This window comes from Scophthalmus maximus, chromosome 22 (assembly GCF_022379125.1).
Source record: "Scophthalmus maximus strain ysfricsl-2021 chromosome 22, ASM2237912v1, whole genome shotgun sequence".
NCBI lineage: Eukaryota > Metazoa > Chordata > Actinopteri > Pleuronectiformes > Scophthalmidae > Scophthalmus > Scophthalmus maximus.
The window spans coordinates 1,147,458-1,435,815 of record NC_061536.1 but is presented as its reverse complement, the minus strand read 5'-3'; the positions used below and the strand labels follow the sequence as shown (position 1 = coordinate 1,435,815).

General features: G+C 41.7%; 1 protein-coding gene and 1 long non-coding RNA gene across 12 annotated transcripts; both read right to left on the bottom strand.

Moving 5' to 3' along the window:
- Positions 1-48,146: 48,146 nt before the first annotated feature.
- adgrb2 (adhesion G protein-coupled receptor B2) lies at positions 48,147-270,313 on the bottom strand. 11 transcript variants are annotated; one of them, XM_047330052.1, is made up of 36 exons: positions 269,564-270,313; positions 191,882-192,785; positions 158,728-158,808; positions 156,820-157,008; positions 140,434-140,598; positions 139,891-140,055; positions 138,194-138,295; positions 135,575-135,681; positions 134,512-134,706; positions 134,062-134,130; positions 133,505-133,613; positions 132,968-133,114; positions 128,289-128,376; positions 127,288-127,390; positions 122,826-122,869; positions 107,766-107,892; positions 91,468-91,571; positions 91,165-91,267; positions 90,527-90,677; positions 88,591-88,660; positions 87,462-87,528; positions 84,044-84,129; positions 81,782-81,880; positions 79,145-79,244; positions 77,989-78,060; positions 73,641-73,733; positions 72,127-72,405; positions 69,878-69,917; positions 69,396-69,410; positions 68,247-68,419; positions 67,396-68,109; positions 64,933-64,968; positions 62,794-62,907; positions 55,669-55,720; positions 50,798-50,851; positions 49,019-49,158 (listed from the first exon to the last, which is right to left on the bottom strand). In XM_047330052.1, the coding sequence occupies exons 2-35, from the start codon at positions 192,768-192,770 to the stop codon at positions 50,814-50,816; spliced, it is 4,986 nt and encodes a 1,661-aa protein (XP_047186008.1). In that variant the 5' UTR covers positions 192,771-192,785; positions 269,564-270,313; the 3' UTR covers positions 49,019-49,158; positions 50,798-50,813. The 11 variants fall into 11 exon arrangements, 10 of the variants coding, with proteins under 10 accessions (XP_047186007.1, XP_047186005.1, XP_047186006.1 ...); XM_047330051.1 differs by lacking the exon at positions 50,798-50,851 and having other exon boundaries at positions 48,147-49,158; XR_007030318.1 differs by lacking the exon at positions 50,798-50,851 and having other exon boundaries at positions 49,066-49,158; positions 55,669-60,488.
- LOC118292365 lies at positions 94,767-96,222 on the bottom strand. Its single transcript, XR_004786882.2, has 3 exons — positions 95,795-96,222; positions 95,291-95,421; positions 94,767-94,939 (listed from the first exon to the last, which is right to left on the bottom strand). It is a non-coding gene; the product is annotated as an uncharacterized LOC118292365 (long non-coding RNA).
- Positions 270,314-288,358: the final 18,045 nt, after the last annotated feature.

The following is a 288,358-nucleotide window of genomic DNA, read 5'->3' as shown; positions in this document are numbered from 1 at the left end:
TGTGTGTGTGTGTGTGTGTACATATTGTGAATATGTTTGTGTGTGTATGGGTGTGATCCATTACAATCACACATATTGTGCATGGTGGGTGGGTTTGGCTGAGTTCCAGCTCTCGGCAGGGGAACATCTCTGAAAAGTAGGATCAATGAGCTAGTCAACCGGCATCGTATGGTGGTCTGAAAATGTTCCATGATTTACGAGATACGTGGCCTCGCTCTAACCAGTTTTATTCTGTCAGCAGTCGAAAGTTTCGCCTCACCTTCTGTTCAACTATAACTCCGCTCTGTCCCCCTTTTTTAATGCACCTGCTCCATTTTTGTGAGCAGGACACCACTTTAAAAAATGCTGTGGGTCTTCTGCATTTAAGCTCTCTTCAGTTCCTCTAATTAATAATGAACGGAAAGGCAATCCGGCCTGATTACTCCTGAGGACTTGCAGTTCAGCTTTGTGCTGCTAACCGACATACTGGCGCAAAGTGTGTCTCCGGGAGTCTCGCTGTGCTGAGACTGGAATGGATGAATGGATCATAGCTGTTGGAAAAGCCCACTAGGGTTTACACCAGGACTGGCCGCTCTCTGTCACGAGTACCCCTGGGTAGGAATCAAGGGAGGGCGTGGTCCATATGTCTGTGCACATGTTCCCTCACAGAACTATATTCCCACTATCTGAGACTCTCCATCTTCATTCTATCCTGCCCTCCTTTTCCATCCTCCCTCATTTATCTTCTCTCAACACAAACCTCCTGCATCCTACCCACCTTCACCTCCTCCATCCATAGTTGTAGTTATATTAGACGTGGACTTTTCTCTCTCTCTCCTCCCCCACTATTCCCTTCTTCTCACCGCTCTTTCTCTCCCTCAGTAACTATGTGAGGGCCAGGGAGTGGATAGATCCTGGCAGTGTCTTTATTGGCTCAGTTATTTCCACTGCATGCTCCGATGCTCCCCTAAGAGGATGAGGGATGGCATGGGAGCACTGGAAGAGAGGGAGTAGATGGGATGGGTGGAAAGACAGAAAAAAAGTATGAAAAAGAGAGACGCGTACCTTTCCTTTCCCCCCCCCCCCTTTTTTTTTCTCTTTTGTTGCAGTCACCTTGGAAATACAGTCAGTGAACCTTCACACATATATGGAGAAAGTCTAATACACGCTCCCACACATAAATGAGGAGACGATAGAGTCAGTGCACCAAGTGCGTCCCCGCATCTTCAGTGCAGATGAAGGAGTGGATTCTATTTCAAGCATGAGTGCCGATGTAAATCAGTCAATCAATAAGGAAAGACATAGCCACAAATGCTTATAAATGGGCAGTCCCGCATAACACGGCGTAGCACACACCAGTGAATTAGTGTGAGGGACTCCTGTTTTGGAAGTCATTAAAAGCTTCAGTACACTGTTGTGTACCAGTAAATACAACAGCCAACACTGGCTCTTGTTGACTGATAAAACTGAGGATTCAGTTTAGCATGAATAAAACAGTGTGTGTGTGTGTGTGTGTGTGTGTGTGTGTGTGTGTGTGTGTGTGTGTGTGTAGTGCTCCTCAGGTTCCTGGTCTGCATTATTGCTTCAATAAGCCATGGAATAAAGTAAAACTACCAGGCATTGAGCTGAAACGCTCCCACTGCTGCAGCAAACCGGCAACTTAAGTTACAGCATTGCCCAGCACCGAGCACATTTCGGATTTAAGAGTGGAGCACGGCGTCGTAATACGTTACTAAAGTCTAATTTGCCAGTTGTGACATTGGGGAGGAAGCACAAAATAGAGCACAATAAAGAGAGGGAATGGGATCCATAAAGAAAAGAGCAAAGATGGTCACTGAGGGAGCGGGGGAAGGGAAGGAGGCTTGAGAAAAGCTGAAGAGGGGAGTGCGTCTGCCACATCTTGCGCCATGACGACAAGCATGTGGAGCCTATTTGGCCAACTGACATATCCCCAACAACAGCACTTCATTTTCCCCTCCCTCCCTGCTCTCACTTTTTCCATCCAGACGAAAGGTTGGAAAGGCAGAGAAGGGGGTTGGATCTGTGGAATTATGCTGACACAGGCTAATGAGAAAGAAGAGAAGAGGAGGGGGGGTGGGGGGGAGACACAAAGAGACACAAACACAAAGATGGAAAGAGACCAAAAAGTTGTGGAGGATGTACAGTAGCTGCTGCAGTAGTTTTCCACTGGAGTCTGGAAAGAGTTGGTGTACTCCTCTCACTTGGAGCACTGGGAATCTTGTGCAGTCACATGATCACCAGGCCACGTCATTCAGAAGTTCATGGGAGCCCACTACATCCAGGACTTGACATTTTTTTCCAAACATGCTGCATAAACTCAACATGAGTCTTACAGTCTACATGCCAAATGCATTTTCCACATGGAAAAGTTAACACAGCCGACTTTCTTGTTCATATCATTTTCACTCTCATGACCTAACTTTAGCTGTTTTCAGACATAAAGTTCCCCTTTCTCTCATGACGAATGCAGGGGGAGATTGTCAGAGTCAGAGGCATTCACACCAACAGGCAAATTTCTGCTACATTCTTTGACACCTGGGTACAGGAGGCCAAGCAGGACATGGCGATATATCCGCCGTGGAAAGCGTTTCATTTCAGATTTCCAAGAGGAGTTACCAACGGATGCAGACAAATCATGTGACGTCTGTTGAGCGACGCGAAAATGTCAACAGACTAGAGCAGAGAGGAGATGATTTGATGAGGATTCCACAATTTGAAGATATAGGGCACTTTTAGTCAAATGCTCGTTGTGGTTTTATGCCCCGCCCCTTGTCAGATAGCGGTTGTGATTGGACGGGCAAAATCACATCCCAATGGAGGGGATCCAGACCGTATTCTTGCAGAATGAGCTCCCAGAATTTGTCTGGGTCATAGGCTACAACACTCACTCGCCGTGAATTTTCCAGAGCCTTTCCCTGAGTATTCTCACATGGGCTCACTCGGACAGAAATAGGTTCTGCAAACTGCCCAGCACAACACGACATTTGTGTTCTCACATACAGTCCCTCCAGAAAATTTCATGAAAAATGTGCAGACTTTAGTGCATGAATGTAATGTAAATGAATGAAAGTAATGCAATGTCTGAAAGCAGCTCATATCCGAAATAGTGGCACTCTTCTCTTTCCCTCACATTGTATTTAATCGACACATGTTTTCCTTCAATGCTTAGCCTCTGTCCGCTTGTTGGGGCATGCAAAGGTTATGCACATGCATGGATGTGTGTGGATATATCCCTATGTAATTTGATTCATTCCTTGTGAACATGACTTGTTGCTGATCACACCCGTGCCGCCACTGAGCCAACAAGCCTCTACCTGAGTCCCTACAAATCTTTGTCAACATTGTTCTGTCCAATATACACAATTAACTACTGCTGAGCAGACATCTTAGCTCTTTCATGTTCTCTAGACGTCTTATTTACTATAACTATTTACATGATCCAGTGTGTTTGAATTCAGTTACAAGTACATAAAAAATGCATGTCTTCTTTTTCATTTCTTCCTACCTTCTTTATTAATTAACTGAATTATGGGGAAACAGGACCAGGGGATCTGAATAATTATGGCTCTCATTTGATTAATCTTTACTCTTATGTAAAAAGGAGCTCATAAGAAATATTTGTGTTCTTAGAAACCATAATATTAGAGCACGATCAGCATAATTTCCAGTCCTCCGACGAACTATGTCCTTTGTGGTAAAAACGACCATATTGACTGTTTCTTGAAAATAGCGCCTCTACTGGTGACAGGAGGTACTGTGTTTATCTGCAACACAAACGCATGGTTAATGAGCTTGTAAAGGTAAGGGTGAGGGTTAGGGTTAAGGTGACATGGCAGATAATCAGCACAATTAATTAATTTTATTTAAATACACAAACTTGACGGACTTGCCACGTCCACCGCTGACCTCTAGTGGCCGTGTACATAACTTCTGCTAGAGGTCTGCGGTTAACCCTAAGCCTAACCACATACGATTTTCCGATGGAGGATAGTCTCTATCATTTTTACCTCTGCTGGTACCTTGATGCATGGGCAAAAAATGCTTCCCTCTGAGGTGCATTACTCTCCATCTGCACTTGGAAGTTAATCAATTTGTTATTGCTGATGTATGAGGCAGCCAAGAAGCTTGGAAAAAAAGTCTTCTTCACTTGTTCGCGCAGAGAACTCAGGTAGTGATGTCGTCAGTTCAAGGGCTGGAGACGGCCAAAGGAGCATTAAGACTTGGCCAAGGTCGGCTGTTGACACTTGCCTCCTAATTGCTCTGGGGCTGCACGGGCATGCAATCTGCTTTCAAATGCAAAACTGCACTTTAAGAGATTGGAAACACACCTGGAATACATATTACCATTTAGCATCACCCAAGATTTTCCCCTCCGTTTATCACCTCCGGTAGTTTATCTTGGAGGAGACACCTTGGCCTGCGAACACCTTGGTCTGCGAAAGCACCCACTGACCCAGCAGAGGCAAAACTACATTACCATGAAGATGAGTTTTACAAGACAATATAAAGAGGAAATGGAGGCATCAGCATGTCCTCCAGTGGTTCTGTAGCTAATTACAGCTGCTCATAAAGCACATGCACGGAGCACACACCACAGCCAGTGTCGGACTAAATTAATAGCAGCATGCTTCATGCCGTGCATGCTCACACACATGCATGCTTGCACTTGCGAGCACGCACGGAGTTCATAATCAAATCAATATGAGCAATATCAGCATTGTGTATCTCTGCTGTGTATGCCATAGGCCTGACTGTTATATCAGCTCCTGTAACCCCACAGGGATCCAAAACACTTCTTAAACGACTGCAAATAAAAAAAAGAGTTATATTGTGTGCAGCGTGTTTGCATAGAGGAGCCTTTACAAGGATGTAAAGGTGAATCATCTAGTGTAGATTCCACGGTTGGTTTAATCCCAGGCCAACGAAACAAACAGTGGGAATGTAAATCAGGCTAGATTTGGAGGCTTTTAGGCTAATCGAACTGTCCGCCAGGTAAACGAAGCTCACCAGGAGTTCAGGATCCTTCTGACAGCTGATGGTGGCAGGTTTAATGAAAGCGTTGGCTCATTAACATATGGGCGCAGACGGTGGCCCCGTGCTGTCCCTCCAAGGCTCGTTATCTCAACAGCTATCCACCACAGCCATGGCTAATTGGCTTCAGCGCACAGTAAAACTTCTGACGTTTTTAGAGATCATTAGAGCGGGGTTTGCTTTTGTTTTTTTTGGAACTTGCTAGCATGTTATCAGCAGGTCCACCTAAGCAAAGCATCAGATAACCTAATAACCCAATAACCTTAGAACACCTAATTCTCCAACCTAATGATGGCTCCTGAACAAGGGCAAAAGTTTGAGTTGGTAAGTGATGGGGAGAAAAACAGGCTCCTTTCAGGTTATTATTGTTATCATATTCATTTTTTTTACATTTTATCCATGCAGTTTTACAGTGGTGGTATAAAACCTGTGCAATATATCCAGAGTTGATAGAAACATCACATTTCTCTTCTGTCAGCATGTTACAAACACAATCACGTTTCTGTATCTTCAGTATTAATAGCTGTAATGAAAAGGAAAATAAGTTGTATGGTGCGGTTAGTCCATTGAAAATTGTCAGCACAACATAAACATAATTTCATGTGTAGGTTACACAAATTATCTGTTATGGGCTCTTTTGCAGATATTGTGCAGAAGTAGCTAAACTGCATCAAAAATGAGCTAAATTTTTGACATTTATTTTGCTGGTTATTGTCAATAGTTATGTCTTCTCATTTCTGTTTGACTAGTGTGACTGACCATAACAAATCTGATTAAAAAGGGCATTTTGCTTTCCTTTCGTTTTCCTTTTACAAGTAGAAAATAACCAAAGCGAAATAGGAGAACTACTGTTGTTCTTATTTTTGTTACTTTTGAGTAAATATGCGCCTGCGGGGCAGGGAGCCTCAGTGGGTATCTTCCTAGGCATTTAGAGATATAAATGTACAGATTTGTTGTGAGCAGAAACACAGACACACACAAACTTTGTACTGCCAAAATATCTGCTATGTGTAACAAGACCCCATCTGTGTAGCCATCCAGTGAACCAGCATCTCTTTCTGATTGTTTCATGTGTATTTCCTCAATCGTATGATTCAAAGATCGAGGATTAACTACCTAATTACCGGAAATAGACTTAATTCTGTATTTCCTGTCGCTCTACAGATCAACAGATAAAACACTTGTTGGGTGTGATGGATGGATGGATAGGAATGAAAGATGTTTGGGTCTCGTGAGTTTACAGGACCATAGGAACTAAGTCTGTGACTAGAAGCCCTCTCTGCGTCCTCTGGTTTTGGTGTTCGTTGCATCTCGTCAACCTTGGAGGTAATCATCCGTCACTGTCCCTACATGGTGTTAATCAGATGTGTTCATTTGTAATACTGCTGGGCTCTCAGCTGCATTTTCAGGCATGCTGCGACATGGCAATGTCAGCCTGTCAGTCAGTCTGTCAGCCCAACACTTTGATCTGGACGGTAATATCTAAACAACTATCGGATGGATTGCCATGACATTTCTAACAGACAAACTTTTCCTCTTGCGCAATTATCAGGTCAAAATTTCAGTTGGTCCAATTCCAAATGGCATTCCTAAATCGATTTAAAAATGTATCTGTCTTTGAGGGAACAGTCATAGTAGAGCGTAGTAGCAGCACAAGGAGACGGTACATTTTCTGCAGTATCTGTCTGTGTGCCCTCTCTGTCACATCCTCTCTACCTCCTTCATATGCATCAGTGGTCCTCGCAATTAGTTTAGATTAGCCAGACCCCGCTGCGGAGAAGCCAGCCTCAAGCCCAACCCTTCGCAGCAGCGGGGTCAGCAGGCGATATTTGAAGTCTTCTTAGAGTCAGCATATAGTAGTTTGCTCGGGCAGATCCGGTCAGCTTAGACCAGCCGACATTAAAAGACCTGTTATTCTCAGTCAGTCACCTTCCCTCACATTGTCCCCGTCATTAAGAGTCTCAGATGGTTTAGCGCTGACCTCTTCAACCCCACAGAGAAGATATGCTCACTATCAGCGCCCAAGATCAATGACAGTGTGAGACGGAGAACAGAGGGAGTGCAAATAGAGAAAGACAGATAGAGAAAGAGAGATACAAATACAGAGAGAAAGAAACTGTTCCACATCAAGTCCTAAGCTGATCGATTCCCCCCTAACAGGGCAGAGTAGCATTGATCGTAGTGTAGTAAGCCGCTTGCTGTGGCTTACACTGAAACCCACACAGCACTGCTGTAATGGCCCACTGATAGGCAATGAACGACAATTTTCATCACTTCCAGGGTTTTTTTTTATATTTCCCACTGTTTTGTTTTGACAACAAATTTTACAGCCCTGATATGGCATGCATGCCCCCATAAGTATACTTTCACAAATTTAATTGAGTAAATCATTTGCCACACCTCATGGGAGTCTGCACATTTTAGGGGTGGGGGCGTATTATCATTACAAGTGCTCACTTACTCATGCTCATTTGTTGTTTCATATGAAGATTGTGTGTGTCTATTTGTGTGTGTGTGTGTGTGTGTGTGTGTGTGTGTCCTTTGAGCCGCACACTTCAAAAGGATTTTCTTGGTTTATGATCTCAGCACAAAATCCAAACAAGCTAAACAGTTGGGAAGACGAACAAAAGATGAGAGAGAGAAAAAAAGAGAGCAGGTCAGGCCTTGAAAGATTACGGCATGAAGGTGGTCCAGGCAGCACGGCTAATTATGCGTGACATTACTGAATAAGCCGTTCCGCTTGCTACATTTTATTAAAGGGGAGTAAGAGGCTGCACACCTTAATTCATTATTCATTGATTTTAATGGATATTTCACAGTGAACAGACATGACAGAGCAGAGAAACTCCCCACTGGCCCAAAACTTTAGAAAACCTGTATTTCGAGGTAATCAAATTATTGATTTCTAAAGAAAAACAACAGCATAATCTGATTTTTTTTTGTGTGTGAGTCTCAAAACAACACATTTGGAATTATACATCACGACACAAAGAGAGTGTTCTATTGGGACATCACACTTTGACGGGTTTAATGCTTACATTCAGGTGAGATCTCGGGGCAGCTTTGCCTCATTTAGCCAACCACCAAGGCAATCCAGTTTCACAAATACAACTCTGAATGTTGCACACAAGACTGTCTCGTGTGCCAGAGTTGGAAGGAATCAGTGAGGAGGGTTCTGTACTGTGTAAGGCATTGACTCAAACCTCCAGAGTGAGTTGTGATTCTAATCCGATCATTTGTTCGCCCTCCCTCCCTACAAGTTACTTGCCAAATATGTTAATCTACCCAAATATGCCAATTTATTCTACAGTGCAGTGGGATTTCCAAATGGGAAAGACCCCCCTGATTTAGGGTTCCAGATACTTGTGTGAAAAAGCATTTCCTTGCATGCACACATGCATAACACAAATGCTTGCACAAGCACAATCTTTGTGCACACATCCAAGCTCCCAGTTATATGTAGGCATATGGATCGCACGGGGTGCTCGCCTTAAATTCAAACCCCTCTGCTGAGGCGAGCTTTGGGAGCAGCTGCTTTTGTGCAACTCCGGGCTGCCAGTGTGAATTAGAGAGAGGGCTGCTCTGCCTCCTCTAAATGTTTCATGATGTTTACCAGGCTGTTTGTTCTGAGAGCAGATCAAGGGCGGACCACTCCCACTGGTACCCACCAAAGGAAAGAAGGATGGGGGGAGGGGGGCATCGGGAAACAAGGTGAATGAATGAGTTTTTACCAGGCAGGATTGATGGATAGCTTCGATGGATGGATAGAGACATACATTACACCAGGATCACACCTAATCTAATCTATAGTGCATATGCATTGCTGCTATTTATGGTTTGGGCGACATGCTGCTGTAAGACCTGTTTCTGTATTCCAACAAAGTAAAGTTCCTGAGATGTGGTTATCGATCATGTGCTTTCATTATGGAAAAACTTTTCTGGCAGCTGGCCACATGCAGGGCTGAACAATATTCAACGGATGCATGTATTATCAGTGTATATGTTAGGAGGAATTATCAGAACATGTGGCAGTAATTCTGAACTCAATCAGTGCAATCCGTGTACAAGCAAAAACATGAAGGTAATATCAAAGCTGACAGGCCCTGCTGAGCCAAAGTGCTCTGTGAAAGGACAAAGACAAGAAAACTTTGATAGATTCAATGCATGAGAACTGATGGAAATGAAATAGGAATAAGAAATATATATACCTAAAAAGAATTAAGGGCAAACTAATGAAATGGAGATGGATAGATGGCTGGAAGGATTCAGGGATACACATGGATGGAACAGTTGCAGACTATCTATACAGTTAGAAAAATACTGAACATTTAATTTAGATGAGGACAGCATCCCATTCGAGCCTGTACACACAGAAAAGTGTGAAACACAATGTGGACAGACAACAACACAGGACAGTGAATCACTTCAATAAACGATGACGGATAGAGAAGATTGTATAAACCTGGGGGTTTCGACAATGTCTGACCGTTCGACAAGCACTCTGGACACTGCACATTGTTGTGGTTAGTTTGCTAGTCCAACTTATGATAAGACTGTTACCAAACAATAACCAATGACATTTAAATGTTTTGCCAAATTCCAGATTCAATACGAAGGTTCACTGCCACAACAGTTTGGTTTTGGCTAAGGAAAGATCGTGGTTATGATGAATAAACAATAGTGAAAATATATCAAAAGTTGCAGTTCAGCGTTTGGAGTAATAAATACCTTTATCAGCTTCCTGTTAGATGAAAAGACTCTAAATGTCTTTGAGGTAGAACATGCAGCTGCAGCCAGAAGCATGAGCACAAAGGCTGGAATAGAAGTATTAAGGAACAGCCCGACCCGTGGTGAAACCACAAAGTGTTGTTTGTGTGGTGCAGGTTTGTGCAGATTAAACTGGCTTTTGTTGTAGCAGGGCAGAGCCAAGCTTCCTCCTGTTCCCCCCCTTGTTTACAGTCTTTAGTGTCTTTGGACTAAACAGTATAGCTGTAGACATGACTCAGCTGTAATTGCCCGTTTCTTAAAGTGTTATGAGACTCAAACTCCAGTCGCGGGTGTGAAAATCAGACACGCTAGATGCCTTGCGACCCCCCCCTGACCTCCTCTCACTTTCCTCCTTGCTATGTTTAGGACACTACTTCTTGCAGTGGCAAATCATCCAGCATTGACATAATTCCAAGGATACTGTGCTGTATTCAGATGAAAGGTTGCCCCTTCCACCCCGGCATTAACTCACCCCTGCTCTAACATTTATTTCCACAGTAGGTCCAAGATGACAAGGTGACAGTATGCCCTACTCTCTTGCCTCCTGTCTCATATTAAATGAATAGCAAACCCATTAGTATTCCACCCTGTTGCCGTGTCCTGCTCTTGTTCTTAAGCTCTGACGCAAATATTTCCTCCCTGACTTACCACATTTCATCGTTCTTCAGGCCAACCCCATCTCCTTCTGCTTCCCCCGCTCTTCACGTGGCGTTTAAGACGATAATTGACATTCTCAGACAACATCAGAGCTGACCTGGAAGTGAGCAGGGGAGCGCTTAGGCGGTGGAGACGCTCACAATGCCCCCGCCGTACTGCCGGTAATTACACCCGGGGCACGGACATCAGCTGCTGCTTATTGAATTCATATCAAATAAAACCTGGGAGAAAGTACCGGCTGCAGTGTAGCAATCCCGCCACCAAACCACCCTGCCCACATTATCCATTCTTCCTCCCTCCCTCCAGCCCCCTGCAGCTCATCTATAGCCCTGTTTCTCCTATAATTCACTTACTTATTTTGTCATATCTGCTCCCTCTCTCCTATTTTCTGGCCCTTTATTTCCTGCCAATCGTCTCTTTGTCTATCACTGTCTGCACATTGAAAGTCTGGTTCTGGTCCCCTCTCTGTTTCACTCACTCTGATTTCTCTCGCATCCCTCTATTTTCACTTGGTCAAACCTCTGGAGCTCTGTCTCAGTCTCTTTATTGGATTCTCCAGCAGCTTTGCTCTTCCAAAAGCTGGTGCCTGGTGTGTTATACTCCGTTGTTTAGGCTTTTTCTGCCAAACTCCGCCTCAGCTGTTCCCTGCCACTGTGCTTGTCCTCACCTGGCCTCTTGCTCTGCCACTTGCTATTTTACCCACGCGACATGCTCATTCTCAAATTCTCATTTCTTCTCTCTTTGCATTCCACATCAACTTCATATCCTTTCAAAGGTCATGACCGAGGAGAATACAGAGTATGGTGTGGTGCTCTGCAATAAATAACAGCAAGATATTACAGGGGTCTTTCTTCGTTCTTTCCTCAACCTATCTTCAGGACTTCCAAGACTACATGCTGTTATTTTGTCAGTTGCACTGCCGCAGTTTGTCCCGGCTCCAAAGAGTTCTGCTGCTTGCCACTTGGGGGCGACATGACCATGTGCTTCTCTTTGCTGACTGCTTGCAAACGCAGGTCCACAACACCTCACACACAGTCCACGGTCTCTGGGTAGTTGCACCATCCCATGGGCCCCCTCCTCCCTCCCTCCATTACCCCCCCACGCACCTCCGCACTCCGTAGATCAGCTGCGATAAAAACAGATGCCGGATTGAAATGTCAAAAGCGTATCTCAAACTGCAAGAACATTAACCCGCTCACCTTTTTTTTTTTTTAACCCTTTAGCAGATGGGGCTAAAACAGAATGGGGGCTGAGGGGCTGGAGTAGTGGAGAAGGAGTAGGGAGAGGCGAAAGAGAGAAAAAGAGTGATGCAGAATGGACTGCCATTGATTAAGAGCATTGGTGGGTTTTCGGGGGGCATGCAGATATACAGGCAGGCTGTGATGGGAAAACAGAAGGCGTGAGCAACGAAGACAGTAAATACTTCAGGGGCTAGGGGAGAGAGCGAGAGAAGGAGGGAAAGAAGGAGAGGGGGGACGTAGTGGGAACAACAAGGCAGTGAGACTAGGATGAGCTGGAGAGGAAGAGAGGCATGAGGGTTGACTGAACAGCAGACACAAAGATGAAGAGGTGGAAGGGGCAGAAAGGGGAGGGGTGACTAAAAACTCAACGAGAGGTCCAGTATAAGAGTGAAAACGGTAAAAGGTTGGCTCCGGAGAAGTCAGGTAACACATGGCGGTGTCAGCAGCTAGGGGTGAGCCTCGATCTGGAAAGAGAGTGAGTGGGGATGCACAACGGAGAGAGTGCAGAACAGAGTAGATGTGTGCTACATCTCAGTGGGGGCGATTTGGTTGATAATAGGCTGATAAAACCGCCGCCTGCTCTCAATGTCTGTCATAAATCTTTCATTGTTGCTCTCGTCTCCTGCATCTCCCTCTCTTTTTTCTTCTTCTCCCCCCTTTTCATTTTTTACTCGTGCAGCCATCTCATCGGCCCTCAGCCGTACAATACAGCTGCTACGGCTGAAAAAGGCCAGTGACGCATTTTAAAATAAGCAATAGGAAAACAATGGGCAAAGCTGTCTTCCTGCCAGGAATGACAAAGCCACTGTCTTCAAGTGGATGTGACTGATATGAGCTGTGTGAAGCCTTGAGGATTTTTTGTAAATAGGCTGAGAGGAGGTTTTGAGAAGAAATCCTCCACTCTGATATGCGGAGCTAATGTTAATATTGTCTCAACTGAGGATATGCTGATCCCTACAACTCCTCCAAAGTCTTCATACGTCGCCGTGCACGACGTGCCCTCACCTGTCCTCCTCTCAAGATCCCCTCACCTCTACCCATCCATCCCACCCTTCCCTCCTTCTTCTCCCATCCTCGTCCTCCTCCTACCCATCTATTTGCCGCCTCCACGTCTCCACGTTTCCTCTCCTGTGACACGACCATAAATCACAGGGACTGAGAGGAGCTTGTTTGTGTTAGGGGGGTAATTATACGTTCCTTATGTAAGCTCTCAGGCCATGATGAATTAGCCGCCCTAAATAGGCCACTCCTGACTGACACAGGTGACACAAGCATTAGCCGCCACTAGACTTGCCGCGACTTATCGAAACCTTGAAATTTGGTGAGAAGACAAATCGAGAAAAAAGAAAAAGAAAAAACAGAGGGTTAAAAAAGAGGATCTAGATGCAGTTAGTCTGAAAGACTTTTCTCCTCCTTGGCCACAGAGCATGTTAGTATTAAATAGAATTAGACAATAAGACAGTCCAGTACCATCGTTAATGTAATTAGTACCTGTGCTTTCCTACTATGACATCCTTTCAAAGCAAACATTCTGGCGGGGCAATATTAAAAAAGAGAAAATTTGTATTATGAGATTACATTTTTTATTGGGCAACCTTCAGTCACAATGCGAGAAATAGAGAATAGTCTTGACCTTTATGTGCATCATTCCCTTCAGCCAAGGAACCACTTTAATGACCTAATCTAAGTGCCGAGGTTTCAGTCAGATGCTCAGTTTGACCCAGTTGTTGCTAGGGTGAGTTGAATAGACATGCTAAAGAGCGACTCGTGCCTTCTACGTACACTGAAGAAACTGCACTTTCCCTGAGTTTTTTTCAACCTGTATTGATAATGTGGAATTACACCCGAAAGAAAACTGCTTTGCTCGTCTGTAGCATCAATTGATGTAAGTGGCTTTTTCTAAGAGGCTATTGGAATTTTTTAGTGTTTTTTAGTGCCAGACAGAAAAAAAGTAGATGCATTTAATGCTTCTTAATAGCTGTGACTTAGTGAATTAGCATCCCAGGCCTCTCACAGAGAATGAAACATTTTGAACACAGAGTAGGATGCTCATTGAATTGGGGCGAAGGAAAGAAGACTCGGGTCTGCCGATAATGGGATTGAAACAAAGACGGAAGTAGGCTAAAGTAGAATGTCTCGTTTTGCCCACGTACCCTTCTCAGTGCCAGCCATTGTCATCCCTCCGCTGACAAGCGATGTTCAGTGTGTTCCAAACACCATGGCAGAATGCTCTGTCGTTTCGTGTCAGCCGGCCAGACAGCAGCAAGCAGGAGAGGGAGAAGGAATAATGTAACTGGACCGAGGAATACGAAATGAGGGAAGAAGGGCTGCTCGTGAGGGCAGGGAATGAGGCAAGTAGAGAAAATACATTCATCTTCAGGCATATGAATAATCTTTTTGCCATCCCCTGCCTCCCCCCATACATCCATGCATAATATTTTGCTTCATTGCTGGCAAAGGTGCCTGCGAATAGCTGTGTGAGTATGAGATGCAGAGTAAGAGGGGAAAAGGGGGGAAAGAGTGAGAGAAAATGCTTTCCAGACATAGATGGCAGCCTCGATATGTCTAGGAGATATAGTATATACACATACAAATGCACACACACACACACACACACACACACACACAGCTGGACATCCCTTAATACAGGAGATCTGAGTTGTAGTTATGGCTCTTCTGATTTTTACCATGACAAACTGACACATGGTGGAGATGTATCTCCCTCGAAACTGGACACCTACGCACGATTTGTCACATGCATTCACACACCCGATCTGACAATGAGGCCAGGGTAATATATTTGTGAGTGCATTTATGTGATTGGTACGTGTGTGTTCTCTGCAGTGTGTATGAGGGGGTTGGGTGTTGGCGACTTTGTCACTGTCATTCGCCCAGTGTTAAATCTGTTTCATCTTACTTTGAGGATGGATCTCTCCTCTCCTCTCTGTCTCCTTGGCTGTGGCACCTCTGTTCCTCATTGTCTCTTGGTCCCCCAACCCCCCAATCCCCTCCTCACTCTCTCTCTGTCTCCTTGTCTCATTGGCACAGGCATTGCCTCTCTCAGTGGAGGTGTGTGCAGATCCAGCTGGTGAGTGTCATGCTCTGCTGCTTGGTACTGCTCAGTAATGGCCACAGTGGCCAAGAGAGCAGCTGGACACACACAGACCAACACACACACACACACACACGCACACGCACACACACACACACACACACACACACACACAACAACAACACAGGGAAGAGGAAAGTCTTCCCAGAGATTCACTTTTCATTCCCCTCATTACAATATTGCCTGTCTCTCAGAGAGAACAGGGCCAGGTGGTGTGGAAGGAGGGTGGTGTCTGTGTGTGTGTGTGTGTGTGTGTGTGTGTGTGTGTGTGTGTGTGTGTGCGTGCGTGTGTGCATGTGTGTGTGTGTTTGCGTTTGTGTTCACCCTGGAGCGCCATCCAAGCGCCTTGGAATAGCTTTCACTGTGATGACCAGTGGCACGTTTCCATTTCCATCAAACCACAAAATGCCACAGGAGTAAAGGTGTAAGCCTGAACTTACAATTGGCTGGATTAAAGCCTAAACTGTAACAATACAGTTCCAGTCACAAGAGCTCGGTAAACAAATCCATCTTAGTTACAAGTCGCCCAACTAATAACCGCTCGGTACAGGCAGGTCTGGGGGAACTGCAAAGCCACATACATCTCACTGTGGGGGTGAGCAAACGTAGAAATTCAGTTTTCTGCACTGGATATATTACAACTAAATTGCATCATAAATCTGATCGCAGTGATTCTCAAAACCTACAGCTTTTAGGTGACGGCTCTCTGCTGGCTGCACGCCTGCACCCTTTCAAGGGTAGTGGGAGTTTTGCTATGCGAGTGCAGTGAAACAGGAATGGTATCATTTAGCTAATGTTCTGGAGGACAGCATTTTCAGTCCCAATTTCTCTCCTCAGCCTTTTTTTTACACATTGTGCAGGAATCTGGCCCTCAACATGTCGGGTCCGCGAAATGTTAATCATCTGGATCCACCATTGTTTTTCCTTCTGCATCATGGGAAATAAAATGAGGAAACTCTGAAGAAACTCATTCATAATAAAGCCACATAATTATGTGGGTTTTTTTTGTCTTACTTGAAGAGGTTGCTTGTGTTTTTTGGCTCTTGTCTTGTAGTGGTCGCCTCACAGCAAAAAGTTTCTTTCTGAGTTGAGTTTGCATGTTCTCCCCATGTATGGGTCTCCGTGTTCTCTGGTTTCCTCCCACAGTCCAAAGCCATGCGGATTGGGTTTAGGGTTAATTGGAAACTCCAAATTGACCATATAGGTATGAATGTGAGAGTAAATGGTTGTGTGTCTCTGTATGTTGCCCTGTGATACGCTGGCGACCTGTCCAGGGTGAACCCTCTCGCCTCTCGCCCAATGTCAGCTGGGATTGGCTCCAGCCCCCCCATGACACTTGATGGATAAAGCGGTTTTGATAATGGATGGATGGCTTGAAGTTATTATGAGTTATTATTGTGTGTTATTATTAGTTATTATATACAAATTATAATATTAAGATTACAAACTGCTTCACATAGGCAAAGCAGACATACGGTTTTGAAAAAGAGCAAATAAAAACAAATGGAGACGTAAATCTCTAAAATTACAGTTCTAAAGATATTCAGACTCTAATAACATCTGGACAAGGGTATTTTAAGCAGGGATTTTAAAATGATCACTGACTAAGCTGACAAAATTTCTTTGGGCAGATCGTTCCACGGCCTCGGGGTCCTCAATGTGAACGCTATGTCCCCTTTCAGCCGAGCGTCTGGAACAGATAAAAGACCTGTGCCAGAGGATTTCAAAGTACGTGCTGGCAAATACAGTACTGACAGGTCTGAAAGAAGTAGTCAGTAAAACCATAAAATCAATTCTCAAACGTACTGGGAGCCAGTGTAAAGAGTCAAGTTTCATGCAAGAGAAAAGGCTGTAGTAATCCAGACGTGAACATGTGTCTTTAATAATTTTTTGAACTCTCCAATAAATCGATTAACAAATTCTTAATAAGTAACATTAACATAAACATTTCTTGTCCCTAAAGAGCAGGAAGAAGCTTCATTTACACATTTGGCGTTGATTCAATAGTTCTGGCAATGTGCATGTGGACTAGATTGGGTGCAGTCTAGAGCTGCATCACTTAATTGATTAATCGATTCACCAACTATTTTAATAATCAATTAATCGTTTCAAGTATTTTTTATGGGGGGAAAAGTCAAAATTCTCTGATTTCAGCCTCTTAGTTGTGAATATTTTCTGACTTATTTGCTACTCTATGACAGTTAACTATGTATCTTTGGTGTGTGGAAAAAACAAAACATCAATTTAGGCTTTGGGAAACACAATCGACATTTTTCACAATATGATGACATTTTTTGGACCAAACAACAAAAGATTTATCGAGAAAGTAATCGACAGATTGTTCGCTTATGAAAATAATCGTTTGTGGCAGCCCTGGTGCAGTCATTTGTTTTCCCAATGGGCAGGTCAGCACAAACACAGACTTTATTCCACATGAAGGCAGTTTTGTCACAGATTATTTCATTTGCTAGTCTGTGTACTAACTGGACAGCGGGCATCTATCCCTGTCTGTCTCCCTTTATCGTTCCGTATCTTCTGTCTTTCTTAACCATCTAATCGTATTTGTTCGGCTGATAAATATTAACCCAGTGACAGATATGTAGCCGGCAATAGTTTGGTTTTCACTCACAGGACAGACTAGACTTCACTCTGTGGGGAGATTACAGGTTGGCATTAGCTCAATGCTGAAAGCCATCCAAACATTGACTGCACACATTGCACTGCTAGCTTAGCTGAATGGCTACACACATCTTACTAAAAAAGGAAAATCTGTTGCAGTCTCAACATGATTTTACAATAGTTGCTCCGTCAATTTTGATTAAGCTAATATGACACAGGATGGCCAGAGTCACTATTGGCCATGATTTTCTCACATCTGTGGGGCTGCTCATGAGTCACACTGATGGATACAGATGTTTTCAAGTTTTATGTTATTTCATTAGTTTTGTCTCATTTACTGAACCATCATCGCTGCTAACTGGATAAAACCCTCTTGAAATACATGAAGAGGCTGGAATCTAAATAGCAACGCTAACGTCTTCTGGTTTATTTGATTGACAGCCTGTCACACTCATCCACTGTTTTTTTATGCTTGTGTTAAAAGATGCAATAATTTATAATTTCTGTTCATGTTTACATTTTAATACTGTATGTGGTGTATTACTGTGTGTTTAATTAAAATGGACTATATTTATATATTTTTATAATTTGGCTTCTGTGTTTCAGATGTAACCGCAAACTTACCAAATGCTATGTTAACTTCAAACTTATATTTCTGTATAACTACAGTACAAGCCATTTGTTTTTTTTAATTTTGAAATCTTTGAACTTATAGTTGTTAAATCTATAATACTCTCAACCAACATGAATCTCAGCACTAAACAGACAGATCATACAAAAAAGGACAGGAATAGATGAGGAACAACACGACTACACAAATGATTATTTCAGATGTACGGTGTGGAAGAGATCTCAGATTTCCTTCTTTGTCTTGACAAACTTCAATTATATCTGACTCTGTAAATGATTGACGAAGCCCAGATCAAGATCATATTTTATGGAGAAAGTTCACAGGCACATGCTAGCACACATTCACAGAGATGCAAATTTGAGAAGCCTGTTTTTCAGCCATAATACAAGATTCAGCAGGATTTCAAAGGAGTAAATTAGGAAAAAGAGAAACGAAACAGGGAATGCACCCCACCTATTAAAAATTGGGTAAAAAGAGTTCAAATCTAAAGTAAGAAATAAAGATCCTTAAATGGCGATCATTTGATGAAAACTAGTAAAAGTAAGAAAGCGGACAGAGGGAAGGATTGATGAAAAAGGAAACATGGGCGGAGCAGATCCATGACTATGCAACTGAGATGAGAAAAGAGACTATTGAAACAGTGTGAGAGCAGGGAGCAGGAAAGAGAAGCACAGGGTGAGGGCTGGAGATGATATATATCTCTCTGGGTATATCCCCACCTTTGAATTATTTCTACATCCTGTGGGGACAAAATGTATCCCCTCCTCAAATTTATCAATGCTACCTCACCATTAGACCATATAAAAATACCTAAAACAAAGTAAAGAGCTGCAAAGTGAACAGTTTATAATTCGTTAGAATGATAAAAATGGACCACCAACTGTCAGAGCTCGCGTTCGTGAGAGAGGGTTCCATCAGCCTTGATCCATGCACGGCTTTTCAGAATGTCACCAAGCACAAATATTTTGTGGTCAGACAGTCGAGTGCTGTGCAGAGCAGTTTGTGTTAACCTCACCCGCGGAAACTTAGAGACATGCTTGAGCCCATGGGTTTAGCGTCTGTGCTAAAGCGTCCATCTCTCACATGCCCGAGGTCGTTAATTTTCGAGGCCACTACCACGTGTCCGATTCCTCCTCCCCTCTTTTTTTTCACAAATCCAACCCTGGAGATGAGGATGTGCGTGCTGCACAGACTGAGAAATAGATGTAGCTGCAGATAAAATGGAGAGAGGACCAAAAAAAACAACCTGTGGAATAAGCTATTGATAACTGGTAGAAGTTTTAAAATCAATAGATTTAATGAAAGACGTCTGAAACATTGTGGACAGGCATATAGTGCAGGCTCTCGTACGAAGATATCTCTTCCATCACTCATATCCAGTGATGAACTGCCAATCAAACTGGCAGTCAAAATAATACCACAGTCTACAGAAGGATTATTTTAGTTTTACCATCTTCTCTGCTGTAACACTCAATTCGTAGACAGCTATTCTGTCCATGATAACCCAAAATTTCAAGTCTATTTTAAGACAGTTCTCACATGTCTTATATACGCTGAGAGTTATTAGTTTCTGTAATCGTCCTCCTCTCCTTACTTAGAGATTCCTGCGTCGTGCGACTACAATCTAATGATGAAGAACGGCCCTGTTCATTTTCTCTGGGATGCAAGCAGAGCGCTTTGCCACAAATTGAGGCATTCATTTTGTCAACACTAATAGAATCAACATGTCATCCGTCTGCCTAGATCATAGAACAACACCAGCAGGGTGAAGTATGGTTAACGCCAACAACACAATGTCATTTATTTATTTAACTATTTCCCCCTGTCTGCCTCTAGTATAAATATTTCAAGCAACACATTTTTTAAGCATATCACATTCAAACTTTAATGAGGTAATGTTGGAATCTGAATGGACCTCATCAATGTACACTTCCCATGTCATACAAAACTGCATCTGGGATATATGAGGTTTTCCCCCTTTTAGCTGATTACATCTATGGCCATTATACAGCAGAATGAGTGATGTCTGTTTCATCTGCACTCTCTAATTTGAGATATATACTGCACATTACCAGAGTGTTGCACACTAAATGCAAAATTTAAACAGTGTGCATTACTTTATTACAGTGCATTATTTGAAACTGTGCTCAAGCAGAAGGATGTATTCCAATGTAAAAAATGTCTTCTAGAAATTCCCAGTCCCTGAGGATTTATCAATGCGAGAATGTCATTCTTGCTTTTTTTTTAAATAATATGAAAAATTCATGAATTTTTTTCATGCCCAATGACCACACTACAAAGTTTGGGGCAACAAATGTTCTGATGTGCAATGAGACACACACAAAAGGTAAAAACATGACGCCACCAACTCCGCAAGGGAGGTAATAAATCTCAGACTGAAAATATCCAGAATTAACCTTTTACCGAGGGTTTGCATGATGAAGTCCTTGAATTCTCTATGTCTGACCTTCTCTGTCTGCAGGGCAAGGACTTTTATTTTGCTTTGTGTACATGGCTCTGTAAATGCCAATGATTATGTTTCCTCAACTGGTTTGGAGCAAATAAACGACACCAGTTTCATCAGAAGATGGCGGTTTAGGCTACATACTCCTACCTTAACATGGCAGTAATAGAACAGTAGAAGTGGTTGCAAACCGCCAACAAAAGAACAGTTGCCTTGTGAACAAACCCATACGACATGGGGCCTCCAGGAGCCATAGCTCGGGGCAAGACTCCGACAGCGGGGTCAGCTAATCATTCATGTCAGTTGAATGTCCACTACGTTAGAACGTGTCCATCTCGTATTTTGCAAATTAACCCTTTTTTGTGCAAGAGGCAAAAACCACCTCAAGCAAGCGTAAAAAAACGTTTTTGCAAATTAGTTTTTTTCAGAGTTTTGCCATTTCCATCAACTTTTTCTAATGTGATACTTCAAAATGCGCCTAGAAATTGGTTGATGGAAGCATAGTGACAGAGAGAGAAAGAGAGGAACCCCCTCGGTAAAGAGCACCACATACAACTCTACAATAAGGCAAAAGCTCAAAACTAAGTTAGATACCTTTGTGTTGTGTAAAAAAAATATGTATCATCAAGAAACTCTGGCAGGAAAAATGTAGAATAATATAATGAATATATAGTAGAAAATACAACACACACGAAGGGTATGCATCTCCCCTCTGGTGCTTTTCATTCACTGTGTTTTCAACATGGCAGTGTTAACATGAATTAAACCATTTCACATGATATTATGATAATAATAAAAAACAAATTACCTTATAAAATCTCTTTAAAAAAAAGGGAAAATTTCTTGACAGGGATATATTCAGTCTTACACATGTCCCTCTGTCTACACCAATGAATGGATGTGCCTGATGACGTAGTGGCTCATCTCTCAAAGAGCCCAAATCAAATGTATGGAGAGAGCTATGACTTAATGTTTTCAAATCACTAAAAAGGAACTCAAATCCTGCGTTTCATTGAATCCAGAATGTTCCATTTTGTTCAATTCATAAATCCAAATGCCTAGCTTCTTAAGAGCGGGTTAATCAAAGTAAGTATCTGCCGCATGGTTTTTCCTGTAGTACTTGAGCAATGGCTCAATCCATATTTCCATTTTGCCAAATGCTAAGAAACTCTCAGTTTGAGAATGTGGTTTGTTTGATCTACAGTAAATACATGAAGCCCCCTGGGCATCACAACATGTAAATGACATGTATAGTTAATGAAGTCTAGAATATCATATTTCTGTCCTGAATGTGTCATGCTGACAACTATGTTTCTGACAATTCTGTCTCTTTTGAAGAAGAGGACGACAAATGATTCACACTTGAAGTGCTAGAATTTCCAATCAATAGGTGTCGGTTCATATCCCCTAAAGCAGTCAGTAAAATCTTTAGCCAAGGGTGTTGAATCAAGAGGAACTGGTCTTGGTTGTAGTTTCTTGAAGACGTTTCACCTCTCATCCAAGAGGCCTGGATGAACATCTTTAGCCTTGGTTTGATAATTCCTTCTTTATGTATACTTCTCACAAACTGACTCTACGGGATGTGAACATTATGAGTTGTGAACACCACGCCGTGGGTCTTCTTGAGTTGTTCTTGCTGTAATGTCACATTTTATTTAAATGTAACTAGCAATATTTGTGGACGTTTGTGTTCTCAAATACAGCCCTTCAAGAAAACTTCAGGAAAATGTCCAAACTTCTTTGCATGTCTGAAAGCAGCTACACGGTCAGGTTGAAAACTTGTAGAATGTAGCTTTCATTTCACAATTCACGATTAAGACACAATTAGCCATGTGACCCATACGTATGTATCACACCTGTGAGTGCGTATGTATTTCTCCGAGCACACCTGAAGAGGCTACAGGCGAAACACGTTGTTCGCTCTTTATTAAAGTTGCAGTGAAGTCATTTCAGTCATGGTGTTCCTGCCACCAACCAGCACCTGATTACTAACATGGCTGTGCGCTGGGAATTCTATTCAATGCTCCAAAACATATCTAAACGTGTTAAGTGCTGTCAAAGGAACAGGCCAGCAGTGAGCCTTGACCTTCTAACCAATCAGAGAAGGCCAAAGTCACAGCTGTCTATCAATGCCTGAACATACTTTGGCTCTACCATTCCTCCGTCACCGAGGCTTCAAGCTATTATTAGCTGCTGGAAGGAGCTTCTGCGGCTGACTCACCCCCATCAAACTCCTGATTCCTGCATTCGTTGTGAAACTTGCATATTGTAGCTTTCACTTTTGCTTCTTGGTGCAGCACCATCAAAGTTGCCTTTAAAAACTATGACAAATTATAATCCCTTTCACCACTCACCACATATCTATTGCAAATAAGGCAAGTTTTACCTGCCCAACAGATGGGGATGTACATTTGTGGTGACATGTGGCTCTATTGTGGCATTTTGTGAATTGGTGACATCAAAAGAAAGTTGAATAAAGACAATTCAGACAAAAAATAACAAATCATTTACAGATATAGAAAAAGGGGAATAGCATAGTGCATTTCACATTTTTAACATCACTGTAAACTACTGCAGTAAATCAGCAATGACAGAATCAATACAACAGCTCTCATTCAGAGCAACGCTTTACAGGTTCAGTTCTCCTTCTTTCTGCAACACCTAATGTGGAAAGCTCATCAAAGAGCTCGATGATGAAGAACAATAACCCTGCCAATTTCAACTCGATAAGTGAAACAACTCTTTTCATAGACTTTAAGGATGGAGATTTTAAATATGACAGTGGGATAAGATAGATTGCGGTTCTAAAGATATTGTTGTTAGATAATTGGTAATTAAATTGTGAGAAAAGGTGTGTGTGTGGGGGGGGGGGGGGCTGATCTGAATATAATGAAGAGACACCGAAATGCTCTAACCCCCTATTATCTCTTACTTTTCTATTCCCAGCTGTCCCAACTGGATTTCTGCATCTCAACAGCTTTGTAAACGTAAATGTCAGTGCTGCCACCATTCTGCGCCTCTAATTCCCAACCAAAAAGTTCTCTCTGCCTCCTAGTCAGCCATGCCTAAGATATAAATTGACTTGTCATTGGACAGTCACTTACATCTTACGTCTGCCATCTCACCCCCCCCCCCCCTTCCTCTTTCCTACTGCTCTTTTCACCAACTCCCGTCATCACCTTTCTTTTCAATAGTTGTCCCTTCTCTAATCACTTCTTTCCCTTTTACCCACCTTATGTCTTTTCTCCTCGCTTTCATTTTGGCTATCATTTTCTTGAATGTGCTCTTTGCTTCTCTATTACCCCACGCTCTTCTTTACCTCTTTACTTTCTCTTCCTTTCTCCCTGGCTGTGGGGTGATGTATGGTCCCTGTCAGTGCTGGAATCAATGGGACGCCAGTTGTTTTAATTTAGCCCGGGAGCCCAGCGAATCCAAATCCTCAGCGTCATGGAAGAGCGATGGTAGTGGCCTTTCCCTCCTCTGTTTTTGCTCCCCTCCCTCCGTCCTGCCACACTCACTGCATTGATCAACACTTAGCTCCCATTGGAGGCCAACGCCATCCGAAGGCCTGAAAGAGTGAGCAAGCTCACCTTGTGTCTGTTAACATGCTCTGGATTTGCATCAGCAACATTTGATGAGCTGCTTCACAGTTTGCGACGCCTACGGCCTAAGTATGTTAGCGTTCGAGTGTGGTGACGCGTGAACTGAAGGATGGGGGAAAGCTACCACATGTGCTGCTAAATGGCAAAGATGTTTTATTGAGCATATTTTTCTTATTTAAAAAAACCCACATACCATTCTCCACTTAATATTTTAGGTTTTACATGACAGTGTGGCTTTGAGGATTCTACTCAAGCATGCATAAATAACCCTGATGGACGTATAAACAATTGATTATAGGCTGAAAGGTAAAACATTGGTCAAGCTTCATTTGAGCCATGATCTGGGACTCATCAGCCACATTTCTCCTGACAAACCCCTCCTCTCCTTCTGTCTCATATCGTTTTCCTCCCTTTCGTCATTCCCCCTTCATCGCCACCCATCATTAATACAAATCATCTCTCCCCACATTCCCCAGTGCCAGTCCTGAGCGAACGCCGCCATGCAAAGCTCACGCCGCGCGCTAAAGTAATTAAAGTTGATGCTTTGAAACAAAAGGCTGAATAGAGGAGGGCATTGGAGAAAATGAAAGAAATGTGCACAGCAAGAAGGGAAAGCAATCAGAGAGGTGGGTTCCACCACAATGGCTTGGTTGATGAGAAACGGGCTGTACACAAGGGTCATGTATTATTGGGCTTTCAACAGATGTATGCACAATGTGACACAAAAAGTTGGAGTGGCCTGGTTATTGTTTGAGGCTCAGCACATTTGCATTACAGGAATGCAGAAAAAAATATAGAACAGCTTGTTTAATAGAGAAGGCTATTGTGAGGGCTGTGAAATAATGTCATGTTTGTTTAGATCTTTTAAATTACCTTGGGTCCAGCTGAAATAACAAAACTTTTTTTTACTTAGAGAATGAAAATATCAACTATATTTGTTTCATTGTGCTATTTTACTAATAAGCTGAGTAGCTTGCAAACTTAGCGATTCGTGTTAGCAACACAAGTTACACAGTCTCCTGGAAACTGCTGGAGAATTTGCTGAATTTGTTTTCCCCACAAAATTTTGTTCAGAAAATTATGTTTTCTAGCAATATTGTTTTGTCTTTTTTCCCCAAACAAAGGAAGTCCTACATATATTTACTGCACTGAATTTGTAGGGAGTGAAATGGGTTTTCAATACATAACCAATTTAACCAATTTCTTTAAACATAACGGGGTACCATTTGTGCATAAACATCACCATTTAAGCGTCTAATGGTGTTGTTGTTTTTTGTGTTGGCAAATATTGTATTGCAAGAGCTGAAATTTTGGGGAAAATAAATGATGCAACTTCCAGGAATCATGGCTGCAAGATAAATGTCCATGCTTGTAGCATGATTAACTAGAAAGCAGTGTGGGTTACAGTCTGAATTTGTCTGGCTTTAATTAAGTCTTAGGCAATGATAAAGTGTTGATGGTTGCTTTATGCAAAAATACTAGTTAAAATGAAATTTTCTAATTGGTCAAGTGTGAAACTAAATCTACATCCTGACTGCAGTATGTAAATAGAGGGGGCACTGACATTAGGAACCCGTATTCCACTCCAGGTTTACCCGAGGAAAAAAATGACAAGTCATGGCAGACAGATGACAGTAAAGCAGGTGGCAGGTGCCACCGGGTGGAAATTAACATGGTGGAACATGACAGAGGGAAAAGAGGAGGGCTGGGCGCAATGTGGGATTGATGATTGTAGGATAGGGGTGTTGAGGTGAAGTCGCCACACTGTCAGAGTGCACCTGTGCCTCCCTGGTCTGCAGCACACTCCATTTAACACTACAGCTACTGTGAATTTGTCTGAAGGAACCAGGCAGAAGAACTGTTATTTCAAGTTGTCAACTTGGATCTGTGTCACACAAGGCCTCATAGGACTCCCGTGTTTATGACACAAAAAAAGAAGAGTGTAGATGGCATAGAAGGAGTGAGAGACATCCAGAAAGACAGATCCCCTTGCAACTGTCATTAAAAAAAAATTAAAAAAATAGGTGTGGATGCTCATGTGAGACATCATAACATTTTGTGGACACAAACCAAACAGTGTGACACTATGATGCTTTTGTGGACTATTATAACTTGGCGAAAAAATGATTTGATTAAGCTGTGAGAGAAAGAAGACTGAAAACCCATTCAGGATCCTGTTGCCTGGTTCTAATTGAACATCAAAAAAAAATTAAGTCACCAGAATCGCTGGACTCAGACCCCAAATTGTGACGTTAGGATGCTGGGGAGCGTGGGGGTTTCAGATGCTGTTCAATGACGCCCCTTTCATTTGAGGCATAGTGACCATTTCATTGCTTTTAATTCTGTCACCTCTATTTCTTTGCCCAAGCAGACCATCATGCAGCAGAACACTGTCTGTTTCTATTCCCTGTTGTGTCTATTGGACCCAAGCTTTCTTGTCAAGTGGTTTGAGTCATCATCTTTGATTTACGATACATAATTTCCCCAGTTATATCTGTTATGACATCTAGTGATAATCAAGCTTTGTTTCTTGGATTGAACACTCTAAAGTGGCCATGTTAGGTTCGGAAATTAACAAATGGCAGCACTAAAACACAATTTAAAATCTTTTGAGGCTATGTGGACATGGTTACAATAATGGGACTTTTGATAGCACCTTCAGGCGTCTTCGAGATTAAAAACAGCCCAGTGACTCCAGAGTAAAATTCACGGCGTCACGGCAAATAAGAACGTATGGAAATTGTTTCTTATTCCGTTAACCAAACTAAGTAAAATGTCTGACATTTGTCGGACGTTTTGCCGTTCACATATGAAGAACACAGCAGGAGATTGTCCGAGTCAGCTGCGTTCACAACCGCAGGAAAATGTCCGCAACCTTCTATGGCGTCTGAACAGCAGGAGGCAGGACATGAGGATATCTCGAGAGATTTTCCTGCTGTATTCTCACAAGCTCACTCAGACATTATCCGGTTATGTTTGGAGGGGCAGGAAAAGGATCAAGACAACGACCGGAGAGACATTTGTGGACATTCGCATTCTCACATAGAGCCTGAAAAGTTCAGGAAAATGTCCGGACTTCAGTGCATGTCTGAAAGCCTCCAGTTAATCCAACATGCTGCAGCACGAGTTCTGACAGAAACTAGAAAAACAGATCATATTTCTCCAGTGTTAGCATTGGCTTCCTGTAAAATTCAGAATACAATTCAAAATCCTGCTGTGAACTCAGGACTACTTGTGGTTCCTGAGTGTGTAAGAGTAGAACGGGAGGCAGAGCCTTCAGCCACCAGGCTCCTCTCCTCTGGAACCAGGGACGCCCTGGCCTCTACATTTAAAGTTAGACTTAAAAAACCTTAGATAAAGATTATAGTTAGAGCGGCTCTGGTGTTTACTGAACCATCTCTTTGTAGTGCTGCTATAGAGCGAACCTGCTGGGGGATTATTATTATTAATAATAATAAGAACATCATAGCATAAGTGTCAGTTCTTTTTTGTAATTATAGGTATCAGTCTGGTAGAGATTAAAGCAATTACTATACAACTGCTCTCTCTCTCTCTTCTCTCTTCTCTTCCCCTTATCGTCGCTGGCCGCCCACACCAGAGTCCGGTTCTGTTTTAGATTTCCTTCTGTCAAAAGGGATTTTTTTTCTCCTGCACATTCGCCTAGTGCTTGCTCTTTGTGGGAACTGTTGGGTTTTTTGTCTGTAACATCATGAGGTCTCAATCTCACTATGTAAAGTGCCTTGAGACGATGTATGTTGTGATATGGCGCGATACAAATACAATTGAATTGAATTGAATTGAAAGTTACTATCTTCACATGTTCACTACATTGTGTATTTGTGATTTTACTTATTAAAAGTCCTTCCATCATTACAGGTGTTAACCAGAGTAGTTACAAAGAGACTTTTTGGTCATGGTCATGCGATTGTTAAATCCTGGATAAGATCACAGCTTTCTGGAGTGTCTGTGCTGTAAGACTGGTCTTGAAGAAGAAAGGGTGAGTGCAAACACTAGAGCTTCAGCAAGTAAATTCAAATAAGTCAAAGAAATGTCATCTACTTACATTCGTCATAGCAGTTGTTCTGCAGAGACCTTTGATGACTCTCTCATTTTCCCTTCTTTAAAAATACCTGTGCAGTTAACAGAGTGACTAAGAATTGAATGGAACACTTTGCTGAATGCTTTTTCCTATCAAGCCCGGGTTGATGGACACTGACATTACTAAAACTGATGGTCTCTGCTGTGTTGAAAAGACAAATCAGAAACAGCCTTTGACAAGCTGTCACAAGAAAAAAAGAGAAGAAAGACAACAAAACAAAAAACAAAACCAAGAGGGAGCAGAAGTACAGCGAAAATGCTGCATTTTCTGCCATGTGGTTACCTGACTTTCCACCCTGCTGTTACCTTGGAGACAGGACACACGTGTACACACACACATACATGCACGCCCGTGCAGTCAGACAAGAGAAAGGGGAAACAGAGGACACAGGAGGGGGCAGTGGCAGTCTGACATTTCAAGTCGAGTTCCTGCTACAGAGAGGAAATGTCATATTATTGGGTCAGACACATCTATCAAAGTCAGGAAGAGTTTCCTAACAGTGGGCAGTAAAAGAATTATCACTTCATTACCCACTGTGTGTCTGGGGGATTCATTTCTTCTCTCTCCACACAAACATACACATCCTTACAAATGTCCGCAAATGTGCAGGTGTCACAAAGGTGGGACATGTGGAAAAGCACTTTGCCACGTGTATTTGGTGGATGGAGCTCACTTGTGAAACATGTAAAACCCATTTGACATCCTGCAACAAAAAACATCGCTATCAAGGGAGAAGAAGAAGTGGCAAAAGATGGAAAAGCGTTGGATGCTGGGTAGCGGTCAGATGTGCACATGCACGCACGCAAGCGCACACACACACACACACACACACACACACACACACAAACACACTTGCCCTGTGGGTAGCCAGAAATGTCAAGAAACACACACCACGTTGTCAGTCACTGACTCAAAATGGAAGGACAGCGTGAAACGGGAGCCATGTGCCACCACAGGATACAGGGCTACAGCATCCAGAGCACAGCAGTGCCCCTATATAGCGATCAAACAGTCCTAACAAACTGCAGCATTCCTCCAGCGGCCATCAACCCACCTCGAGCCCCCACCCCCACAGCTATCGTTATGTCTTGGTTAGTTGCTTAAAGGCCACACGGTCCATTTGCGAGAGATGAAAGTCCTTGCTTGGACACAGAGTGGAATTATTGCAGACGAAAATGTTGCGCCTGTTGCTTTGCCCAAAGGCATGGATGTGTTTGTCTGCAGTGGAGGGGACCACCCAGAGCTGTGCTGATACTCGAGGAGAGGGGGGAAGGGGGAGGAACATAAAGAATCTAAAATGGAACAGATGGATGGATAGGAGTGCATTTTCCTATACCGCTTCATTCTGTTCAACATTTCTCGATAATTTTCTTTCCTTAAGCCATAAGCCCGTGCGCAATGAGTCAGCCATGTTTATTTTATTTTAATCGTCATCAAAATTAGGTAATTACTCAAATACATGAAATAGTCAATAGTTAAAACTCCACAGAGGGGAGAAATTTCTCCACGGGAAAAAAACAACAACTAATCACCTACCCTGCTTAGCAACAGTTCTGTCAAAAATACTCATGCATCATTAAAGAGCTGAGAGTTTAGTCGAGTAAGTCGCTGTGTCTCGCTCACTTTTGTTCAAGATTACGGCAAACCTTCTTCCTCTGGAACAAATGTTCACAGAAGAAGCTGCAATTCATTGTGTTAGTTGAAAGCACGTGAGTTAGTGCGGTAGTTTTGCCGCTGCAGTTTTGTATTCTGAATTTTACAGGAAGCCAATGCTAACACTGGAGAAATATGATCTGTTTTTCCAGTTTCTGTCAGAACTCGTGCTGCAGCATGTTGGATTAACTGGAGGCTTTCAGACGCACTGAAGTGCGGACATTTTCCTGAACATTTCTCTATGTGAGAATGCGAATGTCCACAAATGTCTCTCCAGTCGTTGTCTTGATCCTTTTCCTGCCCCTCCAAACATAACCGGAAAATGTCTGAGTGAGCTTGTGAGAATACAACGGGAAAATCTCTCGAGATATCGTCATGTCCTGCCTCCTGCTGTTCAGACGCCACAGAAGGTTGCGGACATTTTCCTGCGGTTGTGAACGCAGCTGACTCGGACAATCTCCTCTTTCGACGTGAATCTAAACACATCTGATCAATAGCCCACATATTTAATAACTGCGGCATATGCAGGTGTTGAGGAAGGTGCTGGTGAAGGGCAGAGTTACGCACCCACCTGTGCTTACAGCAGACTGAGAGTCTAAATCCTAAAATAGGAAAATTCACAGCTTGTCTGGAGACGGCCTTTCCGGTGGAATCCATGTTGCCAGGAGCTCGGAGCTGTGGCTTAAACATACCTGAGAGGACTCTCCCTCGCTCTCCATAAATCGGGGACTTCTGCTGCCTGGAGAGGCAACAGGAGCCTCTCTCTGCCATGTTATCATTACAGTATGTCTCCCATTGTGAGAACCCTAATTAAAAGGTGCTTCAAAGTGGCTTCCCCTTCCGCATCTCCGCTTCTTTTCTTTTTGCATGTTTCTTTAGTTCATTGTCATTGATTTTTTTTTCTTCATTTTTTCTGTCTCTATCTCACACACACACACACACACACACACACACACACAAACACACACACACTCTACTTATAAGGGAGAGAGGACAGGGAGGGGAGGGAGCAGCCTGTTATTTTATACAGCTCTGATATAATTATAGAGGCCGAGCTTTTTGGGAAATCCTCTGCCTGTTGCTGCTTGAAACAGAAGTAATAATGGAGGAGAGCGTGGAAGAATGACATTCATGTGATATGGATGTACAATAATCATCAATGATATCGGCCTAATTCCTTCTCAATTGAATTCTATGTATTTTCATCATGATTATGAAGACATATTGTTGTTATCATAATACGTTTTCTGAATGCAGAAAGAGCTGGACCCCAAATAGCAAATCAGACATGGGCACAGAGGGAATATGGAGCAAAAGGTGGGGAATATTGATTCCATCATGCGTAATTAATAACACAGACTCTTGCTAATTTCAGGGGAAATACCTGAGAATCACATTACGCCCCCCCTTAATGCACTTCAGGCCCTCCAGATCCCGGGTCATGTTTCCTAATTAGTTCAGAATTTCCACTATGACAGGCTCGGCTTGGCGGCAGTCACAGCAACACCCTCCCTGTCGGGATGACACCGTGGCGTCAAGAGAGCAGGAGGACACACGGAGAGTGAGGGAGTCATGATACTTCATTAAAGTGATACGCTCGGCTGGTTTCACTCCCCCCTCCTTGGACCGCTCTCTCTCTCCTCACCTCAGTTGCCCTTTGCTTCTCATCTAGATTTGCTTTCCCTCCCTCACTTTATACCTTTCCACCCCCCCACCCCTTTCTTTCCTCCTTGTACCCTGTCTTTCACTCGATCGTTGCCTCGTCGGTCACCTTTGTTTTATTATGTTGTGAGTTATATAAAGCAGAACATTTCAGTTTAGCACAAGGCAAAATGAGACTGTCCTCACAAGAAAAAGATAGAATAAGTCATTTTTTTTACAATGCCTAAAACAAGCTGCTTTATATTTAGGCTTACAACTAAACTCTTGTAGTAATGTGAATTATTACTATTATCTTTCTGAATCAGTGGCAGAAGTTGTATTGCCACAAAATCTCTTATTGAGGAAGTCAGTATGAACTCAGGGTTAGTTAGGGTTATGTCTTGATGACGTGAGTTTGATCATGACATCTGATGATTGATACCAGTATGTTACTGGAATCAATCATCACGTCATAAAGCGTGTTGTTAACATTGGTTTGGCCTATATGCTATGCATTTACTGGGAGATTAAAAAAGATATAAGTGTGATATGATGATATACTATTGAAGGAGATGGAGCACAGCCGGCAGGGGGCAAGTCGGACATGAAGAGATGGAGCTCAGTACCAATACAAGCTTTGATGCACCAAAACATAGTTTGAGTTATGGTAAGATCAGAAAAAAAAGAAGATAATGAATCATTTTTGTGACACGTAAATGTGTCAAAAAATGAGCAGATTTGCTCAAAGATATAATCTGGGATTTAACTGTCCAAATATGTTGTTACTGTGCCTTTTAGTTGTATTTTTTTTAACACAGCACATATAGGCACCATAATGTGAAATGCAATTTTGCAGTCTGAAATGGGTTTTTATAAAAAAAAACGTGTGGCTTCCTAGAATTCATTGTCCATGGCTTCCCATAATGCAGCAGAGTACATTTGTTTGCCAGCAACATCAACATCACCCGACCCCCTCTCTGTCCTCTCTCCATCTCTCTCCTACTCTGTCCATCTTTTCCGTACTTGGCCCAGGGAGCATCCTGGCTCGCCTGGCCAAAGATAGTTCCCCTTTCTCTTTGCCTGCCTGGCTGCTCTGCTCGAGGCCCCAGGGCTCTCTCCAGTGCAACTGGCTGGGCATTGCTCCACATGACATGTCCATTTGCAAGACGTGCCCTTCCCCTACTCGCAAAAACAACATCCCCCTAACCACAGAGCGTGCTGGCAGACAACACAAAGGCAGGGAGGGAGAAAGTATTTTGGAGAGGAAACGAGAAAAAAGGCACACAGAGAGACAGAGAGATAAAAAAGAAATCGGGTACTGATAAACAATTTGAATACTAATACAAAAAAAGATAGATGCAAAACATATAATTAACAACAAAATAAAATAATGTGACCCTCCACAGCCACTGGGGTTTTGGTCTTCTTCAAAATCCCTCAAATTAATGTGGCATTTCTGGGGTTTATGTCTGAGGCGCTTCATAACATTCTCAAGCGTTTACAGATCCCTGCCCGGACGGACAACTTGAGCATTAATATGCCGCTGGGGAGATGCGAGATGTATTGCAACAAATTCCCTCCCCTGTGTGTGCTGAGGGAGAGTTTGATTGGGAAGGAGAGGAATGAACGTGTTGTCAAGGTAACTAACCTGAAGCCAGAGCGATTAACAAACAGTGAGGCGGGAGCCAGGCAGAGAGAAATTAAATGTGCTGGGTACTTTTACCACATTGTGGATTTGGCCGGCAAGAGGCGTATAAACGTGCTGTCATCAAGTTGTCCAGTGGTTTCACTTATTGGTCCAATGGGACAAATCACTGCATTATTGACCTGTCGTGCCACATGTTATGAGGAGGCATCATTTAATAGTGGCCTCTACAGCATTTGATCATTGCTTATTTACAGCATGAGGCACGACGGGAAACCCATACATCAAACAATATATCATGCAGGTTTAGAGGACAACCAGGCTGAATGTGCCCATCACGATCATAAACATAAAAAAGGCTAATTCAGATTTTAGCTGTCATGTTTTTTTTATTGAGTTAGTTTTTAATGTACACTGACAACATACGATTACAAAATTTAAATTCATGAACAATATAAAAAAAGGCACATACACAACATTACATCACCAACACATCACCATCCACCATGCTTTGGAGCATATTCTCTAACATCAGCATGCTAAAATGTTAGCAATCAGTGTCTCAATTTGTATATTGAGTGAATAAGTTTGTTCACACTGACAATTATGGCAATATCCAGTGCACTCATAACATTTCAAAAAAGTTGAGTGTGAAATAAATGCTGGACACTTGTCACACTTAATTTCAAAATTGGGGATGGCCACCAACCAATTTTCAGACTTGTGAAAATGGAGACCAAGGGAGGAGGAAACATCTCTGGTGCTTATTGTGTCCCTAATTTCCATTCATGTGAAATAGGTTATGCACACAGAGAAATACATTTTCTGTTGAGTGCACAATGACCATTTTTGACTTGAGACAACACTACCCTGTAGAAAACACTGTAGCTGTAAGCACACAGTGTACACAGGGCACGACTTGGAAGTGTCCTAATGGTAATATCTGCACTGAGACAGTGAATAACATTGCTAATATTTAGCAGGTATCACGTTTGCCATAGGATAATATTTAGAAACTATGACCTGAAGATGGTGCTGCATGAAAAGCCAGCAATCACTATTCTGCAGTGGTTTCATCACACAGAGCAATAATCATATAGTCTGAAAACGATGCGTGACATTGGGAGAGATAGGGCAAATGTCCAGCAGATATAATAGTCAGCAGCTGGAGATTCTGACAGTGAAAAGTAAATTGGTGATTTCAGATTTCTCATGGTTATTATTGGCTATACAGAGACTCAAACTGAGCCAGGAAAACTGCCCCTACAACATAACAGAGCCACCGGATCCCCTCACAGTGGGGGTCAAGCATCCATTCGTGTAGCGTTCACTCACCCACTCGTAGTAAATATGGCTCATCTGAACATCACATCTCTGTAGGCCAGTTTCCCTGGTGTTTGCACCCCTGAACACTCAAATGTGCTTTCACCTTTGCAATGAGGGGTTTATGCACTGCAGCCCGACAATAACTATACTATCAATCTCTATGTGATTGTGGATGGAGTGTTCTACATTGACACTGGAGGAAGAGACGCCATATTTGGTTGTTCAATACGAGTATTTACAATTTGTTATTTTATTTTTCATATTGACTACTAAGCAATGCTTTGTTGAACTGCCAGATTATAGAAAAGGGTTTTGTGTTACGTTCAGCGTGACAGCCAGTAGCGATCCATCGTAAATTCTATTGGGACACTGGCCCAAGGCACTCAATCTCTAGCCACGCCCACTGTTCATATCGTTATTTAATAATTAATTATATTACATTCTTATTATAGTAATCAAGTTTAATAATTACTACCTTAGAGAGTAGACAGTACATGAACATACCACAACGAATGTTTGGTCTATCAGGGTCAAGCTGCTTAAAGGGGCAGTAAGCGATTTAGGAGAAATGCTTCTTTCGTCTCTCTCTTTGTTGTTGTTGTGATTTTACTGCTCGGTGACCCACAGCCTTGGGTATGGAAGACCGACGCGCAAACCACTAGGCCAGGGACTAACTCAAGAAAACAGTAGAGGGCTGCAGAGTAGAGCTGTAGAGCAGTAGACCAGGCGCTCATTGCAGTTCCTACCTTTGACCACTAGATAACATGATACTGTAAATCTGCCAGCGAAAGTGCACGCTGAGGTCTCCTGCCCCAATATAGTGCGATGCACTAAATTCAAACAGAATCACTGAAATTACTATTTTAACTTTCAAAAATCAAAATGTTGATATACAGAATAGGTCATATTTATTGCAATATAATCAATGTATTATGTATTAACGTGGAACAATAGTGTTTGAGGAAGAACTATGTTTAGGCGTGGATTCTTTTTTTTTAATTGGGCTCAGCCCCACCTGTCCATATGCTCCTGGTGACAGCGACATTTTGGTAATGTAGTGAACAATCCGTAACTACGCCAACGACTTATTAAGTTGCTGCTGTAAATTCACCTTTTCTTAACAGAAGGCAGAAGATAAAGTCATTTTTTTGCAGAAACTGACTGGGCAACTGTCTCAGTCCCACCCTGGGTCCAGGTCCACAGCTACCCGTTCCTAACATAGACATCTTCACCAAGTGGACAGAATGATTTGAGGTAAAGTGAAATGATTTTATTGAGAGTAGCAGCCACCACCCACACCCAAAATAAACTGTAGCGTGTATGAATGTGAGTTGAAATCTCATTTTAGGAATCAATAAAATAATGTTTAGGAGTTCTTAGTATTATCTCCTCTGTCTTTTATACAGTACAGCAGCACACTGACCAGAAATTATTACAGCATAAAACTTTGTACCAGAGTTACATCACTTGACAATTATGCTGAGCAAGCAGAGGATTTCACACTAAACTTTAAGTGAGGAATGTTATTTTGAAACATCCTACTCTACAGTACATCAGCAATTTATGAAATCATGGCTCTAATCAATATAAACGCTCAAGGATAATGGTGGACTCAGTTATAAAACCGGATGGGTTAGCTTGTACAAATCAATTCATTTGACATTAGGGTTTTGGTCTGGTTGAAGTAAAGTGGCCAGTTAAGTACTAGTATTGCAAAAGCCCATCGTACCTGTGTGCAGACCTGCTCGGAGCCCAAATGTAACTTGCTGGGCTCTATCTCACAAAGAAAAAATTCCAAATGATTTATTCTTGTATCATTTCTATGCTAAAAGAGTGGGACGCTCCTCTTTGTTTCTGACTTTCAAAGGAAACTGAAGATCATGCCGGTGTGGCAGAGGCAGGATAATAATAAGATTAATAATTTTATTTATATAGCACCTTCAGAAGCAGCTTCACAAAATGCTTTCACAAAAACATACAAATAACAGAAAATTGAAATCAGCATCCCAACAACAATACGGTTTTTAGGGCACAAATCTTTATAAAAACAGAGATTAAAAGACATAAAAGGACGACATCAAATTATAGCAAGTCTGTAAAAATGTGTTTTTAAAAGTGACTTAAAAGAAGGCACAGACTCTGCCAGCCGTATCTCCTCAGGCAGGCTGTTCCAAAGTCGAGGCGCCCTGATGGAATTGAGCCTCGACTTTGGAACAACTAGTAAGGACCTACTTGAGGAGGCTGAGGCTGCGAGCGGGCTTGTAGGGGGTCAGCATTTCGCTCATGTAGCTTGGAGCGAGACCAAGCTGAGCTTTAAAGGTGATTAGTAAAATCTTAAAATCATATCTAAAATGAACAGGGAGCCAATGAAGTGAAGCTAAAACTAGGGTTATGTGAAGGCGTCTATTAAAAGCAGTGAGCAGCTTAGCTGCTGAGTTTTAGACCAGTTGGAAGCAGGTGAGGGAGAGGAGGGAGTTGCAGTAGTCTAGGCGGGAGAAATGAGGGTGTGGGTCAGTTTTTCCAGGTCTCCTAACTTTGTATATTGTAAACTTGTATATAGTCAGTGTGTCTATTGTAATGTAACTGGAGTATGGACCCCACATTGCTTATAATAACACTGACTCTAGATTTCTGTGATGCTCATCACACCTGGAGGCTCAGGCAACTGGCATCATAGAAATGTTGTTTTGGTCGGGTTCAGCCACGTCAGCGACTTATCGACTTAACATGGCAGTGCCTTTCAACAGTGCCTTCACACGTGTATCAGGGTTCACAGGCGAGCTGTGATCATAGTAACTGCGAGGCAGGGTAACTCCAACTCAGTCTTTCAGCTGACTTTACCTTTGTCTGGTTGGGTTTGGGTTTTGGCCTGTTGAGTTTGGGTTGTACTTTCTTCCTTGTATCTTAGACTCGGGCTTGGACAGAAACCCAACCTGCCCTCTACTTCAGAATACACTGATTTACTTTTTTTACCGTGTGGTTTGGATTGTCTATATGGAATTTAGCTGGCTCATTTAAGTTTTAGCTTGTATCTACAGAAACTAGTCAGAGTACATGTTGTTGAAGTTCAAATATTTTTACTCAGGTTTTCTTATTTTGAATAGCTTCTGTTCTGAGAGAAACAGTTATCTCTGACTCGAAGGAATCAGTTGTGTTTCCTTAAAACTAACAATGTTATTGTAGATGAACAGACAATGATAGATTACATGGAAGGTATTATCTGCAGCATATAAAGGTTAACACGTGATGTGAAAAGATTTTGTTCATTTGTACACATATAAAATACATTCAATTACAGTAAAAACCATTGTTGATTTGTTGACAGTCCACTTTTACCTTCAGCAGCTTTTCAGGAGCTCCTGGGGTCCCTAGAAGTTTAACATTTACAATTCCGTATAAATTCAGCAAATTCAAATAACCTGATAAGGAACTGTGCCTGAGCCCCAGAACACCCACCGTGACCTTGAGGTTCAAGGTCAAGACCAAGCCTTGAACCGTATCATTTTTTTAGAGTAAAAGAAATGAACAGGGCCTAATACCAAAGGTCTAATTAATGTTTCAGCCTCTTTCCTCGACCGAGTCCTGTGTTTTTCCACATTCCTAAAGCGTATGAATACACTGAGACAGAAGCATATCTTGTATGTACTCTTACCCATTTTAGCTTCCGTATTGGTTGAGCAACCAAGTAAAAGTTGACCTCTTTTCATCAACAAATTGGGCACAAAGTGAAAGCCACTTCCAGTTTCACCGGCATCTGCAGGTCAGAGAAAAAAAATGTTACTGTCAGACAAAAATATGCAACTAATTAAAAGGCTGTTTAAATGCATATCAGCTAATTGCTTAACGAAGCGCCAGACATTTGAAATGCTGACATTAAGCAGATGTCACATAGTTGGCAAGTCTTGTATTTTTTAATTTATGGGGTCATGTATAAAATAAAATGTCTGTCACATTGTTGTGGAGTTATTTTGGGTCCTATTGACCAGAAAATAAAATCACATTGTTTTCAGATTTCTCCATAGTCCCATGTAGAAGTTACTCACTGCAGCTTAAAATAATAGATTTTTTTGCAGATAAAAATTTGATTCATATTAAAGTGCCATTTAGAAAATTTAAGTAACTGGCAATGCTTAGTAGGACCTACTTTATTGAAAAGAAAATTTTACATCCATGACTAATTACAGTGCTACTGAATATATAGTATATAGTGTAGTATAGTATACAATTATGGTCCTACACAACTAAATTGAAACACTAAATAGCTTTTGTATTTGCCATAAGATTACATTTGTCATTTACATTGTGAGGATGTGTTATCAATTAACATTTTAGCCAAGTCGCAAACACATTAATACTGATCATATCAGTACAATGTTCATCAAAATATCAGAGTTTACACTATAATATCCTGTTGTAGAGATGACAGCACTATTCAATTTGTACTGGCTATGTTTAAAGACTCACAGACATTCTGCAATGTATTAGGGTAAGATTGTGGTCTGGTTTAATACAGAAAAAGCAAACAGTGACTTCCGACACGTCTACTATTTAACCAAAACCACAGTCGGGACTGTGGATGTGAGAGTCACGCACTTTGTTCCCCCCTTCATACACCCCTGTCAACTCTTGATGACTCTGCTGCCACTAAAACAAGCAACACTGAAGAACAATATGGAATGTGTCCAAACTAATTTGGCTGTGATGCGCGTTCATTTTCAGTACACAGCACCGAGGGCGACTGTGCAAGGAGAGATTCTTTTCTCTTCCTTTCAGCACAATTATTTCAGCTCAAATGGGCTGAGCTTTTCTTAACTTTTAAAGATTAATGAGGTGGTTGGAACAGGTTTCTTTCAGTGAGGGAGCAGAATGTAATAAGAGCAGATCCTGTGCATTAATCACAACATTAATCACTCCGTTTTTTCCTTGACAGCTTAGAGTGCTTCATGCGGAATCAAGGGGTGAGAAATCTATATATCTATCAATCAATCTATCTATCTGTCTACCTATCTATTGATGTAACAGTATACACACACACTTAAAATATCAGTTGATAGGAATAATGTGATAGCATGCAAAGGCGTTTGTGTGTTCATTGCAAACCAGTTTTACCAGTTAGGCTGAAAGGGAAGGCAGATAGAAGACAGGTTAGGAGGTGGAGGAATATGCTCGGCACAGAGAGGTTTTTTTGAGAGGAATCAAAAGAACATCCCCACTTCCTCAGGGGTGAGACGGGGTCCCTGAACACATCCTGCTTTTATCTGAGGCCAATCTTCAGGACTCTGAACCTTATCTAGGAGAATGCAGGGATGGAAAAGAGATGAAGAGGAGGTAGAGTGAGAGTGAGAGGGAGATTTGGGCATCCAACCTGTGTTGTTCGTATGTTGGTGATAGTGTCTTTGTGGTATATTTGAGTCTCTATAGCTTCATTTGAAGGTTAGGAAGAGGGCCATATGTTCAGACACATGGATGCAAAGAGAGAAGGAGAGGAAAAAATAAAGGACATTTTGGTTAATTTCACAAGCACACACACACACACACACACACACACACACACACACACACACACACACACATACACACACAGTTATAAAAAAAAAAGCTTTTCACATTACTGTAAAAACACCTGTGGGTTTTTTAGCCTGAGGCAGTAATATGGAGCTTCTCACAAGTTCCCCATTTTGTTTTAATCTTCGTAAATACAAGGACACACAGGGATTGATTGGATTATACGATCATCCGTTATAATTTATTATATATATACTGTATATTTGATAAAGGAACTCAGTCTATCTAATGGAGTCGTATGTTATTTGAGCTGCTATAGAAAAGACACGTGTGTGCATGTGTATGTAACACAATTTTGCTGCTAGTAATAAATATAAAGTACTTTTTAATGCAGGACATTTACTTTAAAGAGTATTTTTACATTATTTCACTGGTACTTATACTTCAGTAAAGGATATAAAAAATTCTCAAATCATCTGCTGGCTGGGCATTCAGATTCATAACCTTCAATCTGTGTCTCAGTCTAGCAGCTATCTTAGCATCATTATCGAGCATTGGCTTCATTGCTACTAAGCTAGCTACCACAAATGAAAATCTACACACAGAGCGGCATTTTGATGTTATACTGTACATCTGTATTAGGCTTAGTTTTCATTGCTCTCTCATCCTTCTCTTTTCTCTCTGTCTCCTAGCCCACCCTGAGGCCTTGGACCTTAATTCGAGCTCAGAAAAAAATCTCTCTGGTTGATCCAATCTAGCATTTGTCATCGGTCAGTCTGCCTCATGTTACAGACTTGGGATAAATGATGCATAACTGCACATCATCATCATCCCCCACTTTCAGTGCACACTGCGCACAGTACAAGTGCAGTGCGGGACAAATGAAAGACTGCAAGGTTTGGCAACTTGTGACTGACAGCTCAGGTAGTGCAACATGGGTATCACTATAATTGAAAGGCTGTGTTTGCTGATAATGTTGTTACTGTAACCATGATTAATACGATTTTGATAGTGGTATTTTTGGATTGCCCCCTGAAATTCTGCGCCCTAGGCAACTGTCTGTCGCCTTGAGCCTGCCCTGGTTGGAGTTTGAGAGGCTGGCTTGGCTGTCTCATTACCCCTGTAAGCAGATGTGTGTGGGGGCACATAATGGCTCCGCACCCCCCTGTCCCTGTCAGTGTATCTCCAACTCCCTCGCCTCTGACAAAAAGCCTGGAGGAAGTCACCTGCACAGTCTTCTTCCCTCCGTTCTTCTAATCTTCATGTAAGTCATGAGGGGGCTTCATCACTGTTAAACATAAGTCCCAGTCATAGTAGTAATGGGTCTCTCAGCATGTGAGAGAGGCTGTAGTCGATTGCATTAGCCTAAGCCTACCACTATACTATACCAGTGTTTCGAAAAGCCCTTGGTAATGTGAAGAGGCAATTCATTCTGACTAAATGTAGGTTGCCATGATATGTGCAGAGGGCTTTGTTGGGAGAGCATGGTGGAGCCAGACAAAGCTTCAATGAGGCCTCTACGTCAGCTCGGGACAAATCACCCTCGAAGTGTCAAAGACCACTTGTGCTTTATCCCATCCTGTATGATGGAGACTGAAACCCTCGATGGATGAGCAGGGCTACAATTTGGATGAGGGAAAGCAAGGACATTTCATACGGACTGCCATCTAATGCTTTTGTGGAGAGGCAGTCTCAAAGGAGCAGTCTGGCTGTGTCATCAGAGCCAAATAAGAGGGCCAAAACTGAAATACTGGCATTGGAAAAGCATTCAGGGATCTGATCCATAACAGCAATCATGAGAATTTGCAGTCTAGTCAAACGTCAGAAAAAGAGATGTCGTTGTCCAAAAGGGCTTTAACTTGGTTTAGAAGTTGAAGATGACTGTGTTTACATTGTGATCTTCTACTTTTTACATTATATCCTCAAGAAAAACTTCACAGAGCCAATCTCAGCATCGCAGTTTCACTTTCATCAGTGCGCCTGTCCACCAGCCTCCACTGGCCTTGTCCACTCCACCCTCCTTTCTAATCTGTCAATCTGCTCCTTTTTTTCTGTGTCCTCTGTTAGGAGCATGCGGCACTAGAGCCTCTGGGAGAAAACCATCTCTCAGCCACCGAGGAAGGACAGTGAGACATGCTACAACCATCAGAGCAATGGATTTATACTTTTTCTTGTCTCAGGACTGAAAGACTTCTTCCCTGTATGCCCAGCAAACTTTAACCATACTGCAGTGTCAAAGTAAGACATGTAATTCCACTCACAGGTTGCTGTGTACAGTATTCCCAGGTTGTCACTCACTGTCACTTTGTCCAAATTCCTCATTGTTCAAGGATGTTTTTTGTTTTTCCTCCCCATAGTATTTGTTTTGCTTGTTTTTCGACTTTGTTTGTCAGTCTTGGTTCCTGTCATGTCAAATATCTAACTTACTGCAGATTTCAAATAGTTATAGGTCTCACCTTTTTGTGTTTCTTCATATTTTGAGCTTTTATGATTAGTTAAAGGTGCAGTAAACAATTTTAATCCAGTACAACTTTTGTAAAATTCAGAGACTATTTCCTCGTCCCGTCCGTCTCCCATACCCGAGCTGTGGTTTCGAGCTCCGACCAGTGCAGTCAAAACATCAACAACAAAGAATCTTTCTCATAAAACGCCTGCTGCCCCTTTAAAGGTGAATTATTCAACATGAAGAGTGGGTGATTCTTTAACATAGCCTAACATGGTGCTTTGAATAGGATTTCCATCTTCATTAAACATTTGCAAGTCTAATTCTTTGAATATGCATGTATCAATATCCTACGTTGTTTATTGTTAAGTTAAACAAAAAAATTGAGAGGAATTGCCTGCAATACAGTATAACAACTCATATGGTAAATGTAGAATATGCACTTTTTCACAGCACTGTCAGTAGGACAACAAACTCATGTTTTACTCATCCCTCTGTTGTTCTGAGTATTTTAAGAGAAATAATGTTCTTGAATTAATTACAGTCGTTCCTTTGTTGGTGTTCACCTGAGAGATGTCAGGCTGCTGTCTTCTTCAGTCTTCTTCACTGCCTTACTCGCAAATTACTGCACTGCTTTGTGCGCTACCGCCATGTGTTGTTGATCAGGGGCTCATGTGTGTTTAGTCTTTAGTGTACCTGATCATGGCCAGATTCAGATCTTGAGGCAAAAAAACTTCTCCTCCTAGTTCCATCCAGGTTCACTGCACACAGCTTTCTACATAATGCAGCTTCTTTACTGTTAACTGAGACCAGCCGGTATTGTGCAGGACTACCACCACAGGGCCCGGTTTTCTGTGTATCTTTGGGTTTTTGGTAGTATGATATTTATCTATCATGTATCATGTTGGCAAAATATAAACATTAAATGTCTTAATAAATCATGGGGTACGGTAAAAATTCAGGATGTGCCTGAGTCTTAATTGTGTTTAAGGGGAGTTAATTAACGAAACAAAACAACAGACATAATTAAACTTGAATTCAACTGCGTTTGGTAATCCAGCAATGAATCTGATAGACTAATATTGTAGGCATAGTCCTGCTGTGTTCTGTGGTGTGTAGCTCCGTTGAGCAGCCCGTGGTTGTTCGGTGATTTCACAATAAGTGTTTAGTGCAGTGATTCCAGGGAATAGCGAGACAAAACACCACAGCAGTAACTGCTTGTTGTAGACAAAACAGATAGTAAATCCTGTGGATTATTAGTTTGACTATGCATGATAAGTGTAATGCTTCTTGTTCCTGCTGTGTCACTATTCAAACCACACACAGGGACTATTTGCATTGCTCTGTTGTGCTTCTCAGCGATATTAAAACTTCAGGGCTTGCTGTTCTGAGCACTAAAATGCACCAATCTACAAGGGATGTCAGCAACATGCAGTAGCATGTCCTGTCTTCATTGTAAATATCAAGCAAAAGGCAGCACTGACATGAGGTTCCTGTTGGACAAAGTTTCAAGTTTAAATTCATGATATTTTTCCCCAACTCATGTCTGTCCACTCAGTCTCCCCGTGTTATTCTTCAGCGGGGTCTCTCCTGGGGACACTGGTGACACACCAGTGCCAAAACTTAATTACCTAGAAACCTCAAGGAGCAATGACCAAGAGGCACTCTAATCACTGTGAGTCTACAGCCGGAGGTAATGTGAAAGCCTTGCTTTTACTCTGTCACCATGCATTTCATCCTTGGGGCTGGCTTCTCTATTTTCCTCCTCCTCTGACCTCTCTCTCATCCCTCTCACTCCCTTGACAAAGTTCCAGTTGGTGGCCTTTCTCCAGGGTGACTGATGGCAGCTCCATGGGAAGGCCCATCTACACTTACAGTAATTACCCACAATCCCCTTGGAGGGCAGATGTAGAGTGACTAAGGCATGCGCACTGTGACACCCCCTCTTGTTTTTTCATTGCAGCTCCTCTGACTGGACTACTTAAACCCAACCACTATTTTCACCACCTTACATAACAAAAAGATTTTTTGGGGAAGTTACACTTCGTAAGAGGATTGGTATTAGCATAAATATCACTCAAAGTGTATACATTATTATTGAAATCATCACTACGAGTCACCTTTGCTTATTCCAATGCAATATAACATTAAACCCACAGAACTGTTCCTCTAACATTTTCAGACAGACCAGCAGGGTCTCTGATTGGTCACAGTTACGATTCAATGCTTCTGGGAAACACAGTTTGTCATGCCCAACACCCAGAGTGATATTATTACGAATACACTCCGAATCAAGAAAGAGCCTTGTTGCTGTCATCCACAGATGCCCTTGAAGCAGCGCATATGCACATATGAGACATTTAGATCCATTTGAAAATTTATTTTCATATAAAAAGACACTATGAAAACATTAGAGGACTACTTTGTACAATCTTATGTATAAAAAGAACAAAAATGAGGGAGAGAAGGAAAGGGAGGGTTTTTCAGTAATAAATCAACTGGAATGACTGTAGTCTGTTTACACCTAAGCATCAAAGGGTGGAAGGTGAAGGTGAGCGTAGAAGGTTTTTGACTTGGCTTCCACATGGAGTTAACTTGCTAAATTTCCTTGTGTTTGTTGAGATTGGCAGGCCTCGAACAGAAAAAGAATTAAAGATGAGATACCAACACACTGGCCAACGGACCAGCATCTTCTTGTGTTAATGGTACAGGAGTTTCTCATAGAAAACAAGCCTCAAGATGATCCTTAGTTGTGGTGGCAGATTCAAATAATCAGTAATAATCTGTCAAACATTTTCGTCTCTGTGTTGAACAGCATCTCACTCACTGTTCTTGACGATGAAAAGTAAATACCGGCACTCAATGAGCTTGAAAATGCAATGAGGACAGAGAAAAACATGGGAAATAGAAGAGATGTCACAAAATCTAATACTGCGCTGAAACCACACATTCGCAGTTCAGTCTGTCCTTCCTTCCTCAAATCTCGTTATGAGTAACCATGTGAACAAGCCTCTCTGGACAATTCATCTCGAGTTTCTCTGTAAAACGTCCAGATTTACAGAGAAACAAACAAATTGTCTGTGTAAGGATACAATTTGTATCACTCAGTTTTTCTCTGCTGTAGAGTGACACCCTTTGACTGAGGCTGTGTCGCTGACAGAACACTGCTTGGTTCTGTTTGGACACGCTGTACGGTAGATCTGTGATCCTGAGCCTCACAGAAGGTCAGGTGAATGTGACCTTAGCTCGGCAACTTGGGGCTGAACCTTACTTGCTCCTCCGAGAGGAGGCGAGCTGTAGGTTTGCCTATCAGCTGATTAGCTTGAAAGGTTACAAGGGCGGCACTCTTGTCTCGCCATCTGCGCTACACTGCACTACTACCACATTAGGGATCTTAAAACAGATGGTTTGAGGTCTGCTTTGGAAAATGTCAGTACAAATCACCATCCCCAGATAATTACTGTTTTGTGCACCCACTCCCCCTCTCTTCTTATTCTGCATCTCTGCCTGCCTTAAGCTTTCTCAGTATTTCATTTTGGATCTTTTTTTAAGGATACGATTTTCTCTTGCATCTTTCTTCCTCCAGACTGTTTGGTGAACGAGAGCTGCTTCGAACATAGACAGAAAAGTAATTGAGGTACCACCATGATACCACCACCACTTTTGGGCCCACTGTATATAGGAAGAATGTTTTATTTTTTAAAGAAATCAGACCCTCAATTTCAAAGTGTTGCAAGTGGAACTGTTCCATCCTGTTTTGAATATTAAATCATCCAACCTCTTGTTAAAAAGTATAACCTTGGCAAATTTAACATCATTTTCATTCCATCTCAAAGCTCTTCCAGTCCAAAGTCGTGGTGAAATTTGTTTATAAGCACCTTCTATCTTACTTAGAAGGTAACATCCATCCATCCATTATCTATACCGCTTTATCCATTAAGGGTTGTGGCGGGGCTCAAACCAATCCCAGCTGACATTGGGCGAGAGGTGGGGTACACCCTGGAGTGGTTGCCAAAATATCGCAGGGCCAACATACAGAGACACACAACCATTCACTGTCACATTTACACCTATGGTCAATTTAGTCTCAAATCTATCTAACCCCAATCTGCATGTTTTTGGAGTGTGGGAGGAAGATAGAGTATCCAGAGAGAACCAACGTATACACAGGGAGAACATGCAAACTCCACACAGAAAGGCCCTGGTTAGATAGAACCGGGATGTGAAACCAGAACCCTTCTGTGAGGTGTCAGTGTTAAACACTACACCAACCTGTCTTCAGCTGAGGAACATGACAAAAATGAACCGACTTGTCTTGTCTTGCCTGCAGTGATAAAAAAGAGATAGCATTAGACCAGCACTAGCTACCTGTCAAAAACATGATCAAATTCCAGGTTCTTTTGTGTAAAAAAACCAAACCAAAATGGATTGACACCCCTGTACATTTGAGAACTTCTCTGCCCCCACTTCAAAACTAGGCATCTTGGATCCACTGAACAGCTGTTTTTGAATATTCCATGATCAAGGCTGATGGTTACGGGAGATTGCGCCTTTGTGTTATTGCCCCCAAAGCTTTGGAACAGGCTTCTCTCAATCACATTCCCCCTCCATTGACACTTTTAGAAAACCAAACGTCTGATTTCTGTTTTACATTTTTGCACATAGATTGATAGTGCCTTGTATTTCACCATTGCCCTTCATTTTTATTCGTGCCGTTACTACAACTTGTGCCTTTATTATCGATCACGCAAAACAAAACTTTAATAAAATGTTCTATGTAAATAAAAAGTGATTGGATTTTGATCTTTTGAATTCATCCTGCACACTGAGTGTGGAGGACTGATGTGCTACAGTAGCAACAGCAGGAAACTGGTTCTCCTCTTGCAGCGACTGAAGTACTGATGTAGAATATCAAGCAAGAAACATCACCACCAGCTGTTTTTTTCCCTATCAGTCTGTCACCTTGTAACCTTACAACCTCTGTGACTCCCGCTGTCATTTTATTTTGCTCTCTCTTTCGGCAGTTGCTGTGCTCACAAGATGCAATCACACAGAGAGGCTTCCATGTGAACAGGGTATTATACAACTGGCTTCGCTGCTTACATCAAGATTTCGTGCTTCCCATGTAATGGGATGCAGGGTGGGCAGAATGAGCATCAGAGAAGGAGAAAGGAGGCGGTAGACGGAAGGCAAAGGAAGCCATGTTTAGTTTTAAGTTCCCGGGAAAAGAAGAAAAAAAGTTATCTGCTAAAGTGATCAATAGTTCACTGCAAGTGATGTGTTTTTGAGGAATGAGAGATTCTACACAGAGCCACCACAGATTCCATTTGGGCTGACAATGACTGAGATATCATCTTTTTCTGGCATCCCTGTGATTGGTGATGGCTGAAATTGATTCAGATGATGGAGTCTTTAAATGCCTTTATCTCCAAGCTGTGGGGGGAAAAAGAAGGAGATGGGAGAATCTGCATGACGATCACTATCCTTCTTTTCCCTTATGGTTGGATGACATGCGGCTCACATTACCCCAGAAAGCAAGCTCACATTCATGTGCTGTGTGTGTCCTAAGTCCTTTTTTTTATAAGTTCCACATGGGTAAATTCTCACAGGAAAAAAAAGAAAAAAGATCCAGATAAAAACCCCAACCAGTCTGAAAATAAATATATTCTTCCTGAACAGTCGGACTGTCTTCAGAACATAGAACACAACCCAGTAGTTATTTGTTTTAATCGTAATATCTTTTCTTATTCAAATTTCCAAACCATAGGGGAGGACATGTTTAGAAAATACACAAAATAAGGGGGGATACAATCTTTACGAAGATGAGAGGAATAGATGGATGGGATTGTTGAACTGGAACCTGAAAAAAGCAGAGGATGGCAAATCAATGAGCAGCTCTTTCCCTGTCCCCCATCCCCTATCCATCTGTAATGATGAAAAGAAAAAAAAAGGAAAGTCTAAGAGATTGAATGGTGTCTTCACCAATTAGAAAGGAAAGGGAAAGGAATGAAAGCAGGGTGCCTGGGGGGGCTACCAATGTGAGAACCTCAGTGAGATTTTCTTCCTCTCGCTATAAATGAACTGAACAGTGCAGAAATATTATTTTTCTTTTTTTTACCCCCCCCCCCGAAAATCCTCAAACAATTGACAGAGATTTTCTTTTTTTTCTCCAGAATAAAATCAAGACATTTTTCTCAGAAATAACTTTTTCATATACTTTTTTTTTTTTTTTATAGTTCATTTAAAAATCTTCCTCCATCCCAGACGTGCCAAGCTCCTGTTCTTTCTTTTCAATGGTCTTTGCGAAAATATACTGTAGAGTAGAACAGTCTTCTTTCCATGTCTGTCCACTGCAGAAGTAAACAAACACAGTTTGGGATCCGACAGAGCACACTGCAGGAGACGGGGAGCACTGTGTGTGAGGTCTTTGTCAAAAATCCTGTACTTATGTATAGCTTTTCAGAGGTTCAGTATCTCGGTGTGCATCTGTACCGCAGCTCAGGATGAGAGTGTGTATTCAAGTGAGTGTGTACATCTATTTGTCTTCACACTTCAGTCTGGAAGTCTCCCTCGGACGAGTCGGGTGTGTTAGCAGAGGACGAGTCCCAGTTCTTATTGTGCAGCTCCATGCGGTCCTTCTGCTCCCCAGGCACGATGGACAGCTCGGGGGTCATGGTCTTGAAGCCGTCCCAGGAGCTCTGGATCTCTGGGGTTGACTTGTCCTGATGGAGAGGGAGGACAAAGAAAAGGGCAGTTGAAGTTAGCTGCGGCTGAGAGGGCCACACAAAACTGGAAAAAGATACACAGCCTCAGTTAGAGCTATGTCCTCCTTCTAAGATTCTGAACAAATCCCCGGAGCTGTTTTCAGACATGAACTATGGAAAATGGCAGGTTGCCGTTCACACCTGAAGAGCGCAGCAGGAACATTTCTGAAGCATTCAGGTGGGGGGCGGCGCCTTAGAGCACCTCCTTGCTCACCGTATATCTTCTGGAGACTTTCATGCCGTGTTCTCGCATGGGTTCACATTCTCTGGAAATGTCAATTGGGGGCTGACAGAAAATGTTCCAGAAAAATGTCTGGATTAATATAAGCAGACATTTGTGTTCTCGCAAACAGCCCTTCGGGAAAAGCTCAGCAAAATCTCTGGATTTTAGCACATGTCTGAAAGCAGCTCAGGTTTGCTTTAATCTTCTTCGGGGGAAAAAAGGACGATTAATTGCAGTACTACCACAAATAACGGTTTTCAACATCCACCCAGTGAGCGAATATTAAAGACTTTAAGGGTGAACTGATTTCCGATATCGTTATCCGGCCGATATATATACATATAATATATCTGGCAATGATTCCTAATATGTCGTTATCAAACCTCTATGACAAAGGAATGTATTTGAGGCTTGATATTTTGGTTTTACCATAAAAATGCCAATATCGGCCAGTTTTTGTACAAGTTGTACTTCATTCCCAACATTAAGTGATTCAACTTGGTTACCTGGACACCATTGATCATAACTCCAACATTTTCAAATTTCTACACACGCAGAAAGGCACAACACTCATAGCCATTTCTTAGAAGTTTTTCAACCTCACAAATACTGAAAACTGGGTGTTAGCTTTAAAACAGAATTAGGGGTAGCATTACGCATCAGATAAGGGTCATTATTCAAATCGGACTTGTTATCTCATGGAGATAATGATTTCTCAGATGCGAGCTGGGAAAAGACACGATGGATCGCTCGCCCAGATGATTTTTGGTGGAGAAAAACATAAAAAGACCAAAAAAAGAGAGGGGGACAAGACTTCTCGTGGTGCTGTCCACAAAAATGATGGGCCGTGCTGCAGCAGCAGAGCCTTTGGGTTTCAGGTAGCTGAACATTTATACTATGAACACTCTTCAGCTCTATATATCAGAACATAAGTTCTGTGAAAAGTGTATTTGAGAGCACACCCACATACACACACAGAACCCATTGATCTGCAGTAGCACAGCACTCCCATCCCCCTTTGCAGTGTGATGATTGTCGCCCGAGCGCTAGGGGGCAATATTTGCCTGATTATCATTCTCCCAGCATTACAGCCTGACAGTTGGTAAAATGAATACAAAAGGCATAATCTGGGAGCCAATTTGCATGCTAAATGCTGGCGAAGGAACATTTTGTGATGCAGGAGTGTGGGTAATGCTGCAGTTAAGCCCAACGTTATCCCTGGGAGACTAGGCTAACGCGATTGTGCTGCCACTGTGTGTGTGTCTATCCATTCCCTTCTGCCATCTCTGCCTGCCCTCATTCCCTCCTTGCCCCCAAACCCCATCTCATCCTTCATTCCTTCCCTCACTCTCTGCCAGAAACCCCTCTACTTACACTCGACGAGTTCTTTTCACCTTCGGCAGACGAAATGCTCCATCGTTTTTCCCTCTGTGGTGATGAAATGGGAGGGAGAAGACAAGAAGGGTGTGGGTTGGGCGGAGGGGGGAGAGCGAAGGATGGAAAGAGAGAGAAAGGAAGTAGGAGGATGACAGTCACTGACAACTCTGCCCTGAGACAATACTGTAGTATTGTTCCCTCTCCTTCAGCAAGTGATGAGACAGTTGTTGCTTCGTCCTACTTCACCCTTTCTCTCTCTCTTTCTTTCTGTCTCCATCTCTCATCCCCCCTCAGCAACTCTCTCTCACTCCCTCCCTCCCTCCCTTTTTCTCTCTAATATAACACGTGTACACACTCACATCATGCACACATGAACAGAAAGCTCATGTTCATACATTTTCAAACAGAGTATGGTCCTACACACATTATGGCACTGTTTTGGAACAGGAGGTATTTTTAACAGCCGGACCTGCAAAAGCTTGGAGGAAAACTGAAACTGTATGAGGAAGCAAGGACGGGATCAATGGAAAAGATTCTACATGCTGCGCACCACTAATAGCTACTACTACTGTAAAGAGGGATAACAGACAGGACAGCATGTGGGCGTACAGTGTGCTGATTCTAAATGCTGTAACAGGGAATCTGCTCTGCCGTGCTCTAGGCTTTAAAGCTCATGTTTTCTAAATAATGTTGAAAGAGGATAGTCTAATCGGGTTATTAGCACACGTAATCTACACTATCAGCAGTATTGATTTTACGCTGCACTGTGTGTGTGTTAAGACAACACACTAAATACTTAACGCTAGGATATAAAGTGGACATTGGTGACTGCATGTTTCACCCCTGACTTAAACACTGAAACCTTGCCCGTCCCCGGCTGTACCTCTACAGTGTTATCTTCATGTTTGTCTCCTTTGTTTTACACGTATGGTATCTTGCTTCTATGTGGGTGGTGACCCCAGCAACAGCAGAATGCCAGTCCCAGATTGATTCCTGATAGTGGCTCTAACGACACAGCTAATATTGACCCTACAAACTGGACCTTTGTTTTCCATTGTTTGATTTTAGGATTGAACTTTTTGTGTTTGGGTCTTGACGTGTGTGTAGAGAAAGACACAAACAGAAATGTTTTGGTTTTTGAATGAAAATGTTTAAAGTTCACTACTTGGTGGAGATGAAAACCATTTCTACAGCTTATTTATTTAACTCTAGTCGACAGTCTGTAGTATAAAGTAGTTCATATGAACTAATGTGATCTCCACCAACTACAAAACTGTTGACTATAGTAATATAAACATATTTTTGGCTTTTAAAACATATGGACAGACAATAACAACAACATTCTCGCTAAAAAAGGCACCTAATAGATAAATCAGTAAACGTAATAAAGTATTTAATATATTTCTATACATGTAGAATTGTGAGCATAATTGGTTGAACAAATATACAGTTCAAATAAATGATAATGATGATGAGATCGACATAGATTAATAGGTTTTGAACTGTGAATGTTTGTTTTAATTTCTGCCACCGGTTCGGTATATAATAATTGAATCCATATGAGGTATCTCTCCAAATCCAAAAAGGTATCCCCACTCAATTCTCTCAAAAGCCTTTTCGGTATCTAATGACAGGATCGCTATCATCGCATGGTCTCTGGCATCTTGTTTAGTCTATAATACATTTAACAATCTGCGTGTGTTATGGAATTCTTATCGGCCCTGCACAAATCCATTATGATCGTTAGAGATCAAGTGAGGGATGACTTTTTCTATTCGCCTTTTCAGGGCCTTGCATTATATTTTGAAATCACATGACATTAAGGATATGGGACGATAAGATGTTCTTTCTGTGGGAGATTGGCAGAATTACTGCAATTCTTAAGGATTGGGGTAGTATTCCTTTTGATACGATTCATTAAACACTTAAAGGAGGTAAGACAGCAGTTTCCCTGACAACTTCGTATATATTTCCACAAGTAAGCCATCTGGCCCAGGTGCCTTACCACTGTTCATATCCTTCAACTCATCTAATTCTTCAATGCATCATTTTTTTATCAAGATTGGTTTTAGCCTCATCAGTTAAAATTGTGAATTGAAGTTGATTCAAAACCTCATTTTGTTCTTCTGAGCTATCTGGATAATCAGATTTATTTGGATTCTCATGATATTTTGTGAAAGCGGTGTTAATTTCAACTGGGTCTACTAGGTTTTTTTTCCATCTTCTAATTTAATCGAATTGATAGCTGTACTTGTATGTATCTTTTTAATTCTCCATGCTAGCAGTGTGCCAGCTTTTTCTCCCCAGTCATAATATGATTGCTTTAACCACAACAAATTGGAAACTATTCTTTCGGTAGTTAGCTGTTTATATTGAGATTTCAATAGGAGAAGCTCCTGTCATTTTTCTTTGATATCTCTGGAGTAAAGTTGCTGTTCCAAATCCCTGACTTTGTGTTCCAGAATGTCTATTTGTAAATAATGAACTTTAGATTTGTATTTATTATAACTATGTGGCCCCTTATATAAGCCTTGAATGCCTCACATTTTATTAAACGCCGGGTTGGTTTGTGTTTAAGGAGAGCTTTTCATCTATATTTCCCTCTAGAAATTTGACAAAATCAGGGTACTGGTGCAATCTAGATTTAAAACAACAAATAGTTGGTGATAATAGTTACAGTTTCATTTGTTGTTTTGTTTATAGATTTGAATAGCATGACCAAAAAAGGATAATGAGGTAAAAAAAAAGAAAAAAAACTTTAGACAAAACAAAAAGCAGAGATATCTTAACCACTTACCCAGAACCCCTCATGCACTTACACAAACGTGGTGCAGGCAAACAACACCAACAACATTTAACTCTGGCTATGTAGGACGTTTGATCCACACCACGAGGAGCAACGTGTTCTTAACACTGACATATTGTTTTACAGACTCGCTAACATAAACAAATAGACCGCAACTCAACATATTGTCTCTTACTTAAGTCTTTTATCTGCCACCATAATGGTTCCCAGTCATACCTTTACACCTGAGATGGAATAAGGAGAGTCAAAAAGAAAGGTAAAAGGTAACAGCATCTGCTATAGTATTAGTTTCAGCTCTCGAATCATGAAGTTCCTCCTGCTGCTGTTTGTATCATCCGGAGATAGTCCTCTTCCCCTGGGACAGACCTGAAGATCATAGGCTGATCGTTGTGTGTGATAACCAGTTGAGCTGGGTAGAGCATTACGTAGCTGATTTCCATGGACCGAAACCGGGCCTTAACTTGATCGAGCTGCCGTTGACACTGGCGAGTTTCAGCTGACAGATCTGGAAAGAAGCTGACTCGTTGATTTTAATAACACACTTCCCTAAGTTTTCTGGCTGCTCACAGTGTCTTCTCCCAGTCTCCAAAGTTAAGTCACTTCATGACAATCTGTCATACATGACAGTACGTTAGGAAGCCAGTTTTCCAAGAGGTGCACATACAGTAAATGGGCATGCGGGTTTCTCAGGGAGACCGACAAGTCTCAAGTTGGATCGTTGTCCACGGTCTTCTTGATCTTGGATTTTGTGAATTAACATCTTCACCGTCCCCTCCAGTCGCTCAACTTGTTGTTTTGAGAGCAGTTATATCTTCCTCAGCCTGTGAGACTCTCTCCTCTGCTTCCCCAATCCTCTTCATGTGTGAATCTGTGAAGGAGCTAAATCTCCTTTAATGCCATTAATTGCTTCCAGCATGACGACATTGTTTGGTGAAATCTTCCTTCAGTGAATGAATAGAGCCCCGTAGATCGCTGATTGAGGGTGATCTGGCACTAGCTTCGTTCTCGTCCTCGTTAGCAACATTGCTAATATTAGCCGTGGCATTGCTTGTCGTATTTTGTATCGGCATCTTAAGTGTTTGTTGTCCAAGGTTCGAATTTTTTGGTGGCATAGTTTCTTGCATGGCTCTCCTTAGGTTAATAAATCATTCTTTCTAGCATTTAGTCGTTCTGTAAGGATTTTTTTTAGAAAAAACTATCCTGCATATAATAAATAGGTGTTTGCAGTGAGTAAGAATTTTTACTTGTATGCAGTATTTTTTTTATATTGCAGTGTTACCATTTTTGAGCTGCATAGACAAAATAGATACATCTTGAAATAGGTTGGGAGACAGGATGATCATTACCAACCACCTGCAATAGGCTGACTTTATAGCAACACATGACAGAATTTCTTTTCTGGACCGTTTCAGTCACATTATGAGGTCCTTGATATTCCTGCCTCAGCAGCATTCAAAGTGTCAAATGTGATTAAATAATTCACCTTTCACGATGGAAGTGACTGTATTTGTCAAGACCCACATAATTTTCATATCATACCCGAGCAATGTCATCCATTTTAGAAACTTACCTATAGTGCACCCCTGTAGTGTTTTAAAGAGGCATCATGGGAGTATAATATGTTACATTATACCTTTGCAGACACAGCAGCAGTAAATAGAGATAATGTGGATGCAAGCTCCACAAGACCCCCAAATACATTGTCTGTCTATAACTGGAAAACATCAATGACAGTCCCCACTTGGAAACATTTGCCTAATTGCTCAACATTAGAGGTGAAAGTCAAGATATGCTAGATTCTATGAGAAGATGCTAAAAGGTGCATGACAAAGCTACATGAGGAAAAGGGTTTGTAGGGATTCAGTGGTAAAATCCATACAAGTAAAGCATGGACATAACTATGCGCAGGAACCACTAAAGCCCTTGAGGTGCCTCTATAACCCCCCCCACCCTTCATTTGGACCATGGACCATGTCCGGATGTGAATGAGTAGTGTGGCAGGCTGTCTGTGGGAGATGATGAGGGGAGGACGGGTGGTTGTGGGAAAGTGGATTAACTTTACCTTTGTTGACTTGGATGCCCATGGTTCTGCTGAGTGTCTGGCTACATTCAAACTGAGACATGAGAACAAACATGCAACACAAGGCCCAGTCAGCCAACAAAGGACATTAAAACAGAAACAAAAACAGAAATCAATAAAATGTAGCAGTAAATCAAAGAAAAGACATACACATGAGTGTGAGGTCCACATGAAACAAAATTAAATCACATTTATATGTAAAGGACACAAAAGTAACATCAAACAACGCAGGAGTAGATTGAGTGGATACCAGAACATGACTGTGATCTTACAGTGGGCTTTTGAGTCATTGAACCAGAACTGGAGTATTTCAAAGTTCCTATGTGTTTGTTTGCTTGTATCATTATATCATCAAGATAATGATAGAATCCAGATTGCCAAATCAGCAACAGCTTAATTTATTGGGAGGAACAAAAATAGACTAAGTGGGCAAAACAGTCTTTAGCACCATTTACCCCTTAGCAGGAAAGGAATTTGTGTAACAAGTAATAAGGCCCTTCAAAAGAACCAAATCTGAAGAATGTAGGGCAAATAAATTCCATTAGTGCAACACATTGCAAACAAACGAGCAATCAGACACAGGCTTGGTTCGCTGCTGCCCTGGCCTGTGCAGTGCAGCGCGCTGCAGTCCAGGGCCACTGTTCCTATAGTGAAAACAGTTCCGGCCAGCGGATTTGGCCCTTTTCACCTCCCTTTAATTGGCGCAAGGACACTAAATGAGCTAAATTAGTATTGTGCCTCTTGGTGCATGAAGCCAGTGTTAGGCTTGTTCCGCCTGGGCTAACCGTCCCCTCATTAGGAGCCACTGATAGAGCCAGTGTGCAGGAGCTACACTCCGCCAGACCTCAGTTTTCATGGGCAATTTATGTGGAGGGATGAAAACAGTTGATGAGTTTATACTTGGCACAGGGATGGGGGCAAGGAAATAATTAAAAACAAGCTAATGAGAGGAATTAATTATTCAATTAATGCCGCAAACTTGCCACCGAGGGCTGAGTTTAGTGGGGGAGAAATAGGAAAAGATGAGGGAGACAGCAAGAGAGGAAAATGTCAAGCCGGGAGAATGAAGAGAGGGTGAATGAAATATGAAGAGGAAGAAGAGGGGAGGGCTTGCTTTATTGCTGGAATGTGTAATTGAAGCCCCTTAGCTTAATGCCAGCAAATTGACTATGAAAACCTACAGGGTTTGCAAGTGCAGGCAAATTGCCCTCAGTGAATCAACAAAATTGGGTCTTTGTCATTTAAAATTGTACATCTTCATTTTACATGAGTCATCCTCAAAACATTCATATTACCTTAGCTAAATTTCCCTCCAGTGGCCTCAAAACTGCAGAAAAGTCAATAACAGACACTAATGTTAACTGCGGATGCATAAAGAGAGCACCCCAGGTCTCACCTCTCTTTTATGGCGCAGGCTAATGAAGAAAACCCTCCTGGACCATACCACAATACATTTCCATGCATAGCTGAATCCACTACGATTTCGTTGTAGGATTCACATACACACATACGCCTGCAACCATTTTGATTGACTTGCAAATACGTCTTTCATAATCTGAAATTTGCTTGCAGTCCCTGCTCTGATCTAGAATGAGTGAAATCGCAGCAAAGTATAGTATAGTGGTTTCCTTTGTCTCTCTATCCCGCTGCGTTCACCACAATTTCTCACTGTCTATCTGGAGAGAGAAGCCAAGTACATTCATTTAATCAAGAACACAGCGGAGGAGAGCAGATGATGAGATGGAAATATATCTCATTTAAAAGCTAGAAAAATGCCTCAGCCAGGCCATTATGCAGTCTCTCTCTTACACACATCCCACACACAGAGAGGCACGACACTGCATCATTGGGCACTGCATGCAAATTTGTGTTATGACCTTCGGAACCCTGTGGAGAGGATAGAGAACAACAGGCTTGTTCCACAATGACAAAGACCAAGAGGCTAAATATTAGAGCAGCCACGAATGCTAAAACATACTGCGTTGCATACACACGGCATACTCTGTCTTTCAGTAACCCCACTGACTTCATCTGTATCATGTCTCCATTAGGGGAGACACAATGGACTCCATCCCCCTGTTGGCCGTATGGCTTCTGCCAGAGCATGCACTGTACTTAAAACAGAACAGGATTTGAATATGTTCTTGGTGAAGAATGTGAAGCTGAAGCTGCTTTCTATTCACAATAGTTTTACAGGGGCAAACGTGTGTTTATAAAGCATATTCAAAAAAGTTTGATTCAAGGTCGGCCACTGTAAAATAGTAGCAAAGAATATAATATTATCTCACTGTGACCTCTGTCACTGGATTAAAGAATGCAAAAGTATTCGTATGCATCTTTTTGCATTTGAAATGCACATGGGTGCCTGACTCCAGCACAGAGATATGCCTGTGTCACAGGCTGCGAGTGACCTGTCTTAGCCAGAGTTTAACAGTTGGACATGTTGCAGAGTAGAATTTTAAGGTTCACGTATACTGTATGTTTTTGAATAATAACAGAAATTGTAACAGGGCAACATGTACATCTATTTATTTCTCAGCGTACCAGACTCGCTCCACCAGCTTCAGCAGCCTAATAGAAAAGGCAGACAAGGAGATTTTCTACATTGAGGTTAATAGGGAGTCTCTAGATATATAGTGTCTGCATCCCCCATCTTTCCGGTAATGTCTTCTCCCTTTGTTTCCATTTCTTCAGCCTAACACGGAGTCATCACTTGACAACTTATTTCTGTCGGTGTGGTAAGTATAGGGATTTGTAGTTACCGGGCAACGGATGGTTAAAAAGAGTGTGAGGGAGCTATATGGAGAGAGGAGGAAACGCAAGAAAAGCATGAAATCAAGATATTGAAGTGTGTGGATTCTATCTGTGATGGCACGTGTAATGCCAAAGACCACCTTAAGCCCACTGCACTGACACAGAAAATTGGATGTGAAAAATGTGACAGTCAAAGAAAAAAAAAAAGAAGAAAAGTGAGACATTTTCTGATATTCACTCATCTCCTAAACACAGCCACCACAGAGATCCTACCTTTCCACAGAAGTGAAATGGATCAGGTCTCATTTGACCACATAAGCCTTTGTGATATTCTCTCATCAGCACCCATACAGCGTTCATCGTGTTTTGGACTTTTTCAGTGCCAATGAGCTTGTTTATAGATGGAATATCATGGTTTATGAGGTGATTATGAATTGATGTGGATGACTCATTGTCTTTATGAACTCATTTATCACTTGTTTAGGGTGTTTACGTCACACGGTTCAACTCAGGCACTGAAATGGACACCGTGACTGTATGGATCAAGTATCCAACACTGATGAAACCACAACCCCAAAACAGAGACAACAACAAATAAATCACTCAGGAATGTATGTTTTATCATGGGAGACAAATCAGGTCTTGCATCAGACCACCTTACAAATTCATCTCTCTGGTTTTGGTGATTCCAGCTTGTATACTTCAATATGAATTTGTATAGGAGTTGATGGAAGGGAACCAGCATTCAGTGAATAGATACTGAGGAATAAAGGGTAGAAGCTGTGATACACTAAATTGAACCACCACCACATCTACCAATAAGGCTCATCGAATACAGTCACCATGAGACAGGAAGTAGATGAGCAGCTACATGGAGCAAATGTATAGTTTGACACTGTTTATATTAATGCAATTTTAATGTCTTGACAGCATGCTTTGGTGTCACATATACGCTCATATGTAATGTTTGACCGAAGTCGAATATTCGGAACTGACTGTTGGCTAAGCCCTGTCCCCGAGTTACTGCTGCTACACCTGTCAAGTTTTCAGTTCTCACACAGAACATTAGTAACAATGGCTTTTTAATGTCAAAGACAGATAGACCAATTTTTAATAGCATTGTGAGATCATTTAAATCAGTTTTGGGCTGACTTTAATGTTTTCAGCTATTTTTTAATCGTTTCAAAGGAAGGTCTTAACTTAAATATGCCTTTAATGGCTTTACACATGATATTATGCTGAAATGAAACTGAAGCTGCATGTCCCAGGATCCATCTATTAGATAGTTCTGGTATTACTTTCCATATTCAGAAATGTAATGATATGTTTCTTTCCCTTTTTGTGTTATGTTGTATTTGTTGAGTTTGGCAAACGTAAATCCATCTCAGGTTATTTGAGAATAAACTTCATCCAATCTAATAAGGAGCAGGACTGCTGTTGTTAGCCTAAAGGATATCAGTCCTGGACCATCTTCCAGACAGTAGGAAAGAGCACACGGTGAATGTGCTAGTCATGAACATGGCCTTTTTATAGTAAAGCTCAGTTACTATACACAATAATAAACTGGACCCGTTAGTAATTGCTTGTTCACATAGAGGAGATGAATGGCAGTTCTTAAACTTTCACTCCTCAGTTTTGGTATTGAAAAAACTTAGAACCCCAAAATGCATTACTGTAAATGCAGAGTATCACCCACCGTGTGAAGAAATCCAAAGCTTGACAGGCCTGCCATGGCTATGGTTACAGTTGCTAAGCTATGATTTCACAAACTCTAGCAGGAGGCATTTAACCAACAGTCAACCACACAGGAAACAACTACAGCATGAAAACACAGCTGCAGAACAAACAGTGGCAAACTATGGGACACATACAGTGACATGTAACACGTCAACTCATCGGCCTGCTTTAGAGTGAGTTAGAGGGGGCTCTACTGCACGAGCTTTATGCAGGGTTTAGCTTGTCTTACGTTGACTCTCTTTGTAAACGAGGGACGTTCTGCGTACGAGCGATGGCTCGATGTTGTGCCTCGGTGGAGGGGGAGGTGGGACCTGTGGTGGACGAACACCCGCCGCGGTGGTTAGAAGGGGTTACAAGGTGGTAATGTGTGGGTTAAAATACTGTTTGGGCACGTCAAAGGAGAGAGATGCCAGCAAAAGTCCGCGAGGTTAATGAGATTTTGATGTATCATTGCTTGAGGGGGAGGGGGCATCATTTGGCAGGTAAAAGGCAGTGAGGGTTTGCCTTCTCTTGGTATTGCCTGGAACTGGCCAAGCCTCTTCATCATTTAAAGGTGAGATGCTCACTAGTGCCTGTTAAGAGCCTAAGCCAATTGGCCATGTGAAGTTAAGGGTGTATATCAGCCTCCGCAGTACTTTGGGTGTCCATCCATGAGAAGATATCCCAGTGAAATGCAATTATGTTTGCTATTAAATCGCAGCACTTGTATAATATATGTGAAAATCACTGTCAGTGTCTGTCATATGGCGTAGCAGAGAGGTTATTAAAGTTATTATGAAACAATTATATCATTACTCATGCAGTAATTGTCTCCTAAACACAGTTTATGTGCTTCACACACAGGCAGTGCAACACACAGATTTCAAACACAAATTAAAAGAGACAAGTAGGGACGCACACGCACACGCACAGGCACACACACACACACACAAATGCAGCAACATACATAGGCACACAAATATGCAAGTGTACGGACACACACTTCCACCGTCACAGACAAACACCCACCCATCCTTCTCATCTCCATAATTACTGTATAGTCAGCATGTCCATGTCTGGGGCTGACTCTCAAAGTGAGATGTTGACAATGTCAAAGCTGAACTCTGTTTCTGGGTCCTGTCAAAGGCCTGACACTGATAGCATTAGCCGTGCAATTATTCACAGTTAAGTGAACTGCCTACTTACTTTTAACATAATGGATTTGGATACGTAGCCAGATCTTTGCTGTCCTTTCATTTCCTAACTTACGTGACGTCACGAATCTAAGGGAAATGTTAGTTCTGATTTGTCTTAATTAGCTTAAATCTATTATTTGTGGCTGGGCTTTCATTTCTTCTACGCTCGGGCATAATCTCAAAGCACACCTGAGCTCCCTCCAAGGCACATTAGCATGCTGCGGCACAACTGTTGAGGACCACAGACTTCTAATATATGGCTCATGCCTTTGCAAGCAGCCTGCCATTTTTCTTCACCTCCATAAAATAGTTGCCTGGCATTAATAAATGGGGAGTCAGCCAATTCTTGATCTTGAATCTTGATCAAGACGTCAAGCAAATAAGGATAAGAGGAAAAGACCAGTCTGGTAGTTGGAAATGGCAGCATGTGTGTGTGTGTTTGTGTGTGTGTGTGCTCGTGTGTGTGTGTGTGTGTGTGTGTGTACAATAAGTGTGTGGCTACATGGCACAGGGAATGAGAGATGTCAGGCTGGCTTCTGTTCCTCTACTGGCAGTGTAAATTAGATGTGAAACAGCATGCCGCCGATGCCAGGGGAAAGTACACCTATCAAGGCTGACTTACTCATCATGGCTGTACGCACTGAAGCTTTGCGGATGAGGGGAGTGTGTGTGCGTGTGTGTGTGTGTGTTTAGATTTTAATGAAACTGACCCTCCGAAGGTCACTGCAGAGCAAGGAGGTATTCTTTGTCTGCTAATGTTGTATTCATGATTCAAAGATGTATCTGTGTCTCATGAGCACAGGTGTCCACCCATGCACCCTACTGACACGCACACACACACACACACACACACACACACACACACACACACACACACACACACGCGTACCCCTACTGAAACCACACACTGACACAGACATAAAAGAGGTAAGAATACATGAACAATGATTCCATGAAACAGAATATTAACCAGTGTGATATAGATGTAGAAGAGGTGTTTTTTTACAGTACACAGTGAATTAATCAAATGGCATAGCAAATATATGCAGTATTCACATTAAATTCAAGATCCCTTGTTAGAGCAATGCTTCCACATTTCTAAAGCAGCAATTTGGATGAAAAAAAAACAAGACACCATAATGAATAAAACTGCTTTCAAAAGTGCCTCATGTTTGTAAATGACAGGGTGTTCTGCTCAGAATATTTATGACTATAGTTGCCTGAAAGCTCCATTAAAGAGTAAATGCAATGTCACTGGCAGTGCTAATGATATTTAACCAGTGCTGACCACGTGAAGAACATGACTATTTTTCAGTGTTGTCCAGTGTCAATCCTTCAGTGTAAACAGGGTGGGGTTTCAGGGACAGTGACAAAGTGTGAAGGTCATTGGAGGTGCATGGGTACAATGGGTTCCCATCCTGCTTTGGGGCAATGGTCTTACCTTGAATGTGGACATGGCTGCGTCCCTGCTATACCTGTCTATGGTGTGGAACTTGGACGAGTGGTTGAGCTCATGGTACAGCTCAGAATGTCTTTTGCGAGTGTGCATCACTTTCTGGAAGGGAAGACAGGAAGGGACAGCAAAAATGAACCAAATAGAACCCCCCCGAAAAAAAAGTAACAGGAAGGGGGGAGGGGCAATGTATGGGCAGGCATGGGAATGGGTAAAGGCTGAGGGACTGCAGAGATGCCAGCCACGAAAGGGGTTAGAGAGGTATGCCGACTCATCGATCAATTGCTGGCTCATGCTCATACATCATCTACTACCTCCGTCTTAAGTAATTTGGCAGTTGGGAGTGCTGCAGAGGAGACCTCTATATGAACATTTGGTGAAAATGACTGACAGATATGCCATTGTTACAGAACGGTGCCTGCTAGCTGGTGGTCCTGTAAACTTGGACCTGGATTTTGTGTAACTCATTAAACGTGTAACAGATGGACAGGAATTTAACTCTGGCCAGAGTCAAATGACATTTGGCAAAAACTGCCTAGCCTGTGTTCCAAACATATCTGTCTAGATGGCAGCTATATTCCAGATCTTTAATTCTCTGACAGCAAACTGCATTTGTCAGTGCCACTGCTGTTGTGTCTCTGTGCTAATGGGCAGTGCTGGAGCTGCTCGACAGGAGCTAATCGTCAAAGCAGATTGCAGGGCTGAAAGTGACATGGGGGCAAGATTCCAGCACCCACACCCGCACACTTATTGAACAGGACTGCACTTAGCATCGGCTCCAGTGTCTGCAGAGTGGCCACTTTCATCTCAACTCAGCTAAGATGGGGCCACCTTTTCCTTGCTTTTTTTTGCCTCTTGCCTTTGACATGTCCTTGTCTTGAGTCAAACAGAAGCGTTTCAAATGTCGTCCAATTAAACTGTGACTTCTGGTACCTCCGAATGAAAACTGCTCAGTCAAAGGGGCACTCCACCAATTTTACACATTTCAGATGATTCATCGATCTCTTGTACTAGAGAACCCACACGAAGATATAAAAATCAGAATCTCTTAGAAAGAATTTGACTATTTAAAAAAAAAAGTGTCTTGCAAGTCCCTATATCTTACAGTCTAAATCACTAGAGTACCCTTTTGAGTATTCAGAAAAAGTATTATTTCTCCTACATGACTATTGTCTTAATAAAGTTTAAAACTGCTCAATACGATTACAGTTGCGCGCACTCAGTTTAAAATGTTGAAAATGGGTGTACATAATTACACAATTATGGTGTACATAATTAAGTGTACACTTCCTTATTTTAGCTATGTCAACCTCTTTCTCAGAATTCAAGTCAATTGATGAGAAAAGAGTTGATTTCCAGGAGAGCCATTCTCCTTGTGCATGCAGCGGCCACTTATGACTCTCCGGTAAATTTGCCAGATAGGTCAAATGATCAGCCATAGTCACTGTTAGTAGCTTGTCACCACTCATACACTCTATACGCAGTATATACGGTATCTGCATGGTGGAAGGTGAATGTCCAGCCTTTACAAGGGTTGCAATGTCATTGAAATAGCACAAGCAAAAGCAGCAGTACAAAGGAAGGCACAGTAATTTTACTCAGATTTTAGCGAATAGAGACTGGAGATTCCCAGGAAACCCAGGTCATTCTGACACAAACACACTCACACACTGCCAACCCATACCGTTCCAACAGATATAACCAGCCAGTCAACTAAGGCCACATATGTGTCGATCCAGCAATAAATCCCTTGGACTCATTCAGACACAAAAAGCACTCTAAGTTGCTGTTTCTTCAACCAGGACACCGGCAAAGACACAACAGCATCATTTGATTTAATTGTACATGTACCCTGATGTTTTGTTTAAATGATGCTATGATTAATTTACACCAACATCAAATGTAGACAGAAAAAAGGCACGGACAGTTTGAAGGCCAGTTGGAGAAACAGCATACTACGTGAGGTCGTTCTGATACAGTTCATGGTTCTAAATGCAAGGGGGGATCAGGTGCGGAGGGTAGGGGGGGGGTGGACGTTTTTGCTCCTCTACGTGTTACTCAAATCGTGGTAAAAGCACAAGAAAGCAGAGACAGGCTGATGACAGGGGGTGAGGTCAGGGATCTTACCTCGAAGTCCAGCTCAGAGTACCGTACTCTCTTCCTCTGGAAGAGGAGGGGGGCAGGGGGAGAGAAGAAAGCATCAATGACCACCCCTCAACCACTATTGAACTTTAGACGTCTCTATCTCAGTCTCTCTGGGGCTCACCCAAAGTCCTTGTTCAGTAACAAGAAGAGCACTAATATGCACTGGCTGCCCAACATGATAAAGATACTCCTTTAACTGTCGAGGTAAAAAGCAAATTATTCAGTCTGTTTCAATGTAATACGATTAGTGAAGTGGAATAACCCAGAATTAGAGTGAAATAATAATTTTTCGGCTCACATAGTCTCAAATATAATCATTACAACTGCAGCATAAATCACCCTCTGCTATATTTTTTTTGGAGAATTTGTTGGAGATTGCTGCGATTAAAAGAGAAATGCTTTTCGTCCTCTCATCTTGTTTGGACTCCACCTCTCTCTTCTCATGTACCTCGGAAGCTTTTGCGAGCAGTGCACGAGCCGCCAATTTAACAGCTGCAGACATTTCCAGCTCATCTGCCCCTGACATTGCATTGCATTACATTCCATCTATGACTCCCTATCTGGCTCTCGCTGCCTGCCAGATTTGCATTTGGCAGGGAGAAGGGCTGCTCTCCACAGTCGGTTAAAAGCTGTATTCATTCTTTGAAAGGGCAGGGTTGCTGATCTGATGCTACGGCAGCCAAGCTTTTAAAAGTAAAGTAATGCAAACAGATAGAGATGGAAATTTCACTCTGAGGTGTCCTCTTCGATTTGTGAATTGACCCATGACTGCTTATAAAAACAAAGTAATTACCGTCTTCCTACAGAGAAAGCCTTACCTTCAACTGAGATATTCCGTGATTGAGTTTGCTCTGTATTATGGAAACATGCAACATGCATATACATGTGCAGTATATTGCATGGTTTGGTGGGAACACAGAAAACAGTAACTCACTCGTACAAAAAATCATTAACAATCCCTCGATCCTGTGACTTGCAGTTATGATGGCATGGTGGTCCTAAAAGAAATACAGTGTGCAACATGCACACTAGTTTTTTTGTTTCCATGAGAAGAGGAAATTGTATCGTAACCTGACCTCTATAGCCAACAGTTTGCTCTAAGTTATCTTTCAACACTCCCTTCACTGGTTTCTATGGTGCAATATTACGACGATAGGATAATATGACCTGTTAACCCTGCAAATTCCTTTGACTGAAATTCAACTGTGGAATGATCACTTTGAGTATCTTTGCTAGATCCCTCCCTTTTGCGTCACAATGTTTGAACTGGGGAGTAAAACACAGATGGGATTTAATCTTGAGAGGCAATCTCTTAGAGCCATCTCCGAATCAAGCATATTCAGGGTGAAATTATAGTAGTAAATTACATTCCACATTCTGCAGATTTCTTTTTTTGGGGGGGGGGGGGGGGGGGTATTCATGAGTGCACTCGTAGCTCTTCTGACAGTTGATTTTTTTATGAGTTCTAATGACTCGTCCTTAACGTCCTCAGCCCTAAATTAAGCATCTGCACTTTTCACCGAAAGTGTCGTTTCCGTCTCTTTAATCAACCTTGTGAGTCAGCAAGATGCCATTGGGGAAGATCCATTGTGTGTGTGTGTGTGTGTGTGTGTATCCATGTTTTTATTTGCTTGTTTATGTGTGTGTGTGTGTGTGTGTGTCTGTAAAATTGAGGAGGGCTGACATTCACCAGGAGTATTTCCTCTGATCCTGTCTGTCTCAGTCCATCTGCTATGCCACCTTGTACGGTAAGGAGGGGGTATCTACCACACACACACACACATTAAACTAGGGAGAACCTGTCTGTCATTATGAGAATAACTCAACACTCATTGACTCAGTCAGCAGCAATAAATACTACTCAGCTGAAAATAATAACAACTTCTGCATCACAGCATGTTTGACATAGGCTATTGTTCATATGTATGATGTCTGCTTAACTACACTATACACAAAATATATTGATATTAGCCATACAAACTGAATCTTTCATCCTTTTATAGTCACGTGACACAAGTTATTTAGTCTACAATAAAATATCACATCCGATTTTTTCAAAGGTGAAAAGAAATGTTATTTGGATGGAATGGTTTAACTTTTTCAAGATGCAAACCAGCTTGTTTTAAAAGCCTCCTGTAACTAAGAGACATTGAATGCAAAAAGTGTTATTTTAAACTTTTTCTGTTTAGTGTTTGAATCCTTTTGAATACTTGGACAGAATGCCACACTAAATAACCGGACCTGTTTTGCTGAGCACTTCCTCCCACTAGCTCGCTTTCGCTTCTCTTCATCATCCCGCCACCATACCTTCACTTATATATAACCACACCACTACCATATCCAGAACTTTGACCCGCATGAAGTCAGGTGAAAGGTGGACATAGTAAAGAAGCTCCGACACCATTGGGAACCTTTTCTTCCCACATCCCTCAACCTCTCACCCACCTCCAGGGATCCTGCTGAGAGGCTGCTGTTGGCGTTGGTGCTACCCAGGTTACGTGGCAGGGTCCTGGTTCTCTCCACCGTAGGTCCCCCCGTCAGAATCTGTCTGACTGACGGCCTCTGGCCCGACTTCAGCTGGAGTGAGTGCCCGTGGGAGTGCATGTGTCCTCCGTGGGAGTGTACAAGACCACCCTGAGCCATCATGTGGCCGTGCCCGTGGGGCATGGTTTTGATTGTCCCATAGGAGCGGTTTAGGTTCATGGTAATGTTCATGTTGCCCACACTGGACGGCACAAAATCCGCCGGGTAGGCCTCGCTCTCAGCCGGGTGGAGGGTCAGGGGAGAGGGAGGTGGGGGGAAGGGGGGATCTTCCACCACAATGTTGAGAGGCTTGTCCTCGCCCCCCAGTCCCAGGCCTCCTTGGGAGGTGGGCACTGGGGGCTTGAGACTGACCGTCCTACGAGGTAAGACCATGTAGTCTCCCTCCCCTCCTCCGCCACTTTCTCCACCACCCCCTCCACTTCCTCCACTTCCAGCACTTCCATCCTGGGAATTGTTGGAGGAAGCGGGCGGGCGCGCCCAGCCCAGGCCACTCTCAGTGCAGAGGTAGATTGGAGCTCCGCTGCGCTGCTGCCCCTGCTGTCTCTGCTGATCCACATTCACCTCCGTCTTTAAGGGCGTCTCACTCAGCTCATTGAGGCCTCCTAGTGGTGGAACCTTTGGGTAAAAATAAGAAATCCACTGATTAGCCACATGTGCATCACATTACAACTCAACTTACATTTTTTTGTTCTGCTTTGGACAAACAAATTGAGCAGGGCATTACAATGATCATCCAATTTGTCAGTCAGTACCTGTACAATGAGGTTGGGAGGGGGAATGTTTCCAGGGAGGGAGCTGAAGTTGACTCCAACTCCTCCCTCCTGATGGGCTGCCAGCTTTGGATCGTCTTCATCATCCAGAGAGATGCGAGAAAGGGTCCCAGTGATGGTGGCCGGGTTACAGGTGTTGACCTCCTTGAAAATGACTGGAGGAAGATGCGGGGAGAGAAGGGAAGTCAAGGAAACAGAGAAAGTGGTGAGTCACAGGGTAGTTGGCGAAAATGGAAAAAAAAGGATAAGAATGAATAAGTGGGATAAAAGACAGGGCAAAAGTTTGAATTGAAACAAAAAAGGAATGGAAAGCAAGGTCCTCGGCGCAAACTGCTGTGTGCTTCAATTCAAATGGAGCCAAATTTCTGTCCCGTATCTAGCTCACCGGCTTATTACTCCCATATGGGAGGCTGTTTGTATTTATGTGCTTAAATGCATGTGTATTTCCGTATTTATTTCACAATACCATAAAAAAGAACATTGAACTCCTTACAGAGTCTTTGTGTTGGCTTTCATGCATGTTCCCAGAAACACTACATTTTTAGAAAGGCTACTCCACAGTATGACATGCTGATGAGACACAATGTTTAATCATAACTAATATCTATCAATCAGTCATCACAATCGCAAATCAATCACAACACTTGAGGTTCATGCTGGACAGCATGCTCTCTCTGTCTCTTTCCATCAGAGCAAAGAATATTTACACTGTGGGCCCCAGATCCAATTCTAGTCCAAGCGTGTAAAACAGACTGATCTGCGTTGATGTAACAAGATGTCAGGCAACACATTTGATCAGAAACTGAAGCTGGACCCCACTGGAGTGTGAGACCACCAGCGAGACAGTGGCTGTGTACAGAACCTAGCATTTTCTCTGTTTCCCCGTCCTGTTGGAGATGTGAAAGGACTGGACGTGTTGTGGGAAACTTTACCAGGCGGATCCCTTCACATCTGCATGGAGGCCCAGAGAATTACCTATAGACGAATCCGACGGTTGTTTTATGTGTTGTGGTGGAACTGAAATCATTTAATCATTCTGTAGTTTTACCCACAACCAGGATTCATCTATAGGAATTATTAAAGTATAGGGAAGGACCAGGCAGAAATAGGTCAGTTAGGTGCACAACTTACATGGGTGTCCTCTCTCTGCAAGGGTGGAGGGGGAAAGTGATGCTGCGTTAATATTTTACAGAAAAAAAGAAACTATATTGTGGTACATTTGAAAACATTTTTAAGTCGCACACATTCACACACGCACACATACAACAACCATCGTCAACAGCGAGTGAAACGGGTCTGAACACAGTGTTGTTATCATGCGCAATTAAACACAGTCTCATTGAAACATATGCTCGATAAACACTAACTGGCTGAAACGGTGTGATTGATAAGGCATAATAATTTGCGCACAACTATGTGGAGATGTAGCGCATCATCTCCTGTCATTTCATCAACATGCACAGCGGCAAGCTGAAGAACGCAACACCTCTCCACTGCCTCTCGGCAATGCTAATCCTGTTGGACAATGGCAGATTAAAAGAAAGAAAGAAAGAAAGAAAAGAGAGACAAAGGGAGAGAGGGAAGGAGGGAACGAGGTGGAAGGGAGCGCTCACCTGTTTGACATGCCAAGTCCACATCCTTCTCAAAATCCGTCTGAAAGAGGGAGGCCGGGCAAAAAGAGAGGAAACACAGTGAGCATGTGCAACAAGATTCACCGCATTAGCAAATAGTAGTAGCAGAACAGGCCTGATGGATGATTGGATCTCGAATGGTTATGTAGCATTCAGTGATGCCGATGCTATTGTTTCTCTGTAGAAGAGGATAGAGTATATGTTGCCATGGCAACAGTCAATTAGAAATGTCCTCTGTGAATGAGAACAAAACTGATGTTGCCTTTAGTCAAACCTGTTTTCATGTCTTAGTCATGTCATAGTGAATTCGTCCAAAGCCCTGTTCTTACTGAAAAGAACAAAGCATATAGAGGAAAGTCTGACTGATGGCGCACGCTGTTGCCAATTTGTTCATGATGTGAATCGGTTCACAGCAGCGGATCCAAAAATACAGACTTTGAGAGAGAGACGGGCAGAACGCGGTGCAGTTCTGCCAGGTACGTAATGCTGCTGTACGCCTCAACAGTCACCTCTGCATCGTCTGAGTGGAAACGGGGACAGGAATTTACACAGCAGCAAAGCTATTATCTGCCGTGCCAGTCGAAGAAAAAACTTTGCCGTCTTCTAGCTGAGTCTTTTCTTAGAATTCAAAAAATACATAATATGAGAATGCAAATGCTTTTACAATTCATCCACACTGCCAACCTAAACACAAACATCCACGCAACACTAGGTAGCCTCCAACCAATACTCAGATTTTATGCAGATGAGGTATTTTGAGGCAAAAATGATGTTTATTTGCTTTGATCTAGAATTCACGCGAGATATGCAGGGTGGCACTGCTCCTCGGGGTAAAGAAACACTCTTAAACCCAGAAGGCGGTAGATTAAATTAATGAGTATTGTCTCTTAAATGGCCACCACGCAAGTTTTCCTGAACTTTAGTGAAAGTACAGCTCATTGCTATGCAGCGATGGTCCTCCCTCTTTCTCACCACAGAGCTTCCTCCTGTCCTCGGCGGGATTCACTTACAAAAGCCTTTGTTTGGATAATAAACTACAGATTTTAGACAGTTTGGGCACGCCACGGAGGCAAAGAGAAGAGGAGAGGGGAAATGAAAAACTGAAAGAGAGGAGAGAATACGTGAAGGTCTCAGAGGAGTGGGGGAAGCTCTTAGTACGCAAATCACCCGCAGCACCATAAATGGGTCTAAATGAATGAATGAGGATATGAAAGAAACCTCTCTCTCTCCTTCTCACAGTCTCTCTCTCTCATCCAAAATTGAGTAAAACAAATCATCTTCATTTTAACCATTACACACTCGAAACGGCCCACAGGTTACGTATAGTGAGCCATCAACAACAACTGTTTCATAAAAGAGAGTGGGAATACAGTCCTGTTGACTGAGTCCTCCAGTGAAGACTGAGTAAACACACTGTAGCAGTCTTGGCTGAGCTTACTGCTGGAATGAAGAATGAAAAGATATACACTCGGTACATAATATTTTTGGGCTTACCTTGCAGCAATTCAAGAGGTAGTTTACATTTATCTTAGCGTACCTGCAAAACTATTCCTATTTAGATGGGAAAGTGCAATGTGCAATCATAACAAAAAGAATCTGATGACTTTTTTTGGTCGAACGAGTAGTTTGACATTTTGTTTCCCGTTCATTTGCTCTTGTTGAGAGTTGGATGAGGAGATTGATGCCACTCTCACACTTTTATGGTAAAGATGAAGCTAACACCAGCAGCAGGTTAGCTTAGCTCAGCACATAGTCTGCAAACAGGAGGAAAACAGCCTGGCTTAGGCTGATAATATTGTGCAACAGCACCTCTAACCCAATTAGATTTGCACATTACGTGTTGTACGTGTAAAAACAAGTTTTGTGTGGGACTATTTCTTGTTCTTATGAAGCCTCTTCCTGTTTTCTGTAATTCCCACGCTGAAGACAAGACTGCAAAAAGTCACGGCGCTAAAAAAAAGTCCATCACATAACCACAAGAAGATGTATTTAAACTTTTTCTCACATTTTGTATATTAAACAAACGTGATTAAACATGTCAATTAAGGTGATATTTTGATTAAAGACTTGGGAGTGGCATTGATAATCTCTGGAAATTTGTGTATCTCTCATAATGTCAAACACTTCCTTTAAGATTTGTTGATGTTTGTTGCAGATTATTGTTTTACAGATTGCACTTTTCACCTTCTATGGGATCAACTACAATCACTAATCTTCTTCAGATGACGTACTGGTTGTCTGCCGATGTGGTTGAGGGCATGGTTATGGTTATGAGCATGGTTGTGGGTATTGTTCAGGATGGGGTTATGCTCATGTGCATGGCTGAGGGCGTTGGTGTGGTCTAGCCCGGGGTTGTGGTTGCTGCGGGGCAGACTGTGGTAACAGCCTTGCTGGCATGCCTGGTGGCACGACGGTGGGAGAAGCTGCGGGTGGCAAGCCAAGAGGCTCGGGGATGTGCCGTAACGCAGAGAACCACACTGCTGCCCGTGGTAGATCACATTTGGACCCTTCTGATGGTATGAAAGAAATGAGTGGAAAACATAAAGTTGAAATGTTAAAGGAGGACATGAAAGCAGTGTTGTAGAGGAGAGCACTGAGATTCAATTAGAGATTAACAAATCTTTGGAAAGACGGGTTTGATTCAACGTTAAGATGCAGCATCTTTATCATGGTCCTAAATGTCAAGGGTTTAACGGGGTAATGAGATTTCCTGATGAGTATTGCAAGAAGACCTCAGAGCATGCTGTTCACCGTAATTATGATACTTATATAACTGATGGCAGCCTCACAAATGTATCTATCACAATCAATGTACTCAAGGGTATTCATACAACAGTTGTCCATGAGCATCTGCTGCTGTGAAAAAAATTCTTCATTCAAGTCATTCAAATTTAGACCAAAAAAAAAACAACTAAAGAAGAAAAAATTATGAACCTTCTGCCTTAGGCGCAGTCGTTGTCATAGCAACCAGCCGACACTGCGAACTGCGTGTTCGATAACAATAAATTCGACCGAAAATTAAATAAGTGCGACTGTAATGCCCCTCTAGGTTATGAAAACAGAGAGAGAACATGTCATAATGAGTTCCCTGTGCAGAATATCTCCAAGTTTAATCTTGATAACCTCAGAGGGGCGTTCAGGAAGCCATAATCGTTACCGCAAACAGGTCTGAGGGAGAAATAAAGGGAACAGCAATGTGAGAGTCGCTCACGCTCTAATGGCAGCAGTGTGACTGTACTGACATTGGCAAGGCAGTTCAAGTCTATATGAGTTATCGCACTATTAGCCACATTTGGAAAAAATACAATAACGCTAGTGGGCCGCTCTGATAAAGATAAATGAGTTTAGGTTAAAAGTAAATAAAAGTGCTGAAGTGACTTTATTGAGTTACCGAAATCCTGAAGTACAACCAACGAGAAAGTCAAAAATGCATTGTTATTAATTGTTACAACACCACAGGAAGTTAGCTTAAAGATGTGAGTGAAATTGCCTTTCTATGGGAAATGGCGTCAAACATATTTGAAAGCAAAATGCAGCAATGCATAATGCATAAACAATAATGGATTTCTGTAAAGGGTGAAATGGCAAAGTAAAAAAAAAGGGTCAGGAATGAGTTGAGGCACTTCAATAAAGGCAATCATGTTTCTTTCTGCTGGGGTTGTGCATGAGCAAAACCTCCAGCCTTGTTAATGTTAGTCCGAGGCTAATGGTTTGCAAATGTGGGATGAAATGAAATGCTATTCACCATGATCTGCACCTGTCCGTTCTTGCAGGAGTCTGGTGAGTTTTCGCTGTCGTCTTTACATCCCCCCATCCGACAGCGCACTGCGTCCTGCACCTGAAGGGAGGGGAATAAGGGGTGGAGAGGGAGAGGGGGGATGAATTTGAAAAGGAAAATAAAAAAGAGGGAGGGGGTAAAGAAGGATGAGGGAGAGGGATGTATGATGCAAAGGAGAAAAAGTTAGTGGAGGAGCTTTCACTTAAGTTAACTTGGCAATTGTGGGAGCGCATGGGAACTTGCTCCTCGTACGTCTTATATTCTTTATCTTCATTTTGGCAATAGCAGATGCCGAGTGAATACTGAATTATGTGAAAATTGCAATGTGGATGGAAATGCCATAGTCTTCGCAAGGTAGCTAAGCTTTTTGCTTATATAACAGCCAGTGGAGTGGTATAGAAAACACAGAGCGACACTTCAAAGTGTCCTATTTGAGCTTTGCGAGATCAGTGGCGCACGGTTTATTAAAACCAACAGCACGGCATATAGATGCTCTAACCTCTGGGCCTTTCCAGTGTCATATTGTTCTTCTTCATCCTCCCACATGTGGCATCTAAGCAAACACACACCAGCCCACTGTCAGAGGACTGGTTCTTATAACGCAGCTCAAATCAAATGGATCCCTCTCTACACTGTGTTGTACGGCCAAATCTGAGATCCCCCCCCATCAGGCTGTGTATCATAGATATCCTGGTTACTTGCTGAGGAGCAACATCAATTCTCAATGTTGCTGCTGTCAAATCCCATAAGAATTTCATGTTTGGAAACAAGAGTGCTCATGTAAGAAGCGGAGCAAGAGCAAGCGACAGCATCTTCATTCTCGCAGGGTGGTCTCAGTGTGTGTGTGTGTGTGTGTGTGTAGCTATGAATGGAGCGGATTGGAGCAGCATCCATGTCTGATTTATACTGCATGGGCAAATGTATTGCCCAATATTGTTTCCTTTTTCACATTTCCTATCCTTATATGTCTGAACAAATAATTAGTATCATGCTTTAACATAGCTGTCACCATATTTATTGATATATGATAACAAAAAAAATCCTTTCTCTTCGCTATAAACAATTCAACAACTGTCGCAATATTATCTATGCATTAAAATTCATGATGGTCTGTGCTGCAGTAAATTTTCACCGTTTGTCTCTGTATGTTGGCTCTGAGATAAGTTGGCGACCTGTCCAGGGTGAACCCCACCTCTCCTCCAATCTCAGATGGGATTGGCTCCACATTTTTACTGCACTGACGGGGCCGCGAACCCGCAGCCTCGGTTATGCGAGACCGACGTGCTAACCCCTTGGCCAAAACCCCTTACTCGTAGCATCATTCGCTAGCACGTCTCTTAACGTGTCAGGGAGTGATGTTTACAAACTGCACACGTAGTGATGTGAGGCGCGCTCCGCACCGTTAATTGGGAACTAAACAGAAACGACAAGGACCGTGACAAAATATTCGCCAATTTTGATTAAACGTGTATTGGTTTAAAATTGCTAATTGCCACTTTCAGGGTGTGTGAGGTTTTTATTACTGTCTGTGGCAGATCACCATAGTCTTATTTATTTCAACACAGTTTCACATAGTTTCATATAATCTGAAAGTTTTTTCACACTTCTAATGATAACATATAATATGCCGTTGCTTCATTGTCGAGCTGTGTGCAGCACTCTGCACTGCTGTCCTATATTACTCTCTCTCTCTCTCTGTCTCTCTCTCGCTGTCGAACACAATTGTCAAAACATCCAGAACATTTTTACTGTCCTTTGACTCCAAATCTTCATCATCCTTGACCGTACTCTTCTCTCGACTAAGTATTGATAGCTAGTATTCTCCACAGGGGGGATATTATAATTTGATTAATGTGACACAAAAAAAATAACCAAACAGGTTTTATGTCTTCAAAACATGAAACAGACGATGGGGCCAGTTGGCAAGTTATGTTATTGGTATCCATCTACTACTGTGACAACCCTTGTAAGAAACTTGTATTCGGGAACGTTGTGTGTGAATCTGATTCTGGTATGAAACTCATTTATGGATTCAATTATTCTGCAATCCACTGAGAAAAAAAGCAGGAAACAACAACAGAACAGCTGAGACAAACTAAGAAAACATGCGGGCAGTGAGCTTACATCTATAAAAGTTCAAATTTGAATCAATATAAAATGTAACATTGTCCAAAGTTAAATCAAAATAAGGTGCGGAGCTGTGTCTGTGTCTTTCCACAAGCAGAATTAAATAGTTATACTATAACAAGTGGCTGACATATTGTTATTTTTGCTGCCTGACAGGTGGAAAATGGATGGAAAATAAATATTTTTCATGTTCACATGCTATTGACATTAATGACACAAAGCTGGTTGAACTCAGTGAAGTTCCCTTTTCAAGTGAAGCTTAAGCTAGGCTAACATTACATACAACATTAGACAGTCTTTCACAAACTAATTAGCTTCAGTGTAAACAGTGATCTAAGAACACTGTGAAGCAGAACTCAATAAGGTGTGTTCTTTAGTGAATAATTATGTGTGTGTTAAGTATTAAGTGTGTGTGTGTGTGTGTGTGTGTGTGTGTGTGTTTCCAAAGCTGGGACTGCGAGTTGCTTAAAATTTAAACTAGTGCATTGCCTGACGAGCTTATCTGATCATGCCTCTGACTCACAGGAACTCAAAAAGAAATTTGGTAACATTGTAGAATGTAACTGTTGCAAATGAGCAGCAGCTTGCATATGGTGAACTGCAGATATAGTAGAAAACACGTTCAACTCGGTCGGTCTGCAGACCGGCCTGTCGGGTCACGCCGCCCGCCTGCGAGTCTAAATCGCACCTAATTTGCACCTGCACTTCCCTGGGCCCTTAACAATACACATGCCAAGTGGGAAGCCGACGATCTGAACGGTTGTGGAGATATGCGTGCCACATGCAGACGGACAGAGATTCCTTGCCTTATAGATGCTCATCTTGGCATTTGTTCGCCATTCTCCTTTAGCGTGAATGTGTGTGTGTTGGCACACAATGCAGCTCTTTCTGACCTCAAAGTGAAGAGCTCCTCTACGGGTTCACTCCATATCTCTCTCTTCACCTTCCACTCTATTTTCTCCTCCTCTACTATCATTCCCTGCCTTCCTCTTGATTCGCGTTCCCCCCCCCACATATCTCTGCATGCTATAAGTCTCTCCCCCACAATATGCCTCTGCTTCACATCTCCCCCTCGTTTCCCTCTCCCGCTGCCTCCTAATCACAACAACTCTAACGTCACACCTGTTCATTCGCTCTGCTTGCCTCGACTGATCTCAGCGGGCCGACTGTGCCACTGCAATCCTTTCATTCTCCGCTGTGCCTTGCATGCAGCGGGCGCTACAGAGGTGCCCAACACGCCGCCCTGCTCACCGGCACGTTTTGTGTCTCTGGTTTGCTTCACATAGTATCACACTTTGTGTTGCCTTCTCTCTTGTTTTGCACTGAAAGGCTTCCTCACCCCCACCCCTTGTTCCCCTCCTGCCGCTTCCCTCCAGCGTGGCAACTCACCTCTTTCTGTTGTTCTGCAGCCACAAAGGATTTATGCTCAGTCTCTTGCTGGGGATTTTCATACATTTGCAATAAATAATTCCTCGATTTACTGTACCCTGATCCCCGCCGCTTTTGTGTTATTGATTTAATGCAGCTAAGCATTCTGAGCTTTTAAAAATTCACTTACACTATGTGATGCATTCAATATCGTAATGATCTCTTGGATGTAGGCACAGCTGTGTGTGGTGTACATGCCTCAGCAACGGAAGACACATTTACAGTTCCGGAAAACGGATGCCATTGTGAATCCATTGATATGCGGCAGCTAGTGCAAAATGTGTGTGTGTAAATGTCTGTCTCAAGGGCATTAATACATGTACAGTACTGTATGAGCATAATTAGTTTAAAATTCGACATCCCTCGGGGCGCAGCAAAGCCTTGGGCAAACAGACACTAAGGGGTATTAGTTTAGTAAGGACTTATCGTCTTATTCCATACAACATCTTTGTAAGCTCCTTAAAGCAGCCTCGGATCAGACAGACAATGCCGCACTATCATACTGCATTATGGAGAAGAAGCACCGTAACATAAGACATAAATACCGTGCTAATCCTTCCTCATGCCTGATCCTGATTGTGTTCTGCCATGACTTCAAACTGACCTGCAAACTAACGTGACATTTGCGAACATGAATCCATCCTGTCAAAAGGGAGTGAGTGTTGCTGAGGTGGCTGTACAGGGCGGGATTAAACATGCATGAATTCAGCATGTCTGGAATTCAGACAGCCGGTTCACAGACGGGAGAAGGCGGACTCACCTCTCGGCGCATTGCGCAGTGAACGGTGATGATGACAAAACCTTGGACAGAGTCAAAGACGGCGAAAAGGACCTGAAGGATACAAGAAACATCTGTTAGCTATTAAACATTGTTTCAATATTGCAGTGCTCCACAGCCTTTGTAAAACCATGGAATGCTCTTACAGTGATTTATGTTTTCTTCTCATCCTACCGAGCATGCACCTACCGACACGTCATATATCACATTATGTCAAGTGAGAGTCAAACAAGAAGAAAGTCGTTCGATGTTACAATGCAGATTTTCCTGGATATGTAAGCCTGACTAAACAATTGAAACACATTAAAACGCCAATTAGTTAAATGTATTTCTTTTGTTCTGTTCAAAAGTTTTTAAAAATAATAAAAAAGAAAAAAAAAAGAAATAAGAGCACTCAGAGAGCCCAGGCCCCCCGCCTAGGCTGAGCAACCCTCCTGGAATGGTGAAGAATCCTTCAAAAAACATGTAAGATTTTCTGGGACAAAAAAGTGCACACACAGGATAGGGAATTGTTTCTGCTTTTCCTTTTGGCACTCTTAGTCCCTTCATGTATTCAGTATCTTTGCTGACTAAAGCAAAGATATCTCAAGTTGTTTATCCAGGTTACTGTATGGGACAGTTGACCACTTTGTATTTTAAATTTGAATAGCCCTGGTCTGAAGCTCTGGTCAACTCACACTGTGCCTGGGCACCTTCAATGAGCTCTGTTCACAAAGAAGGATACTATTTCTGATTCTGGGTAATCTCAATAGACCATGACAACTGGCAACCGTGAGCTGTTGTCACCATTCTTTAAAAACATCTTTGATGATTAGAGCCTTTTTTTCCTGATAATTATCATGTAACTTATTACTTTAATGGTGAAATTGGAGTCATTAGAAATGACCCAGTAATCATTGCAGAAACCCGATTTCATTATATTTACCATGACAAGAATTACACAGTAGGTTGTTCTTCGTTCAATACCATTCGGCCTATGGCCTTTTGTCTCTTTAAACATGGATTCAGGTTTAGTCTTTTCATATTTATGCCCAAATGTGATAAAATTTCAAGAGACGAGGTGAACTTTACAGAAAAAACACTACAAAACTAAAACTAAACTACATGAGCTTCTGCTAGTGCTGTTTCGACCCCTCACCTGGAAGAGTGTGGAGCGCCGGTCGGTTATGGCCAACACTGCCGACATCCAGGTTAATGCTAACAGAGGGAGAACCACACAGGAGCTCCACAGAGAGGCCCTGTCAGAGAAGAAGGAGAAACAGAAGTGGAGGGGGGAGGAGAGGAAAGAAGGAGAAAGAACAAGGGGTTCAGTCTCAAACCAGACAGGCCGGCACTGGAAAGTCATATGACACACACACACACACACACACACAAACACACACCAATCGCTGCCTCGCAATCTGAAGCTGATTGGCACATGGAGGTTTCAGACTTAATATTCTAACTGAGAAGTGGAGGATGATGTGTAATCATGTAGATCGTTACGAGACTGACAATTGCTCACAATTACATGGTTGATGCACAGTAAGTGTCATGCAGGCGAACTGTGAGATGACAGGCAGTAGACAAACCACTGACAAGTACTGACATGGGGGCTTCTGAGGAGTAAGTGTGTGTGTGTGTGTGTGTGTGTGTGTGTGTGCATGCGCGTGTGACTCAGACACCAATTTAAAATGTTCATGCGGTTTGAGCACATATTCGTGGTCCTATAACCGTCAATGTGGCACACGGACAGCTGTGCTGAGATATACGCACATCGCTGCAGAGGGTGCATGGCAAAACGCAACGACTAAGAGAAAATAAAGGGAAATTAAATTAGGCCAAAGCTGTGCTGCCCTTTTGTCAAGGTGTAAAGTTTTTCAACTGTTGGGGACTAAAATGTTGTATCAAACAGTACAACCTGCTGTGGTGCAGTATCCGTACAACCTGCGTTATATGTGCACCTCATTGTACACACATGTACCTTTATTTCAGAGCTACAAAGTCATTAGGGAGAAAAGGACTGAGGAATGTAAATCTTGCTTTGTCACATTTTAAAAGAATGCTAGTTGTCTCATCCTGGAAATTAAGTAATAAGTAACAGTCTTTGCAACAGACAAGTCTCACCATAAATAATGCATAATGCAACACAGAATGAAGGATACATGTCTGTCTTCAAATGCATTTCTGGTAAATAATATAGAAATTTCACAGCAGGCTGTTTGATTATGTCCTTCCGACCAAATAGTAAACTGGCAAGCAGCAAATGGAAGAGCAGTGGAGTGACTTTAATTACCATATCAAAAAAATAGACTATATCTAAAGCAAACATACAGGCAGATCTGAGATTATAGAAGTCAATATTGGCCCTGTGTTTTTCCAGTGACGACTCTCAAAATCACCTCTACGAGCAGAGATTCTGCTTTAAACAGAGAGTATATATATATAATATACACTGTGTCACTTGTGCACAGGACTTTTTGCAAACGAAAATGGTAGAAGAGTCTTTAATTCAGAGACTGGATGCATTGACTGCATGAAAGATGAAACCTTAACAGCAGATTGCTTACTCAGAAAATCCAGACTTTAAAAAGGGAGCTAAAAGAAATATTTTGTTCTCGTTAATCCCAGTGGCATCTTCTCAAATGTCACCACCACAACAGTAGAAGGTGTTTGGAAGATCATTGAGTTATTTTCAGTTCTGTGTATTGTATGAAGCACCTCTAGGATGTTGGAAATACATATAACCGGGTCACATATACCTGGATTTCTTTAATGTGTTTTCAACAACAGTTTTCAGATCACTAACATCATTTACTTTTATGTTAAATCCTAATTATATTATATAGCAGCATAATGCATATCGGAGACTGTTGTTGCTGCATTGCTTATAAAAGCACATTCAGGAACATTAGGTGCCCCATATTTTTAAAATCCCACAGGATTGAGCAGCATTTTCCAAACAATTTTTGTCAGACTTGACAACGCACCTCCCGAGCCACAGATGACATTATACAACTGTTTTCGCAGCCTATGTCATCCTGACGTAAACTGACTTTGACATGTCGAAATTGGTGAAACGCTCCTGTACAAGAACGTGGCACTTTGACACATTCAGGCATAATGCAGCAGAATTCAAAAACATGTCTCTATACAGAAAGACTTAAAGATATGCAGCGTCACTATACAGTGAATGTAATGTTGCTTGGAGGTTATATGTTTTAAATGCTCATTCCACTATTTAACGCCATTTGTTACTTGATTGTGTTCCTGTGATCATCTCTTTTCACATGATGAGAGGCTGAACATTAAGAAGACAGCTACAGTAATGTATTCGACAGCAACACAATTTTGCAAAATTGAGAGCCGTCCTGACACCGCGCTGCCATGATGTGTTAAGCCTCCGCAGCACTGCTCTATGAAAACATGTTCGAACAAACTCTCCAAATGATACACAAATACTGTTTGACACGGGTCAGGTTTACTCTGTACGACCTGAGGAAAATCCGCTTTGGATCAAAACATGCTCCCATTAAATAGTGGCTCGCAGTGCAGGTGTTTTTCCTTTCGTTAGTTTGTTTTCTTTTCATCCAGAGTCTGAATGTCATCCTGCATCATTACCGACAGCCAGAGATTAAAAGGATGAAGGGGAGAGAGGCGATGGAGACAGATGGAGAGAGAATGATGGAGAGTAGGAGACAGAGAGAGTGGAATGGGGACGTAGACCGGAAGATGGAGAGAGGATGATGGAGAGTCTGAGAGGAATGAAGAGATAGAAAGATGTAGATGGACTAACATGGCACTGCTGGCAGTCGAGCTGGACAGAGCGGTGCTTGAGATCACGCCACACTTGGAGCATTTCAGGAGCAGTCGGCTACGAGCCTCCGCTGGGACACTTTAGGACATGTGCAAAGCACACACACACACACACACAAACACACACACACACACACACACACACACAAAAACACACACACACACACACACACACACACACAAAAACACACACACACAAAAACAAACACACACACACACACAAACACACACACACACACAAAAACACACACACACACACACAAAAACACACACACATAAAAACAAACACACACACACACACACACAAAAACACACACACACACACACACACAAACAAACACACACACAAAAACACACACACACACACAAAAACACACACACACACACACACACACACACACACGCAAACAAACATACACATTCACAAAACCATGTGGGGGGAGAAGGAGGGGGTGGAAACACAAGTTCCAGTTATGACAAGTGGATGTGAAGGTGTCAGTGTTGCAAAAGAAACAAAGAGAAAGGAACAGAAACAACAAAAACCAAAGAAGAGAAAAAGTGGACACAACAAAGAGAGGGAGTGGAGAAAGAACAAAAGAGGGAGGGGGAGAAAAAGAAAGACAGGCAAATTAAAACCAGATCATAAAGAAATTAGCAGCAATGAAAAAAACAGTCAGAGTACAAAGATTGATTCAGAGCAAGTAGCGAGAAACGTGAGAGACGGACATTGTAATGTTACGGCAGAGTCGTGAGGATTAACAGATTACAGTGACACAGACAGGAAATGCACCGAGCATCTTAGTCACTGTGTGTGTGTGTGTGTGTGTGTGTGTGTGTGTGTGTGTGTGTGTGTGTGTGTGTGTGTGTGTGTGTGTGTGTGTTATTTATATGTACATGTCTGATTGTGCTAAATGAAGCTTCACAGTTTTGGTTGTTTACTTACAGGTGACTACTCAGATGGACAGAAACAGTTTGTGTGTGTGTGTGTGTGTGTGTGTGTGTGTGTGTGTGTGTGTGTGTGTGTGTCTGTATTTTTGTGTGTTTGTGTATGTTTATTGCGAGTGGAGAATGATGGGGCCATGCACGGGCTATGCTACATTAGCGTGCCATCACAGCTCATTGCCTTGGTGCCAGCCACATCCCCACGGCTTCATAAGGAAATACATTACACTAGTGACAGCCGCTCCCGTTCGAAACACTACCAACTACTGTGTGTGCATTGTGTTTCCTTCTATGCATTCACTTCTGAGAACATGAGAGGAAATGTGCTTAATACTCGGATAACAACGAGCACTTCTCCTGTAACAGAGGAGGGTCAACGTGTTTGTGTGTGTAAGTATGTTTGTACACATTAGCTGGTTTTAATCTCAGTTGCATCGGCGGGAAGCAAAAGCCAATCAACCCCCCAGAGAGCCTGTACCGTTAACCCTCGCAGCTATGCACAATTTATCAATTTCAATTTGTACGAGCGACAGACACCGGAGGAAATACAGTGAGAGGCAGAGAGAAAACAATGGAATCAATAGGTATGGAAATGAAAACATCGATTTGGCTGCGAGAGGTGAGGAAATATCTACTCTTTGGATTAGTGAAGATGATGGACGGCTGCCAACTGCTTTGAGGTAATGTTGTAGGTGGATGCATATGCATGCGCGTGTCCCATGTGCGGTATATGCAAACAGCATGCATATCATGTATGTTTGTTTGGAGAGGAAAAAAATCCCATAAAATATCAATATGGTTTCATCCACATAATCCCAGGGTTTACAGTGTATAGTTAAGTTTCCATCTGCCATTGATCTTCATATCCACAGTATTCTCCCATGTCACTTACGATGGAGGGGAAATAGATGGGAACTGTGTATTTGTACATAGGAGCAATAGTGATCGATGACAGATTTCACAGAGCAACAGAACAGAACAGATGTCTTGCCATTTTGTCGCCAAATTGGATTGTGTATATATATTTTCGTCCTTTTTTTTATTTGAGACAGGTGCAGAAGTAGGTGTGTGCTCAGAGACCCTTGAAAGCAGTCTGAGTTAGTTGTCATGAGAATGTCGTCCCCCTGAGTTTGTGTCTGACAGAGGGTAAAATTTATCCCACGCAGCAGGTTTGCAGTCAGGTGCCACCAAGGATTATGTGGATGATTGAATAAATTGTGTGTGTGTGTGTTTTGTGGTTTTGGTTGTTAATGCCTTTGGTGTGTGAGGTGCAGAGGGAGGCTTAGGGAAGTTAACTTACCCCGCTCGCTGCTTTTTAGACTTGTCTGAGATGCCGTCTCGAGACATGAGCTTGTTAAACACCACGATTCCAATGAGCATATTCACCTGAGAGAGACGGAGAGGAGTTTGATCAGAATTGCTGTTGCCAACAGGGATTCAGCTCACACCCTGACAGCTTCGCTTTCTTTCTCGATGTTCCAGTTGATGGAAGATGACTTATTAATTGTTTCACACACTAGTGACTGGAAGTGACAGTGCTCGTGCTGTCAGGGCTCTTAGGCTGAGGTGTTTTTTTTTTCTTATCTCATAAGCACACAACATACAGAGCATTAATTCCCTGGCACTAGTTACTTACAACAACAAAAGCGGAACATAATCCCTAATATGATCGTTATGCTATAATATCTAAACATTGTACACATTTGTAATGTTCCTTTAACTCAACCTACACTGTAGGTCACTTTACTTTTATAAACATGAGTACTCAGTATAACTTTGTGACATACATGAAGTTGATGCTGAAGATGCATGCAAGGAAATGTCAACATTAATCCTTGAAGGTGCAATCAAATTTTAGTAAAAGGTTGAAATCCTTTTTGCTACCAACAAAAAAAAAAAGAACACATTGCACCAAAACACTTGTCTTAGTATTATATTTTTTTTCTGCTTTGGACTCAATACTGATGTAAGAAAATAGACAAAACCATATAGAAAGCAGACAGTGTTTTTGTTTTCCTTTTACTTATAAAACTAGCCTCACTTCACTTCTATGATGATCTGACAGTACGACAGTCCTGGAGCAAGGCTATTACACTGTGTTAGTTGTTGTGGCAAGCGCGGCACTTAAAACAAAACAGTCACTTTGCAGTAATTGATATCACTTTAAGCATTTATTCTATTTGTGGTGACCACTTTAAAGATAAAGGGAGAAAACAAAGAATCCTTTGCATCCTGGCTCCTCTTACTAAGGAGAAGCCCCAAACATTGCCAAACAACTGGCCATAGTGACCCAGTGATATAGATTCTGTGAGGCACGCACACACGCATGCACGCGCACACACACACACACACACACAACAGCAGCTTGTGGCTATAGGCAGGAAAATCTTTTTTTATATTTTTACACACACTTGCTGGAAATCTTGGGGAAAGAGATGAGTAGTTGGGAAGTTCAACACTGACTTTCATGTGGTCCCGTTTTTGCAGCTTTTGCAGACGCTGGATTTATTCCTGAAGCCTATTTCTTTTTTCTGCGTCTAATGGTAGCTTGCATCCGGCAGCGTTTACAATTTGCTGGAAACTCGCTCTCTGATCTCTCTCCCTCTCATGTGTTGCTGCTGACAACTACCTACGACGTGCCAGATAGCACTATTGTCATGCCAGTCATGTCTGGCCACAGCTCCGTGAGTCAGCGTCGTCCTGCTCTGCTATTTGCCCAAGGCCAGGTTCATTAATTATAGAAGAGTCCTGTGGGAAGGTCTGTGTTTCTCTGCCCGACGCCCCACTCTCATTACAGCTGTTTGTTAGAGTGGGGCCACAGCAACAACAGCAGGGGGCTGGGGACCATCACACAACAGCTGGGGTGTGGAGTTTACAGTACATCAACATTGCAGGGGCACAATGAAGGAAAGTTGGACACATACCAATAAACCTCAGACACTGATAAACAACTTACAAGAACAAATGTCCTTTGGTTTTACACAACAGCTGCAAGCTTTGACTTCTCACACATAAAGGTTCCTAATGCCAAACCTTCATTTCGTTCTAATCTTCTTATGGTAGATTTAAACACACCAACCAATCTTTTGCTCTATCGTCTGGAATTTACTGCAAAAACATGATTATCATACCTGTGACGCTGTCTGATCTACGCTTCCTTCCAGACCCACAAACACAACAACAACAGCAGCAGTTGCAATCAGACAATAGCGAATTCAAAGTGATATCTCGTCTCACATGTGATCTCAGAACAGTGGTCTGTCCCACAATCTACGGATCTAACAGTGCCAATTTGGAATAATTTGGTGGCGGCAGCAGGCTATTGTTTTTGGAAGCTAGCGCTCAATCGATGCTTGTGTGTGTCCTTGCCCTGGGGCTTGTCAGGCCGAGGGGGGAGCACACCTATGCAGATGCATGTGGAAACTGCACTTACACATTACAATATTATTTTCTGAGTGTTAACATGTAGCAGTAGCAAGCAAATACATTTTATCATGTTGTTTTCGGATAAGTTTATTCGTAATCACCTCGGTGAATATGAGGATGAGAAGTTAGAGTGTATTGAAGAGCAATAACAAAAAGTCTTCACAGAGACAGTGGAGATCAGGGGATGACCAACTCCCGCCATGCTGGGTTTGATAAAAACATTAAATGCAAGTGCAATATATACAGGCTACACTTTTTTTTATATATACACATGAGCAGTCAGCTTGATTGACATTATTTGCTTATCTTGGCAAGTTGACAGATGCTCTGGTCTGTCTCACTGCTGTCAGATGCTATGCATTGCTCTCACGTTTTCTAGTCCACCATTAACCATTGCTGTCATATGTAGCTATTTCAACAAGATCACAAGTTAGAGCATAATTCACTCCTGCTACTTTTAACCCAAAGGATGAAAGGAATCTTAGGAAAGGTCCAAATTTTACACATGAAACTTTACCTCTCTACTAATCAGAGGTGTTCTGCAGCTCTGCTTGCCCGGTTGTAAAAGTCACTGCACACTACTGGTAGAAGTAAAAAAAATCCAGACTTATTAGGCTTAGCGGTGAAACCATCCACCAAGGGATTCATTTAGATGAAATCAACTAATCCTAGCAATAGTCACATTCAGCAGCCACAACAGTTGAAAAAAAAAATCACCACTGAGAGGAAATCAATGCTCTTAGCTTTGCTGCAGAACAATATAGAGCTACATCAACTTATTCATAATCATGTCTGTGTTATAGCTATTTGCAAAGCAAACAAATGACACAATATAACGATTGTGGAGACACCATTAGTCACATGTTTATGTCTGAGAAGAGGTTTTCATTACACAAAAATTCAGCTTTAAATATACTTGGTACAGCGACTCATATGCGAAAAGTACATATGCCTGAGAGCTTGAGCTGCTGGGCAAGAATTTAGTCCAGACACGTGTTGAATTGCTGGGAAGCTCTTGTCTGCTGGAATACATTTTGCTCTCCTGGGCTGACATTTCAAGCTCAAGGATCAGAGTTCTCAACTCATCACTATGTCGTGGACACCGGGGGTGTGTATGATCACATGTTTATGATGGGAGTGACGGAAAAGGAAACGTCTAAGGGGACAACAGGCAGCTACCTTAAGGCTCTTAGTTTGGAGGCTAACTTAGCGAAACGTTTGTAGAATTTACAATGTCACGTGAGAAAGTGAGGGAATCTCGTGATGAGAGGAAGCATGTTGGGCAGACTTACCAACACAATGACTGCAGCAGGCCCAACGAAGGCATAAAGCAGTCCGCCCTCCAAGGATAACCAGCAGCTGGACAAAAAGAAGTACAGAGGAGCATTTCATGCAGGAACAGAAACAACAGTCAAATCACAGTTCTGCTGGTGAGTGAAATATCACCTCACCAAATTCAGGTCTCACATGTCACTTGCTATAAATTCTCAACCAATTACATATCAAATTTACTCGGATAGCCTTTGTGAGGGATAAGGCAGACTTTTCCACCGGAAGGTATGTGCCTGCTTCTGTAAATATGGCCCTCAGTGCTGAGCATCATTACTATTTACTCTACTTAAAACATATCCTCAAACTGTACATTGTGTTTGGTGCGAAGGCTACAGAGACTTAACAAGTTTAAATGTGTCCTCCAGGGATGTCATCATCTGTTGTCTTAATTGCAGCTCAATAAAGAGGGAGGAAAGGATGAAACAGCCAATGTTCCATCCTCATATTAATGACATGTTAAGTAAAGACAGAGGAAACACATTTTTAAGCATCTTTTAAATAGGTTTTCATTTTGTAAGTTACACCATCGACCAGGCATGCTTCTTTTTCAGGACATGGAGGGAAGATAATATTGTCACCTCAATGAGACTTTTTAATTTAAAGTTGACGAACAACTATTTTCTTAATTAGCTTCTTTTCATCATGCCGATATGTGGTCCTGGAGATGTTTAATGTAGCAGGGGCTATGATCACAACATCAAAACTGTACAACATAGAGTCACAATAAACTTTAAAGTTGTGTAGATAATGTCAAAAAGAAGGCTGGGTTCAAATGGATGTGGTCTGACCCATGACCACTGAGTCCTCAGGGGTCAGAACATCAACATGGTGGTCTCTAGGCCTTTTTGTTTCTGCTTTTCACACTGGTTTCGAATGGGCGGGGCTTAGTGGTAAGAGAAGTGACATATCCTATTGCACTAATCAGAGTTTAGATTATATTAGATATGCTTTATTGTTCCCAAAGCTTAATCTACCTGTTGGCTTCTGAGCTTTTGACCTTTGTACTCCCTAAAATGATACTGCAATATGTTTTTTTTTTCTTCTTTTAAGTCCAGAGGAAAGGGAGGAAAAACCAGGTGTGGTACTCACTAACTGACGGTGCCATAACCTCTTGCTCTGGTGAAACCCACTGACACTGCGACAACGAGGGCTGGAAGACCTGACCAGAGGAACAGAGAGGATGATCGAAAAGGCGAGACAAAGAACAAGAGGACGATGAAGCATGTTGGCCAAATGGTATTCTCCAGCGTGAACAACACCATGTGGCACTTCCAATTCAAACACTAAGCAGCCATGCACTAGCATGTCAGATGTGCATGTGTGACTGAAACTGGCAGGACACTGCAGGTAAGCCAGTGTGCTCTGCATGTGCTCCGCGGCACAAAGGTCTTACTACAGGCATGAAGAAAAAGGGCTCAGATTTAAGATCATCACAGGGATTTGCATCTTGCGTACACTGACCCCGCCCTTGGTGACCTGTGGGGTGTGCGTAACACAGAGTGTGCTAGCATGTGAGGCCGAGAGAGTTTATAAAACTGTGAGATATTGCTATTGGTCAATAAGTCATGCATTAATTAGCTAAATCAAGCAATTTATGTGTGCGTGTGTGTGTGTGTGTAAATGAGAGTGAGAGCGAGTGAGACTTTAGTTTCGCGGAGCGCGTGCCAGAAAAAGAAGGAAATACGTTCGGCCCGTGACGAGCTTGGCTCTGAAATATTCATGTAATTAACAAAGCTGCGATTATGGCTGCAAATGAAAAGCAATTAGAAAAAGTCACATTAACATTAACAAATAAGATGGTGAGAAGCCAGGCCGCTCCCATAACTAGCATGTGCAAAGTTTCAATTAAAAAAAACACAACATCAATCAATTGTATTTAACAATACGGTAAATATATATCAGCACATCATGGCTGATGTATATACAGATCCCCAAATCTCCTGTTTCCATGGCAACATATTTCAATCACATCAGTTGGGTGGGAAATTGCAAAAATGGACGTGAGAAGGATAAGTTGTTTGATCCTCTCCACTTCGCTCGACTGTTTCATGCAATTCATAAGCATTTGTAAGTCTATCAGCCAAATCTTCTAGCCGCCAAACACACACACACACGCACACACACACACACACACACACACACACACACACTCACACACACACACACTCACACACACACACACTCACACACACACACACACACACACACACACTGTGTCAGTTTATCTCTATCTGGTATTGTACAACATCTATACATTCTCTCTGCTCTGTATCAGGTAAGGGCATCAGTGACTTGGCAGATTAGACTGTGGGATCAATATCAAGTGAAATGAGCAGATGAAAAGACAATGTGGGCGTGTGTGTGTGTGTGTGTGTGTGTGTATTTCATGTGCTGGGGGTTGCAGTTGTAATTTCTAAGGCTATCTCAACGCATCTTGCCGGTGTAGTGCAGATGTTATCATCTGTTTTGATTTTCCCCCAACACCCCTGGTGCCTGTTGCATCAAATTGTCGATCATTGACATGAAGGCTGAATGGCACAGACGTGTAAGATTACTTGTACCCTGAATACATATATTATATAATATATATATATATATATATATATATAAAGCTTATATAAAGCTGTGTCACACACATATATATGTGTATGTGTGACAATTTTGTGAATGTATTAGATTTAAATTTAAATTAAAACAATCCTTTAAGGAGAAAATGGGACCTAAAATATACATTTTCATGTAAAATGTCCCCGTCTTTCTTCTCTCTGTGATCAGTTTTTGTCGAATAACAGTAGGGTCTATATGCACCCAAATCATGACAGCATCATGATTTGCTACGCTGAAAATCCTCTGGCACACATGGCAAAGGCAGGCAGTGTACATTTACAGTACAACGGCTGAACTTCGCTGTGACACTTGTTGTGACCAGGCCTTAAAAAATGAAACTGAAGCAAACACCGGGTTCCAAATTTAACAATGCAGCCATTGTTGGCGGGAGTTTGATGAACTGCCTATGGATGCTCACCCCAGCCGAGGCACAGAAAGCGCTTGCGAATGAGCCGCGACCTCATTTTGCCAATGACGGCCAGGTAGGACTGCCATGCTTCTGTCAGCACCCAGCAGAAGGACGCCAAGAAGAAGAAATGCAAGAAAGCAGCAGTCACAGTACAGAGGCCCTACGAGAAAAGAAAATCAGGGGAAAAGAAAGAGATGGAACAGTTGGAGACATTCACAAAAACGTCAAACAATAAAAGGTAGTTTTTGTGAGAGGTGTTATAATGGATCATATCTTCAGGAGAGGAAAATCAAAACTACTGTAAATAACAAAGACAAAGGGGAGAAAAGAGTCTCATAAAGAACCTTTAATGTACAAGAATAGGAGTAGGAGATGTCTCTACTGTGTTGCTGTGATACTGACCCACACGCGGGGAGTGGTTTGTAGTAAAAATGTCAGCCCCCACTCAACCTCCACTGTATGAACCCTGTCTACTGCCGAATCCTGGGCTTTCTCTTTGATTGTTTTGTTTCCAGGCATTATAAAAGGCTTAGTCTCTAACAGTATCACTGGAATTTATAAGATTGTTTACTAGGATTACAGTGGAAATGCAGTATCAGACTGTGAGTGTAGAATTTTGGGTAGATGTCTGTGCATTAGTGCCTCACCTTGCTAAGCGTTTGAGATTGTCCGACCAAAATCAACAAATTGGAGGCCAGGATGGAGAGGCAAAAGTTCACCAAGATGATCGACCTCTCCGAACGGATGTACCTACAGATCAGAGGATGAGAGAGAAAAGCAGGGCCAGGGAGATTAGATGTGTGAGATAAGTATTAATGGCAGATTGATGGACTGAACAACTGTTTTGGACATGAACAGACCACGCTGAGCTTTACTCTTAAAATTATGTTAAAAAACTGAATATAGAACCCATGCATGACATTGTCAGGTATGTGTAAATGTGTTCGGACCTCCAGAAGGCAGCATAGATCAGCAGCAGGATGAGGAGAGCTGTGCAGGACACTCCACAGCCCACCATGAGGGGCACAGAGGGTATGCTGGTAGGACCCATGTCCTGGAGAGAGTGAAGAGGAGGGACAGAGAGGAAAAACATTTTTTAAATAATTACTGCAAGAACGGACCCAAATTATGCTTTTTTTTTATATTACTACATAAGGACAGGTTGAGTCTTTTGACATATACAAAGGAATATACCAAGAGATACAATATCACTTAACATGGGGACACAAAGGAAATGGGAGTTGTTTGTTTTTTGTTGTTGTGTCCTTTCACCGCCTCTGTAACTCTGGTTCAAAGGGGTGCACAGACACTGCCTGCCTTTACTTTGACAGTTAACCTGCATTTGTACAGTAAGGTAACATTTACTACTGTCTTACAGTAACCCTAGACCTCTTGGACAATAATTCTGCTCATCTTATAAGATTCATCAATTTTAATGCGAGTCAGTATTAATATTCGTGTCTGTATTATATATAGTTTTATGTAGCTATGTTTATTACTACATGTGTGTTTTATCCAATCCTGCAGTACTCAGTTCACCTTATATTTTTACAAAAGCCCTTCTACTGGTGCATATTAGCATCTACTGCAAACACTATAATACTTTTATCAAAAAGCTTGTTTTCTGTATACAAAAAGTGCATTGCAAATTGCAAACAACTCGGCGTGTTAGTTAAGTATATTTACCTGATGAGGGTCAGCTGTTATTTAGATGGATAGATGAGTGAGCAAGAGTGATATCTAATTTGGAATAAATCCAGTTACTGTGATGTTGCCTGTACAGATTAAAGTAATTGTTGGCCCCTTTCCAGCTTTGCATTTATAGTATATATTAACCGTTACACTCCCTTGGTTGTAATCCCTTTGGTAGCCCTTTTTAATGATAGCCTGCTAATTATATGCAATTACCTTTAATTAGAATTCCAAGAGTCTGTTAGATGGAGCCAAATAATAAAACACCGCTACACTATTCTGAAAGGTGCCATGTGTTAGAAGTAGTGCACCAAGCTTTATTTTGGTTGTTTAATTTTGTATTGATTAAATAAACAAAAACTTCAAAACCATATAATATAATCCTTTAAAATAAAGATAGATGAAAGAAAAAAATATCCTATAAATCAGCACACAAACATCACATAGCCAATACTGAATATTGTATTGTATATATGCTCCATTATGAAGGCTAAATTATAGTAAAATTATATATAATTATAAGGTAATAAATAACAGTTATCCTACACTTGTATATACACTCTACACATGTAAGCAACTATTTCCACTTTTTACATTATACAGAAAATGGTAAAGATTTTCAAGCCATCATCAGTCATCAATGGTACCTGCCCCTACTTTACATTTCATACAGAAGTTGTACTGTATCAAGCCCATTCTAGCCATACTGGTATAAAATAGTTTGAATGATCTTATTTTGTCTAAAAATACCTTGGATATGCCCAATTGGCCGCCAAGCATTTTTTACTAGATGTTACATTTTCATAGTTCCCAGACCAAGCACATGCAACCATATTGTAAAAGAGTTTGATGATACATCCCCCCTTCCCAGGTTTGATGCCTTCTATGCCACTTTTTAAATGGCAAGTACCTCTCTTTTAGTCCAAAATGTTTGCGTAACTTCTTGAAATGATCTGAAAAATTTTAACTTTATGACAATCCTCAGCCTAATTGAAATTTCTCTCAGCAAGGGATTTCCACAAAGAAGATTTCTTTCCGATTTCAATAGATGCATTATTCCAAAAAGAGGAGTACTCTGGTCTGTATTGGGATATCCCGACAGTATTTCTATTTCTAGTGAGATTGGATTATTCTCCTCAACCATATAATCACAACTTTCTGTGGCAATGTCTTGATGGTTTTGGATGGGGGTGTGATTTCCTTTTCTGTTTGTGTTAGAACAGTGGTACTTTCTATTTCAAAATGTAAGACAAAATCTACCACTCCGATATCTTCCAAAAAAACATATACCAAATACCATCATTGTCATTTTTTCTGTTACAACCGGCTCAATGTAGGGGCATACATAGTAAGGCACAAATATCTGTTAAGCACCCAGTTATCTTAACGCACCCTATTCATATTTATGTTATGGAAATTCTCTCCTCTCTTCTCTGCGAGGTCATCTTATCTATGGCAGGCAGGGACAGTCGCGGTGTCTGGGCGTCATAGTCCTAGATTATACTCAGACAGAGACAGAGTGTTTCTAAGGAGATATTATGGAGCCATTCTATCTGTTTAATGACGACATGATTCTGACAGCTTAAAGGATGAGTAGGTGATTTCGGAAAAATCGCCGCAAAATCTGACTCGCTTCCTTCAGACCTCGGTCCCAAGCCCCTCCCCCCTCAACACATGAACGCGCACCGCTGCCTCAGTCGGAGTCTGACTGCATCGGAGGAGGAAGACACGAGCCGAGTACAACATTCTAACTGACTGCTCGTGGCTCATTCACAAGTAAGAAAACTTACTTGTGAGAAGAAAACTTGAAAATAGAGTTGTTGCTGGCTAGTTAGCAACAGGCTAAGCTAAAACATAAACATGGTTAGCAGTTCTACACAGAAAAAAACGTTTGTTTGGAGTTTATATTTTTAATCTTCCGCACATTTCATCCATATTGTGACGATGAAACAGCTGCAGCACCTTCGGAGTTTTCTGCCCTTTTTTTTTTCTGTGACTGTCTGTGACACAATGTTGTACAGGACTCATCACGTTGTTTAGCACGTCAGAGCTTCCACCATGAGTGTTGTTGGCTCAGACTGCATTCACTCCAACTCTGTTCAATGTATCTAATCATACATCGAATCATTTATCATGTATCTGATCTAATCGTGTGTTACTGTACAGGCCAGAACTCGAGGACTGAGCTTGGAGCGGTGGCGTGACACGAGCCTGCTTAACTTACTACACCTCCCATCAGCAGATGCTGCTCCACTAGGCTGTCCTGTTGCAGGTCAACCTACTGCCCTCAGACGTGGAAAGAAAGTGCTGTGGGCAACTTCATGACTCCCGCACCAGGCTGCCACATATGGAAGTTTACATTTTGCACATACAGTATTTTGTGCAATACCAAGGTTTATTTATGTTCTGCATAACCTGCTCTATATTGTTGGAATAAAAATCTTTTAAATGTTTAAGGCCTGTTATTTATACTCTCAGCATAAACAATCCAACCATTACATTTACCTCTTTACAAGCTGCACAAATAATTAGAATGCAATGTGTCATGACACCTGTTTATTTTTTTGGAACATCATACCATATACCAAATATATATTATAATATTAGCATAAACAACATATGTACAACAATGAAGATACTATCTGCACAGAGTTTCCTAGTTCTAGTGTCAAAGCAGGTCTGTCGGCTGACGGGTCAGGCTGTGCTGTCGTCGACTCTTAGGCAGTGGTCCTGTAGAAAGAATATCACAATCAACATTACTGTAAAAGACTGACAACACTACAGCAGCATTATCTGCAGTGACAAACAGTGATCTGTGTCACATTTTGTGGGAGTCAAGTATAACTGATACCAGCCACTCTTTCATATATATTTGTGTTATGACTTTGTTTAGATAAATATTGAAGAAGATGTAGTTCTGAGGTTCAGAATCTGTAAAAAAAAAATTAAAACAACCCACCTGGAATGAATGTTTACACTTTGGAATTTTTTACAACATTGCCATATGGATTTTAAAGTAGCTTTTGTACACAAGAAAGTTACCACTTCATGCTCAACCTACAGTATCCTAAGCCGACTCACCTGGTCCTCTGCTGACCTGCTTCTCTAACTGTTGACGGGGATCGTCTGGTTGTTGCTCTGGACCGTGGCAGACAACCTTCGGTGTGTAAAACTTCCAGGTCCTGGACTTCTTCATGTACAACTCGCTGTACCTGGTATAAGAGAAAGGAGGTCAACTTAGTGAAATATTCATATTACCTTACATTGAACAGTACTTTTCATTTCATTTCCTGCCCCCCCCCCCCCCCACACACACACACGTAACGGTACGTCCCGTTCAGAGCGGATATAGATAAACAATCAAATGACATTTGCTCATAACGACAGTGATGACACCCGGCGAACACACAGGCAGCTTTAGCTGCAGATACACACAAGCTAACGTAGCATTAGCTAACTTAGCTAGTGTCCTCCAGCGAAGCTAACCTGGCGCTGGCTGATACACACACAAGCTTCCCAACAGTTCTGTTGGTTACACAGTTCAAGAACATAAACCGCTTTCACCCAAATGAAGCAGAAAATTACCTTTCACCCTCTTCTCCTCCCGGAGTTGACGCCAGCGGTAAAGAGCCACACGATGTTTACTCTGTTCACTCCTCCTGTAGTCTCCAGCGGCAGCAGCTCCAGTTGTTTGCCGACGCTGTGCAGGAGACTGGTCACGCGCCCGACTGTGTGGTGAACGAGCAGAGTGCGCGCAGGCAGGAGAAAGCCAATCACTCTCTCCGGTCAGAACTTTCCGATTGGTCGTGTAAATTTACAGTCCTGCCGCGGCCACAGATGAGGGATTGTTTTCGTTTCAGTGTTGGATAATTCAATCTATTCATCGCTATCGGTTTGTTACAAGGGTTTCAAGTAATATGACAGAAAGTGCTTCTCACAAAAAACGCCTACCCTACCTTTAATACACCAACAGAGACTGAGAAGGGGGGGTTGGACATGACGCACTGACACTTTCTTTCGGTGTAACATAACAGAAATCCACAATTTTTCCATTACAAGTTATAGTAGGTATATATGTTCAATACAAACTATTAGTTCATATTGACATTATATTCTTAATAACAGAAAGGGACAATATTACGTTTTAACATTTCAAACATATCAGAAAAAAATATTTACATTTACAGAAATGTTTTGTTCTATGCACAAAATCCATTTTAACTTTATCTGTTCAACACAATAACTTTACAATGCTAAAGTTGCAATTATCTGTTAGCCTGCCTTTAATGAGACTGCTGTGACTGAGCATTATGTGCAAATCTGGTTGACAGTTACTGGTTGCCAGTCTCAGACAGTGAACAAATTGTGAGTCAGTAATAGGGGTTCTATACTTTATTATTTTCATTTGTGAAAAGGCCATTTCACATGAGTAGGTGGAGCCTAAATAGCCTTTAGCTTAAGTGCACGACACAATCAGTTGTTACTTTTCTCTAATCACGAGTGACTAAAAGTCCTGGTCTCTTGCTCTGGCCTCCAATTCAACATCACTATGTATTTCAACAATTTCCATGTTACCGATTGGTAATGCAAACACTTCCTGCATTTTAACAAAGAGCTGTCCAATGACAATGCTGAGGAAAGAGTTTGATACGAAACCAATGACTTGCCCCATGTTTTTTACCTCCAGAAATCGACCGTCAAATACTGATGTCAGTTTGTTCAAATGGGAGCAAAATTATTCGGTATAAAAAGCAGTTTTGTCTGCGAAGTTTGGTGACACCTTTTCATTATTTGGGAAGTGTGTCAGCCTCGCATGCCTAAACTGCACTTTGAATGCCTCAACTGCGCTGATCATGTAAGCAATGTCTCTGTCTTTCCTCTGCAATTCTCGGTTAATATCGTTGAGTTTTGTGGTCAGATTAGTAAGGAACTCCAAGTCCATTAACCAAGCATCGTCAGACAGCTTCTCATATTCCTCATTCCTCGACTTCAGAAAAGTGATGACCTTGTAATATTGACCTCACTATGTAAAGTGCCTTGAAACAATGTATGTTGTGATATGGCGCTATACAAATAAAATTGAATTGAATTGAATGATCTCTGGCATCAAATCCAGGAAACGAGTCGAGTTTGTCCAATAAAGACCGGTGTTGGAGCAGTTTTGCACAAATCGAGTTAACTATTTCAACAACAATATTCATGAGGACTGATGCTCTGTATAGATCATTTTAACCCAGTTAATAAATCCTGACCCAAAACCAAAAGCTTCCAAGACATGTATTAAAAATCAGCCCTCTGCCCTGTCCAATGCCTTCTTTGCATCAATGGAGAAGGTTGCTACTGGGATGCTTTCTTATTGGCTCACTCATGTAAGAAATAGCAACTGTGTGATGACCTTACCTTCACAAATCCTACCCTGTCTTCGTGAATACTATCTGGTTAAATATTCTCAAGCCTCTTTGCGGACACTTTAGTTAACACTGCCCTCATGCCTGCATGCAATTGACCTCAGTTAAAGTAGGTGCCATGTCTACGTGTGTTTTATTGTACTCCACTGGGAAGCCATCAAATCCCAGAGATTTGTGGGTTTCATAACTTGCTCCAACGACTGGTCTTATTTCTGATTTCGCTATCAGGGCGTCCAACTTCTCAGTGCACCTATCTTGACAACTGTGATGTGACCAGAAGGATATACTTAGATATACTAGAGGTTTTTTAGGATATACTAGAGATTTTTAAAGGGAGGGCACATGTATGGGGACACTTGGAAAGACTTGGATGTGACCAACTTGCAAGCCTTCATTGCGGTTGCTCCTTTTGGCGACAGTGTACAAGTCATAAGGTGAGGCAACAGCAAGCTGACGCTGAAAGGGCATTTCTGCAGGCCACCATGTCTCTAAAGAGGTTGTACGGAGATTTGCATGTTTTTTCCATAGTCACACAATGGGCATTCTGGATGTATGGATGGATGTAGGGGTGGGTTGTGGGGTTATGTTTTACTTAAAAGGCTATTGAGGTAATCATTGTCTGTGGGTTTAAATTGCTGTGTTAAAATTGAGCCCAAGGATAAATGATATCAGTAAATTTGAGAATAACATGAGCACCTGTATGAAACAGAAAAAATGAAAATCTTCATTCATGTTGTACTTGTTAACACCCTTTGTATGATAAAAGGTAAAAGCACAAGACCACAGCAAAAAATCAAGAAATTCAGGTCAAGGTGTACCTTGCATGTGCTTTGCATCTCTCCTGAGGTGCCTTTGAAAGGATAAAGAGCAGACAAATGCAGCTGAATGGAGAGCGAACACCCCACCGCTCCCCAAATGGGCTTGATGCTTGGCCTGCTTTTAAGTTCTCAATCACAAAATTTACCTCAATTTACCTCCTTCGGTGGTTAGCCTTCCATTTCATTCAAAGATTTACACACACACACACACACACACACACACACACACACACACACACACACACACACACACACACACACACACACACACACACATACCGTCAAGGTGTCTTTTACTGCCTATAAAGAACATACTCACACACAAAGGCACGTCCAGGGAGATGTGCCAAGTAATTGAAAGTCAGTGTTTAAGCTGCATGAATTGGGGCGTGTTTTTATGTGAGATGAGCTGAAGGCAGAGGAAAAAAGCAAGAGAGACGACTTCAGAGGAGAATAAAGAATGCAAACTGAAAAGGAGTAGGAGAGAGAGTCAAAGAGGGACGGGGTGGGAAGAGTTAAGCACAAGTAAGAGAAAGGAAAGAGTAGGAGGAGGCAGAAGAAATGGATAAGGAGAAAGAAAACGAGACATAGTCAAAGTCTCCCTTTTAGTGTTTTTTTCTGTGGCCCATCAAAGGAAGTCAATTTCTCTAGAGAAAAGTGGAATAGGCTGGAACACCAATACAGCGCACATACGAACACACTGGGCGGAGAATGGAGGTGAACATGATCAAAACTGACTCATTAGAAAGGAGAAACCCACAAAAAAGAGAGAGCAATTTGACAAGCATCTTCATCGAGGGAAGGCCTAGAAGGAGAGTGAGAGACAACAGAGACTTTGTCTCTGATATAATGTAGAGTGGAAGGTCAAAGGATATGCAGTCATTTCTTTTTGAGGTCTTGACAAATCAAACATGGAGGATGCATCAGGAATGATAAGATCACACACTCTCTCTCACACATGAGCCTATTGAATTTCTTTTTCATTTCTCTGTCTCCTTTACTGTGTCTTGAATTGGCCTCTGCCAGACAAGTAATGGAATAAACCATGCTCTGACTTGTGATTTACCCACATACAAACATAAATTGTCCCTCAGGTGTCCATCGTGTATATTTGTCAAACAGTGATTTGTTAGATTACATTGGCTTGATGAGATTAGGTGTCTAATTTCATAATTAATGTGGAAGGATGCTACAAAGGAGAATATGGACGAAAGGAAAACACTCACACACACACTCACAAACATAACACATGAAGCCTTGGTGTCGCACAAATGCCCTGTCCTAAAAAGACATAGTGATATAATCTTGCAGGTATAAATAGTGTGTGTGTGTGTGTGTGTGTGTGTGTGTGTGTGTGTGTGTGTGTGTGTGTGTGTGTGTGTGTGTGTGTGTGTGTGTGACACCACTGTGTGAGAAAAGAGAAAAACAGAGAGGGAGAAAGAGAGACCAGATTAGAAAGAGTGTGCTGAGGCTGTGCTGTATAAGACCAGGCTCCCCTGGGCAGCTTGGCTACCATGTGATGGAGAAGATAGCTATTTTCAGCTCAGGAAGTTTAACCTACTTATCTCCTCTCACTGACACTCCTCCTCCCTCCACTCCTACCTATCCTTCAACCACCCACCTCCCTCTCCTTTTTCTACCTCCTTCCCATTCTTCCCCGCTTTCTCCCTATACCTCTTACTTCTTACTCACCCATCAGCATTCAAGTCTCTTCTTTTGCTCCATGTCCATCTGTGCCTTACTACTTCTTTTCCCATCAATCTTACATCCCCATTTTTTCTACTGCAGGGAAAACATGAACATTTCCGTGCTGAGAAATTTCACTTATGCTTGCTCCTTGAGGACTATATAATATAGTGCATCCGTCTGCATATTCATCACCACTTTACTCCTGTTGTTAGTTTATGCTTTATGTCTCATAGCCCAATATTGCATAATGTGGAAATGCTATGTGACATCCTGCAAAGATTTGCTAAACACTTGGAGAGAGGACATTTTGGAAATGTAAGGATTCATCCAGCAAGTTCAAATCCACAAAAAACAAAAAAAGGTCTTTCGTTAAAGCTACTTGCCTGAAATGTATAAGTAAAGGTTAGGGGTAGATAATGCTTGTGGTATAAGACAAGGAGTTCACTTCCAAGCTTGTACCTCTGCAAGGCTGTAATCAGGCACAGCTGTGCTGTTGTTGGCATGCTAGCATTGTTGGCATGCTAGCATGCCAACAATAATGATTCATGCCGATATTAAAGAAGGTATAATGTTACATAATATTCACCCTTTTACTCAGCTGAGGCTGATGGGAATTCCATTAGTTTTCTAGATGTATTGGGTCATCAAATAAAGTTTGGAAAAAACTAAAAGAACTTGGTAAAAGCTATTTTGTATCATATTAAATTCTCATGTTTATATTAACAACCAACTCAATTACCCTGTTTTTGTGAAAGGAAATTTTATTACACCTTTCAGCTCATTACTTTGGTTTAATAATTAGTCAGCAAGCAACTAGTGGAGCATTTAGAATCTGAAGAATCACAACTTTCTCTCAGGAATTGCTAGAGAGCAAAACAGAGCTAATGTGGGACTTTTAGATGAACCCAACTCAAAATGTGAAAGGTGACATATTATGCATAAATCATTTTTTCAATGTTTGTGCACATAAATGTGTTTATTTGTGGAGCTTGCCGGCCAACAAACAGTGAAAAAAGACCACCCTTTAGTTTTTTTGTGAAGAGCAGTGCGCACCATAAAACAAAGAAGAAGAGTGTAGTAAACAACAGAAAGCAGCCAGCTACCAGCGGAGAAGAAGAGCCTTCATTGCCTCCATGGTAGCTATTGTTGATAGTGCGGCCCAGACCCCTCGTCGTATGTGGGTCCGAGATCAAGCACACAGTTTTTGGTCAACAATAGAACATTTTGACGATGATCAGTGGAAACTGAGTATTTGGTTGAACTCCTTGCTCCAGCTATAACCCCCGCCGGAGACTCGCCATTGTTTTGTGGTGGTAAGCAACCCCGGGAGAGTACCGCACGATTTCTTTCTTGTTTGGCGTTGGACTATCGACTGTGTGCATGCTGGTATGGCAGGTTACACATGCACTGGTGGATACGTTATATCAACGTTTCATTTCCCTTCCGACTGGACTGCGCCTTGACGAAACCATCAAAGGATTTCGAGAGCGTGGTTACCCACAGTGTCCTGGCACCATTGATGGGACACATACCGATTATTGCTCCCAGGGACAACCAAGCCGACTATTACAACAGGAAGGGGTGGCATTTGATTGTCCTCCAGGCGGTGGTGGACCACAATTTTTGGTAAGCATAACTTGCTGAGAAAAAAACTAGTCTGTCTTAGCAGTGCTGTGTGTAAAACATTAGGCCTATGTATCCTTTTGATATTACTGGCAGACCATGCGTAAACATATAGGTGAGACCATATGTTTAAAGACATCTGCAGGTAAAAAACTGATGGCAGTTTTATTTTGAAGAATTGACAATATAGACCCCTAGCTCTGACAAATAGGTCAGTTTTGCACATTGACCATTAACGGTCGAACCATACACTAGGTTCTTTTCTTTTTTTGTCACTTGTCTAACCTATTATTTTCTGTTTAGTTTCACAGACGTAGCTGGCCTGGACGTACCCATGATGCCAGGGTGCTTTCCAATTCAGACCTTTTCATTACAGCAGAGGAGCGCCAAAATGGCTACCTTTTCCCCAGAGAGGTAAATGCATATTTTCTGTTGACTGTATTGGACAAGGTGGATGCTCTTCAAACTGTAAACTGTTACCTAACTGTCTGTGTTTTTGATGTTTTTCCCTTATAGAAAGATGCTGGATGGGGTGGAGATTCCTGTCCACATCATTGGAGATGCTGCCTACCCACTGAAGCAATGGTTGATGAAAGGATTCACACAGCATATTCAACTTTCACAAGAACAAGCCCACTTCACCCACACCTTAAGCTCAGCCAGGATGGCCGTCGAGAACGCCTTTGGACGACTGAAAGTGTTCACTGTGTGATTTCTCTTATGACGGAACAGTCATAACTTGCACAGCCACAATAACCTCTTGTGAGGAAGTGGTTAATACTGTAACTTTTCTGATATATCAGTCTCTATGCAGTATGCAGTTTTTTTGTGGTGTGTCTCATAGTCCCATGTAGGCTGAGAAAAGGCTTAGCCCCATGGAAATGCTACATAATTCTTGAAAAGATGGCATTCACCTTTGGCAGTTGTATGCACCTTTTTGTCCCCACACGCATGCAGGCATACAGATACACTGGTATACACAAAAGCAGGCGGTGCCACCTCAGAGATGTAACACTACATATTGCTAATCTAGTGTTCCTGCTATTCAGCCGCCTGTTAAGCTGCCACAGCACTAGGTAAACAGAACCTGTGATATGCTTTAACTGAATCAATTCAGCAGACCCTCGAGCATTCAGCTTGACAGACTCTCACTCCAGTGGCCTCAAGACAAGCCATAAGTCTCCTGTCAGTGTGTGTCAACCTAAAAGGCTGACACAGTGACTTAAACTGTAAAGTCATCAAATCTGGTGCTGGCCTTATCCTTATTTTTTTTCATACATACTATTGAGGTTTGTTCTGCTTGTTGAGACCAAATCTCAAATATCACCTACATTAAAGTCAGTAGCACAGGGATAAGTCTTTCATTCAGGGCTACTTTTTAAACAATCTTAGTCTAGTGACATATCCACTGTACAGGTCCTTGTTGTTTCACACAAATATTAACACAATTAACTTATAAGTGGACCCAAGGGGCATCTTACCCCCATGTTTTGGGCAAAAATATAATAATAATATATATTTTACATTACACAAATCAATGCCAAAGCTGTTCTTGATTTCTCACTCAAATTGTTATTCTTGAACTTTGTGTGTGTGTGTGTGTGAGACCCAATCAGCCAGTGGCCAGTAAACCTGTCCTTGCCGTATCCATGCTAAATCATCTTAAATTCTTCACTAAGGAAACACATCTAAAGTAGTTCAGTTGTTGACTCATCATTTCTGTTCTCACCGACTAACCTTCAATTAATGTGACCAGGGATTCAAAGATTTCAATGCAGATTTGTCTTGCAGGGTTCCGTGCATTTTAGCAACCCTCATCTTTTAATTACTGTCGACAAGTACACGATATCTGGATACTGTAACCTTGTGTTCTTCATAGGGAAGGTTTTGTTTTCTTTCAAAGTGATATCTCCAGTTTAGATGTGATTAATTAAAATATGAACTGCCATCTTGTGGCGCCTCATTCATGCCCATCATCCCTTCAGGGTTCAATGGAGAACTTCAGGCAATAAAAGTCTAAGTAATAGCCATGATATTTTTTAAATTCTGATCCGTTGCTGGTGAGCACTAATGATAGCAGAATAACGCATTGTGATTCATCTTAAGTAGACAAAGGCTGTCAATGTGGCAGGTAATGGAGGCTGTGAGAATCATTCACAGGGGGAGCGGATAATCACTTCACATGTTGTTCTTTTGAGAAAATTGCTTTGATACAGTAATTGGTTTCTAAATAATTTATGGAAACAGAAAAGGCACCCTCTCTTTTCCATGTGTGCTGTTGTATTTTTCATCTCTTAGCCAATGTGAGCACTCCTCTAGGCTTATGACTGGATCAAGGTCTCAGGTGCTGTTTGAACCACCAATCTTTTCACTTGCATCTCTGGTTACCTGCTTAGGCAAGCACAAGCTATGGTTCCCACTGTGGCTTTGCAAACAAGTTAGAGAGGGGCACTGCAATTAATTTAACACAACTACAGCGGTTTTACGTGCTGAAAAAATGATGCAAAGGGGTATAAACTGACTTGATTAACTGGAGGCACAAGATACTAAACTGGTGTTTATAAAGCCAACACCTCCTTCTACTCCAAATCCCATGATCCCTGTGAGCATGGTGGGAGCAATGAGTCCAGACGTATCCGTAGGGTTTGTATTCATTATCCACTGTAGTCATTTTGGGAATTAAGTGGCTTGGCTTATTATTGTACGGCTTTCTGACCTCACTCAATAAACTACTTTCTCTCTCTCCGCTGTTTCTCTACAGTAAGAACCTCTGTCTTGTGTCTGATAGTGAAGGTATCTCTCTGTGGACACACACACACACAGAAAGAGAGAGAGAGACAGAAATCTCAGAGGCTATAGAAAGTAAACAGGATTAACTGACTATCCCTCACTCCACTGTAAAAACGGCCTGTAATGGCAGCACTGCTCCTAAATCCCCGCTCCAACCCCCACCACCCGTCCCTCTCCTCCTTTTCTATTAAACATGGAGGTTAATCCTCAACCTCCCTTGTCCCTAGCGCCATGGCCCAGGATAAGCTGTCAGAGCTGGGCTGCTGATACTCAGCTCTACTCCAGCAGCCACACAGCCTGGACACAGCATATGTGCGTGTGTGTGCGTGTGTGTTTAAGTGTGGGCATACAAGCTGGTATGTGTGTTTGTTTGTAAGTGCAAACAACCATACCTATGGTTGTCTGTATTTGCATGTCTGGATGTGGCTGTTTTTTTTTCCCAATGTGTTGCAAAATTCAATCTGTCTCTCCCTCCTCTCTTATAAAATCCAATTTCGCTGGAATAAAAAGCTAACTCTGGAGCACCCTAAAGCAACAAATTGCACTAGGCACTGGCCACAACAGCTTCTGACTGAGGGCCATTGACACAAAAACACTGACCCATACCTCCCGGTCCTTAGCACTGCGTCTAATGGTGGTACCAGGACCGGAATGATGAATCACTAATGACTAACATACTCTTCACCGATGTCACCAATGTCAATGTATTTTCCCTCTTTCGCTCAAAGTGGACGACCGCTTGCTGTGTGGAAAGGAAAAAGTCAATATTGTTCGGCTGGATGAGGAGTCACTGAAACCAGAAATAGCGCCTGGAATGACCTGTTCAGCTTAAAGGTCACATTCATCGTTTTTTTTCTCTCCATATAATGGGAATTCATACTTCTCTGAGTTGTGTAATAGGTCCCAGACCCCTGTGAAGTAATTCAAGCTCTGAGGGACAAAATAATGGATAATTACAGTTACTCACCTGGGGGCCGTCATCATGTTTGAACCCTATTTACACTTTATAAAAAGAATGACAGAAATATTCAGGGGAAAAGGAAAAGGGAATGAAATATAAGCTCCCATAGTATCATACAGAAATTTCCTTCACGCCAGATGATTGCCGGATGTTGTCAGATATTATTCGATATTATTTGACCCATTTCTGAGCATATAGAAGGGCAGGGATAAAAATTCAGTGCCTCTTTTTTGGTGTACAACTGTACAGCCGCACAACTGGAGTCATGATGAGTGAGTCCAATAATCATTTTCTTTTAGCTCTGATTTGTATCTCTAGTGATTCTGGATCTGGATCTTGAATTGCTAAATGTTCACCAGCTAGGGCACTATCCGTGGCTGTCTGCTGTCTGGTGGTGAACAGGTAGTATACAGGCCTGCTTTGGTCAGCAAAATTGAGATGGCACAAGAATGAAAAATCACTATCATGCTCAGTAAGCTGGAGGGAGCTCCAGATTCAGGTGATAATTGTATGTGGGTCCATCACTTTGGACCCACATTGACACTACCACACTGTTTTGCAATTGTCGTTTTTTATAAGAATATGAATAGTAGCCGCTTTATGTGAACTAGTTAAAAAAGTAATTTAAAATGGGGAAAACTACTTCTAGAACAACTATACTTACAATTTACATCTCAATAACACTAACAGCTATCAGTTTCGACTGCTGTCCACTCGACTTGGTAAACCATCTCTGGAGCATGAGTGAACACATAGATCACAGAGCAAATTAAGTCAAAGATAAAGAGAACATGCAAACCCGAACAATGCACAGTGACACATGTATCACATGTAGTTGTTTTTTTAACGTGACTTATGAAACAGCACATGCTACATTTACGGAACTGCTTAGCGCTATAAGGAAGCAATGTTGTACAGTGAAAAGGTTATTCAAGAATAGACGTCCACATAATTATACAGCTTTTTATCTCAGCGACACTGGTTGTGATGCATTATTACTAAGTGCAGACATCTCCTTTCCATCTCTCTGCCTCCCTCCCTCTGCCCCCTTTCTGTTTTAGCTCTCCTTTCCAGCTAAGACCCGGCTGCCTTTTCTGTTTGGTTGAACATTTCCTCCCTAACATCCTCCATTCCTCACAATCACTTCCCATCTCTGTGACACCTGGAGTTATCCTCCAGTGCTTGGGGATTTGCTTTACTGATTTAATTTCCTAAACTAACCATTACGCTAGGAAAGAAAAACCTCCCATAGATTTTAATGTGTAAAAACAAATTTAGCCAAACTCCCATCGCCTTACACTCGCTGATTATTTGATGTAATCACTGTCCTTGTGGGTATTAGGCGCAAGTAAGCATGGAGACAAATTAACAGCCAAAGCTAAAGGGAACATTTTGTGACCTGAAAACTGATAAGAATACGCTTCAGTGGAAAAATATAGCTAAGAAGAAAAAATGGTGCAAGAAAGTGGGTATAAATAATAAATTGCGTTAGGTGTGGATAGCAGGGGAGTATGAAATAAATGGTGTGACAATGTGGGATGTTATGCTACAATAAACGCATTTGGGGCTGTTGGATGAAGAGGGAGAGGAAGGTGAACTGAGAGCTGTCAGGTCTTTGGATGTCCATAAGTGCAAACAAATTATATCCTGTCAATGTATCATAGCAGACACTACCCCCAAATTGCTTAAAAGTCTTCTTTAATCACATCAAACACACAATGTAAGGCACATGAACTATAAATAGAGGCACAGGGCGTGTGCTGCAGGCAAAAATCACACACATACACAGTAAAAATCTCTTTCTTTCTCTGGATACCTCCTCTCTCTGCAATCCTATGGAAATAACTCGCCACGCAACCTGACCTTTATTAAGTTTCATCGCAAAAAAGTTCCACAACCTGGAGAACGAGTGCCAATCAACATTTAATTAGACGAGTGAATGACACTGTGATCAAAGCTGCATCTCACAGCCTGACAAAGTTGAACACTGACAGCTGTGTTCAGGCTGCACCCATTTCCCTCAAAGAAAAGATGCTTGATGTGATAAGACGCCAGTCATACAAGCAAACTTCTCTATGAAGACAATAAATGACAGACTTAACAGCCTGTTGCCATTTACAGCAAAGACCAACTGACAGGCAACAGCAGCTATATTCATACTACAGTAACTCATTAGCTCACTAACCTGGCCCCTAGTAGTAGTTGCCTTCTTAGCCCCCCCCAAAATCCCACAGAGTACATTGGGTCATGCATTCACTGTGACTCACCGGGTCTTTAGCTTGCTGCGCTAACACGGCGTAGGTGGATATCCTGCTGCACAGGCATTTGGTGTGGACAGTGGATGACGCGAGCGTTTGGCAGCCTTCTATGCCCCAGTTTTCTGCGCCAGGTTCCCTGGAGGTGGAGTGAAGGGGGGGGGGGGGGGGTCACAGGGGACACAAACAGTGACTGTGAGACAAATACACACAAAAAAAACTCACTTGACTAAGCACACCTATAGGAAGTTCCAGCTCAAAAAGAAAGTCTCACAGGACAAGTTCGCCAAGTTCCCCCATTCACTTCTGTAGATTCGACATGCAGTGGTCAGCAGTCACACACACTGACAGGCTCGTTTAGATGACCATGTCACCCTTATTTGTTCTTGAGTCTTCTCCGTGTTTAGCACCCTAAACACTTTATTTTTCAACTTTGTTCTTTTATTTTCTCCTTTCCTCTCCTCACTTTTGTTTCTGTGCAGAATACCCTGAGACTATTGAGGCCTTGAGGAAAAAAGAAACTGGTTGTATCAGCTTTCAGGTCACAAAAAAAGTGCAGCTTAAATGGTGGGTGAGGTTATTCAGCACAAAACGGTCAATTGCTTTGACATACAACATTGGAAAGAGTGTCCAGAATCTCAGACAATAAAACCGAGAACAGTTTATTACACATCTCTACACAAGAAAAAAAACATTGGAAAGAGTGTCCAGGATCTCACACAATAAAACCAAGAACACTTTATTACACATCTTTTTTGTCTTCCCTTTATCTTGACCCCCTTCAGTTCCCATTATGTGCTTTCAATAGAAGGTTGATTGTAGGGGTCAATCAATACGATTCCATCTGAACTAATTACCATGGTAGCTCACACTGCACAATAGCCTTATGTTCAACCCCGGGTATACAGTATTCTGTTCACCAGAGACAGGTCAAAACATTATAGGAGACATAAGTAGCAGTAGTTGCAGACATGTGCTGATGGGGGGAAGAAGGCCATTACTAACGGGCAAAGAGGCAGTGGGACTTTAAGACCCTGAAACATATTTGTCAGTCGACTTCTCGCCATTAGTAATGAGATCGAACACGAACACACAATTATCTGCAAAAGTTACAACAGCTTTTGATATTTCAATTCAATTCAATTCAATTGTATAGCGCAGAATCACAACATGCATCGTATGAAGGCATGAGAGAGGTCTCTTATTATGTTCTATTATCTCTGTGCTCCATTCTCTAGTTTGAGGTGAGTGCAACTCAGTCAGGAAAAAAGTGATGTCACATACTACCGTTCATTAATCAATCACATTTGAGCACTACTTGATTAAGAAGCTGATGACACTTGTGGATTGTTTGGTAACTTATCAAGTCTTGAAGTATAATACTCACTTATAATCCTTTTATTCAAGTTGAATATCACCCATTTTGTCATGATTATGTAGTTTTATAGTAAAATAGTGGAACATATGCACCAGAATTCTCAGGCTTTAGGGTTTTCTTTAAAAAGAGAGAAGACTTAAAAAAAGAAAAAAAGTGTGTACTCTAAATCTAAATCTTAAGCAGCATGAAATTGTAGTAGAAGTATGAGGGGTATTTCCACCAAAACTCACTAATATTGTCATTTCAAGATGTATCTGTAGCCTGTAAAAAAAATACAGTTTAGCAACTCTGAATAGAGCTCACCCGACAAATGTGTCGAATTAAAGGTTGAGGGACTTGTGGGGCAAAATGACAGCTTGTCAAACTGTCCAGGTTGCACAACAGCAAACCACTCGCAATTTGGGTTTGAAACCTTCAGTTTCAACGGAAAAACTGGACGTGGTTATCGCACAATATTGCTGGATAACAGCATTGTCTAGCGATTCCGTACATGAACTCCTCTCTCATGAGAAAAATATTTTCTTTTAGGGTAATAAAGGAAACGTCCTGTGACACTGAGTTTGGCAATGACACATTTTATTTATATGGGGGAATGACAATGACTACATTTCAAAGACTCAGCATATTGCAAGTGTGAGTTTTGAATAAACAAGCTTGTAAATTTTGTCAATCGTGTTCATTCGTCCATAAAGATTTGTAGTGCAGAATGAGATGAGATATAATCATATTGCAAACAGCGCAGTTTACACAGTTTTTCCCAGTGCTAATGCCTTAATCGAGAACTTAATTACCCCCTATCCAGCTAATAGCCATAAGTACCGTCAACAGTGGAAGGAGGGAAAATGTCTGTTTAAGGATTTGCAACCTTCAGATCATTCAGTGGGCTACTATAAAAAAAAACATGTGGGATTTGCCTGGCAATACTGTATAGCTGAGCACTGTTTACGTCCCAAAGGAAAGCTGTGGTGACAATTGCACTTTATGAGAACTGATAAGCTGGCTTGTTGCTTGTGGCATTTATTGCCTCTTACGATTTAGAAATTTAGCCTGCCTTTGGAGAAATAACAGACATCTAGTTTAACATTTCAAAAAATAACTTCAAAGACAACCTTCCTCTGTGCATTGTCTCAAAATAATTAAAGAAATACATTTATTTTAAGGGGAAATAACTAGCCCTATTGATCTGATCTGTAATAAAGGGATACCCAACAGGTATCTGGTTTTTTTTTCTGTTCATCACCAAGAAATTCTGCTCCGTGTCATACATTTTTGTGGCCATTTTCGCACAATAATAATAAAACAACTGAAATACAAGCGCAAGCTTGTATCTCAGAACAGCCGTTCTGTCTCATAAAGGATCTGATGTGGAATGTTTGTGTTCAACATGTAATTAACTGCTCCTTGTGGCAGCAGTAGGCTATTGACTCTGGAAGCTAGGTTAACTACCAGCCACAGCATCGATCGATTCTGTCATTTTCACGGGTGTGCAGCAAACAGGAAAACCTTGTTCGCTCTTCTTTCAGTTTAATGTCGGCAGATAACCGATGAGCTAGGTTGATGTGCTGCTTGTATAGGGCATCTGTCTTTAGCTTGTCTGAGGGCAGCATGTCTCTTGGTCCGTCTGTGTCGCGCTTGCTAGCCACTGTTGCGTGCTCCGTGACTTTGTACCTGACAAAATTTCATGAATGCCATGAAATTGCTTTTCATGAGGATATCCATCCCTGTTCATGTGGATTCCACAGTGCTTAAGATGATTAATCTCGTCACATCTATACATGTATATAAAACCTGAGTTTTGTATGTGAACTCCCAGGAGACATGAAATATTTACAAACGTCTTTGTTCACTCATGTAAAGCATATACATGTACAGTTACTATACATGCATTGCTTGGGGAGATAGTGTGAAGTGTTATGTACTGATTTATGCAAAAAAATAGCATGCTTGCCTTTCATTTACTAACACTGACGGTTTAATGACATTCAGCAAAGCCACACACATACATCAAGTATTTTATGGCAGTCGGGCAGCAAAAAGAGGAAGTCGGTGTAATGAGAAACTGACTGCTCACAATAGGGGGTTGCTGAAGATAACAGCAGCAGTCACGCACAAACACACATTGTCTGTAACCTCGTTGTTTTGGCTGCGAAAATTTCCGTCGACTAGCTCATCTGGATTTAATTGCTGGTAATGCTGCCTTTCAGCAAAAAGCCATTTTAGTTTTGTTCAATTTTATTTCAGCTACAATTTGGAATCAACCACTAAAGCTACACGTAGGCACTGTGTATTACACATGCAGTGGGCTCAGAAGTATTACATTGTCAGTTGCACTTAGCTTGTGGAGCAGGATTAAAATGACTTGGTTTTTGTTTTTCCTTTGTAAGAGCATTTGAATGAGCCTGCAGTTGCTGCCGACTCCTCCTATCTTGGTAAACAGGTACCAGATGTATGAACAGGTGCACATATCAGTATAGCTGGTTTATGGGCTTAGGATCCCAAATGTATGCTGCAAAGATATCAACCAGGCATTATGTGCAACATAGCGTCATCCAGCTAGCATTGCAATAATCAACTCATCTGTTGTTTGGACTTTACTTAGACAAGGAATAAAGTTTTATTTAATGGATGTTAGAGGTGTCTTCTTTTTGACAGGTCGTTATCCCTCAGTGTACATGGAGTTTATACTTTTTACTGTGATATACCTGAGTCAAAACCCTTCATTAAGTCTATGTACTCATCATGACTAGGATTCTCTTGAACTGTGAGGCTCTACCTAGCATGTAGCTCAAAGCAATGCTGTGTTGCTTTGAGCTACATGCTATCATTCGCATGCAAACTTGTAATTTTTACCATGTTACCATGTTCATCATCTTTGCTGCATAGATATTTTTTTCTCATTACGCCAAACACAAAGTACAGCTGAAGATGAACATGGAAGCAGATGTCAACAACATAGTGATACTAGAGGATACGTGAGATGGTCACCAAAAGTCACGAGCATGTATCATCTGCAAACCATGAACGTCTGTACACAATGTTGTGCCAATTCATCTTGCAGACATTGAAATACTTCACTGAATTAGAAAAATAATGTTCACCAGACCGACTGTCTGACTGTAAGTGCCAATCCTTAAGACACACTGTTAGCGAAGCTAAGAATCTATTATGGCGTTAGTTTAGTTTCAAAACTCGCACAAACCACACTTTTAAAATAAGAAAATAACTATCTTCTTTACTTCGCGGATCATATAAACCGTAAGCTGTCCACATGATAAGCCTATGACACATGTTGTTTATGCTCTTTTTTTTTTTACATGTGTTTGGGCATTAGAGAAGTAGATGAATCAATGCACCTCTTTTCTCCAACTCCGACACATCTTTGATGATCCTGCCAGGGAGGTGAGGAGATCGGTAATAGACTGGGGACTGGAGAAAAGTGACCGATCAACGGAGGGGAGCATCAGTCACTGATCCCGCCTCCAAAATCTCAAAACTCAACTTGTCGAGCATGCGTGTTCCGAAGTCGAGTGAATGTGTTCAGCAGATGCAAAGGAGTATGGTTTTAAGCTCGCGGATTACGTTCTGCGCACGTACAGAGTAAAAATGCTCCCTCACGAGTGTGTTTTACGCTCGCAGTGTTGATCTGCTCTCTCGCGAGTTTTGAAACTAAACTAACGCCATAATCTATGCTGGGCTACTTATGAAACCAACAGTGCTAAAAAAAAAATATTATTATTATTATATAATTCCAATGACCACTGCAGGGCCATGGTACAATGCTGTCCATTTTGCTCCCTAATTGCAAGTTGAATGATTTGGCTGCTGTTAAGAAAAATAGGAAAAATACTTCCGGAACAAAAAGGTGAGTTGACCTTTTATGTCTACCAAGAAGAAATTGGCACCAACTCTTGAATGAAAGGGCAGTGCTATGAAAGCCAATTCCCCCTTGTTAAGAAACACAAAGGTTAACCATGCTCTGAATTCTTAAAACTTGCGATGCGGGGATTTCAGCTATATGGATGTATATGATGGAAGTCATATCTGCCTGGCACACAGAGCAATGTTTTGCAAGCTGACATGTCAGTAAGGCAAAGGTACAGGTATATTAGCTGTCATTGAAGTTATAAAGATTAACATTATCAGCTAATATTAACTGCTGGCAAATGCTGTCAATACTGATTCATTAGATGACTGTCAACAAAAAATATACTTTGGTCCATTTTAATTTTGTGGCAAAATGTTCCATCAAATATGTGCAACATATTTGCCTTTGTGTCACTAGTGATCACAATCACAGACAAACAAAATGAATATTACATTTTTTTTCCATCTCTGCAATAAATGCAGAGAGATGGAAAAAATAATTGAATATAGTCTGAACAGGTTTAATTCAATATGCATTGCATGGTTTTGTGAGGTACAGCATATAACCAATATTTTAATGTGCTTTTCCCTTCTGTTAAGATAGAGTAGAATTATTTTAATACAGAGTAACAGTTGCTTTTACACATTGCAAACAGAGAGCTTATGAATCACAGACAGAAGCACTCAGGCTTGTAGTAGAGAGGGATTTTAAGGATCATGGAGATTCGTGGCCTCAAGAGGACACAGATGCACAGATACCAATGTGTTAAATCTTGCCACTGCACATCAGCATCAGTGAAACACAGGCCAAAAATACAACCTGAATTGTGCTGACAACCAATTGTACCTAATGCACGCTTGTTGTCATGGATGACAGTTGCTAAATGCAGTTTGGCTGGTGATGTACTATTGTGTGTCATTCTTTCAAAACATGTACACAAATAAAGCATAAATGGAAATGTGAACATAAGATGAAATTAGAAATAACAAATGCTTCAACATCATACTGTAATTTGCGATAATCTGGGTTATAAATCACCAATGAAGCCCCCGCGCAGGTGTTTTCATGTCATAGCAATAAAACCACAGGTGTGATTTAATCAAATTCACGATCGCTGAGCTCTATTTATTCCTTCTAATCACGTCATCACGCTCTAAGACTTTGTCCAGGTGAAACAGCAGCCGTTCAAAAGGCTAACCCTGGCAATACGGTAAGATGTAATGCTCCATTTTACCCCGACTGGTATCATGATGATGCAACCAATAAGAATTAGTTATTGTAACCAGTTATTAGTTGTAACCAGCTATACATTACCTCGTAAACCAAACTAAAAATGTAGAATTTGCTTAGTTCACTCTACGCAATTTAGCTTAATTTTTCACAAATTTTGGAACTCAGAAGCCCCAGATGGGAGCCAAATCAGCGTTCGATCGTCAGTCGGCAATTTCTACGCAATTTCTACATTGCACGTCGCAACCTCCGACTAGATTTCTACCTGCCCTAATCTCGACAAATCACTGACAGCCAATCACAATGCAGGAATGCAGCGGTCTGGGGTCTCTCCTGGTGAAAGATCATGCAGTGTGTGACGGCCTATTGCCAGTCAGTGGTGTGGTATGAACTTATAACAACTGCAAGACTCCCGAACACAACACAGCACATCGTGTTGTGAAAAATCGTGTTGCGTGAACTTGGCATTGACTGCATCTGTTTTTCCTTCAACTCATGGTGCGAAAAACTTTGCCTTCTACAGGTGCTTCAATTATTGCCATAATGTTCTCACTGTAGAGTCAAGGAGATGAAAACAAATTCACAATAAAATCTTAGTGCTGAAATGTCTTCAGTTGTGAATTTTTAATAATGCCGTCTTTCTCTGCCTGTACTGTAGAACACTGGGGAACACTGGGTCACACGGGCCATGGGCTGGGCCGTCAGCACAGCTGTTGTCTTAAACCACATTAAAGGCAACATCCTTGGTTTTAATCTGATCAAGGAACTGTCATATCTTAATCTTTTTTTCCCCCAAGCACAACAGCTTTACATGTGTAATAAGGTAAACCAGCTCCATAAAATGTTTTGGTAGATTTTTTTATTTTATCTCTATCCTAATTTCAATTGAAAATGTGAATGTCTTGGATTAATCACTGTGAGAAGACAAATTTTCCAACAACCGGGTATATAAAGCATTTTTTTTTTTGATTAACTCTGATTTGAACTGGCCATCTCATTCAGCTCGTGATCTCTTTCAAGAGTGACCTGTGTACAAAATAAACTTCACTTTTAACATAGATAGACAGACAGACAGACAGACAGATATATAGATAAATAGTAACAATTCTTAATAAGTTTAGACATTTATGTGTAAGATCCAAAATGTTTTCTTGTTATTGTTGAGTGTGCCTCAGATAAGTTTGAAGTCAGACCATCTTACCACCAAAAAATTGACATGATCAGACTCCTCCAATATGTCTTACCAAAAAAGTTGTAGACATATTGCAGGAGTCTGATCATGTCAATTTTTTTCTTTCATAGATTTAAAGAACTGGAACAGTAGGAGTTTGTCCAACCTTCACCAGTGCAGTGCATATTAGCCTTTCCCCCTCAATACAGCTGAAAAGCACTGAATTCTTCATGCACCACAAATTGTCTGCACCTACTCAACCATCAATACTACCTACTATGTAGGACTGACCAGCACACATCCACTCCACAGTATCTGCGTGGAGTGGATGTGTGTACGTCTGCATTTTCAGTGTGTGTGTGCATAATTCTATTTGACCCAGATATTAGTTCTGTAAGACCTAAGCTTTTCCTCTCCTCCACTGTCTGATGTAAAGACAGGCCTTATAACCACAAGAGCATGCTGTGAGATTATGTGAAGTTCTCTGGAATGTTTAAAGTAAAACTGTACAGCCTATGTCTCTAAATGTGGTTGGTTGAATGTTATTTGTTATTCCTTTTTTGATCTGATTCTGTGTATATGGAGTGTATATTGCTGTGGAAGAAAAAAAATTGTGAAAATAGCCTTCTGGTAGATGCGTCACTATGGTTGCTTGATAAATATGAAACATGAAGAAAAACAATGAAGTAGAAAGACATCACAAGGCCAGATATATGAAAACTCAAAACGGTTTCTACAGGATGATACAAATACATTTATAACACCATCATTCCTCTGGGTCATATCTTTTCATTTCAAGTTCATTTACTTTTAAATGCACATTTGAATATATCTTTAATATAGACATATGTACTATCCTTGCTTGTTCCATCCCATCTTTTCTTGGCTCATGTCATGTGAGGTTGTCATACAAAATCCTCCTTCCCGCCCCTTTCCCCTTATTTCCGTGTGAGTGGGATGCTTTGTAATTGACCTGCACTGCCCCAGCATGCTCTCTGCCATGGCCATGAGCTAATTTATAAGCTTCTTTCCTGGGATTATCTTTCTCCTTGGTGTGCAAGCTAGTGAGCAAAAAGGAAAAGCACAGATACAGGTTTCGGCTATAGTCATAAATGACCTGCTTTTCTGACTGCCAGCATTCTGTGTAAACATGGACATGCCACCCCGGCTCTGAAGAAAGTGTCTCCTGAGGAAATTGTTAATTCTAATGCTGAAATTCTAATGTTTTTTTCAGGTTTTCAAATGTTAAATTGCACCAAAAATGTAGAGGATTTTGTTTTTTATTTGGAAACATCTTGGATGCTTAAGGCCAAAGGGACATAAAGCACTAACACACTGCCCTCTCAGCCTACTTCCCACAGCACAAGAGTAAAGAGGATAATGTGCAAGTCAACAAGATAAGCATAAGGCAAACACTGCGCTTGGATTTAGGTTGCATGAATGATACTGAGGGCATTTCCAGTGAACCTTGAACCATAACAGATTTTAAAGAGGATGTAGATGTTACTTACCTAGTGGCTTTAACACTGAAGATTAAATGTATTCCAACGGCCGGCAGAAAACAACTCTTCTTCTTCACAAACTGTAATCTAAATGTTGAATACTAATCACTTCATCACGCTCTAAGACTTCTACTGTGCCCAGGTGAAACAGCAGCTGTTATAAAGGCTAACCCTGGCCATACGTTAAGATGTAATGCTCCATTTTACCCCGACTGGTCACATGATGATGCAACCAATAAGAATACAGCACAGAAAAAAGAATTAGTTGTAACCAGCTCTACATTACCTCGTCAACCAAACTAAAAAGTAGAACTTGCCTGAAGTGCTGAAGGAGCCCACGTTTATCCATGAAGTCCAGTAGCGGAAAGAAATCATAGCTAAAGTTCAGACTTGTATGTAGCCTACTACTTAGAACTGATCTCAATGCTTAGCAGCTACTTGGAGTCATCAAAAGTACCCTAAAGCCGACTGTCATGCACTAAAAATCGAACCTTCCATGCTAACACGCAAAAGGACTGTTGTGATTGCTGGGGAAATGAGCCTGTCTGCGTCTGTAACGCCCAACGGAGGCAGAGCCCACATAAGCCCTACTGGCCGACTCCCTCTTGCTGTGTTGACTCGCTGTTTGACACAGTCTTGATCCCTTCTGCTCCGTCAGATGGAAAAGTGGAGCAAGCCCCGTCAGCCCACCACCCCCTCCTCCCGGTGGCAATGCTGTTGCGTGTTAGCGTGTATATGTGTGTTTCTGTGTGTTTGTCTATGATGCTGGGCGAAGGCGAAGAAAAGGGGAAAATTGGTTCATTAATAAAAGGCATTTAAGATGGGAAGATGAAAACATTAGTTAACCTTTTTTTTTTCCTAGCGTCACAAAAAACAAAAAATATCAAAATGTACATTTTAGCAACACTCTCGCTCAGAACAAATTAATAAGATGCCTTGAACCAAAAACACTGAAAGAAAGATGAGTAAGGCAGATCATTTGGAAAATGTTCTTGGATTGGGAACTGCTACATGCTGTGAAATATTGATTACAGATTTATGATCATGTAAACATGTGAAGGGCTATTTTGAGTCTGAACTTCTTGCCGTCTCCTCAGGGAAAACCCTGTCTGCGCTGCAATATTTTCATTCTAGTATTACAATGCATCCATCCATTTTCTACGCATTTTCATCTTGCTCAAGGTTGCAGTGGGCTGAAGTCCACTGGGCAAGTGAAAGGTCAAACTACAACTCAGGCAAGGTCTGTCACACTAACACACATTTAGACAAACGCCACTGCGCTGCACTTTATTTATACTATAAACTAGATCGTAAATGTATACTGAGTATGGTATGGCACTAGATTTTTTAGGTGAAAAATCACTGCTGGTAATATAGTATTGATATAAATACAACCATCATTCTGTTTTACTTTAGATGCATTACCTATTGATGGAAAACTGCACCAATGTTACATATCACAGACTATATACAGGCTCAGGAGAGGAACTGCAGCGTTAGCTGGTACTAGCATAATACATAATGTAGGTGCCAGGTTTAACAATGAATAAAAATGCATAACATTGTCCATTGTTAGTCAGACACTATTATTCATTTGAAATACCAAATCGACTCTCGACATCTTAAAAGGAGGAACAGACTTTGGCAGTGAAGAGTTAGGCATCCAAGAGGGACAAGTAATTATCCGGTACTTCATTGATTTACCTGTTTGTTTGACTGGCGAGTAACAGATGGCTTATGAAGGGCCTGAACATTGCCAAATAAGAGAGTGAAAAAGAAAGTGTCATGTTAGCTAAGGTCAGTACCTGCCACTATGCCTTTCTGTAAAATAAATGTGATTACACTTTGGCCAGGTTTTCGTCCAGCTTGTTCCTTGGACGCGTGCGGAATATGACTTTGTCTTCTTATTACATTTAAAGTTGAGACCTGTCTGTGCCAATGCTGATAACGTTGCCAGATCTGTCTGAGCCCAGAGCAAGCCTCAATCTACCGTGTCAGATTGAGGATGTTAGGGCCACTTCCACTGCACACCAGGCCATTATTACTCTTTTGCGGCGAGGGGTAAGGTGGGGTGCCTGGGTTTTTAACCACTGATCCCTGATCAAGCCGAAGACCACTGGGGATTAGAAATAGGATTAAGTGACCCCTTAGCCCTTCACAAGCTTACTGTCATCCATCCATCTAAAGTGTATGTCCCATTTGTCTCTAACTGCCGGGTCATATATGTAGGCACGCTTTAAAATGAGATTGCTCAGTCGCCTGCCTATGATGAATAGTAGGGCCAATTTCAGCTTTGTCATTCACATGACAGTATGTTGCTACTACATGTATCTAAAAAATGAATGGGAGATGCATTGCTGATATATATATACATGATTGAGTAGTACGATGTATATTTTAGAAGCCAGGAAAGAGGTAGTTCATTTTGACTGAAAAAGCAGCAGCCACTACGGTGTAGAATCAGAATAGTATATCTGGTAGTGGCACATGTACAATCTGAGGGAGCCACAGTAATCTCTAATGTAGCAGAAATAAGATAAGTGCTCCACAGTGCAGTGTTTGAGTGTGTGTGTGTGTGTGTGTGTGTGTGTGTGTGTGTGTGTGCGTGTGTGTGTGTGCGTACGTCAGTGGAGATTCAGCCAGAAATCCCATACTGCGGCATAGTGGGGGTCAATGCACAGTGATGCCATCGGCAAGGTCAGCAACCATTCATCATTATTTCCCATGGAAGAGGGAGAGAGACAGTGAAATACAGGAGGAAAAGGGAAAAACCAAGTTAAGATTCAATCCTGTCAAAAGTGACCTTTCAACCCCCTTTTTTCATTCTCTGTTTCATTTCAGTGCCCCTGTATACCTCCAAATAAAATCAGACAATTTGTACATTTTTTAACTATTAAAAGCCTCCTTTCCCTCCACTAACCCAACCTCCAAGTTCCGAACCCCGTGAAACTTTTATGAGAGATAAAACATAACGCTATCTATTCGAGCGAGCACGGCAAACGAAAACGGGTTGAGAGTAGGTTGAGGAGACAGACACATGGGGGAAGACGGGGAGGGATGGCAAGCGCAGCGATTTTGGTGGGCAGATGGTGCCGACATACGGGCCTGTTAGGGGCAAAATAAATAAATAAACACTCTCACATAAATAGTGAGATGAACTGTGAGTGCCACAAACTGTTGGCCAACTTAGCCAGCTGAGAGTGAGAGAGAGAGCACAAATGGGAGAGAGAGCTACCACTGAAATTGCGCGCAGATTTGTAAAGAGACCACCACTGCTGAAAAAGCAGGCGCGCAGACAATTGGGATGAGGATGATGATAGGCTTTAGAGATGTAAGCCTCTGTGCGATCCTTAATCTCCATGCGGGTCTACATTACTCGTGTGTGCATTATAACAATTAAGGAGAAAAGATACACATTTTGTATGTGATCTACTTTTTTGAATGTGGATGCATCTGTGCACACCAACTATTGTCTTCATATACAGGACATAGAGCACTTTTTTTTTTTCTTCTTTTTTTTATCTTTGAGCTGAACTGCTTTTCTTCTGCTGTCGGGTTTCAGTTGCTGGCGTGTTTGCATCCCTGTCTACGCATTCCCCTCCTCTTGTCTGCCTCAAAGCCTGTGGCTCAGTCGGAGAGACAGCCAGGTTTAGAGAGGTGATGTCCTCCAGCAAACAGACGGCTGCTTTGCACAACATGTTCTCTGCCCAGATCAGCTGCAAACTCCCAGCCGACCGCGGTCAACATCTACTGACGAGCTAAAGGAGGAGGACTGAAATACCATCACGGTGCACTCAGTGTATATACACATGTTCTTTTGGTCCATGTGCAGGTGTCAAACTTTGTGTATTTGCTCTCTATGATTGTGTTTGTGTGCACGTCTAAAAGTTCTCCAGGTGACCATCAGATTTTGTAATGAACTAATTTCTTGAAGCTCACCTTCCTAATTTAGGAAACAATGATAATAAGAGAAGGGAATCTTCAGACAACTCTAGTGATTACAATTGGAGCAATGGTGTTGTTGGTCTTCGCTTGCTATGAAATATTTCAGATCACATGTTTAATCTAATGTGGTTTTTTTTCTGTATTTGACATATGTTATTTTCACTGTGTTTGTATGATTGCAAGTGTCTCCCATCTGTGTTTGTCTGTAAACATGTTACCTAATCCCTGGCAAACACATTTGGATGCTTTCCACAATCCTCCCAGTTTGAGGGTGTGTGGTTGATAGACAATGCCCATACTTTGCCACTTTATATTCCGCTTGGCTCTCTGCCCTCATAATGTCTGCCAATTTAATTTGATTGCAGCTGTAATCTTCCGGCTAGTTAATTGACTTTGCCGAGCTTTGTCTTCCTCCTACCTTGATGGAGAAGGGTAGTTTGATAACTTATAATGTCTTATCCTCTCCCCGTCAACCTGCACTTCCACACCATGTGCTGTGGTTACTCGAGGGTGCTCTTCAAGAACTGGATCAACGAACGGGATCTTCAAGGGCAAGTTGAGCCAACCATAACTCTGCTGTCATCTGTCATCTTATCATAGCAGGAAGAGACATACTGTGATGGGCCCTTGACAAATTCAATTCTTATTAAAAGCATTTGCTCTGTCGAAGCATCATCTGTCAAATCAGGCTCCTAAAAGCTTTTTGGAGCTTTTAATTGTATCGCGGGGTCTTCATTACCTCTTTGTCATGGAACTGTGGAAGAGATAAACTCAACCGTAAAAAGCACACATTGGCCATTAAGTCCTAAGACTGCTCAGAATTAGACGGACCATGGGATGTGGCTGAGAGCACCAGAGCAAGCACGAAAACAATGATTGGGATTGAGATTATTTCACCATCTGCTGTTTCTCAGGATAAGAATCAACTGTCAAGCATATTTCTTTTTCATTTTAATATAAAAAACAACTCTCAACGTAGTTTATGGCAAGATTGTGGTCTAAGGAAAAAGCAATGCTGACTTGAGGCATTTGAGAAGATACTTTAAGTCTTTCAATATTTAACCAAACCACAATCTTTTCCTCACTGATACCAAGTGTTTTCGTGTCTTGAACCTAAACATGTCCTGAGCTTTATACAGTAAGCCACTCAACCTGATGTCCGACGCATGCATTCTGGGCAGTATAAGGTTGCCACACTCGCTCAATTAGAATTTTTTTTTTAAATATCAGAAAACAGTTACAGCATGTTTTTTTTTCAGGCATGAATGGTATAAAATTATATTTTCTAGGATACAGGTTGGTATTTGTTCAGCTATACTGAAATAGGTGGAAGATATGGGCCATTAAAAGTGGTACATGATAGTGAAAGTGCAATGACACCATGACCTAAAACCAGCCCCTGGTTTAATGGTTCTGAACAAGTTTGAGTTTGGCATTGACCAAATAACCAATCATTATGTGGGTTAATGGTCAAAGTTGCATGATCAATTGCACTGGTTTACATTATGTAGTCCATTACACAAAGCAAGCAATGTCAAAGAGCCAGTGGCCTACATAGACAAAAAATGGTAGAATAAAACTGGATTATTCAAAGTTGAAACAAATGTCTACGGTGGATTAGAGAAGTGCAAAAAAACCTTCAACATGGTGAGAGTAAACATTAAAGAGAGAACTGCAACAAAAGCAAACCTGGTGTTGGTTTTGAATCCTTAGCAGCACAGGGGCTAACATGTTCGTTCTCATTGAATAACTGAATTAACATTGACACAGGGAACTTCATCAGACTGTTTTCGGCTCACTAATAAACACACACACACACACAGACATACACGCACACGCACACACACACACACACACACACACACACACACACACACACACACACACACACACACACACACACACACACAAAAAAAGCACTTGCATTACTGCAATGCAGACACTCACACCCAAGTATTAGAATTGCTCAGAGAAAACTTACGGGTTGCCATAGTCCCAGACAACGCACTGAGGATCAGATGTACCCTGCAAGATATGGGGAGGGGGGAGGAGAGGAAGGGAGAGAGAAGATAAGCAGTTATTGCCAGTTGAGAAGATGAGTGAGAGGGGAGGGGGCAGACAGTAGACAGAGTAGCTCATTGCCGGAGGAGAAAGAGAGATGCTGCAAGGGCGGTGGAGAGAGGTAAACAGACAATGAAAGGGAAGGATTGAGACAGACAGTGGGAGGATGGAGAGAGAATCTTTGTCAGAGCACTGAGTAGCAAAAACCTGCTAGAGCAGGAAAAGGAAACAAAAAAGACAAGGTGTGTGTGCAATGAATTGAGAGAGAAAGAAAAGCCATTTCATGGCTATAATACACAGCAAGTTGGGGTCATTAACATCCAGTAGTTGAAAAACATTTTTTAATTTTTCACTAAAGTACAAGACAAAGTTGTAAAGAAGAAGTAAAACTTTGAAGCAGTAAAATGTATTTTTAAGTATAACAACTACATGTTGGGAGAGCCCTAGTGTGTAGCGCACTTAATAGCATTACATTTTGTTAGCCTACGTTGTTTATCCCTAAACATATTTACATGTCTTTGAGGAATTGTTTTGAAAACATGTTAAAGACGGCTGAAAAATAAGGTTATGCAATCCTTTGGGGTCTCGGGTTTGCTATCACCTCAGACTTAATCCATTGTAAACCATGAGCCCAAAAGCCAATCATGGGGGGTCAAGTGGCGAGTGAATCATCTGGTAATCAAAGCTCAGGGACGCCTGCCGAACAAAGACTCACTCAATCGGTAAATCAATCAAGGATCGATGTCTTTAACTGACTGATCACAGCTTGTTCCACTGGTAAATCTTTAGTTATCCGGCCTGTAGCCTTTCAACGCTGTATGCCTCATTGGGCCACTGTTGGGTGGGGAATGGTTTTTAAGGTTAACATCATGGGTTCTTAATCAGGGTCAAAGTTTCGATCCGTGAACTCATTCGTATGTCCAAAGAATCACAAAGACTCAAATTGGCGTCTTTGTGGTCAGAATGAATAAATCTGGGAGAGTTAACCCACCGATTCACTTTCTGGGTCTTTTAGAGAGAGAGAGAGAGAGGCTTCCTGTTAACTGCCCTCAAGTGAGAAGCCATTCTTCTACTGCGCTGATGCAGATGAATCGGTTGGTCCTCAGTCCTGCATGAGGCACTTTGCCTTTGAGCTCCCCCTTATGGCAAAGGGGATTATAGCAATAATTCTAGCCAGACTTATGTGTCCATTATAAAAAAGGATGAGGTCCACAGTAAAAAGACTCACTGCAGCCTGAGGAAAATGTTGTTTTTTTTTTAAAGACCTCAACTTGACTGAAGAGCAAACAGAATGTTTTCTGAATGTCAGTGTTTTAAGAGGTTAAAAGGGGATAGAAGCGGGTGATTCACACATTCAAGTCTGGACTATTAGGACTTTTTTTTCTCTGCAGGCAAGGTCACTCCTCCTCCTCTGAACGCGTCCTTACTGATCTCCCATGAATCAGTGGATACAGGGGTCTCTGCATGGCTGGAATTGAGCGGAACGGTATGATGTAATGTTTATATACACAAGATCAGACACTAGGTGACACAGATTGATGGATGACAGCGCTTTGTTCTTAGCACACAGTGCTTGTCAAAGACATTAGATGTGCCCGGGCATGCGTTAGTGTGGTGGGCTATGCTATAGCATTCAGCTATCAATCAGCAGGCATCATGCCAGACTGTGCGCTACAGCGGGAGTGACATCCGTGTACTCCCACAATGTCTGCCTCCTCTTTAGCGCCACTGTTACGTTGCATAATGACAGCGTCTGCTCGACTGATGCCTCTCTGTTGGATGACTCCAACAGCTGCGTTTATGGACGGTAATGATGGCATCTACCTTAAGGGCTCTGGCTTCTTTTTCTCTTACAAAGGAACAGCCAGTTTCTACAAGGCATTCACAGCCACATGTGGTAGCCGTTTCGTGGTAAAATGCTTCGATGATAATCAGATGAAATGAGCTGCTGAAACAGAACAAGACCACACCGGTTCAGGGAGTCTTTAATTGCCTCTAAAGATGAAATATTTAGGTAATGAATTAGAGCGATCGTGATGGTGATTTTTGATTGATGAAAGTCATCTAGATTACAGTGAAATGATCAGAAAGGCTTACGGCTCAGGCGCAAAGCTAGAGCTGACCAGAGCCGCCTTTTACAATCTGACTGGAGCAGATGTCTTCTCGGTGAGGACATGACCATGTACAGAGACTACAACTCCCCTTGAGACAGAAGCTGGCAGCTTTTGCTACGGCACTGCTTCAGTGGCTGGATGTTTCTGTTCTGGCCAAGGTCGAAAAACCTACTACAGCTGAAGAGCATGGCGCTCTGATACTCTGCTTTCACTGTCTTGCCAAGCCAGGCCAAGCTGGGCGATGTGAACATACAGAAGGGCAATACTGCATTTCAAGTTAAAAAAAATCCAGAGTGCATGTACTGAAATTGAAAACTCACCAGTATTTTTTAAAGGGATAGTTCTATGGAATATGGGGAGTACTCTTATTGTCTCCCAAGTTAAAAGAAAAGAGCGATACTTCTCCCATATCCATCCATTAAATATTAAGTTGAAGCTTTGCTTATGATAAAAAGACTGAAAATGGGGGGAAACAGTTACAGCTGGATTTATTGTGGGTTAACCTTGATATGCTGGTTGGTGGATTTTCTTATATTTGGACTGAGTTGGGCCGAACAGAGTGTTTCCCCCTGTGTCCAATTGTTAAGCTAAGCTAAGCAGCTGCTGGCTATAGGGTCAGGAGGAGACATGAGTGTGTGTTCTGGTGGGCGAGAAAGATACAACCCAGACCAAAAATGGTTATAAAACAAATGTATTTTTGTCTTTTATTTTGCTCATAGGAGTTGCTTAAACCAACATAAATTTCAAGATGCAATTATTAATGTGTGTCTATGACTAAGACCAGTGGGATTTCAAATTAAACCATATCAATAATGTGTGAGTCACTTGTGTCCACTACTTACGCCTGTAAGTGTAGTATGACTCTTCAAAACCATATTAATTGTGATGGTAGTTATGCTGTTGTTAAACTTCTCCCCTGAACAAGAGCGTGCATTATAAACTGAAGGTAAAGAGTCATTTTATGGGAAATGTAGGATTGAACATTGTGGAGTTTGATCCATTCAAAGTTACTGAAAGCCAGGATATATTGACCTCTTGCTGCAGCGATTTTCACGAAAAAAACAAAAAAAATATCTCTTGTGAATGCCCAGAATTTCTAAAAGTGTAATAATCTGCCCTCCACACACTGTCCCAGTCCTGTGCTGCACCGTGTGCCAGGAAAGTGTCTGTCCTCAGCAGGAGCCTTCGGTTAGTAGCACAGAGCAGCATGCTAGGATCAGTATGAAGACATCATCTTCTTGTCTAGACAGAGGGTGTGTGCAACCTGCAGTGCCTGTGCTTTTGCCAAAAAGTGTTATAAAGCAGAATAATAGGAAGATAAAAGATAGAGGCATTTAAAAAAAATGCCGTAATTATGTAATGAATCAACGTTTTAAGGCAGGGAGATGGAGTGGTGGAGATGGAGTGTTGGGGGACGGAGAATGAATACAAAATCATTTTAATGAAACGCTGTGCAATAATTCTGACCCTCAGGTCCTCGATGACACAGCTAGAGACTGATTTCATTGGAAGATTTTAGCCCGTGTGCTGTCTACAGAGAACCATTAAATATTCAACATTATTTTCAAAACTTTACCCACCTTTACCCAGAAGAATGGCTAATGAAACCTACATCTTATTGAGGTCGAGAAGAAATCCTCTCATTAAACTTGCACTTGGTCCTTTCCAATGAAAATACCCGACGAGTTGTTTATAATAACACACTCCACTGTAATATAAACCGAATAGGCACCAGGAGACACTGATATAAGGAAGTCAAAAAGGTCCGCATTTATTCAGGCAACTCTCTGAGCGCTGTGGTGCTTTATATCATGCAGCACTCTCTCTTTCATCTGAACTCAGGAAACATGGGTCAGTTGGGAGAGGAGGAATCCTTTAAAGCACTAAACAACATTTATTTTCCTGGCCAGAGCTTGTTCAATATACAAGTGTGTAATAAAAAAAGTGCAAAACTCTGCATGGGAAAATGCTTCATGAGGAATAATTTACATTACTTCGTTCCATGTAGAACGTCAGCATTATGAGGAAATGGAAATGATTTTGCTGGTTTGCTGAACATTTATAGTGGCTGGGAAAATTGAAAATTAGAAAGTAATATTCACCATTACCCTCTGAAACTGTACTCTTGAAATGATTTGGACGTTGAAGTCATGTAACACAAATACTCATACATGGTGTTTAATAGTAGCCGCCCAGTTGTACTGGATAGATGTGTTGTATTGCAGAAAAAAATAGCAGCAGAAAACAGTTTGTTTTTTTTAAACTTACATTCAAAAGCGGGGACAGCTCCACCACCACCATGGGCTCACTGGGTTGCGGTTCCGGTCGCACCGTCACTGTCAGGATCTTGGAGTTGATCACCGCAGGGGGACTACAAAGATAGAAACACACACAAAAAGTGGTATCTCTTAAAGAATTGTACTGCACATTCAACCATGACTTTAATTGTTTTAAACAATTAAAATAAAAACATCCCAGAAATACACACGCAGAGTTGTCTCCCTCGCTTTTGAGGGTTTTTTCGAATGTGTCTGCGGGGCTGAACAAATGCACAAATAAATAGACAGACGTAAAAAGCTGATGTGAGAGGCAGGAAGAGAGTGAGGAGAGTTCTTCGGTAAAAAACAGAACACCAGACCAATTAGTATTCAGCAGAGCTACGGGGAGAAAGGGGGGGTTTAACAGATCTAGCTCATCCACAACCAAGAGCACTGACCTGAATAAAAGGGCCCAGGGCCAGCACAAACACCGGATCACACCACATCATGGCCTTTTGACAACCTTCCTGATTTCCCCAACTTCTGCTTTTGCAAGTTTTGTGCAAGTTTCAGGACACATTAAGCCTGCACCCATTTAAGGTCCATGCTGTACATTTCCAAAAATAAACTGACAATGCAAAAAATATGGAAAAACAACTAGGGAAATGTACTCTGATAACTTTTGATAACTCTGATAACTTAGCCGACACAAGCAGAGGAGAGGAGGGAGAGACATTATGGGAGAGAAGACAGGCAGAGAAGCGGAGGTTGAAATTACATGGAAGGAAGAAGCAAAAGGAGAAAGGGAACAAAAATAGAAAGCTTTTGGGAAATGGAAAAAACAACAAAAAACGACTATAAGGTAGATGAAAGGTTGACAGAGAAAGTATTGCAGGGAAGAGATGCCAAAAGGTAAAAGTTAGGACAGGGAGATGAGTAGAAGGTGAAATATAGTTTGGAATGTTTGAACTGAAAAATAATTAGGCACTGGATGACATGAGAGGTACTCACTTTGGCACTGGCAAGATGACGCCCAAAGTCCGGTACAAGATGGCTCCGATGACGTAGTACATTGGAGCCTCTGAATCCGTCTCTGTCTCTGAAACACAAACAATTTAGCAACACCTTTAAAATCAAATATGAATCCATTTCTTTTGTATATCTTTTTAATCTGGTACACTGTGCTAGATATAAAAATAAACTATATTTGGACAAAAGCTCCAGTTTTACATGCAAAATAGCAAGTCACATTTGCCATGTCTAACTGAAAGAGGAGGGATGATAGGTCAAATATGGAGGAGTATAGGAGGTGGACAGCTCAGTAAACATTTAAAAATCGAAATATCTCAAGATAATATGACACCTTCTAATCTGCTGTTTGAATTATAGGCTGAAGAGATCGCAACTGTGATTAATCAAACTTGAGCTAACCTGCACTGACAACAAGGTAATTGGATATAAATGAACTAAATACAAGGCATCTATTCATGAGGCAAACAAGTACAGATTCCATCTGTCTTCTCCACCTGCAACACCAGCTCAATTTACATTTACTCTTTAACTGCCGCCGACAAATGCTCTGTCGACTGGGTCGAGATGACAGTAAATTGCAGCACATTCCTGAAACGTGACAGCTGCATGTTCCACACTCAGACTAATTCTGCTTCTGAGTTGAAAGCGTGCCACTTATTCTGGTGAAAAGATCCTTTGTATTGGTGGAGACACTATTTGTGTCTATTTGTTTGCCTTTTTAGCAGCGGGCAGCTCACCTATTTCTCAGCTAGACGTGATACAGGAGCTTATTTTTTTCAAGTTTATCACTTAAAAGGGCAATTAATTTGAGAAAAATAAAGTCCTCTAGCTCTCTTTAGACAATGTCCTTCAGTCCTTTACTTTCACACCGCTTCAATTCCCCTTTCCTCCTCCGTCGTTGCCATTTTCCAACCCACTTTGCAACTTTTCCACCCTTTTCAACGCTCCTCCGTTACAAAACCTTGCCTTCCATCACTCCCTTTGGTGTTCTTTTTTGACAAAGAGAGCATGGGCTCCCGAGGAGACATAGTGTCCCTCTGTAAATGTCACTTTGTCTCAAGTGGGAGGCTGAGAAAAGTAAGAGGGAAAGAGTTCATGTTGAGAGATGCCACTCCCTCCTTTGCCCTTTTAGGCTGAGGGAAGCGATGGAGGAGCGTCGGCAGAGGCGAGAATGAGAAAGAGAGGGGTTGATGGTATCAGGCGTGCTCGGTGACTCATCCAAAATCAGTCAGAAGAGAGATAGCTATGCAAGACAGGGGAGACGAGAAAGAGGAGGAGACAAAAATATCCTGACAGTGGGAAAAAAGCAAATAGGAGAGAGGAAAAGAAAAAAAGAAAAGAAAAAAAGAAGCTAAAAGTCGGGTATGAAAGAGCCTGTGTGTCACAGTTCAGTGATTTCTGGACCCAAATGTGGACATACACGGAGGTAGGTAGGTGCAGTGAAGATACTTGAATGTCAACAGAGATTTTCCAGAACTTACTGGCAGGCTGAACCACTGGAAAGAACATAAATGGGAACAAAGCAGGAACTTGGTTGCTGCAAAGCAAACCTGGACGATCTGAGACACACGATCTGACACAGAGTGAGGGGAACACAGACTTAAATACACAAGGGACGTAGTGGTGAAGAAAAAAAGGAACGGCTGAAACTAATTGGGGCAGGGCGGGAAAAGTAGGGGATATAAACAAAGACAGAGAGTATAACAACCAAATACACCACAGGTAAATGATTAGAAAATAACAGTACAAACAAAGAGTCCATGTGAAGACCCTCGGAGGGGAAGATCATGACACTGTGAGTGAGGTGGATCCTAATTGGAGAGTGTCTGCAAAGGCATGCAAATGAGAAAGTCAGTGTATTGTGGGTAAACTGTAAATCAGTGTGCGAGGTGGCAGCACTCCCACGCTCGGGGATGATTAATACCACAAAAACATTGCCCATGAACAGACTCTCCGTCACTCTGTCCTTGCTGAACGTCTAAGTGATTGGTGGTCAGCTGTAATCCAGCAAAATGGCAACCCACAAGTCACCAGCTGTGAACTTTAATATGGCATTTGTCAGGGGGAAGATATGCTTGGGAGTTGATGCTGAGCCATAATTTATGGCTTTAATCAAAGATCGAGGGCTCCGTCCAAAGAGTTCCATGTGAGTTACTCTTCATCTTCCTCCCAAGCGTCTTTCTTCTGCACATAGTACAGATATTTTTAAATAACAAAAGTATTGCAAAAAAGCATCTTCTTTGGCCAGTAGACCAGCCATAAAGGATAATATATACAAAAGCTCATTAATATGAATAAACTGCATTGCTGCCTATATTCAGTCAGTTAATTAAAAGCTCAGTTTTTATATACTGTTGTTACTGTTAAATGTGCTGGTAGGTTAAACTTCCGAGCTAACTGTTTGGCTAGCATCCCCTGGCCTCCAGTTTTTATGCAAGGCTAGGCCATCCATCTCTTGTTTGCAGCGCCGTACTTACCGCAGTGACATGAGAGTGGTATCAATCTTCCTATTTCACTCAATTCAAGAGAGACAGTAGGTGGAATGTTTCCTAAAAACTCATACTATTGCTATTAAAAGATATCAGCACCAATAATAAACCCATAAATTTATATATCCAGCTCACTGGTGATAATTTAAAAAATCATAACAGGCACAGTTTCAGTGCAAATAAGGAAGTCCGTCTTCAGGATACTGAAGAGCAGCGCACCTTGTGGTTTGTGTTCTTACTTGGGAAATACTCTAAAGTTAACGGTGCATAAGCATCAGACTGCACAAGCGGTTGGTGGATTTGAAATATTAAATCATCGTCGGCTTGTATGTTGGGGATGTATGTTGGCTGCGAGAGGGCTCAAGCTGTCTGTACGTGTGTGTTTTTGAGCGTAAGAGAGAGACAGACAAGGAAGAGAGTGAGTTTGTCACCTCAAAAATCAGTGCAGAGCAGTCCCAGCCTCTGCCCAGCGAAGCGGCTCATGAACCTATCAATTGACTGCGGGTATGTGCGCACAGGCCCACACAAAGGTTCGAATGGGCCTTTATGAACATGTTTAAGCTGTCCATCTGAGATTGGCTTTCATTACGGGGTAAATGAACCAAACAAACTGATAACAATCAACTGAAGACCTCCACTCATCGATGGCCAATGGGAAGAGGCACAGTTCCCACAGGGGCAAAGGGTACTAATAACTTCCAAAGTCAAAGCTATATGGAGGCAGTGTGCAGTTTGCATGAAACAATTTACCAAATGGCATATGCTAAAAAGGCAATGGCACATTCTGAATATCATTTGAGAGAATGGCAGGGCAAATGTGATGCAGCTGGTCACTTTTGTTGCGTAAGCACTGCAAGAGACAAAACATTCACGACCAAAGACTATGACCATACTGGACGATAAAATCGAGATTGAGGACAAAAGCAGTAAAATAAACCAGGGGGACATTTTGAATGGAAAGTGAGAAAGGAGAAAACATTGAATTGCAGTATCATTTCACAAGCTCTAGCTTGCAACTCACCGACAATTCATGAACAGGTTCTGTTACACAAAAGCAAAGTGAACGATTGGGTGGCACAATAAGTATATTACAGGCTGCATAATGACGAGACAGGGTCTAAGTTGAGTTGAGGTGAGGTGCTCTGAAGTTAGCATTCAGGAGGTCTTGAGGGCCAGTCAAGGAGATTCAGTGTCATCAGTGCGAGTTAGGGGTCAGAGACAGCCCTTCGGTCTCGGCCGGCAGCCTCTCTGAACTTCAATTTGAGGAGTGAAGAGGGTGCCAGACAGGAAGTCTGCGAGTCTAATTTCATGTGAGATGTGACCTTTGCCTTCATTGTTAGTGGACTGCATCTGCAGCTGCCACAGTACTGTAATTCCCTTATCTGCCATAGACCACTTTTTCTCCACTGTTTTAAATTCCTTTAGTTCCCCTCCACAACTTTAGCTCCTGTGTCTCCTGACAGCGTCTTTCTCTTTATATATGCGCCTCCATCATTTCTTTGTGTTGCGATTGGAACAACCCATTTGCTTATTTGAAACCACGTGGAATAAGATTCACAGCAGTTAAGAGCAACAGCAGTTAACTCTCTTGTGCTGCTAAAAGCGAAGATTTATCTTTCAAATTTGTATGAGGACTTGATGCTCTCAAGGGTTTGCAGCAGACTTCCTCACAGATGAAAGACCTGCATCTTCTTGAGAAGCCCTGCGGGGCCTCTTCACAGTCCAAATCCTTCCCAGTATTACCCTTCGCTGTCCTTGAGAAGGCGTCTATCAGCTTCCATGAGACACATCTCTAAGTGTGTGAATTCACACCAGGATAACTCTTCTTGTCGAGCTGTCTGACCTTGGCTAAAGAGTGTTGAGGGGGAGTTCAACACGTCCTCCTATGTCTAGTGCATATGAAAACTAAAACTGAAACAAATTGTCATTAGAAGCTCAGTGCCCAATTCTGTCTGGCTGCTAGTGCACATTTTTTATCACCAGTGTAAGCAATTCAGACCCTGGTAAACCTGCTAGCAAGGTGCTTGTCTTGTTCCTAGAAAAAACTCTATAAAAGAAAAACAGCTAATCTTGTGTTTACTGTTTGCACATGGGCTGAAGCTGGGCCCCAACACAATGAATAGTTCAGGACAAGCCCTGGGCAGTGGATATCCGTCTTAGTTCTCCTACCTTCTGTAGGGATGGTGAAGACCTCTTTAGGGATGAAGAGCTTGTCCTCTGCTGTTCTGGCCCAATCCTTCATCCCTCTCCGGCCCTTCATGGGGAAGTTGATATCACTGGAAACGGCTGACACTGGCTCTCGTTGGATGGTTATCACTGGACAAAGAAGAGATATAAATCACTTGAAACTCACTGCAGCAGCAACGTTGGGACAAAGAACGGAGGTTAAGGACAGGAAAAATGAAAGGAGGCTGTAATCGTATGAGCAACGGTGCAAACTATCCAATCTTAAAAGGTCACTGAGTCATGTTTCTGGTTAAGATTCATGAACTGAAGGAAGTTTTTAGACCTGGCCCTGGAAACACTGGATACATTGCTGTGGGTTTGATATGGCAATCAAGAACTTGAATAAATTTGACTGAGTAAAGAGAAATTAAGGATTAAATGTTGACCTTGATTCTATGAAATATATAGTAAGTCATCTTCACACACTGATTTGTCCCTAATCTCTAATCTTGCCTCATGGCAGCACTGCGTGACACTTACTGAGGTTGTTTGTAGCCACTAGAAAACTCTGAAAAGGCTTCTGGGCTTCGCCGATGAGGTGAATGAAATCCTCTAATGTCCTCATCAGCGAAGCGGCACCCGGAGCGACCTGCGGATGGAAGGACAAGAAACTCAGCTGAGCATCGATCGTGATGTCAGCATAACCGTTAAGCCGTGGCCAACTTTCTGTGAGACACGTCTCACCCATTGAAACTGTTTGATTAATTTCATTATCTAGACCAATGATTTTGTTCCCGGGTGGTAAACTCTAACCATGTGGGATATAATATCATGTTTAATGTTTCCAGATGGCATGTAAACACACCTCAACTCAGGGGCATCACACTGGGTCACGAAAACACAAACATGTGCCGAGACGCATACAATTACCTGGTGTAATTGATAGGTAGCAACTGTGTTTAGTAAACAGGTGTGCTTTTATGACTGCAATAATTAACAGTTAATGTGGGATGTGTATGCACATGCACACTCACACACAGGGACATATACATGTTTTTACTCAGCAGTAAGACCCAGAAGCACACGAATTACTTTACCTGGTGAGCGTCCTCCCATTTCTCTAGATTTTCCATGTCCAACATGTGACTGACAATCTGGAAGAATTTCTAGACACAAGAGGAAGTAGTTGTTAATGTAGGATAACTATCACATAAATGTGTCAAGAGTATCTATCCTGAACCAATTCTGTATTTTATTATTTAGCCTAGTACAGTTGTCTTCTCTACATAGGAATACTGTAAATTATAAAACAATGTCTGTGAATTGACTGAGTGGGACAGGAGCATTTTGCAGAGAACAAACACTGCTAAAACTTCCCCTTTGAGGCTGTGCAGACTGTGCAGCCATAAGTCATTGTAATGCACACGCTTCTACATTTAATCAATTTGGAGGTATGTCTCTGTGTGAGACTGTGTTTATGACTGCATCATTTTTTTTGGTTTGTGACCCAAGAGGGCTCCAAGGGAAGAGGCCGCGGCTCTGCCTACCTGCACGTCGTCGGGAGCTGGGATGTAGGTTGCTCTTTTGAAGGTGTCCGTCACATTTCGCAGGATCTCCGTGGAAAAGAGAAGGTCGCCACTGTAGTAGCTCCCCCTCTGCAAGAGCTCCAGGAGAGTCCTTACGATCTGAGACATGCCCTCCCCGGCCAGGGTCCTCTGACCCTTCGCAAGATGCTCTCGTAACTGCAACGTGTAGAGAGGCAAAGAGAGAAGTTCAAAATGTGTAGCAGGTAAAAAATGTCAGGAAATAGCAAGATCAAAGTAACCAAAGATAATGTTTTTTTTGGATTTGATCTGACAGGGATGTTTTTAGACACGAGTATTAATGTACATGGTTGGATCTTCAAAATAGACAGGCAAAAAACAGGCCTTGCAGCACGCTTGGGCAGAAATTGGTGCTCATCCCGTCAGAGAAAGAGATACAGAAGGTAAGACTGTGTGTGTATTTGAAGTGCAGAAAGGGAAAAAGAGGTAGAGACACAGCCTGAAAGAACAGAAGATAACAGCAATCACAGAAAATTAATTATTGACTCCTGGTGTTAATGAGAGCCTGCTACAGAAACTGACAGAGCAATCAGCTCCGTCATGCAAAATCCCTGACCCCCATCTCCTTCCACCATCGTTGAGGAGATGATGAAAAGGTTGAAGTTCACAGAGTAGGAAAACAGTCTGGCTGATGAACACATTCATTAGCTATGTTCATTAATTGATAAGTTTGAGTGCAAAGCTCTGAAGCTAATCAAGAGATAGCGGTAACCCTGGAAGAAAGTCTCCCCTCTATTTTTAGTCATTTTCTAAAAAGAAAGTTGAACAGAGGTACGTGATGGCTGAAAAGGAAAACAGGTAGCTCCTTCACTTCACTCATAAACTCACTCATGAGACAGACAAGTCTAATGAAGGTGAATTAGAAAACTAACTAGTTATAATGATGCAATCTACATAGAATAAACTCATCTAATCTTTTTATTCTTGCTGAAGGTGTTATAAAAAAAATCATTGAAGAAGGAGCTTCTGAGTTTGGGGATATTCACTTGTTACGAAGGGAACTTACAGATAAATGTAAATATCTATATTCAAGTGAGACGCATCTGGCGAAGCTCGGAGGACCCCAGAAAGCAACTCCATTATTGTCCAGCATGCAACGACGACTAGCAGATCCTAGAAGAAATGAGACACAAACAAGATAATATGAAATTCAGCATGTTTGGAAATTGAACCTTCCTAGTCACTCATCGTATAAACTTCTATACTGGAGTCTATAGTGTAAGGAAGAGTATTTGGGCCAGGCATAAGAGAAAAAAAATGAGGGCGAAGAATTTTCTTTTTTTATTTAACATTTCAAAATTGAAATATCGAGAATAAAGTCGAAATGTGGAGATTAAAGTCGAAATAGCCCTAAACAACCGTGTTGTGGTACCAGTTCACTCTTCACATATCCACGTGAACTAACGTTTGCAAAGCTATGCTAGCTTCGGTAACTGGACGGCTCTCAAAATTCATTAACGGTTGTTTGCAACTGAACGTTATCGTGTCAGGACGCAAGTTGACGTTCATGTGCAGATTCAGCTGTCAATAATAATATTGCAACTTTACAACTTGGTTAGCAGCTAGCGTTAGCTAGCAAACTGGCTAGTAAAACATCAACATCCGGTTGTTTGGTGCTGCTGAAAAGTGCTTCCGGGTCACAATTTTTGACTGTATTCTCGATCTAGTATTTCAACTTTATTCACAACATTTTCACCTAATTCTCGATATAGTATTTCAACTTTTTTCTTGACATTTTGACTCTATTCTCTACATTTAGACTGTATTCTCGAAATATAAGCAAGCTGCTGAGCTGTGAATCAGTATGGTCTACATGCCACAGAAATATTGAGCAAGATGAGGAAAGATCTACATAATTCCTAAAAAACATACTGCTACCACAAAACACAATAATATCCTGTTTGCCCTCCGAAACCAAAAAGTTGTCTATTTATCATATAGTCAGGGTAGATCACAGTGTTACATGTACTCATTTAATTTTAATAGAAAGAGGGCAACCATTGCAGATGTGTTACAGTCGAACTTGTGATAAAAATGACACAAAAAGTCAGCTTTGTTCATTTCTTTGTGTAAAATTGTATGAAGGATTGAAACAATCACCAAATATTTCATTTGTAGCACCACAGTTGAGAAGCAAACACCTGCTGGCTGGCAGACAGGAAGTCAACTACTGCCAAACAACTGCCAAATAACTGTGTTTTACTAGGACAGAAACTTTCCGCCAGAGCCAAAATAAATACTCACAAGATAAACTCTGGCTCTGCGTTTTTATGAGTAATAGATTGACAGGAATTTACTGTAAAAGTTTGTCTGTTAATTAAATGTGGTACAGTTACTTAGCTCAAATGTGATGTTCTTTAAAACTATCATGTTTTACTGGCAGGCTACGGGATTCAGACAGACATGTATTGATGTTTGCGCCAATGCCATAGTTTGAGAGATGAAGAAGCACACATTTATATTACAGTCCCTCTGAACCACATTTGCTCTTGGCTTAAATTATGAAGAAGTGTCTGGAAAAAAATATGGAGGTTTGTTCTTGTCTCTGCTTTTGGAAGTTTAAAGAAAAGTTCTGGCAGCCTGCTGTTTGAGAAACTCTGAAGTTATTCACCATCAAGGTTTGACATCATTCAAATTGGGCATGTCTGCTGAACTACTGAATATGTTATAATGTTTTCTGTGGTATTAATGTAAGGATTGCTGTGCTGTTGTTGCACTTTTCTTTCCATACATCACTTCACAGAGAAGCATTAGAAGTGGCACACTAAAAATGTGTTTGGTTGATTAAGTGTGAGATTCTGTAGGTTCTTCATTTTCTCTCGCCCTAAGTAGCTTCCCCTGCTACACACTGCATCAATGACAGATTCCAGCACGCGCAAAGTGAATGGGGGCCCTTGGCTTCAGAATTCATTATCAGGCTCTTTTTTTACGTGTTATTTATTTATTTATATATATATATTGGAGTAAAGGTGATTTAGTAATGTAATGATATGTGAAATATACATTGAATTAAGATTGTATCTAACGCTGCCTGTCAGCATCTGCGAGGGAGAGCGGTCGTACTGGCAAATGCCCAGGACTACAAATGAACTGAGGACCAGGATGACGCAGCGGTGGCTGAACATGCTGTGCTAGTTACTACTTAAACACTAACTGTTCGTCACAGAGGGGCCAGGACAGAGCTTGTGCTTTGGGTAGGATGTTTTTCTCTGCAGTTTTGTGTGGTCATATGTTGCTCTGTACTAGATTTAACAAGATAAAAACATACGTTGCTTTACGTAGCATGTATGAAAGACTTAAAATGCCTGTAATTCAATATGTCAAAATAACAAAAAATATGTGATGTATCCTGTTTGGTTGTAGATTACCCTAGGGCCCATGCACTGAGTGTGTAGTGGGTAAGGGGTTGGTTGCTAGTTTGTGTCCAGGTGAGGTAAGATAAATGCATTGGGCGTATTTAGGACATATTTTAAACATTGTATACTGCCTGCTTATGACTGGTTGGAATCTTGTCTACAGGTTGAGTCACTGTTGTGTTGTGCTAAAACAACCGCATTGTTCATAAACACAATCACAAATTCATCAAAATCTGTAACGTGAACTTAAGAGACACATTGTGACTAACCAGTGGCGTTAGTTGGACACTTGTTGTAGACGGTTTCTCCAGCTGAGGCTCTCTTCCATGACATGGAGAGGATGTGCTCATCTTTACATATCTCATGAGGAGCTGTAGAAGTAGGAGAGAAGTACATAGGGACAGTCAAACGAAGCAGTGGCAGGCTCACAGAAAAAAAATAACCACACACATACACACTCCAGCAGGCATATAGCTAGAAAAGAAAAAGAAAAAAAACAGGGAGATAGAAAGGCACAAAAAAAAGATTCAAATCAATGTAACTCCTGCAGCAGCTCCCAATCTTTTTCCCTTGTACATCAGTACTCTCCGTCAGTGTCACTGCCTCAGTACAGTATCTCACTCCCTCTTCATCGTACACCCTCTCTTTATTCATCTGCCCAACCTCCCCTCCCTCTCCTTCATAACCCTGATGAAAAAAACGGGAGACTGTGCTGTGAAGATATACCGAGGGGGCAGACAAGTGTTGGCAGAGGCAATGCAGGGAGATGAAGAGGGACGGAGAGCAAAGAGAGACACACAAAGAGGGAAAATACTATATGATGTTCCCCTGCAATGCCAACAGACAAGATCCTCGACTTGTGTAGAAAGAGACTTGAGAGCCACTCAAACAAGAGGTCACGGCAGAGGCTGCACTCCAACATTTATCATTTGTCACCTCTCAGATCTGAATGCAAGCCACATTCGCACGTGGCATTTCAGGCTTGTGCATATCCCCATGCACACACAGCCTCAGTCAAGGAACATGCCTATTAAGCCAGAGCGAAATCCATTTCATTCATGGTGGTGGTTTGAGTGTGTCTGCTATTGGTCATTATCCTGCAGTAGATAACCAGCTTCTTTTCACATCCGTGTTTTTTACCATGCTTTGTCCTTCTGCCCAGAAGACTTGCTGTTTCTTCTGGACTATTTCTTGGTCTTCCAGATGTTGCCGTGACATTTTAAAGCCTCCTCTACTCTGTGGGCATCAATAGGCTTGATCTTTAGATCCTGTGTCAGCTCCATAGCAGAGATGGTTGTTGAGTGTAATCACAAGTTTTTTTGTCAGATAATTCACCCTCTCTGGAAATGTCATCAGCTGATAAATCTTTGTTGCAGGCCGTATTAAGATTGTTATGGCTGACTTTTTAACTGTATAACAACATAATACACTTAAGAAGTAACAAAACATTAACATTCGATGAAACGCTTGTTGCAGGGGCTGTATTTACTTATTTTCACTTCAAAATCAACAAAATATGTCATTTGCTTTGTGGTGCCCAAACCTTGAACAGTGTAAGGACAAAGTAGGTAAACAGGTAAACGTTGAGGATAAAAGGAAGGCACCCTAATGGCAAGGACATGAAAAATCAATGAAGAGGAAGAGATGGATGGGCATGTTGATTGACAGGGACACAGACAAGAGGCAGATAAAGATGAGAAGAGTTCTGGTCTAAAATTGGGGTTGAAGCCTTTAGTTGCAGTGCAATTTGACACCATGAATCGACATACTGTGTGTGTAGCACACACACACACACTGACACTTCTTTTCCTTTCAGGGACCCGCTATAAGAGGGGGAAAGAGATATCAAGCCACACACGTAAAAAGTTTAAGTGTTTCAAGAATGAATAATCACATAAGCACATATACAGATGTATTCACCTTCATGATTACACAATCACACTCTATAGACACTAGAGTCACTGACCGGGACACTTCTTCTCGTTGCAGGAGCGGACCTCCTCCCCTGAGCCGTCACAGGGGTAGCCCTGTACACCAGTACCCTCGCACATCCTGAAGCGACGCTGCCAACCCGAGTCACATGTCTTGCTGCAGAGACTCCAGTGGTTCCAGCTGCCCCAGTTACCTCCACCTATAACAATGGCAAAACACCACCAGTAAAAAGGAAGGAAAAGCGGGATGGAACAAGAGTGGCATGTAAGGTGAACAAAAACTGGGTTGTTGAGTGTTAAACCTTTTCTATTTTCTAGACTGGAACCCAAATTAAGGCAGTACAATACCCCTCTGGTACACAGTTTAATTTGAACACAGTAGTATCGTTGTCCTCCAGAGCCCTGAACGAAACAGAATTGCAAGCCAAATTGGGTCCCAACCCACAAATTGCAAGTGTGCGAAGGGCAAATCACAAAAGACCATGCAGATGCCTGTTGATAATGCATGTTCCGTGTTTATATAACGGCATTTGAGAGCATGTGAGTGTGAATACTAAGCATTCATTTGTAAGCCTTACCACCACACGAAGGGTTGGCGCAGTCTCTGCTCTCCTGATGGGGGCCCTTACATTCGGCCCAGCCATGCGCCGACGCGCTGCAGCGTCTCTGCCTCTCCTGGGTGCCCGTATTACAAGTGATGCTGCATCTTGACCATGGCCCCCACTCCAACCACTGGCCCTCCACTGGACACAGGGAGAGAGATGGATGCAGATGAGGAGAGACAGGGGGGAATGGATGAAGATAGAATGAGGAGGATTTAGAGAGACATGGGATATCGAGATTAATTGATCCAGATTTTTTGAAGAAAAGGAAAGAGGGTTGTGAGGGAAAAAGAAAGGTGTAGGGGAAAGAAAAGAGATAGGGCAGAGAAAGTGAGTAGGCTTACAGAAAACAAAGTATAGCATGAGTTAGTGTGGAGAACAAATTAATTGCAGGGGCTATTTGATTTTCCATGAATAGCAACAAACAAACATAACACATTTATGCTCCTATGGACATTCTAAATATCTCAATCTGTTGTGAAACAGCTGATTACAATTCCTTTCATCCCTTGTTTTAAAGAGTTCATGCAGAGTACAGTCACTTTGTTTTTCATTCACAGTGGTATTAGAAAGAACCCACATTTCAACTCTTGAATGGTGTTTGTGCAGAATTAGATATATATAAAAAAATTATTTTTAATATAATGCTGTACCGCCTGTCAGACGAGGCGTGAATACCAAACAGCTTAACGTAAGCCTGTTGACATGCGCCGGTGTAATCAAAGCCCCCACTGTCTCCTTTAATAAGGGAGCGTTGTTGGAATAATTGACTGGTCAAAGAAAATAACCCAAATTCAACCAAAAAAAAAAACAGTGAGACTAATCATTTATAGTGTGGGTTGTCAAATATCTTTGGTATTTTTGTGACTTCAAAGTTTGTAATAGTTTGGACAGTTTTGAGGGTCTGTGCTTCAGAAAAGAACACAAAGTTAGAGTGGAAATGCTTCACTGCAGGTGACGATGCGTGAATAATAAAATGTCAGAATATTTATATTTCAGAAACCTGCTTAATTAACTTTGTCATTGCTCAAATTTTTAATTTTACCATTTTTTCCCCTCATATAAAATGCCAAACCCTACTCTGTGAGTTAAACACACACTAGTATCCTCAATGGTCAAGAAAAGCTTGATAATGCAGTAGTACTGTCCAACTGTATACACCAGTAACCTTATTGCCTTGAGGGGATGACATTTAAAATCATACCTATTGTAGCTGTAAACATGAAAAAGCCATTTAGTCTCAATGATGTTCATTATAAAATTTTCTCACCAGCCAGGGTTATGATGGACATATTAATTACCCGCACTGATTAGTAACTGCTATTCTCAAAGATATCGTTTGCACTTTCTTTACCACAATACAGCCAATTAGCTCTCTTCCTAGATGTGATGCTATGAAGTGAGTAACAATCCAATGCCTTCTTCTGTTGGCAGCAGTGTCACTTATGTTGACAAAAATCCAACTCATGTGTTGCCTCCAGATGGATTACTGAGGTAGACTTCAGCTCTGCTTCTGAAATGTACTTAAACAGCCAGTTTGTGGCAGTAAAACAAGCTGGAACCACAAAGTGAAAAGTGATATACAATATTTTGGCTTTGGAAAGTTGATAGGTCTGGGCCAGTAGCTTGCAGTGGGTGAATCAAAGCTTTTTGCACGTGTTTTTGCTGCCTGCTGCAGATCCCAAATGTTGAGTAACAGTTCAACCCAAAAAGTAAAGCTGTGGGCTGTAAAACCCAAACAAAGAACTGAAGGAGACTAACACATTATCATTTAACTAAGAGAAGCTGATCTGGAGATATTTGTCTGTGTGATCATAACTACAAACGCCTACTTTCACATTACACATTTGATCCAGTGTTATTAAAAAATATTGCGTACTACAGCTCTAACTTTTGATTCTAACTGCAAACTGTACATGTGGAATACATTTGCATACACAACATTTTAATGGGCTGATATGTAACTGACAGCTGTCTTCATATTTTGCAGGTTAATACTCATACAAACACCTAACCATTGTGCCTGTACAGTAGCCTGCCTGTCGGTCTCTGTATTAACAAGAACAGAAATTCAAAGTGAGAACTGCTCATGTTTCGAGACAGTGAAGTACAGTGCCAGTTATCCTTGGTAATGTGGTCAATCATGCTATGCTCCTGCATTGTTCCAACTAACTGAGGCTAACACCATGTTGGAGATGACATCTTGAATTTCAATGAACATGACATTTCCCTGGCCTAATCCTGTGCCATTAAAGTCCTTACGCTAAAAAGGCATTTAAATGACAAACAGTCCTTATCTTCATATCATGGTGAAAAACCCTTGCACACACAAACATGTCTTGAATACATAAATAGTGTTTGTGTAGGACGGAAAATGCATCCACAGCAAAATCCATAATCCCAAAATTACACCAAATTTGTTTTCATCACTAACAGGAACAGTATTGCTCCTATGCAAGGCGATCTACAACATATTTATGGAAATACAGTTTCCAGCAGGGCCAGAAAATGCGCCCATCGATTGTACTTAAGTAGGAGCATAGCATGGCAGCTCTCTGCTAGCTCTCTGTAATTAAGAAATCAACATTAACCCATGCATATCCTGCATATGCTCGGCTTTTTTTAGCACAAAGAAAATGTAGTCAGGAAACTTGTTCAATGTTCAAAAGCTAAAAAGGTCTGATAGGATCAAATGAAATATGCATGTATGACATTATATACTGACTTTACTCTTAGCCTGTTTGCTGTCTTTATGTGAAGCCACAACTGTCTTATTAAGATTTGCAGCTCTGCCCACAGATCCAGTCATTTGCTTAATGTGTTAGCTTTGCATATGTCTGCCTAAGAGACAAGCCAGTGTGAAGAGAGGTGAGTAGTTATGCTAAAAGAATCCAATTAATTCAGTATAAGTATCATGCTGATTGTATAGAGCATGTTTGATGACATTGTATAAGGAGTATTTGCAAAGATACAAATTGTGTGGGGCACATACGCCAGCAAGCCTCAGTATGCGCCAGCACACACAGACACACAGACGAAATCCATCAAAGCTCTATTCTCTATGCATGGACGTTTCTGGCAAAAGGCCTATGCTGGTATTCATCATTTCAAAGAACCATTGCCTTTGAACTCCCAAAAGCACGCTGAGTCTGTGGTGATAGATCCACACACACATACACAAACACATAAACCGAATGAAAACACATACACAGATGTCCTTAAGGCCCTCGAAGGAAGATCCTATACCTTTCCCCCCAAACCTTTCCATCACGTTCCCCAAAACAGCATGGCAAAACATCCCGCAGGCCATACTTTTGATTACGACATCTCCCTATTCTTCAGTTTTTGAGACATAGTTCTGCAGCTACTTTGGCTGGCAATGGGGGACGTATGTTTTTTAACTAAATATTAACCTTTTAATAGTCAGAAGGGAGGGTGAGGACACAAAAAGGCTCCAGAAACATTCACATTATGTAAAGGCAGTGTGCATCCACAGTCCAGGAGAAAATGAAACACAATGTTAGTTTTTTTTTGCCTTAGTTTAATAAATAAAAAGCACTTACCCTGTGATAATTGCTCGTGCTCTGAGTGATTAAGCACTAGCACACACACTCAAACTGAAATCAATTCAGGGGAGGAAGGTTATTATCCAAAAAACAGCCATCAATGTTGTTATAAACCGTATTATGTTTGAACATCTGTGTCCATTAATGCCCTTATTCCAACTTTATGTAGAACAATTTATAATCTGCCAACAGTGAAAGCTCTGAACAAATTAAATCACTAACATGAATATTCCTTTCTAATGTCAGTGCTTTCCGAGTAAGTGGTTTTCTAAAGGGACACTTGAAATACTAAATTTAAATTGCACAGTCAATGCACATGCTTTAAGTATACTTTAAGTCATAAAGGGGCAATACTTATGTTTTTTTTGGATTGCTACACAGCCATATTAGAATTAACAGTCATTTACTTACCAATCTAGTCAAAATGTTACTTCTTTTACTCACCAAGAGCTTTGGCACGCTAAATTCTTTTTTTTATGATTAGGCTTACAATGCCCGGAAAAAAAGAAAGAAATGACCTTGCCTTTTAAGGACTTCTGTACACTACTTTGTTTCTACTGAAATAAACATGCTGACAGACTAGCCCCAGCTTGGCTGGCCAGTCTTGTCTTATTCAGATACTAAGTGACTGTACTGTACAGTATGTTTTAAAGAAGTACTGCTGCTCAAAGACCATTTCATAACCTCTTGTACTGTAAACATGACTGAAGCTCTTGGCAAGCGACAACCAGCCGTTCCCAAAAAGAAACTACAGCAGAGAAAACATAATGCATAATGTAATAAAGTTATTTTCTTGGCGGCAGAGTGAGTACATCTTGGTATGTACACTTTGGGAAACGATAGAAAGTCACTTTCTAGAAAGCTGCTCTGTGGTTAGCTACAGTAATTGATGGTCAAACCTCCCCCTCCGAGTCTTCTCCTTTGAGACTCTACATCTATCACCAGTCTGCCCTATTCCACTCCAATAGCAACCTGATACAGGAATTTAAAGGTAGAAAGTCTAAACCAGATTGGAATAAAGTCCTGAGTTATTTTTGACACAAACTGAGATGGTGGTGCTCAGCTATTGTCTCAGATAAAAAAGCTGAAGAAATGTCCTCCAGGACTGTTCAGCAATCTAAACTAAGTCAAACCTTGTTCGTTTGAAAAGTGGGTATGATTCAAAGAAGGGTGGAAAGATGGGGGTTATGCTTCATTCACACCATGACAGCAGAATGGGAAGAAAATGGGCAAAAAAATATCCTGATATTCTAAACTGGACATTTTCATGAATCAGTCCAAGCTGATTACCTTTTGTCATATAGATAAAAGTTTCATTGTTTTGTGGGCTACATTTATTGCAGTTCATTAAAAAGTGCTAATAGGTACAAAAAAGGTTGTATAGCTGTAGAGGTATATTGAGTTGAAAGGTAATGTCAGCATGTTAACCTGCTCACAATCACAGTGCTTTAGCAGGATAATATTCAACATGTTTATCTTATAGGATGATAGCAGGCTAACATTTGCTAATTAGCGCTTAACACAAAATCCAACTGAGGCTGAAGGAAATGTTAATAGTTTCCCAGTTTGGCAATAAACCGATGATGCTAAATAAACAGAGGGGGACATGGATCTCTGAAACAAATATTATGACAATCATCCAATACTGTAAAATTTCAACCACATGGTGGTGCTACAGGAAAAGTAGGTGATCACCAAGGTCATTGAAATTCATCCTCTGAGAACCATGACTGTCTTTACTGAGGTTCATGACAATTAATCTGATAGTTGTTGAGATATTTCAGTCTGGACCAACTAACTGTCCAAACAACCGACTGACGATGCCATCCCAAATTTCCCCGTTGTGGGACCAATAAAGTAAAATCGTATCTTATCTTGAGCCACAATGCTAAAGTGGCTAAAAATGAATAACAACAGAGAAACCAAAACATATATGAACAAATTATTGTGGATGGAAAGCTTGTCCTCAAAGAAAATCAGACAAAACAGTGATTATATTAGCTGAACTGAGTTGATTGGTCATGCTTGAAAATTGTATTTTACTTTTATGTCACTGCAAATGATCTTTATAGCAATTTTTGCATCCACCAGTTTGCTGAAACTTTTTGTATTTCTTTTTGCTCAATGTTATATACCATCCTAGACTTTCCTCAATTATTTTTTTTCAACTCAGCTACTTTTAATTATGGTCTGCATGATATGTTGTGAAAGCAGCAATGTGAAAGCCCAGTTTAACATGGGCACGAGATTTGGTCGGTACATGAGCTAAAATGGAAGAACAAAAAATAAGATAGTACATGCATGTAAATTCAAGAGCCATGCTCAAATAGGCAGAGACACAAAGAAAGAGAGACTGGGGGTATCATGTAAATGGGGATGGTACTAACCAGGACACACTGCTATGTTGCAGAGTTTGGTCTGAATCTCGGGCCGTTCGCAAGCCACGGCCCCTCCTTCGTTCACACACTTCCTGGTTCTCATCCTGGAGCCCCGCCCACAGGTCACAGAGCACAGACTCCATGACGACCACTCGTCCCACAGCCCATGCACTGCAAATGCCCACAAACACAACGCACAAACACACACAACATGGGGATGAGGAATGAGGGAGGGAGAGAGGGAGGGAGCATACCATTGCAGGCAAGAGGGTAAGAGAATGAGAGAAACATGAGAGATTAAATGAGTATAAGCAATGGAGGTGCTCTTTTGACCTCGACAAATCATTCCAGTTGTAAAAAGAAAAGAAACACTCAGAATGAAGCTGGACTATGTTAGCACATGAAAGAAAATGGAGGTTAGGAAGGGACTCTTGCATCTGAAGTCATGCAGCTCGAGTCATGACAAGGAAATTAATGTGGTAGGTTTGTTTCTGAAAGGATTAGAGTTTCTCTTCTTTCCCCCGCTTCAGCCTTCCTCTGTTTTTCCATCTTTAATTGCACATGAAATCCAATTTTAGCAACAGATGAAGTAAAAATAAATCAAAATAGCGGAAATGAGCAATGGAGTTGTATGAAAAAAGAACTTGGCAGATAATGAATGTGAAGTTTGAGAATGTAACTTGAGTTCTGTCAGCAACATGCCAATTTAACCCATGTTTCAGGAGACTCAAAGAAGGAAAATATTCATAACAAGATTGTTAAATCAGTGACATGACCTGAGGAAATGAAAACAGATGAACAGGAAAAAAAATTAAGAGAAAATTACCATTTTTTTAAAGGACAGAAAAATATTTCATCTAGTTTTAGAGAATGTGGAATGACAAGCAAAAAAAGGAGGATTTTCAGCAAGGAGGAGATTGAGTAAAATTGAAGGAAATGGAAGAAAGAGAGAGGCATAGATTTGGAGAGATGCTGGTAGAGAGACAGAACGCAAGATAAAGAGAGAGGGAGGGACATAGGGAGGGAAGGAGAGCAAGTCAGAAACAGCAGGATGGAGATTGCTGGTCCTGTGTTGAGCAAAGCTAAATTAATCATGGCGATAAATAATTAAGTCTACTCTGTGAAGGAAGGCTCCGAGGTTTCAGTAAAGAAGGCTGAGAGAGAGGAAGAAAAACATGGTGATATGGATAGCTGGTAGATAGAGAGATTTCAGAAAGACATGGGATTGACGTTTCTTTTAGATGATGTACAAAGTGGCCATATGTTGCAAGAATAGCATACAGAGAACAATATCGGGGCTATATCCAATGACCACCATTTGTGTTGCTTCTTTTTTTTTTTCCTTTATTGAAAGACCTTTTCCACTAAGCTCATGTGTGGGTCTTGCTGAACTGGAGCCGGTTGCACCAGCTGTTCTTAAATTCAAATTTAGCCTTACTATAACAAAAGTGTGTTCTAAGATTAATATTTTTCTTAATCTAGATGGGGTTGCAGTACATAAAGATATTCCTACATTCTTACAAAATGTGTACAAGTGCTTAATGCCAGATATGGCAAGCACAATATAATATGGTCAATATATCTTAATGGGTACTTAATTAAGATGGTGTTAAATACACATGAAGTTACAAACATATGCTACTAAAACTAATCCAATACTACTAGTACTACTACTACTACTAATAATAATAATAATAATATTAATAATTAGATTCAATGACCAATCAGCAAACTTGGATATTTATCTAATTCTAAATCAACTCTTAAACAAATTGTTTTCCATGTATGTAGATATAACAAAGTTTAAAAATATTATTCGGCCCCTCAAACTATTACATTAGAAAGTTGTGTTAGAGCTTTTGACTTTTTTTGAAATTGTGTTTAAAATACATTTTGCTGCATATGTTTCTTAACAGCATTTCAAATGTCCAAACAACCTAAGACATTTCTTAAGGTTCAATGGTGCAACCTGATGTAGCCAATCTTTCAGGCCATCCACTACTGGATTAGTAGTGGATTGCTGAACATAATTGTTGATGCAACCCAATTCGGAACATCAGTTGACAAGCCTTTAAGAATTTATGAGTCACACCGTGGTCAAAAATGACAAATCCTAATTTAATGAAATGTATTAAATACATTAAGCTTTGGAATTGCCATGAAGTGCAATGTACTGAGTAAGTTGTTTTTTAAGTAGAGACTACTGATATGAAAGGTGGTATTTTAATGAAGCCAATGGCTGCTGTTGTGAGCTGAAGTATGTCAACCCAAACATGAAACAAGACTTACAGTATCCATATTGAAAAAGCTCTCCATTCTGAAGAACTTTGAAGGGCTGTATACACTTAAAGAGGAAGTATGCCAATCCTGCCACATGACCTTGTGGTGTGTGAATTTTGACATTGACTTGACATAACATGACATATGTTTGGGGAATTCCAACCCCAACCTCTCCTCTGAATTTTCAGTCATCCCTGCCAAGCAATCTTTCTAGCACAACATTCATTCATTCATCGTCTACCGCTTTATCCATTTAAGGGTCGCGGGGGGGTATTGGAGCCAATCCCAGCTAACATTGGGCGAGAGGCGGGGTACACCCTGGACAGGTCGCCAGCCTATCACAGGGCCACATACAGAGACGGACAAACCCACGCATACACGGGGAGAACATGCAAACTCCACACAGAAAGGCCCTGGTTGAACCGGGATTCGAACCCAGAACCTTCTTGCTGTGAGGCGAAGGTGCAAACCACTACACCACCATGCAGCCTCTAACACAACATCTACAATAAAAATGGCCACTTCATCCCTCACCCCTACCAAGGTTGCATGAAACCTGGGCATCAGGTCTCATTACCAGCAGTCCTTTTCTGACCATGCAGCATCGATCTCCTGGTCATCCTCTTTGCACCATACAACGTAAGAAAAATATTTTCTGACTATAGCCCTTGGTACAGGCCATGGCTTTATAAGACGTTTTCAATCACCCTAAAAGGTCACGTCACTCCACAGCTCATCAAGCTCCACTGGTTAGTTGCTACCCATGGCTGCATGAATCAAATTCAAGTCGCTAATGCATGCCTAGGAAGCAACTTCTGGGTCTGCACCCATCCACTTGAACTCGATCATACAGGCTTACGCTTCTTCTTGGCCACTGCATTCCTCTGAGGATCATTGTCTGGCATTTCCATTCCAGTCCAGTCTGTCATTACTTGTGGTTCTCTGATGGTATGATGAGCTACCAAATGCTATCAGAGCAGGGCCGTCCGTCTCTGTCTTCAAGAACCTCTTCCGAGAACACCCTCCGGGCCCAACCCCCTAACATGTCTAACGAGCACTTACTGTGCACTTACTTTGCGCTTCTATACCTGATCTCCTACACTTTGTCTTAGTGAACAGATTTAGCACTTAATACTTACTTCAAGGTCTCCTACTGTACATAAGCGTCAGTGTTATCACTCGGTTGTAAGATGCTTTGGATAGAAGTGTCAGCCAAATTAGTATATGTAATGTAATGTAATATTCCATAATAAACTGAATAAATCATGGTAATAATAAAATAAAACTGGCATCCTCAAAGTGCAAGCAGATTTCTTGGGGTAACTCATTCCAAATTACATAAAACCTTCTCAGGAGACAGAGGCAAACAGACTCTACTATAATAAAATAACAAGCAGAGAGAAGCACTGAAAAAAAATCAGTGTAGAGTTCTGTTATTTAGTTTTACAATAACACTACAGAAATGCTTGTAAGACATTATTTATTAATCCAAATCGAATCTTCATCTCTCAAACTCAGTGCAAGTCTATCTGAAGCCTGACTGAGCAAAGCCAATCAATTAGCCTATGAAATCCAGCTTGAAGCAGCTTTGAGACTTAGACACAGTAAAAGAAAACATGAGTGTGATATGGAATAGAGAAATGTAAAAGCAGATAAGTAAAGGAATGAGGAAAAAACACAACAAAAATTTCTCCAGATAATGGAATTACGAGTGTATTTTACCTTCTATGGGTGCAAGGGTAAATATTGTCCACCCAGTTATGGTTTGAGTCATAAGCACAGCAGCACATGGTAATTACCTATATCCAATATATTTTCCTATGTTTGAAACAACTACATTAACATAATACAACAACTCTTTCATTTCAGCTGTGCACATTAAAAAAGGAGCTGCGATCACAGTGGGAGGTGGAGAAGGGCATGTTTACAGCAGCAAGCACAGGAAACTAAATCAGTGCTTGATCAGCGCTAATCAAACAACAAAGTGACAGATCTGTGTCTTGTAACAGCCAGTCACAAAACTATGAACAAGTTCATGAACTCCTGTTTTTCATCTTTTCATCAAAAAAAAAAGGCAATGAAGAACGTGGACTGTCTTATACCAGCCCAAGTTTATGATGCAAATGAAAATAAGCAATGACAAGAGAGGATACGATGCTCATGCTATGCTTTAACATATGCGCGCGCGCACACACACACACACACACACACACACACTGCAGCAGAGCACACATTCACAGCAGCAACCACAGCGGGTTCACAGTGTATGTAATGAGAATGAATGACTTCTAAAACATGTTAGATTACATGCAACTGTCACATACTGTATACTTACATGTAATGATGTATGCTGTGTGATGATACCAACTTTTAATTTCTCATTGCTAACTATGAAATTCATAGATCATAATAGGACACATGCCTTATATTGATCCTAAGGATCACCATGATTACTGGCAGTTTCCTCATGCGGTCATAGCAAAGCATGGCTACATTCTATAAATCTGTGTGTAAAAAGTGTGCATGTGTGTGTGTGTGTGTGTGTGTGTGTGTGTGTGTGTGTCATGAGTTCATGACTGCATCCCTGTGTGCAGCCTCCATCTCTTGTGTGGTGTTGAAAGCGTTTGACTACACACTGACATACCATATTCATAATGCACCATGTTCCGCTCCATGTTTTAAAAGCTACTGAATCTATGGCAAATGAGCAGGAGATGAGTAGAACATAAGTACAACTTTACTTTGCACACTTTGGGGCATGAAAGCCTTATACTTCAGCACATACTGTATTAAAGTTAATTTGCTGGACTAATTACCTCCTTGTTTGCTTTGTCAAGAGCCAGACCATTACTTCAAATCGATTATCTGTATCACCTTCATTTAGGAGTTTTAACCATGAAGAAAAAAAACTGGAAAAAAAATCCCCATTTTCACTTCATTGGCTTTCTGTCCAAGCTGCTTTTCTTTGATGTTACCTAACTCGTGCAGACTATCACACACATGCACGCACAGAGAGATGCCAGGAGACATATCCACCCACACTCACATTCATAACACACCCATATTTCTAAGTCTTAACTCATTCACAAACACAAATAAATGGTTTAATAGAAGAAAAAAAAAGGAAAGTAAGAAACTCTGGCAAACATAACAGTACTAGCTGAAGTATACAGACTGCATTATCCCCATCCTCAGGAGACTCTGGGAAAAACTGTTCTTGTGTTCACTTATACTCATGTGCCTTGCAATTATAATAATAAATAATAATAACGTTATTAATTTATCACCTTTCAAAAAAGGAACAAAACACTTAACATAAATATAGATGCAGTTAATTCACACGTTATAACATTTTTCAAGCCTGTATCCAGTCAATGCAAGCCTTCACATCAGCTGAGCACTATTGTGGCGTTTGTTTTTACAGACCAAGGCAGATTTTTCCAAGCCTTTGCTTCCAACAGGTACAACGCGAACCAATCAGACCACACTTTGTGGACAAAGTCACCTTCAAAACATTCAACACGGCATATCGGTCGATTGCCTTTGTTTCACAGAACTCTTTTTTTTATGATAAAAGGGAAGAACTACAAGGACATACACCAATTCACTCCTCTTCGTCTTCAAACTCGGTGCCAGCTGTTGCAGCAGTTCTTCAAACTGTTCTGCAGAATTCCTGAAATACGTCCTGAGGCAACTGTGCTGCAGTTTAAGCTCCTTAACCAAGTTCTCCTCTGTTCAATAATTTTAAAAAATTGCTTGTATGAAAGTATTTACTATTTTTCTTTCTTTCTTTTTCTTTCGTAAAAGGAGATCATCATCACTTAATTTTGACTTCATCCTTCTTTACCCAAGGCACAGGTTTTTTTCCTGTGCATATTATTTATAAGCTAAATCATGTCACAGTGAGCAGTTGTTTTTCGGCGCAGCCCTGGCTCTCTAAATTGAAAAAAAATAAATGGTGCGGACAGTACCTCACAAAACTGTTGTAAACATCACTCCTTTAAGATACGTGCTAGTGACACACGCTACTTTTAAGGGGTTCTGGTCTAGTGGTTAGCGCGTCGGCCTCATAAACCTCAGGCCCGCAACCCGACCAGTGCAGTAAAATCATCAACAACAACAAAGGCAGTGACAAGCTTTTCCAAAATCGCTTAAATAGTTCAGATCAGTCAAATCAGATTTGGATGTTCAATTATGAATATTCACTAGTTTGCTCCGTATTTCAAGAAAAGCTTTATTTGACTGCCAGATTTTTTTGAACAGGATTAACCGGGATCTTCCATTATGGCAGTGATGTTCATGTTACACTGTAAACAAGATAGCTCCAAGCATGTTAACGACACTAACGGCAGTTGGGAAATATGCAACAATATTTTTTTTCCCGACACAAAATATCAAACAAAAGCTAAAGACTTGAGCTGGAAAATCACATTATCTCAGAGCTTGTACGGTTAAGGCATGTCTTCCTCAAGGCAGAGCTGCCTCCGTCTCCTGTAGGCTATCCGTCGCAGACATCTTCAGCAAGCGGACAGGAGGACTTGACGTAGTGGAATGGTTTTACCCCAGAGAGCAATGTGAAAGTGAGGAGTGTGCACTCTGCTGTAACTTCACGACACCAGAATGTCGTCACAACAGCTACAGACAGACTGACAAAAAATCGCCAAGCTCGACTTGAAGAACCTCAGCCAACCAAGGTGTCTCCGACTGAAGAATGGAAACTTCAACTTATACGGGGTAGGCCTTGCATGTTTGTGGTTGTGATTAAAAGTATATGAAACAGCATAGAGGATGTTCAATATTAACATTTTACTTGCAGATCTGTTCTTTAAAAAAATTGGAAGTTGGCGTGATGTTCTGAACGGCAGGGCTGAAAGGCACAGCTCATGCTTTTATGTAAGAGCTGTGGAGATTTAGGAATTTAGCATCTTGGGGTTTATAGTAGGCCAAGTTGAAATTGTGATTTTACAAAGTGAATTACAAGTCCAAACACAGTAATCCTGGGCCACCATTAAAACACATGTTTGTGTTGCCTCTGTAAATAAAGACGGAAAAAAATTATATATAGTATATTAAGATGTCAGTCACATAAGGTTCATTAAACACTTTTATGTCTCTCTGCTAACAACCCTGCATCCTCAGTCTGCTGGTGTGATCCCGTTCAGGCAGTCCCTCGAGTTCCCCCTACACCCCTCCAGAACCACGTCAGAAAACATCAGAGGAGTGGGGGGGGATGAAATAATAAACGGAACATAACACAGCAACCAATATCCCATCAAAGGAGCGGCTGTGGATATTAATATCAACACAGAATGGAAAATGAGGCACTTAGACATACAAATCGCATTGACACATTTGCATAAAAAACAAGATTAGCATATGCACCGACAGGGAAGGAAAAATGTTTCCTGTCGCTTCTCTTGTATTGCTTCACTATGTTCGTTTTTTTTGTTTTTTTAAGGGGGCGTTGAGATGCATCGGTAAACAGTGACTGACTTTTAACTCACATGCAAAAGTATACATGTGCTACTAATTTACATATATACATGTAAATGTATATATATATATATATATATACACATTATGGAAAACTCAAGCAAACTCAAGCTCTCATTCAGACACAGAAAATACACACTCAATTAAAATAATTGTGTGACGCAATTATTGTGCATACTGAATTGCACTTGATATAACTAATAGCACTTGTACACCAATTAAATAATAAAGGACAAACCACACAGAAACCTTGTGCCGATACACACTTATTTAGAACTACACACTGATGACGTCACCAACACACACACACACACACACACACACACACACACACACACACACACACACATACTGTGCATGTGGATACAAAGATAATGTACTTTGAGTATGCATCTGTACAAACACTTGGGGAACATGTGAAGATGTGAGTCTGCAAAAGCACTTAAAACACTCAGTGAAAGGTTTAGTCTAGTTTGAAACTATATACAAATTATGTCATTACTGTACATTAAAGGTGACATATTATGCTCATATTCATGTTCATATTTAGGTTACCACTTGAAAAGGTTTACATGCTCTAATGTTCAGAAAAGGCATCAGTGCTCTAAAACTGCCTCATTCCTGCATATCCTCTTTTCACCCTCTGTCTGAAACACCTGGATTTCTTTTAGCCCCCACCTACCAGATGAATCCCAGTCTGCCCTGATTGGCCAGCTGGCCCAGTCTGTTGTGATTGGTCAACTGATTTCAAAATGTTCAGGAAATGTCACGTCCCTTTACCAGAAAAGTGGAGATTCTCGGGTTGGAGACGGGGTCACCCCAAAAGAGTCCAACTGAGACATCAGAGTCGGAGAGAAATCGGAACCAGTTCTTCAGAGCCAGGCTGTAGGGATTAGCCAGCGGCAGGGTGGTCTTTTTTCACAGTTAATGGGTTGGCAGTCTCCACAGATACACACATTTATGTGCACAAACACTGAAAAAGTTATTTTTGCATAATATGTCACCTTTAAAGTTATGTGGTAAATCTTGGGTCTCATCTTCTATGTGGATAGAAAAAAAACTTTGTGAGTATCAACTGGTTGGAGTTTTACATCTGGTTTATCGCCCCAGCTCCGATCCCCTTTCTATGAGAGCTTCACGAAAATGACTTCATGAGGACTAATTCATTGCTCCATGACATGATTGAAAAGACTTCAACACATCAGTTTCTAGCCCAGACCACACCTCATCATCACAGCATCACTTTGTCAGCTTTAAATTGACTAACAGTCAACTTGTCTGGGCCTAGCCGGGGATTGCTTCATGACAAATAAATAATATAAAAAGTTATCTTCCCTGTTTTTAAAACATTGGTGTATATATACCTCTAACTGAAACTTACTGAGGAGGAGTTGTCTCATCATAAGACAAAGTTAAGGACGCTCTGCAATTCTCTCCCTTCATCTATCAGATTATGGGAGCCCTAAACAACAGAATTATTTCAGAATTGCTTCAATACGAATTTTAAAGTGACAAAATTTCACAATTGAGATCAGCGTTTTTAAGTGATGCAATTTTAAACAGTTACGTAAATCCTTGCCTGGGGCAGTCAAACCAGAGCAGGACAGTCAGTACTCCACAATTTAATCTAGTAAAGACCGACACTGGATTTCAAACTAGAAACAGAACTTGTTATTTATTCAGAATGAGCTAAGCACAAGTTGCCTCAGTGACTTGAGCTATATTGACTTTGTTGTTGTGGGTTGCTGAGGGGAAAAACTGAAAAACAGAAACTAGTTCCTCTCTTTGCAATGAGCAGAAAGAGCTGAAATACAGTACACCCACTCTGACTGGCGGAGCACGTGTGCATATGACATTTCAGTTTGATCAGTTCGATATATTGTGGAGCTGTCATTACTTCTTTTTTGAAGAAGAAGTTGAATTTAAATATATCCATAAATGTGTCTTCTAATTATGCTCTGTTAAATCAATATTTTATCAATAATGTCCGTACTGATGTACACTGATGTAGATATAGACCAGATGGTGGAAAACGAGTCCGGTGCCAAAAGAAAAGTGATAGAGCAGAGGAGGGCTAAAGATAGAGAAGCCACTTAGTATGAACTTCTGAGCTGTGGCAAGTCTAATAGACTTGCTGACATGGAGCTCAGGTGTCATGTCGCTCTGTATCTCTCTCTCCACTCGTTTCATTCTCAGTCGGCCAATGGAGTGAATCGAAATTGAAATGTTGTTCTCAATCTGAAAGGGTTTTTTTTTCTGCTCCACCATTGTTAGATTATGTTTTGCCTGAGCAGATCTCATGTGATATATGAGTGGCTGTGTGTGTGTGGGTGTGGGTGTGTGTCTTCAAGTTTCACACATTCACAGTCATTATTTTCTTCAGTTTTACAGATTTTTCATACACATTGCAAAATGGGCAATACAAACTCCATGAGTGGGTGAGGTGCTAAGCAGGAACCATGTGGTTTAAAGCTGCATTTGCTGAATTTTTCACAAAAAAACACACACACACACACATATATATATACTGTTTATCACTCATAATCACACCAGGTTCCTCCCCCTTTCTTCTCGAAAAGTAAACTGCAATCACACAAACTGCATAAAGATGAAGACTGAGCCGTCATCATTCCTGCTCAACATACCTGAGCCCGTGATCCCGGGTTCCCCTGGACAGGAAGTGGTGTTGTTGCACATGCGTGTTTCCCTCAGGGCGCCGCTGCACAATGTCCCATAGGGCGAAGAAACACACGATCGAGTCCTCACCTGCCAGCCTTGCCCGCACGTGAGCGAACACACACTCCACTGTGACCACTCCTCTGCTGCAGGGTCACCTGAAGAATAAGAGAGGTGAAGAAAGAGAAGACGATCATCCATGTTCTAATATGTTTCTATGGAGCACAACAAAAGGTCAAGAGGAAGGGCACTGTTAGTAATTTGAACATGATCGTATCTTTCGGACTCAAGGTTCATTGCAGAATGTGAATTTTTGCATGATATTTAGGTGTTGATATTGGGTAATTTTGTAAATATATTTCTATATAATAAGTCTCAAAAGTAAAAACAAAGAGGTGTTTGTCATTACATTTTCAGTTTATTTTTTTCCAAAACCAAAAGCATCAAAACATGTTTGCTTTAATGATTCCTCTTGGCAATTCTCAGTTTTTCCTCAAATATGTATTTACTGAAATTAAATTAAAAAAAATTCTTCGGTTTGGCAATGGCACCACTGCAATATCACGGCAATAAAGAAAGACAAACAAAACAATAATCTATGCAATTGTCGAGAGAAAAGTCTGAGAGTATGTGACAGATGAGGCTTTGTGGTTACAATAACCAACACACTTCCTGTAGTTATATAAACTTTTATCTGTTGTTTTCCTCTCTGGAAGACAGATATTTACATAAAACCAAAATTCATAATTGAGATGTAAGAGAGTTTTCCTTGCCTAATTCCATGGTTGATATACATATTGTGTAATTTTCTCAAGTTCTGCCTAGCATGTGATATTCCTGCACAGTGCACCATATGAATATGGACGATAAGTGATATGTGTTTAATTATTTAAGCCCCTTGATGTGAATGAACCTTGACTAAATATTCATGAAGCTGACGGCCATGTTAGAGGCATGTTTATAAAGGTGATACTCGAAGATATGAATTCTCATGGAATTATGGTAACATGCATGATCCCACTGCTAAAGGGCTGAAGCCCTAAAAAGCTTTTGTGTTTATGTGTATGGAGGCACAAATACAATATTTGGTGTTCAGACATGAATGTGAGAGAGTTTGCGTTCCCCAGGCAGCTGTGCCGAGTGCCCCGTTGTTCCCTCAGTGTTATGCCCCTGAAAAGCTAAAATTACCAGCTAAATCATCCTGCCTCTATCTTTCTAAATTGTTTATGAGCTCCTCCTTTGATGGGGGAGTCATCACATGGCAAAGAAGGAAATCAAATTAATTGCATGTCTGTTAATCGCATTACATCTTCATTAACATGCCGTGAGTCAGGGCTTAAGCTCGTCATGAATGCCTGGAGGAACGGGAGGATGGGGGAGAAGCAAGGAGGGGGAGAGCAGAGCGGAGGAAGGACAAGACAGAGCCAGGGGTTTCCCTCACGGTCGGGACTCCCTCCTCCGCACAGTTGTAGCAGTGCGTACTGAAACGCATGTCTTGTTCGTGTGTATGCATGCATATGTGAGCACGCTGACATTAGTATATGACCTATTCTGGTGAGGCTGAAGCAGCCCAACATTTAATGTATGTACAAGTCATATGTAAATGTCATCTCATGAATAAATCTTTCTTTTCCGATCTTATTAATTATGTAAGATTTTAAAGTCGCACACATAGAGAAGATCACACAAGCACATTTTCACACATGCCATTAGTCAAAGATAGTGTGGCAGCAGGGGGTTTTGAAAAAAAAAAAAAGTATAATAATTATTTGTATGGAATTCCTTATTTTTAGTCACACGTACGCCCTGTAATTGTCAAGTTGGATGATTTCGTTCCTTGCTGTGAACACACACCCACATGCACACAAATCACTCACCTGTTTGTGCCTGAAACACACCTGGTTGGTCAGCTGATCGTGGTCTTTGGGTCTTCACCTTCAGATCATCATCATATGGATCTGAAATGAACAAAATATATCCTTACACTTTAATTTCCCTTTTTTTCATATAGACTGAAATTGGACGTTTCAATCTATGTAGTCTTTTATTTATATTCAATCTGGAGGAAGTCATTACTTGTATAAAGATGCCCAGATTGTTTAGAACATACAGATACTTGGTTTTAAAGCTTTGGTAAAAGTGCTCATCAGCTTCCACATCCAAAAAAAGACACGTTTATGTTTTATTCTTTTTCATGTGCATTCAAAACAAGACTCTGGTAAAAACATCTGCTTGGCTTGATTCTTGCAGCAAATTGCTACACTTTAGTACATGTTGTGCAGACACAGATAACAGGGTGTCAGGTCAGCAGAATAATCTGTGAAAATCTGAAGGAATTCATTTCTGACTGCCTTAAAAGCTGAGAGGGAAAACATGGTACGTCGATAAAAATATACTTATTGAAATTCAGTGGGTGAGTATCCACGTGCTAGTGAATACGTAAGTTATCTGTTTTATAAAACTGTACATATATATATACACATACATACATACATATAAATATATATATATATATATATATAAATTGAGCTACACTGGAGAAAAGACTGTATCAAAGATCTTATTTGAACGCATCTCATATACTGTAAATGTTGAGCATCTATGGAAACAGAACACAGCTTCTCTTGCCTCAAGAGAAACTGGAGGAAGTGAAATCGTGCAACATATCTGTGTTCTTCGTATCCCGTTTAGCACAAACATACAGAGGCACTAGCACAGACGATGTTCTGTGCAAATGGATTTGTAGGCTTAGTTTCAGCAGCACAAGACTTAATCAACTCCCTCGGCAGGGGAATCTTCGATCAAGCAGATCTTTTTTTCACTTGGGTACTTGTTGCCCATGGGATTTTTTATTTAATTTTATTTTGACTTTACGGTGACCGTATTTACGCAAAGAAGCTGACACATACGGCGTATCTAACGTACTGTGTGAATGAAAATGACATACACACACACATCTACAAACAGCATATCCCTCCCCTGCCTCCCAGTACACACACATGGGTGCCAAGGCTCTGTCAGGATTGCTCAAACACCCATTGCAATCAGCTCCATAATTTAGCCTTTCCGGAAAAGTTTGATTCTCCCTAGCTCCCACTTTCTTGTTGTGTGTGTTTTCCTCCGCAGGAACAGTTGAGCTTAAAGGCCAGAGTGTTATATTTTACTAGAGGGACAACTTTAAAAAAATGTGTTTTTTATTGTCTAGGTGAAATCTGCAGCGGAATAAAAATAAGCCGGAACTTGCTGAACAAAACAGCAACAACAACTAAAAAAATCCTCAAGCAAGTTGAGCTGTACTCGTGTAGCACTTTCAGATATTGTGTATGTTTTTAGGGGGCTAGTTTCCCTGTGTTCTGAAACTACCGGTGTAAACGTAGGCAGAAATACTCCGAAAGTATTCTGGCAAAAATAAACATTTCTACTTCGCCCCATCTCTTCATTGCAAAAAAAATAAGAAAAAAAGGAAAAGAAAGAAAACTGCTGCATGTAATGTGACAATGAAAGAAAGAGAGATGCACATGGAAACAGCCCTGAGGCCTTGAACAAGTTTCCATTAGCCAGGTCCATGCACGGCAAAAAAACTGCTGCAGGTTTTACAATAATTATTTTTACAAAAAACATTTGCACCAGCACACAGTGCTCCAGTATTGGACTGACAAAACAAACGATGGTGCTCAGGCTCAAAAGCAACAAGATGTCAAGTTTTGGTGTTTAACGTTTGAAGATTTCAGAAAACAAAGCAATTTATTCGGAGAGTGACTGAGTCAGTGCCGGTCCCGATCTAGGAGTTTCTGAATCATTCTCTGGCAGAATCTAGCTCAAATTAAGCCGAGTGTGGGTGTGTATCCTACGCTTCTTTGCTCCTGAGACATGGAAGTCAGTGAAGCAGGACAGAGGAGTAATGTTTCACATGAAATGACCACTGAGGACTACTCTCCTATCTCTTTATTTCTCCCTTGTTTGTTCAGCTTCCTCTCTCTCTCTTGCCTTTAGGTCTACGGCACGGAAGAGGATTTAGATGAATTGAAAGTAAAGATCAATATGGATAAACCCCAGAGAGTACTGACCCTTGGAAACCCCGCTATATTGTTTAATGTTCTGGACTGCGCTTAAACGGACACATCATCCCACACTTCATCAAATCGTCTTGCCCTCTCTCATCCTTCCTTTTTTTTAACCTATTTCAGCTGTTTCTTCATCTCCGGGGGAATTTCCCATCTATAGCTGGCAGCATCACTTCCAACTGGTAGCAGGGTCGTTGATCCTATGAGCGGTCGGGAGTAGAGGTGGAGATGTGATTTAACTGAAGTGACGGATGAGTCAGTGAAGTTGAAATTGGTCTCAGGATATAAACCCTGACAAAAAAAAGAGAAATAGTAATGGGACAAAAGTCAGGGTCTGCCGAAAGCATCTGGTCCTAATCAGCCTTTATTCAGCGGATTTAGATACGACTTGGCGTTGAAAGAACAGAGCTTGATCCGTGGAACCTCTCATCCCTGGTGTTCAACACATTTCCTCTGTGTACCTCTTCTCATCCACGTTTTAGTTCAAAGCAAACTGTACCCCTTGGAAGGCAAAGGGGTTTCATTCAGCATCATTGACTCAATGCAAGGAGCAGGATGCTCTAAATGAACACATGCTTGGAGACCTGCACACAGGACACACACCATCTAAATACACAAAGAGCAATGACACTAAAGAAAATATACCTTGATGTGGCGTGCACACACACACACACACATGCACACCAACACAACAGGGAGTAAATATGGCTGATAAATAAACGTCATGCAGTAAAGCGGTTTTGAGCCCCTACAAAGCAGCCGGCTGGGGAAGGGGATTGGAGTAGAGCCAGTTAGAGCCACAGGCTCCTTTGTCAGACTGAGCCGGGATTTAAGCCTGCTGGGAAAACTGTATGTGTGTGTGTGGGTATAATAACATGGTAAAACAGCTAAGGTAAGTAAACGGCATGCGCAAAAACATAGTGGCACGGATATGCTTGCTGTTGACTAATGTCAGCTCTTTCAGTGCAGTCTATATGATTGAATGCACACCCTCCCGCCTAAACATGCACACACACACACACACACACACACACACCCTCACACACACACACACACACACACAAACATACACACAGAGCCATTTCTCAGCCGTATACCAAATCTGAGCTTATAGCTCTCTGGTGCTGTCCATTTACTCCAGGCTCCATCTGGGAGAGTCCAAACTGATAGAAGTGCACCATAATGGACTTTTATAAGCTACTGGACAGACAGACCCAGTCCATCTCTCCCTCTTTCACCTCTCTCTCTCTCTGCAGCAGATATGAGGAGAGCAGCTGAATCAGGTTGGTGCTGGACAGCGTCTTTCTGACGATGGGGACCTCAAGGTCATTTGTGTGCCTTCAAAATGGATTCAGAATCTAGTTTTCTCAGTCCCACGGGCTGTTATTTTGCTTCACACCTACACACATACAGACCCACATATATATATATATATATATATATATATATATATATATATATATATATATATATATATATACACACACACAAACACAGTTCAACACTGGTATACTTCCAAACTGTCAAATTGGCTTTGTTCCATTCCACTCTCATTCTCAATCTCAAATTGCCCTTTTTCTCCCGATTTTTCTTTCTCTTATTAGATATTTTCAAATCTTCCAACTCCCACACCGCAGTCGTTCCGTCTATCATTCAGCCCTCCACCCCCTCACGCGTTGTCTTCCACCTCAGTCCATCGTTCTCGCAGCTCAGTAACAACATGAGAATGTAGACGGATTTACAGTCCAGTGGCCTCTGAGCAAAGATGCAGAGCTACAATCAAAGAGCAATCAATGCAGGGGTGGCAAGAACAATTCAACAATTCAGTCAAAGTAGGGTAGGCAAGATCACTGCACCGCATTGGTTTGATCAATTACAGAAAATTATGCCCATGGTTTCGCATGTTTGTTGAGGAGGGTGCATTTACAGCAGGCCAGTTTGGTAGTGTTAAATGGATCGATGCGAGATAAGCTTGAGTCACTGGTGAACGTGTTGGTGCACTTTGTATCTCGGCCTCAGTCGGACGCATGTTATTTCACAATGCCACGAGGCTGAGTGAAAATCTGGAGTCCAGATTTAGATGTGTCATTATCTGCTTGTACAGCAAGTGCCAAGTCTCCAATGTAAACACATAATTAAACTCCTTTAGACAGGAAAGCGGCGCCAATAGCAGCTACGGTTAAACAAGAGTAAGAGTCTACAGCCGGGCTAATAGCTTTGTGAGGTTTTACAGTATTTCGGAGAAGTGCTTTGCACTAAACGCTAATACCATGAAAGTGGTAACATGCTGATGCAGGTCTAATCCTTTTTTTGTTATTTTTTAGCGTGATAGCATGTCTGGATTTGAAATTAACACAAAACTATTACAGCTGACGTTGAATGGAATTTCATTGGTTGTGGAACCATTTATACAAAAGTTATATTCTTAACCTGAATATTGCACCATATGAAAAGTGGAGGGACAAAGTTTTTACAGTTCATCCTGGGAGGATCGAAAATGTCTGCACCAAATCTGCAACAAAAATTTCCGGAGTTGGTGATGAATTCCATCCGAAATATCAAAGTGACGCAATAGGAAAAGTTTGGGGGATCATCATATCCCCTGGGCATATACATATCACATTCCAAAATGTGGAGCGCAAAAACCTCAGGGAGTTCATTTAACTTCCTTTTTGTGCTTTACAGTATCAGTGTTTTCTAAGCCCGGCATGGAAGGATGTTGCCGCACTGAGACGAGTTTATAAGCCTTTACATGGATTTAAGACAAAAGGGTTAAATTGTGAACTCAAATGACAGTGCAGCCCCTGATCTTTGTCACACGCCGCCTTCCTCCCTCTGCTCCCATCTCTTTGCCTGCGTCTCCCCCTTTACTAAAGATCTGCAAAAAACATTTCACCAGGACACATCCACCGCACTGAACTTGAGGCTTTTCACTTGACAACGGTGATATGCATGTACACGACGCAGCCACAGTAAAAGATCGATTACTGCTCACATTCGCCTCTGCAGTGGGATGCTGTTGCCACAGCAACGCTGTCATGCTGACGCCATAAAGAAACGGAGGGGGATGCGGATGGGGGGGTGGAGGTTGGGTCTTGCAGGAGGGGTGGGGGGATATGTGGACTATAAATCAGTATCCATACTCAGTCGCTGGTCCTGTGTCTGATTAAGAGGTGAATGGAGTCTGCAGACGGTTGTTCTCATCTGTGGTGAAGGGCAGCTGCTCTGCTGTTGTAGTGACTCGGGTTCCATTCATTAAATTTCCGTCTTTTTCCACTTATTTGCTCTGTCACTTCAATCCTTTTTATGCTTGGATTATCAATTTTTTTCTCATTGTTTTGCTAATTTCGTTATTCCTTGTTGCATTATTTATTCTGTCTTGAAAACTGACACAACAAACAAAAACTGTGGCAGTTTTATCGACATATATTTATTGACTGCGTGTGTTTGTCTCAAGTATCTGTTTCTCGTGTAGAGCCCATGAATGTTTATTCATGCAGAGCTTTGATGGAAGCAACCTGCGCAGATAATATAGGAAACTAATAAGGAAACTGTGTGCAATCTATGACCGCCGTGAAAAATGAATCACATCTGCCTACAACACTGAAATGCATTTCGTGCAAGTGTTGCTTCATAAAAATCAAGCTCACACAAACACACAAGCAAACAGCATGGGCACTTGGCTCACAGGCCAAAGCAAAACCAGACCACATTCTAGCTGGGTTTTTTTAGGATTCATAACACAAGAGCATGTGAGGAATCTCAAATAGCAAGACTCTCCTTCTTCACTTGGTAGAAGGGGCAGATATAAGTCAATTTCCTTTCATCAGAGGGAAGGGTCAGCTCAGCAAGACAGAGGGGCAATCTGTGGGGCCAATCGCACGCTCAGTGCACACAGACATGCACCCCAACACTTACACTGCCTCACAAACACATACGCAGAGTCATTCACAGTCATGCTGAGCTTGACTCAACAGTTACAAGGTATTGCTCCAGTCTACAGTCAGATAAGGAGCTGAATCAGGTGTGCTGTTCATTTTTCTTTTTTTCTTTTAGGTTAGATGGAAGGAGTGACCCCTGTGATAAGAAAGCAGAAAAAAGATGTTAAATAAAAATAAAAATTGTCAAGATAAGGCAATGTCCTAAATTTCGGCATGGGTAGTTTTTATGAACTGATGCTCCCTTTATGTTTTTCTGTATTGCGAGTACCTTTGTGTGACTGTTATACCCCCGATACCTGCTCAATTTTAATATTTGGACTATTCAGCTGTGTACTGTTTTGTTCCAGAAAATTTTGTACTAATCTTTACATATAATGGCCACTCAAGTACCATTGGCTCCCATAATATAACTGCTGGAGTGTGTTATTTCTCTCAGCATCTAGGCTTTTCAGGGCAAGGCTATTACATGAATGTGTCCTGCTAACTAATACATATCCGTACACATAATGACATTCAAATAAAAGTACACACTCACACATGCTCAAATCCACTCATGGGTTTCCCACTTGTGCCTGCAGAGAGGGCCCCCGGTGGTTTGTGCAGAGCTGTCAAATAATGTTGGTATTTTGGAGACTTAATAAGTAACCAGGGGTCTCATTTATTAACGTGGCGTATGCAGAAAACGGGGCTGGAAACGTGCATACGCCACTACCCACGCAAAGGTTGTGATCTATAAAAAAAAACTTGACGGGAGAATGTGCGTGGGTACCGCGTATGCACATTTTGGAGACAAGGGGAATAAGCAACACAGGCGGTTAGGTCGTGAACTGAAGTCAGATTGTAGAAAGTGAATGTGAGAAGAGCGATTGACGCATCACACACAGCACTCGCAATTCTCTCGCTCCGGTTGGTCACCGGAGCGAGAAAGTGAGCAGCGAGGTCCGAAGAAACAGAGTTGCAGTAGTGAATTTGGAGTCTGAAAAAAAACAAACTTGACGGACACACGTTCCTCTTTGCCTCGATCTTGAACGAATGCGATTCTTTATGTCCCACATTTAAAATAATACTCAAGCAACAAATTAAATACATGTTAGGGAAGGAGTAGAAAGATGTAGTGAAACTTCAGATCGGACCACTTTTTCTAATTTCTCCCACTGTCCGCTCTGTCCCACCGACAGTTGACAGCCGCAGCAACATGTCACCTCTCGCACTTCTTCTTTTTATTTGTGATCCCGCTGCTGTGGCACCAAATAACGCTGTTTTCCGGGCATCCACCTCCCTACAGGCGAGTCTATGTCAGTGTCTGAGAAGTGAGGTTTTTTGCGTTTTGTCCTCATCTGTCGGAACGAAAGAACACTTGGATGCCAGGGCCATTAATATACGGATCAACATTCAAAAGGTGATTGCATGGACTATTTATGGTTAAAATGGGTATGTACAGGGCGGGATATGAGGCTGATTCACGTACTTGACCTGTGATTTAGCTCTTCAGTACAAAGCCAATGCAAATATCCATGAAAAAAATTGCTCAGTGACATATTAAAAGGTTGCACAGTTTCTGAGGTGCATCTGATATGAGAAAAAAACAATATGGTGTTATTTTGCAAAAAGCAGAGCTTGTATAAGTTGAAGCAAAGCTCTGAAGTCATTACAATAGCTGATTGTGTTCAGCAGCTTCAGTCAAGCTTCACAATCACTGGCTCCTTCAGCTTCTTGGCTACCAGCTGACTGGTGACATCTAATCATGTATATGCTGATGTGTAGTGCAGCCATTAAAACTGGATAGTTCTCTCCTGATTTGCTCGTGCCAACCCAGCAATCTCCTTATGTGTTAAAGTTTTATTTGGTATGACTGATTTATGTAAGCCTTAATGTTGATGCCCTGCATGGGGTTATTATGGAGGCATACATTCTCTTTCACATTTGTCCTCACATTCTTTTGATTTGTTCTACCAAAGTCTTCTACCAAGTCCAACCCTGCCTCTTATACAAAACTATATATTTGTTTTAACATAACTGCAGCCTGGTTTATCTTCTCTGGGAACATATTTTTTCTAGACCAAATACTCCATATTCGGCCCCCTCCTCTTCATCACCACATCTTCCCCTCGGTCAGATACTCCGCCACTTCAACATGGACTTCCACTGCTATGCCGACAACACCCAGATCTACCTCAGCGCCAAAACCCACCTCTTCTCCTCTGCATATCCTGTTACAAAAGCTGTTACAAAAAGCATTTAGCAAGTAGCATATACATGCAATATCTACCGTATAACCACTTGCTATAAATGGTCAATTCCAGAGATAGCTGTGTCTGTCCAGGGGATCACTATCTGGAACTCCTTATCCATGGGACTAAAACAGATCACAGCAATGGTCATTTAAATTAAAGTTGAAACTGCTTTACAAGGTAACACTATCTTAAGAAACTAGGTAAGAGTTTTGAACACTTTACATATTGTTCCCTCCTTATTTCAGTGGTTTTAGAGTCATCCAACATGTAGTGAACTCTGCGAAGTGCCTTAATTTTGGTCTGTTTACCTCATTAAATAATGCCTTGATGTAATTCGATATTTAGATAACTGTTTTTTGCTCATGGTGCACTTGTGCATTACCATCTCCTAACCTGCTGGTTAAAGTCAAACGCTAAGATGACGAAGCATTAATCAACAAGGTCTCCATCAACAATATCTCTATTTTCTTTTGTAGAGATAGTTAATATTTGGTATATTAAAGAGTATTATGTGTGTTGATAACATTTTCCCAAGGTGTGATAAAAAGAAGAATTGTGCAGTAGGGCTGTACCTACAAAGAATAGCATTCTGTAAAACTGCAATTATAATGTAGTGGTAAATTATGGGTGGTAAACAATAAAGGTATGGCTAATGATCTCAATCTCAATGAGCATACCCTTGCACAAGAAACAGAGAGATATATAAAAGAGCGAATGGTGGATGGATGGATCTCTTTCTCTCTTGATGTGTATCCTGGGATAATAAAAAGATGCCAGAACAGCGGTATGGCTTCTTCCTCGTTGTGCCATTGTGCAGTAGTTCACCTGCACTACACACATACACACACACACACACACACACACACAAAAATGGCCAGCAACGAGAACAATCTTTGTCCTTGCAGGGCTCAAGGACCGCCATGGCCTCATCAGTTCTTGAGATGAGGCCTCTCGATTCGCCCTTTTTTTCTCTTGCCCTGCGACGGAATGTTCTGGGCAATTTGGTCCGAGGAGAGCAAAAATGTTTTGCGGAACGAGCTCCTGGATAAATAGCTGAGAGCAGTCAGGTAAATCGAAAAAGCTGTGCAGTCGTGCAGTGTGAAGGAAACTCCATGCTAAAGAGTTATTTCCAGCCATGGAGGCCAGGAGGGCTAATCAGAGTTAAGTATTTGTTTATTTTCCCCCAGGAAGAAATGCTGTGTAAAGCGGAGGAGCTACCAGGTTGGGTTAGGAACCATGGTTTTGAGAATACTGTGCCTTGCTAAATGATCCTGCCTCGAATCATCAAAACAAGACTCTGTCTTAGATTTCAGTATGTTAACTTGAGCTGAAGAAAAGTCTGCGTGGGTGTACTTGTGTATGTGCATGTCTTTTGAGTGTGTGACTGTGTGCATGCACACGCCTGTTTGACAAATACCGATCTGCAAGACATGACATGAAGCACTCATTCTCATGGTAAATTATAATAAGATTTGATTAAAATAGAGATGTTACGTGACAAAATTTTGTTCCTCCATGTCCTCATTTGCCTTCCGTGGCATGATTTTGTATGTTTGTTTCTTTTTTTTTAACTTTTCTGGAGAGAGAAAAAAAAAATTCTCATTAGATATTGAGATATTTACCATCTGCTACTGCAAGAGCTTTGGTATTAATTAATTGTAATGTGAATAGGTTGCCTCTTTGGTATTAATTAATTGTAATGTGAATAGGTTGCCTTACTGCCAATCCTACTGAGAATCAATCTTCAGGTCGGCCGTTCTGTAATTTTCTAATTATTGTTTAGGTTAACAGATTAATACACCGTGAGTGCCAACGGGTCACGCCCATATCAAAATGTGAGTACACAACTTCACGTAGCTCTGCATCTACTTCATGCTAATTGTGTGATAGTGGGAGTAGCAGGGAAATGTGGTGAATGCAGAGCTGCTGGAACAAGTCAAACATCTAGCAAAGCAAAATGCAGAACATAAGAAAGACAAAATACAATTTTGGTCTCACTTAAGTAAGAAATTTGTTGCTGATATGGTAATCATTCGCTCATTTTGACAAAATTAAATGTATCACATTTCTTGTTTTTGGACTATATTGCTTGCCACCAGTGGTAGAATATCATTAAATGTGCCTCTGAATGCCATGCAACAACAAATTCAGAAAGTGGGTATAAAAGTAAACCTGATCTTTCAAAATATTCTTTTGATGTACATAACATTAAAGAATTTTCAGCAGCTGTAATTATTCCTCCTATTTTTCATCTATAGAATGCCAATGTCAATCCCTTGTGGCTGTGTGTTAGGTCACGGTCATGGTGAAAGAAACACACACACACGCACACATACACGTTTGTCAACAAAAAAAATTAAAAAGAATATCAAAATAAATGGAAACAGCTAAACTAACTAAAACTAATATTTTAAGTTAAAATGCAAGCCAGTGTGCTTGTAGTTTGCAGGGACTCACTTGCAGTGATGAAAAAGACCAATACAGCTGGAAACATGCAGCTGACCTGGATGAGTTGTGAGAACAGATATAAAGTTAAACACACTTAGGCAGAATCTGGTTCCGACAAGCAGCTTTTCATAAAAACCAAATTCTGACAGACAGTTATACACAGGAAAGTATTGTAGTGACGGAGCTTATAGCTCAGAAGCTGAAACCTCATTCAGAAGAGGAATTTGTGAAAGAGTACCCTGTAGAGCTAAAAGCAGCAGACAAAGTAAAACCACTAAAAAATGTCTTCTTATTCCCTCTGGCCTGTGATGGAACAACAGATGCAGAGGATCGCTGTATTTGCAGGCCATACATGGCACTACCAAAGGGTAAAGATTTTTTTGAGTTGTTTTGGTCAAAACCAACATCATCTTCATCATCATTATCTGACGTGTTACATCTGACATACCTCGCCAAAGAGAAGAAAAGTTAGTGTGATATATGCGTTTAATACTTCTGTATGGACTGCAAAGAAACTTATCAAAACTGTTATTGCCCTTGATATAAACAAACATTCCCTGCCCCTGTTTTAAGAGTCAACATTCCTTAGTCTGTAAAATTTCAGCTACAAAAAAATAAGATTAAGCACTAAAAGATTATAACTTTGGAAGATATGCCCTTAGTTTAGCACACTTATGCTGTGTTCACACCAAATGCGTGCTTATTCGCACAAATGACGCAAACCCACAAATATTTTACCCTTCTTCCTTCCACTTTCTCTGACAAAGCTCCTCTGAACACATACACACACACAAAAACTTAAATATGGACACACACAAAGTGATCATGTTATTGAAACTTGGGCTTAAGCTAGTGTCCAACTTCCTTGCTCACTCTCTGCCAAGCCCTCTCCTCTTTCACCTGGTCACAATACGATTAGAATCTCATGTCAAAAAGCTTTGGGTGCCAACACACAGTGACAATAATTTTCATCCTCCATTTCTGACACAACGTCAGGACATCTGATGACAGTGACGTAGGGAGAATATCAACGCTAATAGACTTCCGCGACAACATGTCATGCAGTATTTTACTCGAGTTCAACTATTTCAATTGGACCAAGTGCAGGAGATAGCATGAATATTTGCATTAACTTACTAATCTCTTCACGCGAATTAGACTGCAGAAAAGCCTCCTTCAGCTGAAATTTAGGATGCGTTTTTTTCCAAGGAACAAGGTCAGTAAGGATAATAAAATTAATTACAGCCCATATCAACCATTTTAACTGACATGAGCAATGCCCATTTGCCTTTGGCAGAATGCAATTTAACAAAAGCTGTAGAGGATGAATTCATGTCCATATATTTCTGGAACACAATATTCCTGTGGGAACGGGACTCATACAGTATGACACAGAAGGCATCCTACTGAGGTGCAGGATCAAAACTTTTATGCTTGTTTTTTTTCTACTTCACTATGCCTTGCGGTACCACAAGACATTTTCTGCATGTCCCAGTGGGATGCAAACCCCTAGCCCCTGCAGGGTCGACTGCCACCCTGAACATGGAGCTGCATGAGAATGTGATACATGGAATACGCCCTATGAGCAATTTTTATCTACAATCATTTTTACATCTTTTATATGAGGAACTCTCATTTTTCATTCATCTCTTTCTACCAAGAGTCTGTGTTTATTTTGAAATCTGACTGAGTAGAGAAACCTCAGTGATTCTGGTAGAACATTAAAAGTGCAGTAGATTTTTTTTCTTTTTGCTTGATGGTAACAATGAATTGCAATGTACCATTTTAAGCAGAAAGGAACCTTCCCACTCATTTGTCATTCCTTCTCCTTCCTGGCTCCTTGTAAAAAAAAAAAAAAGACCAGAAAAAAAACTGGAACAAGGATAAACTGTCAGCCATTACACTCCTGTCCCTTCAAGGCATAAAATGTGCCACCCAACCCACAGTATCTCCCTGTCACTATCAGTCACTCTTGCACCTGCTTGCCACACATCCAGTACATTCGGTTGTCAACATGGTTTTCTCGCTTTCATGATTGTCTCTGGCTCCTGACCCCCGTAAGCCACCTCGACCTGCTCCTTGACTTCTTTCACCCATCACATCTCAATCGCTCTTTCCTCTCCTGTCACGTCGTCACCAGTCATACTTGAACGTGGAAATATTAGGTGGGTGAATTTATCACTTTGTCTTTGTCACCTTTCCGTATACCTCCTCCTCCTTTTGCCGATTTCCTCTCTGCTTCCACTTGCCTAGCTGTGTCTTACTTCTAATGCATGATCTTTGGATAAGACTGTCACTCACAAGCTGTGCGATACCCTTTCAAGTTTGAACAGAGATACCTTTGTGGTTTCAGTGTAATTTGAGTGAAGGAATAAAATATAAATAGGAGAAAAAAACACACCTCTGACACCATACTCAGCTTCAAAGTCCACTTGGCCACACAATGACCTTCTCCTTACAGTCCTCATTCTACAGAATCCAGAGACTGTGTGTCAGTTTTAATGTAACTACACGCATCAACAAACATGCATGAATGTGATGTTCTGCATTAGTTTAATGGTAATCTGGTGATTACACAGTAGCACAAAGACAGTTATGTCTAATTTGTGAATTTGACTGAGCGTTTGCAGCTGTTGTCCAAAGCTACATGAATTATCTGCCAAAAATGTATATATATATATATAAATATATATTGTTACGCACAGCCTCCCCTTTTCCCAACTTCCAGAGATGACCATGGAGACAGAAGATCCAAAAAAAAGATATTTATTTTAAAAAGGGTAGATTGTCTTCAGGATGAGCACGGACAAAACAACAAACAAAATACCTTTCTTTTGATGAAACTAAATTGGCACAAAAGAAAATACAGGATTCTTACCTGCCTCCCTAATATCAAAACAGGAGGAAAAAAAAACGTTTCACAAAAACATAATGGCTACCCACTCCTACTCTACCAGGACTGATCTGATCTAAATACAATCCAACAACAATTCAGTCTCTCTACAATAAGAATTCTAACTAAACACTACGGCACAGCATGGTCTGTCTGGAAGTCAGGAAGATGGCAGAGAGGGCATCACCATCAGCAGGCATACTTTTAGAGCCGGCATGATGAGCTCCTGGCCAATCACCATCTCCAATCACCACCTGAACAATCATAGAGAGAGATACACAACAGGAGCAGCACCTCCCTCTGGCAGGGAGGGTAAACAATACATGGAAAACATTCAAAATACACATATAACCCATAGTCATAACAATAGTTTTTTTAAATGAAATAATTGAAGATGCCTGGAACTGGGGCAAGGGGCAAACCGTTGAGTTTGCCATGCTCACACTGCATCCTGTTTTTTGTACTAGCTTTATCATGTAAGTCTAACGCACAGCTTCTCTCTGGATATTCATCCCCTCGATTCCCTCGCTTTTGAGTATCCATAAGTCTTTCTCCAGAACTCCCTGCATCAGCTGAATGTCGCGCTGATTAATCACTTGATTACCTCCAGCCAATAGTCACACTGATTAACTTTGCCACATGATGGCTCTCTGGTTTACTCCGCAGAGAGGGAAGACTCTCCTTTTGCATCCCCCGGATAGAGAACAACTCATGACCAGAGGACGTCTGTGCAAGGTCAGGAAAGTTCAACAATGTCCGTGACATCTGTGAGAGATTACACACCATCGAGTGAAAAAGAACCCTGAGCTTCCTTTTCCCTACAGAAAGAGAAAAGCCTTCTGCTCAGACAGCAATAAAATCCCTCCAGGGGGTGTTGAGGTTATAGAGAAATGAAACATCTCAAAGCCATCTTGAAACTGACTAGGGTTTTTTAGTCACCCTCTTTGAATCTGGGTTGTTCCAAGTTATTGGTGGCAGAGAAAAGAGGATGCGATGTACCATACATACTATCAAACTTGTTTTTGGACACATCAAGAGATGCATTTCAATTACTTAGAAACACCTCTGGGGCTGCAGTGTGCTACCAGAACCAGAAATATTCAAGGACTAGTTTTCTATCAGTGTCTCACTGAGCCCAGTCGTCACAACTTCACTTCTATACTTCAAATAGTGCTCGATATCAGATACACACAATGAAAAAAATACGAGAGCAAAAAGGAAGTAGAAGAACAGGGAGGGAAAGAGACGGCAGTGATAAAACAGTGTTGAGAGCTCAAATAGCTCTACTTAAGTACTTTGAGTAGTGAATGTACTCTAATGACAGGCGCAAAAAAAAAACACGTGTGAATATCAAATCATCATGTAAAATTAACATGGCGGACTGAGTGCACCTGAGAGTTTCCCTTTTGTGCTTTCATCAATAGAAATGTGATATAAAGGGATCAGTGTCAACTCTAAAAGGCTACTTTTTTTGTATGTCAGCCCTTGGGTGGTCTAAGCATCATTGGACCTATCACTGTGGTAACGACCCCTGAAGCCACGAAGTTGATAGAGGACAGGACAGCTGTCCAAGAAAACTATCGCAAACTAGCCTCTGGGTCTGTTACACATCATCAAAGCCAAGCAGCTGCATGCGTGCAAGTGCTTCTTTTTTCTTGTATCTACGGGTGCTGCTGCACATTCGCCAGAGTGTGCGCCTGCATCTGTGTGCGCGGGTGTGTGCCCAGGGAAAGGGTAATGAGGACCGCTGGGGCTCGTTTAAACAACCAGGGTTCACGAGTAGAGAAGAGCTCCATCGCTCCGTTGAGTGGGGCAAAAAGCAAAGCAGCTCCAGTGCTTCCCAGTCCTATCATCTTCATCCCACATCGCATCAGGACTCAGCCACGTGTCTCGAAACCCACATGCACCCCCTCCCCCCTGCAGGCCCACCACCCCCTCGGAGTGTCGCTCATGTGAGTGCGACCTGTCCCTTAGGTCCACATCAAATCTGAATGTAAGATTTCTTTACAACTGAACATCTATAGTATGCTCAAACAGACATTTACGAGGAATTTGGTTCAGGTTTTGTAAAATCAGAATGTAAGTATTTATGTTAGTATGTATTGTGTAGTTACCAAGGTTTTCATTTATATACTTCCTAATTCCTTTTAAATTGGTATCAATTATGTCGTCGTCGCTCCTCAGTTTTAGGTTTTCATGGGTATTTTTCTCAATCTAAATGAAGGCAATGCACAGAGAGCATATGTACACATAAAAAAGACACACGCACACACACACATACACATGTGCACACACACATGCAGTGGCCTTACATTGATTTCCCGCAGGCCAACCAACTGCTTAGCCATCTTTGTCTTGTCAGGTTGACCCATGAGGCCTGATAGATGTTAGGGAGTAACCACACACACTGACACACACACACACACACACACACAAACACACGTACACACACACACACAGGGAGATATCTTGCAGCCTTTAGGGAACTCCCTGAAGTATTTATTGACCACAGAGAGAAAGTGGCTATTAATCTGATAAAGGCTTAAAAGCCTGTCATCACCTGTTTGTGTGTCCACGCTCGTTTGACATGCGTGTGTATGCTAGTAGGTATTTGTCACCTGCATTTTTATGCATTTACAGATGTCACACACGCCATGCTTGCACATGCAAAAAAGTGTGTATTTCTATTTGCTTTGATTGCATAAATGAGTATAATAAGATTGCCTTTATTCACAAAAAAATATTCCTGCGTAAAAACCCAAATAAGACATAAGTCCAGTTGGCAGAAACGAAAACTTCTCCACGTGTTACATAATTAACCGTGGTGTCTGCCTCTTTAAAAACGTAAGGTGGGCCTGCCTAACCTTCCATTCCAGCAAATTACCATCATACTGTTACGTCTGCCAGTTCATCGACTCAAAGGCAAACCTACAGGCCTGACAGAGCAACAGGATAACGAGAAGACTGAGAGAGAGAGAAATAAAGAGAGAGAGAGAGAGAGAAGGAGAGAGAGATGCTGTGGAAGAAACAGAAAGAGGATGAAGGACGTACAATGAACTGACAATGCCTGTGTCTGTCTGTGCATGTGTTCACGCACTTATGGCTCCATCCATCAATTAAAGCCTCAACTCTATGATCCCTCACGTTTCATGTTGGCTACAAAGAAACAACTTATTTGTTGAGCATAAAAAAATCCATGCTGTGGGAACACTGGGGCGCTGTGAGGTCAGGGATGGCGAGGGAGAGAGGAGATCTGTCTTATGTCGCTTTGTTTCTCTGCCAAGAACATCAACCTAGAGGATTCTGTCTCTGGTGCCTTGTTATTGTCGACTCAGTGTTAGAGGCCCTTGTGCTCTGAAGTGCCACACCATCAGAAAAGCGCGCACGCACACACACCAGCTCAAATTTGCGTTATGGTTGTTTTTAGACATTTTAACACTAGAACCAAAAGAGTGGTTTGACATGTCGTACAGATGTTGTTGTTGATGTAGTTTTGAAGTTAGTATGCCCTCTTTCCCATTGTGTGTTCATGTTCGTGTACGTATATGTGTGTGTGTGTGTGTGTGTGTGTGTGTGTGTGTGTGTGTGGCTTTGGCGTGTCCTTTGTGAATGATGGCTTTGCTAAAGTGCTGCGAAGAGAAACATTGGTTTGCTGTGCCTTTGATTCATTGCTGGTGTGAGAGGAATTTGCATAGCAGGCAGACTCCGGGCAGATCTGGGCTCTCGTTAGCCGGGTGGCTAGATACTTCATCATTATCAGCAGGCTTCTTCGGTTCCAGCAACTCCGGCCTTGCACATAATCTTTAAGCAGGCTTTGTATAGAGGGAAAAAAAACCCAGTAAAAGTCTTGAACAAATCAGAGAACACACTCTCTCCGAGCATAAACATTTGTTGGTTGGTCAGTGGTCTCTCACGCAGAGTAGGTTTCTTCTGTCAGTCTGCTCTCCTTCGGCAGGTACTCCACATTTCCCTCTCTCACCCACTATTTTTCTGTCTCCCTAGCTGACAGGCTTGCTGCAGTGCTTTCGGGGACAGTGCTTGTTATTAGAGGACATGCTGACAAGTGTCGATCGATATGGACTCCAAAACTGCAGCATTGCTGTGTGTGTGTGTGTGTGTGTGTGTGTGTACATGAGCGTTGTGGAAGGGCATCTGTGCTTGCTCATCTGTTGGTGTATGAGCAAGATGTTTGACACATGTAGGTGCTGCTGTCATTTATTTCATTGTGCCCTTGAGTGTGTCAGCTCTCATTGCGCAGGTATGCAGGTATTTTCTTGTTTGCGCACATGTGTGTGATGGATTTAGATATCAGTTTATAAGGGATTATATGGACAGCTTCCACAGCTATTTTTCTCCATGAATATTTTACCGTCATATAAACAGAACGCAATTTCAAGGCAGCCGTGCATGTGGGACAGCGAGGGTCTCTGCCTCTGTGTCAAGTGTGTTGTCAAGAGAAACGATAGATGGGGAACAATGATAGATTCTCCTACTGAGGGACTGTCGCACAACGTGCCTCCGAAATACATAAACAATTCCACTTGACCACATCTGAGTAAGAATTGGCCACAAAATAGAAAAAAAGTACTTGCAGCTGGGTGCGAAATAAAGGACAACAAGACTGAGATGGAGACTAAGAGTGTTGCTTCTTCCCCGAGTCCTAAATCCGCCATGGGTAACTGCCGGAGTGTGACAGTAGGCTTATAAGAGCCAGTGTGTCAGTAAATCCCGAGAGCATTTATTTCCTGCAAGACCAGGGGAGCATACCTCGCTTTATGTCTGCTGCAGAACAAGGCAAGGGGATTTTTTTTCCCCCTCTACTTATTTATCTGCTTATTTATATATTAATGTGTTCACAAGCATCGTAAACTTTTATGGTATTCCTAGTCAGGGCCTGGATGGAGTTTTATATGAGCATTATATATGAATTTTCTATAGCCTCCTTAACTTTTCGTCCTCTACCTGAGAATATCTCTCTCTGTTGAAGTATTTTTTTGTAAATAAAGGTCCTGCTTATTTGCATGATAGCAAAGACACTGGCTCGCTGAAACATTAGGAAGAAGTGCTGGTGATTGAACTCCCTCCTCCGAACATCACATTACACATGCAGATTATTGTAACATCCACAAAAAAATTTAAATACAACCCTAATGGTTGATTCACAATTATTTAAAAGTCTAATGGGATGATTATACAGAGTTGCTCGGACAATTAGGAATAGCATTTATTTTTTCTGAAATGCTAAAAAAAATTGAAATCAGAGAAACCTGTGAATCAACACAACCACGCTAATGGAAGAAGTCTAATTGGAGGCAAACCAGTGACAGTGAGAACCCTTTTTAATTTCTTTTTTTGTTTGTTTCTCTCTTTTTGCCTTCTGATTATACTGAAACATGCTATCAAATCACACAAATACACACACAGCGCACATGAATTATGAAAAAGATCAATCAGAGAAGAAACAGAAGGAAGCTGATTTGAGGATAAGCATGTCTGCATCTGATGGGGTCACTAATCGTGCCAATCCTCAACCAAGCAGCGTCACCCACAAACACACACACACACACACACACACCATGTAGTGGACCATGATGCCTCCCCACATACAAATGATGTCATGTCGAGTGGGCATGTATGGGAGGGGAGGAGGAACGGGAGTTTTCATGGCACTGTTGGAGACTGCCTGAGGGGGAGAGTTATCTTAGAAGTGCCATGGATGAGTGGAACAGAATGTTGGATGGTAAAGGTAAGGAACACCGACACACACAAGCACCCACCGACACACAGAGATAGACACACATGCACACAGTTTCCCGTGCGGTTCTGCTAAGCTCGTGGGGCAACATTTCCTTGTCTTGTAATGATTTCTAAATAGGGCCCCATTGCCCAGGGATATATTTAATTGCCACACACCGGCTGGTGATGCCTATGTGCGCTGACAAAACGGGAGCAGGAGGCAGGGGGGCAGGGAGAAGCGAGTCACACTTGTTTTGCAGTTACTTTGACTTAGCAAGGGCAAGTGTGACTGACACTCGGTGGTCGAGCTTTACACACTTTTCAGTGACGTGTTTGGGGGGATTGTTAATGTCGCTACTGGAAGCGGCTGCTGTCACATATTCGTCCGCTCACCCACACGCACATACACACACACACACACACACACACACACATGTCCACCTCCATGCCAGCCCATTGTTTTCTCCCTGTACTCTGTTGCCAAATTCCCTTGCAGTTACCATTGTGTATTTGTCCCTGCTGCAAGCTTGCGTGTGTGTGTGTGTGTGTGTGTGTGTGTGTGTGTGTGTGTGTGTCTGTGTGTGAGCACCTACTACTGACAGACAAATGGGAGTATAGCAGGAGAGAACAACACGCTTTCATACTTCATGACTGGGTGTTTTTGTGCCTGTCTGTAGTATGCAAAACACACACACACACACACAAAAAAAACGTTGTTGCAGTGGCTTGCATGAGAGAGTAAATCTGTGACTGTGTGTCTATGGGTATGTGTAAATATGAATGCTATGTGTGTTTGGTTTTGGGAAGCCTCCCCCTTCCTGTATTAGGATAAATAGCCTTGTCTGTCATGTAAGGCTGTGTCTGGCAAACAGATTCCCCTCACGTCAAGCCAGATGAACACAAATGAGGTCCCCCGAGGGGACATTTCAGGGGAGAAGAGTGTCCCTGTGACACTTATCGTGAAGGACATCTTACGGGTAAAGAGGAGGTGCGGGTGAAAATGAGCATGGCTGTACCATGCATCACGCTCCTGTTTAAGCATGGAGAGAGCCCTCAGGACTACATAAACACTAGGGGCTGTGCACTGAACTTCAACATGTGGCCGCGGCAGCATGACAATTAATCTTGTCTATACCTGTAATGTAAAAAAATGCATTTACATAATGGCAGGCATTCTTTCACACCGCTCACTGCTTGGTATCAATAACTCTCCTCTGTCCATCTCAGTATGTCTCTCTTGGTGACAATACCATCAGGTTACTCCGAGAAATGGATGGAAGCTGCACCCAGAGCACCTTCAGAAAACCATTAGATAACTGGTTGTCAACTGCTATGGGGCTTTCAGTATCATTCCACCTCAGAGGTGACCGGTCCCTCGCTCACTAAATCACTGTGCAGGACCAAGAGGTAATTATACTGCCACTGTAAATCTTCTCGATGTCCCTGCAAAGTTAGATCATCTCCTCACATGCCTTCATGCACACACACACACACATACACACACAAATATATATATAGATATATATAAATCTATATATATAAGTGTGTGTATATACGGTTTGGGATGCACACAGGCTGATGTGCGTGCTCACACAGAGGCATGTACGGACCACGGAGCAACCTACGTGGGCTCAGCTGGCCAGCTGTTTACCACATGGGCCACACCGCCGCTCTTTTCCACGCGCGATTGCATCCTAAGTGGACCACATGAGAACCATCATCTGTAAACTAAATTGCATGCTATTTACTTCGTTTAGAAAGTAGTTTTAAAACTTTTGCTGTCATTTTTCATCCATTTTCTCTATTTCTATGTCTTAAGTGGCTGAACTCACACACTTATCTCTTCCATTTCATTTACACTATCACAGGAGGCCAAAGCTATTCTTCAACACTAACAGACTGGCTCCATAGATGTCAGTAAATAAAACATCCAATAGATGAATTACAAGCTAAACTAAAAAAAAAGCAAGAAAAAGTAGGTGAAACCTTTGTAATTACCTGGTTTTCTCTATTAATCGGGCATAAAATATATAGCCGAACAAAATGTGCTCAAGCAATAACATTTTAGCTGTTATAATCCTTAGTGTCTTTCAGGAACACACCTGTTAAATATTCACGGAGCTGTTGGAAAATGTAACCTCGTGGGTCACATACCAACCATCAGTAAGAACCACTGGATGTAAGTGTTCAGTATTAATGTCCATACATTGCTATTAATACTGGAACAACCTGGGGCAGTGGAAACAAGCTGTGTTCTGACAGCCCTGACATACCATTCTCTTTTAAGGCGCCATGAAGTTATTGGCAAACAGTTGCTCAAGCACACACACTCAGTAATAATAGTGACATTAGCTTGGAGTCATTATTTTTGCCAGCTGGCAAGTGCAAGTGACGTATTCTCAACCAACGCCTGAGGAAAATATCTTGCAAAATACCTGTTCACCAGGTAATTGCTAACTGTATTTGTGTCGGCCTGCTGTTTGGTGACGTTGTGCTTATTGAGTTGTAAGACAAAATTCTTTGTTTTAGCAAAAATCAAAGCAAAAAAAGTGGTAGAAAACCATGCTGTGAGAGTGGTACCAGGGAAATGAAAGAGGCAAATGAATGGACTGGACAACTAAACTTAACGTAAAGCTCTGTGAAGCTGAGTTGAGCTGCACACTCAGGTCATTTCACACTATCACATTGTTTCAACATTGTTATTTGATACATTATTTATGTAAATTACATAGCTACTCTAACAATGAGGTTAGTTGCATGTCAGTACAACAGTATACTCATCTACATAAAGATTGGGTAGTTGATAGAGGAGGACATGTCTACAGTCATGTGATCACGTCTGCACAACAAGCAAGCAGCATGTCACTGATTTATTAAGCCTTTTAATTGAAGCTATGGGCACGTGATGTCTCCTCAAAAGCCACACTTGATTCATCTTGATGCCTTTAATGCCAATTCGGCAGAAATATTAATGTTCCTGTTTTAAATCACCACAAGCTTCCATAGATCCAATCTATGATGGAATTGTAGTGCTGTTTGTCAGTATCCGACTGAAGCTGGTATAACACTGCGGTAAACAGCTGAACACGGAGGGATGTCATCATTCAGGTGATCACTCAGTTCCCACAAATAGTGCTATGTTCAAATGCTTTGTTTCCAACTGCATTTCAAAGCCCTGTTCCTGCAAAATGTCACGACAGTGTGGGATTGTGTGATTGAAAACCAATGTGCAGTATCACGTGGTATTCTCAAAACTGTTAATTTTATTTAAATTAGCCAAAGGTAATTTTCTTTGAATATAAGGGCTTGAAATTATTTTATTTTTATTCATTATCCTCCATATGTAATATGGAAAGGAACTTGAAATGTAAGCAGCACCCAGGTGGAACTGTTGACACGGAAGTAGTTGGGCCCCGGGTTGGCTAAGGGGACCACTTCCGCCCGCGTCCCCAGACGCAACTTGGATGACACACTGAGCAGTCCGTGTCTTCATTGCTCTTACCATTTTCTGTATATTACAAGTCAGTAGTTGGTATGAAATGTCAACCGTCTAAAGCCTTGCTTTATATGTATTACTGTTGGTGAAGTTCGGGTCATATTTGGAGTGTTGTATCGAACTTAAGAGGCTTAAAAATATCCCCGTTGAGAAGAATTAAAGGGGTGAACACCGTAACGCGCGAAACCACGGCCCCGTTGATTGTGGGTTTTTTCGCCCTGCGTAATGCCTTGCAGGTGCAACGCTAGTTTTTTAGGTTATTGTGTTTACCTTGCACAGCGTTACTTTTATTTGTGGTCTCCTGCACACACAACAGTTAAAGAGAAAAGTGGGTAAATGTGAAAGGGTCATGGCTACAGAGTTACAAGTTATGAGAAATGTTTATATTAATGCATACTGTTTAAAGATATTATTGAAATTGTTCGGCTACATCCAGAGTCACAACTTGGTTGACCTTATTTTGAAAACATGTAGCTTTCTCTCAGTAATAATTTTGGTACAGGTTAGTGTGTATGGATTCAGTTTAATCGCAAATCAGATGTTGCAGAAGTACAGTGGATTAATGCTGTAATTTGCACTATATTATTATTGATGCCTTGACTCACTTAAACAGGTGAATGTAAATGAGTATGTTACTCAAGTAGAGAGTAAAGTAGAGTAATGGGGAATATTGGATGACATGAATGTGAATTAGAATATGATCTATGTGAACTGATTCATATGTGATGCACTTATACAGTTAAAGACTGGAAAAAAGAGATACTCAGGAGAAATGTTTTGTATATTATTTGTGAATTTGAATAGAGACGCAACTTGGATGACAAACTGAGCAGTCAGTGTCTTCATTGCTCTTACCATCTTCTGTATATTACAGACTTCTTTATTGTTGCCATGGTACCCAATCCTGGGACCCGTAACACACACAAACATGAAAATAAAAAACCCCCACTAAGACTGATATTCACACAAAATGTCAAACCTGTAGTTGAGATTTGCATGGTTGGAGTTTGACATTGGAACATTTAAAATCATCACGCAAGAGGAATTTTTACTTACAAACGCGGATACACGCAGACACACACACACAAACACACACACATACACACACACTCAACACACTTGTCTCTAGGGATTGTATCATATGACCATGGGCACAGGTGCTCTATGGGATGCCCGTCTATTTTCTGCAGTTAATCGATCACATGAAGCCACTGGAGCTTGACTATGAGTCAGTGGGCCAGAAAGTGATATAGACTCTCTCTCTCTCTCTGTGTGTGTGTGTGTGTGTGTGTGTGGTAATACTCCATACTCCATTGTCATCAAATTGCTCCATGGCCACTTAAGAGCTGCCTGAGCCTTATGAGACACACTGTAGCTCTGAGGCTTTTTGTCATCCACTCATTCATAGACATCATGTGCGCTCTCACACTCTCTCCCTCACACACACGAACACACATATTCTCATGGCGGGTATGCACAGGGGAGGATCTCTAGAGGTTAGCTAATTTGGCCCACTGGTGCCTTAACCATGTCTCCCTTGCTTCACTTCATCTCCCCCCTGCTCACGTGTCGCTCCAAACTACCGCTCCGCTTCTAAAATATCCTGCTCGCAAACCTGCCTTTGCTGCCTCTTTTTTCTTAATATCACACAACTTTCGTCATACAACTTTCATCATACAACTTATATCATACAACTTTCATCATACAACTTTCATTAGCAGACAGAGTGATGGACCAAGTTCAGAGCCAACCTTAGGCCCTCATCCCATCCCCTGAACCCAGTTAAATCCCCTGAGATCTGGAAGAGGCCATTGTAAAGGCATGGATACTATTCTCTGCTGTAGTTCTCTCTCTCTCTCTCTCTCTCTGTATATATATATATATATATAGTTATAAATATATAACATATTCAGAAACACATAGAGTGTATGTGCATGCATGTGTGTTTTCATGTGTGCACGTGTTCTATTATGTTTTTATTTCTCTCTTGCTTTCAGTAAGATTTCACCTTCAATCTTTGAAAACAAAATATATTGTTTTTGTCAGTGAAAATATAACACAAAGAATAACAAAACTGTCCATAATGAAAAAGAGGGTTATAAAATCCTCAGAATGATGTGTGTATATAAAATAAAACAAAGACAACAAGATGTAAAGTACATCTCTGACAAAGGAAGAATAATTGTTGTTGTCTATATGAACTCTAGAAACTACAAAAGCCCTTTCTGAATATTGGGCAAATGTTGTAGACATTTTAGGACATTTTTTCGTCTATCCGTCTAACAAGTTCACTTGTAAGACGTGTAATTGTTTACACTTGTGTCTTAAATAACAGCATGTGGGTATACAGCCTGTTGGAATCTATGTGCAGGCGGTTGCTGTGGGAGGTAAAATACAACAGCACATACTGATGTTTGATGCACAGGAGAACATGCAGTGTGCCCAAACTGCTAATGCACTCTCCATTGGCAGGACGCAAAATAACATAATTAAGCTGTGTATATATATATATGCTAGTTGAGCTGGACAAGGAGGTCTCTTTTATTGGAGGGTATACAATTCATTTTCCCTATATTTTGATTCATGACACTTTTAACAGCATCAACAGGAAGTTGGCATGTGTTGAATTGCCTCTGAAATACAGCCAAGACAGGACAGAGTACTGGATATGTATCCATACTGATCCGCAGAGATCTGTTGAGAAAAGTGGAATGATTATAAATGACACGGTGTGTGTCTGTTAAAGTGAGAAAGTGTGAGCGTGTGTGTGTGTGTGTGTGTGTGTGTGTTGCGGCTTTTGCTGGAGCATAAAGGGGCTCAGTGCTGATCCCGTTCAGAGAGAGAGAGCCACAGCTCATGAGTGCAGAATACTAATCCTGTTGCCACAGTCACCCTGAGCAGACAGTCCTACATTGAGCCGACAGCACTACACTGAGAGGACACATGCCGCTTTGCTTCATTAATTTCAGAAAAATAATCTTAAAAATCACAACAACAACTCTATGGCACAGCATGCAATTATTCTTTGTCTGCGGCGGTAGCATTCGGACATATTCCAGCGTGTGTGCATGGGTTTGGGGAGAGTTAAGGGTTATTAAAACACCTGTAGTCCATGTACTGTATGCCTGCACAGTGTGAAAATAAACACCTCTCTGCTCTTGTGTTGCTAAAGACACACACACACCATTCTGCTCTAATTAACAGATAGTATTCCATGAGGAGAAGATGTGTGTGTGTGTGTGTGTGTGTGTGTGTGTGTGTGTGTGTGTGTCCGTCCGTCCGTGAGTGTATGTGACGGACCACTGCTCAATTAAATGGTGAGCTGGTCCCAAGAGTCCCAGCCAAATCCCAGTCCCTTTTCTCCCCCCCCCTCTCTCTCTCTCTCTCTTGCACTCTCCCTCTTTCTCCCTCTCTCTCACCCTCTGTCCATTTCTCTCTCTCTCTCTTTCACTCTCTCTCTCTCGCTCTCTCTCCCTTCCCGATTTCACACAAAACACGATCCACACCCTCAATCTGACTATTGAGAATGCTGTCGAAGTGTGGTGTGTGTGTCTCCAGGGAGCATGACATGGTGAGGTAAATACTAAGAGACTGAGGCAGGTGTCTGGCAAACTCCACTTGGGAAAATTTGACACCTAGATATTGGACCATATATATCTACATTAAGACAGGGCCAGGGGCAGGAAATGTCATAGAGATTAGAATGACAGTACTCAAACATAGACTCAGTTTACAAATGCAGTATTAGAAATGCAGATGTGACTGGGGCTATTAGAAAAATTGAAGTAACTCAAGCTGATGAATGACTCCTTCACGTACTGTGAGTCCGTAAACAAAGACGGAAAAACACTGAAATAAAAATATGTGTGTGTGTGTGCGTGTGTCCTTGCGTTGCTAGTGGACATTGCAGCTGTGACTTGAATGAGTTGTGACCTCATGGAGCCAGACTTCACATGAACTGGGGGCAGTGGACACTTCACTCCTGACTCTATATGTTGCACCTTACCTGTTTGGCACAAGAATATTATAACGAAAAGAAAAAAGGCCAAAATTGAAAGTATTATCATGCTTATACACTTGGCCCTTACCTGCCTAGAATTTTTGTTAAAATATGTAACTTCTGCTGAACATTGAGCGATAATTAAACTGTTAACAAGATTTGAATTTGGCTTTTTGCTACATTATTTTTTAAACTGTCCTCATATAATGTGAATTGACATTTTGTAGGCCATTTTTTTTGTGTGTGTTCAGTCACACTTCCGTGCCCCAGTCACATCAAGTCATGTCAGTTTATCAAAGACCAATTTGCCGCACAGATAAAATAAGGATATCGAGAATTATTAAAAGATAAATCTATCAGCCAAGAAGACAACAATACGAAATTCGATAAAAAAATAAATGAAATTGCTTTGTTAAAAAAATGTCATCACCCTCACAGCCTCATCTGAATCAGACTGCAGGCTCTTGTCAGCAAGCATCACCATCTAATGATGCGGTGATGATGTGTCAGTCTTGCGGTCACAGCTTGTTTCTGCTGACCCCAAGTGGCAATGTAAGACAGTTTTATTGCAGGTTAGACAAAAACTCCAAAGAGAAGCTTCCACTTCCAACCACAAGTTAATGTGTGCAAGTCAACTAATCAACTCAAAGTGCAGCCATGGTGGCTATGCTTCTGAATGATGGATGGGCCAACGCATACAGGATGATATAATGTGAGTGACTGAAGAATGATTGAGAACAACGGGGATCTCTTTCTATGCAAAAATTAGACATCTACAGCACCAATAACAGCTGATGACATTAATAAGCATATACGTACTGTACAGCCAAATAAATCTGATGTCTAAGTTTAATTTTCAAATGAGCTAAGAAGCCACGGGTGGGTGGAGAAGAAATGACAAGGTGATGCAGTCACAAGCTCCACATCATGTTCACGATCTCAGCTCTAACCCCTTATGCCCCGTGCTTCTCAATCGCCAGGAGAGAGAGGGTTGGTAAGGCATCCATCATCCATCATGGTGACAGATTCAGCACTATGCTATATAGTAGTGATAGCGCCATCCCCCATCCTCCTGCCCCCAAAACCTCCTGCTTTTTCTCTAGATGGTTCTTACATATCTTCAGACATCTGCTGCTGGTTTTATCCTTCTGTTTGTTATAACATTATACGTGATAATGTTAATTGAGGAGGTAATTGTATGTTTAAGTTATATTAATTGTATTTATTAAAAAATGTTAAGAGAAGTTTCTATTCCACAATTTTATCATTAAAATGATTCAAATTGAGGCAAAAATTGGTATTTCACAAATTTCTCACAGAGGTTATTAGGTATGCAGAATAGTGGATGCATGTCTGCGCACATGGAATATTTCATTTTGTATTTCCAAGGTTAGCAACCAACATCCCTGGTGACGCCAGCGCAAATACTTGATCCTCCTTGATCCATCCATAATATCCCTTTAAAATGAAAGGCTAATATATAAATCCCATTCATCTCAGGGATCACAGAAAATATATTTTTTTTTTTGACAACATAATGGATACAAAACAGTCTCTGTGTTCATCAGCAACTAATCTATGTCTTTGACTCTGTTTGAACTCAGTCACTGTGATAATCAGTAAAGCTGTACAGTTGTATGAAAATATTCCAATTAGCAGTAAAAGGACACTTGTCATAGTCTGAACTGCTGAGCATATTGTACTGAACATTATTATATATATTTTCACACCCTGGAAATATTATGGGTATGAAGTGTATAGAGACAATTTAGAATTAGCCAAGATCGAAAAATACGCATTGCTCAGTGCTTTGGCACTCTTAGTCTCAGTACCTTACTTGTTATCAATTTTCATCAATTTTGCATGCATCTTAATGGTTATTTACTGGAACAATATAATCTTCCTCCACATTACTGCCACTTCAGCTCCAATCATAAAGCAGCATCTTGAAACTATTTCACTCATTCTATTGCTCTGAACTCAACATGCGTCTGTGTGAGCCTCTTCAGGTTTTCATATGGCGGCTGCTTGTGTTATCTTCTCCTGACGGAGGGCAATCACTACTGTTTGTGTAGGCATCTTATCGAATACAGTCGGCCCATTAGTGTGAGGATAAACTTGCCAAAACACTGCATGGCTGTCTTTATAACTTGAACCACATTTTGGTCTTCTTAAAAGATGGGATCGGCACAGTTCACTTACACCTGTCGCTTTCAGGACAGTGGTAAACTGAAGAGTGTCATGAAACATAAAGACATTGAGAAGAAACCCATTACCCAATCCTATAAAGAGGTTTATAATCTCCTTCAGACTGGCTTCTGTAAACAGCAGCACTAAGAGGCTCAGTTTGTTAAACTAGTTGAATAAGCGTTGTCACAATTAGCCTTCAAGTTATCATTAGTAGCTTCATGTGTTTTAACCCAAAAGAGTTTGGTGAGAACTGAACCACCAGCTGAATTTAATGTGACTGGCTAATCTGGGCAATAAAAAATAAAGCACACATTTTGTGGAGGAGAAGACTACATTGGTGAGGAGGCTAAAATTAAACATATTCCCCGCAGTTATGGCTGTTGGGAGAGGATGGGAGAACCAGGGGTTCTTTTTTTCCTTCTAACAGACCTGAAATTACAACATCCTAGGAGCTCAAAAACGGAACGGACTCTGAGTTTGCATTTCTGTGTCAATAAACGTTCCTTTTTAAGATTTGCATGCATGCAGGGAGGTCATAAAAATTAAGGCTTAAAGAATTTCGGAAACAAAGCTGTGGTGTATGAATGTGCTCATGTTGATCTATGTTGATTTATGCATTGCAGGTCATGTGCAAGGATTAAAAAGATTGCTGTAGTAGCAAAAGTAGCAGAGTAAAAGCCTAAAATTACATGTGCAGTAAGAGTTTCCTCTCAACAAAAAAACATCTCTTGAAACAGTCATCTGTGCTAAACGAGATCAGTAATGTATACCTGTGCCAAGTAAATAAGTAGAACAGAAATAGCAAACTTGTTTTACATAGCATAATTCAGCTTGCATTGCCCCATATACTCAATTTATATGGAAATTAGATGAATCTTCTTGACAGAGTTTTGCATAGATATGTGGTTCAAATTTGTTCAGTGTCATAAAGTCATACATTTACAGATTTGATGGACAAAGACCCAGGGCCTCTCTGGGTCACCTGGATTGCTAATATAATGTCACTGAGAAAGTCCACAGAGACTTTCCTCACTAAAATGTGCACTCTAATTTATTTTTCCTCTTCCTGGGAGGATGAAGGGCAAACATACTCTCCTTTATAGACATATTCCACTCGCACAAAGAAGCCATGTCGGCCATGCCAAGTGTAATTTGGTCATTGTACCTGTACGATACCCGAAATAAAGAAGTATCCTCACGGAAACTCGTCCCTCAGCCTCAGGCAAAGAGACCAGCTGAGGGCTTTGCCAAAACACAAATGATACAATGTATTTAGAGTTTATCAGTCACAATAATTAACTATTGTTCATCTGGGCTACAGTTGCAACAGGGAGCTTAAAAAAAACACCCTGATTTTAGTTTATTTGTTGTTGTTTTTTACATCCAGTTTTCAGACAAAAAGACCTCCCTGATGCAATCTAAGTAAATTATTTGCCAATTGCTATTTGTATGAATTAATTTTGTATAATTAACATCTTCAGAAAACAAAAGACTATCTTGGTGCAATGACCTCAATATTGAAATTGAAGAGAAGGGAAGATTGGGATCAAAATGAGCCCTAATGCTCAGTGTCGGTCTATTCATCTTCATGTGGTGCAGCGTACAGTGAGTTTAACAACTGTTAAACAATAAAATCAAACAGACAATTTATTCTGGTTACACATTTTGTCAAGTCTGTTGAGCTTTAGTCCCTTTCCCGCTCGTTTAAAATGTTCAAGGTCAAATGGAAAAGTGGTCACAATGTTGGATCTCTACTCGAGGAAATAAAAAAGACGTGATGTGGTCAAGACTGCTGATTCTCAGAAAAAAAGAAATAAATGTACAGTACTCTGCAAAATGAGACAACATAAGGGAACAATTAATTCAGTACTCATCATTTAAGATTATGTAACAAAGCAGATAAGAAAATAATGTTTAGTCAGGTGGTGATATATTTTGTCCTGCTTTTAGATGCCTGTTGTTTTATCTATTAAGTTGTTTTATTTAATTGGAAAGCTCAAAAACCATATTCAGTATCCAAAGTTGTTAAAAAAAAATATTGTGAGTGAGCTACCATGCAAGCTGCTGCTCTGACACTCATGTTTTGACATGTGGAGTCGGAGACCAGCCTATCAAACCCTGTGATTGGTGGACAACCTTGTATACAGTTCCTCCTGAGTCACAAGCTCGGTTCCCATCAAAATGTTGCACAAATCCTAACCACATTTAACGAAAATGTCAGCAAAACAAAATGTTAATTCATTCTCTTTTCAATGCCCTACTCTTATGTCAATATCAGAAATTGTTTTTTCAATGTAAACAGCTGGAGGTGCTAATTTTCCAGTCAGGGGCCATTTAACTATTGCAGAAGAGGGCACAACAAGTGTATGTAATTAAAAGCACCAGTCAAACCTCAAACGGTGAAAAAAAAAATGTAGAAAACATGATAGAATTATTGCATTTAAGTTTGTCCCATTACACTATTCTAATTGCTTTCCTCATTGTTTTGCTCTCATAGGATTTTACTTCTACTCAGTGAAGCAGAAGCTTCAGTGGACATTTCAAGCAACCATTGAAGCTTTGATTTGATTGTTTTGTGTTTTAGTGGAGTGAGTGAAGGTTCTGGCTCTACCTCTGACAGTGTTGGGTTTACATTAGCTCTAATATTTTAAGGTAATTAGGACATAGGGGAATTGTTTGGAAATTTGTTTTCCACACAAAAAGGCTTGCCCACTCTTCTTCTCATCTAGGTTCACAGAAGTTTCTTTGAGTGGTTATTGTGGCATGACCAGCTGCTATCATTGCTGATAAACGTACACAATCTGTGTCCTCTCAAATGACCAGCAGAGGGCGACTCACCTGGTTGCCAAAAGAAGAAGAAGTCTATGAGGGAATGACTCTACTTCTGACTTGATTTATAACATCAGTAAACACTTTCCTGAGGAGTTTATGGTCTCAATCAATAGTGCCAAGTCTTCTTCAATACAGCATGTCGTTCATTATGTCAATTATGGTCTCATTTAGAGTAAAATAGAAGCCAAAACATGCTATTCGTTCAGATGTGGATACAGCATAATTGATAGGTAGTCCAATTGGTGCATGGTTGCAGGTGTAGGTGGACTTGCAGTTGACAAGCTCTCAGTCAGAATTTTACTTGACTTTCACTGTCTCCCTCCATCCTCCTATGACGCGTCTCTTCTTCTGTCCCTCCCTGTCTCTCTGCTTATGTATGTTAGATGATAAATCCCCACACCCGCCCTCACTGATTGAATCCAGAGTATGATAACCTCCCCGTCAGCAAGGTAAGAGCTCTCCCCAGAGCGCTCCGTATGTGTGTTACTGAGTTGTTGAAGCCAGGCCAAGTCTTGCAGTAAGAATAACTGGGCTCTAATTAGTGCTGTTTGCTCTACAAACATGCCTATAAGCCACCTAAAGGAAAATTATTATGTAATTATGTGAACAAAAAGACAGACTACAATGTCTCTCTGTATAGCTATGGTCACTTCTACACTATTCTCATTGAATTACATTATCATAATCGGGTGGCAGCAATGAACTGAATGGTTAAGAAAGCAGGACAAGCTGATTCTGTTTGGATAAAGCACTAAATTATGTCGCTTACAGGCACACAGATTTATGCAGATGCACACTTGCATAAATATCCCCATGTTTTATGTGTGCTAAGGGATCTTACGCTTCCTGTTCTACTCATTGATGTATGAATGACCATGTGCACGTGTCTACACACGGGTGTCTGATCTGATCTTGTCCACATTATCAGTGGATGGTTTCACACTGATAATGTGTAATAACAGTAGATGCATAACACATCACTGTGTTATGCATATATATATATATATATATACATATGTGTGTGTTTGTGTGTGTGTGCGTGTTGTGTGTAAGCTATTATGTGCCCTGGAAATTTGTGTTGTACCAAGTTGTCTTAAAGGGCATGAATAATATTATCTGCAGAAATGTGTACTATTGTGTAATGCGTTGAAAATACAAAAGCAGCACTCTCATTATGTGATAGAAACATGGTCCTACCTTGTCGGACATCTCTGGGTGCTATGGCGATCGCATCATTGGAATGCAGCTCAGTGACACAGCAGTCATCAGGAACCAGCGAACCGTTGCTGAAACTGTGAGGTGTCTGTGGGAGCAGCGGAACAGGTGGTGCCATGATGTTGTGATTTGGACAGATACATCCCGTCTGGGTCATCCCGCAACCATCCGCATCAGAAACCTCCTGATCTCCATTGTGTCCTGTGCGCAAACACTCCTCAAACCATCGGCAGAGCACACCGCAGGTAAACTGACTGGAGTTCTCGTTATTAATGAGTAACACCTCCACCAGTCTCAGCTCTAGCAATTCCTTGGTTACCTGAGGCTCATCAGCAGCTGGGTGTCTCGTGAGACACAGTTGGACAAAGTTCTTATCAAACTGTAGGAAGGAATAAGGTCCATCTGAGGTGGATTCGCTGCCACAGAGATTAATGACTTCCTGATCCCTGGCAATGGCCGTCTGTAAATGAAGGGGACAGCTTTGATTTGCCAGATGGTGGTCAAGGGAGAGGAGCATGGGGGAGTGAGTCCGACAGATCACAGGGTGGCGGATGAAGCGGAGGTAGAGGGAGTACTTGGTGGGATCTGGGTTTTCCAGGGACCAAGAACAGCCCGGCGCCCTGGAGGGAAATAGCTCCCTTAGGGAGAAAGACCCATAGAGCACCCCAGCTACAAGGCTGGAGCATGGTGTAGAGACGGGTGAGGGGGCCCCCTCTGCCGCGGTGCTGGGGATGCCATCGGCAGCCCCATAGGCCGCCTCAGCCAGGGCAGAGAGAGGCGCTAGAGCGAGGGCAGAAACGGCAGCCAGAGCCCCAGCCACAGCCAGGAGAGAGGGCAGCACAGACAGACACACCCCACCAGCAGTGTTCATCCTATGACATTCGTCCTGCAGGGGGAGAGAGAAAAGAGGATTTAGACACATCAGGGAATATTTTCAAATGCAGCTTGACAAAATCAACATGATATGGACAAAAGGAGAACATGTACAGGTAAAGTGCATTGCAATACCTGTACAAGTCTAAAAATTAACAGTAAAGTCTGAGGTGCAGCAAAAATCTTTTCCAAAATATTCCAAACGAGAGAAAAACATGAGCAACTTCATGGAAGTTCTTCTTCAACCTTACACATAAATGCGTTGTCAAAAACACAAGCACGAACACCCTGCTGGGCAGGATTAAAGAGGTTGATGACTTGGCTGTTGAGACATGCATTGTGGGGCCTTCTCGGTGCTTTCCTGCTGATATGTGCAGGAACACACGCACACACACACAACCACACAATTGCCTGCTGTGCAGCTCCCCCAAGGCTCTGGCAAACTATTACCATCACAGACACAGTGAGGGTCTGCCAGCAGCCTGATTTTGACTCATACAATACAAACACACACTGCTGACAAAACCCGAAAAACATATGGGTATATATATACTGAATACACACACACACACACTGTTTTAGTAGTTTGCTTGTAAATACTTCAATGCCCATTTTATTTTTGGATACCCCGTGTGTCTACTACATCGCATGACACTATCAAGTAGCTCTGCACAAATGCATTGGAGATGGGAAATGATCACACCGCAATACCAGTAAACTTATGGAACAAAACCATGATGGTAGATTCAACAAATGCCTCCCCGCAACACATCATTTAAACAAAGAGATGTATGATTCAAGGAAACATTTAATTATATAAAAACAGCAAATGAATGAGAAAACATATGCACACTGATTGCCATAAAACACCACATTTCAGTCAGAAAAAAGCTTTTAAATAAAATAAACATAACAGCTGGGTAATTGTGTGGAGTGCTGTGATTAAGCTTGATCCAATGTGATGGGTAAAAACGACAAGGATATTCATGAACACTACTCATGGTCATTCTTTGATTGCTTTTGGTGGGGGGGAAGGTGACGGTCACCATCCCAAAAACTGGCTCAGTACTGTGCTCACACGGTGGAATCATGCGGCTATCACTGTACAGCCTTGATGTATAGCTGGCCGACAAAAACAGTGACCACACAATAGACTTAGACAAAAACTCTTTTTGGCGTGAAGCAGCTAGCTAAATTAAATGAAAACCCTCAGTATCTTTGACTTGCAAATAGCAACTTCACTCATTTTTTGGGACGTTTTTTTTTTTTGCAATATTCAGCTCCTTAGCTAGAAAAGTATTTGGACAGGTAATGCTATGCTAACACACTATGATATTGCAGTTTTTGAATGTAATGTGTCTGGTAGTGCCAGTACATTTAGTTAAGCTACATAGCTCACGATTAGCTACTAGCTATTACTAAGTGATCTATGTATATAAGCTATGCCAGAGGTGCACATTCATCCAAATGAATGGCTGCAGGGCAAAAATAAATAATAATAGTACATGAAACATCACTGTTTTATTTGCTTAGCAATACTTTTGTTAAGATGATTATCATAAACATGAAACATCTGTATTTGAAAAAATGTTTGTTCTTAAGTGTCATAATGGATATTCTTTCCCAACAGCGCCTCTCTGTCAGTAAATGAGATAAACTGCTGTTGATATTATTTATATATGAAAAATGATTTTCTCTAGTTATCATTCAAGGTGGCTCCATCTTGACTGGCTTGTGCTGATACATACACAGCACAAGAGCATTTCCTTGAAATTGATACTAAAATACACCAGAAGAGGAATATTTTAGATTATCACTCCCTTCTGTTGTGTGAAAATGCTGATGCAAAATGTTGAATTCTGTAGTACTTCGTAGATTAGACAACACTGTGCACTGATGTACATGGTCATGTAAAAAAAAAAAAAGCTATTTTAGAAGTCACTATGGTCGAGATTTTACAGCACATTTTAAAAGTAAGAGGATAAGCATGAGCTTGTCAGATATCATGTAGTAGTGCCAAGGGAGCATGGGCCAAATGTGAGCTAAGCATGCCCCAAACATGGCCTGTGGGGCCCAAATTGTGTGTCCCTTGGCTGTTTGTTTCTGCCTCATTCTAATTTCCAACAGGGGACAAGAAACAAAGTTGGGCTACTTTCATTCACATTGTGCAGGTAACCATTGTAGAACAATGTGTGACCTCTTTCTTTCTCTCCATAATGCTGGCATGGCGTGCATGTATAAGCAGCATAAAATGTGATTTGCAGTATGACTGACAAAGAAACTAGCCTTAGCAGCAGCTGGTAAATCAGCATTGTTAACTTAGCATGGCAGCTAAAATGCTAAAAATAAGCCTAGTTATTGTGAACTGAACATGCTGTTCTTACACTAAAACATACAATACTGCTTTGGAAAAAGGCTCAGGGAATGTTTCCTGTTATACAAAGTATAATTTGCTTGCAAATATAACAGAAATTCTACTTAACCTCATAGTATTGCTAAACTCACCTGCTTGTCATGCCTTGTAGCTATATCCGAGTTTACTACATGACACAACTGCTAAAAGCCTCTGTACGACACACGTGTGTGCTTTCAGAGCAAGTGCTGCACTTCCAGTCGGTTAATAAAACACAGAGATAGCTTTTATACTTCTCCACAGGATTTGTGTGAGTCTGTTAAGGCTCTCCAGCAGTGGACACAGTCTGCAGGCCCTAGAGAAAAGGCAATGAGCCGTGCATACTTCACCATGTCAAGAGGCGACCAAACAGGGCTCTTGGACTTATAGCAGGGAGCGGTTAATGAGAGCTATGGGGATGGAGGAGGAGAAGTTGGAGGGAGCAGGAAAGTAGAATCATTGCAGTCATTATACAAAATATGCGCAATTTTGAAGAAAAATGAAAGATGTCCTTTAGGTTTTAGGCATTCTGCTGATGCTAATACAGAGTGATGTACAATGCACAAAGTGGCCAAATGGTTTACTGTTATGCTCAAGGACAATTGACCTACACAGTCTTTTTTTCTCTTTTTTTTTTGATGGACACAGAGTTGGTTTTGAAGATATTAAATATATTACCCTGAGGTCATAGGAAGGTCTGTAACCACTACTTCACCCTGCTGAACAGAATGAGCAGTCGAGAAGATCTCGAAAGGAATTGGAATAACTAGGAATAATTTACAAGATTATCACTGTTAATTTGGTTGGAGTAAGGATGAAAGATAGAGTAGAGAAAAGAGTATTTCCTTCTTTCTTTTTTTGGATGGGGGCACTCTGAGCAACATGGTTGGAGATGTGTCTGTCAAGGAAAACTAGGTGGCGGAAAAAATATATGCAGAAAATAGCACTGAACATTAGACAATAGCAGACCATACTGCATAAAGGCATTGTAGCTCCTTTCACTCATCAGTATCTACTTTGGGTGGAGCCGTGAGACAAGTACTGTAACCATAGCAACATCTCCTGACCTGGAAATGCAGTTTTTAGCTTCTGATCGTTTTGCTTCATCTTCGTCTTTTGTCACAGTTTGGACTGGGTTTGTCGGCACAAGATTTGCTCCTGAAATCTTTCACACAACACGTATGACATAAAGGCCTTTTAAACAACTGTGGCTCCGGCTGCTGTGATACTTTGACAAATGCCTGGCACAGTTGGACAGGGGGACGGCTTATGTAGTATGTTGTAAATATGATCAAGGTCATCATGCTGTGTGGCATATGATGGGGTTATAGACTCTGCCACCTGAACGCGCTCACATACTTGCATTAGAAAACATACACCTGACACGTCCCGCTAGCAATGCGTCTCTGAATTGTAACTGTAAATTCAGTGAGAATGTAAAACAAATTTCTTTGTGAAAATAGCAGTTTAGTTTTTCCGTGGAACCAAACAGAACTTTATTATAACGTACAAAAAACAAATTATGAAACATAAAGACAGATAGCACAATAGGCCAAACCATGCATAGGCTAAAACTGTACGTACATTTAACGCATGACAACTCATCCAAAGCGTTAAGTAAATAGTTTTTGGGACAATGAACAATGAATATTCATAGACCCACAGTCTGTGCAAGAGTAAGCCCTAAAGTGCTGTCTTCATGAGGCTATTCTGTCCCACTTCAATCTAAAACAGCACTTTACTGTGGGCCCCCATAAATATTCATTAGCTTTGATGTCTTCCTTCCCCCTTCCACCTTGACATTAATGTTATCATCAAGGAAGGCAAAATATGTTTATCCCTCATTCCCTGTCTCTCTTTCCGCTCCCTCAACCCTCGGCTCCCTCTTCATGCTTTAATGCAGTGAAGTGACAATATGACTCATCTGATAGTTGTCCTCACTGTGAAACTCATGCAAAACAGAGTAGTGCTGGGACACCACGCTCTTAAAATAATACCACGGCTCTGAAAGTAACGCTGTCCCCAAACAAGAGATTATTTCACCAAATATTCATGATACATTTCATTTTCTTCTTTGTGTCTCATGAAGGGAAGAAATTGTGGAAAACTTTGTTGAAAGACAAAACTGATTTTAAGTCCTCTTCCAATAAACTTTTCAAAAATCTCTTTGTGACATTTATTCATCATTCAAACTCTGGGAAAATGTTTATATCCATTTCTTCTACACAGTGGAACCCTGTACTTTCTCCCTGAGGGTACGAGCAAATGGGAACCATCACCAATTACTGTGTATTATTCTCAATGTGCCTGACTCTGGAAGCCCCACAATCTTAGTACAGACACATGAACAGCTTCAGTTCAAGTTACACTGAAAAACCAGTGTGCCATGCTGTGAAACCACAAAGAGACACCCTTCGAAATTACTCAATCATTTAATAGTTACATACTATAGCTGTTTTTACACATGCACTGCAAACCTGAAATGCCCTACGCAGAGGAGCTGTATGTGTGAACGCAAATGGGAAAACCAGAATTGAAACAGACTTTACCCTGCCAGCTCCTCAGTACAAAGTGTGTGTTATGTCCAATAGAGCCGATCTGCGATTAGAACAGGTCATTGTGCAGAGAATTAACAACTTGTTGATGGGGTTTCAGGCTATTCTTTCTGGAGTTCACATGTAAAAATGGCTCATATTTAAGGATCCCCATCCTTGGTCGAAGGAAAATGCTCCGCTGAACCCATAACCTTGATATTCAACACCTTGATATTCAACATGTACAGTCTAAAATTTGTCCCTGGTGGATGATTCTTGTGATTAAACAAAACTAATTTCTTTTGTTTTCTTTGTGTTGGCAATTAAGAAGTTCTTCGCTCCAAGTCAATAATGGCCAGAAAACCTCTCTGCTACAAATCAGTGTTTTAAACTATAAAGTAAAACATTAGAAATAGAAAAAATAATAATACTGAACAACCACTTAAAATGAAAAATTGGGGTTGCCATGAAGTTCTCAAACCTCCACCATGTTAGCTTGGGTAGTGTTTAGGAAGGAATTGATCCATCGGTCTCATGGGTTATCAAAAGAAAAAAAGACATCTGGTAAAATCTTGGTGGCCCACTGGTCATTTTGGTTGCATGAAAGTGACAAAGCCACATACCACGAACTACGTCATTTTTGAAATACATTATTATATTATTTAAATGGATTGCCTTACATTCTGTTAAGTAATTGTGCTGATTCTCTGCCATGTCACCCTAAACCTAACAACACCCTTACCCGTACAAGCTAATTAACCATGCATTTGTTAAACTGCACAATGCTCGGAGTATGTGTGGCTTACCTCCTGTCACCCGAAGAGGCGCTATTATAGGAAACTGTTAATACTGTATGGTCGTTTTTACCAAATACGACATAGTTCGTCATGTGAGGTTGAGGACTTGTTGTGAAGAAAAAAATGGACATTATACTTTGAGATACACTCCAAAAGACAGTTTCCATGAATAGATATTCATTCACTAAATCACAAGAGTCTTTTTGGGAAAGGCATTTCAAGTTATATTCAATACAGCATCATGACGCCCCTTGCCATCTCGCTCTTCCTCCCTGTTTGTTTTTCTGCATCCACCCTAATCTCTCATTCTTAGTGGAGACATCTTAGTGCACTGTGGCAGAGAACGGCATTACCTAATTAATTGATGTGGAGTAAATCTCGCATTTGCAGCCCTCAGCTGAGATCAGCATGTGGCCCTTGTATGAGCTCACACAGACAAAGTCGAGCTCACAAACTAACACACACATGCCACACCCTTTTGAATGCTATCCCTCCCTATCAAAAATTCAGGACTGTATCCCGATACCGAGCTTTTGAAATGTTTCTCACTGCTACTTGTTAACAAGTCATGAACTGCTCTTCTTTCTCTCTCGCTGGCTTCCAGGATGAAATCCTCAACTTTGCCCCTTTCTTATCCTTAGCGTCCACCCCTTAGAAATCTCAGCCTTCCCCAAAGTCATACAAAAATGGATTTACACATATCTACTCACATCTCCTCCATTTTAAGTCTTTTATCGGGTTGAGATGATTTGGATGTAAGCCATTGTAGAGAACCAACTGGCATTTCAGAGGTCAGTATTCTGCCTGTCTTTTTATCAAGCCCCCTCCGGCACACCAACAAGTCAGTGCTTCCTACTTTGCCTTATCAGTCATTTGCAAATGGAACACAAGCTGAGAAGATCTCATGCTGTGAAGAGACAGCAGCACTAAACCCCTCCATCACAGCAAAGGGCATTTTGCTCCCAGCTGTGGCAAACACTGCATTAAAACACACATACACACACACACACACACACATACACCCCTGTCTATTCATACATTCATGTCAGCTTGACATGTCACATGCAAGCTGATTGAGTAGGTAGAAAGTCACAAATCAGAATCTTTGTGAAGAAGTGGATCAACAGGTGATAGATGTGGAAAAGTCTTTAACTCTGAATCAAAACAAAGATTACAATTATTGTTTTTTGTGTGTCATAAATAACATCAGGCTGTCAGAATGGAAACATCGAGAACCCAGCCACAAGGAGACATGGAGTGCAGCACCTGGAGGGTGTACAGTACATTTTGATTTATTTAGCAGTTTATCCTCAAACAAAGCAATTTTAACATGACGTGATTGCACGATCTGCAAGATAAAAGGGAAAATTTTGTTAATGATTCATATGCTTACAATTAATATTAGCAGAGTAAATCACTGAACACATTTTCATCAGGCAAAGGGAATCAGTCCATAATTTCTTTTCCAATGACCCGCGCCTATACACCAATTTAAAAATCAATAAATCTGCATACTCCAAGATACTTTTTGTCTGGCTTTTTATGTTCAGCAGTGATCATTGTCAGTTAGCATAAGTGCCAATTATTTTGTGTATTGCAAATAAGAAACAAAAAATTGGATTTGTACATGAATGTATATAAAACTGGACGTAGTCATTGGGTCCAGAAGGTGAAGCCAATGCGGAAGTCCCTAAATCCTCTATTCTCTGGAATGACCAGCAGTTTGTTGCAAAAAAAAGAAGTCATTTTCTATTGAAGTCTTTGAGAAAATGATTTCATCTCATCTCATCTCATCTTCAACCGCTTATCCGTAGTCGGGTCGCGGGGGCAGCAGCTTCAGTAGGGGGCCCCAAACTTCCCTTTCCCGGGCCACATTAACCAGGTCTGACTGGGGGATCCCGAGGCGTTCCCAGGCCAGTGTGGAGATATAATCTCTCCACCTAGTCCTGGGTCTACCCCGAGGTCTCTTCCCAGCTGGACGTGCCTGGAACACCTCCCAGGGGAGGCGCCCAGGGGGCATCCTTACCAGATGCCCGAACCACCTCAACTGGCTCCTTTCTACGCAAAGGAGCAGCAGCTCTACTCCGAGCTCCTCATGGATGACTGAGCTTCTCACCCTATCTCTAAGGGAGACCCCAGCCACCTTTTTAAGGAAACCCATTTCGGCCGCTTGTACTCGCGATCTCGTTTTTTCGGTCACGACCCATCCTTCATGACCATAGGTGAGGGTAGGAACAAAGATTGACCGGTAGATCGCGAGCTTTGCCTTCCAGCTCAGCTCCCTTTTTGTCACAACGGTGCGGCAAAGCGAGTGCAATACCGCCCCCGCTGCTCCAATTCTACGGCCAATCTCACACTCCATTGTCCCCTCACTCGCAAACAAGACCCCGAGGTACTTAAACTCCTTTACTTGAGGTAAGGGCTCATTCCCTACCCGGAGTAGACAATCCACCGGTTTCCTGCTGAGAACCATGGCCTCAGATTTTGAGGTGCTGATTCTCATCCCAACCGCTCCACACTCGGCTGCGAACTGATCCAGTGAGTGCTGAAGATCACAGACCGATGGTGCCATCAGGACCATATCATCTGCAAAAAGCAGTGATGAGATCCCCAGGCCACCGAGCTGCAACCCCACCCCACCACGACTACGCCTCGATATCCTGTCCATGAATATCACAAACAGGATTGGTGACAAAGCGCACCCCTGGCGGAGACCAACCCTCACCGGGAACAAATCCGACTTACTGCCGAGAACCCGGACACAGCTATTGCTTTGAGTATACAGGGATTGGATGGCCCCAAGAAGTGACCCCCTCACCCCATACTCCCTCAGCACCTCCCACAGTATCTCCCGGGGGACCCGGTCATACGCCTTCTCCAAATCCACAAAGCACATGTAGACTGGATGGGCATACTCCCAGGCCCCCTCCAGGATCCTTGCAAGGGTAAAGAGCTGGTCCGTTGTTCCACGTCCAGGAAGGAATCCACATTGTTCCTCTTCAATCTGAGGTTCGACTATTGGCCGAACCCTCCTTTCCAGCACCTTGGAGTAGACTTTACCCGGGAGGCTGAGAAGTGTGATACCCCTGTAATTGGCACACACTCTCTGGTCCCCCTTTTTGAACAGGGGAACCACCACCCCGGTCTGCCACTCGTTTGGCACTGTAACCGACCTCCACGCAATGTTGCAGAGACGTGTCAACCAAGACAGCCCCTCCACACCCAAAGCTTTCAACATTTCTGGACGGATCTCATCAACCCCTGGGGCTTTGCCACTGTGAAGTTTGACTACCACAGTGACCTCCGCCAGGGAAATTGACGATGATCCTCCATCAGCCTCCAGCTCTGCCTCTACCATAGAGGGCGTGTTAGTCGGATTCAGGAGTTCCTCAAAATCCTCCTTCCACCGACTGATTACCTCCTCAGTTGAGGTCAACAGTGTCCCATCCTTACTGTACACAGCGTGGATGGTTCCCCGTTTCCCCCTCCTGAGATGTCGAATGGTTTTCCAGAAGCATCTTGGTGCCGACCTAAAGTCCTTCTCCATGACTTCTCCGAACTTCTCCCACATCCGCTGTTTTGCCTCTGACACGGCAGAGGCTGCAGCCCTTCGGGCCCGTCGGTACCTTGCAACTGCTTCCGGAGTCCTCTGGGATAACATATCCCTAAAGGACTCCTTCTTCAGTTGGACAGCTTCCCTGACCACCGGTGTCCACCACGGAGTTCGAGGGTTACCGCCCCTTGAGGCACCTAAGACCTTGAGACCACAGCTCACCGCCGCAGCTTCAGCAATGGAAGCTTTGAACATTTCCCACTCGGGTTCAATGCCCCCAACCTCCACAGGAATGCCAGAAAAGCTCCGCCGGAGGTGTGAGTTGAAAATCTCCTGGATGGGGGCCTCCTCCAGACGTTCCCAGTTCACCCGCACTACACGTTTGGGCTTACCAGGTCTATCCAGAGTCTTCCCCCACCCCCGGATCCAACTCACCACCAGATGATGATCAGTTGACAGCTCCGCCCCTCTCTTCACCCGAGTGTCCGAAACATAACAGATCAGATGAAACAATCACAAAATCGATCATCGACCTTTGGCCTAGGGTGCTCTGGTACCATGTACACTTATGAGCATCCTTATGTTCGAACATGGTGTTCATTATAGACAAGCCATGGCTAGCACAGAAGTCTAATAACAAACAACCACTTGGGTTCCGATCAGGGAGGCCGTTCTTCCCAATCACGCCTCTCCAGGTGTCTCCATCATTGCCCACGTGGGTGTTGAAGTCTCCCAGCAGAACAACGGAGTCCCCTACTGGGGTCCTTTGCAGGACTCCATTCAGGGTCTCCAAAAAGGCAGAATACTCTGAACTCCTGTTTGGTGCATATGCACAAACAACAGTCAGAGTTTTCCCCCCCACCACCCGAAGGAGTAAGGAGGCGACCCTTTTGTCCACCGGGGTAAACTCCAACACAGTGGCGCTCAGCCGGGGGTTTGTGAGTCTAAATTCTAGACTCTGCTTCAAAACCACAGTTCATAAACCAATAGTTGACATCACGGTGGGTTGCCACTCGGTTTCTAAAAAAAATGGTGACACCAAATTTCCCCCAAAACTTTAAACTATTAAAGATTTCCAACCCTATTTCTTCCAACAAATGTGTGAGTATTACACTGCACTGGTTCCTCTGTACTCTGGTCTAACATGAAATACAGGTGGCAGCACGAATCTCTGTGTGTCTGGCTGACATTTCTCAGTGGATGTCGATGCACCACTTGAAGCTCAATCTGGACTTGACCGACATGGTTTTCCTTGCAGGGACGGCTTCTCCCACCAATGACCTCTCCGTCACCATTGAGAACTCTGTGGTGACCCTTGCTCAAACTGCAAGGAACCTGGGTGTGACAATGGACTATCAGCTGTCCTTCGCTGCCAACATCAAACTTTACACCACAGCCCGTCCACTCTGCTCCGCTAATGCCAAACGGCTTTCTACTCCCTCACATTGAGGGGTGAGCAGCCACCGCTCATTTAATCCCGTCTGTTTTCTGTCAGGGTTCCACAATGGTGGATCAAGCTCCTCATTGACATCAGGACAGCAGAAACCCTTAAATGATTCCGTCGCAGACTAAAAACTCACCTGTTCAGACTTCACCTTACTCACTGAATTTATATATTTAAAAAAGAAAATCTAAAATGAGCACTTGAACTCTTTTTTAGCTATTTGACAAATCTTTATGTACTTTTCTTGGACTTGTGGGTAATATCTTCATGGTTGAATGCACTTATTGTAAGTCGCTTTGGACAAAAGCATCTGCTAAATGAACATAATTTAATATTAAAAAAACAGGCAGGTTGAAGGTGGCACAACTGAAGAGGCCTCAATTGCCACACTTAATTATGAAAATGCTTTTGGAATAGATTTAAAGATGAAAAATTGTTGTTGTCTCACTAAATATGTGATCCCAAGATTGTTTTTTCCCTCCTTGAACTGCTTGGACAGAATTGTAAGAGATGACAAGGTTGTGCAGGAGAGGAATGCAATGAAAGAGCTCTCAAGAAGGTGTTTGCATCGAGGAAGCAGAGAGAAGAAGTGTTTTTCTTTGTCATGTCAATGGAGACTGACTTATGGGATAAAGTGAACCACTTCATGGCTGCAGTTTTGAGATTCACAACTCATCTGTAATCAGCAGCAGAACAGGAGAAGATTTAAGCTACGAACATGAACACCGACCAAACAGAGTGGAAGTGCCCGCCACTGCTGCCAACACTGCCAGGAGGTAATTTTCTGGGAGATTATAAAACCCAGCAGCTGCTGTGAGCGTAAGTATCACCTCGGTTAGTGTCATTATCAGAACAAAATAAACAACCAGAAGAAATGACAGTGCCATCATTAATGTGATATTGTGGTAAAAAAGAAAAAAAAATCATTGAAATGTCATTGCTCTAGGATATTTACACCTCATTTACACCTCACCACTAACATATTCACACTTCAAACAAACTGTTTTTTCAATATGCTCAATGGAAAAACATTTAAGCTAATTACTATATGGTGTCATAGACTTTAAAAACAATTTGTTGCCACGTAATGTTTATTCAATACACTGCGTTCCAAACCTGAATTTCAATATTGATCGGTGGCGCATTCACAGGGAGCTATTGATACATAGGCCCATTCATTTCACATGAGTGAATAAACAATTGGCAAATAGTTTGTAGTGGAAAGTGCCTTGCAGGGTGGCATTATGTTAGGAGTTTATTTTTCTTTCTGTTTTTGTACAAAATGTCATTACATTCTCCAGCACCACTGCACAAGTCCTATCTATAAATGTAGGCACACTAAGATACCGAAGACCACTAATACCACATTGAAGAAAAACATACCTCCTTCCAAGGCTAACGCCCCAATCTCGGCATGTTAAAAAAAGTGAATATAAAAAAAATCCTTTTCCGGATTCATTACAGAATTTAATTGAAATCACTTTCAATGGCTGTGGCTCAGGAAATGGAGTCGGTCGTCCTCTAACCTGAAGGCTGGGGGTTTGATCCCAGCTTCCCCCAGTCCGCATGCCAGGTAACCTTGGGCAAGACACTTAACCCTGTATTGCCAGTGACGGCTCTTCTGGCAGTGTATGAATGCGAACGAAAAAGTGGTAAATAGCAGCGTTGTATGAATGGGTCAATATGACCTGTCTTGTACAGCACTTTGAGTGATCAATAAGACTAAAAAAGCGCTATATCAATATACTCTATTTACTTTTTTTAGATTTGAGTAATCCAGTTGACAGACAGGACGACAGTCAAAGACATGGCCATGAAAATCTTGTATTGAAATAATGCTGAGATATGACTTTACCATTTTAACAGAAGTCGCATCAATCTATTGCAAACAGAATTGAACTATGCTGACAAGCTTTGTCAGTAATATATTGTTACCAGCATGAGCAGAGATTCCACGTTATAATTTTATACACATAACTGCTAAAGCGTGGAATTACACAACCACCAAAGGAGTTCTTTCCTCCTGTCTGTACCTTAACCGGCAAATATTTGGCATACAAGTAGGTCAAATTAGCAAAACAGGTCAGGCTTAAGGTTTCCATTGTGGAGGTTAGGCAGCTAACAGGCTGATATGGTGGGCTGGGTACCTCTGAGCTGTGGCTAATAAACAGGCTACTGTGTCATTTGGAATAATTTTCTTTAAATCCAAACCAACAGAGCAAAACGATAAACCGTCTCTCTTCACTGTCTTGGGGTCCACAATTCTCCTTTTGCTATAGTAAAACCTGTTACTGTCACACTCCGGATGATGGCAGTCAAAGCAATATAGTATGGAATCATTCCAACTAAATAATTTGTGACGGCATGTTGTACATTTTAACTGCACAGCTTGAAAAAGGGAGGTCATTTTAGGTAATTAAAACTAACTGAAATGAACTGTGCGCAGTAACTTGGGTTGGCTGGCGGTGACATGACTAAATAGTTACTCACACTTTTCCCATAGTAATATCAAGGACAGCATAATAACTAATACCTCTGTTGTAATTCACATCACAACAGAGGTAAAGCTGTTATTACATGATGAGAGTGAGGCAGCCATTTCCCTCTCACCATAAGGGTAATAATTGATTTTGTCAAAAGAAACGAAATGTTGCTGTTGGTTTTTTGTTGTGTGCAGATGCAGAGGCTTGAGTCAGGCCTGACACTGTAAAACACCAACACACTTCACACCCTTATTGACATTGTGGGTTAAAAGAAGAAAAAAAAATGTCAACATCTGTTCTGATCTGATGTGACAGTTATATTCCGCTCAACTGGAAGCAGAGCCGACCATCCCTTTCTGTACAAGACACACAGGCGTGTATACATCTCCATAAATCTGTGTCTTAGTGAGTGTGTGTGTTGTGTGGAAACACAGACACAAGAGTTGGAAAAAGGCCTGTAGTATTGTGGTGGACCTGAGGGGAATTGAGGTTTTATTGTGCTATAGAGAATCACAGTTTGAGGAAGAGGGTGATTGTCTTTTCTCCGCAGTAACATCCCTGCCAACAAATCAGCTTACACCAGCTTTTTTTCCTCAAGATAGCCCAAATGTATGGGATGGAGAGGCTGCAGAGACACAGACAGCTTACTTGAAACCTGCTTAATGGGAAAAAAATTAAAATTCCTAAAAACCGCAGCCTAGCTGAAGTGTAAAAAGTCTTGAATCGCATGTTTACCTGAAATCCATTTGTCGCATAAATGACGATAAGACAATAGTTTCACCGCTCAAAATAAAATATGACCATACATTTTTGACACGATTTTCTGGAAGTAAAAAATAATAATAATAAAATAGTTAACAAAACCAATCAACTATTTCCCTAAGAACTGTAATGTCTTCAATGTCTTCAAATATGTTAATTATCTTGTCAGATGAAAATACATCTATGATGGCAGTTTCATTTTATTTTTAGATTTGTATAATTTCTTGCTGTGTATTCAGGTGCTGTTACTGCAGCAAATATTAATGTAATCATATAAAAAGTAAGAGATATGTTGATTAAATACCACATATATGAAAACAGCCGCCCATACAAGATTTATGTTCCATCTGCAGGATTCAACGCAAATATATTTGTAGCAATTTATCCCCGGCAGTGTTAATACTGACATCCATGTATCTCCACTCTCATATGCCCACTGCAAACCTGAATCCTGAATTTGATTTGGGAGTTAAATATTGAAGAGCACCGTACGCCACTTCACATGAAAAGCTCAGTCATCTCAATGGGACCTAGAGGGCATTAAGGAAGCTTTTAGGTTCCAAAACTCACTGATTGAGCAGCGAGTGGGCTGCATTGAGAGAAATTTATTAAAAAAGGCCAACATTACGCTTTGTCACACAAGGCACAATGTTGGCCTCGGGACGATGAAAAATTTAAAAGAAGCAAAATGTATTTTCTGTCACCAGAATTGTTACAAAGGGGGAAATGGGGTGAAAATGTCAAGATTATCTATACACAAGTCTCAAATGTTTTACAGGCTATGTGCACTGCACAAGATCATGTATATCCATCAGCATACGTGCTTGTATGAAGTTGTGTGAACCTTCCATCAGTCAAGCTTGTTTTGCTCCAAATATCTTTATGAATAAAGGACACGTGTTTATGCTAACATAGGCTGTGTATGTGCGATTTTGTGTCGTGAATGCAAATCCTGACCACTGAGTGAGGACAGCGTTTCCGATAACTGTATTCACATGCTATCACACACGCACACACGCACACATGCCCACAGTCTTGCGGACATCTGAGAATATTTTAAAATGGCAACATCCTGTGTCCGCCTGCATGCACGAATCACATGAATATATGAATAATGAAGGCAGTGCAATGGACTCATAATGTGAAAGGAGGCCTGTGCTTGTGCAAGACCAGATTTAATAGTGAATCATGGATTGCTGAGCTACTTTTTCATTCACAGTATGTGAATATGAGAGTGAATTGGTAGAATAACATGTTTGCACTCAGACTAATCAGAAACCCAAATAATATAACTAACTAATTCTGGTCAGAGATATCAGAGCTTTTTTTGTTTAACTATCCAGCTAAGAAGCAGTCAAACTTTGTTCATGTGTTTTTCTGTGTGAATCTCTGTGTGTGTGTGTGTGTGTGTGTGTGTTTGTGGAGGTGGTGGTTGCTGTTATCTCCCCATCTTTTCTCTTTATGTCACATGTCTTCCCTCTCTAGCAATGTGGGGGAAAGTAAATCAGGCTCTCCCTCTTTCTTTGAAGTGTTTCCAGGCATGGTGTTTATTTAATTATCTCCTCTCTCTCTCTCTCTCTCTCTCTCTCTCTCTCTCTCTCGCTTTATTTCCTCTCCTTGTTTTTTTTCCGAGCTCTGTATCAAGGGGAAGACAGGAGCCAAGGCGGGGAAAGCTGACACTGCAGGCACAGGCCTACATCTCTGGACTGTGTGATTGTGTAAGTCCGGTGTTCACGTCTTTATGTGGACACTGTGTCCTTACAAGGAGGGAAAGATAAGAAATCTTGAAAGGACGTATTAAAGGCTCTCCTTCCGTAAAACAAAACAAGCCCATAGGCAATGGAGCAAGTCTGGTCACATAGTAGTACAGACTGTCACAGGATGACGCTGTTTTCAGACATGAACTGTTTGCCGCTTATATATGAAGAAAGCAGCAGGTGATTGTACGAGTCGGACGCCTACACAACAGTGGGAAAATTCCAGAAACATTTAGGTGAGGGGTGGCGCCTGGGCAGAGCCCTCACTCGCTCGCCAGAGATCTTCATGCTGTATTCTCACATGGGCTCACTCAAACAATTTCTGGAAATGTTACTAGGGGGCTGGTGGGACAAGTTCCAGAAAATGTCCAGGGCAACATTTGCAGACATTTGTGTTCTCAAATACAGCCCCTCCGGAACAGTTCAGGATAATGCCCGGACTTCAGTGCATGACTGAAAGCAGCTTAAAGGGATAGTTCCGGGGGCACTGTGGCGAGACGTGATTTTGTGAGCTCTGCTTGGAAAGAACATTTAAAAATTAATTTGCCTCCCCTCTCTTACTTCCCTGGTGCAAAAGTGTGTCTGAGGTGTTCGGGTGCTCTGGAGGAATCGTCTTTTCTTCTGGGTAAAGGATAAAGCTACTTAAAACGGGGTCGTTGAGCTCGAGGCTAAAGTTACTACCCTGTCCTTACAAGTGACCCGGCTGGTGGATAAGGGCGACGATTTGGAGTCCAGACAGCGGAGAGAAAACTGCAGGTTAATTGGTGTGGAGGAAGGATTTGGGAACATACGGCCCCAGCGCCTCCTACTACTGCAGGAGGCGCTGGGGCTGGATTACACCCCGATGCTTGACCGGGCGCACAGGAGCCTACAGCCGAGACCAAAGGATGGGGATTCCCTGAGTGCAATAATTATCAAATTTCACTACTTTCAGGAGAAAGCCATGGGCGCGGGTCCCCTGTCCCACAACGGCAAGCGTTTTCATATCTTCCCGGACTACATGCCCTCGGTGAGGAAGAAGAGAGCAGCGTTTACCGAAGTGTGGGGATTACTTCGCCGGTGTCCAGGGATAAATACGGTCTCCTATATCCGGCCACGCTAAGGATCACGATATCAGCTGGCGAGCAAAGATCTTTTGATGACCCGACCATTGCAAAGCACTACATTGAAGCGAATCTGCACCCGCGTAAGCATTTATATAAAAATAAAAATATACATAAAATATACATAAAAATGTGGTGAAAAATATATTTTTTAATTATTCTCCTATGTGGGTAAATAGAGCATGGGCATGTTCAACTACCGAGCAGGCCCCATTCTGGGAGTTACCTTGATGGGAACATGAATTCACCCTACACTTGCATGTATGTGCTTGTGTGTGTGTGTGTGTGTGTGTGTGTTGACCTTTCTCCCTCTGTCTGTTTGACACGTGTCACACCTCAGCTGGGGGCGCAGAGGTTAAAGGCATCCACCACCCACAGGGTCACAGGGTGTAATTAGACGTGAGTAGCGACGGAGTGGAGTTGAGGAAACTTACGATAACGCAGCTACCGGCTCAGCCTTCTTTCTGAGGAACACTACAGTATGCTGCTTAGCAACAGCCGTGCACTGTGCAGGCAGCCAGGAGGGACTACTTTTTTGTATTTGTTAAACGAATGCTTTTTTGATGAAATAAAAAAATCAAATAGTAGTGTGTCTATTACTTTCATATCGCCATACTTGTAACCATTTTATAAAAGCAATAGCTCAGTGATATATACTCATTATAGCAAAGTTAACAGGGTCGCGGGAACAAAGCCCCTTGACTGTGGCATAATAAGCGTATACAACGGTCTGTCTTGAGCTATTGCTTAAATATATGATCATGTAAATGTGATTGAATTCTGTTTGCGTGAGCAGGTATTTGCTTTATGCTGAACTGAGCCAATTCAAAAATATTTTACAGTGTAGGTTACAGAATTCCAAACTACTGATGACCTTTAAGCTTTTTTCACATTCATTTGCGTGTTTAAATACCAAAGAGCTACAATTTAATTGCAGGCATATAAGCTCAAATACATGAGCAACATTCCAGTGTGCACTATATATCTGAGTGCGTGAGTGGGTGATCAAACACACATACACACACACACACTGCACACTGATCACAGATTGGGCTTAAAAAGCTCAGGCTGGATAGCAGCATGAGCTGTTCTTGAGAAAACAGGAGAGTTTGAGAGGTAGCCTCTGTGTGCAGCCGCTTCACAGTTGGTTTATCAAAATGCGGCGACACTAATTATTTCAGATGCTCGACTGAAGATTATTCTTCCACTTTGTCCAAGATGAAAAATAAATGAAGCAGAAAACAGTGACCACTCGGGTAAATTAGGAAGTGTTTGTCCAACAATGAAAGTGCATTATGATGGCTATTGCGAGTAAAAATGTCCTGGTAATTGTTGAGTCACAGTTCTTTTTAATTGGCATTTAGTCACAGGGATGAAAAAGGTTGTTTTTTTAACAGGAAACCCAATGAACCTTGTTTTCAAGAGAGTTGCTTTGTTTGTCCTGCAGCTTAATAAGTGCCACTTTACACCACAGACACATGTCCTGTTGGAAACTGCCCCTAAAAACACACTGTAATTTAGCAAAACACTAGAGCCACGTTTAATACATGACAACGTAGGTCCTCAATGTCAGCAGCTGCATCATAACATTCAGATAAACGGCAACAATTCTGTTGGCTTTGCGTTTTTGAAAGCTGGTATGCGTTCTGGCTCAACAATCACAGAGGCGTATACAGATGAATATTAGAACAATGCCAGTAATGCTATATACAACGGTGTTGGCAGAATTAATCTCCAGCTCTCTGCTGACACCCTGGATTGAATTTGGAAAAGTGCTACAAAAAAAGATCCAGCACTGGCGGAAGTGCGATATGTCTGAAACAGAATTTGCCAAGTGGCTTCTCACTCAAAGATAATTATGAACAAACATGAATGACCGCCAGACTTTGTAAATTCCTGCAACCCTTCCATGATTGTCTGACATGCTCTCATTACAAAACAAACAAACACGCATATAAATCATATTAACACTATGTATGATGTGATGTTTGAGGAATGCATAATAGCTCCAATGCTATTATATCCAAATCTACTGTGAATTTATTCTGACCCTAACCCTAACCCTGTAGTAAATACATAGATACAAAAGATTCCAACAAATTTCAATATCTTTAACCAATGGTGTGTCAGGACTTTTACACAGATAGCAGGCAGAGCTGTGAAACTGCCTGCCGCAACAAAATACTATTTCAATGTGTGATTCTCACCGAGAACGCAACGCATGGTATTGGTGCAGGCTCACCCAACTCTCTCCTAGCTGGTCTGCCGGCATGTGCCATACCACCTAAGTACCTCATCCAGAGTCCAGCGGCCCAGACCGGGCCGGCTCTAGCCATTTTGGTGCCCTAGGCCAAATATGACTGGGTGCCCCCCCAAAGAAAAAATTATATATGCATACTGAGAGACTATGGAGCTGAATGTCAGACCCAGTTGAGACCTCTACCTCTATCCCCACCTGGTCGTGCGTGTCCTCGCCCGTTGTACTCCGGTCAACGGGGGAGCGCGGCGCACACTGGCCTTGCTCTCTTTCGCTGCTGCATACTTATGAAAAAAAAAGTGATCCTTGCGGCCCCCCCTGGACATTCTGCGCCCTAGGCGACAGCTTATTTCGCCTATGCCAAGAACCGGCCCTGGGCCCAGTCAATCTCCAACTTATCCAAATTCTACCACACCACACTGCTCCTCCGTACACTGCACTGGCTCCAGGTGGTGACATGAATCCAATTCAAGGCACAGGTACACGCCTACCATGCTGCAAATAGCTCAGGCCCTTCCTACATCCAGAACATGGTCAAACTTTACACCCAGGCCCGTCCACTCCACTCTGCTTCTGCCAAACAGCTTGCTACTCCCTCACTGCGACGGATGGATAGCCACCACTCATCTAAATCCCATCCCCATTCTTTCTGTCCTGGTTCCTCAATGGTGGAACAAGCTCCCCATTGACATCAGGACAGAGGAAACATTTCAATCTTTCTGTCGCAGACTGAAAACTCACCTGTTCAGACTCGAACTTAGTCTTTGAGTCATTACAGAATAAAAAAACATTGACAAATTTTTATGTTCTCTCATGATAAAAAGCGTCAGCTAAATTAATGTAATGTAATGTAATGTAATGATTCAGCTCCACAAACCACACTAACACATACTGTACAGAGTCCGCCTGGACAGCCTCAGCTCTCTGCACTACTTCCTGGCTAAATAGGGATCATAATGATTCCTTTGAACTGACAATTCACAGATCAAATGTGCAGGATACAGGAAAAACATCACCAAAAAAGTTTAAATCACTTTGATGGTAATCTTCGAAATAATAACTATTTACTGACAATGGCAATACAGAACCATGAACTTGCCTCCCTGAATACACTTTCCCAAACATCTCAAACTTACTGCAGATCTTGCACAGAGAACAAGACACCTTGATTTGCATTGAGGAAAATATTCATACACTAATTTCAAAGCAAAATAGACAGTGCAATAACTAGGAAACATCATATCTTGTAATTGTGAAGTGGACCAGAGATATTTCACTGAAGTGAGTCCTTTCATAAAAGGTAGCAGTAGAATGTAAATGAGTGAATTACACTGTCACACAACCAAGAACATGTGACAGCAACTCTGCAAGCCACGGCACATGAGAGACGGCAGTGAGACAGCGACAGTATGAGAACTTGGCTTAGGTCTTGAGAAGTTGTGGCATTCATTCACTGACAGTCTAAACTGAACAAACATTGCACTGCAACGTCTAACCCTCTCCACCAGTCGCCAGCCCCACCGTCAAACAAACACTCTCTCTCTTGCCAACTCGCTTCACACACAACTCATGCTCTCAACTACATGTACTGGGTTGCAATTCCTGTGTAACATTTTACTGTCTCTGACTTTTCAAACTTACTGCAGAAGATAAATCACAATGTAAATTACAGTGAATGTTCCACACACATCAGAGAAAGTGGGTAGTAAATTACAAAATTAATGCAAACATGCAACATTAGATCCTTTAAGGGACAGGAAGCTGAAATCAGATTTAAGAAGAGAACATTTAGGCTCATTTGTACGCCAAAATGAATTTGCTTAGCACAGTTGGGACAAAAATAAATTCACTCAACAGTCAAGTTGTGATGTCAATGACCCATTGACCCATTAAAATGTGTGAATTTGTCATAGAGCAACTTGGCGGTCAGTTAAAAAACTTAATTTTCATGTTTTCACTTCTGCTGAAAGATCCCACGCTTCCCTCCAGCTTGAGGAAGTAACTGTTTGGTTTAAGACACTTCTTCACCTAACCCTTACCCTTTGTACGCGCGTGAGTTTTGAAACTAAATAAACGCCATAGGACGGCCATTGCAGTTTAGCTAGCACACCTTGGTCTGTGCAACAATCTTGCACCCAGACTGCACTCATTGTCTTAAGCCTGTGCACAGCACAAATCCCCTTGGACTGTGTCGGCCATCTCTCATTATCACCCTCCCACCCCACCTCTCCTCCCATCTAAACCTCTCCTTGTATTTACCCCCCTGTCCTCTAAAAATCTGACAGTTGCCCTCAGGAAAAAAAAAAAGCTCCAGCTTTCCATCTCAGGTAAAGCGGAGAATACCACTTCTTTATTTATCCAGGGCTGTCTATCACTGCAACACACACACACATATATGTATATATATATATATATATATATATATATATAGCTTCACCTCTTTTCCTTGCCTCGTGCACTGACAGAAACAGTGTAGAGAGGGATGGTAAATTGATGTTGGGCTAAATAAAATAAAAATAAATAGTCAATTTTAATAATGAAGAACGCATAAAATGACACCAGTGAATCTGGAAAGACAATAACAAAAGGGCAGATGTCACTCCATGACAACCACAGAGAATGAAATCTGCTCTGATTGTCACAGTGCTGTGCAGATGTGTGGATGTGAAGTGAGAACGTATATGTTGGGAGACACAGGTGCATGCCTGTGTGTGCTTGTACAAGATGGAAAGATGAAATACTTAACCTTTCGCCGAAGCTGACACCATTTTGTGTTTGTGCATGTGCGCATTAGTGTATAACTCTATATGTCCTTGAATCATTTCTAAAGGGTGTAACCTCACCACACGTCAGAATGACGTGAAGAGACACAAACGGTAAGTAAAGACAAACTGATGTTGTGTAAACCAAGAGTACAAAGCTACCTACTTTGTTTGGAAGAGCAGTGCTAGTGCAGTGATAGTGGTAGCGCGACGATAAAATATTTACTATCATCTCAGTTTAGGATATTAGCAGATGAACTGTGCATCTTCTAGAGTTATACTAAACAATCCAGCTAGATCTGACATTGTATCTTGATCCAGTTATCTCCATTATATTCTGGATTGACCCATCTACTGTATGTCATGATTCGCTCCAGAGTAAGAAAATGGTGTGCAGGCATATGCAAGACTATCATGAATAACAGAACTTTTTAAAAACCTATTTATTTTAAGCAAGGCTTGAGGTGTGTTGTCGTCTGAGATTTATTCCTCCTTTTGAGACTGCCAAAAGCCAAATAGCCTGGTTCATGGAGAGGTCAGAGTTAATGTTAGTTAAGTCAATGATTTAAAAAAAAACATAAGTGCCTGAAGTAACTACTACTCCCAAGTCCTTGAAGTCGAATTGCTGTCTTGCCACAATAAGAACCACTTTATGATAAGACGTCTACTCACCCTGCTATTGCATGTTTGTTTTGTTGTACCTTAAATGCAAATTTTACATTTTTAGCATTGCTGTAAACCATTTGTATTTTTGAGGATTTTTTATTTATAATGTGACCGCTTTTTGCACCCTTGTGTGGTGTTTGGGTCAAATTGACCCATTTCAACTTCAAATTATACACGTTCAGGTTCTTCAACTTGAAACTCCATGGCCTTGGCTTATTTTCTGTGAAGAACATGTGTACTAATTTTGTTTTTTTTAGTACACATGCTACAATGCCCCCACACTTGTCCTACACTGTTCGTGTCAATTTCACCCACATACACACGGAGACACACAAACAAACTAACTCACCCCCACACGCACATACAAACACACACACGCCCATACAAACACAGACACACACACACACACAGTACACAGTACACCTGCAACATCTGCAACACAGAGAAGCTATCTGGTCCTGCTTTTACCTCACTCTTTACCCTCTGTAGTCTGGGAACAAGCACAACATTCTAAAGGAATGGATGTTTCAGATCTTGAAGATAGTGTAGAAAAATATATGGAAATAAACAAACTTAATGTGACGATTACCTCCAGTTTCTGGAAGTTGATTGTCAGTGTGGTGAATAAATAAGACCTGATGGCGGCCAGAGAGGTAGAATACAATCCCAATGCTAATGGCCTGCTTGAGAAAACCATGTTCTCCGCTTAATGCAAGAGCGGAGCATGTTTTTCTAATTGTCAATACAATGAATGCCTGTAATGGTAGAAATGTGTGATCTTCAAAGTTTTCCATTGCTTTTAATTTCCAAAAAATTCAACTCTGCCTACTCCCTGCTGTAATACAGGCTTGTATATGCACAGATACGAAAAAAAATCTGCACATCACTCGCTCACTTCCTCCTTAGGTGTCCATATAGCCTATATAGTATCCCCTACCCCAAAGGTAGTTGTCATTTACCCTCCAAATGACTTAGTATACTCTATACCAGGTACTGGCCGCAGCGCACCAGAGAGGCCTGGCAACCTGGCGAGATTCAAGAGCCAGGCAGAGCCCATAAACACACACCTGCTGATCACATGGAGCTGATAACATCAACACAAACGCTCACATATTCGTACACACAAGAACGGGAGGGACCATGCACATAACGCACGAATGTCTGGTACAAACCATACTCAGCAGAAAGCCCACAAACATGTGCAGTAGGTTTTCACCACTAAGGATGGATGCGATTAAAAAAATGTGGGAATGAAGTCAAATGAACACATATGAGCATGCCAAAAACACACACACACACACACACACACACACGCTAATGTTTCTCATTCATCATGGCAGTGCATTCTTGGCACTTTGGAATATCAATTTTTGTATTTAATCTACCAAAGAAAAATAATTAAAATGCACTCAGTAATTAATAAAATCCCACTGCCATCTGTTGATTCGATTTTTTTCCATAATCATGGTAAAATAGCTTCTGTAACGGTACGAGAAATTATTGTTTTCCAACCAACACGATGATAACAGGATTCTAATAATCTCACTTGTAAAAATCTGGGAAATACCACTGTACAAAAAGTAAAGGAATTTACTTCTGACAGTATTTCTGTACACAAGACACAAAATATTCCCGGTGAACAATTATAATTTATCATAGATCTAAAAGACACTTACAAATCATCATGAAAGGCAAATCAAACAACAATCCAAAGAGTAACAAAAAAGTCCTGGTATAAAGAATATAACAAATATTATATATAGAGTGTTGGTGTCCGGAGCTTTAGAGGCACAATATAACCCTTGGGTTTAAATACCCCTGTCTTCACTTTCGTCCACTGGGCCTCTGTCCCATGAAGTCATGTTTCCTCTCAGGTTATCCCCTACACTTTAAGATTTACATTAAATGCTCTTTTTCTTCTGATCACAATTTCAGAATGTGTTGAGTTACAATCACGGGCTAACAGATTTCAACAAGGAAATGTGTTTTGAGGTAGAATATCAGCCATTTTCACAAGGACGGCTTATCCATCATCTGCCAACTGTGATTCATCCAAACATCCGTGTTCACCTAAGTCAGTTTCACTATGGTGCAGTTTGAAGCTTGAACGCTACAGATAATTCAGCTCGAGATTAGTGAGCTGGACATTAAACTCTGTTTGGATTCCCTGAACACCAACACACAGCTCAAGCTACTGAATTATATTCATTTTCGAAGGTCACACAGGATGCAACTGCCAATTTTGAGAGTGTAACACAGAGTAGTGTGATGAATGCACTCCTCCGGGGGAGTTATAACTTAAACAATATTAATTTTGAAATGAGTAATGAGCCATGTGTCACAGTTTTACAGTAGTAGGCCCATTCACTGGGACCTACACACTCTGAGCAGCTGATAAGAGCCCGAGAATGATGGCGTGCAGTAACAGCCAAAAGACCTGTCTGAGGTTCAAAGGTTGCTTCGTCGGCATCGATACCCATCGCCCGGAGTCCACTGAGTTCTATTCATTGACTGTGACGGGCAGCCCGTCGATACCACACGCTGGTCATAGCGGGTGGCTAATCCAGCAACCGATCAATGATGAGATAAGGACACGCTGACTGCTGGGGTCGCTCACACAATGCAAATGGATTTTTCTTCCATTTGATTTCATCTCGCCTGAACAACAGAGGCCACAATACAACTAAAGGAAACCAAGCTAGGTGAAATACTACATGTGTCATTGAATACAGGAGGAGGACATGTTCAAATGAAAATGCTTCATGAAGTGTAAGCAAGCGCTACAGCTGCCGTGCTGTGGATTTTGTCAACCGATGCAACCCTTTCTCCACGAGTCAAACGACCTGGTGTTGTCAGCTCTTTGTCTGGTCTTTTGGTCGCCATATATCCTGAGTCAGCATTGGCCAGAGGAATAGAACAGTGAGAATGAGAGTGTGTGCATAGTGCTGGGTGTGTGTGCGTGTGTGTGTGTGTGTGTGTGTGCTGGCTGTTGTGTAAGGATCGGAAGAAAATGAGTGGATATTACAGTAGTGCTGAGCAGAGCAGTCTATGACAGGCAGGCTAGAGAGGCATTGGCGGCTAAGTCTAGACACACATGCACGCACACACATACAGACACACACACACACACACACACACACACCCACACACACACACACACATTCAGCCTCACAAAAAAACAACACTATTCACTATTCCTCTAAACACCTTTCAAATTCTTATAGGTGTGGAAAATCTAGGGAAATAGGAAAATTCTCATCAAGTAGGTTCTGCATGGTTTTCTGTGTGTTTGCGCCCGCGTGTGTGTGCATGTGAGAAAGAGAGAGAAACTCATTTAATACATCTCTGTGTGTTGACCTGCAAAAGGGATAGTTGAAGAAAATTAATTTCACCACTCTTCCATGTCACATTGTCCTGTTGATCTGAGAGCTAATAAAACTGCATCAACAGGACAGGATCGACTGATGCTGCTGCATTATTCCATCAACCCTGATAGGAAGATGTTACATGAGCTGAAATATTTCCATGCCCTATCAGGAGAAGAGAGCATCTTTGTCAGAATGACCTTGGAAAGCTGCTCACCGTCGAGCTTCTGTGCATGTGTAAGCAAACATTCTCTGCATTAGTCCTGTCATATTATACCAAACTGTTGCTCCTGTCTGAACACATCCTCTTCACTCCAATAACCTGTAAACCGACAGTGTTTTCCACTGTCACCCTAATTGTACAATCATCACTCTATCTCTTTAACAGCCCTTTACGTGACTCAGTGGCAATTTAGTCTGGGTGGCTGCGAAACAGTCTCTCTGTTTTATTCATTATTTCATTCTTTTTTTCCCCCTCCACAACATCATAACCTTTCAGAATTGCAATGAAAATGACTATGTTTATGTTTACGAAATCTCAAATTGTACTCAAAGGACAAAAATCAATCTCACTTCTGTGACTGACAGTTGTTTGGAGAGGGTTTGGGATGGATTCATCTCTTTGGCCTTTTGCCTGCAGAGCACAACACGGAGCAGTAACAACAGGGACGCCAGAGCCGAGGATATGGCAGTAGCTGAAGTGGCCACATGAGAACCTGAAAAAAGTTTTATCCTTATTTTGGTTGGTCTTTACTCCAACATGTTTTAAATTTTTTTGTTTTGTTTTGCATGCAAGCATGAGCGTACATGATGAGAGCTATACAGCTTAAAACCTCTCAGAGATTAAACAGCATTGTTCTCTCTGCTGCTCATATTGTGAGAGTCTGCTGCCTGAGGCCTGTGTGGCTACAAACACAACACAAAGATGTGAAATAAAAAGTCTCTGTAGTATACTCGCTGATGGCTACCTAGCTTACGTAATGATCTTTTTCAGATGGTCATTCAGTGGCAGACTTAGATTACAGTGAAATGCCTCGGGCAAACCGCTACCATTCAAGTTATGTAGGCAGCAGTAGGGCAGAGGGATGTCAGAATGACAGCAGGGGGAAAAAGCAAGGCAGCTTTAAAAGCTGAATTCCATTTTTGCACAAAAAAAAGAAAGGAAAAAATGAGTGGAGCGGAGCTAACTGAAGCGTGGCTCAAGGCGATGTGCGTGGGCTTGGACAATCATGTGCGGAAAATTTAAATAAGTTGGAATCAGTACCCAAATTTGATGTATGATGAAGGCAGGGAGCAAATGTTGCCTTAGCTTGAGGCCCAAGCTGCGCAGTCAGGAGGGAAGCCGCTTAGCAATTTTTGGAAGTCAAGTAGCTTGACTGATTGTAGTTTTTTGATTAAAATGCCGCAAGTGCTGATCTGCAAAATTGTCCCATAAATAATTGTTTGCAGGTTTTTATTGTCAGTTGATTCAGTGCCATTCAACCTCTGACCAGTTAATGAAGCTTAACATATGACGCGCCAACCTACCAGTGTCAGGTAACTGACAGAAAAACAAATCCTCCTCTGCACAGAATGAAAGACATTTTGGAGTTATTTACCAAGTCCCTTTAAAGGTAATACAAAAATCACACTGTTTGTCCTTAGTTAACTATTCAATTAATTTTCCCTAAACAATTTTTCAGTTGTTTACCCCATCAGTGGATTTGTGCTTGAATATGTATGTTCCTGTCTTCTAATGGCTCCTAGTAGATTGAATGTGGGTGTTTTTAATCTTGTACTTTAACTAATTACATAAGTAATTATATTTTATTTAATAGATGCATATCATATATAATATTTCATCATATATTCTAATATTACAATTTTTTTTCTGGTATATATGAACATATATTATGTATACTTTTTTAAATCTGTTTGCAGCAATTACCTAATTTTGCGCATTCAAATTCACAGCTTTAACTCAATGTTCTCACATTCTCCTCTTGAGTAATGAATACATGCTCACAAATCCAAATGTGGCCTATATTAAACTAGTAACACAAAGCAGATTAGGCCAAGTATTGTCATACTATACCTTGGGACTCAGATGAACTGCAGGTGGACTAACCTACAACTTCTTCCCTAATAAATGTCCAGTTAAAATTGAAAAATTGCAGTGATGCTTAAATTTTGCACACCTGACAAATGTGTTTAGAACATTTGTTTTGTAAATAACCCCCTTCATGTTTCATGTGGAATCAGGACAAACAGAAGTGAACAATGCACATAGCATCCATTTCTAAATGACAAAGAAGAGAACGCCACCAGCAGGAACTTCCTCAGTGTACAGGATATTGTAAAGGTTTACTCTGGAGTATCAGATTCTTAGTGGATAAGTATTGGATTATCAAAAGATTTTCTGTGGAACATAGTGTGACTGAGCAGCTTGTACAAGTCTTGGGGACTCTACCGGAGGTAGGAACACCGTTCTTGCAAAAGATATTCCATAATTGTTTTGATGATGGTGGTGGAGGGTGCTGTCTAACATCTAAAGCTCCCATAGACGTTAATCTAGGTTGAACTGTGGTGAATACAAAGGCCATTGCGTAAGATTTACATCATTCTCAAATGCACCAAACAGTTTGGTAACGCATGGTGCCCTGTGTGTGGAATCCGCATTTGCTGTCTGTTCATTCAGGTGTTTCACTCATTTGGAATTAACAATTACTGTGCTGCTAATAGGGGAAGGTGAAATCCATTATTATGACCCCCCACACACACACACACACCCACTCCTTCCCTCCTTCAGATAAAATGTCGCGGCATACAAGGATTTTAACCTTCAATGTACCCATGGGGTTTGGGAGTGTTGTTAGCCCCATCTCCCACTATCTATCTCCCCTTTTCTCTCTGCCTCAGTCACCAGCAGAGGAGGGTGAAAAGGTCGGTCCCAGTGGGCTCGACCACAGTCACTGCAGCTGCCTGTCATCAGTCCATGAAGGCACCACGCTAATAGACTTCCCCCACTCTTTTCCTGTCAAACAAATGGCCTGACCATGGTTCCCCCAGAGAGGAGGGCCATGTCATAATCGATGCAGCCACTCACGTATATCACTGCCTCCCCTTCCCACCCTCCTTTAGTCTCTCTGTTGAACTGATACGCACACATGCACACAAGGCAACACTTCTGTAAAATAAAGTCACTTCGAAATTGTATACAACTGCTTCCATCCCCTTGAGTAAGACTCAAACTAATTGTACACAGACAAATACCTGTGTATACTAATTAACTTTTTAACTAATTAACTTTTAACACTTTTTTTCACATTACTAATCACCATGAAACCTCACTTTGTGCCCTCTGTCAGCCCCTCCCTTTTTCAGTCTATCTTGTTTTCCTTTGCACTTGGTCATGGTCTTCTGTGGCCCAGTTTCCTTATTAAGCATTGGGAAGAATTGGAAAACTCTAAATCAAATCCAATTACAGGCGTGATGAACCACATGTGTCCCCCTGGCAACGAGCCTGCCCAGGGTCCCCAAAAGACAACACCAGCTGAACAACAACCCTGATCAAAATGGCAGGCCTTCAAACAACATCCACTCCCATTGGAGCAGAGCTAAACAAACCCCGCGCCCACTGGGTCTCACAATAATGGGCAGAGCAAAGTGTACTTGAGAAAGTTGAGGAGAGGGGTGTTTCACATACTAATGCAGAGTTTAACATCAAGTCGACATTACTTTTGGTATGTGAACTTCCACACTTTCTAGAATTGCTAACATTAATAAATGAATGCAGTTTAGTCAAGACACTTTTTTGTGTCTTTTTTGTGCATTGTATAGAATAAGCCGGTTGTTCCCAGCATTTTTTACTTCTTGGAGACTTGTCGTCTCATGTTTCAGATAACAATGAGTGGTTAGCAAGAGTGATTTCAGATGGTTTCAGTTAAAATAACGAAGATGAAAGATGAAGATACTCAATGGTCCTCTAGACCATTGAGCAGGTGGGTGGCCGAGGAAGAGCAAAGTCGTTTGTTAATGGTAGCGAAGATGACAAAATTAGAGCAGACTGTAAACTATAAATATCTGATGAAAATAAAACATTCATAGAACTGAAATGGTATTAAATCTGAGCAACCCTGGTGCCAAGGTAAAAAGCCCCTCTCTCAAAAGAAATCATATAAATACCATGCTAAACAATAGAGCCATACAGCATAATACAGCACATAACAGCTAAATGCCCATGACAACCATTTTTACCTAAACAAATCAGTATTCCAACACCAGGGTCAGCATCCCGCAAATCCTGATGTCTCAATAAGTGTTTTGGTTTTTTTTGTCCATAACTCGCTTAAACTGGCCTGTGTCACTTAAAAATGATTCCTGACAATAAACTTTAATTTTAACTCCCAGGGTCACATTTCTACTGCGAGGTAAGTACGACCCCTATCTTCCCACACAGCTTCCCTTTTTTAAAAGGACATATTCTAAATCTTAAATTTGTGTTGTGTTTAATCCTCAATCAGATCCATTAGCATCTATACTGATGCTTACAATTAATGTCACCTCAATGCAGATACCAAGATTATTCATATAGACCTGGAAGCTGCAGCTAATTTTCAAGCAGGGGCAAGTACTCATATGGTTATTGGCATCGGCATGTACCAAGATGTAAGTACTTACTTGTACTTGTCTGAAAAAAAGTGGTATGCATCCTTAGCTTTAATCATGGCATGGCACATTGTGTTGGTACCTCTGCTTTAAAGATCTGAGTATGTCTTCCATCACTGGAAACATTACAGAAATGCATCATGTCATCCTCTACTTTAATGAACACAATGAATCGGATGATATGTTTTGTCATCAAGCTATCCAAAAAATGTTGATGCATTATACTCAATCACTAGAAATGGGCTTTGGCTCATGATCAAGTGTTGAATGTGTCTGCTAACAGTAAAGGCCTGACTGAAAAATCTGCTAATTCCACATTTAGGTTATCTTATCACAGTTTGGAACTTCATCAGTCTGTTCGCTGAGGATCAAGTCCATGTGTGCAGAGCACTTCAGGAGACACTGTGCAAACTCACCGGGGGAGGGGGGGTGGGGGGTGGGAGCTTGCTTCCTTAATTCAATTGCCGATTATATTAGTGCATTGGCACTTCTGGGTAAAACACAGCTACCCAGTCAAAATAATCACAAGCTCAAACAAAATGTGAATATATTCCCGGAGGGACAAGACAGACGCACAGAGACGTTCCTGAATGCCAACACACCAGCACACAAAGGAAGAGAGATCTCTTTGAATGAATCACTCAAAGAATAGGGGGGGGGAGTAGGAATGTTTGTGTGTGACAGCAGGTCATACATACTTTATGGAAAAGTTGTTGTCAACAGTCCAAAACTTTTCACCTTTATGGCACTGTTTGGTGTGGTGCCAAAGAGTGGGACGAAAACAGAGAGAGCAAGACATGAGAGAAGACTATAGGAGAGCAACAGAGGAGGGAGAGAACAAAGGAAATGTAAATAAGCGATGGATCAAGTGCTTCCATGTACAGTATATGAATAACCCAGAAGGGATGCAAAGGCTATGTGTGTGTGAATACATACCTGCAACACTCAGTTGCTGAAATGCTGTATATCATTGCCAAACTTGTGAGAAGCAAGGACAAGCAAATGCCGGGTGTCCTCAACTCTCGTCTGCCCTTTTGAATCTCAAAAATGGCCCCCTCTAAGTTAAAAAAGAAAGAAGAAGAAAAAAACATCTTCAGTTTTTTTTCTTCTTACAATGCAAGGGAAGCGACAGGGCGTCGCAGTGAAAATATATTCGTTTGTTTTTTTTAAGAAAAGAAAAAGTGCCCCGCAAGGTCAAGAGACACATACATGAAAAAAAGGAGTGTGATTGTTAAATCTAAACTCTGTGAGAGGGTTGCCCACCTCTGGGGTTGCTGTGCACCAACTCCTTCAAAAGGGGACAGTTAGAGAGGAAGGCAGGTGAGCCTGGCAGGCAGACTTATTAAATGCACACCAAGTGAGTCAGACATTAGAAACATGTACAAACATACTTTTCTCTAGGGAATGCGGAAAAAAAATAAGCAGGATAAAAGGAAGAAAGAAACCACTGGGGTCTTTGTTCAGATAGGGCAGGCACACAATAATGGCAACTGAAGCAAACAGATCAGAAGCAAGCCTCAATGGCACGTGTCAATTTTGCTTCATCAGCATGGAAAAGAAAAGAAGGGGTGAGATTGAGAGAGAGAGAGAGTGAGAGAGAAGAGAAAAGAGGAAAATGAGGGGGAGAGAGGGAGTTCTCAGAATTAAAAGGAAGCTATTGATGTCTCTCGCTCCAAGGCTCTCTTTTTAACCGACTTCTAATTTAGCATTTCACACACGGCACACAGAGAAAATAAATTAGAGGAGCAGAGAGAGGGGAGAGAGAGATGGAGAGTTAGAGACGGACATATTGTATACACAGAGAAGAAGGTAAAAAAGTTAAGGGGAAGGAATCGAAAAAAAGGAAATTAAAGAGATGTTGCCGATAAAGCACAAGGAATAACGAGGGGGAATAATATGAGAAGGGCAGAAAAAAAGGGGGATTATCTTTTATCAAGGCATCCTTATGGTGAAAGGATTGGAGAGCAACCCAATTTAATCAGCTTTTTCACTAAAGAAGATTCATCAACCGGAGGGCTCTTTTAACTAACTCAGCTCAGGCTTCTCAACACTCACAAATGAGCACAGACACACAGGAATGCTACTGCAAAGACGTAGGAACGCAAAGCCACCCGTACTTAATTGTTACTAATGTTGTTTTACTATTTGTAAGCTGAGGAACGCAGGGCATCTAAGGACGTGTTTTAGATTTTAGCAGTCTATGCTGTATCAGTCTCTCACGCAAACACATATACGATTTACGAGTACTTCTTCGTTGCACGGGTTCATTTCCATAAATTCCATTCGGCCCACAAAATCCTTTCATTTTGACAACGGGACATCCAAAGACAAACACCCGCCTGAGTAGACACACCCGTGCTCTCGCACACAAACACACTTACATGTTCAGCACAGATTTATGACCAATGCAAAATCCCCAGCCAGGGCAGATAGCAGTGACCGCAGACAGAGCAAGACAGTGAAGGGTAAAATGCTGGAAACGTCTGGCTCTCTTCTCATCACTTTTTGTCTTTTCTCACCTCCTACCTTCCTCCTCTCTCTCTCTCTCTTTTCCTCTCCTCGTCAAGACCCCTTTAAAATAATCCTCCTCCCCTGCCCTGCCTCCCGAGTGTTAATATTAGAAAAGGCCAATGTCCACCCACCAGTCTGCACAATTAACTGGGACTCTTTTGTCACTCACTCTTAAATGTGTGATTACCCGTAACAAAGGACTCAGTTCTCAAACAAAAAAGGTGTGTATACATTGTATGCATGAAGGTTGAAGATATGGGATCATACGAAGGACAGTGATGGGGGAGAAGGAGACTGGTAGAAAGAAGGAGCTTATAAGAGCAAAAATGTCAACTGATCCACTAGCTGTGGATTGAATAAATGTATTATAGTGAGAGAGGATTACATTTCGCTGCGGCTGCACCTGCCCCCACCAGAGAGAGAATCTATTGGGACAAGTCTGCGTGATATCAGTGTGTACAAAAATGAAAAACCAACAGCTTAGGGTGATAAGATCAAGTTGACTTACTATTATTATTCCTATTTATTTATTTATTTTGGTGCCTGCTCTTTAGCGAAATGGAGATTTTATTCAACAATAAAGAGATAAAGGTGCCATACACAATCTCCCACTGCAACTTCCATGCACTCTCCTCCTTGCCCCGCCTCCCTGTTCATCATGTTCCAATCCCTGATAACCAGGCCTTTTTCCCTCCTCATTTTCATCTCAACTCCTGCCTTTGACCTAGGCTAGGTGGGACCTGTCGGCAGAAAACGCTCTGTGAGCGCCGACTGTCAGGTTCAGTCCTCCCCCGCCTCCCTTCTTGCTCCCCCCTTCCCTCAGCCGTCGCCTGACTTGGATCGCCTCTGAGAGGCAGCAGAAGGTTTCTGTACTTCACCGTCATGTCGGCTCGGCTCTTAATAAGCAGAGAGGTAGTCTGACTCTGCCACTGGGAGAAGGCTTCCGCTAGTGTAATGTGGTTTAATGCTGCCACTTTTCCTCCTCCAGTGCACTTCTATGTCGTTCAAAATCAGATTTAGCAAGTTACCTGATCATAGTTTCTCCCAAATTACCAAATCATTACGTATACTGTATATTTCTGCTCACTTACTTGTAGTGGTATTCAATTGTGGTCTGGTTTTATCTGACTTATTTTATTTTTACCCTGGGGGATTTCCCCCATCTCGACACTTTCATAGAAAATGCAGGGATTTCCATTTGTGGTACTCACAGCACCTTCACTCTCCAGAAAGTGAATTTTGCCTCCAACATTTCCACCTGACTGTGATTTCCACCTGACTGTGACTGACTGCCCTTTTCCCAATCTTTCCAACTTCTAAAAACTAGATTTTTTTTTTCAGCATGTTATGACATACTTCATACTGCGTTGCATCAAAGCGGATGTGTGATGCGGAAATCGATCCAGAGCTGCCCCCTGACTCCACTGAATTAGATCTTCACATGACCCATCTTGCTGCCTGTAATAACTAGTTGATGAGGCAGCGCCACAGCCCTTTTTTCTCTTTACATGCTAATGTCAAAGTCCTTACTTTTTTTGGAGCTGAAATCTCACACTGACTCTCAATTTCCTGTTGCAGAAATATATAGATTAATAATAATCAATTCAATGTCATGATGCACTATATTATATACTGTACGTGATATGCATGCAATACATCATATCTCAATATCAATGCAGATAATTCCAAGTATAATTTCATAATGACATCATAGGATACTCTGAGTTAAGAAATCACTTTGCACTATGTATATTTTTGTGTTCTGTTTCTAATTGTTTTTTCTATTATCTATAAGTTTAGTTCAGTTTCTATTCTATTCTCATTCTACCTGTGCTCATTCTGTCTTTGGGCTGCTGTGACACCTGAATTTCCCTCACAGGGATCAATAAAGGATTATCTTATCTTAATTAAAATATGTCAACGTATCACATAAATGTTTTGACATTTTCATCACATTAAGATGAATGTCAGTATTGTTTTTCTTTGATATGAAACAACAAAACCATAAAAAATACTGTATTAGAGGGATTTTTTTTGGTATAATTTACGTAATGAGAATGAATTTTGGTCAATTAACATTTTTTAGAGTGACTGATCATTTGTATAGTCACTACTACTAGTGAGTATACAAATTTAGGTTAGGTTTTACGTCAAATAATATTTCATGCAAAATATTGAGTGATGTAGGGACCTGTTTCAGAGATAAACAGCTACACAAAACATAACATTTTATTAACCTTGTATATAATCCTAGAAATGTGGGCCCAGGCAAACACATGAACACACACATCACACACAGACCAATGAATGACCACATTATTTTGATCCAAATAAGAGGTTGAGGGGAGTAAATGTACTGAGGAAACCCCAATGCTAGAGTGTTTATGTGAGAATGTTTTTGTGTTTTTCCCATGTCTTTCATGCATGTTCCCTCAGTGGAGGCCTTCACAGACGGACCTATTTACTATTTAATTCACATTCCTCTGACTTGATGACTAATAAACTGTAAAAATACCCTCAGATGTGAGATGGGAGCGGCGATTCTGATCTATCCCATTTATTAGCCGTGTATTGTATAATCTTGGTCGGTTGGTCAGTGAACATGTATTAGCAATAAGACCTTGATATTCCCCAGTGGAAAAGACTCAGGCTCCCGCCATGAAGGCCAGACAGATTTCCCATCAGCCTTCACTCCCATGCTCCACCCCCTCAGAGTTGATTGGATGCCCAGGGGATATCGGGCTTAAAATGGAAAAGGGGGGACTTCCCATCAACCGCATCAAAACCTCCTGCTTCCCATGAGGTGTGACATTTCACTTGCACTAAACACACAAATGCAAATGCATGCATGCATGCATATGAAAGTATACAAACTCCATTTCCCACAATAATGCTTCCCCGCAGCTGTGACATTAATAGCAATGTTCACGTCCCATAAATGTACCTGTTTGTAGACATAAATATACACACACACAAACATACACATATACTAATCTGCCCTCCAAGCCCCCCTAAAGTCAAATAAAATCTCTCACAGCTGCGGTCTACCCCGCAGGATTAGTTGTGACATGGACACACAAACAAATGTGGAGCCATATGCAGATTGTTAATATTTTTCCAACAGACCCAGGCACACTGCTGGTTAAATGGGAGACTGTGAGATGCAGGTACACCTGCAAAAGCCAGTGAGCAAATTATTTAAGGCCATAAAGTTAGAGCACCTGAGCAAGCAGTGGCTAAGACAACAAATACATACACAATTTACCAGGATTTACACCCGCACACAGCAACACTGCAGTTCCATTGAAGGGAGAAAAGCAGCGGAGGAGTTGCCAGATTTTAAATATTATTCTAAACATAACAAATGTGAACTGAATTGTTTCACCGAGTGTTTTTACCGGTTAAAGACACTTGGCATAAGAGCTCAATATGAGCCGTGTGCAAACAAAAACACACAAGAAAAAATCTTCAAACAATCTTCCTCTTTCAAATGACTGAATCATGCGCAGCAAAACACAACCTTGCTCAATACACTCAGGGGTCTGCTTTGCTGCTTCCCTCTGGTAATGGTGGCTAATGTTAGCTAACTTTAGTTGGATTTTGCTGTCAAACTGACATTACTGAGCCAGTTTTCTGATCTCATGTTTTTTCTTTATTTGAGATCAAGTACCCTTCCAAAACCATCACCGCGGGCCCAAATTACTTTTTGAAGTTGAGATGAACTCTGTTCATATCTTCCTCCTAAAGAGCAGAGAGGTGTATTGTTGCATCTTTCAAAGGCAGACATAGAGGATGACATATTTATATATTTAACTTGGGAGGAACTTTATTCGTCTCCAAGACACTATTGAGTAAATAAAAGTGGATGGAGTATATCGCATTGGCCAGCCGATATTGCTATCTGCTGCAGTTGGATGCGAGTAAACAAACCGCTTATGAGTCGATTCAAATGAAGCCCAGGGCCTTTAAAGCTGAGCCATATACATTGTGCTCTTGCAGGGTTTTCTATGACAGAAAGCCGCCTCTCCACTCAGACTCCCCATACATAGACAGCAATAGTCTTCCAGCACACAGAAGCAATTAGGCTCCACGACAAAAAAAGACACAGCAGCACACACGCTTGTGTGTTTGTGTGTGTTTCATATGAACACATAAACACGAAGATGCACACGTTTAGAGTTAAGCAGCACTAAACCACTGAAGCAGTTGAAAGGCAGCTTGGCAAATCTTCCAATGCAGCTGAAAAAGTGTAGTATAGGGAAAAGCCGTAGCGGCCGCTTCTGCCATTCATCAATCCACTGAGCCCCGTCCTCCTCACCAAGAATGGTGAAGGATGGATGGGACAGAAAAGACAGACATGCTTTGATTGATATTGATAAAAGATATTGAGGGATCAGGGATGTGCAGCCACAGCGATGGGATAAGAATATTCGGATTGAGGACGGCAGGTAGGAACAGGAGTTAAATCTGTGCCGCAGCGCAATTACTGGCTTTGTTATACTCATCTTTTTAGAGATGTCTTCGACTGTGGGCCTTCAAGACAAATTGGGCTGTGTTTGGCTGCTCTACCAAGTCCGCTGTCGGAGCAAATTATGCTAATGATGATTATTCATCGAACAGATGGGGAAAACTATAAATATTCATCTGTGATTTTACATAGCAAGGACCTGGTGTGTGTATTTGTGATGCGTTTCTAAACTACAAATGCTCCCAAGGCATGTCATTTCTTTGGACTCGCCCATTGTAAGCAAATGGAGTACAAATATTCCAACGTCTTATGCAAATAGGAAGTAAACTACTTGACTTCACACATGAGGAGGCAGGGTTATGAAAGGGCACACAAACACACTAGAAAAAATTTACAGCAATTTGGGATTTACTCAAACACCTTCCTCAATGGACTTAATCATTTTCAACACAATGCTGGGTGCAAATTGCCCAATTGGCTCAAGGAGAATGTGATAAAAAGAGAGTGTGATAAAAAAAAGGGGGGCATGTCGTATTGAAAGACTGGGAACTGATGATAGGATTGGACAGGGCCGATTTGTAAACGCAGAGTAAGGAATAAATGGAAAAAATTAGCCAAGCTATTCACAGGATCTGACTCAGAACAAAATACTGCAGTCATAGCATGCACAGAAGTGCGTACTAGGGCTGCAATGATTAGTCGACAAAAGTCGATGACAAAATTCGACTCCGACGAATTTAATTGTCGATCATTGTCTGTTACGTTATCACACAGCTTTTTCCCGCTGTGGCGCTGAACAGCAGAATTTTTTGAGACGGAGCGAGACGTCTCGCTTTCTTCCTATCTCTGCTGGGAGTCGTGTGTGGTGTGGCGGGGAGTCGCGTGTGGCGGGGAGTCGCGTGTGCATAGTGACGGCATGTAAACATCAGTGAGACAAGGCCTGCGGCTGATAAAACCGCTCGTATCACGGGAGCACGTCGGTAAAACACAAGGAGACGTGTTGGAGGCCTGGACGATGCGGACACAACTTGGTTAGCTTGATTTAGCTTGTTAGCTAAGTAGCTAGCTATATATAGACTAGCTAGAGACTAGAGTTGTCATGGCTTTTAACGTCAGGGTTTCTGCTACGTTCATTTTGAGGCGGCGGAAGACCGCTGCTAAATTATTGCTTCCTCTACTACAGAATTTTATGAAATGTCATTAAGTCGCAAAAGTACTTTAAAACGACAAGACACAGTGACGGAGCGCTGAACGCAACACGCCCCCGAGGAAGGGGGGGGAGTAGGCGGGTACCCGGGTACCCGCTGCTGAAAACACTGAACATTAATATTTTACGGTAGTGCTAAAGAAAAAAGTGATACTCTTGGACTTCACTGTGATTAATTAACCAATTAGTAGACTAATCGTTTCAACAATCGATGACTAGTCGACTATCAAAATAGTCGTTAGTTGCAGCCCTAGTGCATACACACACAGCTCACACCGACACACACACACACACACACACACACACAAACACACTTTCTACTTCCTAACTTAACAAGACCTCCTGCATCCCAACAACAGCCACGACATGACGCTGCAACAGAAAAGACAGGGGAAAACAGCAGGTGATTTACTGAGAAAGAAAACAGCCATACAAATGATAAACCTGACCACAGAAACTAAAGAACATCATTGGATTGCCCATCAACAACACCAACAAAGGACACAATTGCATCACAGTCAGGTAGATTTACTAACTGCCAACCTTTATGGTGATTTACCAGCCTTAAAATAATGATTATGAGTCAATGACATTGATTTGAAGTCAGTACTTTCTGTAATTAATCCACAGCATTGATCATGAGTCAGTGAAGCCGAGCTACGGCTCTTAAAAAACAAACTGGTTACTAGATGACTGGGTTACTGTCATATTAATCGATACGCCATTCTAGTGCAGCAGGCAATCAAACGGGAAAATTCAAGAAAAATCTATGTATCATCACACAGTGTGAAATATGTGAGACCCCCAACCCTCCTACAACAACTAAATCAATTAGCTGCAACTCAGTGAACTCCTGGCAAGTGGAGAGCGTGTGCTGTTGTCACATCTTCAGAGGCTAAGAGTCCTGTAGCTCTTCACATAAAAGCTGTGGAGGAAAGCCCGCTCAATACATATATTCCTGCATTGCTCTTTGAAGAATGCAGACTGTCAGTGTCTCCAGCACCTCATTGTTACCCGTGGGCATACAGGCAAATGTATGCGAGAGATGCTACAGCAATCAATACACAGCTGGATTTTCATATAAATGAGTATTGTGGGTAATATATGGGATTAGATCATAAAATTGAGTTCGAGAGGAGGTGCGTGTGTGGGCTGGTGTAAGTGCGCAAGTAAACATTTCTGTTTATTCCTATCTGCCTAAAAAAAAACATTACTTGTCAAAAAGTGATGGCAGAATAAACCATATCAGCCCATGCAGAGGGGAAGCAAAGCCGACTTCCCAAATACATTTCATCATATCAACTGAGCCGCTGCGGTAGTGTCGATATTTTTGTCTGTTAACCAACAAACTGCATACATAGATTATCCTGCAATAAAACCCACTCTGCATTTGTCTCCCTTTTATAAAAAAAACACCCAAATGACATCCAGCTGGGGTATGTGGCATGCATGTTTGCAGCGAAACATATGGTTGGATTAAACATCTCAATCACACTTTACCTCACTGTCTTCAAACCAGGTAACAAGGCGCCAATTGCAATAAACAGTCAGATGGTTGATCCACCAGATGCTGAAATCACTGAGAGTTAGTGGGATGGATACGGAGGGATGATGGTTTGATAAGATGTGAGCAGAATAGAGAATAGCGAATATAGAGAGAGTGTGTGTGCGTGCGTGCGTGCGTGCGTGCGTGCGTGTGTGCGTGCGTGCGTGTGTTATGTTAATTCCCTTTCAGGTGAATAGAAAGCCATACAGACTACAAAATCTCATTATTCTGGGCTGTCATAGACTCTTTCTGTCTCCTCTCTTCCAGATGGGTTGGTTTCATCCTCCCCTTTTCCTCTATCCATCTCTGCATTTTGTATTTCTCCCTCCTCACTATCCCTTCCTCCATATCCAATTTCTGGCTTTAAATAACTTGTTTCTGCATGGATGGACTGAGATCATATCCAGGGTGACACATCGCAGATTTGTCTTCTGGAATTAATTTCCCTGACAGAACATAAAATGCTTTAATGAGTTTTTATTGCATATTGATTACACATTGATACCACCCAAGAAGCATTTGGTATACATTAGGCAGTGACTGGTCCTTTATGACAGCTGCTGTCTGCGTGGAGCTTTGCTATAACTACGAGAACATGCTGGAGCCTGGATATTAATTTCAGTAAATTGAATTGCATTGAACAAGATATGCTCTGACATGTTGGCTTATAATGGGTACAGGCAGCTGAAACTCAGTATTCAGGATAAAGCTACAAGCTGAGGTTTCAAGTTTCAATGGTGCTTGGGGAATTACAATTAGCTTTAGCTGGGAATTTTTTTTCTTTTTTTCCTTTTCCCCATTTGCTACATGGTGTGGACTCAAGTGTGGATTCCTCATCAATTACTTTTATGACTTCGCTCTGTAATTGCAGCTTTAAAGGTTTCCGATAATGAAAAAAATAATATTTGACAGAAGAGAATGAGAGACATACTGGAGGGCAAGTGTCTATAGTGACCCTACACCACTGATATATAAATGAATACCCATCTTTTCATGCCACAGACAATCGTGACGTTGTTCATATCATGCCTTTTTGTTCCATCAAAAAAATTCGAAACAAAAGGCCGAGGCTGATGGGAAAGCCATTGGTTTTGCAGGTGTTGACAAACCAAAGTATTGGACAAACAAACAACGTATTGGAAATGTCAGCTTGATGAGAACACAGTTAAATAACCACCATGGTCCATCCTGTCCGGACTAAATGTATTTTCATTCACAAGCACATGTCAGCTGCATGGTGCTGCAAAGGGAAACTGCCAACGTCTGTGGGATACATCGTCTGGGAACCATGAAAAAGGTTTTTGTCCCCTTTTTGGTAGCACTAGAGGAAATTAAAGGACTCACCGAACTCAGTGGTCTAGTTAGATATTTTAGTCTGGACCAACGTGATAGACTGATCAACAGACCGGGACTAAAAATATAACAACATTGACAGTAAATTGTAGTCGTTGGTTTTGTATTGATAACAGTATGGTGGACATGTTTGCCATCATTGGCAAATAAATTAAATTAAACATCCTGGTTCATGTGATAGCACAAAAAGACGACAAATGAAAGTTTGACCACTGGCTCTGCACCCAGCACAGTTTTCACCTATGGCAGCGAGGATCCTCTGAGAGGAGAGGGATTAGTCAGAATAGGGATTAAAGGCACGTCCCCCACTTCAGAGGCTAATCAAACATGTATCCTCTCATATTCCTCATCCAAGCTGTTAACTGACATCGACTGACATTGGTTGAAAGCTCATCAATCCATTAGGGTCCACTTGCATACCAACTAGCAGGGTACCAACTAGTTTCTCATTGGCATAAAGCTAATTAGCATTAAACAAAAGCAAATGTAGTTACTGTGGTGGTCTAGGAAAGATACACAAATAAGGACAGTGGAGTTATCACAGCAATGTGCAATATTGCAATCAAAAGTACAGGAATCTGCTCCTCACTGAGCCTGTTGATCTGTGTGCTGAGAAGCAAAACTGTTCGGCATCTTGCAAGGAGCATTTTCTCTGTAATCTCCCTAAGCGCAATATGTTACAGAAAGCCTCCGCAGCTCAAGGCTCAAATCAGTTCTCTGCTGTTTGTGTAATGGCTTTCTCTTGTTAAGCAGGAGCTGTCCTACTGTACATTAAATTTGTATGTTTAAAGAGGAGCCGAGAACAATTCATTACGTAACAATTAGCAATAAACAGGGGTGGAAATGAAATGGAATGGACCCCAATGGAGTATCATTTGGGAAGGGGGGGGGGGGGGGGGGTATATGTGTCTGGTAACCAGACTTTCTTGTCCTGGATTAGAAAAGAACAGGGCTACCTAAGAGTTCCATAGTTTACTCTGTGGCAAATGTGGGTCACTTGACAAGATGAGGTTCGTTTTCGTTATGTGTGGTTTGTAAAATATCAACTGGAGTAGTAGAACAAATGTCAAAACAGAACAGATTATTACAGACAAGATTCCTCGCCGTTCTCCATGAAATATGAATGCATGAAATATGAATGTTGGTAGCCTAAAAGTGTTCTTTTACTTAAAACTTGTTGTTTTTTAATCATTATTATCACCATTATACGTCACAGTGTTCCCCCTTTTAAAAAGTGCAACACAGTAATGTTTACTCAGAGTCCTTTTTAACTGACTTTGTACTTTTAGCCGAGTAGAAAATGATAAGAGATACGATTAGATAATAAAATCCTTAATCCGAAAGCAGAATATTTAAAAAAGATATGTACAACTGTAAAATATAAAATATAAATACTATATACAGAGAGCAGCAACAATAATTGAATACGGAGAATAAATATTGTGCAGTTGGTTGCATAGAACAAATGAAAAGAATATTGCACTTAAGGGTCTAGTGAATTATTCGTGGTTGAATCCTGGTGTGTGTGTGTGTGTGTGTGTGTGTGTGTGTGTGTGTATGTGTTCTATGTGATAAAAAGAGAGTGATAAAAGTTGTTGTTGTTGACTGATGCCACCACAGTGTCAAAGAAGGTCCTCAGGAGCGCCCACTGCACTCCAAAGGACCTGAGTCTGCTGAGCAGGTATAGTCTGCTCTGCCCTCTTATATAGTGCATAGTGTTATTTTGCCTCACTAGAATTTATTTCAGGCAACAGTACTTTTACTTAACTACATTTCATTTTCCAGTATTCTATTCACCCCAGGTGAACTTATGTGAGAACTGACTCCTTTCCAATTAAACAGATTTATTTGACTCCATATTATCAAAAATACTCATTAATGCAGGTTTAAAACTTTTTCCTTTAAGCAGAATTTCTCAAAAAACAGCACTGTAGTCTAAAGATTACAATTGCTGCTTTGCTGCTCACTGAACCTGAATCCATTTAAGTAATTGGGACCTAAATGGTCCATATATCGTGCTGATAAGCCCGCCCTCATCACTGAGCTATTACACACTCATTTTGTACGCAGCACGGGCGACTGTACGCTACTATCTGGGTTCAGGAATGTGCATCGAGAATCACTGACATTTTACTCCTGTCAGATGAACAAAGGTAATTGGATCAGATTAAAGAAGAGAACCCCTCGTAGTGTGGCTTTGAAGAGGGGCAACGGAGTCTAATGGGTCTAAATGTAGGGAGTCGGGACTGTGATATGTTCTGCACAGTAAGTATCCATCGTTTCATAGTCATAATCACATTTTATTCACATGTGACTGGGCAATGGAATTCCATAGGGCGATGAAGATGGAGAGTGCAGCTGCAACGCTATACTGAAGGTAGGACAATCTATCAGTGGAAGACGTGTTACTACTCTGAAGATTCTGTATTATATTCAGTGCAAGGACTCTTTTAAATAAACTTGTATACTTTCGATTAAGAGTAGTTGTTACTACTACTATTACAAAATGTGTTTTTTCAGCTTAAAGGGATAGTTCAGTTATCTTGAAGTGGGGTTGTATGAGTTACTTATGCATAGTTAATATGTTACCTGATGTATATAGTGATCAGCTATGACATTTTACGGAGTTTGGATGAGAAGTGGAAGTAGCGAAAGTCTAAGTCCCACTGTTGAAGAATTTAAAAATGTATTTTTCGCCACATTTTTAAACGTTACACCATCTCCATAAGGTATCATATTAACTATGCATAAGTAACTCATACAACCCCACTTCAAAATCACTGTACAGCTACACACTTCTTATATTGGTGAGGCAAAAAAAAATAATTGACTTTTTCAGGGCAACGTGGTAATGACGACCATTGTGCTAATCAAATCTGAAAGAGACATAAATAGAGGTAGCTTTAGCTTCTGATGAATACTATCAAAGTGACAGAATAACGTGTTTTTTTCTGTATTTCTGCCCCCACCACTAAACCAATGGCTGTGATCTGCTATTTTGGCACTGTGATGAGGTGGTATTATAAGTGCCATGATATTAAGTCGTCTCATTTTTAGGGAGGCTGGAGCAAGTGACAGCTCTGAAACAAGCGTTTGACACTAAAACCGTCACTAACGCTAATTCCTCCGCTGCTGGGGAAAACATTAATCTTTAATAATGCCACAAAGGCTTGCTGTCTGAGGGAGGGTTTTTTCGCCTCGTCCCCTTAAAACCTTTGACAGCTAACTCAGTCAGCAAACTCACCATTTTCAATTTGGTCTGCATGCAGAAAAATATCTTTTGTTTTTGCAGAAATTAGGATGACAGAGAGAGAACGGGCGATGTGCAACTAGTCAAAGGGCTGAATTTGGGTAATTGGTGTGTGCGTGCGGCGTGCACGTGTGCCCCGCACCCGTGTGTATTGTGAGTATCTATTGAGGTTGTCCTTGTTCCTCTCATCATCAAAAGCATTTTGTTCAGACACAAGAAAGCGTTTAACATCCAATGAAATAAAACAAATAAACTATCTGTAAGGGGGGTCATAAGTGGCTAACATCCAACCATGTATAATTAAACAAAGAAATTCTAATCACAAAACGGATTTGCGGTGTGTACTTGTGCCTGTGTGAACATTTGGCTAAAGATATTTCTCACAGTGCAATATACCGGTCCAGCGAGACATTTCCATTTCAACTGAAGGGTTTTGTTATTCAGAGTCTCTGGCGTGAGTGTGTGTGTGTGTGTGTGTGTGTGTGTGTGCCAATGCACGGCAGTGAGCGAACAAGAGATTTAAAGAGAGCTTCAAACTGCAGTGAAATGAGTCAGAAGGAGGGATTAGCGAGGGGTTATAAGCCTGTTGTAGGAGTTAGGGCCTTTTTAGCTGAAGATCAGACAGACGGCAGCTCTACAGCCAAATCAGTCACTGTGTTCTTCCCACACTCTGCTCCCTGCGTCTTCTTATCATTGTTGCAGTATAATGACTCGTGCGCATGCTCTTGATTATAATACACTCATTGAGACACTCAATGCAAACAATGAAAACAAGTGCTTTAATTGTAGAGCAGCAACTTGCATGCAAATGAAACAAAGGAGAAACATGCTAGTCAGACAGTGGCTGTTGCACATGTACAAAATTGATGTGGTGACAGTGGTGTACTGAAAGGCCTAATTTCACGTAACAAAACATAAATCACAGGAACAAAACCCAGTGGACTTCCTGTGTGTTGCAAATATACACATGAATGACACTCAATCACAACATTTAACCCTGCAGAGACATGAGTCTCACACATACTGTAATCGACAAGGTAAGTGAGACCCTTGTCAGTGTTTATTCATGTTTAAGGCCCTGCGTTGAATATCTACAAGAAGAAACATAATGAATCTGTCTTGTTTACCCATTAGCTCAAACAAGATCCAGTTGGTTGCATTTCCTACACAGACATGTGTACACACATATGCATGCTTAATGCACATGAAAACACATAAATATATCTTACACCTCCTCTTGAGTTAGTAAATGAAAATGATGTGAGTGTGACGGATGAAAGCATGGGGGCAATATAGCCAAACACTCTCCGTGTCTTCAGGTGTACAGGCTAAAGACCAAAGTACCCAATGTGGGATTGGCCTTTACTCTCCAATTAGGCCTAGGTACTTTAGACATCTGCCAAAAAGAGCAGCAGCCCAACATACATTACACTTTGCATAAGAAATGGCCTGTTTGCTACGCTCATTTTCTTGTAGAGTGTCCGTATTTATTGTGATTATAAAAATGTAATTATGTTAATATTCAGGTTTAATTTGTGTTACCACATGCTCTAATGTTCAGAAAAGATGTTCTCATACTGCCCATTCCTGCACCTCCTCTGTTCACCCTCTGTCTAAAACGCCTGGATTTCTTTTAGCCCCCCCTCCCGATAAACCCCATTCTGGATGGATTGGGTTACAATTTGGTAAGGGTTATAACAATGGCTGTACAAATGGCGGAGACATGACGATAAAAGCACACCGTTATGAGATGAGATAACTTCTACGCGGCTCGCTACGTTCACCTGATAAAATTTAATTCAATCCCTGCAGTGTGTGCAGTTAACTTGAAGTTCGCTTCCCAAGTTTTCTGACTTCTTGCATCAGTTGGCCCTTGAACCACGACGCAGTACGTTGGCCGACGCCAGGCTCTGAGCTAAGACGACTTGGACACAAGTTTTGGGGAAGTGGCATCATGCATATAAAGTTGCGCTTAGTGTCCGTGCTCTCTCCAGAGGTCTGTAGTGTAAGTGACCTCTCCAGAGGTCTGTCTTTACTGGAGGTCCGCTGGGTAGCTACCTGTTAGTTGTTGTTGCACTCCTCTGGGGATGTGCCGCTGCCAGGTGTGCCAAGTTGTCCGGGGAGTTAACCCCACCCCTAATGTGGAATGTCAGTCTTCCCCTACCGCCTTGCCCCACACCTAACGCTACACCTCAACCCAAAAATAAATAAGCAAACAAACCTCATAATGGGTCATAACACACACCAATAAAAACCGCACACAGACATGCACAACTTTAAAAGTTGCATAGATATGAGACTTGGCTATCAGCCAGTGGAAGATATTACAACCATATTTCATTACTCTCTGGCCTGGGCTGAATCCAGAATCTACTGCAGTAATGAATAGTGAACTATAAAGAAATTATGAGTTTCATTTAGTAGAGGGACTGCAGGAAAACAGGTGGTGGATATTGTTGGAAACAGCAAAGTGATAAGATGGTATGAGGGAGAAAAAAAAAATATATATATATATATATAAATTGTTTGCCAACTTAAGGACATGACCAAATCCAGGAAAGAAGACACTCTCCAGACATCGTAGAAGGATATAGGTACACATTTGAACTTTAAACTCAGAAGGCGAAGCTCAAGGAAAATTAAATATAAAAAAAGATAGGGTTGGAAACTTTAATAAGGTATGAGGTGATATGTTAAGATATAAGTAATCTGAATAAAATCTTGAAAATATTTTCCTCTCTCGTCTATCACTGCTGCCTCCACACGGCCTATGTCCACTATTCACAGGGCACTAGGTACTGGGTTAGTGCTTTTTAAAAATGAGCTCAGGAAGAGATTTCAAGACACTTTTTTTTCCCACAGTTCCTTTCATTTGGCGGATTAATCCTTTTAGCCAACAATGCCCAGGGTCTCCTTCTCCTTGAAAGGCACACACATACACACACACGCACACACACACAGACACACACATTATAATGGGTACGTGAACAGTTAAATAAACACAAGCACCACTAGGCTACTAAATAGTCGGGCTAACAGTAAACTGCTGTGTGCCTTGAGTCTGTATTTATACTTTAGTCTTTAATAAAAAGGGATTATGCTCCTATTGAACACTGGTTAATTCTGACGGTTTACAGTTTTTGTTTTTTAATGATTTCGATGCTGGGACTAATACCTACTTATAGGCTTAGGATAACTGCTACTAATGCAAACAGCACATCCCTCTAAATATGATCCGTACCTACTCTACCCCATTAACATTAGCAGGAATCACAGACACCACATCGACACCAGCAACTAGCAATCGCACATTGTTCACACATGGTTGTCCTTTATTACCAACGTATTATTGCTATATGGGTCTTGACAGACATGGGTCTTTTTAAGAGTGAGTAGCCATATGTTTGTATGCTCTATATCATTATGTCTATCACAATTTGAATCATTATTTAGTTATTATCATGACTTCAATGACCAAGGAAAGAGAGCAACACTTTCTTGCTATGAATGAAGGCTACAAATCCATTTAATGCAGGCAAGTATGAGAGGGTCAATTAAAGCAACGATCAAGCAAGGTTGATGTGTTAGTCAGCCTATCAGAGCTCAGCTTTGATTGAGTTCATGCTTCAGTCATACCATTAGTTCCCTAAGAGGACCTTTAGAGGAATAGAAATTGTAGGTGAATGAGACAGGGAGGACAACTGTAAAAAAAGGGAAAAAAGCACAGAGAGGACGGGTGGGGGGGAAATAAATAAATAACATATTTTAGCACTATGCCTCCAGAACTGGAGTGTATTTAAGAGCTGCTCATGAATACATGATGATTGAATCCACAAAACCACCACTGAGACACAAGGCAAAGTTAGGGAACATGTGGGGAGGGAGAGGTTGTGGTGACAGAGCTGGAAGAGTGGGGCAAAGAAAGTGAAACATTTGCACATCATCTGAACAATGGCTAATATATTCAGCCGCTGAACGGTTATCCAACTGGTTCCCAAGCTTTACATTATTTTATTTTTTTGTCTGACATACTCCCAGATGAGCCAACGTAACCTTATAATCGATCATGTTCCAAATATGTTCTTATAAATGGATTAGAAAGTCATACACTATTAAGCTGGTGTATTAATAGATGATGACAACACAGTTAACTCACATTTAAACGATATAACATACTGTATGTCTATATAGGAGACTTTATAACCTAATTGTCGACAAATATTTTACACCAATTCATGCTTAAATGTCCCCTAAAATTGTATACAACTATTACAGGGCATAACATGTATTAATTGTTCATGCCTACTGTTGATGAATGCTAAGTAGGCTGAATATTCGGATCTGTTGGAATGCTACAATACAAGTAATCCCAGTGAGAATGAGTTACATGCAGAGGATGTGGGGGAGCACTGGGGGGCTGTGACCCACAAATTGGGAGGGTGGCTCCAGCAGATTCCAGGTACAACATATGATGTCTCTGTCCAGAAGAGCCCGATCCTATTTGTGTTACCATCGCATCCAATTGCTTTCGGAGGAATTTTGGACTGCGTCCGTTGGTAACTTCTCTTGGAAATCGAAACTGAACGGAGAGGTACCATACTAATACTCATTTGAGTGTTAGTCTGGCTACACCAAGCTACCTTATTCCCTGCCTTCACATGAAAGTGAAGTTTTAAGACAGCGACAGAAAGAGAGAACGTCTAAAATATGTCTCAGGCTCAAAAGAGAGGAAGGATTTTCAAAGGCAGCCAGTTTGTTACCATAGCAGCAGGTCATTAAAATAAAATACAAAGCATGAAAAATAATAATATGCAAGACAAAAAAAAATAGTTTTTGAGTGTACAGCATAGGATAAGATCTAGGAATTGACTGACAAAGAGTGATAGGGCTGGACAGCTTTACAAAGAGGTACGTGTATGAAGAGTGAAGTCTTCAGATGCTGATAAAAGCACCAAAAAACAAAAAACATTCCCACACACCATGTTGCCATCACGATTCAGTGTGTGTTTATGTGTGTGTGTGTGAGTGTGTGTGTGTGTGTGTGTGTGTGTTCAGTCTTCTGTGTCAACTGTATTGGTAAAAAAGTGTGGCTCCTTATATCTCTGTGAAACTAACAGGGCCCGAACCAGCATACAAGACAAAAAAACACAAAACACATCTGAAGAAAGCAGGCAGCAAGATGGTAGACAAACAAATAATTCTGAGGAGATTCAGCAGTGTGTCCCCTCTTTGGTCTCACAAAACTAACACAATCACCCCTCCCCCAAACAAACACACACACACACACACACACACACACACACACACACACACACTCTCTCTCTATCTGCACCCAGATAACAATAAACCTTCATACACACCAATATAAGAAGATATAATAATCTAGGGGAGTGTTGGGTGATTCATTGAACAGAACAAATAAAAAGATTAAGCGTTCGCACTAGATGCAAATAAATCTGCACACTTTAGCTTAAAGTGTGGCAGAGGAAAGAATGAGAAACATTGTATCGTGATCAAGTCCAGAAGTTCAGGTTGGTTTGTGGGATCTGCTAATACCAGCATGGCAAAGTTTTCTCACCGGCTCCCCCAACTTGTAATCTATCCATCTCTCACAGACAACACAGAGCCGGTGGATGCAGTGCCTTCCAATCATGTTATCATGGCTAACCATAGTCTGTATCGAGGGAGAAGAACAGAAAAAGTGTGAGCGAGAGAAATGGGTTTCGATTTGATCAGATATACTCCTCTTTGGGCAGTGCGCAGCAGCTTGGAGGAGAGAATAGGTTTGTAAGAAAATAAGAGCAATGAATGAAATGTAACCAGCGTCATTTTCTCGTGTCATGTTACTTACTTTTAATCGAATTGTAGCATTTAAAAATGTTAAATAAAAGCTGTACTGTATTTGTGGTCCTGTAGCTGTTATTTTTCGGTGGTTTTTTTACGTTTCAGTGGTCCACCATACTTCAACGTTATTTTTCTGTCCTCCTATGTTGCCAGATTGAGGTGGATGAAGATAAAGTCGTCTTTTCAGCATGTCATTGTGGGTGTCATCCCACACATTAAAAACTTTTTACTAACTAAAATAGCGATCACTGCGGTACAACTCGACACCATGGATTCACTGAACTCCTCCCATTGACTCACATTGAGTTAATATTCACTTTTTCAATCCCGTACTCGGCCCACTGTGCTTCGGAGAAACTCACTGAATGTGGATTGGCTGAAAAAACGGAGTTTGCCAAAGTATAGTGTTCAGATTTACTGTTTAATTGAAACCATGTAATGCAATTAATAGTCCTCTTGGCTCCACTAGCTGTTACAGATTAATAACCATTAGTATGGTACCTTTTTTTAAATTCGTGATTTTGAAGTAATCAAAACGTATTCAGATTAGATTACATTATTGTAATGTCCAATGGCATACAACACTGATTACAAAATTGCCACGTAATGTTTTTTCAGTAACTGACAACATTTCAAATTCATCTGATCCAACCCTGCCTGAGTCACTTTGATCACAACATTGGTAGCTCACACATAGCAGTCAAGTGCCAATTTGCCATCCCAAATTTAACACAGATTTTCCTCCAATTTGGAGTTTTTGTCGACGGGCTCCAGAATCGGAAAATAGTTATGTCTATTGTGAACTCGATATAACTTACAATGATATCATCACCAGTATTACCCAATACTACTAATCTGAACATTCAATTGCAATACATTGGAATTTCCCTTTCAGTTAAGGATCTGATGTGTGTCGGTGTGTGTGTGTCTGTTAGTGTCTCCCTCATGGCAATGTGACAGCCATATGACTGGTTGTAATTGCCTGTTCCACTCAACCAAGTGAGGGGTTAATAATGCCAGCGGCCTCTTATTCCTGCTGTCCAGCTCTGACAGTGGCACTCTTGATGTCTTTCAGCATGTATGCACACACACGCACACGCACATGCACATGCACACGCACACACACTTTGTTGAGTATAATCCTTGAACTGTGTGAAGAAGTGTAGATACGCAATATAGACGAGTGGGAGGCAGACAGTCCTATCACTGCACTGCCAGACATTCGCATGCATGCTCACATTGACAAATCCACGAGAGCCACTCATTAAAGCACACACACAACATACACACACACACACACACACGCACACACAGACACAAAAACACACACGCCTAGACATGCTTACACAATGATTCATGTCGTCCTGCACTCTCATCCGCTCAATAATTATTTACAGCCGCTTAACCTTGCCTTAAGGGAGACTGGAGACCACATACTGAGTCTAGAGCCAGTGCAGTGCAGGCAGTGCTTAGCAGATTCTGTCCTCAGCACCCATACATTAGCTGGGCGTGTCTATGCACATCTTCTGATGCCTTCCATGTCTTTACAGCATGAGAATGTACAGTTAGTTTAGATTAGATTAGATTAGTTTAGTACTTTACAAGTTAATCTTCCAGTAAGGATCCTTAACAGTATGTCATATGGTATATTCTCCATCTCATAAATACCATGAAAAAAATGACTGATAGATTTTGTGGAGACAGGAGTTCAATAAGCTGCTTTTTCATCCAAGCTTTGGCTTTATAGGATTTAAACCACATATTTATCAGAGTTTAACGCACCATTAGGGACTATAAATTACAGACAACCTTACTGGCCATTACATCTGTCAAGAGAGTATAATGGTGACTAATATACAGCTCAGATTTCTATGTTATTTTCACTTTAGTGTGATATACTTAAAGGAGACACATTAGGCTTTTCAGTTTTTTGTGTTATTTTTTTTTGTGTGTGTGTATGTAAAAGGTCCACAAAGTTAAAAAGCCCAAAGTCTGTGGTAAAGGAAGCTCCTCTCTCCGACAGAAAACACTGCTCCTGAAGATCCTGAAACACCTCTTCAACAGTCCGGCTGATGCTTCCGTACCCTCGTGATCCTAGCTCAGGTCTACATATTTCATACCAAGAGGCCAGTCTCGCATGCTCCCTGACAAAGCCAGGTAAAGCAACAGTGGAGGCCGGCATTTCTTATGCATGCCGGAAGGGATTGACCAAATCACATTGTGGGCCAGCTGGCCGATCCGGGCAGACAGGGCTTTTTATTTTGTATTTCTAAACCTGGCGTTTCAGACAGAGGCTGAGAAGAGGTGCTGCAGCAATGTTTTCTGAACATTAGACCATGTAAACATTTTCAACCAATGACCCAAATCAAAATTTGGAAGCAGAATGAGTGTAATATATTAACACCCCTGGCGCTATTCGAGAGCAGGACGCTTATCCAGTAGCTCCGTACATGTCGTGTTGTCTTTAGTATATTAAGTGTGGTTTCTTAAACTTTTTTCTCTTTATATAGCACTAGCTGTGTAGAACTTTATATATCCTATGCATGCAATGACTTTTTTACGGACAACATAGCTGTTATACTACCCCCCCATCCCCCGATATGTTTACAGTACATGTCACTAACCCTGTTTGTGTTTTCTATCTCTCCTAGTGTATCTCTGACCCCAGAGCTGCAGGACCCAAACCCGTCATTATTATTGTTATTATTAATATTAATATTAATATCATCACTAATAATAACAACAACATAATTGTATTTTTTAATTATAAGTATCAGTCTGGTAGAGATTACAGCGGCGGTTGTACAACTGTCCTCTCTATCTCTTCTCTCCTACTGTCTCTCCTCTCACCCTCTTTCTGCCCACCTCTCCTCTCTTCCTCCTCTCTCTCCTCACCCCAACCGGTCGAGACAGATGACCGCCCACAACTGAGTCTGGTTCTGTCAGAGATTTCTTCCTGTTAAAAGGGAGTTTTTTCTCTCCACCGTCGCCAAGTGCTTTGCTCATTGTGGGATTTGTTGGGTTTTCCCTGTAATACTGTAATATTGACCTCACTATGTAAAGTGCCTTGAGACAATGTATGTTGTGATATGGCGCTATACAAATAAAATTGAATTGAATTGAATTGAATTGAATTGGACACCTTGTGTATTCAAGGGAGAAGCTGCTTTCACTCAAAACAATGGGACGAGCCGGCATTTTCCACCACATACATGAGGAGCTGAGGAGGAGGCACCGCGGCTGCAGAGCCGGAGCGAAGGTGAAGGCTAGGCTAGCGGCTAAGCGGTGGAAGTACAAGCCCTCGGTTCCGTCGATAGTGATGGGGAATGTGAACTGCCTGACCAACAAGACGGACGAGCTGGCTGCCCTTGTGAGGACGGACAGGACGTTCAGGGAGTGCAGTTTACTTTGCCTCTCTGAAACCTGGCTAACCCAGAACACCCCGGACGCTAGTGTGGATCTACCTGGATTCACTACAGTGAGAGCGGACAGGGACTGTGGACGCAGCGGCAAAAGCAAAGGAGGGGGACTCGCACTGTTTATCAACAACAAATGGTGCAACCAGGGGCATGTTACGGTGTGCCACAGAGACATCGAGTTGCTGGCGTTAGGTCTCAGACTGTACTACATGCCTAGAGAGCTCTCCCACGCCATTGTTGCTGGTGTTTACGTTCCTCCGCGTGCGCACACAGACACCGCGTTTGACGTCATGCACTCCACCATCGCGAGACTGCAAACACAACATCCAGACGCATTCATCGCCATCTCCGGAGATTTTAACCATGTCACACTGGACTCCACACTGTCAGACTTTCACCAGTTTGTAAACTGCCCCACAAGGAAGAACAGGACATTAGACCTCCTGTATGCCAATGTGAAGGAAGCTTACACTGCCACTCCTCTACCCCCACTGGGAAAGTCTGATCATAACCTGGTTCTGCTTACGCCACAGTACAAACCACAGATCCAGAGACAGTCCACGACCACACGCTCCTTCAGGAAATGGTCTCCTGGGACAGCGGGGGCTCTGAGGGACTGCTTTGAATGTACTGACTGGAGCGTCTTGCAGGAAGCACATGGTGAGGACATCGAGGGGGTCACACACTGCATTACTGACTACCTGAACTTCTGCATGGATGTTGTGGTCCCCACTAGAAGGGTACGCTGCTTCCCCAATAACAAGCCCTGGATCACAAGTAATGTCGAGGAAATTCTGAACAGGAAAAAGAGGGCATTTAGGGATGGTGACAGAGAGGAGCTGAAGCACGTACAGGGGGAACTCAAGGTCCATGTAAGAGAGGCAAAGGAGGAATACAGAAGGAAGCTAGAACAGAAGCTGCAGCAAAACAACATGAGGGAGGTCTGGGATGGCATGAAAACCATCACAGGCTGCAAGAAGAAGGGCAACATCACAGGAGAGGGGGATGCTGGGAGAGCAAACCAGCTAAACCTGTTTTTTAACAGGTTTGATACTCCAGCTCCCACAAACAACAATGGCCTACTTCACGGTCCCCACAATGTCCATCACCTCCCCCAACGCTACCACCATGTCCATCACCACCTCAGATTGCAGACCACCCCCACCGTCCACACCCATGGACAGTTCACCCACCTCTTCACCACCAACCCTTCTCCCTACCATCATCACCAAGGATCAGGTGAGCAGAGAGCTGAGGAGGCTTCGTCCAAGGAAAGCAGCGGGCCAGGACAGAGTGTGTCCAAGGATGCTTAAAGCCTGTTCTGGTGAACTGGGGGAGCCACTCCAGCACGTCTTCAACCGAAGCCTGCAGCTGGGGAGGATCCCAGTGCTCTGGAAGACTTCATGTCTCATCCCGGTTCCTAAGAAAAAACACCCCAGGGAGCCGGGTGACTTCAGACCAGTAGCACTGACATCACACATCAGGAAGACCTTTGAACGGCTGCTGCTCCATGTCCTCAGACCCCAGGTCCACCACCCACAAGATTCACTGCAGTTTGGATACCAGGAGAAGGTGGGTGTGGAGGATGCCATCCTCTACCTGCTCCATAGGGCCTACTCTCACCTGGACAAGGAGAGCAGCGCTGTGAGAATCGCGTTTTTTGACTTCTCCAGCGCCTTCAACACAATCCGGCCGCTCCTGCTGAGAGACAAGCTGACAGAGATGAGGGTGGACCCACTCCTGGTGACATGGATTACAGACTCCCTCACGGAGAGACCACAGTACGTCAGACAAAAGGGCTGCACGTCAGACACTGTGGTCGGCAGCACCGTGCTCTCTCCTGTCCTCTTCACCTTGTATATCTGACTTCCAGTATAACTCAGGGCTCTGCCACATTCAGAAAAACTCGGATGACACTGCGATAGTTGGCTGTATCAAGAATGGACAGGAGGGGGAGTACTGGAGCCTGGTCGAGGCCTTCGTGAGGTGGTGCAGGTCCAACCATCTGCAGCTGAACACCTCCAAGACCAAGGAGATGGTGGGGGACTTCAGAAGGAAGAAACCACATCTCCAACCAGTGTCCATCGAGGGGGTCGATGTGGAGGTGGTCAGGACAAATAAATACCTGGGGCAGATGGACGACAAGCTGGACTGGACAGCAAATATGGACGCTCTACACAGGAAAGGACAGAGCCGTCTGTACTTCCTGAGAAGGCTGGGGTCCTTCAACATCTGCAAAAAATTGTTGCAGATGTTTTACCAGTCTGTGGTGGCCAGTGTCCTCTTTTATGCTGTGGTCTGCTGGGGAGGAAGCAGCAAGAAGAGAGACGCTGGTCAACTGGACAGACTGGTGAGGAGAGCTGGCTCAGCGGTGGGCACAGAGCTGGACTCTCTGGTGACAGTGGCAGAAAGAAGGACCCTGGACAAACTGCTGTCCATACTGGACAACGCCAACCACCCACTGCACAACACCTTCACCAGGCAGTGTGTTCAGTGGCCGACTGCTGTCCCAATCCAGCTCCACCAACAGACTGAAAAACTCTTTCATCCCCCTGGCCATCAGACTGTACAACAGCAACTAGTAAAGGCAGAGAGGACAATAGAAAAGGACAATGTATTTCTACCTTCATTTGCACATCCATTTTCCCGTTTTGCACTGTCATAAGCTAGTTTTTATAGTTATAGTTTAATATTTAATTTAATTTTGTATTTTTATTTTATGTAGGATTGATGTATGTTTAATGTATGTATGTTTGTAAATGCTGCTGGAGGCCTGAATTTCCCTCGGGATAAATAAAGTATCTATTAAACTAAACTAAACTAACAAACCAAAAAATGTGTAGATTCAGGTAAGATATTTGATGACCGTCCATCTTAGAATAAAATGAACTGTAATGCTTGGGAAGCAAACACGAGCATTGGTGTCCTGATTATAGAAAGCTTGGCTGCACTGTGAAGGTTGTGGATTTTTTTTACAAGACATACAACTTTAGAAAAGCATAATTTGGTAAATTAAATCAGATCCAACGTGGGACATTAAGACTTTGATGTTTAGCACACGAGTTTGAAAATTATTTCTGCTCTACAAAGGATATGGGCATGCAGAAACCATCCCCACCCAATAGCCCCTATGTTCCCAAGTGATTGGAGAGATTGGCAACATCTAATTACATTCCGAGGCGGCCTATTCCTTGAAGCTACTAGGGTGCTGTTCTAGGAAGAGCACTGCTCTGAATCTCATGGGCCTCTTGCGCGCTAGATTTAGGATCAAGGGCTAAATTGGGTCTGAAAGTAAGGTGCTGATGGTGTGGTGAGAGGAGCTCAGGCTGCTATGATACTGGAACCACAAGGGGAATTAAAAATGCTGTCAGGCCACAAGCAATAAAACCTATTTAAGCATCGCCAGGGATTTTCTTTTCAGTAGAGCACATATAGAGAAAGTTTTATGGTATTAATGGCATGATTTTAATGTTCAAGTGTAGTAACTGCCTGCAAGTGTGTAGAAGCTCTGTATGTATCTAAAAAGAGATTATATTTAAGATTTTGCTCCTAAATCAGCTGTAAATGTATCCCTGTGCACTAATACGGTTAACATGTTTTACCCTCATGTTGAATACGAATAATTCACTTGAGATTACTAATCACTTAACAGCTTGGTTGGATCCACCCTGTTTATTCTGTATTTCTTGTGCATTCATATTTCTGTACATTGTCAAATTCCTCTGGAGGAAAGTATAGCTCAGGAAATAGTCTTTTATAAAGGCCACTCCTGAAGATTTGCATGCTGTCACAGTGTATCGCGGCATGTGTGTGTGTGTGTGTGTGTGTGTGTGTCTGTGTGTGTGTGTGTGTGTGACAGACAGAACAAGGCTCATGAGAAAAGTGCTAATTCAACAGAAAATGAAAAGAAAAGATCCAGTTATGTTCCAGCAGCGGCAAGATCCCACTGTGGAGTTGTTAATCTGTTCAGTACGTAAAGACATACTTTGCATCAACGGGAGGCTGTGGTGTAAAATGATGTGGATTGGCAATGACAGATGCGATACACATTTGACTACGTGTGGCACAGTTTGCTGTACACAAGTGCAGAAATGGTGAACGTGCATGTGCACTAAACACATTTGCATAATGGACATGCACACAAGCAACAAAGAAAATGCTAACCATACAACTTTGTGAAAGAAATGAAATGAACAAAAATGTATTTATTACTGATTAAATTATAGCCATTTGATAAAACGACCTTTACAATGACCCATCTTCAGGGTTGGGCTCCCTAAACAGTATCAAAACCCTGCACATAGAAACTTTTTTTTACTGTAATTGTGCCATCTGCTCTTTAAGATGCTTATAATCCTGCATTGGAGCTGCACTGACAACAATGCAGTAATAATGCATTTAGATCAGGGCTTGGACAATTACTATGTATTTTTCTGAATTCCAAAAAGGCTTCGGACATATGAGGTCTCTGCAAGACGCCGAGGCAACTTATACTTTTATTAACAACTTAAATTGCACTGCATGGCCATGTTAGTTTCTGGTAAGCACTGGCCAAAATCTGGCCAATCTTTATGTCGCACAGCTTTAGCTTTACACTTGGACGACAAACAATTCAATTAAGTCTATTTACAGCCTCCATTTAGGGCAAAGCAAACCACCTCCATGTCATCAGAGCACACCTCTGGGAGTGGCTTCAGCACAGATAATGTGAAACAAATCAGAGATCCAGCTATCATTGTTGGTGCTTTTACCGTCTATAAACCATATGAACCACCAATCGGGATGTTATTATGGCTTTGTCTATCGGGTGGTTTGCGAGAACACAACATGCATAAATGTGGTCGTAGAAAACATTCCTGCTGTACACGTTCGATTAATGCAAAATGAATGCCTGAACATTTGATCATTGTTATTTTTTTTCTGTTTGTTTATATTTTATTGGCATTACAAAATTTCTGATTTGTACAGTATCTCCACACTCGTTTGTTCTCTTTCTAAACATATGATCTGTACAGTACTTATACTGTATCTAGCAGCATGGTTTGTACACATGAAACAAGCAAAAAAAACCACAAAAACTTAAGGTTATGAAGCCAGAGCCCTTAGAATTTTATTTTTTAATTTTTTGTTCACCAATGCAAAGCATTTTGAGTGGAATAGTATAAAGTAAAAATAAATTTTATACATGCAAGTTATATGTACGAAAACAGCAAAGCACTTCTTCAGCTTTATCGGCTATTTGCTATTATGCTGCTGAAACCTCTTGTTCTCAACACTGACCTCCAACTGTAGCCGGAGACGCCATACAGAGTCACTGAGCATTTGGAAAAAACTTGTTGTGAGTAAATAAAAATAAATATGTGTAACATGTAATCCCCCCTGTAATAATTCAAATGTACATTTCTGGTTATACATGGGTTAAGCAAACACGATCGATTAGGCCTTTATGCTAAGTAAGGATACACCTCTTCAATCCTTATTGCAAAACAAGTTACAAATAGCAAGAATCCTCTTTTGCTCGCAGAATAACACAATAACATGTCAATCAAAATTACTTAATCTACTGATTACCTATAGAGTGTAATATTGTGCAGTACATGGGGGAAGAGTTTGTTTAAATGATATTAAAGATTAATTGCAAATATTAAAAGGTAACTGTGTTATGCTGGTGTTGTCACACACACACACACACACACACACACACACAGAGTATGTGGACTGTACAGATAATAAATTGACAAAGAGCACACACGTGGGTCATTGTTTGTGTGTGTGTGAGCAACCTGGGGTATTACTTCACAGGAGTCCAGTGGCCTCTCACTCCAAGTTTAATTGCATTGCTGCCCTCTGCAACACTCTCATTTCATCTACCTGTCTAATTGCCTTGAAGGTAGCGGGGGGACACATGATGATACAGCCTGTGGTCACAATGTTTAGAGGGGGAAAGTGAATAACACAGCACATCTGTGGAGGGACCATAGTCTGGCTCCAGAAGACCCGTGGCTCTCTGTGATGCTCCATGAAATCATGTTATTTACTTCAGTTACTCATCTTTAGACATTTAGAGGCTAAATCCAATTTGTTTTCGCGGCGTTGTTTTCAACCAAATTGTTTTCTATGTTAATACATCTGAGCAATTTCTACCAGATTTGGTAGATTGTGAACAATGGAACCAGGAAAGACCTTTTGAACAATGGTGACACATGTTAAGGGTATAATAATTACAGTTTAAAGCGGAAATAGACTACTTTTTGGCTTAAACTTGTCATCATGATCTTAAAACTGATTGTGCAGTAACAGTGATAGAAAAATGATACCATCTGCACTTATATTGGTCCACTATAAGCCTTGTTTTCACCATTATATTCTCTTGGCCACTTGGATGCAGTTTGCACATAAATGTGATGATTTGATTTATGGCACAAAGGAACTGCGTCACCCATTGCGTAGCTAAAGCAAGAGAATAGCGTTGTAACAGTATATATCCCCATTGGCAGACGGTGGAACAGCTAAACTGACAAAAACAAGACCTTGAAAGAGAAATGTGAATCCCGTTGACGGAGGAACAAAAGCAGGCGAGAAAGGAGAGTGATAGAAAAATAGACAAAACACGAGTGAACCTCTGACAGGCATTCACTCAATGGAGAATGACTCTGGGACTTGAGAGGCTTCAAAAGCAACATGCAGTTTTGTATTCTTTCTATTAGATTAGTAAGTAACACTAAAAGCCTACGTTACGAAATTAAACTCAAGGTTATTTGTTCAAATTGGGTTTTTTTTCGGTTGTTTACTACTTTGGACAGTAGCTTACATTGACGCAAGTTAACGCAAGGAGCCAGAAAACGAAGTAGGAGCTTCTTTCTCCTCCTCCATTATCTCCAAAGTGATGTTGACAAATTCCCCAGCAGCTCTGAGGAAAAGTACCTGCGTCCTTATCGCCGTCTTGCTACTGCAGCGTCTTTACAATAGTGACCGAACAATAATACGACCTGGAACCGGTAGAGGCATGAAAGTTGTCTGTTGCCTTTTTAAACATTTACTTCTTGTGATGCAGTTACATTTTTCAATACAAACTGAAGTTTTTACCAAAAAGGTGTCATGAATGCATGAAGTCAATGTAAAGATGTGGACAGAGGCACATCAGGGTCCAGATGTACTGTAACTGAAACAAAGACAAGTCAACTTGGTATGAAAATGTTTCAGCTTGAACAGTATTTTGCATTTAGCCCGAGCTTTGGTGTATGACTCCACTAGATGAATGTATAGATACGCAACAAAAGATGATGGTCAGAAGGGAAATAACTGAGGCTCCTTGGAAAGACAGAAATCAGTGGGTCTGAACTATTTCACATATTCACTCTGCAAACACAGCCATTTTGTGTTGTAACAGCAAACATCTGTATTGCTATACAGCGACACAAAAGCTTGATGTTAGTGGGTAAAAGACACAAACAAAAGGGAGCACCAGAACAATCAAATACCCTTAGATGGAGGCATGAGAGAGAAGCAACACTTTGACTTTCAAATTAGCTAATTTCGACAGAATCACATCTTTCCACTCTGCTCCACTTGCATATCCTGTAAGGTCCATGCCTTGATACCAGTTGGGAATTGGTGACGTTGGTGCTTTGCTGGTGAAGTAGATGGTAGTTGATATGTGTTTTTACATTTGCTGTTATATATTTGTATAAAGACGAAGTGCAGGGGGCATTTTGGTTACTAAAATGCAGGATTTTACATTTATGAAATCAAGACCTGATAAGCTATCTTCTTAAATGTTATATCTATCAAGCAGGACATATACAGGCATGTGGATTCATGTGTTTATGTAGACGAATAATTCACGTTCACTGTTATTGTCATTGTTGTTGTTTAAAGGGTCAAGGATTGTTTGATTGAATGATTGATGAGAACTGCTGGCTCAGAGTTCATGTGTGGGTAGTTAGGAGGCAGGGAGGATGTTCCGAGGGATATATATGTGATGCAACCAAACTATTTTGGAAAAGTGATGCAACTTATTGCTTACATTTTTTACTTCACTGACCTGCTGTGTCCTTAGCAATATTAATTATAATTAAAGCTGCAAGCAGCGATGATCGGGCCCTCGCACTCTCGCCGTCGGGGACGAGCGGGTCGCCGCTCTCGACGCGTCCGCCGAGTCTCGCGACGCGTCCGCCGAGTCTCGCGACGGCCGGTCGGGACGCGCCGATTTCTCTTCCCCGTGTCCTCACTTTGAAAATGCCGTCTTCCTGGTGGGTTCAGTTCGTGGCACTGACAGACTTCGGCCTGTAGATACGTTCGCTGGTGACATTTCATACGCTCGGGTGGCTTGGTTTTTTTGTGTTGTAAGGAGCGCTAAGGAGCTGCTTTGCAACGGCCAAACTCAAAACTCATGTCCGATTGAACCTGTCCGTGTTTGTAATGCGTGTGCTGTGTTTCGTGCCTGTAGAAGCATCCCCGACACAGTGAAAGAACACCTCACGTTTCGTGGCGAATCGCGCTCCGCTGTGCCCGCACCTTTCGTCGTAGACTATAAAACCCTATGGGCAGTTTGATCGGGAAGGTCTCATCTACGCGTCGCCCAAGTTTGAGGTGGTTTCGTTTAACGGCCAAGGAGGAGGTGGTAAAAGTACAACACCTTTGATTTTCCATGTTTAGACATATAAAATCCAAAATGGCTGACTTCCGGTTGGGCGGAACTAATGGCTCCAAGAGGCTTTTTTGTAGGTCGGTGGATGATACACTAGCCGACCGAATTTCGTTCATCTACGTCAAATTTAAAGGCGGGGGCCGTGACTTTGAAATGTTGTAGGGGGCGCTATAGAGCCATTTTTACACAATTGGACAAAAGACACATATTGGACATATTGACTTGCCACTCTGAACATGCCTGCCAAGTTTCGTGAGACACAAATCAACTCAAGTGCCTCAAACATGTATCCGTATTTGATGGCGAACAGGGCGTCACCATGGCAACAGCGTTTGGACTTTTGGCCCCCGGGGGCCCCTGGTACTCCCGGGCCCCCCTCAGGCCTCTCCCCCCGATGTCGGCAAGTGAGTCCTGGGCTAATTGGACTTTTGGCCCCCGGGGGCCCCTGGTACTCCCGGGCCCCCCTCAGGCCTCTCCCCCCGATGTCGGCAAGTGAGTTCTGGGCTAATTGGACTTTTGGCCCCCGGGGGCCCCTGGTACTCCCGGGCCCCCCTCAGGCCTCTCCCCCCCGATGTCGGCAAGTGAGTTCTGGGCTAATTGGACTTTTGGCCCCCGGGGGCCCCGGGGGCCCCTGGTACCCCGCCCCAGAGTCGGCAAGCGAGTTTTGGGCAAAAGGGGGCCATTTACCCAGAGTGGACAAATATTCCACCGATTGGACATATTTACTGTACCGTACTGTACTACCATGACAAGTTCTGCAATGTCGACAAATGTACCACGAAGCGGACACCCAAAAATTTACAAAGTGAATGAAGTGGACAAAAAGGTCCATCAGTTGGACAGGTGTACGAGTTAGGGAAGTGGTAGGGGCCCCTGTGTCCAACGGCAATACCCGGGCCCCCCCCCCCCCAGCCCAGAAAGGAGTGATAGCGCCACCGACAGGCGCAGTGGCTTCAGCACACTTTGCGTCCAATTCGTGATCTTAGTCACAGCCATATGACACCCTAACAGGGACGCAAGTCCATTGTGACGACCTTTGACCAATGGCAGGAAAATGCCCATTCATTCTCAGCCACGAAGTGGAAAATTCCCTTACCCGTGTCCCGTAGGAGGAGTTCGTCAAAGTGCGTCGCCTTTCGTTCACTGCCTACCCCAAGGTAAAATCCAAAATGGCTGACTTCCGGTTGGGCGGAGCTAATTGCTCCAAGAGGCTTTTTGGTAGGTCGTCGGGAGGTACATGAGCCGACCGAATTTGGTTCTTCTAAGTCAAATTTAAAGGCGTTAGAATTGACTTTGAAATGTTGTAGGGGGCGCTATGGAGCCATTTTGACACAGTTGGACAAAAGACACATATCAGACATATTGTCTTGCCACTCTGAACATGTCTGCCAAGTTTCATGAGAAACAAAGCATCATAAGTGCCTCAAATATGTAACGTATTTGATGGCGAACAGGGCGTCACCATGGCAACAGCGTTTGACATATGGTCAAAAATTTCACAGTACAATATCAGCCATGTCTCACAACTAAGCTGACCAAATTTGAGGTTTCTCCAGTGAACCTGCGAGGCAGAGGACGTAAAAGAAGAATTTCAAACTTCCTATCACCATTAGGTGGCGCTATGACTTATGTCCAATATTGACATGTAGATGTGTTTAGGGTGGGACTGTTATCACGCCTGAGAAGTTTGGATCAGATTAGACCATGTAGCTTTGATTTGGAGCAACTTCCTGTTCATGGTGAATCACGCCTCACCGCGGCCACGCCTTTCGATGTGGAGTAAATCTTTTGATATCGTTTGATCCGGAAGGCCTCCTCTACGCGTTGCCCAAGTTTGAGGCGGATCCGAATAACCGCCTAGGAGGAGTTCGTCAAAGTACGTCACCTTCCGTTCACTGCTTACACCAAGGTAAAATCCGAAATGGCTGACTTCCGGTTGGGCGGAGCTAATTGCTCCAAGAGGCTTTTTGGTAGGTCGTCGAGAGGTACATGAGCCGACCGAATTTAGTTCTTCTACGTCAAATTTAAAGGTGCGATAATTGACTTTTAAGTTTTGTAGGGGGCGCTATGGAGCCATTTTGACACAATTGGACAAAAGACACATATCGGACATATTGTCTTGCCACTCTGAACATGTCTGCCAAGTTTCGTGACAAACAAATTATCATAAGTGCCTCAAATATGTAACGTATTTGATGGCGAACAGGGCGTCACCATGGCAACAGCGTTTGACACATGGTCAACATTTTCAAAGTATCATATCAGCCATGTCTCACAACTAAGCTGACCAAATTTGAGGTTGCTCCAGTGAACCTGCGAGGCAGAGGACATAAAAGAAGAATTTCAAACTTCCTATCACCATTAGGTGGCGCTATGACTTATGTCCAATATTGACATGAAGATGTTTTCAGGGCGGGACTGTTATCATGCCTGAGAAGTTTGGATCAGATTAGACCATGTACCTTTGATTTGGAGCAACTTCCTGTTCATGGCGAATCACGCTTCACCGCGGCCACGCCTTTCGATTTAGACAAAATCTTTTGATATCGTTTGATCCGGAAGGCCTCCTCTACGCGTTGCCCAAGTTTGAGGCGGATCCCATGAACCGCCTAGGAGGAGTTCGCGAAAGTACGAGGCCTTCCGTTCGCCCCTTACGCCAAGGTAAAATCAAAATGGCTGACTTCCGGTTGGGCGGAGCTAATTGCTCCAAGAGGCTTTTTCGTAGGTCGTCGGGAGGTACATTAGCCCACCGAATTTGGTTCTTCTACGTCAAATTTAAAGGTGGGATAATTGACTTTTAAGTTTTGTAGGGGGCGCTATGGAGCCATTTTGACACAATTGGACAAAAGACACATATCGGACATATCGCCTTGCCACTCTGAACATGTCTGCCAAGTTTCGTGAGAAACAAAGCATCATAAGTGCCTCAAATATGTAACGGATTTTATGGCGAACAACGCGTCACCATGGCAACAGCGTTTGAGTCGTTTCAAAAATTTTCACAGTATAACATCAGCCATGTGTCACACCTAAGCTGACCAAATATGAAGTGGATCCAATGATCCTGAAAGGCACAGGATGTAAAAGAAGAATTTCATACTTCCTGTTACCAGTAGGTGGCGCTATGACTTATGTCCAATATTGACATGGGAATCTGTTCAGGGTGGGACAGTTATCATTCATGAGGAATCTGGTAAAGATTTGTCCAAATATGGTTGAGTTATGATGATTCCAATTTTGTTAGCCGTTAGCTCGTAGTTTTTCAATAGCCGCGCGGACGGCTTCCGACGAAACGTCACCGATTTTTTTATATGACATTGTCAAATATGTATAAGTGTACTGAGCAAGTTTGAGGTTGATCGGGTGAATCTGCGAGGCAGAGGAAATAAAAGTAGGATTTGTCACGTTAAATTGCCAGTAGGTGGCGCTATGACTTATGGCCAATATTAAGATGGAGATGTGTTGAGGGCGGTCGTCTTATCATACCCAAAAAGTTTCGTACAGATCAGACCAAGCACCTTCGATTCAGAGCTGTCACTATTTGCACCCGAAAAGACTCCCTTACATAAGGGGGCGCTATGGAGCCCCATGGCCACACCCAGTGCCAGGCCTCTGGGTCTGAGTAGCGGGAGCAATTTCTGACGTGTGTGCCAAATTTCCTTCGTTTTCGCATATGGGAAGTGCCTGAAAAGTGAGCGAACGATGCTGAAAAATAAGAATAATAATAATAATAATAATAATAATTAAAGCTGCGAGCAGCGATGATCGGGCCCTCGCACTCTTGCCGTCGGGGACGCGCCGGCAGCCGCTCTCCACGCGTCCGCCGGGTCTCGCGACAGCCGGTCGGGACGCGACGATTTCTCTTCCCCACCCTAGGGAAGCGGGCTCCGGAAACCGTCCAGTGGCAAGAAGCGGCCCATGTCGCGGAGTGGACGTCCCCAACCCCCCCTTGCCCGGCTCCCCGGGGGTCCTAAAAATAGGCGGCGAAGTGTACGTACACTTCAAAATACCTTAGAGCTGAGGTCAGGGTATTCCAACTGGACAAAGGCAAGGTGGTCTCTTCCACCCGGCCAGCACAGTCCTCCTCAGTGGGGGGAACATGTCCACTCGGTGGAAGTGCAACCTACCCCGGGGGCCCCCGGGGGCCCCTTGTGCCAAAGCCCCCGGTGTCGGCAAGTGAGTTCTGGGATAATTGGACTTTTGGCCCCCGGGGGCCCCTGGTACTCCCGGGCCCCCCTCAGGCCTCTCCCCCCGATGTCGGCAAGTGAGTCCTGGGCTAATTGGACTTTTGGCCCCCGGGGGCCCCTGGTACTCCCGGGCCCCCCTCAGGCCTCTCCCCCCGATGTCGGCAAGTGAGTTCTGGGCTAATTGGACTTTTGGCCCCCGGGGGCCCCTGGTACTCCCGGGCCCCCCTCAGGCCTCTCCCCCCCGATGTCGGCAAGTGAGTTCTGGGCTAATTGGACTTTTGGCCCCCGGGGGCCCCGGGGGCCCCTGGTACCCCGCCCCAGAGTCGGCAAGCGAGTTTTGGGCAAAAGGGGGCCATTTACCCTGAGTGGACAAATATTCCTCCGATTGGACATATTTACTGTACCGTACTGTACTACCATGACAAGTTCTGCAATGTCGACAAATGTACCACGAAGCGGACACCCAAAAATTTACAAAGTGAATGAGGTGGACAAAAAGGTCCATCAGTTGGACAGGTGTACGAGTTAGGGAAGTGGTAGGGGCCCCTGTGTCCAACGGCAATACCCGGGGCCCCCCCCCCCCAGCCCAGAAAGGAGTGATAGCGCCACCGACAGGCGCAGTGGCTTCGGCACACTTTGCGTCCAATTCGTGATCTTAGTCACAGCCATATGACACCCTAACAGGGACGCAAGTCCATTGTGATGACCTTTGACCAATGGCAGGAAAATGCCCATTCATTCTCAGCCACGAAGTGGAAAATTCCCTTACCCGTGTCCCGTAGGAGGAGTTCGTCAAAGTGCGTCGCCTTTCGTTCACTGCTTACCCCAAGGTAAAATCCAAAATGGCTGACTTCCGGTTGGGCGGAGCTAATTGCTCCAAGAGGCTTTTTGGTAGGTCGTCGGGAGGTACATGAGCCGACCGAATTTGGTTCTTCTAAGTCAAATTTAAAGGTGGGATAATTGAATTTTAAATGTTGTAGGGGGCGCTATGGAGCCATTTTGACACAATTGGACAAAAGACACATATCGGACATATCGACTTGCCACTCTGAACATGTCTGCCATGTTTCGTGAGAAACAAAGCATCATAAGTGCCTCAAACATGTATCGGTATTTGATGGCGAACAGGGCGTCACCATGGCAACAGCGTTTGACACATGGTCAAAAATTTCACAGTACAATATCAGCCACGTCTCACAACTACGCTGACCAAATTTGAGGTTTCTCCATTGAACCTGCCAGGCAGAGGACCTAAAAGAAGAATTTCAAACTTCCTATCACCATTAGGTGGCGCTATGACTTATGTCCAATATTGAAATGTAGATGTGTTGAGGGTGGGACTGTTATCATGCCTGAGAAGTTTGGATCAGATTAGACGATGTACCTTTGATTTGGAGCAACTTCCTGTTCATGGCGAATCACGCTTCACCGTGGCCACGCCTTTCGATTTAGACAAAATCTTTTGATATCGTTTGATCCGGAAGGCCTCCTCTACGCGTTGCTAAAGTTTGAGGCGGATCCGAATAACCGCCTAGGAGGAGTTCGTCAAAGTACGTCACCTTCCGTTCGCCACCTACGCCAAGGTAAAATCCAAAATGGCTGACTTCCGGTTGGGCGGAGCTAATTGCTCCAAGAGGCTTTTTGGTAGGTCGTCGGAAGGTACATGAGCTGACCGAATTTGGTTGTTCTACGTCAAATTTAAAGGTGTTAAAATTGACTTTTAAATGTTGCAGGGGGCGCTATGGAGCCATTTTGACACAATTGGACAAAAGACACATATCGGACATATCGCCTTGCCACTCTGAACATGTCTGCCAAGTTTCGTGAGAAACAAAGCATCATAAGTGCCTCAAATATGTAACGGATTTTATGGCGAACAACGCGTCACCATGGCAACAGCGTTTGAGTCGTTTCAAAAATTTTCACAGTATAACATCAGCCATGTGTCACACCTAAGCTGACCAAATATGAAGTGGATCCAATGATCCTGAAAGGCACAGGATGTAAAAGAAGAATTTCATACTTCCTGTTACCAGTAGGTGGCGCTATGACTTATGTCCAATATTGACATGGGAATCTGTTCAGGGTGGGACAGTTATCATTCATGAGGAATCTGGTAAAGATTTGTCCAAATATGGTTGAGTTATGACGATTCCAATTTTGTTAGCCGTTAGCTCGTAGTTTTTCAATAGCCGCGCGGACGGCTTCCGACGAAACGTCACCGATTTTTTTATATGACATTGTCCAATATGTATAAGTGTACTGAGCAAGTTTGAGGTTGATCGGGTGAATCTGCGAGGCAGAGGAAATAAAAGTAGGATTTGTCACGTTAAATTGCCAGTAGGTGGCGCTATGACTTATGGCCAATATTAAGATGGAGATGTGTTGAGGGCGGTCGTCTTATCATACCAAAAAAGTTTCGTACAGATCAGACCAAGCACCTTCGATTCAGAGCTGTCACTATTTGCACCCGAAAAGACTCCCTTACATAAGGGGGCGCTATGGAGCCCCATGGCCACACCCAGTGCCAGGCCTCTGGGTCTGAGTAGCGGGAGCAATTTCTGACGTGTGTGCCAATTTTCCTTCGTTTTCGCATATGGGAAGTGCCTGAAAAGTGAGCGAACGATGCTGAAAAATAAGAATAATAATAATAATAATAATAATAATCCTTACGGAAACAATAGGGCCTTGCACTTCAGTGCATGCGGCCCTGGTGCATGCAATGCCCCAGGTCCGCGCACCTCCGTGCTCGGGCCCTAATAATAATCCTTGCGGAAACAATAGGGCCTTGCACTTCAGTGCATGCGGCCCTGGTGCATGCAATGCCCCAGGTCCGCGCACCTCCGTGCTCGGGCCCTAATTACTTAATTCATAACAACAGTAAATGTTTTCCTGAGGATTTCGTGGCCTCAATCGCTAGTTTCAAGTCTTCTTCAATACAGCATGATGTTCATTTTGATACAGCTTGATTGACACCTGGTCATTCCGATCAGTGCATGGTTGCAGGTGAAGGTGGTCTCACAGTGGACCAGCTCTCAGTCAGACCCACCCCCAATTCTGCATCTGGTTGCATTGGGGGTGCAAAAACTCAAGGCTTCAAAACGGCTGTTCACAAACCAACGGGTTTATTGTTAGATTTATTAAGTTTTGAAGTTGCTGTTGCTCTGCTTTTCAAAACGTTGTCTTTAATTCTCATATAAGCTGTGGCTGCAATTTAAAGTGTTGTTTTTTCCTAGATTTATTTATTTGTGTTCTTTTTCAGTTAGTACTGTCAAACTAGATAATAAAAAAAGTTCTATGGCTTTACTCTCTTTGGTAGCTTTGTAGCTGTTAAATATGTTTGATGAGTTATTATTTTTTAAATACACTGGTACTCTGTATCATTCGATATGCAATGTACAGCACAAAAATGAAACATTCAATTCACAATGCACCACTGGGAATCGGCTAATGGTCTCCATGGCAACTCAACTGTAGGCTACTGTCAAATATCTGCTCCTGACATGTCATGAGTCTACCCAGCATGCCTCTGGGTTGGAATTCCACCTGTCCACTCAAGCTGCAGCTTTGACAAGTCACTGAACCCAGGGAGGTTCCCCACACACACACATACACACACACACACACACGCCCACCCACACACACACTCACACGCACACACACACGCAAGGATAATTGCATGTGTCAAAGAACATCAACAAACACGCACATATAGCACACGGACTCACACAGGACTAATGAAACATGAAACTTGAACACGTTTCATTTACAGCAGCAGCCTGAAGAGTTGTCAAAGCCCTTACTCAAGACAATTTCCTTCTCATTCTCGCTTTTTTTACCAAAGGAAAATGTAAATATGTCAAGACTTGTCAGGACTCAGAGGAATGTGATCTTTACGCAGAAAACTGTTGGATGAGAAAAGGAAAGTCAAGATATTCCCTTATTGTGAATGTACGTTACCAAAAGATAGGAGATATTCAGCAAAGTCTAGTATTCCTAAAACTGATAGACTAATGCTGTACTTTTGTGACACAAATGCAAAATGTTGATTATAAATAAATTAAAGGAGTAATCGCTTTAATGCCTCATTCATGTTCCACTTGGGAACTTCACAACTCTCCAAGTAAAAGCACTTGGATGCACAAGATGCCAAATTTTCCAAGACCAAACTTGCAACAGTGGACAGATCTCACTCATTCACACATCAGATCTCACTAGATCACAGCACAAAGGAGTCCGGGCTCCTTCCATCTGCCTCGACAGAGCACAGCATTCCACTTGTTGGCCTGCAAACACGGAGCGCCCTCCTTTATCTGGAGCTCTAATGGAGGCCGACGGGTGTCACAGCAGGGCGCTTTGCTGATGACGGGGCCAATGAGCTAAAGCAGATGAGTCTACGCCTTCTGATCACAGAGTTGTGCAGTGGAACTGGCCACCTGCTTGTGCCTGAGCTGCAAGTTTGTTTTTCATGTGTGTGTGTCTATGTGGATACGGATGAAAGAAATTGATAGGAATGTTTCACTGTGTTTGCATGGCAGGGATATGGCAAAGACAAGAATAGTGAGACAAACAATAGCAACGGAGGGAGAGAGCGAGACAGAGATGGGATGAGAATGAAAGAGATATGATTTGTCCAGTAAGTTGCTGAGAAGCAACACAAGAAATAGCAATCATGAAAACATGTTGGCTCAGACGATCCTCGTGGGCTTTCCCGTGCTGCACCATAAAGTCGCAGTTTCCATCCCCAAGGGCCACACATTAAGAGAAGCATGACATAAAAGGCAAATGTTACTGCTGGGACACAGTCAGTCCCCAAACAAGAGTGTGCGCTCAAACACATACATTTGTACTTCCATCTTTGTGAGGACACAAATAAAATACCCTCCCCAGCCCCTTTCCCCCAACGTTAACCATCACAACTACGATTGTAACCAAAACTTACTTTACATTCATTTCCTGGTGACTTACCCTAACCTTAACCACACACCCAAAAATCGACCTATTCCCAAATGAGGACATGTACAAGCTGTCCCCTATTCATTGGTGTTTAGTCTGAAATGTCTCCCTTAAAAAAACCTTTGACAGGCAGAATCAGACCCACCAACACACCAACAAACAGATCGACATACACTAAATATAAACCTCAAATTGTGCAGTCACTGCCAAGCAAAGACACCTTGTTCAGCTTTGCACAGTTATTAACATAAAGACTCATCGAATTAACTGTTCTCTATGGTTGTATTGTGGCAGTTTCTGCAATCAATATTAATCAGAGATGTGAATTATTCCTGCGAGTCAAGGCAATTAATTTGTTTTGTTTTCTCCCCCCTCATCCTCCTGAAACCACAACCTATCTATTCTCAAGAAGGCTCATCCTTTCACTTTGCTTGCCAAAAGGCTTAATTAATTGTGGAGTGAGCCTATAGGGCCGGGGCTTTTTGTTTCCTGTTGATTTTCTTTTAGCCTTAGCCTTGCCCGAGCCCAGTCATGCTTATAGAGCACCCCAAACTAAAATGGCACTCATTGCAAATATTGACACAGTCACCCGCGGCCGTGCCAAAAGCATGCCGCCCCAGTGACAGAGGCATCTGCGACTCCGAATGAAGCATGGCAGAGCATATGAAGTAGGAGGGAACAATACATAATGCTGAGTAAAAGAGAGGAGGAAAGTTGATACTTGCCCTGACAATATCTTTATTTTACAAAACCTGTAAATTCATCGCTTAAACCTATGTATTCATCTATCTGACCCACACCTGAACCCAAACATTTCTTTAGTGTGTTTTTAACTGTTCTGCCCTCACTCCCTTGCTAAGTGGTGGCCTGGACTGGCGGAGACTGATGTGCAGAGATTTGACAGCAGTGTCGAGCTGTGAGAATAAAAAGTCCTCAGACGTGTTGTTGGTGATTGTTACTTAACCAACCCCACTCACAGAAGAAGATGGGCATGGCCAGCTTAAAATAATGTAATAACCCCACCTGGGTTTTACAAGTGCAGACCACTCACAGTTAGAGAGCTCCGATGAAAATAATCATTGGGTTAGATGAACAAAAGGGGCAGAGATAGAAATGGAATAGCTTGTTAGGGGAGGGCCAGTAAAGCGGAGAACGTGTGTTTGTGTGTAATGGGAGGATGGGGGGAGTGTGGGTGTTAGAGGAAGATAGAGGAACAATGGTCCAGCCAGAGTGCAGTGATCCAGGCAAGACCGAGCTGTCACCCAGCCCCTGGTCCATATGCACATTCAAACAGCATACATGTGTGCGCGCACGCACACGCACACACATGCACACACTTGCACACAGCTTGTCGTGCCACCATCACTTTGCGTATTGTATGTTCGCTCTTGCACATTTGCCCATCAGACTTGCTTGAGTGAACGTGAGATGTGAAGAGAGAGGTGGGATAGAGGTTTGTGTGTGTAGAGTTGGTGCGGGCGCGTGTGTGTGTGTGTGTGTTTGTGAGAGTGACAGAGGGAGAGAAGGGGAGAAAGATTTAGCATTACCAGCATTAGTGCATGACTCGTGGGCGGATATGGAAGATGTTATTAGTATCACATTTACAGGCCTTATAAAACTGCCACAGCGCTGGGTGGGTTTCATACGTCTTCGGCAGATATGTGTCACACTTTCATTTCAGTTGCATTTCCAGAAGCTGCGCAGATGATCATTCAATGATAGCTCAGTCATTACTTGCAGCCTCATTTCTCTGTCCCATTTAACCTTCCTGCTCTGCTTTTCCAAAATGGACCAATGCCATAACCTATAATATATATATATATATATATATATATATATATATATATATATATAGAGTACCTGATTCCCATAAGGCAGTGGTTCTCAATCTTTTTTGGGCCAGCGCCCCAATATCCATTATCCAGGTCACTTAATAATTGAATATTATTTGAATTAAACTACTAAATAACAGAGAAATGCAGGGAAACTTTTATTTAGTCTCCAGCAAGTTGACATAAACAAGCGCACCCAGCGAGAAGAGATAATGAAGAATGTATGAAGTTAGCTGACAGAGAGCAGTGGACTTCCTATGACAATAGGGCTGATCGATTTGGGGAAAATATCTAATTGCGATTTTTCTAACAGATATTGCGATTGAGATTTGATTTGCGATTATAATTAGCACACACACACTGAAAGAGAGTGAGATGTCTTGAAGAGAAACACTGCCATAAGGTATCTAGAGTTTCACGTACCTCTTTCTCCAACTTGTCCCCACATTAATTACACAACATGATTAATTACAATGAATTACACCTAAAAAATCAGTGTCATGACATGATGTCAGCGCTTCTACTGTAGCTTCAGGCAATATACTGTATAAAGCTTCCCCATTTTGCCAACATAAAACTCTGAGGTAGCACCGCAACCAATTGTCCCTGTGGACAGTTTCATGGTGCTGAAACTGGGGAGGTTTTGACATTTGCCCCAGCACACAGCAATCCCATTGGTGGGGACTGAAAGACAATATTTTTTGCTTTGACTGATCAGCCTGATGCCAACATCATATTCCCTCCACTCCAGTCACTTCTGCCACATACTATAATGATTTTGTGTATAGCAGTCCAGCTGGTTTTTGGTTACCCATTCTGGCAGCAGGTTTTCTGGTTTCATTATTTGTTAGTGAGTTTTCAGTATACTTGGGTCCACTTTCCTTGTTATAGCAGACTGTATCTGCCACATTTAAGAAATCCAACCAGGGCAGCATCGACAACTAGTGTTCTCTATTCTCATTAGTCACTGCTTCACATGCATGCTCTCAGGATGAACATTATACAGATCCACTGCATGGATGTAAGCAGACTAGAAAGTTTTGGCTTGCTGGGGAACGTCCACCACCTGACCACCCTTTCCCCTTAACCCAGCAAGGTCAAGAAGTTGCCTCCTCTCACGTCCAACTCATGAGCCATTATCCGTTTGGTGTCCCGTCTCTGCTAAAAGGGGATATGGCCCTGCTGGCTCCATTGGTTCCGACAACGGCCCCGAGGAATTAACCAAACAAGGTTATTCCTCATGTTTAAATAAATTTAAAAAAGAAAAGAGGCGGGGAAAGGGTATGGTTATTCACTGCTCAGGGTGCAGGCAGGGAGGCAGTACAGAGAGCTCTCACAATGGAACATCAGTTTAATATTATTCTAACTCTGTCCTGTGGTCGTAGTGTATTGTTTTGTTATGAGTTTGTTTCTTAAAAATATATTACATGATTACTGAGCTTCCCTGTCAGAATATGATTAATAATAGAGGCTTACTCTGACCTGCTAATCCAAATCCAACCAAGGAAACAGTCGCAGCTCATGAATCAGTGTCACTGTTAAATAGCCTATAGGCTGTACCCATGCTGCTGCTGTCCAGTTTAGCTGTACTCAGAGCTGGGATATATAGAATATTGTAGGGAATTGTTCAACGTGTCACAGCTGGCTGCTGTGGGAATACAATCACCGAGGTGTCGTGTTTGAGACATTACATTTTTTAAGGGGATTTGATTGTAGCGATGGGAGTTTGTTTTTTTCAGGTGCGTTCGGAGAGACCGCGAACACTGCGTGCTCAACAGATGGGTATAGAAGGATGCACACACAAACGCTCACACGCACACAAACACGCGCGCGCGCGCGTTGCTCGGAGGCTCCTTGGCACTCTGTCTCCGCGTCCCGGTTGTCATTCCCCCTCAGCGTCACCAGAGCCACCTGCTCGCTGCTGTGGGGAGACGAGGCGAGCGTCTGAGGAGCCGTTTCCCCAGACTCAATAAAACCCGGCATACTCATTTTCCGAAAATAACCGGCAATAGACTTGGAGGACGTACGGCAACAGGAAGCGGCACTGCGGCAGACGCACGCACACAGAGGGAGGCGCCCAATAATAATAAATTGGACCTTAGTGCGTGATCGGGCAGCTTTCAAAGGGCTTTCTGTTGCGTGGTGAGATGCCAGTACGGATGTAAGTCAAGCAGCCCCCTTTCAACCCCAAGTGCACGCTCACTGGCGTCTCTGGTACATCCTGGCTCTTTAGCATTCACCAAGAGAAGGCACCCACTCATCCAGGCGCACAGTGGGGGGGGGGGGGGGGGGAGAGAAAGAGAGAGATCGGTATCAGCTCTATAGCCTAATGCTTTACGTGAACCATGCCACGGAGCAGATATCCTCCTGCCAGGAATCATTCCCAACCACCCTGTTAATTCATGTTGTTGATCATGTTATTCTAAACTCAAAATGGCATTTGGGATAGGGGGGGCGGACGTGAGCATATGAATGCGTTGCGAAAGGCATGCCAGTATGGACGGTGGAATTAAAGTGTCCATGCAGGCTATTTGCGCACAACGTGCCGCGCGCGCGCGTGTGAAGCGGTTTCTTTTGGCCACTGCGCAAAGTTACTGGTCTGCCAGCGGCTTCGGGGGCGAATCATACAGCTCCCTGTGTTTCCCACTGAAGATTTCAGCATTCGGGAGGCTGCCGCTGTCCACCTGCGCTCAACGAATGGGCTGAAATTCCACTGCTGAAAGGAATTTGGAGATCTTTTTTTCTTTTTTTCTGTGACCGGCACTTCCGTTCAGGTTCACAGATCACACATCCCCGCGGAAAACTGCTGATGTACTTGACTCCTCGCGAAACAGCGAGGGCTGGAGGAATATGACTGTCCAGTGCCTCTATCAATCTGAGAATATATGCGCCCGTACTTATATACTGATCTCTGGATACAAATAATTCAATAAATGAATATCTGAGCGACAGGGCTGCATGGCAATCTGGAGTGCATGACGCAAAGAGACAGTTCAGTGATTTTCATGTTCTTCTTTCATGCTGAGGTTAATGGATATAACGTTACCTGATCACTGTTAGCAGTAGCCTAGTTATTTGATGCGACGGCTATTCCCCGATCGGTTCCGTGGAAAAAATTAAGTTTCCCATCCATGGCACGTCTCAGATGGAGAGGGAGACTATCATTCATTCAGTCTCGCTGCTGAGCAGAATCTTCTCCCCACAAATGTTCTCTGTGAGGCATCCCACTTGCGCCTCCGAAACGGACCAGAAAATATGATATAAAAAAGTGTAGAAAATAAATAAATGAATAGACAAATAGAAAAAAAAAAATTCGCTAAGGAAATGAAATCATAAAGTCGCCTTCTAGATCAAACGAGAGAACAGAAGAACGCAAAAAAAGGCAATGGAAATCAGATAAAACAAGAGGGACGTCCTTATTGTAGATGTCCAGTTTTGTTTAGAAAAATAAATCCACGTCATATAATCTCCATGGTTTGGCGCATATAGGCACACAGTATATTCCAAAGTAGCGAGAGGACGCGCTCACAGGCAGCAGCGCCGCAGCAGCAAGGAGCAGAGTGGGATAGCGGGCTTCTTCCCTACTGATGCCCGGTCCAAGTCCAAGGAAGCTCCTCATTTGAAGCAGAGATTGAAATAGAGAGCGCGAGAGGGCGGGGGGAGGCAAACATTACGAAAAACAATTACTCCGTTGACTGCCAGCGGGTGAAATGTGTCTGTGGTTCTCGCCTGCTCTGGCATTTGGGATAGGTATCCACAGGCAGCGGCTCACAGTCGGGTATCTGGCTCCCCTGCAGTCGCTTCACAAGCGGAGGACAGTGATGCGCGCCCTCGCTGCCCTCCGCCGGGGATCCGTCACGCGCGTCCACGGAGATCCCCCCTCCTCCCCTTGCCGCTCTTTCTACCTACGCTGCGATCCCATGTTGTGACGTCAGCATGCGAGTTCTTCTTACAATAAGCTAAAACAAGACGCATTTCAATTTTTGGCGTCAGTTCATACGTACTAGACTACTTTATTGATGTCAGTCATAGGAATTGTCGACACAGTAAACAGTTAAGCCCAAAGGGCAATGAAAAATATTCAGCCTTCAATTTATATTGATTTGGAGGATGAATTCGAAAGTTTTGCAGAAACCCTCCAGATAATTCAAAAGTATTTTATTGCAAGAAGGTAATTCATACCCAAAAACAATGACCCAAAATGAATTAAAGGTAAGTGTCATAGGCATTGAAAAAATTTATTTATAGGAGATTAAAAATGGGGGGAGGAGAATTTGAGGCAGCAATAATTGAGTTTAAACAGAGAGGTTCAAAAACGAGATAGCAAATCTAAAAGAAATTATTAAATAAAAATTGCTAAGAAATTTAAAGTAAATCTGAAAATTACTGAGTTTAGTTCGTTTTTAAGTTAATTTAATTCAACGTTTGTAACACTATGAATTTATATGATGGATTTTATGAATTTCACAATGTGTTAATAAATTCTATGTTCAGAAAAGACAAGATAGAGAAAGTATTATCTCTCTGTAAGGTGTAATGTCAGGTCATCCGGTCAGGCTAAGTGTGAGGTCGTCGGGGGGTAGACTGAGGTTATGTATTTTTAACTGGTGCTCTTTAATTTTGTTTGTCATCATTCCGTTCATACATTTTTTTTACTTTCTCCAAACAAATCTGTACCTGTACAATCAGATTTTGAACTTCTACACCAGTGCTGACCGAAAGCATCCTCAGCATGATCTGGATCAGTTTTGCTATCTCATGCTTTATTGTAGTCTGCACTTGATTAGTTGGCAACAGCATTTACGTGATTAAAATTGTGTTTTTTAGTTTGTAAGGTTGTGTCAACCAACATGAGAAATAAAAATCATTAATTTAATTATTTCAATTTAGATAGTTTAGCCAGACCACTGAGTTCAAAACAGAACCTTCAGGGGTGGTTAAGCCCATCTAACTCTGGGTATAGCCTAGGGAGAGGGTATATTTTGTGCTGTTACACTGGCTTTGGTATCAGATTTCTTACATATATCAGGCATCATATACATGAGGTGATGTGATTAGATTCTGGAGCACCTTGCTGCAACTATTTGCATATGTATGAGTAAAAGTGGTAGGACATTAGTCAGCTCAAGTACTTCTTTTGAAGGTTCGGAGGTGCAGGAGGGGCTAAAGCTGTGTAGCTCTTCTAGAGCAGACAGATTACCAGCAATCCATATATTCATCCATCATCCATTTTTCAGTCTTCTAACTGTCATCCATTATCGGATACAATAAAAACTTGTTAAATTAGCATTATTCTTTGATTGATGTAGACTATGACCTAATATAAGTCAAAGAGGATGAAAGCTTTTATAGCTATACACATTGATGTCTTTTTCTTTCACCACCAGTCAACATATAGGTGCCGCGTTTGCAGTGTGCCAGTGCAGAGAAATATAGAAGAACACTGTGAAAATTGAGTCTGTATCTCTGAAGACAAAAGTGGACAGTATAAGTTTACCAACTCACATTTGAAAATTGCTCACCATCGTGCTCATTGAACACAGCGGCAGACTTTACAAAAAAAATAGAAGCCATCAAAGGACTGTGTCTGCCAGGTTACAGCCTGTCAAAGCCAAGATATTAAACCACAAAACCTGCAGGTACTGCAAGAAAATAGTGAGGCAACATTTTATTTCTATTCATACACTTTATTTCAATAGCTTTCTAAAACCCCTTTGCATATGTTTTTTTTAGGTAAGTATTTAAAATGTGGTGAAAAAGACGTTTTTCGGTGGTCCCCTCTGCAACAGTGGGGCTGTGACCTACGCTACTTCCGTTTCCCCTACAAACTCCTTAAATGACATCGCTGATCACCATGTCCATAAGGTAACATATTAACTATGTATAAGTAACTCAAACGACCCCACTTAAAAATCCCTGAACTATCCCTTTAATGTTATTAACATATGTTCCATTCATACAAAAGTTAGTCATGGACCTCCACAAGGTTCTGGGCTCAATACTTTTCACTTTATATATGCTTCTTATAGGCAAAGTGATCAGAAAGCACCACATACATTTCCATTGTATGCAGATGGAACCCAGCTTTATGTATTTATAAAGCCAGATGAAACTAATCAGGCTCCACCGCCTCCTAAGAGGATGGTTGGAAATCCAGGTGATCCTCCACTGCTAGAGAGATAGGTAGATAAAGAGGGAAAGAGAAAACAAAAAAACCCACTCCCACAAAGATGAGCAGTGAAGTATTACAGAGTTTATACACTTCAGGATTGTCTTAAAAACCTTTTTTTCCCCTAAATTCAGACTAAACTGAGGTAATTGTACTTGGCCCTTAACACCTCAGATAAACCCTATCTGAGCAAAATTACCATTGGTGGCATAACTTTGGCCTCCAGCTCTACTGTGAGGAACCTTGGAGTTATCTTTGACCAGGACATGTCCTTTGGCTCACACATAAAACAAGTCTCTAGGACAGCCTTCTTTCACCTGCGCAATATTAAGAGAATCAGAAATATCCTATCTCAAAAGGATGCTGAACAACTAGTCCATGATTTTGTAACTTCGAGACTGGACTACATTACATGTAGACTACTGTAATTCATTACTGTTAGGATGCCCCGATAAGTCTGTGAAAAGCCTCCAGTTAATCCAAAATGCTGCAGCACGAGTTCTGACAGAAACTACAAAAAGACAGGAACTAGAATAAGAGCATATGTCATGTCTGCTGGTGGCTCAGAAAGTTGTGTTTTCTTTATTCAGAAAATTCAGTTTCCTGTTTTATTTATTTTTTTCAGATCTCTACTTCCTGCCATTGTGTGTTTCCTTTCACTATACTACGTCATTATGCAACGGCGGATGTTATTGATGTGTGTCTGCCAAGGTTGAAACTACACATTTCCAAAGATGGACTACAAAAAACAGCATTTTGTGTTTTACCACCATGTGACATCAGATATAAATGATTCATATGTAACAGTAACTTACAGATGACATGCGTCTCTTATGGGTCAAATTCATAATCTTCTTTTTCTTCTTCTTCGTCTACTTCAGATTTAATCGTTTATGTTTGTGCATGGCGCGTCACGTTAAATATTGCTGCTGCAATGAATTGTGGGGCGTCTATTTCTCCTTTCCTTTTGTGTAGGAAAGTCCAATGTAGCTTATGCTGAAGGAGATAGGAAAGGATAGCATTGAAGCACCTTTCCTACGCATTAAGATAATCTGAACAGCTCTTATCATGGCTGCCGATGAAATACTTCCGGGTCACTTCAAGATTTAGCAAACTTCCTAAGCAAATTTGACAATTCGACCGCACCTATTGTCTCTCCTGCCCTAATGTATTTCACCTGGTCCAATCAATTCATTCTCACTTCATCTTTGTGTTCAGTTGCAAGCACATTATCTTTAACTGTGAATTTTTTTACAGTCTTTTGACTCAGCCCATTTCGAGTGGTTCCCCTTGCTCTGTTTTTACCGTGTATGGACCTGCATGTTGTTCAAGACTCTCTTTTTGACCTTGAATCCTGAGTTGAGCACTTGAGTCCAAGCTTTGTGATCCAGCTATCACAGCATCTCTGAATTGGCCCCCTATGACTCCAGTCAGAATTATGTAGAGTCAGACTCTGTAGCCTATTATTTTGATTATTCAAACAGTGCTTTTACAACTGACTTCCAGGAAGAGCCAGATTTTGCCTGTTCCCATGAAAAATATGAATTAACTGACAGTTCTGGTGGTGACGATGCAGACCCTGAGAATTCTAGCGCTGAATATGCCGACATTGAAAGGTTAAGCGTTGATTCAGATTCAGACACGGAAACGCCCTGTGAGGAAAATGGATACAGTGAATTACCATAACAATCACGCTGTATCCACGCCCCAATACACAACGTGCTTTATCATCTATTTTACAAAAAGATGCTGTATTAATCTTGCTTTATTAAAGAAGAGTTGAAACTTGTGATTGATACTGTAAACTCCTCAGAAATATGTTCACTCACCCTTTGCTGCACATTCAAGAGAATACAGGTTAAGGGACTTCTGCATTGGCTTTCACAGTGACTTTGTCCAATTTCATATACAGTCAATGTTCAGTCCACATCTCAGGCTCATAGGACGTTATTAGATCACAAATATAAAAGGCAAGTTTAGCACACTGGCTGTAAAAACCAGTAGCAAAATCTAAACATCAATTCTCTAAACACCAAGGGCAGCAAGTCTTGGTGTTTAAAGCCAGGCAGCAGACTTTCGTATCAGTTGTTATGTTCTGCCTGCTGATATCAGAATAAAGGGTGTTGCAGTAGCTCAGTCTGGAGTAGATAAAAGCATGGATGACCTTTTCTAGAACTGTAAATTAAAGGAACAACCTTATCTTGGCCCAAGATCTCAATTGTTATAACTATAGTCACCTAACTTTCAAAGGACAACTGTGTGGGGTCAGGAGCCTCTTTTTTTTAAACTATCAGATAAGACTCCCTGACAAGATGAGAGATTGTCAGTACTGCTAGTGTTGGGGCCAATTACAATGTGCCACCAAATTTCCACTATCTTGTTAAAGTGATAATGAAGACATTATTTGCACCTTATTTAAAGGTTCTTGTTGACCTAAAAGTGAAACATATTGTTGTGAACAAGTAAAAAAAACACACATAGATGGTTATGTTTAGGTTATGTTACACTTACTAACTAATGCTAACTGACTTCAAACTAAAATATGCTAACAAGGCTACTGACCCATGCATCTTTTGGCCTTAGATATACCGTATCCTATACTAACGATAAAAATGTGACTTACTGAGATAGGCAGGCCTATGTTGAAGAAAACATATGGTTAAACTCGCTGCATCAGACAAGCTTGTTCTTGCCCAGTTCTCACTACAAGATTTTTAGTCCGATTTACCACTCACTGACAAATTTTGGCACTCGCGGACAAGAGCCCCTGATTGGAGACAAAGCAGCATTCTATGTGTGACCTCACTTGGACACTGACTAGATTTTTAGTAGACTAAATAATGAATCGGCAACAACTACTGCCAACCAGAGCACAGGACTGGGTGAGATAAAAAAAACAGGCATCATCTGTCAGCAGGATGACACCTTAAGTAAGGCGGATTATTCCGACTCATTTGGGAGAATATTGTTGTAATATTATCTATGTGCGTGTGTGTGTGTGTGGAGAGAGTTGTGTAACTGTATGCCAATCCATGTGTGCGTATCAGATCTGCAAATGCAGGAAGGAATCTGCAAATGAGCTGCAAGGGGAGGCTAGACAACATAGAGCAGCAGAAACTTTAGTTTTTGTTTTTTGGAGACCACACATCATAGTCAGGGGTTTCTCATGGTGAAATTGTGTAATGTGACCCCATGTCACCAGTCAGTCATGTATGAACTCTCAACGACTGCAAGACTCCCAATCACAAGACAGCAAGTCATGCAGTTTGAACTGCAAAGAGATCCAATGTCTTTGAAAGTCGCTGAACTTGGCTTTAGAAAAACAAACAAACAAAAACAGGCTGCCATTTGCTTTACAATGTTTCAGCACCAAGGACAGCACATAGTGTTCTACATCGGAGATGAAGATTATTATTATTATTATTGAGGCTGATGCAATACATATCTCAAGGCATTGCCACAGATTTGATATACATTACATTACATTCATTTTTTCCAAAGCGCCTTACAATCATCAACTTTTTTCTGACTCATATCAGCAGTAGGCAGCCAGCATAAAGGACCTTGCCAGCACTGGATTTTAGTCCTGACCAGGAATCAAACCCTGTCTTTCTGTCCCAAAGTGAGCAGTGACACCCACTAAGCTGTACTAGCTGAATGGTCATGTGCATATGAAACAACTACTAATACAATTCCGTTCCTACACCATTTGATTTAACAAAGCGACAGAATGCAATACAATGCGATGGCAAAGAAAATGAAGTTATGCAATTTTATATGTTACAGATAGTTTTTTTAGATTTTAGATCATTGATTCTCCCCAAGAAGACAGAAAATCATAAATTAAATGACGTGGATTTCACTTCTCGTTTCATTTTCTAGCACTGCAACTCACTTATGCTGTTTCTTTTAATAACATTTGACTGATTACCTGTTTGATCACAATTATGGTTGTGATAAAAGGATGAGAAAGGTGAAAAGCAGGATGTAAGTGAAACAGGATGCATTTAAACTTCATGGATTCCTGATCCTACTCTTTAATTTGTACTTTCTCTCCATTTCACCGCCCAGCTACATTAAGCTACAGTTATACTGTAACACCACTCAACACTCATATTGATCGTTGTCCCTGTGGTGGTAACCCCCTCTTCCCACACGGCCGCTCCTCTTACGGCTATGTGAGCTGCATCAGCTGATTGATTTTAGTGGCATGGATTGCATTACTGACAACTCCTTTTTTAATTGGAAGATGATCATTCTTTTCATCTAATTAATGGTACTACACAGTTGTATAAAAATTAATTCACAACACAAGTATCACAACACATATGTTCAATACTGACTAAAATGTCAGTACAGAACTTATGTGCTGTGATACCTTCACCCCTTATCATTTGTTTTCCAAGGAAAACTTTTCTGGTCTACAAAAAATAGCACAATGATAATTTTTCCTACAATCTACAGCTCTTATTAGAGCCTTTCTGGGAACAGTGTGCTGCGGTTCGCTTGAAAGAATTTCTGCTGAGAATCGCAATTTGTGGCCTCCAGAATTGGTTAAACTGAAAGCACAAGGCAGATCAAAAGGGACACTGTGCGAGCAACTGTGATAATCATACTCATTTTTTAAGCATTAGAACTAATTCGTCATCTATCGTGATAAAAAAAATCTTCACTCACCTTATTAAATTCACTTACTACCTGATACTATGGCCTGTTTCCAACATTCTCGGCAGAGACAGAATAATCATTGTCAGGACAATAAATATTTCCCTGTGCTGTACAATGAGGAAGGTTTACAGGTGCTTCACGCATGCACACTGCCATTTGCTGTGTAATTTTTAAAAAATGTACTGGATTTGGTCTAGTAAACCTACTATAAGAGGTCATAAATGTTTTTTGATTTGATTTACATGAACAAATAAGACAGCAAGAGTAGTACTTAGGGACTAGTTTATTGGTCTCAGATCACTGAATTAATTCCTTGGACTTGAGTTCTTATATTGAATTTATTAGTTTAGTATTGGGCCTATTAAACCCCAATTGGATGATTATAATGCCATTTTTCTTATTGTTAATTCCTGTTGGAGAGTTAAGGCTGCTGGTACTGTTGTAAGACACACTGAAACATGTGACTTTATGTACCATTGCTCTATTTAAATGAATGACTACACTCGTTATCCTGCCTGATTATAATATGTTGACCTAGAGGCTTAAAATAAACAGTGAGCGGGATGTGCAAATAATCACATAATTAAATTAGGATGTTAAAGGCAATTGTTGTGATTTCTGCACCATGGAGACTTCAATGAAGGAGTTTCAGCAACACTAATAGCTCCATCAACGTTTCAGAAAGACATGTAAGGTGATTTGGGGCCCATATACTTCCAAACATTGTGGCATCGACACACAAATATAAAATCTCTATTGAATATCATTTCTAAGGCTTTCACTGCATGCAAGGAATTAATCTTTTGCCCAAACGTTGCATATCTTGCCTCTGCTTTACAGATGTCTTCCATGAGTAGAAAATATTCTGTGAATAAGTTAAACAATGTCGAGAATTCATCGGCATTCATGGGAAAATCAGTTTTTCATAGTCTCACTAATCATGATTTCAATGAAATTACCTTTTTCAAAGATCTCACTTATTTAACTAAATTACCTGACTGAAAGACTGCCATCATGTTTCATCTCACAATACTTGCCGTCTCTGTCTTGTCATTTATTTTTGTTGAACGTTCAGTTATGTACATTACCCGTAGAAGTGATAAAAAATTCACAGCACAGGGAATGACCTGCACCTTTGGTGGCCATGCTTCAGGGAGTAGCTAGGTCAAGATTTGTATTGTCCATGCAGCTGCATAATGGTGTAAGTACCATGGATGATGTACACACATCAGTACAAGTCAATGGGGCCCTTTGACCTGATTAGCAGACATCTGCTGTGGCCGGAGGGGGTATTCCTGCAGATACACTATAGGAGGAACCAGTATATTTATAAATAAAATATATCCATATTGGCCATGAGAGGAAAGTTAGATAGTGGAAAAACATCAGGTATGTGGTGCTACACTTTGCTCACTGCATCCAACGCTGACTACACAGTTCATGCATCATGCTTCTGTTGTTATTTAAGTGTGTTTCATGTTTAAAGTTTTCCTTGCAAATGTTGCACAACAATGAGACCAACAGACCTGTGTCACCAAAGGTCCAAGATACATGCAGAATTGTCTTAATTGTGTATGAGGTACAAGGGACATTGTAGAGTCCGAAATTTACACTGCATTAAATTAAATTATTTCAACCCCGACCCTAACCCATTTTTTAATAATAATTTATATAATTTCACACATTATTTTGACAACCCAAATTTCGATACATACCAACCATCTTTTTAACCACAATTCCACTACTGGGCCCCTGATCTAAACAACTGTAACTTTCTATCCCTCTGCTCTGTAATTTTGAATTGCCACCTTTGTTGTCAAATTGAAATGCCCCCGTTTGATTAATATTGTTGAGGCTAAACGGACCCTAAACAATGGCACGTTCGGTTTGCTTCCTGTGATTCAGGGAAAGTAAGGCCAGGCCAAAGCACTGCTAAACTCATACAACTCGTCACTGCAGTTTCACTTCACCTTAGTTCACGTAGCAAGTATCAGGGAAAACTGTGAGCCCAATTCAATCACAGTCACTTTGACAGCCTGCTAAACACACAGCACTTTTCAAACTAGCATTTTCCCTGCAGGACCTCAAAGCAGTGTGTGAGCCATCAACTGTTTCAACGTCCATACTTATTACTTGCCTTTAGGATTTATTCTCTCCTCTTCTGATCCCTGTTTGCAGTAATAGCTTTGAAGTTTGCCATTGTACCAACTTCAATCAAAAATAACACTTTTTTCACCTTACCTCACATTCATTCACACTTTCCAGAGAATCACTTAGAGGTAATCCTCTCTTCTCTATGAATCCTTGCTGATATATTTCAAAATCAAGATTGTCTTGCGTCAGGGCTGTTCTGTTGTAAATCCAAACGCAAAAACATCTGAATAAATCATTACCGAACTGCTACGGAACTTCCTTTCCATGTCTTCTATTTCCTTTTTTCCAGTAAATGCGAATATGTCCATAATTGAATGAGCATAATTAACTGTACACTCTAGTGTTTGTTCATGTGCAGCTGTATACATGGATGCCAACATAAATGTATGTCTGTGTGTGTGTGCGCGCGTCTAATGCGCAGCCCACTGAATCCTTGGTGGGATTGGAACTTGGGAAAAAGCAGTGGTCCATGAAGCCAACTGAAATTCCTCTCTGATCAAATGTGACAATTATGATGGTACTCCTTGGTACAAAACTCCCCTCTGGCTCCCCCAACCATTCCGTCCTCCTCTCTCCTACTGCCACCTCCTCTTCACATCCTCTAGTCTGCTGCCCTTTTATCTCTCGCATGCAACCTGTACCAAACTGTTGTTTGTAGCTTGATCAAATGCAATTTCTCCATGTTTCACCTCCCTTCAACCATTTCATTCGCAGACTCTCTTCACTACTTCCATTAGTCATCAATTAAGTTAAAAATACTTTTACTCCTCTCTCACTGGAAATAAGTTAATATGTCAAAATGATTCTGGAATAAAATCAAACAATCTTATTTGTTTAACATTCAGGTCCTAAAGGAATTAACTTAAAGACACAAGGTGACATGACACACATGAGGTTATTGATTATCTTAGATGTCTTTTTAAGGACTTGTTCAGTATTAAGCTACAAAAAATCTATCTTATTTTAGAGCTGAGGATAACAAACAGTGTAACTGGTTCTTGTCTTTATGAAGAAGGGATAAAAAAAAAAAGCAAATAAGTTGAATCTACAGCCATGCCAGTTACTGTGAGGCTTTAGCACTGTCATTGTGCTAATGCTATTAAGGCAACATTTACACAGTGGTCCGCTGGTTGTATTGTTTTAGATGCTGTGCTTTTAAACTGCTCATCATGAGTGTTTAGGTTGTAGTAACCCAGGCAGGATGAACCAAAATACAGAAAATATAGACGTAGTATTTTATAATAATTATACATTTTTACAAAAGTTTACAGACTCTAGAGGTGGACAAACTTGATTGAATCTGTGCAGGAAACAAGATCAAAAGTCAGGAACATGAACATGAAACCCAGTGAAGGGAACAAAAAGGCAGATGAATTTATCACAGAGACACAAGGACAGGAAGCAAAACAACTTAGAGGCACATAAGGTGATTCATTTCAAAATAAAACAGGAAATAGTTACAATGAGTCTGACAATGCTATACTATATTGATTGGATACTTTTAAAGTGATGGCAAGCCTTTTAATATTTGTTGAGATATTTTAGTCTGAACCAAGGCAACAAACCAACTCACAGACCGACGTTGTGATGCTTAGATTTAGTTAAAATATTCAATAAAAGTGATCAAATTAAATAGCTGTAAAATTGTGGTATGAAATAAAATCAAAGGTAAGAAATTAAACTTACAAGAATAATCTGTTTATAAAGTTATGAAATAATGTCGAAGGTTTGACTTTATCGTGTCTGTCAATGTCTGTCTCATCATCCTTTTCAGAGCAGGCAGGGCTGGCTGCTGTCATGATGGTGATTCCACACAGTCTGGCTCATCATGAAGCGCCCAGGTTCCATTCCATTCATGCTATAAATCACCCACATGCGGTGTAACATATAGTTAATGGTGCATTTCCACATACCCACACACACAACCATTCTTACCTGTAGCTCCTTCGTCTGAAAACCTTTCCTTCGTCTGACAGAGACAGATCACAAGCTGAGTATGCCTCCCCCCTGACCGCCTACAGTATAACTTCTCTGTGGTCATCTTGGTCTGTCTATTCTTTTGCTCTCTCTCTCCTCTTCACAGGCATCTATCACCTCTATGTGGCCTTCCTCTCATATATCTCCCTTGGTCACTCCATCTCATCTCTCTGTCTGCTCAATTCATCCCATATCTCCAGCCCCATACCCATACATTTAAGAGCAACTGAAGCCCACAGCAGACCACACTTTGTTGCACCATCGATCGTGGTTGACTGTAGGCCAAACAGGTCCAAGAAAAGAAAAAAAAACATGGTTTAAGTCTACTTTGCTCTTGGATGGGCGAGCTGCTCTGCAGTGCCCTAGCTGATCCTAAAAACCTTTGAAAAGAGTAGTTTTGTTACATCTGGGCTTAAGCTAACTTCTAATTGTGTGTTCCAGCCTTAATCGTACCTGTTTACACATTTTTGATTTTCTCCATTGACTGTGAACAATTATCAATGCAGGCAAACCTTTTCTGGCCCCCTTTGAAAATGTCATGACCATTAACTGAGAGTAAATCCATTCATCCATTCATTATTAATAATGCTTTATCCATTTAAGGGTCACGGGGGGGGGGGGGGGGTGGAGCCAATCCCAGCTGATATTGGGCGAGAGGTGGGTACAACCGGGACAGTTCGCCAACATATCCCAGGGCAACATACAGAGACACACAACCATTCACTCTCACATTCACACCTATGGTCAATTTAGAGTCTCGATTTAACCTTACCCCAATCCGCATGTTTTTGGACTGTGGGAGGAAGCCGGAGTACCTGGAGAGATCCCACGCATACATGGGGGGAACATGCAAACTCCAAACAGAAAGGCTCTGGTAGGATGGATTCGAGGCTACAGCGCTAACCACTACACCACCGTGCAGCCCTTGAGAGTAACTCCCTTATTTAATTTCACTTCTAACAAAACAGCATTTTTTGCATTACATGTGCAGTGACTGGTAGTATTGTAGATGCAGTAACTCAGTACATTGTGGAGGAATAAAAGGCGTTTTCTATTGTCACTCCAGCATTGGCATGGAAAAATCAATGATTGGTTTGATGGCACAATCAATCAGTTTAAAAAAGCACTAAAAAAGTACTTTTGTAAAAAATAACCCTTGAAAAACATCTTTGTAGCTTCAATGTGTGGTTCAAAGCAAAGTGGGACTGATCAGTGACACGAAAAGCTTGAAATTTGCCTGGAACATTTGTCATTTGTGGAAAAAGCGTCTGTAGAGGAGATCATTGTTGTGATTTAATATCCCTCTTTTGTACATCGCATGCATCCCAGATTATATGCACAATGAAGTGCCGCTTGGCTCAAAGCAGTATTAATTTTGGCAGCTATTTTTGATTTAGTCTTAGTCTTAGTCGTTTGACTAAAATGCTTTTTAGTTTTAGTCACATTTTAGTCATGTTTTTCCTTCATGGTTTTAGTTGACGAAAACTGAAAATGTTTTAGTTGTCGAAAAGTCATGACATTTTAGTAGATTTTTAGTCAAAATGTTTTTTTTCTCTCTTGAAAAAAAATTTAATTAGGCTTATACAAGTATTGGAAATTGAAATCCTGGTGACAGGTTGTATCAAGGGTTGAAATTCATAAAATAACATTTCACTCTGAACACTTTTACTTATGTAATATCTGAATTAATTTCCTTAGTCTTTCCCTTCTTCAAAGAAATCTATCTGTCAGTCAGTCATATCTCGAGAACCGTTCATCTTCTCAGTCTTACATGTGTCATCTGTGTTGTTTAGGGACCAAGAAAGCTCAGTGCTGGACACATGTTACGTTCAGTGTTGATGTTGAATCATCAGCTGATCAGCTGTGGAGCAGCAGCAGTAAAGGCGTTAAGACGTTGTCAAACCGTTACAACAGTGTGTTCACCATAACAATGACAACAACTGTGTCTCCGGTTCAGGTTCTGTGTCCAGGTCGAGATTCACCAAAACAGTTTGTTATCCGCGTGTGAACGTAGAACGTGAGCAGAGTGAGGCTGCAGACTGAGAGCTGCTCTACTAACGGTTGCTAACGGGGCTAAACACACACACACAGGAGCAGCCAGAGAGCCGCATGTCGCCTGTAAAACGCGGTTTCGCCACAGCTGGACTAGATGCGAACCGGAGACAAATATCATTTTATCTTAACAGACTAAACATTTTCGTCCCGAAAACAAAACGTACATTTCATCATAATTTTTATCATCCAAGATCTATTCTTAGCTCGTCATCGTCTTGTCTTAGTCATGAAAAAAAGGTCGTTGACGAACATTTTGCGTCACAGTTTTTGTTAACGAAATTAACACTGGCTCAATGTCACAATTATCTTCAGAAAATGTCTATTTGTTCTTCTAAAATTCTTTAAATGTCCATTCTTACTGTCATTGAAGGGAACATCTGAGAAATGGATTAAAGTTCCAGAGCTCATCAAAGTGTTCCTGCATCATGATAGTGGAGTGTACCTTTGACCGCTCTCCTTGCCAGCCATGATCCTGATAGTGTTTACGGCATATGAAATACAAGGCTATGTTGTACTCTATCACCCCGAGCCGGGCATAGAGTGTCAATGAATGAAACCTACTGTGACAGTGGTGATATCGGTTGATCTTGCCCTCTAGGAGATGACTTAGCAATTCCATGCCACACCCATCACCATTAGGGAGCTACACTCACTGAAGAATTCCTGTTATTTCCATCATTTCTGGCAATACCAAGAGGGATCAAGATGAGAGTGAGATTGCTTGGTCTAGTGGGGAGGAGAGAGGTTGACTTTCGAAGGGGGTGGGTGATGGACACTGGAGCTGTGGGTGATCGTGCAGATCGGTAACTAATACTGAACAGTGTTATACTTTAATTTGAGGATGAAGGAGATGACTGGATAACAAAGACTGGTTTGGGTTTCACCAACAATTTAACCAGTAAGCATCAGCCACATATTACCAGTAATTCATCTCCCTCTCGCCTACTTTTCTTCTGCCGACTCTCTTGATCTCTCTCCCCCTCTCTGTTTAGGGTGTCCCTCCCTCTTTGCAACTCTGTGTTTAGCCTCAGGACAGGTCTTTCATGGGCTCTTAACTAAATGGGATCTTTGCTGAGGCCATTGTTGAGAGCTGGGCCATGGCGTAGACAGCACGCTCCAATAAGCACCGCAAACACTAAAAGCTAAAGGCCATGGCCCTAAGTCCCAAGTATGTTTCTGATCATGTGTGTGAAACAAAGTGGGAGAGTGTAGAGACTGGAAGACATTTTTTGATAATGTTACAAGTGTACATTTTAGTTGTTTTTCAGTGTACTCTGCTGCTTTGCTGTCCCGGTTGTTGGTCTCACCGTGTTAGATAAAGTTATGTTAATAGCAGAGTAATGAGCTCAGACTGTGACAATGTACGGTTTTGTCTGCATAAAGAGCACAACATAACTTTCCAGATATGTGCACTTTGTTCCTTAGAGAAACTCCCGTTCTTGCCAATTTTTAGCCCCTGACAGTCCATCCATAATTCATACATGTGGTATCTTTTAATAACCGGGCTCCAAAAGAATCACAGCATGTGCTCAGTGACACAGAAAAATACATACTGCACACACTGAATACTTAGTGTTCAGTGGGTCATGAAATATTTAAAATAAATATGGTGCATGTTTTTTTTGTTTTGTTTTTTTTGCAGGGCATGCAGATGAATTCCACATCATACTATCGCAGCAGAGGAAGGCACGTCATGACCTCATATGCAGAAGAAGAAGAAAACCTGTCCAAACAGCACTGTCACATAGTGGTTGACTGCAGTAAAGATTAAATATTAACAGTGTACTTGCTTTTTTCCTTCGGAAAGCTGTTTTAAGCCTGAGAGCCTTTGAAGGCCACTTGCTGCCAGATTGTCTTTTGGCTCTTTCTCGTGCTTTAAAGTGCTGATTTTAGGACACTGTGGTAACAGTATGTATCAGAATGTAGTTGTAGTCAGAGAAATACGTTAAACATGTCAAGTAGTGTGGGAATCAGAGTTCCAATTTAAATGTTAAAAGAGAAGGGTTTACTGAACTTTCAGAAAATCCGCAAAAGTAAAAAAAACAAAAAACTAATTTCATGTGGATATGAGAGGCAGGAAAACTGCAAGTCACATCTTAAATGGTGGAAAACAATAATAATAATAATAAAAAGTTAGATTAGTTAAAGTTGAACTAAGTCTTAACTTTCTATTTTTTTTCTATTTATGTCACTGTGTTCATGGAATAACAACGGAAATATTGTATTATCTTGAGATGGTCATTGACATATTTTGGTATTCACGTTATTTTTAAGTCAAATGTTAGCTCCATGGAGAGCTGTAGGTATTGTCATGATAAAGAGTGTTTTATTAAAGAAGATGAGCTCAAGATTACAAACATGAACAAGAATTACAATAACTCACTGCCTTACAGGTCAGTGACCCATGACACTCGCTGGATGCCAGTAATCCCCAGTTCCACACCAATGTGTATCAGCACATTCAGTCCGTCATTATGATAATGAATCCCTTAAAATAAAGGTCACAGATCTCAGAATGGCATAAAATGCTTACTGTTTGCTTACTATATTCTGCCTCTTCATGCATCACTCCTTCCTTTATGATATGCAGATGAGATTTATTTTGTATCTTACATGTTTTAACACAATCATAAGATCATACAACCATGACTTCCAAAGAACCATTGAGGCAGGTTTGGCTAGTTTGTGACTTCTGAAGTAGCCATATTTTAAACTTAATGAACTTGTTGCCATATTTAAATTCCATTCATTCTTCGAATGTCCTCACATTTTTTGTATGTGCAACAGACTCTGCAGCTTGGCTTTCCAATAAGCAGGGCTCAACCTGTTTACCTCCATCACACACATTTTGTTTACTCGTCGATGTGATAAAAGCATCTGGTTTGTGACATTAAGTGCAGTTTTATGATTTCAAATCATGTATTTATTTGCCTTGTGGAAGGCCACTGACAGCAGTGGCAAGTTTTTTATTCACTGAAAAGGGGGGAGATTCATGTATTTTCAATACTTACAAATGACATAAAACAGGAAAGCAAACATGAATACTGTATTTTTTGTGGTGCTGACTGCAGTGCTTCTGCTGATATGTACCCAACGGCAAAATAAAAGAAACAGCTGAGTAAACCAAAGATATAAAAATAAAAAGATAAGGGAAAGCAGTCAGGTTTTCTGGCATTGTCTACTATAGGTCCACTCAACCTCTTAACGATTGACTTTAATGGAAGGCAGTTCTGAGCATTATCACTGTGAAGGATATAGTCTTATCCTCCCGGTGGAGCTGCAGCAACTTAAAGAGTCTGTGCCAGGTAGCTCTGACTGCTGCTGTTTGTGGTTTCCACCTCACCCCAATTAGAGTCTTAATTGTGCTGTCTTAATGTTTCCATAAATATTCGCTGAAGTACTTTATTTATCCTCATTTTAAACCACTTGTCATGATTCTGCCCCATGACTTTTTGTTTACTGTTTAAGTCTATTTGTTTTCTTCATGGACGATTGACTCGCTCGCTTGAGTTTGCACAGGAAGTAGAGGTGCCGCTGGGCTGTCTTCGCCAGTGATGCAGTGTTGGTGGTCCAGGAGTGGTCCTCACTTATGTGCACCCCCACGAATTTGCTGCTGCTCACTCTCTCCACCGCAGCACCATCGATGGTCAGTGGCGGGTGTTGGGTTTGGCCTCTCTGGAAGTCAACAACAATCTCCTTGGTCTTGCTGACATTCAGCAGGAGGAGTCTGTTTCTGTGCTTTTTCCCCTGGCTCAAGTGTTTTAGTTTTAACTACCTTTTTGCTACATGTTTTGGACACCCTTGGTTTGGTTTTCATTTTATTATTAAATATCCTTTTTCGCCACCTCTGCATTTGGGTCCTGCTTCCTTCTCACTCGTGACACCACTAGGCATTTATATATATTTTCCCTTTGTGTCCTTCAGGGTCTATGTCTTACCAAACCACAAATTATGTTTTCAGGTTTCCTGTTTTCTTCAGATCAAAAGCACTGAGGATCTGAAGCTCATTTGCACTCTTCTTTGTAAAACACAGCACATTTCAGGTGGGCCAAGTTAACTTGAGGTGAGTTTTCTTTGCTTCATTGTTCTTATAAAACTAATCCAACGTGTTATGTTATGTTATCTGTACTAAATCATAAAAGTACTGGACAAATTAAATGTTTGACCTGGCCTTACAGGAAATGTGAAGAAATCACCAAAGTGATCTTAGTTCATCCTTTGTGACCTAAAAACCTACTGTAGGCACCACAGCAAATATCAGGGGAACACAAAAGATATGTAGGGTTCAGCCTCTGGGAACCATGAAAGTCTCTATTATGTGTCATTAAATAAATGTCCAGATTTTCAGGTCCAAATACTTGTAGATGAAACTGATGTGTTGATATGAAAACAATTAATTACTGGCTAATCTAAATCAATTTACTCCATCCAATTCGTCTAAATACTTGATTTCCCAGCAGTTTTGATTTCTAAAGACAGAACCGTGCATTCACCCAGCTTTACAGATGTGACATATGGTGCGCTCATATTTCTACAGTTGTCTGCACACAGATTGTTAGTCCAGAACCTACACAGACTAGTATGCATCTACCCCCTGATGTTAGGCAGTGATTTCCTCCTCTTCATCTCCCTGACTGTTTTGCTTGTGGGATATGCTATCTCCCTAATGTATGATTGATTGTTGGAATAAGAGACATTCCACTGCCCCCGACTTTCCCCTCAGCATGGTTAATGGGCCAGCCAAGGCAGGTGCAGCTCTGTGTCTGCATTTACCTGTATGTGTGTGTGCGTGTACATGCATGTGTAAGTATGTGTTTG

Excerpts from the sequence above, each read along its gene's own strand:
- adgrb2 (XM_047330049.1), bottom strand. The coding sequence starts at position 192,770 with ATGAACACTGCTGGTGGGGTGTGTCTGTCTGTGCTGCCCTCTCTCCTG. Across the intron at positions 134,707-135,574 it reads ATAGATATTTACATTTATCT|TTACGAGAGCATCTTGCGAA; the intron begins GTAAGTTCCCTT and ends TACACGTTGCAG. Across the intron at positions 64,969-67,395 it reads TCTCAGCAGGATCCCTGGAG|AGGAAGAGAGTACGGTACTC; the intron begins GTGGGTGAGAGG and ends CTCCTCTTCCAG.